The following is a 288,358-nucleotide window of genomic DNA, read 5'->3' as shown; positions in this document are numbered from 1 at the left end:
TTCCATTGAACAAAGTAACTATAGTGATACCATAGTTGCCTGGAATAAAGTAGCTAGTTTTACATATGTACCAGAGTTTACTTGCACCGGTGCATACACATACTAGTGGTACTTTCACTGCAGTGCAATACTGAAAACATTATTGCATACCTGTATGCAAATGGTATGCAAATAAGGACACGGTTGGTCATTCTAAATGTACATAATGATCACAGTTTACAGAAATTTCTTGTTTTGGATAGACCTATGTAATAATAACAGAACCCCATGGTGTGTGAGTTTCAGTGTGGGTACTTGGGGTGGGGGGATTTGCACAAGTGCTCGCAGTGTTTTCTGCTGCACTTTATGCTTGTGCAAGTACTGCCACAGAGAATACTATAAGCACTCATGCAAATACCCCAAGTACATGTATATCACACTTGCACTCACATCTTATGAGGTTCTCTCATACTAGTAATTCCCTGGAACAAAATGGCCAGTAGTAGTTTATATTCCATGGTACTATCAGTATGATATGGAGGCATCTCAACTTGTTTCTTATGATTTACATATTTCTTATCATATTACAGTACTGTCCAAATTTGGAAGAATTGATATTGTCTGGACACAGTATATCCATGAGTAAGTGAAATTCATATTCTTTTCTTGTAAAGGGGATCACCACTCCAGGAAATAGAGTCATTTCATAAACTAATGGGTTCCGGAGAGTCATTTCATGATTTTACATCACCTACAATTTACTTGCAATTTCAGAAAAACATCAAGTTGATCTTATTCACATATAGGGTATCTTTGCAATGGGCTATTGCATCATGGGAGTCAGCAGAAATAATGTAATCAATTTGCACACTGAATATTCATGAGACTAAAATGCCTCTTCCCTTCCGTGCACAATATTTATCATGAAATGACTCTCCAGAACCCATAGCTAATGAAAATGACTACCTTTTTTGTAATTGATTGAGCAACAAAGATGCACTTTGTGTATTGTGTTACACATTTTTTCAAGTAGAAAAATACGATAGAGTTGTTTTGGGGGTTTTTTCAATTAAAAAGCCCAAATAAATTCCCATTTGTCATCCATATGGCCACTTTAATTTGGAGGATTTCATCTTGATGTGTTTGTTTGTTTGTTTGTTTGTTTGTTTCAGATCAAATACTGAGTATAGGACACACTCTATCGTTTCTTAGGGTAATGAGATTACAAGGCTGCAGCTTAGATACCACAGTCAGTGAATCGCTGCCTGGTCCATTACAACTAACAGGAGAGTATTTAGAAAGACAGGATAGAAGTGGAAAGTCCAAGAAGGCACTGACTGTGTACTTCCAGTAAATGAGTGCTACCATTATCACACCTTTGTTGGAGGGGTTATCGTGTGTAATACCATGTAGCCCTCTACAACCACACTGTATACTTCCAGTAAATGAATAATGCTGGTATCACATCTTTGTTGGAGGGGTTACCATGTGTAATACCATGTAGCCCTCTACAACCACACTGTGTACTTGTACTTCCAGTAAATGAGTGCTACCATTATCACACCTTTGTTGGAGGGGGTATCATGTGTAATACCATGTTGCCCCTAACTACCACACTGTGTACTTCCAGCACCTTAGTACTATTACACCTCCTTTGAAAGGTTACCAAGTCTATGTTGCCCTGACATCCATAGATAGTTTCACAATTTTGTAAGAGAGGTTACCATGTTAGCCCCTGACAATCACACTGTGTACTTTCATGACTGCTTTCACAACTCCATGGGAGAGATTGCCATGTCCACTATGACAGGCAACATTGATTTGCAAATTTAACAATGTGAGACGTTGTATACTAGCTAGAAACTGACCTGGCACTTTTTTAATTGATTGATTGATTGATTGATTGATTGACAGACTGATTGATTGATTGACAGACTTGATTTGTATGAGATACATTTTTGTATTTAATGGTGAATAAAGATAATGATTAATATCGACCATAAATCCTGTATTTTGACTTTGTGTCAGTTTGTGTGTGAAGTCCTTATAAAGGTTGCAATGAATTCATTGCATTCTCCTCGAGGAGTTGAGGAAGTATAAAGGGTCATTGTACTCTACAGATCCTTGCCAGGAGTAATAATTGCAAAGTGCTTTTAAGTACAGGATAAGAAAGCACTATTATTATTGTTATGTTGGATCTCTCTCTCTCTCTCTCTCTCTCTCCATGGTATGAATCTCTAGCATGACATTCTGTTCTTACCACTGACAGATGTTAGATCTCTCTCTCTCTCTCTTTCTCTCTCTCTCTCTCTCTCTCTCTCTCTCTCTCTCTCTCTCTCTCTCTCTCTCTCTCTCTCTCTCTCTCTCTCTCTCTCTCTCTCTCTCTCTCTCTCTCTCTCTCCATGGTATGGCTTTCTCTAGCATGACATTCTGTTCTTACCACTGACAGTGGTAGTTTAGTGTTATTGGAGCATTGATACAAAGGTGATGACATGATCGCCTTCTCACGTGACAGTAATACTTGAAGATTGGAGGTTCAGGTTGTAGTATCATAACGGAACTAGAATAAACCACTCGTCAGTGTGTAATAATGGATTACTTCCGACGTGCGCTGTTCACCATACCAACAGCAGGAGATTTAGCTAGCTTTTCGCCCGAATTTGTTCGTTTGACTATACATAGAAATAGAGAACATAGAAAACGTATAGTTCCTAGACTAGGTCGACAAATACAAATCAGGCCAGTGTGTATGATTAAATCAATTCTTTATTAAATACAGATGTTCCGAAATAATACACAGAATGTCATTCTTCAGCTTCTAAAATCGAAATGAGTTTAAAATTACACAGTGTAAAAAAAATCGTATCACGATTACGTTTGAATGTGTTAAAACGTGTATAAAATTACTGTGTGAAATAAAATCGGTGTCAAAGTGTGTTCAAACAGACGTTTTCCCATAATTATACTGATGCGTCTTTATTCCCAAGCATGCTGAGATAGTTTTTCTTCTGTTCTTGGTATATCCTCTTAACATCTTCGTACAGTTTTAAATCCCATACATTTCGTTTAGTTAGTTCTTCTAATTCCCAGTCTGTTAAGTTAGTACTATGTGGATTACCATTGACGTGCACTTCCTTGTTATCAATAGGAATACCAAATAGATGTGTAATCATATCCTGGGATGTTTTGAAATCTTCTGTCAGTCCGATGAAAGCCATTTTTTCCAAATTTCGTTTAGCAACCAAGTAATGCTTCTCTTCTATTCTGGCGATTATGTTGATGTCATTTAGTTCACCAGCTCCACAGCAGTCTTCAAATGTGTTATCCACGTCTGGATAATCACCAAATTGTAAAAGTCGAACGCTGTAATTATCCAGATCTTGGTATCGAAGGCCTGTTGTCATTGTCAGGTAGTCTGTCATTGATTTTGACGTCAACACGTACTTCTTACATACAGAATGTGACCCACCGCAGGATGTCTTCTTCAAATAGTAGAAAGTTGATACTAATCTTCCTATTGGTTCACGAAACCACGTGACGTATGCAAATGTTCGCCTTCGGTTGGCGAAATCGTGCAGGCCATAGCTTCGTTTTGAATAATACAAGTTTTGCTCTGCATAACGTTGTGCCTTGATTGCCTCATTGTACATTTGTGTGCAGTGCAAAATTGGTGTGCTTCTAATCTTTCTATTGTGCACTGATATTTTCTTCAAGATGGCTTCGACGGAAGTACCACCAGACTTGGGGATGTGCACGTATGCAACGTTCGCTTCTCTATAAGCGGTATAGGCAGACTGGTTAGTAATGTTCTGATGGATGTAGAAGTTCCGCAGTGGCTCTTGTCCAACGTCTGATGTATTCAAACAATGGCCTAAAGCCTTGTTCATATGATGACATTGTCTAATTTTAAATCGTTGTTGTGTAATATCTGACAACAATGTCATACAATTGATGTGTTCTTCAATGACTGGTTGATGTTCAGTGTCGTTAACTTGAATCTCTTCCTTTGTTTTTACTGAGTTGTCGATAATTACCACCTTTGATGAAGAGTTTGTCTTTTCTGCATTGCCAACGGGTATTGTGGATATATCTGGTATTGTAGATACATCTGGTAATGTGGATACATCTGGTATTGTAGATATATCTGGTATTGTAGATACATCTGGTAATGTGGATACATCTGGTACTGTAGATACAAATGGCGTTGTATATAGTACATTTGCTCGTGGGTCTTCTATTTCGTCTGTTCGTCTACTCTGTTTCATAATTTTCAAGGGACCACCCAGGTTTTTGTACAGATGCAGCACTGTGATACTTCCCAAAACAACGCTCACAATAAGGAGATTCCAAACCAATTTCTTCATTCTGAATACCGTAAAGCCTGTGTGAAATATAGAAAAGAGGGACAACAATTTAATATAATTGTGTTGAAAAACGGCCACACATGTATGTATACAATTTCTCTAAGAAAACAAACTGAATTTATGGGGGTGGGGGACAAGAAAAAATCTTGGGATGCTAAGAGTGGGCTTTGAAAATGTTGATGGACCGAGTGGGGGTGGGGACACGAAATATGTTGCTCATGATTTTTTGAATAGGATGTTAAACGAATACATTAATTTGGCAAATTTCTTGCATTTTCACCACAGTAAGTCTATATTTAATTAAAATACTACAGTGACTGACATGAAAATGCGTTTGTGTATATCCCGTAACAAATTCTCTCTCTCTCTCTCTCTCTCTCTCTCTCTCTCTCTCTCTCTCTCTCTCTCTCTCTCTCTCTCTCTCTCTCTCTCTCTCTCTCTCTCTCTCTCTCTCTCTCTCTCTCTCTCTCTCTCTCTCTCTCCGTTTTTGAGCATTCAAACCTCAGGAGCAGTCATTTACTTTGTATAATGTACGTTAATTGTTTTGAAAATTGTTTACAGACACTTCGTTTATTACCTACATACATTTAATTAAAAGAGCAGTCCATAGCCAAGCGAATGTGTGTGTTTGCCGAAATTTCTATGTACATGTATAAGTTAAAATGTAGGTAATATAGCCATACAGTTGTATAATAATATATTGAGAGTAAAATTGGGGTACTGAAGACAAATTTCAAGTACGCTATTGCATTCGATAATGTGTATGGTTTGAAATTTAATTCCCCAAATTGGCCTCCTACATGTCCTTATTTTCAAAACAATGTTTACTGTGGGAGGTGGACACCCCCTCCCACATCCTCCCCACTAACTATCATAAGGGATGCTGTTTCTGCTCAAAATCAAGATTGAAAGAGAAAACCCAGCTGGCTACTTTTTTCTGAGGTATTTCCACGTACGTGTTACAGCCCAATGTGAAACCTTTTTCGCAAAGCCCACATCTATTTGTAAAGAAATCTCTCATTGTTACATGTATGTATGAACGTTGCAGTTGATTACCACTGTTAGTTAATCATGGAGGTATAAAGGGGAAATACCGCCATGTAACATGACACATATTAAAATATGTGTAGCGGGGGGGGGGGGAGACCCTACGAAAAATATTGGGCTCATATCGGGGGGGGGGGTGAAATTTTTTGAGAGTGCGGGAGGGGGGGTTGAAATAATAAGGACATGTAGGACGCTGTGAATTAATTCCTCCCAAGGCCCCTGCCGTAAATTCCGACCCCGCCAGAGTATTCTTGTGCTATCGAGTGACGTAACATGCTGTTTATACTATTTTCAACACGTAGACAAATCTACAGGTATAACATGTGCTTGTATAGCACTGCTGTATAATAATACTTGTCTGTGTGTATAAGGTGTAGCCATGGAAGTAGTGGCATTTTTTGTATCACATAATTCCATGGTGTAACTTTGGTTACAGTATTGACGACTAGTTTTTATTGATTTATGTATGGTCCCTCTTAAGGGACTGTGATTAGCGTTCTGACCCTATATATACTAGACAGTGGAGAAGAATGCCCACTCTGGTGTGCACTGTGTAACAAAGACAATGTTACGTCGCACGTATGAAACCCAAAGAACTCCCACTCATGGTTACGTAACTTTTGCGCTCTATAATAGAAGCTTTCTTTTGTTTTCAGGAAGGAAATCGAGTGTCCCTCAACCTCCATGTTCAACTAACAAATAAATCGTACATGATCTCGTTACCTTTTTTTAAAACAATACTTTGACAAATTCACTGTATGAGAGATAATTTCTGTGGGTACAACAACTATTAAAGCAATGTTTCTATACCAATGTTAATATAGAATATACCATTTTAAGAAGGCCGTCTACTTCCATCATGTCCGTGCTCCATGTTCTGTCTAAGCATAGATGTGTTAGGGGAGATACCTCCATGGTCTAAATATGAAAAATATGACTGAATAACACTGCGTTCACCTACCGATCTCAATGGCAAGACACTATATGTGTGTCGACCTCTGTGCGTCCTGGCGTTGCTAACGTTGTTTTCTTGACGTGTTAACTGCTATTAGAGATGTCACTCATAACGATCGACTTGTTGAGATTTCTTGTTGTTGAAAATAAAACACCAGGATATAACAGTTGATAAGGACTGTGTACGTAGCGTTGAGGGAGCAGTAAGTATACCTATTTAAAAAACGTTACTTCGGGGGTGTTACCCTTAACTTATGAGGAACAGATGAGAATACAACGCATTGAATAACAATGGACGGAAAAGGCTTATGTAATGTGTATAATTGAACACAGTATTTGCATACACAAGATTCAATGAAAATCAAACAAAGGAGTCGGTCATGCGATGAGGGGCGGTTCATGTTACGAAGCTAACGCGTGAAAGTCGGTTTTCTCAAATCGACCCCCCCCCACTCTTTGACCAACGTCAAAGACCCCCCCCCCTCCAATCAGTAGCGACACAATGTTTCATATCGCTCCAAACCAATATGGTATACGTTTTGGATTAATAAAACAACTTGAAAAAAAAGTGAAACAACATATACAGAGTCACTTTTTTTAAAGTGCAAAATAAAAGCAAACAAAAACATAAACAATTGTGCTACGTTTGCTATTGCTCCCTGGGGAGCATACAATCAATTACAACCTCTATAAGCGCATAGGATTAAATCATTCACATTGCATATCCTACCAGGTCTCTAATTATACAGCTGGGTTGACTGAGGCACAGCCATGGTTCAAATCTTGCCCAAGAACTTTATTCACTCAGAAACAAACGGTAGCGATGACTTATGGGGCTCGAACATACAATCTGCAGATTCCAAGCCGGCCACTCTAACCATTCGCTCATCATGACTCCACATACTACAGCGGAAACTGCATTTTCAGTTCACTAAGATAGACACAAACTAAACGTATCGTTGTTCAATGTGGTCGATTGTACAAACGGGTGATAACTGTGCTTTTCAGTGTTGTATCGATGTAATCACCCTGTAACCAGGAAAATATACACTGTACACTGGAAGCCCTCAAAATGTACATATATATTTATAGAAGTCATCGAAAACACAATTAAACCAACACCCATTTAATATAACAATAATAGTTTTAGATTGTGTCTCTCTTAATTAGTTAGCTAGCTGAACGTTTGGCTTCTGTTAGCTGTTGTATTTCTAACTTTTGGAACTACAGGAAACTAAGATGACATACTAACTATTGCTGCAATATATTGATGTAAGCTAGAAGCATATATTGATGTCATTAATCACACTCACAGTAGGGTGGATTTTCTGAGAGCAGCATTCAACCTCATTCAGTGTTTACACTATCTTGATTATAGGGTGATTATATCCACCTCACAGAGGCACCGCTATGAACCACCTATTCAACAACAATAGTTTGAGTTTGTGTCTATCTCAGTTTGCCTATAGCTTGATTTCCATTGTAGTATCACTTCCTCGATCCTAGTAGTACAATAACAAATATCTCGTTACATAGTAGACTATCGACAGTCGTTCGAACCTTTTTGCTACGTTTAGTCAAACAAAAGTCGTTGCCTCGCTCCGATCCAGAGCAATACTATAACCGCGTACTGATCAGCGAGTGCCGGCACTCACAGTTAATTCGTGCCTTCGGCAATCGCAGTTCATATCAGTACGCATTAGTATTCAGTGCTACGGAGCGAGGCGACGACTTTGATTTAGATGAAACGTAGCAAAACAGGCACAAACGACTGTCGACAGTCTCGTTACATACTAGATGTAATTGGACTGTTATTTAACGGCGTTTCTTGAATAAAGAAAATAATATAAATTGTTCGCCCGTTAAAAAACATGCAAGTTTCTTATGCATGAGGCACTTTAGCCATTTTATTTAAGGGAACCGTCAGTATTAACTAGGGGGAGGGCCGAGGAAATAAGGAGAAGGCCACTTTTTACAAATCGGTTCGGGGGGGGGGGGGCATATTTTAGAAAATTGAATTGGAGCAGAGTCACATTTTACTTGACATTATATTGCCTAACATTGCATTATCTTGGTTTTTTGTCATCCCATCGCTGCCACCAGCTCCATATCCCATTGTTGGCATACGGGTTAGGGTTAGGGGTTCGGGTTCGGGTTAAGGTTATGTACCATGTCAGCCTATATCAATCAAATTGCTGCTGACAACCAAGCTATGAATTAATTGTCAGTTGTGGTATAAGGAGAGAGGAGTGGGTCTCACAGGTGTAAAATGAGAACAGTTGGGTAAGATACTATGGGTAATGTTGTGTAGATAAGGACCAGAGATTAGTCCCGACAATGTCGGAAGGTGCCAATCTAATCATTGAGAGTTATGGCCTTCAACTCAGCCAATGAGATCCAAAGACAGGTATTTATTAATGCAGTGCCGTCATACACATCCACATGGTGGTAGTAGTGGGAAGCAACCAATGCCTGTAAAATTTTCAATATGGTGGCAGCGGTGGGATTAAGTCATTACCATTGATTTTGGACTCGTGTCCTTTCCCATTTCTGACAGCATTTTAACCCTACATTTGAACTACTTTAACAGGGGGAGGGTCATATTTTAGTGAAAGAAAGTTGAGGGACAGCCACATTTTAGCATGAAGGAATCGAGGGAGGGTGACATTTTACGCCACAGCCTGAGCCCGATCCCCATGGCCCTCCCCCTTGGAATTACTGAAGGCTCCCTAACTGATGCTATTTGAAATAACCACCCATTGAAACCATTTTTCTATCGCTTTCACCACAGCACAGAACCTCTCCATACGTTTTCATACACGCACAATTCGTGACACTGTGTCATTCAACTCAGTGAATATTCGAGGTAGTCAATGGTCTAAAAATAGCTGTGTGGATTATGAATTTTGAATATGGATTTTGGGCCCAGTTCACTGGTCCTCGTGACTAAATGACAGTATCACACTGGGTTTGATTAAATTTACCACGTTGTAAGTAAGAAGAGTGTCCTTCAGTTTGACTCTGCCGAACAACGCAGATATTTCGGGTACTTCGGTTTCTTCCTGCACTAACACTGAACTGACGGAACCTATAAATGGGACTAGCTCCCGATAGTTATCCAATAAATACAATTTAAAAAAAAAATATTAATGTAGGGTTCGCAGTACGTTCGGAAGAGGGTGACTTGATAGATTGCACTTGGGGATCATTGCGTTGAGTTGAAAATAGTGTATGACTGTATACGAGCATGTATGTGGTAAGGTCTAAATATGGCCGCTGTTGTGTTACCTTTATGGCATGCATACCAGTGAAACAACAAGCTAACGTCCTGAAGTGCCACACAAACTACTCGAGTATTTCTTTTTTGTGTATTTTTTTATGAATTTATTCAAGCCCGTGCACGTGAATTCACAAAAATAACAGCTAACCTAAATGAAGCGAGTAACATTAATTAAGACCATGGGATTATCATGGAATTCATTTGTACACAAGTTAAAAAATATGGGAAAGACCTTGAATCTAAAAATAAACATGTATGCATGTATGCATGTATGTATGTATGTATGTATGTATGTTAGTAGGTAGGTAGGCGGGCGGGTAGGCAGGCAGGCAGGTAGGCAGGCAGGCAGGTAGGTAGGTAGGTATAAGGACTTCCAGTGTTTACACTATCCTGATTACAGTGTGATTATATATCCGTACAAGACTGAATAGCACAGCTACTACCCGATTGTAAAATCGACCAAACTGAACAACTCTAGTTTCAGTTTGTGTCTATCATAGTAAACTGAAAGTGAGGCTTCCGCTGTAGTTTGTAACAAAAAAACGTATGCATGATTACGTTTTAATGTGTTAAAACTTGTATAAAATTACTATGTGAAATAAAGTCGATATCAAAGTGTGTTCAAACGGACGTTTTCCCATAATTATATTGTTAAGTCTTTATTCTCAAAAATTCTGAGATAGTTTTTCTTCTGTTCTTGGTATAGCCTCTTAGCATCTTCGTACAGTTTTAAATCCCATACATTTCGTTTAGTAAGTTCTTCTAATTCCCAGTCTGTTATATTTGAACTGTGAAGGTTTCCATTGGCATGTACTTCCTTTTTCTCAGTAGGAATACCAAATAGATGTGTAATCATATCCTGGGATGTTTTGAAATCTTCTGTCAGTCCAATGAAAGCCATTTTTTCCAAATTCCGTTTAGCAACCAAGTAATGTTTCTCTTCTATTACTGGAATTTTGCCAATTTCATTTACACCCGATGATCCACAGCAGTCTTCAAATGTGTCATCCACATCCGGATAGTCACCAAATTGTAAAAGTCGGACGCAAAAATTATCGAAATCCTGATATCGAATATCTCCAACATTCTCAAGATAATCGGTCAAAGATCGTGACGGTGCAAGGTACATTTTACATATTGTGTGAACCTTCCCACAGTGTGTTTTCTTAAAATAGTAATAACTTGAAACTATCCTTCCTATTGGTTCGCGAAACCACGTGACATATGCAAATGTTCTTCTTCGGTTTGCAAAATCGTGTAGACCATAGCCTCTTTTTGAATAATAAAGCTTCTGCGCAGACGATCGTTTACTTGATATTGCTACATCGAACAGATCATTACAATGGAAAATTCCCTTGTTAGCGATCTTCTTCTTTTTCAAGATGGCTTCGACAGAAGTGCCACCAGCTTTAGGGATATGCACGAATGCAATGTTTGCCTCCCTATAAGCAGTGTAGGCAGATTGGTTTTCGACGTTCTGATGGATGAAGAAGTTCGGCAGTGGTTCTCTCCCAACGTCTGATGTATTCATACAGAGACGTAAAGCCTTGTTTGTATGGTGACACTGTCTAAAGTTAATTTTTCCGTATATGATATCTGACAGTAATGCCTTACAATAATCTAGTTCTTCATGAGTGTGTAATTGGTGTCCAGTGTCTGCAACCCATTTTGGCAAAAATGCCTCATTTGCTTTGTTTGCAATTAATTGATATACCATAGCAGTACTTGCTAAAATAACACCGACAATAAGGATATTCCAGTACGCTTTCTTCATACCGAATAACATTAAACCTGTGATGTAGAGGAAAGAGAGACAGCCGTTAGAGTAACATGTCAATCATTACAGAAAACCACATATGTACATCCTTACAGCTGCAATCAAGGTTTCTGTGTCAGACACATGCTTAAACCCGTATTGATCGATGAAGATTGTATACTCAAGATATTGCCTAGTTGCCGAAAACCTTTAACTATATATGCAAATGAATATTCTAGCTTAATGGGACACGCGCAATTTGAACAATGTGTGCACTGTACTAAATTATAGATCTGAAAATCTAACGTCACCTTACCGTCAGCCACAATCATTTGATGGCATGCGTCACTTCTACAGTAATCAAATGGTGACAAACATACATTTACCTGAACAGTTGTTTACAACTGCTATAGAAAACGGCCACACACACACACACACATATATATATACATTGTATATATATACTCATTAATCAAACAGGAAGAGTGGATTTACATGTAAAGGGATGAGAAAGCCGGGATCACATTCATATATAATCTCTATGGATACAAATATACCATTTTAAAAGGCCGTCTACCTCCATCATGTCCGTGCTCCATGTTCTGTCTAAGCATAGAGGTGTTAGGGGAGATACCTCCATGGTCTAAATATGGAAAATATGACTGAATAACACTGCGTTCACCTACCGATCTCAATGGCGAGACACTATATGTGTTTGTCGACCTCTGTGCGTCCTGGCGTTGCTAACGTTGTTTTCTTGACGTGCTATCTGCTATTAGAGATGTCACTCATAACGATCGACTTGTTGAGATTTCTTGTTGTTGAAAATAAAACATCAGGATATAACAGTTGATAAGGACTGTGTACGTAGCGTTGAGGGAGCAGTAAGTATACCTATTTAAAAAACGTTACTCCGGGGGTGTCACCCTTAACTTATACGGAACAAATGAGAATACAACGCATGTAACAATGAACGGAACATATGTATAATTATATGTATAATTGAACACAGTATTTGCATACACAAGATTCAATGAAAATCAAACAAATGAGTCGGTCATGCGATGAGGGGCGGTTCATGTTGCAAAACTAACGCGCGAAAGTCGGTTTTCTCAAATCCACCCCCACCCCCAACTCTTTGGATTTGATGACACGCGCCAAAGACCCCCACCCCACCCCACCCCCGCCCCAATCGGTAGCGACGCAATGTTTGATATCGCTCCAAACCAATATGAACGAGCAATTGGTATATATTTTGGATTAATAAAACAACTTTACTTTGTTTTCTGATAGAAAAAAATGTGAAACAACATATACCATGTCCCTGTTTATTTTTAACTTGAATATAAAGTGCAAAATAAAAGCAAACAATGCAAAAACATGTGTACACAATTTTTCTACATTTGCTATTGTACACGATTTATAAGTACGTCGCGTCCTGTGTGCTCATGAACCCTTTTGCTTTCTAACATAGTAAAACGAATTTCAGTTTGTTTATATATTAAATGTTAGTTTATATATAGCGCTTTTCCCACTCTGTGCTGAAAGCGCTTTACAATTGACACGACCCTTTACTTCATCAACCTCCCTGGGAGCATACAATCCATAACAACCTCTATAAGCGCATATTAATTATTATTAAAGGATTCACATTGCATCCTCTATCCTACCAGGTCCCTAATTATACAGCTGGGTTGACTGAGGCACAGTCGTGGTTCAAATCCTGCCCAAGAACTTGCCACTTAGAAACAAACGGTAGCGCTGGCTTATGGGGCTCGAACTAGCTACAGTCAACTAAGATGACATACTAACTATTGCTGCAATATATTGATGTAAGCTAGAAGCATATATTGATGCCATTAATCACACTCACAGTAGGGTGGATTTTCTGAGAGCAGCATTCAACCTCATTCAGTGTTTACACTATCTTGATTATAGGGTGATTATATCCACCTCACAGAGGCACCGCTATGAACCACCTATTCAACAACATTAGTTTGAGTTTGTGTCTATCTCAGTTTGCCTATACCTTGATTTCCATTGTAGTATCACTTCCTAGATCCTACTAGTACAATAACAAACTTGACTGTTATTTAACGGTGTTTCTTGAATAATATAAATTGTTTCGCCCTTAAAAACCCCAAAATAAATGCAAATTTATTATGCATGTGGTAATTTATCCCTTTTATTTAAGGGAACCGCCAGTATTTACAAGGGGACGGGGAAATTAGGAGAAGGTCACATTTTACAAATCGGCTTGGGGGGGGGGGATATTTTAGAAAATTGAATTGGAGCAGAGTCACATTTTACTTGACTCATTGTATTGCCTAACATTGCATTATCTTGGTTTATTGTCATCCCATCGCTGCCACCAGCTCCAAATCCCATTGTTGCCATACGGGTTAGGGTTCGGGTTCGGGTTAGGGTTCAGGTTCTGGTTATGTACCATGTCAGCCTATATCAATCAAATTTCTGCTGACAACCAATGTAATGAATTACTTGTCAATTGTGATATAAGGAGAGGAGTGGGTCTCACAGGTATATAATGGGAGCAGTTGGGTAAGATACTATGGATAATGTTGTGGAGATAATTACCAGATATTAGTTCCGATAATGTCGGAAGGTGCCAATCTAACCATTGAGAGTTGTGGCTTTCAGCTCAGCCAATGAGATCCAAAGACATGTATTTATTAATGCAGTGTCGTCATACACATCCACATGGTGGTAGTAGTGGGAAGCAACCAATGCCTGTAAAACTTTCAATGTGGTGGCAGCGGTGGGATTAAGTCGTTACAATTGATTTTTGGACTTGAGTCCTTTCACATTTCTGAAAGCATTTTAACCCACATTTGAACTACTTTAACAGGGAGAGGGTCATATTTTAGAGAAATAAAGTTGAAGGACAGCTACTTTTTAGCATGACGAAATCAAGGGGGGTGACTTTTTACGCCACGGCCCTCCTCCTTGTAACTATTGAAGTAACCACCCACTGAAACAATTTTCCTATCTCTTTCACAGCACAGAACCTCTCCATACGTGTTCATACACGCACAGTTCGTGACACTCTGTCATTCAACTCATTGAATAGTCGAGGTAGTCAATGGTCTAAAAATAGCTATCGTTCTGGATTTTGGGCCCTCGTGACTAAATGACAGTATCACGTGTCTAATGGTGTGGTGCCATGTCAAAATTTGTTGTGTCTGCTAGCTGGCATAAAGGTTAGCCATTAGATTTGTCCCTAGACTTTATCAAGTCTCCGGGCTTTTATCATTCTTTATTTGAATAGGACATTTCTGTAGCACAAGTGTGTTCCATATGACATGACCTGCGTGAGTGATAACGAAACAGTGGGGCATATCATGCATATGGGGCGAACGCATATAGCTCTCCTTGGAGACTACAACAACGCGTAACAGATAACTATTATAATAAAAACGTTTCAGCTACTTTGCCCTTTCCTTTAGAACGTTTATATCAGGTGTAAAATGACAGTGTTTGATTATCAGCCCAGTAGCGGACGATAAGTGGCTAAAAATAAGGATTCAAGTTCAACATGGCTGCTGTGCTGAATTTTCGCTTGATTCTTCACTCTAGAAATTATCTTAATTAGTCAAAAATTGGAATAAAGGCATTTCCAAGGTTTCAGAAAGTCTTTTACATAAAGACTCTTCTATCTAATATTTGTAGGAAGTCTAATTTATGTAAATTATATGCTAATTTTGAGTGGTAAAATCACAAAATTGTGGTTGGAAGTCATGTTTAGTTATTCGTTATGCGTTGTAGTAGAAGGGACAGTTTCCTTTACAAAACTAGCGCACCTGTAAACATTTTTTTTCTTTTAAATTAATTTTTTTATTTTTCAAAACAGTAAACTTCAAGACCTATCGCCACTTACACTATTCTGCTATCCTGACATTTTTATTTTTTGAAATTTACGCTCCATTCTCTCGTCTCTCGACTCCCATTCTGACCTGGTCTCGAATGTCATTCAGACCTGGTCTTGAATTTCATTCAAACCTAGTCTCGAATGGCATTCAAACCTGGTCTCGAGTGGCATTCAGACCTGGTCTCAAATGGCATTCAGACCTGTTTTCGAATGGCATTCGTGTATAAAGTCTGAATGGGACTTGGTGACCATAGACCTTATAGTGGAGGGTCTATCGTCAAACCTAATTAGACCACGAAACAAACTCCAGACATGCTCACACCTCCTGTTTCCTTTGTCTACTCTACTTGTTACTCAAACATCACTGCCAGTAGATCTAAATCTCTAAACTTCCATTATTATACCCCAAATATTCATGTGTACAGATTTATTTTACTGGCAGGGTTAATCAACTTGGGTGGGTGCTAAACACTGTTTGCCGTGCAAGGCAAGTAAATAGTCAATGATCGACTACAGTGTAAATATATATGTCATGAAACAGGTCACTGAAATCTAGATATTATCACGAATCTCAGTGGTATGAGCTGTATCAGTTGGCAGTTTGTTAGTTGACAACATCGAAGTGACTACTGTTAGGAAGGTCACAAGTCTTATCATCAAAGCAATGTTATTTTACACTTGATATATATAATATATATATATATATCAAGTGTAATATAACATTGCTTTGATGATATATAATACATATATATCAAGTGTAAAAATAACATTGCTTTGATGATAAGACTGTGTGGTATTAAACTATTAAACTATGTGGTAAACAGGGCAAAGGCTGCACTTGAGTGTTATGCGTTGTAAAAGAAAGAATACCTATAATCCAATTTGGTGAGACAGTGACCATAATGTTGATATGTTTTGGTGAACACTCTGAACTTTAGTTAAAATCTTACTGAAAAATAATCTTGGGGATCATTGCGTTGAGTTGAAAATAGTCTATCACTGTATACTATCATGTCTGTGGTAAGGTCTAAATATGGCCGCTGTTGATGACGTATTACCTTTATGGCATGCATACCAGTGAAACAACAAGCTAACGTCCTGAAGTGCCACACGAACTACTCGAGTATTTCTTTTTTGTGTATTTTTTTATGAATTTATTCAAGCCCGTGCACGTGAATTCACAAAAATAACAGCTAACCTAAATGAAGCGAGTAACATTAAGACCATGGGATTATCATGGAATTCATTTGTACACAAGTTAAAAAATTATGGGAAAGACATTAAATCTAAATTCATCACATTGACGATGTTCTTAAAGTAGATGACAAATGGGTATTTATTTTTCATTTCTAATTCTTAAGGCAACCCTACTTGATAACATGAAGTGAAACAACACCGACCGCATCCCAATAAATTACATACAGCTAGAGTGTGTAAAAACTGGGTTATTGTACAATAACAAAAATATTTTAAACATTTGTTAATGTTTTGCATTCCTGTAAGTTACAAACAGGGTATTACAATCACAAACAGTAGAGTTGTGAAACAAAAAATATGACCTTTCCCGTGTTGTTTAAAGCCAAGGTGTAAGTGTGTGTGTGTGTGTGTGTGTGTGTGTGTGTGTGTGTGTGTGTGTGTGTGTGTGTGTGCGTGCCTGCGTACCTGCATGCATGTATGTATGCATGTATGCATGTATGCATGTATGTAATGTAATGTATGTATGTATGTATGTATGTATGTATGTATATGTATGTATGTATGTATGTATGTATGTATGTATGTATGTATGTATGTAGGTAGGTAGGCGGGCAGACAGGTAGGCAGGTAGGCAGGTAGGTAGGTATGCAGGTAGGTAGGTATGAGGACTTCCAGTGTTTACACTATCCTGATTACAGTGTGATTATATATCCGTACAAGACTGAATAGCACAGCTACTACCCGATTGTACAATCGACCAAACTGAACAACTCTAGTTTCAGTTTGTGTCTATCATAGTAAACTGAAAGTGCGGCTTCCGCTGTAGTTTGTAAAAAAATCGTATCCATGATTACGTTTTAATGTGTTAAAACTTGTATAAAATTACTGTGTAAAATAAAGTCAATGTCAAAGTGTTTTCAAACGGACGTTTTCCCATAATTATATTGTTAGGTCTTTATTCCCAAACATTCTGAGATAGTTTTTCTTCTGTTCTTGGTATAGCCTCTTAGCATCCTCGTACAATTTTAAATCCCATACATTTCGTTTAGTAAGTTCTTCTAATTCCCAGTCTGTTATCTTTGAACTGTGAAGGTTTCCATTGGCATGTACTTCCTTTTTTTCAGTAGGAATACCAAATAGATGTGTAATCATATCCTGTGATGTTTTGAAATCTTCTGTCAGTCCGATGAAAGCCATTTTTTCCAAATTCCGTTTAGCAACCAAGTAATGTTTCTCTTCTATTACTGGAATTCTGCCAATTTCATTTACACCCGATGATCCACAGCAGTCTTCAAATGTATCATCCACATCCGGATAGTCACCAAATTGTAAAAGTCGGACGCCAAAATTATCGAAATCCTGATATCGAATATCTCCAACATTCTCAAGATAATCGGTCAAAGATCGTGACGGTGCAAGGTACATTTTACATATTGTGTGAACCTTCCCACAGTGTGTTTTCTTTAAATAGTAATAACTTGAAACTATCCTTCCTATTGGTTCGCGAAACCACGTGACATATGCAAATGTTCTTCCTCGGTTTGCAAAATCGTGTAGACCATAGCCTCTTTTTGAATAATAAAGCTTCTGCGCAGACGATCGTTTACTCGATATTGCTACATCGAACAGATCATTACAATGGAAAATTCCCTTGTTAGCGATCTTCTTCTTTTTCAAGATGGCTTCGACGGAAGTGCCACCAGCTTTAGGGATATGCACGAATGCTATGTTTGCCTCCCTATAAGCAGTGTAGGCAGATTGGTTTTTGACGTTCTGATGGATGAAGAAGTTCGGCAGTGGTTCTCTCCCAACGTCTGATGTATTCATACAGAGACGTAAAGCCTTGTTTGTATGGTGACACTGTCTAACGTTAATTTTTCCGTGTATGACATCTGACAGTAATGCCTTACAATAATCTAGTTCTCCATGAGTGTGTGATTGGTGTCCAGAGTCTGCAACCCATTTTCGCAAAAGTTCCTCGGTCTCATTTGGTTTGTTTGCATATTGATATACCAGTGCAATACTTGCTATAATAACGCCGACAATAAGGATATTCCAATACGCTTTCTTCATACCGAATAAAATTAAACCTGTGAAGTAGAGGAAAGAGAGACAGCCGTTAGAGTAACATGTCAACCATTACAGAAAACCACATATGTACATCCTTACAGCTGCAATCATGGTTTCTGTGTCAGACACATGCTAAACCCGTATTGATCGATGAAGATTGTATACTCAAGATATTGCCTAGTTGCCGAAAACCTTTAACTATATATGCAAATGAATATTCTAGCTTAATGGGACACGCGCAATTTGAACAATGTGTTCACTGTCCTAAATTGTAGATCTGAAAATCTAACGTCACCTTACCGTCAGCCACAATCATTTGATGGCAGCGCATACGGCACTTGTACAGTTATCAAATGGTGACAAACATACATTTATCTGAACAGTTGTTTACAACTGCTATAGAAAATAGCCAAGAAGAAAGTTTATTTGTAGATCTGATATATATATATATATATATATATATATATATATATATATATATATATATATATATATATATATATATATATATATATATATATATATAGACTTAATTCAAAAAATAAAGATGTAATAAGTCGATACTCGATCATCAGACAACTAAATTGGGATTGTTAAAATCGGTACATACATTTAATGTTTGTATGTATATATTGCGTAACAAGATGGTCGGACTAAACTATTCCTTACGGGGGTTTACTTCTGTAGTTGGCGAACGAGTATTTGCCTTCAAGGCGACATTTCGAAACCAGTTCGGATTTTTTGTTCTTTTTAGCATTGATTATACAAAGTTTCTCAGTTAAACATAGGTTACAACGCTTTGTCTCACTTGTATAAGCAGCCGCTTGGGTGATGATATCCCATTTGACATTATATGGTTGGTTCCTTTCCTTCAAATTCCAAACTTGAAGTGCCTCTCAATAATTCCCCCTCCCCCCAACACCAAACTACATAAGCTTTTCAACAAAGGAAATCTGAAGTTAAGTTACAGTTGCATGCCGAACATGTCGAGTATTGTGAAAGCTCACAGCAAGTCCGTCGGTACAGACCATACACAGAAAGCTAATAAATCCTGCAGCTGTAGAGATCGCAAACAGTGTCCACTCAACGGCAACTGCCTATCAACCAACGTACGGTATATGCAGGGCTCAAGCCACACCAGATAACAACATCACAAAACTATACTTTGGGCTGACAGAGAACACATTTAAACAACGATTCTCAAACCACAAACACACATTTACTCATAAGAAGCTACAGTACAGCACAAAGCTATCCAAACAAGTTCGCTCGAAGTGTGAAACTCTGAGTTACGACTTTATTACATCCTTATTCTTTTGAATTAAGTCTATAGTGCTCTGCTACTAATATTTGCATCGAGCACTGTTCTATCCAGCGAGACATTTATATTGATATGTATGTATGTATGTTAGTGGGTAGGTTAGTAGGTGTGTGTGTGCGTGTGTGTGTGTATATATATATACATATATATATATATACATATATATATATATATATATATATATATATATATATATATATATATATATATATATATATATATATATATATATATATATATATATATATATATATATATATATATATATATATATATATATATATATATATATATATATATAGTTTTGGTAGTTCTGGAACTCTTTCTTGGTTGTAACTTGGAGTTTCACGCATCGTGCAATCATCAGACAACTGTTTTCTACTCTCTGGGTGTGCTGTATATATAGAGTGCAGACATTAGAAATATCATCACTATTGTCTATGTGTTGGTGGGTTGGTGCTGTGTGTGTGGAGGTGTTGGTTGTTATTGTGTGAGGTATTGGGTGCGGACAAGTAGGTGTTGGCGGATGTTCCGTTAGTTAATGGGTTTAGTTTAGGTGATAGATGCTCTATTGAAGTTGGACAAATAAAACTTATTCTCGTGTCGGCATTTAGATATCAACTCAGTTCTTTTGTTTAGTGTGGAGTTTTTGTCTGCTTTAATAATGGTTAGTTTTTCGGTTAAACACAGGTTGCATCGTTTTGTTTTATTGGTGTATGCTTGGACTGTCTTGCGAATGGGCCAGGATACGGAAAAAGGCTCGTTGTTTCTTTTCAGTTTCCAAATGTGTTTTGATAGTTCTGTGCTGTTTTCGTGTTTTTCATGTTTGAATGACTGTTCGTGGTTGGCGTATCTCTGTTTGAAGTTGTTCTCTGTTAGACCGATATATAATTTTGTTTGGTTTTTTCATGGACGGTGGCTTGGTATATGATGTTTTCCGTTTGGCATTCGCCGTTCAAAGGGCAGGTGTCCTTCTGTCTGCAATTACATGGTTTTTGAGTGGGTTTAGTTTCGCTGTTGGAGATGGCGTTGTGCGCTTTGATTATGGTAGCCATGTTTGGCATGCAGCTATAACTGTCTTTGACATTGTTTCTGTTGAATATTTTGTGTAACTTGGAGTGTGCTGGGAAATGCTTTGCGATTAAGTTGAGGAATCGTTTGCCTACATTGGTGGCTACGTTTTTGCTATATGGTGGGTTGAACCAGGCCAGATGGTGTTTCTATTTCTGTTTTTCTTGTTTTTCTGTAGTGGGGTGCTGGTGTACGCGATGTTCTCTTTGTAGCCGCTGGTTTTTAGTGCATTTTGGTATAGTGGGGTTGCCTGGTTGAAGATGTGTTCGTCGGATGATATGTCGGAAATTCTACGGCCGATGGCTGTCGATATATTATTGATGATGATGGGTGGGTGGTTAGACTGCTTGTGAATGTACATGGGGTTGTCGTTGGGTTTTCTGTATGGGTAATATTTACCGTTGTTGAGGTTGAGCGTTATGTCTAGAAAGTTGACGGTTTTCAGATTGGTGAGTATGGTTATTTTTAACCCCATGGCTTTGAAGGTTTTAGTTATGTCTTTTCTGATACTATCTGATTTGCTTCCGGTGATGTTCTTGAAGGCGGCGAGTCCGTCGTCCCTATAAAGACCTATGTTTTCTTTACCGTATTTTTTGGCTAATTTGTGTAGCATGAAGATTCCGACCAGTTCGCATATTTCGGCCCCGTCGTTGCTTCCCATTGTGACGTCAAATGACCAATTCCCATTCTTTTTTACCCATTGTTTCGTTTTATCAAAGAGGGGAGATTTCCGCGCGTGCATGATAATTGTTTTGTCTTCATCTGATATGGTGGTGTGTAGGCCGGTAAAATTTGAGGGAATCTAATAACAATTTTTCGGTTATGGATGGGTAGAAGTCGCATATGTCTAAGCAGGCGAAAGTGTGTTTGTTTTTTTCCTCTAGGTTCTTGAACCATTCGATGACTGACATAGAGTTTTTCCATTGGTAGACGGCGACTATTGGTCTTATGTTTTGGAGGATGGTGTCAAGTATTTTTTTGCTAACAATGCCTATTTCGCTTTTTGCAGGGTTGATCAGTCTGCAAGGTAAACTGTGTTCAAAATTGTCTTTATGGTCTTTTAACGAATGCTTCTTTCTTGGCGAGTATTTCAGTCCTATCGTCTACATTGAGTTTTTGTGCTATACTTTTTGCTTCTGCATTGATACTGTTGTAGGCTCTATCGCTGGCGGGTTTGTAGTGTTTGGTTATATTGTCTCTCAGGAGTTTGTTGTATTGATTTTTTTGAAGGAGGTACAGGTTTCTAGTTTTATCGGCTGGGATGATCATTTCGCGGGAGTTTTTGATTTTTCGAATATCGTTTCAAAGCGTGGTTTGGAACATGTCGTTGATTTTACGGAATTTGATGTCTTCTATGAGTTTCAGCATATCATTCTCGAATGGTCGAAGTTCGTCAATTTGTGGCGGGCATCTGTTGCTGTTGAAACCGAAATTTGTTTTTGCAGTGGTGCTATCGTTTTCGCCTGATTGTTTTTTGAGGAAAAAGAATGCCTTCCATCGCATTCTCCGGATGACGCTTTCAATTTTTTCAATGAGTTTTTTTGTGTAATTGTTCGAAGATGTGAGGGGGGTGTTCTTTAGAGAGTAGTTCAGGTTTACTTTTCGTGGCTGTTCCATTCTGGGTCTGGTAGCTGGTTGAGTAGAGTGCTCGACTTGGAGGAGGAGCGTATGTAACTCGGTGAGTATCAATCTGCTAAGACAGTGCTCTATACCGCAGTGGCAGAGCGCAATAGTATATATATATATATATATATATATATATATATATATATATATATATATATATATATATATATATATAGTTTTGGTACCAAAACTATTACGCTCTGCCACTGCGGTATAGAGCACTGTGCACTGTCTTAGCAGATTGATACTCACCGAGTTATATATATATATATATATATATATATATATATATATATATATATAGACTCATTAATCAAGAAGAGTGGATTTACATGTAAAGGGATGAGAAAGCTGGGATCACATTTGTCAGAATATCAGCAGGTCACAGTGTAAAGAACCCTTGTGTTGTCCAGTGACCAAAGAAAATATGAAACCATTTTCTGCATAGGATTGGAAAGGAGGGTCGAAACTAGTAGATGGATCAGAAAGAAAGTTTTTAGTGGATGTAACCTATTGAAGCTAATGCATATTAATGTCCAGCGAAATCAAAGACCTTCAGTCCGCACATGAAGAAGTGGACACACATTTCAGCATGCAACAAGCTCTATCTGGTTACAAACCGGTGACACTGGTAGTGGAATATAAGCATGTGAAGTTCCTATACCTAGATTTCAGTTTCAAAACAGAATATGACAAGATGGTGTCAACGTACATGCGAACATGTTGTATGCCTTGGTCTGTGATAGGTTTACATGTTTTTACTGGATGGTCGGTTCTTTCTCAGGGCAACGAAAACTCATTCATTAAGGCTAATCCTACATTCACAACACTCGCTCAAGAGTGGCATATGTATCAACACCTATTCACCCTTCTCCACAAATTCACATGTAACTCTTATGTAGCTCATTTTCAAACATACATTGTTAGTTCGCCTTGTGAATTAGCAACTACAAGGGGGAGCAGTGTAATGGAGAGGAGCACTTTTTACAAATCTGTTTGCTATGGAGGGCCATATTTTAGAAAATGGGAATCGGGGGAGGGTCACATTTTACTTTGACTCATTGAGTAGTATTTGACTTTGCATTATTTTGTGGTGTTAGCATCCCACCATTGTCACCAGTTCCAAATCCCACTGCTACTGCAACCCACCGCTGTCACCGTTGTATGGTGGTGTCATGACATATATTCAAATCACTGCTACAACCTTGCAGTGAATCAATTGTTAGTTGTGGTGTAAATATGGAGAGGCCTCACTTGTGTAAGAGTAATTTTGGAAACATTAGAATATATAGAGATATTATTTGATAAATCGTGCATGTGCAATGTCGCTGTCCTCGTTCCTGTATTTAGTCTAGTGCTATCCTTGGTCGAATCTTTGAGATCCCTCTAACAGTCTAGCTCAATCAGTCCTGAGTTGCCTGAGATGAAATTTAATATTTAACCAGTCACGTCTTTGTAAATCAATCACAGACTTTTATGAGGTAAATAGTTAGTCAAGAGACTGTGATTGAATCAGTTTGTCCAGACGGGGTTAAAGGCCACATCTAGAGTATTTTATACGATGATGTATATATGTACAATGTCGCTGCCCTCGTCCCTGTATTTAATCAAGTGTTAATTATGAATCAGTTTGACCAGACGAGGTTAGAGGCCACGTTGGCATCCTGTCTAAAATAATCTCTTGCCATTCCCTGATCATGCGACCATTTCTTGTGGTTGAATAATCTTACACGTGGTGTAACCCTTTATATGTAGTTATAGTTGAATAAAGTTCAGTAGTGGCTTGCTTGGTAACAAAACTTCTGTTGCGCCTTTCACTCTCTTACGAACCAAGCCCCCACATTACGAGAACTTCATTGTAGAGAAAAAATAAGCAACACTACTGCACCCTGGATGTAGTGGTGACTGTATGATTTAAGGAAGGAGAGCACAAATGCTACCGTTCAAAGAAATGGTAAATGTTTGTTGTTTTAATTTAGACGTCTCGGTATCACACTTACAAAGTTTGTTAATGTTGTTTGTTTGGGTTATTTGTTGGTTATGTACATGCTCTGTGACTGTATGTGTCCTCATTCGAATGTGTCATTGTTATCTCAATATCCGTGTGCTCTATCGTTACAAGTCTGGCAAGGGACGAGACTGTAAGTTTATACTTTACCATCAGCTAGTAAAGTGAGGGTGAGATGGGCTAATCCTTCCATCCTGTGAACTTGTCACAGACACCACTGGGAAGATTAACAACTCGGCTACGCCTCGTTGTCTATCTTTCCAGCCATGGTCGGCTATTTTATACTGTTTACTTGTCTGCTACAGTATGGCAAAACTTGCAGTCAATTAATTCCTCCAGTAACTTGTGAGACTTTCAGCGTTAGGACGATCGCGACAATACATACAGATTTTCTTTCTTTTATTTGTATAGTATTTTGGGTAGACCCACGTAGACCCATAGTGCAACAATGAGTCGTGGCACCATAGACGTTCAACTTATGAAAAGTAACTATAGCAGAAATATTGAGTAGTTCCTACCTTTGTTCCAAGTTCTTGTTGTCAAAAGAGAAGTTTAAAAATGCCAGCTAATACTAGTAGTTAAAATATGTTTGTCACCTACCCTATATGTAGGCGTTCATGCAGCTTTGCATCGAAGAAATAAATTCCTGTCTGACTGAATATCGTTGTTGTACTGTGACTGCGTGCTAGACTGGACCCGGCCCTCGACTGACTATTAGTGATGTCAAAATGACGTAGTATGTCACCTTAGTACGAAGCGCAAATACTTCCGCAATATGCAAATTTCTAATGGATCATAAGCAGGTGGGCAAAATATGCCGTCTCTTCTCTTGGCCACTAACCAAGAAGATATATAGTCGTGTATACCAGAAACTGGAAGCAGTAACCATGCCACGGGAGCCGATGTTACAGTTTCGTGAATATTACCAGGACAGCCTATATTCGTGCAACTGTGGTGTGATTGGTAGACTAACGCATTGGGGGGGGGGGGGCAATGGTGGGCATCCATGTGGTGATTGGTTGATAACGTGTTGGGGGGTGCCAATGGTGGGCACCCATGTGGTGCTAATGCTTTGGGGTGCCAATAGTGGGCACCCATGTTGTGCTAATGCTTTAGGGGTGCCAATAGTGGGCACCCTTGTGGTGATAATGCTTTGGAGAGTTCTTATAGTGGACAACCATGTGGTGGCAATGCATTCGAGGAGTGCCAATAGTGGGCACCCATGTGGTGATAATGCTTTGGGGAGTGCCAATAGTGGACAACCATGTGGTGGCAATGCATCTGAGGAGTGCCAATAGTGGGCACCCTTGTGGTGATAATGCTTTGGGGAGTGCCAATAGTGGACAACCATGTGGTGGCAATGCATTCGAGGAGTGCCAATGGTGGGCACCCATGTGGTGATAATGCTTACAATAGATATGCCCATAATGTGAGGTCAGTGTATAGATACTGAATATTGCGGTGTGTTTGTGCCAATAAAAGGCAATAAGTGAAAGGAGCAGTTGATAGAGTCTCCAGATTATTTGCAGATAAGGACAAAATTCAGGAGCTCACGAACAAAGTGGAGATTACATGAGAAGCTGTCAGGGCGGTTACTGTGCTGTTGACGCACTTCAAAACGTTATGTGAACTCGCATGCCAACCTCTGTATCCCGTCAACAATTTGTAAATGTTCCGAACACTTGCTATGTACACCGTGACCAGAGTAATTTACCTGATATGAAGCTGTCGCGCTTCCGAGTAATTTAATACATTACAAGGAAACTGTTTTGAAGTTGGTGAGGGGTACCTCTCCCGGGCATCTAAACGTATCATATTAATGGTTAAACACTGTGCTAGTCAGATCCGGCACGAAGATATCGAATCATCTCCAAGGCTTCGTTCGGCACACTTCCAAATCAATGCTTGAACCAGAGAGATATTTAAGTTGTGCTAAAATGTGTAAATTTATCGTGCTCATCGTATCTGGATCTAAAGTTTAGATAAGATTTTACAGAATAATAACCTCAGTACGAATAATTATAAAATTAATGGAGGGTTCGCAGTCACAGACACCACTGGGAAGATTAACAACTCGGCTACGCCTCGTTGTCTATCTTTCCAGCCATGGTCGGCTATTTTATACCGTTTACTTGTCTGCTACAGTATGGCAAAACTTGCAGTCAATTAATTCCTCCAGTAACTTGTGAGACTTTCAGCGTTAGGACGATCGCGACAATACATACAGATTTTCTTTCTTTTATTTGTATAGTATTTTGGGTAGACCCACGTAGACCCATAGTGCAACAATGAGTCGTGGCACCATAGACGTTCAACTTATGAAAAGTAACTATAGCAGAAATATTGAGTAGTTCCTACCTTTGTTCCAAGTTCTTGTTGTCAAAAGAGAAGTTTAAAAATGCCAGCTAATACTAGTAGTTAAAATATGTTTGTCACCTACCCTATATGTAGGCGTTCATGCAGCTTTGCATCGAAGAAATAAATTCCTGTCTGACTGAATATCGTTGTTGTACTGTGACTGCGTGCTAGACTGGGCCCGGCCCTCGACTGACTATTAGTGATGTCAAAATGACGTAGTATGTCACCTTAGTACGAAGCGCAAATACTTCCGCAATATGCAAATTTCTAATGGATCATAAGCAGGTGGGCAAAATATGCCGTCTCTTCTCTTGGCCACTAACCAAGAAGATATATAGTCGTGTATACCAGAAACTGGAAGCAGTAACCATGCCACGGGAGCCGATGTTACAGTTTCGTGAATATTACCAGGACAGCCTATATTCGTGCAACTGTGGTGTGATTGGTAGACTAACGCATTGGGGGGGGGGGGGCAATGGTGGGCATCCATGTGGTGATTGGTTGATAACGTGTTGGGGGGTGCCAATGGTGGGCACCCATGTGGTGCTAATGCTTTGGGGTGCCAATAGTGGGCACCCATGTGGTGCTAATGCTTTAGGGGTGCCAAGAGTGGGCACCCTTGTGGTGATAATGCTTTGGAGAGTTCTTATAGTGGACAACCATGTGGTGGCAATGCATTCGAGGAGTGCCAATAGTGGGCACCCATGTGGTGATAATGCTTTGGGGAGTGCCAATAGTGGACAACCATGTGGTGGCAATGCATCTGAGGAGTGCCAATAGTGGGCACCCTTGTGGTGATAATGCTTTAGGGGAGCCAATAGTGGGCACCCATGTGGTGATAATGCTTTGGGGAGTGCCAATAGTGGACAACCATGTGGTGGCAATGCATCTGAGGAGTGCCAATAGTGGGCACCCTTGTGGTGATAATGCTTTGGGGAGTGCCAATAGTGGACAACCATGAGGTGGCAATGCATTCGAGGAGTGCCAATGGTGGGCACCCATGTGGTGATAATGCTTTGGGGAGTGCCAATAGTGAACAACCATGTGGTGGCAATGCATTCGAGGAGTGCCAATGATGGGTACCCATGTGGTGATAATGCTTACAATAGATATGCCCATAATGTGAGGTCAGTGTATAGATACTGAATATTGCGGTGTGTTTGTGCCAATAAAAGGCAATAAGTGAAAGGAGCAGTTGATAGAGTCTCCAGATTATTTGCAGATAAGGACAAGATTCAGGAGCTCACGAACAAAGTGGAGATTACATGAGAAGCTGTCAGGGCGGTTACTGTGCTGTTGACGCACTTCAAAACGTTATGTGAACTCGCATGCCAACCTCTGTATCCCATCAACAATTTGTAAATGTTCCGAACACTTGCTATGTACACCGTGACCAGAGTAATTTACCTGATATGAAGCTGTCGCGCTTCCGAGTAATTTAATACATTACAAGGAAACTGTTTTGAAGTTGGTGAGGGGTACCTCTCCCGGGCATCTAAACGTATCATATTAATGGTTAAACACTGTGCTAGTCAGATCCGGCACGAAGATATCGAATCATCTCCAAGGCTTCGTTCGGCACACTTCCAAATCAATGCTTGAACCAGAGAGATATTTAAGTTGTGCTAAAATGTGTAAATTTAGAACAACACAGTCAAGATCCTGCTGACCAAAGATTTTGCAAATACTGTATAACAGTATTACACATGATTTGTACAGTATTGAGGACGAGTATCATTTCTTAGCAATTTGTCCGCTTTACAAGGACCTTCGTAATGAATTGTTACCAAGGTGGTTTTGTTTAAACCCTTCCTATGGTAAGTTCATTTCACTTTTGAATTCAGATAATATAAATTATCTAAATAATTTAGCTTCATTTACTTATTTTGCAGTGAAAAATAAAGAGGAATTTCCCTCTATGAACTGAACGTTTGTATTATTGTTTGCTCCTTGGGCCTGTGGCCTTATTGTTCTGAAATAAACTGATTGATTGACTGGTTAATAAGACTTATTACACTTGTGGGAAATATGACATTTTGCATACTTATGACATTACAGTTTGTTAATGTCATTTGTGTGATCATAGGAAAAAAATGAATTGATGAATACATTTTGCGCCATAAATTATGTGCCACTGTGTGCCCTACAGCCCCTTGACGGGAGGACCTCAACAGGTTCCGTGCTTTCAGTAATCTGTCATCCGAGGTCTTGGGGCGTCCCCTTATGGGAACATTTGAGATATGGTGATCTATGCACTATGCAATATCTTAGTACAGTAGACACCGGTCAAAAGATAAGCAACGCGGCTCCGCCTTGTTATTTACATGTGTCTTTCCACTGGTATCTATTTTATACTTGTCCATGTAAAATATATGCAAACTACAAACCATTGTAACGAAAGGTGACTCATACTTTACAAGGTGCAGTGAGTCACCACGAATTTCAGTTAACTGAGAGCAGAAGAAACCATATTATGCGGACACACATGGCCTAAAGATGCATGAATTATCTTGTATATTGATGCATAATTTGCATAATTACTGAATTTCACCAACTTGGAATATCACTAATAATACATGAAATTAAGTTCTTCAGATTGGTTGAATACTAATTGTATAGAACGTTTCACCCCAATAAGTTATAAATCCTATATTCAGTGATGAGGTGGGTGACTGCCATGCGAATGTGTTTGTGTATGCCTGAATATCTCTCCCCTCTGTCTGTCTGTTTGTCTGTCTGTCTGTCTGTCTGTCTGTCTGTCTCTCTCTCTCTCTCTCTCTCTCTCTCTCTCTCTCTCTCTCTCTCTCTCTCTCTCTCTCTCTCTCTCTCTCTCTCTCTCTCTCTATCTTATAACTGACTTTTTGAACGTCAGAAGAAGTCGTTTACCTTGCAGGTTTCCAAAATTGTTCACTTCATTGTAGATGGCACTGTTTATGAAATTTACTACTGTTAGAAAGGTCACATACTAGTTTTATAAACAAAACAATCAAAACTATCATTTTACACCTAACTACTGTAAACGATGTAGCAAGCACGAGAAAGACTGTACGTACTTGAGTGTTATGCGTTGTAAAACTGTGTGCCTAAAGAAAACCTATAATCACTAATTTGATGAGACAAGCACCATAGAAAGGTTTTATAGTGCTCATCGTATCTGGATCTAAAGTTTAGATAAGATTTTACAGAATAATAACCTCAGTACGAATAATTATAAAATTAATGGAGGGTTCGCAGTACGTTCGGAAGACGGTGACTTGATAGATTACATCAGGGGATCATTGCGTTGAGTTGAAAATAGTGTATGACTGTATACTATCATGATGTATGTGGTAAGGTCTAAATATGGCCGATGTTGATGACGTGTTACCCTTTATGACATGCATACCATTTAAAACACTGGCGGGAGACATAAAGTGCACATAAACTATTTTTTTGTGTGTTGTTATGAATTTATTCAAGCCTGTGCATTGGAGTCTACATAAACAACAGCTAACCTAAGTGAAGCAAGTAACATTAAGACCGTGGGAATGTCATGACAATCATTTGCACAAAAGCTAAAAAAATGATGGGAAAGGTCTTAAAACCAAATCTCTCACATTGGCGAGGACGTAAAAACTCAATTCACATCATTTGAAGAAGACTTTTAATAGCCCAGTGATGCAATAAACTACGATATTCTATATCAATTACAAATTTATATTAACTAAGACATTATAAATGTACGTACGTAAAATTAAAAAGTGAATTACTAGCACAAAGAGTACACAGTTGAAACAAAAATAAATATGAAATTTTTCAGTTGATGAAAGCCATGGTTGGTGTGTGAGTGTGTGTGTGTGCACACGCACGCGCGCGCACACACACACGTATGTATGTATGTAATACGTGTATGTGTGTGCTGGTACTAGCTAGGTGCTTGTATGTAGTTGTGTTGATTAATTGCACTCTTCAGATTTATGCAAATTGACACAGAGTAAACATTGATGATGAGAGACTTTTTCATTTGTGTTTCATTTTGAGATACTTTTCCTTCTGTTCTTGGTATATCCTCTTAGCATCTTCGTACAGTTTTAAATCCCATACATTTCGTTTAGTAAGTTCTTCTAATTCCCAGTCTGTTATCTTTGAACTGTGAGGGTTTCCATTGGCATGTACTTCCTTTTTCTCAGTAGGAATACCAAATAGATGTGTAATCATATCCTGGGATGTTTTGAAATCTTCTGTCAGTCCGATGAAAGCCATTTTTTCTAAATTCCGTTTAGCAACCAAGTAATGTTTCTCTTCTATTTTGGCGATGCTTTGTGTCTCCGTTACTCCGGCTGCTCCACAGCAGTCTTCAAATGTATCATCCACATCCGGATAGTCACCAAATTGTAAAAGTCGGACGCAAAAATTATCGAAATCCTGATAGCGAATATCTCCAACTTTTTTAAGATAATCGGTCAAAGATCGTGACGGTAAAATGTACTTTCTACAGATTGAATGTGACCCCCCACAGCGTGTCTTCTTTAAATAGTAATAACTTGAAACTATCCTTCCTATTGGTTCGCGAAACCACGTGACATATGCAAATGTTCTTCTTCGGTTTGCAAAATCGTGTAGGCCATAGCTTCTTTTTGAATAATAAAGCTTCTGCGCGGACGATCGTGTACTCGATTTTGCTTGATCGAACATATGATTGCAATGGAAAATTCCCTTCTTAGCGATCTTCTTCTTCTTTTTCAAGATGGCTTCGACAGAAGTGCCACCAGCTTTAGGGAGATGTACGAATGCAATGTTTGCCTCCCTATAAGCAGTGTAGGCAGACTTGTTATCGACGTTCTGATGGATGTAGAAGTTCCGTAGTGGTTCTCTCCCAACGTCTGATGTATTCATACAGAGACGTAAAGCTTTGTTCATATGATGACATTGTCTAACTTTAATTTTTCCGTGGCTTATATCTGACAGTAATTCTTGACAATTGACTTGTTCTACAGTGAGTTCAGTATCTGCAGCCCCTCCCTGCAAAGAGTTTCCCAAATTCTCCTCATTTGCTTGTGAATCTGCTCTTTCACCCGTTCGTTTATTTTGCATTAAAATTACTGAGGGACTGAAGTTTTTGTATTGATGTACCAGTGCAATACTTGCTATAATAACGCCGACAATAATGATATTCCTGTACACTTTCTTCATTCCGAATAGCGTTAAACCTGTGAAGTAGAGGAAAGGGATACAACCGTTAGAGAGGAGTTACCAAGACTCTCACCCGGGACTCTCACAGTCCGTTGGGGCTCTTCTACGAGACCACATAGACGAGAGCAGAGCCCCCAGCGGCGAGTCTGGGTAAGCGTGACTACAATCTCACAGAAAATAAATGCCGCTAATCGCGCTGTAGCACAACTGTATCTGGCCGTTGCTATGGACGTGGTCCTATTGCTAGGCATGTTTACATACATGTTTTTATTTCCTCTATTCACTCACCTCCAATCCCTGGTGTTATCTTTGTAATATGCATCACCATTACACTGTTGCTAAGGGTGTGACCATGGTTGCTAGGGCTTTTGGGGTCAAAATGTTTCGAACAATAACCTGCAGAATGACACCTCCAGAAACATCCTCACCAAATTTCAGCCATATGCACTGTGTAGTTTTCTCGATATGTTTTTAACCCAAATTGAGATTTTTAGACCTAATTTGCATGCACACATCTCCATAGGCACCCCGTGAAATTCCAGCCCAATGTGCTCAGTCGTTTTGGAATTATAGATTTTTGACCGAAGAGACACATTTTTAGACCTGCTTTGCATATCACTGATAGAATCATCATGTCACTAACGTGACTCAATCTTAACACCTATAACAACACTCTCACCAAATTTCCGCACAATCTGCAAGTAGTTTTGGAATTCTAGATTTTTAACTAAAAAGACAAATTCTTAGCCCTAATTTGCATATCACTGATTGGATCATAATGTCATAAACAATTCCTAATATAAACACCCCTGAGAATGTTCCCACAAAACTTCAGACCGATCTGCCCAGTATTTTTTTACTTGAAGTTTTTTGACCAAAGATAACATGTTTTGACCCAAAATGTAAATCTCTGATGCGACCATTTTCATTTGAACACTTTCCCAAATAAACTCAAAACGTAATGTCCCCAGCAAATACCCAGGCAATCGGTTTAATGTTTTTTGAGTTTGTCACACACACACACACACACACACACACACACACACACACAAACGGACAGACACCCAGACACCACACCATGCCTGTAGCACTTGAACTTCATTAGTTCAATTGTGCTAACTAGAGACTGAAATCAACATTCCTACCAATATCAAAATATTATTCTCAGTGGAATTTGACTTTTAAGTTTTCTTTAAGTTTAAGTCAACCACAGATAAGCAGACAGACAGATGGTCAAGACTCTTCATTATGTATATAGCATGAATGAACCTGTTTTAATCATAGACAGTGTGTCTATGTTTTAATTCAAGCAACCAAGCAACCTCACGCCATTAACGTAGAGGTGTGAAGTAGACCATAAAAAAATTCATGATTTCATGACATCAATAAAACAAAAACCTTTCATTTCATTTCAAGGCGAGTGAAAGCATTTTCTCACACCAAGCACCACACAGTGATGTCCCCACCAAATACCAAGGCGAGCGAGCTGGGTTTTTTTTACTTTAAGTCGTTTACGGACAAAGAGACACACATTTCACCATGACTGTAGCACTACTGAACCATAGTTCAAAACTAACTGAGCCTGAGCCCCCTGTGAATGATAATACGTGTCCCATAAATTAAAGTTGTCACCAATAGAACACTGCAAACCCATGATTACCATAGGGGAACTGTGACAGAAAATACTGGTATGTATTTACAGTTCAAATCTCGTCAGGTCTTCAACTGCAGTATATATAGATAATTCAACTTTCACAACTTCCCATAGTAGGGAACTGTAAATAGGACAATGCACCTATTAAAATTTGAAAGTCATACAAATGACAAGGAATTCTTTTCATATTTGCAGTTACGTAACCTTTGATACATTAAGCGTTAGGCAGATCGCGACTAATGGTCAGAAGTGTAGGGTTATTTTTGGTCGATAGTGGACCACAAACAAGGAATGGCCAAAATGGGTCGAAGCACAAAAGACGTCCAACGTCTACGGTTGCATAAATACCGTATGAAAAGCAACTATCAGGGAAACAACGTCGTCCCTACCTTTGTTGGTTACATAACATCTAAGCGGTTGTTATGAGAGAAGTTTAAAAATGCCAGCAGAGCCAATAAATGCCAGCAGAGCTAATGGGTGGATCGACAGTACTTTTCACCTACCGATATATGTATTTGTGTACACCTCCAAGCAGCTTTGTATCTGGACTGAATGTCCTAGAGCTCTGGCATGTCCTTAACTGAGTGTCAGCTCTGTGGTGCGACCTATCAGTGACGAAATGGTGACGTAGTATATTGACTTGTATTAACGCTATGATTACAAAGAAAGTGTACTGTCTATGGGTGTGACAACTACTTAAACAGAAGACTTACGTAATGTGTATACAAGTAAAATCAAACAATGATAACCATTTTAATTGGCTAGGGGCCTAGTTACCCACCGGTTTTCTGACATCAACACCCCCCCTCTCAGTAATGAGCATTGCAGTGAAACATGTGTTTGACATCAAACTTTCCATACTAAAAAAATAGCAAATATCGAAACCAAAATATCCCAACTGTCGTAATTTCCTGTCTCTGGACCACCAAACAAGGACACCTAGTCTGGATGCCAACATGGTCTCTAACTAAACCAGTGGTGAGTGGTGGTGTAAATCGTAACAATATCGTATAGGAACTGGACAAGGATATCCCGTCCTCCGACCCCCCCCCCCCCCCACCCCGCACCCCCACAGGCACCGGTCAATGTCTGCAAATAGGTTATGGAAGTGGTCGTCAAACGTGGCTGTTCGGCAAAAGAATAATAAATTAAGTTTCCGATAACCTGACCAACCCTAGTTTAAGCAGCAAACATAAACAGTTTTTAAACATTTAAAATCACAAATAAGAAATTCTTTGTCTTCTTGACCTTCAAGCATATCTGTTTTCATTCTCTGCAGTCAAATCTGTACACAATTATTTCATCAAACTATCACAGAAGTGATATTCTGACAGACATTTCGTTTGGTTTTGGGTCGAAGCAACATTTATTCATGAATAAAAACAATTTTAATTAAAACAAATGAAATGAAGTAAAACAAACCTACCCTTTTCTCTGAGGCCGTGTTATCTGAAGCACACAATTATTTTTTTAGCCTGATTTGATGTCGTTTTATTTTAGTCTAGAAGGCATCCCAGACTTTGAATTTGCAGATATCCCAATCCTTTACCACGTCTAGAGGAATGAGAAATCATGACCCAAATGTTCTTTATGCAAATGAATGAGTAAACACTCAGCTGTTAGTGTTACCAGGGTACTTCTCGTTGTTTTTAGTTTAATATAGTTGTTAATTTTTACTCATTTGAAGTTTTATAGGCAGTTTAATCATTTGAGTGAGTAATATTTTTTTATTATGATAATAACCCATAGCGTTTCCTGTATTATGATAACAACACGTGACATTTTCGAATTGTTAGTGAAAAACACATTTATTAAGACAAACTACTCACAATGTTTAAGTTTCTTTGGAGACAAACGTGCTATTGTAAGCTTTTTGGCATGCGTCCATATTTTTTATGCATTATTCATTTTCATATCATTATTGTAGGATTTTATTTAAATAGTAGAAACTGGCATATGTAAACTACTTAGAATATGGCATGCCTAATAAACGCTAAGGAAGAACTAGAAATTGGACTGAAGTGGTTCTAGATCTATTTGTTCGTCTGTTGGTATATACTGTACATCTGTTGGTCTATACTGTCTATCCATTGGTCTATACTGTCTATCCATTGGTCTATACTGTCCATCCATTGGTCAATACTGTCCATCCATTGTCTATTCTGTCTATACATTGGTCTATACTGTCTATACATTGGTCTACCTGTCCATCCATTGTCTATGCTGTCCATACATTGGTCTACCTGTCTATCCATTGGTCTATACTGTCCATCCATTGGTCTATACTGTCCATCCATTGGTCTATCCTGTCTATCCATTTGTCTATACTGTATATCCATTTGTCTACCTGTCTATCCATTGGTCTATACTGTCTATCAATTGGTCTATACTGTCCATCCATTGGTCTATACTGTCTATCCATTTGTCTATACTGTATATCCATTTGTCTACCTGTCTATCCATTGGTCTATACTGTCCATCCATTGTCTATACTGTCCATCCATTGGTCTATCATGTCTATCCATTGTCTATACACTGTCTATGTATTTGCGAATATGAAGGAAGAACCGTGACTGCCCGAGACCAGCCTTCACTACGTTTATTATTACGTGTATGCCCAAATTAACTTTCTACCACATTCTAAAATGTTTACAATGTGCCCCGTTGTATTTGCAAAGTTCCCAGTCTGTTTACAAGGTTAATTACATCAACCCCTTTCAGCAATCTCTCAGATTAACGATTATAAATCTGTCGCTTTAACTTCGGTAACCATGACAGCAATCGATTGTTCTCGGTTACCATGACAGCAATCGAATATCCATGGTTCCATACTGTGGTACATTCCTGTTGTACCTTGTTGTTGTGTGGTGATATTTTTTTCTACCAAATTATAATATCTGCATACATCGACTGTTATGGTAACTATCTCAATGTCTATGTTTGATGTGTTCCCAGACCTTAACTTTCTATACTTGTGACGGTATCATTATTATTATCATTATTATTATTATTACTATTATTATCATCATCATTATATTTTGCTATCGTCACCTTACAAGAGGCATATTACTAAACTCGACAGTATTTCATCAAAATTTATATAAGAGCGTTGTCCCAGCTACAATACTGTTATATTTTAGAAGCCAAAGTTTACAAGATTGATGTATCAGTATTGGCAATGTATGTATTCTAGTGTCATTATTGTCCATTTTGTTGCAAAGTGTCCTCTTACTTTGCGTTTTCTTATCCTTTTCTGTGCTTGGAATTTCTCACATTGATTTTCTTTTTATGCAGAATGAACGCAACCACGCAATTCTACAGAAATCCATTTTTACATCCCGTAGGTAATGTGATGCTTTTGTCTGTCTGTCTGTCCGTCTGTCTATCTGTTTGCCAGAAGGTGTGTCTGCCTGCCTGCCTGTGTGCAGGGAGATACACGCGCGCGTATGTGTGTGTAGTATCATAGTTAGGGAGATGCACGCGCGCGCGCGTGTGTGTGTGTGTAGTATCATGGATGAATTAGGGAGATGCACGCGCGGGTGTGTGTGTGTGTGTGTGTGCGTGTGTGCGTGTGTGCGTGCGTGTGCGTGTGCGTGTGCGCGCGCGCGCGCGCGCGTGTGTGTGTGTGTGTGTGTGTGTGTGTGTGTGTGTGTGTGTGTGTGTGTGTTTATACGTCCCTGGTATTATGAGCTCGATCAATGGTGGTATGCACTTTGCTTTTACGAATACTTTTTATATTTGTATAACACTCAATCTATGAAAACGTTATATAAAGCCGTATTATTAATATATACCAGAGATTACTAATCTGTTTAAAATCTTATGTAATCTGATTAAAATCTTGAGACGATTTCTTTATTTACGTCCTACTTTTATTGTTTCTAAAACCAGATGGTCGTGTTGTATTGTGTTGTATTGTGCATGGTGTGTTGGGTTGGGTTGTTTTAATTGACGCACTTGAAGTTACGTAACTGTATAACATGCATGTGAACATTTCATGTTTCATTCAATCCAAAACAGAAGAATTTATGTTTAGACGTGCTCAATGTTAACAAGTGTTTGCACTATTGTCGAAAGATGAATAGTTTCTTCAATAGGTATGTGTGAAATGTCGGAGGTCTTCAAATGTAGAATGAAATATGGATATCAGTGAAGTCTGATCTGTTTACCAACGTGTCTACAAACTTGATATGTCAATATACATTGTCAATGTATGTATTTTGGTTTTATTTATTTGACAGAAACATTGCCTGCGCCAAAATAAAGAAGCGTGACAAATGTACTGCGCATAAACTTATGGCACGGTAATATGTGTACATGGGGGGGGGGGGGGCACCGCAGTCAAAGTGTTTTCGTTGCCAAATTAAAGTTGAGGCAAAGTGTAAAAACATATTTGTTTTTAATTTAAATTTAAAATAAATACGTTCACAGTACATTAATATATGACCTGAAAACCCTTTGGCAGACGTCGTGGTTTTGTTTTATCTATGACTTGACCTGTGACACTGATGTCACGCCCACTGAACATTCTTAGGTCAATTGTTGTTAGGGAACGAGCAAACTTTATGACGGGGTGGGGTGGTGATGGATGTGAAGTGGGGCTTTCAAAATGTCGGAGTGGGCTTCATGTTGTGGTCATTGGAGTAGACAAAAGACACACAAACTGTTGATTTGGCGTATTATTTTTAGCACATAGTGGATGGTAGGTTCCTAACATTAAGAGGGGGAACTACAAAAACATTCTACCAAAATATTTTCTCCTTGCCTCTCCCCCCATCGCCCCATCCCCATCATCTGTACTCAAGAGAAAGATTTTACCTATCAATATAAACACCCCACCCCCCCCACCCCCCACCCCCACCCCCCGTAGAAGGCTTACAAGGGGTTGGGTTTCACTGAGACGATTTACATACATACGAATCGTGGAACTGACATTTAGATCTGATGATGAACACAAAGTTGATCCCATGCAGAGTAAAGACACCTTTCCGAAATTTGATGACCAAATCCACATCGGTTTTTGACAAAACAAGTCTAGTTCTGATAATAGTTTGTAAGGTACACGGCGATGGGGCGCCCTCACACATATGTCAATCCAGGAGAGAGGAGGCCGATGAGGGCGGAATGACACTACGTTTCTTACAGTCCAAGCTCGGATATGATAAAACAGTTGTCGGGCAGAGCTATAAAAAAAAGTTGGTCCTAAATGGTTAAAATTGTATGATGTAAATACGCATATCTAGATGACAGTTACCATACAGCGTATATGGTGGCCCAGGGCTGTCATACAGCCAGCGTGCGAAATTAACGCCGGTCCTTCGGCCCGAGACCAACAGATTTCCGTTCGGACCGACAGTTTTTCAGAATTACAACAACGTATCGGTCCTTATGACCGATTGAAATTTGGAGTAAATAATAACATTTATTCAAAGATATATCCAATTTCACCTACATGAATCTGATCTTGTGTTACCTATTTTACTCTCGACATCTCGTTCAAGTCAAGCGGCACAGAGCTAGCTCGCTACGTGTTGTTGCCAATGTTGATATCATGTCTACATGACGTAGCATACAGCGTCTAATCATCTGCGTCTTAGACATTCAGACTCATTTTACGCATTCAGCGCATACGTCTTTTTCCGCCATGATATCGTACTCATTTAATCATTGTTGTAAAGTTTACTGCTCGAAGTGTATGAAACTTTTTACGTGTTTGAGACAGTTCCACGTTGAATTTATAAAGTATGTGGCGATATTTAGAAGGCGGCAATGAGCTTCCGAAGAAAAAGACGAAACATACACTGTTTTTTAAAGGCTGGTATAGCCGGTAAATGTTATTGGGTTTCCCGATCAATTTACCGGAGTTCCCCATGTCTGTTGCCGCGATCGAAAATGGCGTTTTAACTGATAAAGAAGGCAGGTACACTTCGTAAGATATCTCCAGTACGATAGTTTTTTTTTGTAAAAACAGTTTTAAAAAAGCGTAGTCTGATTGCTTTCAATTTGATGCATATGATAATGTACGTCCTGTCATGTTATAATCAACGTGTAGACTTAGAAATGTTGCATTTTTGTTGCCATTGTTGTATCTGGAAAATTACTGCATCATGCCAAACACGGGTACATAGTGGATGACACATTATAGTACAGTTACCATATCACGTTCCCACGTCAAAAAAACTCGCACTTTAAGACATGTTTAGCCATTCTCTTCATCATGGTCAGATTTCTTACACAAACAGTCAGAGACGATACTCAATACACCACGGTAGGGTATACGGGTAGGGCTTTATGGGGGGCTTCATTACATATGTAAAGACCGAAGGAAGACGAAACCGCTCCGTGTCACTGAGTGCATGGATGGAAATTGAAATAAAGCAAATACACAGTTTTCAAGAGGGATAGTTACGCGATAAAACTTTCTGCTATGATGTGAATGTGTGGTCTACGTTCGATAAGAGTTGGAAAGCTACATCAGCTGTTGCCACAGACGATGAATCTGACTTTGGATTATGTGATTCAGAATTTAGTGAATCGTACAGAGAGTAAGGAGAGGACTGTGATCTCTTAGAGATTGCAGATAATGTAGATTTATTGATTCATTCACCCATATTATCTACAATCTATGGATCTGTATTTCTATGGTGGAATGAATACATTCAGTCTCAGACCACTATAGTCTATAAGGACAGAATGAATATGCAGTCTCTAGCTGGGTTCATAGTTACAAATGAAAATCTCTACTCACAGAGTCAAAAATTACTTGGTTAGGAATCCAAAATTTACTTTTGACTCTGTGAGTGGAAATTTTATGAAATAATAGTGGATAGTGAACAATTCGTTGTACTCTCTTTTACTTTTTATATCTAAAGATATGCTGTATCATATTAAAGTTCAAAATCATTTAGTCTGTAAATGGGGGAGGGGTGGAGATACAGGTCGTGAACATGGACTGCATTGAGTATGGACCAGCAGTTTTCCTTAAGGACCAGCAGCATTTGCTACATGTCGGTCCTTATGACCAGTAGTCATTTTCCCTTAAGTTCACACACTGCATACAGCGCACTACAAGTTACTGTTGTTCACTCGCTCTGTTTGATACAACCACACAGAAACCAACAAAAAACTGCACATTCTACAAGATCGCAATTTCTTGCTACATTTTGCCTCAATAAAATAAACCATTTAAACATAGTTACTGTAACTAGACACAGACCAGACATGCAGGCGCCAATGTTTTGATGTCTGCATTTGATATCTGCATTGCTGTACGTTAGCTTATTTCATTTCAGACAAAAATGTAGCAAGAAACTGTATTTATTGAATCTTGCTGCTATCTTAAAGTATAGCATGTGGCTTTCTAATTTCGTTTCTATCTTCATAGTTGTATCAAACGGAGCCAGTGAACACTAGCCTGCAGCGCAATGATAATGTAAGTTTATTATGCTGGCTTGAATGAGACTACTACGAATAAGACAGATAGAAGATAACAAACTAGAATGATTTATTTCTATATAAAATTGTCATGGCGACATATTCGTGATCACTCTCCCCTAAAAACAAACAAACAAACAGGCAAAACCCTGTGGACTTAAAATAAATGGTGAAATGCTCACCGCAATTTACATATTTTTAAAATACTACAATAACATTTTTTTTACCGAAGTATTGAATAAACATACCCAAAATACACGAATTGTGATAAGTTACATGTACTATTGAGAATGTGATCGCATTCAAATAACGCAACACCAAAGAACAATACCAAAGAACAACAACAACAACAACAACAACAACAACAACAACAACAACAACAGCACAAGACTATTGGTGAATTAATTCAAGCATAGTGTACAGTGGATAATTCATTGTCATACATTTTGAAAGTAAACTTAGTGTATTTCTTTCTGAACATTGCATCATGGATGGATGGATGATGTGTTGATGGGATTGGGGTATTCACATAGGGTATGTCTGGCTTGTTTGACCCTCCTCCCCTTTTTTAGAATAGTGTAGACTTGGGACTCTTTGATTTTTTAGCCACTGGCATTGTGTCGAGGTTGGACTCACCGGGCATATCTGAATACATAGATGATTTTTGACCCCATATGTTAGACAACGTACTATCAAAGTCGTTGCTGATTTTCACATTTTTCCGAGACCTCGGAAAGAGATGCCCCTGGCAGCCAATCAGATAGCATTGACTGAGAGATTAGTGTATTTTCTAGCTAAAATGTAGACATTTGACCTCTAGATTCCGAGTTTTTGTGGAGTTTGTCGTTGTATATCTGTACCCATTATTCAGCCAAGTACCCTCCCCTGGGAGATATGGAGATGGGTGTATGAATATGTATCTGACTGTACGTATGTATATATGTATATATGTATGTATGTATGTATGTATGTATGTATGTATGTATGTATGTATGTATGCATACTGCCAGTGATGCATACATGCATGTATGTATGTATGTATGTATGTATGTATGTATGTATGTATGTATGTATGAATATGTATCTGACTGTACGTATATATATATATATATATATATATATATATATGTGTATGTATGTATGTATGTATGTATGTATGTATGTATGTATGTATGTATGTACACTCTTTGTCATAAAAGCTTAGCATTTTGGTGTTTGAGACACACACAATCCTTGTTTGAGACGCACACAATCCTTGTCATAAGAGCTTAGCATTTGACCCATCTTGAAGGATTTAGCATATATAACCACAGGGCACTCGGGCTTAGTTAGTTATGTTTTAAGAAAACAAACAAACAAACAAACAAACAAACAAACAAACAAACAAACAAACAAACAAACAAACAAACAAACAAACAAACAAACAAACATACATACAAACAAACAAACAAACAAACAAACAAACAAACAAACAAAATAAATGCATAATTACTGACAAGCATAAAAACGAGAGTAATTACAAATCATTATCAACCACAAGAATTACTATATGTTTTCCTGTATGCAAAATGGTCATGATCACAATTGTACATATACGCCACAATTGGGACCATTTTGATTATATGGGAAAACTTATAGTAATTCTTGTAGTTGATAATGATTTGTAATTACATTCTTGTTGATGCTTGTCAGTATTGATAGATTCTTTGTTTGTTTGTTTGTTTGTTTGTTTGTTTGTTTGTTTGTTTTTGTTTTCGTAAAAATAGCTAACTAACCTGATTGCCCTGTGATATAACACGATCATTGGCTGAATACGACAGGAAACACCTAAAACCTAACAGTTCACCAAAACAACAATTGACATGTAATGGTTGATAAAGTGTTTGACTTGATTTATACCACTTATTGTACTTAAACTTCATCTGTACAATGTTTAACTAAATATCAATGTCCGATTTTCAAGTTCATGTCGTCATATTGACCTGCCCTCTAGTGGTCATTCTGATAGAGTGTGACGTCATAACCTCCTAACGCCGGATTATGCTTCTCATTTGTGTTTCATTTTAAGATAGTTTTTCTTCTGTTCTTGGTATATCTTCTTAGCATCTTCATACAGTTTTAAATCCCATACATTTCGTTTAGTAAGTTCTTCTAATTCCCAGTCTGTTAAGTTATTACTATGTGGATTACCATTGACGTGCACTTCCTTGTTATCAATAGGAATACCAAATAGATGTGTAATCATATCCTGGGATGTTTTGAAATCTTCTGTCAGTCCGATGAAAGCCATTTTTTCCAAATTCCGTTTAGCAACCAAGTAATGCTTCTCTTCTATTACTGGAATTTTGTCAGTTTCATTTACACCCGCTGATCCACAGCAGTCTTCAAATGTATCATCCACATCCGGATAGTCACTAAATTGTAAAAGTCGGACGCTGAAATTATCGAAGTCCTGATATCGAACATTCAGGGTTCTTGTCAAATAATCGGTTATGGATTGTGATGGTAGCAGGTACTCCTTACACACTGTATGTACTCTGCTGCAATGTTTCTTCTTTGAATAGTAATAACTCGAAACCATTCTGCTTATTGGTTCACGAAACCACGTGACATATGCAAATGGTCGCCCTTTGTTTGCAAAATCGTGTAAGCCATAGCTTCTCTTTGAGAAATAAAGCTTTTGCCCTGTATAACGTTTAGCTGCTCTTACCTCATTGAACATATTACGGCAATGATAAATTGCACTACTTTGAATCTTTTTCTTGTGTATTGATATCTTTTTCAAGATTGCCTCAGCGGAGGTACCACCAGCTTTGGGGATATGCACGAATGCAATGTTCGCTTCTCTGTAAGCAGAATAGGCAGACGTTTTACCGATGTTCTGATGGATGAAGAAGTTCCGTAATGGTTCTCTCCCAACTTCTGATGTATTCATACAGTGACGTAAAGCGATGTCAATATAATGACAGTATAGAACTTCAAATTTTCCATCGTTAATATCTGAAAGTAATTCGGCACAGTTGACTTGTTCTTCACCGAGTGGTTGATGTTCAGTATCTTCACCTTGAACCTCTTCCTGGGTTTTTACTGAGTTGTCGGTTATTATTGCCCTGGATGAAGAGTTTACCATAAATTCAGCATTGTCCACGGGTATCGTAGACACAGTCCCTGTCTTACGTAACATATTTGCTCGGGGTTCTTCTATTTCATCCGTTCGTTTATGTGGTACACGTTCTACAATTTTCGAGGTTTTGTACATGTATAGGAGTACAATACTTCCTATTACAACTCCAAAAAGTAAAACAGCTCTGCGTATAGTCTTCATTCTAAATCTCATGATACCTGCGTAGAAGAGGAAAAAGATAACCCGATCATGGCATTATTCTCCCAATATTTTTCTTCGTTCATCCAAGAAAAATACGGGTAATGTAAGGATTGGAAGTCAAGTATTAACTAAACCCGCAAGTCACGAATGATTCAAGTTACATGAATGAAGAAAAATATTAGACACTATATATATATATATATATATATATATATATATATATATATATATATATATATATATATATATATATATATATATATATATATATATATATATATATATATATATATATATATATATATACACCTTCAGGCAACGCATGCATTATTATGAATAATATTATTACTCCCGTGCCTTGGTTGTCTGAAATAACACAGAGTACAGCGCATTGATTACTGCCCAAGTACCATGCTTATTTAAAGGGGTGGGAGACGACAGTGCACGAAAATTAAAACTTCTGGATATAGCCACGTCATGAATTTACACCAAGACATTACCAGCGACAAAAGAGAGTGATAAACTTGACACTACTGTTAATTATATGTAGATATTTTAACAACAACATTCACGGACAGTGTGAGTGATAAGGTGAGATGGTACACTCAATAAAAAATGCATCGTTTTATTAAATAATTTTCTTACAACAATATAAGTATTTGTACTTTGGCATATAAAGTACTTATAAAAATAAATGCTGAGTGCTCAACTCACTTTTACATCTCAAAACACACAAAACAAATTGACAATCATTGAATCTTCAATTTGGTCACAAAACTACAGATTGCAAAATGTGACCCTCCTCAAACATTATAATGCAAAATATGACCCTCCCCCAAGAACAAGTTTGTAAAATGTGACCCCCCCCCCGCCCATTCCTCCGGCCCTCCCCATGTAAATACTGAAGGCTCCCTAAGTACATGTACTCTAGAATTTATAGCCCAATAACACCCACTGACGGTGGAAGCACATAACATGTACATCATCAGAAAAGAATATGCAAAGTTCGTCGACAACTTTCACCCGTAGTTACGTAATTCTTTATAGGTCTTTGTACAAGCATGGGGGTATAATAGGATACTATGTATTAATACATTTATGGTTCGAGTTTTCGTGAAATGGTTTACGATGTTGGTAAAATACTATCATAGCGATGCCTAACTTAGGATTTAACTCTATATGTTGTTCAAAATGTGTACGATCCTGTCATGTATTTCGGGCACTGGATGCACGCTCACCAAATCAGTTACTTGAAATCAAAGTTGACTTGTCAGCAGAGTCGTGCATTTTCACATTGGGTGAGGACCTATGCGTTGCCGTACATAAGTTATTAATTATTCATGATTACAAATATGGTGTTAGTTAGCAGAAAACGCCAATCGCTATCATGGGTTCAAACACAGACAAGTTTCTTAATTGTCTGTGGTTCAAAGGATGAATGGTACAAGTAAATCGAAGGACTTTATAGGCATAGATGATATGTAAATGTTGGCGGTGTAAATGGACGTCAGAACAAAGGTGAGAATACAGTAATGAATTTAATTCAAGGACAGAGAAGTACGCTTCGACGCCACCATTGCATCGAATAAAAAAGCCAATACCCATTGTTAGTATGGTATTAGCATTTAAAAGCATAGACCTTACACAAAAAATAGGGTCTACATTCATGGCTTCAAGCTATTCAAACCAGAAGTTGTTCTCTCCAAGATCACCCTCTCAACTAATAATAGCCTTTTGCTTTGAATGTTGTTGATGTTGGATCGACCCTTTTGTAGTTGGCGGCGCTAAATCGAGAATTTGGCTGATTTTAATGAAATGCTCGATTTTAATTTGTTCGTGACTTTTACAATAGAATGAAAAGTAATTATCTTTATTTACAAATATGTCAATTTAAATCGTGGTTTAAAATAGAGAACCATCTAGACCTCGGAGATTCTCGATTAGAATCGAGAAACTCATCGGTCTCAGCCCCGGTGGTGGCAATCCCAGACGAGCGGGTACGCATTTCACGGAAAAGAGGGTGTTTTTCGTCAGCCATCTAGGTCCGTGGAATCGTTAAAAAGGGTACTTTTTCAGATCCACCTCCGAGAATAGGATAGGATGTCTTTTTTCTACTCTCTCTCTCTCGGAAGAAACTTCCCGATGAAGGCCCGGGGACGAAGGTCCCGTAATCTAGGACCGTACATTGTTAATGCAAGATCAGCGTACGAGCCTGGATTTGGTGTCCTTGAAGGTAAATTCTCCCGGATTTCGGAAATATTAAAGGGGGTGTTTTTTGCAGTGATTTTGTCCCAGATTCACTAAAAAGGGGGGGGGGGTTCATTGAAATATTCCGGGAAAAGGGGTACATTTGAAATTTCGCTAACAAGCATGGGTACCCACCCATCCAGGGACTGCCGCCGCCGGGGTCTCACTCAGCGTAGACAACATGGTTGAGGTCTCAGTGGACCCTATCACTTTTGCCTGGCGTGTCCACTACTAGTCTCACGGCACGGAAAACAATAGCATGATAGTGAACACAGTTAGTGTCTCGCATAATACATAGATTTGGAATATAGTTAAGAAAATATGGGGGAAAACACTTAAAAATAAAATCACACTTTCACTACGTTACCTGTCGGCCCAGTTAAGCACGGTGTCTTGAGCCCTCGTGAAGGATTTCTACATATATATATAATATTATTTACACTTACAATACTGTGTTGATATCGTTGTACACCCAATCTGCTGTCTGGGATACTATATATATATCACACTGGACATTAGAAGACGTTGGATCAACGACACAGTGGAGTCACTGTTACCTTTACAGCCCGTCACGTGATATAGAAACGCTAGACAGACTTACGTAACGTTTGGTGGCAAGAATAAGCTAAGGCAACGGTCTAAATTTACTGTGGGTGTGGGTTGGAGAGAAGTGGGCATGATAAAAAATTGAGTTTGAAATGTTTTTTTATGACAGATTGGGGCTGAGAATTGTTTGTACATTGAAATGAGTAGTTCTTATAACCTGTATTCCATAGGTAGGTGCGAACTATTGTCTTTCTGATAAATGGAATGTGGCACACCACACTACAATTTTCAGTCTGACTACAAACCATGGGGACTGGATATTTACATTGAATACTTGTTATTGTCTCTTTTAATTAGAAGTTTATGATTATGGTTTAGTATTTTTTGAACATTATCTACAGGATATTACACGACTTAAAAAACGAAATATGAAATTATATCACTTTAGTGGTCTATATATATTCAAAAGTGAAACACTTGGTTGGTGAGAGCAAACAGCAGATTACAACGAAGATCACTGTTTTTGTTAAAAGTCACATTCAACGCACCAGCATTGTAATTGAACCAGTCGTCAATTTTTTCCTTTGACTACCAGCATTGTAATTGAACCTGTCGTCATTTGTTTCATTTGACTACCAGCATTGTAATTGAACCAGTCGTCAATTATTTCCTTTGACTACCAGCATTGTAATTGAACCAGTCGTCAATTGTTTCCTTTGACTATCAGCATTGTAATTGAACCAGTCGTCAATTGTTTCCTTTGACTACACTATTAGCTGAAATGTCATTGACAATACTTGTTACATATGTATCAGTGATAATGATACTATATTTGGTAGACGGAGAGCTACAATGTAACACTAGCAGACGTATTTCATTTGGTAGACATAACGTCTCAGGCATTATGCTGAAACATCAAGTGTTTCTGGTAACTTTGATTGTTTGTCACTTAAATTAGTGCAACACCGTTACAATACTCATGCAATAGGGTCTATGCTAAAATGCACCCAAGCTCTCACTGAGTTGAGTTTTCAAAGGGAAACTATGATCTTGAATAGACTGTTCTTCAGACAGAACAGTTATTTTGGCTCCAGAATGTATATGAAATAAAGTCACCATCGTCTTGTCTTCGTTTCAAATATCAATGGTGCACACATTCACTTCTTATTGCTGGTGAGATTATTCTATAGACAAATTAAAGCCATGATAAAAGCCCACAAAAGAATATTAATTACAATTAATTGATAAATAAAGTCCACACACGAGTTACTCCACTTTATTTGATGTAATAATACCCTGAAAATAATTGGTTTGGTTTGGTTAAAATAGAAATGATAACCATAAAAATTAAAATAAACAGCAAAATCTAATATTCACGTTTTGACTTAATAACTGAAGATAGAATAAAATATATTTCATTGATCGCTGAGCTATTATGATAGCAGACATTTTGTAGAAAATTTAAAATGAATAGTTGTTAACGATATGTCCGTGTGTGCACGTCCGTGTTTCGTGTGCTTCTATGTGTATATGGATCTACAAATACACATGTACACGTGTATGTCAGTGTGCGCGTATACCAGTCTGTGTCTGTGTCTGCGTGTGCGTGTGCGTGTGCGTGTGCGTGTGTATGTGTGTGTGTGTGTGTGTGTGTGTGTGTGTGTGTGTGTGTGTGTGTTATGGTAAGTACACAACGTACTAATGAGCAGATGAGTATGAAGATTGTTTGGTCGGTAGACATGTAGAAATGTGCTTGTAAGTGTATGCATCTATCGTACAAACCAATGCTTACATATATAAGATTGTCAAGCAATGTGTCGTGAGCAAAACAATGACGCATGTGACCAAACGTCGGACCTACCCCACCCCCACCCCTCAAAACTTCCTAGTATATCTAGTAAGCACGATGTCAGAGTTTCTCATTTATTAGAATTCTTTTATTGTCCATACTTAACATACGGTTCCAAAATTTTACAATTTCTAGCCACCTTGTATATGTACTGCAGAGCCACCCACCTAATGCACCTAGTGTTGGTGGAAACTGGTGTATACCAAGGAAAAAAGAAGTCCTCTGCGTCACATTTAAATAATTATACTCCAAACTGATGTACACAACACAGGGTTAACGCAACTATCATACAATTTTGTAAATGTTTCAAAATTTATATTACCTAAAAACTTAAGTTTCCGAGTAATACCACTTAAGGCCTTACCAGCTGACTTTAATACCTAGTGCATTTGTTGTCTCCTGACAATTTAAATGTTCATGAAGCATGATATGTACATCTGTCAACATAATCAACAATATTTGCCACATTCTAAAACCAAAATCTCATCTTGGACAATTTTTGTCTTTTCAACATTGATAGACATGATCCATTTCTTACACCATTTGTTTATCACTTATTTTCTTTTTCGGTAATAATAACAATATCGTCAGCATGAAGTGGAATACAAACATTTTGAACTTTGACCTGCAGTGGATGCTCTTTATATTCATTGGTATTCAATTCAATTTTTTCGCACGTATACAATTGTTATCACTATATATATATAATCCTATGAATGTTGTCATAGTCACACCGCAGTTTAGTAGTAAATAAGTACCGACATATGTTACGGCACTTGTCGAATTTAGTTTCATATGTCGAGGCAACAGTTTGTATATGATTACAGTGACATGCTATCACAAGTACTGTAGAACCATGTTACAAACAATCAAATATTCATGGGTAAATGGTATATCATTTTAAACTCAAGTATAACTATCTATATATGTTTATATATGTATATATGGGCCTGTATACTCTTGAAATAATATTTCTATATATACACATACATACATACATACATACATACATACATACATACATACATACATACATACATACATACATAGACAGACAGACACAGACAGACAGACAGACAGACAGACAGACAGACAGACAGACAGACAGACAGACAGACAGACAGACAGACAGACAAAAGCATAACATAACCTCACCTTACGGCACTTAACAATTATTAAGTATGCTTTCCAGACAATCACACTGTCACCTACAGACTATATTACAGGTTCTTGTGAAATTACCACGTCACAGACTTCTACTCCAGTGAGACTGTCAGACCGACAGACAAATTCACGAGGCCATGTGGCTTGGGGGTTCTAGCCAGACATAAGGGGCGAAATCAATAGTTTAATGCAGGATAAAAAAATTCTTATACTTAGGCCTCATACCCCCAGCCCCAGCCCAGCCCAGCCCCACCTACCATTCTAACTAAATTGGCAAAAGTTGCTTCAAACCACACAATTAATTTCAAATCAGTATGTAGTAGTATTTAGTGCTATGAGTATAAAGCCAGTATGCAGTGAGTAAAGAATAGTTCTCAACCCCCAACCCCACCACCACCACAAAGTAAAATAATTGGGGGTTTTATCCCACATTGGGATAAAATTCATATTCTTCCTTGTCTGTATTCTAGCAAGGTGGACATACACATACATGTTACGTGAACAAGATGTTATAATACAACACGGTGCTTGGTGGTGTTGGATAGCTATGATTCACCTCTTGTCTGCACTACCACTGGTGACGTCACTACCCACTGTATAGATATTGACATATATCAGCTTTCTCGACATGTACGACTGTTGATGATGACGCTGTTCATATACATGTTATAGGTAACTTTAATTTACACTGACCGTAGATATCACCAAACCGCTGCTTACTATTAACCCGAGGTTACTGATCGTCAACATTTACAGAATTTTTGTATGAACCTTAAATTGTCTGTGAACTTGGGCAGGTTAAAGAAAACTAATTAATAAACACGAATCAATGTGAAAAATTCAAACTGCCATAGACATCATAATCACATCACAGTGATCCTGTTTTCACCATATTCTTCCTTTCCCCATTTATATATATATATATATATATATATATATATATATATATATATATATATATATATATATATATATATATATATATATATATATATATATATATATATATATATATATATATATATATATATCAAATCGTGGAAAGAAAAGTACCACGTATATAATTCGAACCCACGTCCCCTGAATACTAGCCAAAGTGCTCTAGCCATCTCGGCTAACGTGTCAACTGGTAGATTCCGTGGGCCATGCTGGTCTGTACCTTTCTATTCCTCAAGGGAGTTGAGAAGCCGTACTTATATTAACCTATTAGCCTTTCAACCTAAGGATCCAAATGTGAATTCACAGGGACCCTGCCTATGGGTCAACAACTTAGGAATCGGTTTACTGAAACAATGAGGATCAACACATGATGCTCCGGTTTTGCATGTTAAATACGAAATAACTATATACAGTTAGTTACTTCTACTCTGTCTCATGTCACCAACCACAAATATATCCCCCCTCTCCCCCTCCCTCCCCCCCCCATATCATCTGTAATCAAGAGAAAGGCGTTACATATTCAAAAGAAATAATGCCCGGCATTTCGAGGGCTTCAAAAGGGACGGTTTTTACTGAGACCCTTTTTCAGGCCGACTGATCATCTGGTGGCAGGTGGTTGTTGACACGTGACGGAGTAGAATTGTCACGTGATAATGAATAATAATAATAAGGGTAATGAGGAATGTTACTACTTTTTATTAATTTCACTTTTTAAATTAATTTACTAACAATACTGTTGTACACACCCACCAAGTTATGACGTAGTCTTCCTCTCCTATTAAGGCAGGGCTCCTCCCCCAAAAAATTACACATAAAGTTCTGCAAATTCCTACTAAAATGTAAACTGTAAAGCATCCAATACAGCGTGCCTAATGGGACCATAGGGGTCAGCGAGCATGTAATTGATTTACATGCTCGATCGATCGTGATGTATTGATTGATGTATTATTTGGTTGAATGATTGATCGATTGAATGATCAATTTTTGTTGTGCAATATAACTTATTTTGTGTGTGATATTGATCTATTCACTCATTGAGTTTTAAAAATATTTCTTTTTCTTTCCCTGCTCTCAGCTATATCTCAGACCACTAAAAGTCTGAGGCTGTATGTAATTCTCTCTTTTCTTTACAGACTAAATAAAGATGCCTCGTCCATTTTTCTCCTCTTATCTAAATTAAAACATTCCTAATCTTATAATTAGCGATAGATCACTTACATTAACAGTTTGCTTTATCTCTCATCTGCGGGGAGATTACCACACTGGACAAACATTCGATCATGCATAAACTAGTAAGTTCTCTTCCTGTTGTCAAGCAACGTGTCATGAACAAAACAATGAAGCATGTGACCAAACGTCGGACCCACCCCATCCTACCCCTCAAAACTTCCTAGTATATCTAGTAAGCACAATGTCAGAGTTTCTCATTTATTAGAATTCTCCAGCATTTTGAGATACTTTTCCTTCTGTTCTTGGTATATCTTCTTAGCATCTTCATACAGCTTTAAATCCCATACATTTCGTTTAGTTAGTTCTTCTAATTCCCAGTCTGTTACTTTAGTACTATGCGGATTTGCATTTGTATGCACTTCCTTTTTCTCATGACGTATGCCAAATATATGTGAAACCATATCCTGGGATGTTTTGAAATCTTCTGTCAGTCCGATGAAAGCCATTTTTTCCAAATTTCGTTTAGCAGCCAAGTAATGTTTCTCTTCAATTGCTGGAATTTTGTCAGCCTGATTTAGAGTTACTGAGCCACAACAGTCTTCAAACGTATCATCGATGTCTGGGTAGTCACCAAATTGTAAAAGTCGGACGTTAAAATTATCGATGTCTTGGTAATGAAGGTTTGGCGTTTTCTTAAGGTAATCGGTTAACGACCGACTATGCAACAAGTATTTTCTGCATATTACATGAGACCCCCCACAACGTGTTTTCTTTAAATAGTAATATGTTGATACTACCCTTCCTATTGGTTCACGAAACCACGTGACATATGCAAATGTTCTTCTTGGGTTCGTGAAATCATGTAGGCCATAGCTTCTTTTCGAATAATAAAAGTTTTGTCCTTCATTACGTTTTGTCAATTTTGCGTCTTTGAACAGATTGCCACAATGCCAAATTGGCCGTCTTCGAATGTTCTTTTTAACTGCCATCTTTTTCAATATTGCTTCGACGGAAGTGCCACCAGATTTGGGGATATGCACGAATGCAATGTTTGCCTCCCTATAAGCAGTGTAGGCAGACTTTTTATCGACGTTCTGATGGATGAAGAAGTTCCGTAGTGGTTCTCTCCCAACTTTCGATGTATTCAAACAATGACGCAGCGCCTTGTCCATATGATGACATTGTCTAACTTTAATCATTCCGTGCTCAATGTCCGAAAGCAACGACTTACAGTTAACTTCCTCAGTGAGCCCTTGCTGTCCAGCGTCTGCAACCCGTGCTTGACTTTTCATAGAGTTATCGTTCATTGTATTGAATGTGGAGTTTGCCAAATTGTCTTTCTGGTCGATCGGAAGAGCCATTGTTAATTCAAAATTTTCTGGTGGTCCTTTACGTTTACGCTCAACATTTAAGATTTGTTTAGATCCATGTGGTCTTTTGGCAGCAAGTATGTCTTCGATCATTATCGAGCCACCATTTAATTTCAATTTATTTGGCCTTTGAAACATATGTACTAGTATAATACTTCCTATAACAGTGCAGATGATACAAAGAAGAAATCTCCGATAAACCTTCTTCATCGTAAAATCTGTAAAGTAAGAAAACGAAAACTTCTTACTGAAATGTGGAATCAATCGACTTACCATGAATCTGGCAGTCAATGGGAGGGGGGGGGGGTTCTTACAAGAAAGTGATGTCGTGTGGAGGAAATGGCCGTTAACCCTCTATTTCATGGAATCTTCACATGTTGATCTGATCGGTCATTTTCATTAACTGACTGGGGGCGCTGTTTTGTAGTTGAACATGGTGCAATGCTCATACCCGGATTTTGTCCAACATCTGTACGCTCCGAACCCATATATGTAAGGGTGCACCATTTGATTTCCGGAGGGGGGGGGACTGGAGGAATTTTGAAAGAAAGAATTTGTTGTTGGCCAAAAGTAGGAAACATGTACTGACCAACTCAAGACAGAAAAAGAATTTGCTTCCAGGGTATGACCGAAAATAATGTTGTGCAAGTGCAGAAACCAGCTACAAATGTTAAATTCCCAGGTACACGTGTTTCTTAACTTTTAAAGTTTCTTGTCAAAGGTTTATACTAACTCTTGGCAAATGCTGAAACAAACCCAAACACTACCATCAAATCAAATTCCTAAGAATACTGACCTGACTTAGTACCTTGAATGAATCAGTAATTGTTCATTATGATAAAATAATTTAAAATGGTATGGCATGCAACAATATACTTTAAGGATTTTTCTTGGTGTTAGTTTTCTGAATTGTTCAAAATTCAAATTTCGATTGCGATCAGGAAAGGGTATTGTCAATCATCTTGACATGTTAAAATAAACATCAGATAGCATTCTCTTAGTCCTTAAATTTCCAAGATTTCTATTGGGGAGAGTTTCGCTCTCCCGTACCCACCCACACACTGCTCCAAAAATTAGTGTTGGCTCCAAATCCTCCAGCCCGTGGTATGTACACACTAAGCAATGTTTGCCATATACCAGACTTCCTAATGATGTAATTTCTACAATTTGTTGACATGAGATTCTTCAAATGTTGAATATGATACGAATCTGAAGCCAGGGTTTTGTTTACCCACATGTCTACGTAGGTGATATGGTTTACTAAATAACGTTACATCATAAAGGTAGAATGACCTTCATTTGGATTCCATGGTAACACGTGGTGTTCACACATATTATGAACATTTTTGCTTTGAACAAATTTGTTTTAGCTAGCTAAGTTGTCAAAAAATGTTTGAGGTCCACATAAATTCAATTAAAATAGATCGATTTCACTCTTAAATTCTGAGTAACCATGTGTGACAATAAGTGTGGATCAATACATTAACTTACAAAGGGGACGTGGTACTGCTACGAATGCCAAACTATATATGACCATTCGTTTTCTATGTTCAGGCCTAATAAAAAAATCGCGTGGCTCCGATTACGCTCAATTTTAGAATAGGTGGGGTAGGTAGATTTTTTATTTAATTTTTTTTTTTAGATATTTCTTTCATATGTGAGTGTCAAGTTCAGGTAGTTATGTTTGTCTCTGTGTGTTATTGGTTTCTTCCTATCAGATGTACAACCATTACAGATTGGAAGAATAGTTTTATATTGACTTCTTAAGTTGATGTCAGTTTCCGCATCCTAGCGAGACTTCACAGTTTTCGCGATATTATTTTTTTTTCGCAGGTATAAAATAAAGTTAAGGGTCGGCAGTGAAAAGCTAGATGGGGTCGGGTAACCTGAACCACACAATTTTTTTTATTAGGCCTTACTAATCATGTACTATAGCTAATCATAATTTATTCTACTGGACTAGGTGTTGTCCGATCATAGACCCTTCTTCAGGCTTACTAATGATCTAGTCCAGTAACAAGTCCAGGAGGATAGATTGTAATTTCTCCAATAATAACTTCATACCTGGATGATTAAGAACATTCAAATACATTTACAGTTCTACACACAGACTGCAGTTCAACGGTTGTTTGATATATGTGTGTGTGCACGTAAGCTTGTATCGAGCATGATGATAGATCCATGAATCAAGTAAGAAATTGAAAACACAAATTGACTAGTATGCTTTCCAGACAATCATTGTGTCACCTACAGACTACCTTTCTGGTTCTTGTGAAATTACCACGTCACAGAATTCTATACGTGTGAGACTGTCAGACCTACTAAGTAATTTAGTAATTAAACGAGCACCACATGTGGATTAGCTAGAGGGTTCTAGCCAGGGATAAGGAGCGAGATGAATAGTTCAATGTTAGATAAATAACTGAATTCTTATACTTAGGCCTCAGACCTAAGATGTGTAGCAATATATACATACATACAGACACACACACACACATACATACATACATACATACATACATACATACATACATACACACACACACACACACAGACATACATACATACATACATACATACATACATACATACACACACACACATACATACATACATACATACATACATACATACATACATACATACATACATACATACACACACACACACAGACATACATACATACATACATACATACATACATACATACATACATACATACATACATACATACATACATACACATAACCTCCCCTTACGAGATGTAATAATTATTAAGTATGGTTTCTAGACAATCGTTGGGTCACCTACAGACTAGCTTGGTTTTTGTGAAATTACCACGTCACAGAGTTTTATGCAAGTGAGACTGTCAGACCAACAAACTAATTTACTAACTCATGAGCACATGTGGTGGAGGGAGAGGCTATCCAGAGATAAGTAAAAGTCACAGTTTTCCTTGTCTGTATTCTAGCTAGGTAAGCATATACATACCTGTGATATGTTACAAGACGTAATAGTATCTAACGCGGTGCTTGGCGGTGTGTGTGGCTATGCTTCTACTCTGGTCTGCACTGCCACTGGTGACGTCACTGCCCACTACATAGATACGTATATGTTATATACATCGGCTTTCATTACATACCATGCACGACTGTTGACGATGGCGCTGTTCATATACTGCAATACAGAAGATGCATATTCTATTTATGTAATTTAAGTGTAATGTCTGAAACGTCCAGTTTCTACTCAGCGATACAATCTCAAGTCTAATTTGTGCAAGGTATAAGTGATGCAACCTGGATAGGTTCGTTTATACATATGCTTCGACTTTATAGTGATGTTTAAATTTCTCGATAACCTTGTGACCCCATTCCCTCCCGTAGTTTGCTAGCAATTTGTTCCTACAATCTGCTATATTACAGGGTTCCATATCAGTGAATTAATTATCCATACTTAATCGATCGAAAGTAATTCTTATTTCTTATGACCCGTTAACATGACATAACCCATAATCCCAGATGAAAACTTTCTTTGGTAACCTGTTATTGTCCATACTTAACATACGGTTCCAAAATCTTACAATTTCTAGCCACCTTGTATATGTACTGCAGAGCCACCCACCTAATGCACCTAGTGTTGATGGAAACTGGTGTATACTTCACATTTAAATAACTATACCCCAAACTGATGTACACAACACAGGGTTAACGCAACTATCATACAATTTTGTAAATGTTTCAAAATTCATATTACCTAAATACTTAAGTTTCCGAGTAATACCACCTAAGGCCTTACCAGCTGACTTTAATACCTAGTGCATTTGTTGTCTCCTGACAATTTAAATGTTCATGAAGCATGATATGTACATCTGTCAACATAATCAACAATATTTGCCTCATTCTAAAACCAAAATCTCATCTTGGACAATTTTTGTCTTTTCAACATTGATAGACATGATCCATTTCTTACACCATTTGTTTATCACTTATTTTCTTTTTCAGTAATAATAACAATATCGTCAGCATGAAGTGGAATACAAACATTTTGAACTTTGACCTGCAGTGGATGCTCTTTATATTCATTGGTATTCAATTCAATTTTTTCGCACATATACAATTGTTATCACTATATATATATAATCCTATGAATGTTGTCATAGGACACCGCAGTTTAGTAGTAAATAAGTACCGACATATGTTACGGTACTTGTCGAATTTAGTTTCATATGTCGAGGCAACAGTTTGTATATGATTAGAGTGACATGCTATCACAAGTACTGTAGAACCATGTTACAAACAATCAAATATTCATGGGTAAATGGTATATCATTTTAAACTCAAGTATAACTATCTATATATGTTTATATATGTATATATGGGCCTGTATACTCTTGAAATAATATTTCTATATATACACATACATACATACATACATACATACATACATACAGAGGCAGTTTTTGAGATATCGTGTCCACAGACATACACACATACATACATACATACATACATACATACATACATACATACATACATACATACATACATACATACATACATACATACATGCATGCATGCATGCATGCATGCATGCATGCATGCATACATACATACATACATACATACATACATACATACATACATACATACATACATACATACATACATAGACAGACAGACAGACAGACAGACAGACAGACAGACAGACAGACAGACAGACAGACAGACAGACAGACAGACAGACAGACAGACAGACAGACAGACAGACAGACAGACAGACAGACAAAAGCATAACATAACCTCACCTTACGGCACTTAACAATTATTAAGTATGCTTTCCAGACAATCACACTGTCACCTACAGACTATATTACAGGTTCTTGTGAAATTACCACGTCACAGACTTCTACTCCAGTGAGACTGTCAGACCGACAGACAAATTCACGAGGCCATGTGGCTTGGGGGTTCTAGCCAGACATAAGGGGCGAAATCAATAGTTTAATGCCGGATAAAAAAAATTCTTATACTTAGGCCTCATACCCCCAGCCCCAGCCCAGCCCCAGCCCCACCTACCATTCTAACTAAATTGGCAAAAGTTGCTTCAAACCACACAATTAATTTCAAATCAGTATGTAGTAGTATTTAGTGCTATGAGTATAAAGCCAGTATGCAGTGAGTAAAGAATAGTTCTCAACCCCCAACCCCACCACCACCACAAAGTAAAATAATTGGGGGGTTTTATCCCACATTGGGATAAAATTCATATTCTTCCTTGTCTGTATTCTAGCAAGGTGGACATACACATACATGTTACGTGAACAAGATGTTATAATACAACACGGTGCTTGGTGGTGTTGGATAGCTATGATTCACCTCTTGTCTGCACTACCACTGGTGACGTCACTACCCACTGTATAGATATTGCTATATATCAGCTTTCTCGACATGTACGACTGTTGATGATGACGCTGTTCATATACATGTTATAGGTAACTTTAATTTACACTGACCGTAGATATCACCAAACCGCTGCTTACTATTAACCCGATGTTACTGATCGTCAACATTTAAAGATTTTTTTGTATGAACCTTAAATTGTCTGTGAACTTGGGCAGGATAAAGAAAACTAATTAATAAACACGAATCAATGTGAAAAATTCAAACTGCCATAGACAGCATAATCACATCACAGTGGTCCTGTTTTCACCATATTCTTCCTTTCCCCATTTATATATATATATATATATATATATATATATATGTTGAGGGTAGAAGAAAATCAAGTCGGGTTTTTCGTCTCTACAAGCCTGTTTCGTGAGTAAATCACTCGTCAGGAGATGTGTATATATATATATATATATATATATAGTTTTGGTACTACCAAAACTATTACGCTCTGCCACTGCGGTATAGAGCACTGACTTATAGCAGATTGATACTCACCGAGTTATATATATATATATATATATATATATATATATATATATATATATATATATATATATATATATATATATATATATATATATATATATATATATATATATATATATATATCAAATCGTGGAAAGAAAGGTAGCACGTATATGATTCGAACCCACGTCCCCTGAATACTAGCCAAAGTGCTCTAGCCATCTCGGCTAACGTGTCAACTGGTAGATTCCGTGGGCCATGCTGGTCTGTACCTTTCTATTCCTCAAGGGAGTTGAGAAGCCGTACTTATATTAACCTATTAGCCTTTCAACCTAAGGATCCAAATGTGAATTCACAGGGACCCTGCCTATGGGTCAACAACTTAGGAATCGGTTTACTGAAACAATGAGGATCAACACATGATGCTCCGGCTTTGCATGTTAAATACGAAATAACTATATACAGTTAGTTACTTCTACTCTGTCTCATGTCACCAACCACAAATATATCCCCCCTCTCCCCCCTCCCTCCCCCCCCCCCCCATATCATCTGTAATCAAGAGAAAGGCGTTACATATTCAATAGAAATAATGCCCGGCATTTCGAGGGCTTCAAAAGGGACGGTTTTTACTGAGACCCTTTTTCAGGCCGACTGATCATCTGGTGGCAGGTGGTTGTTGACACGTGACGGAGTAGAATTGTCACGTGATAATGAATACTAATAATAAGGGTAATGAAGAATGTTACTACTTTTTATTAATTTCACTTTTTAAATTAATTTACTAACAATACTGTTGTACACACCCACCAAGTTATGACGTAGTCTTCCTCTCCTATTAAGGCAGGGCTCCTCCCCCAAAAAATTACACATAAAGTTCTGCAAATTCCTACTAAAATGTAAACTGTAAAGCATCCAATACAGCGTGCCTAATGGGACCATAGGGGGCAGCGAGCATGTAATTGATTTATTGATCGATCGCTCGTGATGTATTGATTGATGTATTATTTGGTTGAATGATTGATCGATTGAATGATCAATTTTTGTTGTGCAATATAACTTATTTTGTGTGTGATATTGATCTATTCACTCATTGAGTTTTAAAAATATTTCTTTTTCTTTCCCTGCTCTCAGCTATATCTCAGACCACTAAAAGTCTGAGGCTGTATGTAATTCTCTCTTTTCTTTACAGACTAAATAAAGATGCCTCGTCCATTTTTCTCCTCTTATCTAAATTAAAACATTCCTAATCTTATAATTAGCGATAGATCACTTACATTAACAGTTTGCTTTATCTCTCATCTGCGGGGAGATTACCACACTGGACAAACATTCGATCATGCATAAACTAGTAAGTTCTCTTCCTGTTGTCAAGCAACGTGTCATGAACAAAACAATGAAGCATGTGACCAAACGTCGGACCCACCCCATCCCACCCCTCAAAACTTCCTAGTATATCTAGTAAGCACAATGTCAGAGTTTCTCATTTATTAGAATTCTCCAGCATTTTGAGATACTTTTCCTTCTGTTCTTGGTATATCTTCTTAGCATCTTCATACAGCTTTAAATCCCATACATTTCGTTTAGTTAGTTCTTCTAATTCCCAGTCTGTTACTTTAGTACTATGCGGATTTGCATTTGTATGCACTTCCTTTTTCTCATGACGTATGCCAAATATATGTGAAACCATATCCTGGGATGTTTTGAAATCTTCTGTCAGTCCGATGAAAGCCATTTTTTCCAAATTTCGTTTAGCAACCAAGTAATGTTTCTCTTCAATTGCTGGAATTTTATCAGCCTGATTTAGAGTTACTGAGCCACAACAGTCTTCAAACGTATCATCGATGTCTGGGTAGTCACCAAATTGTAAAAGTCGGACGTTAAAATTATCGATGTCTTGGTAATGAAGGTTTGGCGTTTTCTTAAGGTAATCGGTTAACGACCGACTATGCAACAAGTATTTTCTGCATATTACATGAGACCCCCCACAACGTGTTTTCTTTAAATAGTAATATGTTGATACTACCCTTCCTATTGGTTCACGAAACCACGTGACATATGCAAATGTTCTTCTTGGGTTCGTGAAATCATGTAGGCCATAGCTTCTTTTCGAATAATAAAAGTTTTGTCCTTCATTACGTTTTGTCAATTTTGCGTCTTTGAACAGATTGCCACAATGCCAAATTGGCCGTCTTCGAATGTTCTTTTTAACTGCCATCTTTTTCAATATTGCTTCGACGGAAGTGCCACCAGATTTGGGGATATGTACGAATGCAATGTTTGCCTCCCTATAAGCAGTGTAGGCAGACTTTTTATCGACGTTCTGATGGATGAAGAAGTTCCGTAGTGGTTCTCTCCCAACTTTCGATGTATTCAAACAATGACGCAGCGCCTTGTCCATATGATGACATTGTCTAACTTTAATCATTCCGTGCTCAATGTCCGAAAGCAACGACTTACAGTTAACTTCCTCAGTGAGCTCTTGCTGTCCAGCGTCTGCAACCCGTGCTTGACTTTTCATAGAGTTATCGTTCATTGTATTGAATGTGGAGTTTGCCAAATTGTCTTTCTGGTCGATCGGAAGAGCCATTGTTAATTCAAAATTTTCTGGTGGTCCTTTACGTTTACTGCGCTCAACATTTAAGATTTGTTTAGATCCATGTGGTCTTTTGGCAGCAAGTATGTCTTCGATCATTATCGATCCACCATTTAATTTCAATTTATTTGGCCTTTGAAACATACGTACCAGTATAATACTTCCTATAACAGTGCAGATGATACAAAGAAGAAATCTCCGATAAACCTTCTTCATTGTAAAACCTGTAAAGTAAGAAAACGAAAACTTCTTACTGAAATGTGGAATCAATCGACTTACCATGAATCTGGCAGTCAATGAGAGAGGGGGGGGGGTCTTACAAGAAAGTGATGTCGTGTCGAGGAAATAGCCATTAACCCTCTATTTCATGGAATCTTCACATGTTGATCTGATCGGTCATTTTCATTAACTGACTGGGGGCGCTGTTTTGTAGTTGAACATGGTGCAATGTTCATACCCGGATTTTGTCCAACATCTGTACGCTCCGAACCCATATATGTAAGGGTGCACCATTAATATGTACTGACCAACTCAAGACAGAAAAAGAATTTGCTTCCAGGGTATGACCGAACATAATGTTGTGCAAGTGCAGAAACCAGCTGCAAATGTTAAATTCCCAGGTACACGTGTTTCTTAACTTTTAAAGTTTCTTGTCAAAGGTTTATACTAACTCTTGGCAAATGCTGAAACAAACCGAAACATTATCATCAAATCAAATTACTAAGAATACTGACCTGACTTAGTACCTTGAATGAATCAGTAACTGTTCATTATGATAAAATAATTTAAAATGGTATGGCATGCAACAATATACTGTAAGGATTTTTCTTGGTGTTAGTTTTCTGAATTTTTCACAATTCAAATTTCGATTGCGATCAGGAAAGGGTATTGTCAATCACCTTGACATGTTAAAATAACATCAGATAGCACTCTCTTAGTCCTTAAATTTCCAAGATTTCTATTGGGGAGGGTTTCGCCCTCCCGTACCCACCCACACACTGCTCCTTTGTATTTTGATTCAAATTTTACTTGTTAAAATAGCACCAGAAATTAGTGTTGGCTCCAAATCCTCCAGCCCGTGGTATGTACACACTAAGCAATGTTTGCCATATACCAGACTTCCTAATGATGTAATTTCTAGAATTTGTTGACATGAGATTCTTCAAATGTTGAATATGATACGAATCTGAAGCCAGGGTTTTGTTTACCTACATGTCTAAGTACGTGATTTGGTTTACGAAATAACGTTACATCATAAAGGTAGAATGACCTTCATTTGGATTCCATGGTAACACGTGGTGTTCACACATATTATGAACATTTTGCTTTGAACAAATTTGTTTTAGCTAGCTAAGTTGTCAAAAAATGTTTGAGGTCCACATAAATTCGATTAAAATAGATCGATTTCACTCTTAAATTCTGAGTAACCGTGTGTGACAATAAGTGTGGATCAATACATTAACTTACAAAGGTGACGTGGTACTGCTACGAATGCCAAACTATATATGACCATTCGTTTTCTATGTTTAGGCCTAATAAAAAAAAATTCGTGGTTCCGATTACGCTCAATTTTAGAATAGGTGGGGTAGGTGGATTTTTTTATTTAATTTATTTTTTTTAAATATTTCTTTCATATGTGAGTGTCTAGTTCAGGTAGTTATGTTTGTCTCTGTGTGTTATTGGTTTCTTCCTATCAGATGTACAACCATTGCAGATTGGAAGAATAGTTTTATATTGACTTCTTAAGTTGATGTCAGTTTCCGCATCCTAGCGAGACTTCACAGTTTTCGCGATTTTTTTTTCGAATGTGTAAAAGAATGTTTAGGGTCGGCAGTGAAAAGCTAGGTGGGGTCAAGTAACCGGAACCACACAATTCTTTTTATTAGGCCTTACTAATCATGTACTATAGCTAATCATAATCTATTCTACTGGACTAGCTGTTGTTGTTTTAAGTGGCAACAGTTTCATGTCGATCCTGGACACTTCTTCAGGCTTACTAATGATCGAGTCCAGTAACAAGTCCAGGAGGATAGATTGTAATTTCTCCAATAATAACTTTATACCTGGATGATTAAGAACATTCAAATACATTTACAGTTCTACACACAGACTGCAGTTCAACGGTTGTTTGATATATGTGTGTGTGTATGTGTGTGTGCGTGCGTGTGTGTGTGTGTGTGTGTGTGTGTGTGTGTGTATGTGTGTGTGTTCACGTAAGCTTGTATCGAGCATGATGATAGATCCACGAATCAAGTAAGAAATTGAAAACAAAAATTGACTAGTATGGTTTCCAGATGATCATTGTGTCACCTACAGACTGTTTTACTGATTCTTGTGAAATTACCACATCAAAGAGTTCTACGCGAGTGAGACTGTCAGACTTACAAAGTAATTTAGTAATTCACGTGCACCACATGTGGATTAGCTAGGGGGTTCTAGCCAGGGATAATGGGCGAGATGAATTGTTCAATGTTGGATAAAAAACTGAATTCTTTTAGTTAGGTCTCAGACCTAAGATATGTAGCAAGTTTCACTAGAATTGATGCAGTAGTTTTTGAGATATCGTGTGCACAGACAGATACACATACATACATACATACATACATACATACATACATACATACATACATACATACATACATACATACATACATACATACATACATACATACATACATACATACACACACGGACAGACAGACAGACAGACAGACAGACAGACAGACAGACAGACAGACAGACAGACAGACAGACAGACAAAAGTATAACATAACCTCCCCTTACGAGATGTAAAAATTATTAAGTATGGTTTCCAGACAATCATTGTGTCACAGACTAGCTTGGATCTTGTGAAATTACCACGTCACACAGTTCTGTCAGACCGACAAAGTAATTTACTAACTCACGAGCACATGTGGTGGTGGTGGTGGTGGTGGTGGTGGTGGCGGGGGGGGGGCTATCCAGAGATAAGTAAAAGTCATATTTTTCCTTGTCTGTATTCTAGCTAGGTAAGAATATACATACCTGTGATATGTTACAAGACGTAATAGTAGAACGCGGTGCTTGGCGGTGTGTGTGTGGCTATGCTTCTACTCTGGTCTGCACTGCCACTGGTGACGTCACTGCCCACTATATAGATACAAAAATATTATATACATCAGCTTTCATTACATACCATGCACGACTGTTGATAAGACGCTGTTCATATAAAAGTAAATTACATAATGAACGTCCATACATCAAAGTGTCTCTTACTATTAACCTGGGGTTATTGATTGTCAAAATTTACATAATGTTTGTCAGAACCTTAAATTGTCACGTGACTTTTCCCAATCAAAATAAATTTAATTAAACACAACAGAGGTTTATTAAAGGCATTGTGGGTAATGTATGGTAATCTATGGAGTATTTAGACTTAATTTAATAATTTGAATGGCAAATACGTAAACTGATTATGCTCAAACAAACTTGTTTAGCCATGTTTAAAAATATTCAAAAATTCTAAAACCATTTGCTTAGGACTATTTGAACTGAAGATTACTTTTAAACCTGTTACACCACCTTCATTTTCCCTAGTAGCGCAATGTAATCTATTAGTAACCAATTAATTATATCATTTTCGGTCGGTACTTCGGTCAGAGAGAACGACTCTCCATTATATTTACGTTATTGGTTAATCTAATTTTTTACTACATTATTGGTAACAAAAATTACTACATTATTGGTAACAAAAATTACTACATTATCGGTCAATTGATACATTATCGGTAACTTTGATACAGTATCAGTAAATTTTACTACAATATCGGGTTGATATAGTATCGGTTAGTTAACTTACTTCATTATCAGTTGTAACACCCCCACCCCACCCTCCCCCGTTACATTTGTCCCAACATGCATGACTTTTGACTGAAAACATGATGTAAAGAAGATGACATTCAAGGTCGAATTGTCTGAATGTGATTGGTCAAGAGTGAATTAGTCAAGCTTGACCGCTTACGTAACTTTTGATGAAACTCAGCTTTGGACTAAAACCACAAAGACGCTGTCGTTTTCATTCAATCAATGACAAAGACGTGGATACCTCCATTATATTTATACAGTCATGTTAAAATACACAATGGGCTATGAATAAACTTGCCAACGCTTACCCTTGGCTTCCTAGGTGATTTGGTTTCTACCTTTAGTTGGCAGGAGATTCTTCAAATGTAGAATCACATAGAATAGGATGTGAAACCAGATTTAGAAACGTATTGTTTACCTAAAGGTCTACGTGGTATGTAAATAACTTTTATGCCACGAACATAGAATAATATTCATTCGGATTCTATAATAACATGTAGTAATGCTGACATACATTATGAACATTTGTTTGAACAAATTTGTTTTAGCATATTTAGTTTTAAAAAAGTGTTTGCGTCCGCATAAAAATGTGATGACTTTCACTGGAGAATTCTGACACTGTGTGACAACCACAGGTGTGGATCAATATATCAAATTACAAAAATGGTGTAGTAGCACACTTAAGTATTGTTAGCGCTAAACTAAATACGTTCATAGTTCGTAAACACACAGCCTACCAGCGTTTGTTCGATATGTGTGTAGAAATTCTGGCATAAGAAATTGGAAAAAAAAATCATAGGTATACTATAACTTTGTCACCTACCGGATTAGCTCACAGGTCCTCTTGAAGTTGTTGAAACCCAGAACTATACGCGAGTGACCGAACGTTGAGTTAGGGAGTCTTCAGTAATTATATAGGGGAGGCCTTTGGGCAATCAAACTCATTCCGTTGCGTAAAATGTGACCGTCTCCCGATTCATTTTTTTTTCTTTTTAAAACGACATGGGTTAAAATGAGGGCAGACATGAAAAGGATATGACTCCCTGAATTAATGGTACGGACTTGATCCAATAATTTTATTAAAGGCATCTGTTGTCGCAACGGTGGGATGCCCAAATCACAAGATATTGCAGTTACGTAACACAGTGACTCAAAGCAATATGTACCCCTCCCCTAGGCCCCTGTTCCATTTTCTAAAATGTCACACTCCCCCCCCGAGAACAGGTTACCCCCCCCCCCCCAACCCCATCATTCCCGGCCTTCCACTTGCAATATTACTAGTTATGCTCCCTAGCCTTACAAAGTTAATTCGGAACTCATGGGCGTAGGCGTTCACATACCTATCACGTGTTAAATGACGTAATGTGGTATGGTATCAATGTTGTTCTATTGTGTGCCACTGTCTACTGACAGTGACTTAACTTTCACTAGTTTATTATTAGATACAATGTACGTCTATCCACAGACAAGTAAAGTCTTCTTACTTGTCTGTGGTCTATATCAACTTTCACTGCGTGTATTAGTGTTGTAGTCTCGTCCTATACCTGTCGACGTTTTTAACGATCACTATTGCTCATGGAAGTTGGCAGACATGTACCTCTCCATGGAAGTATAACTAACTCATAAATCATAGAAAGTTGGTTTATTACACCAACAACAAAAAAACAGACAGGAAGTAGAGCGCCACCATAGCAAATTTTGTATTTTAAAAAAAAAGTTATTAAGGGACTGGCCATTTCAACTGGCTAGGGAGGGGGATACCTTCAAAAGCCTATATAATATGTAGTGTGTCAATATGAAGTGTGTATGATAAATATAAACAAGAAAACAAAGAATTATGATGTTGAAAAAGAGTAGAACTTACAGGGGGTGCCACTCAAGGAGATAAATGTATTTTCCTAAACTTTGGGTTCTGGAAAGTAACTTCATGATTTCACGTTATGTAAATTTCACATGATTGCCGGCCAGGAAACACCAAAACTTTGTTTCACATTCAATCATCTGTGACTGTCTTAGATATGACCCAGTGTTGCCTCATGGGAGTTATATTTATTACATGAGCAATGAATATATGACTCACTAGCATGTATTTCCTTCAAAGAAATATTCATTGTTCATCTAATACATATGTAGGTTTGCTAACTCCCATGATGCAACACTATACCACCATGGCAATTGCTTGAAATTCATGCGACAATGACAATACTCTCGAGAACCTGAATATGCACACTCAATAAAATATTCATGAGAGCTGATTTACACTGAAGAGCATATATTAGGCACTCATTGAATACATTATTTCTGTTGACTCCCATGATGCAATAGCCCATCAACTTGGTGCTTTCTCTGAAATCACAAGTAGCTGTAGGTGATGTAAAATGAAATGACTCTGATCCAGAAGCCATAGTTTATAAAAATGTCTTTTTTCCTGGAATGGCGTTCGCCTTTAAACTATACAGAGAATGACAATGGGATTGTCTATTTAAAAAATCTAATAAAAGAAGCTGTGCAACGAGTTACAGTATGTTTAAAAACATTTATTTCTATTAATTCTCAGACATATACAAAAATAGTGATCTTGATACAGTAGATAAAATAGCCATGGTGACATATTTATAACCCCTCTCCCCTGTACGGTGTACCCCATAAAATCTACACTTCATGAAATCTTTGATTAAATCACCATCACATTATGCAAATTCAAAAAAATGTATTTACCTAAATATATAAGAAACATTTATAAAACCATATATTCATAATTAGGCACCACCAATTAAATTCTTTGTTTACCGTCAGTGTGTGGATATGTTTTAAAAACATTGTTTTGCTCATAAGGCCATACTTTCTTTCTATTGTAAATGGAAAGACCGTACAAACATCTTAAGAATATGTACACACATATCTAAATATATGTTTAAGACAATCAAACTTTGGATTTTGATATTTACATTTCACCAGTCTAGTAGATTTAGGTACAAAAAGACAATGAATCAATAGAACAGTGAATTTTACATAACATGCTAGCATTGTGTTTTTTTTCTGTGTTTGATTTTCTCCATCTGCCAGGCAGGACAGCAAATAAAGAATTTAACTGATGGTGCCTTACCCCGCACTTGTAAAATCGTCTACACACTACAGGTTTATTAACATATCTTCATGACACTGTACCCATAAATCAAGTACTGCCATAACACAATAAATTCATTGTAATATCCAGTGCATTGTACATATTTAAATTAAGTCACTGCTGTTGATGCATTAGCTAAACTTTCATCTTGAACATTTTTTGAAACTGGTTTTTGACAGAAATAATAAATAAAAAATACACCCCGAATTGAATTCACATGTGGTAAACATATTTGTGTAGCAGTATGGTGCAATACATCCAATCAAATTGATTTTTGGGTCTGAACCCCCAAACCAGTGTCCTACCGTAAATGAATCACAAGTTGAACTTATTACCACACTACTTTGATAAAATAGACCTCTAATTGACTTGTATGGTCTAATTATTTTAAAATTTTCAGAAAATATATTGCTGATCTTTTGATAAAAAAACACAACATTTCAGCTACAGCAGGTTTAAAAACAGTTCAATTGTCTTTCACTAAATGTCTTTAAGTGAAAACAAACATAGATACAGTTCATTGCATGAGATGTTTAAAATCATGATACAATTTTATATTCTACATTACTTAAAAATTCTAAAACTGATCACGTAAGCATTAAAAGGTTGATGAAATTCATTATGGTTGCTACTATGTAACACAGCTATTATAAACCATTTTTAAAGGGGAGCACCACGCTAGGAAATTTAGATATTTTCATAAACTATGCATTCTGGAGAGTTGTTGCATGATTTCACATCATCTCCAATTGCTTGGAATTTCAGAGATTGAATACATTATTTCTGCTGACTCCCATGATGCAATAGCCCATAGCAAAGATACCCTATAAAGGCAAAAGATCAACTTGATGCTTCTCTGAAATCGCAAGTAATTGTAGGTGATGTAAAATCATGAAATGACTCTCCACAACGCACAGTTTATGAAAATGTCTCTATCATGGAGTGGCATTCCCCTTTAAACCTAATTAGTATATGCAAATGTTTCTTATTCATTCTCCAGCATTCTGAGATAGTTTTCCTTCTGTTCCTGGTATATCCTCTTGGCATCTTCATACAATTTCAAATCCCATACATTTCTTTTCGAGAGTTCCCGTAATTCCCAGTCTGTTAATGTAGAACTGTGCGGATTGGCATTGGCATGTACTTCTTTTTGAGCGATGGGAATACCAAATAGATGAGAAACCATATCCTGGGATGTTTTGAAATCTTCTGTAAGACCGACGAACGCCATTTTTTCCAAATTCCGTTTAGCCACCAAGTAATGTTTCTCTTCCACTATTGGAATTTTGTGAACATCATTTAGAGTTACGGAGCCACAGCAGTCTTCAAACGTATCATCAATATCCGGGTAGTCACCGAATTGCAAAAGTCGGACATAGAAATTATCGAGGTCGGTTAAACGTATCTGCGGTGTGTTGTGAATGTAATCTGTCAATGATCTTGAGGGTAGCAGATACTTTTTGCATATTGTATGTATTGACCAACACCGTTTCTTCTTCAAATAGTGATAGGTTGAAACAAGTCTTCCAATAGGTTCTCGAAACCAGGTCACATATGCAAATGGCCGTTTTGGATTTACAAAGTCATGGAGACCATAACCTCGCTTAGAATAGTACAAATATTGATCAGTATGCTTTTTAGCAGACTTTGCTTCTTTGTACAAATTACTACAATGCCACACTGCTGCCTTCAATATTTTTTTCCTGTTGACGTAAATACGCCCCAAGATGTCTTCCACCGAAGTACCACCAGCTTTAGGCATATGTACAAATGCAATATTTGCCTCTCTATATTGGCTGTAAGCAGATGGAGCACTTGAATTCTGGTAGACGAAGAAGTTTTTCAGCGGCTCCCTACCAACATCTGATGTATTTAAACATAGACGTAATGCTTTATCCATGTAATGACAGAGTCCAACACTAGTATATTTTCCACTGTCAATATCAGACAGTAACGAATGGCAATCAACGTTTTCTTTTACAAGTATATCATTTTCGAGAGCTGCGACTTTTTCTTTAGACATCATCACATCATTGGTAACAACCAAAGATGGAGATTTCACTAAAGATGGGTTCACATCGATGGTCATCTTAGATGACAAATTTGAAGGTATCTCAACCGCTTCATCTATTCGTTTATGGCGTGAGAATACTTCATCTTGGGTTCCGATAACTACTGCACCACCCATTGTAACATCTGTCAATCCTCCATCTACATTGGCAAAATTCTGACCTTTATGTAGATGCAACAGTACTATACTCCCTACAACAGCAGCAAGGATAAATAACATACTGCGATATAGTTTCTTCATTGTGGATGTATTCAAAGTCAACCTGTGTAAATAGAGGAAACAAGAACACTAGTTAATGGTCTGTGTACACAGAGTTTCTTACAGGGGAGGATGGGAGGTATTACATTTCCATTTTCCTCAGTCACTCTACTCTCATAGTTCAGACAATTTTACAGCAATACTGGGATTTCCTTTGGTGTTTCACCGACGGGACACAATGTTTCATTAAAAAAAAATACACACACTCAACTCCAGACTACCACATTTACAGTTGGAGGCATCACACACAGCAGGATCCTTTACCTAATCACATTGACAAGTGATTGACATGAATTACTACTGTTTTTACAATGGAGGAGAAACAGGCTTCTGCAAAAATAATTTCACATAAACTTGATGGTTTATTTTTAATGGCTTTAATGGCTTTAATTGTTTACTTTGCTACTGGAAACAGCATCATTACTTGCATAACTTCTCAACTGTGTGTGACAGCTATATTGTTTATTTTGTGTTTGAAATTGAAAAATGTCTTAAGTGAGTGGGTGAGTGAGAAGGGTGGCCATGAGTGAAGTAAAAGCAGCCCCATTTTTAATGTAATAAAAAATTAATCGTTTTTGTCCATTGTTTGTGTAATGCATTACTCTTGACATGTACTGTTCACCCTTTCTGGTTCCCCAGCAGGAGATTTAGCTACAGTTTTGGTAGAATTTGTCCATTTGATTATACGTCTAGGAGAAATCATATAAAACGAGCCCACACATATAGTTTCTAGACTAGTGTGAGCTCTGCAACCCTAATAGAATTGTCATTATTTTATAAAGTGTTAAACTATTCATACATATGGATTGAATAAAATCCCTACTACATTGTACTAAGGTGCAAACAATACATTGCCGCTATAGATTTGTGCCAGGTGTAATAATTGTAAAGTGTTTTGAGCACAGAGTGAGAAAGCACATATATGAAAACCAACATTATGACAGATTATATGTGAGCTTTACAAACCCTGTAGAAAATTCACTTTATTTCAAGTATTGAATAATTGAACACATGGACACACAAAGGGTGTGGGCATGAGGATAACTGATGAATTTACCTAACCACAATGTTATGACTTTATTTATTTAGTTGAGATGTCTACAGGATTATCCCATTTACAGACACTTAGAAATTGGAAAAGACTAAAATGTATTCAATATTTATAAAACTAATAAAAAAATAAATAATAGAAAAGATAATATCAAAACTCAGTTAAAACAGTTAAACTACATACACGCATATAACAAATGAACATGAACTACAGGAAAACCATATTAAATTGACAGCCACACCCGATAATTTGCATTGTTAGATGTTCAATAATAGTGACATGGCATTTGTTTGAGCTATTTTTAATTGCTAACAAAAATCATGTTTGTTTTTGATCGTAATGTCAGTGCGTCAGTCTCGAAAAACAGATCAAACAAAGACTGCAATCCTTGCAGCTAACATTACACGTAAATCTGAGTTTCTGACAAGCTGTTACAGGGAATACATCATTTTAATTATTAAACATTTGGAGGGCTTTGAAATGTGAAAACGGTGTTATGTAATGAATGTACACAATAGAATAGCAGGGAAGTCTTATTATACCACACTTTCTAATGACTGTATACTGTACATGGTATAGAGCAATCTGAACTCTTGGTACATTAAAATAACAGGCATTATCCATAGTCAAGACATTTTCTGGACTGGACAGAGTGCTATCATTTTTTACTACAACTCAAACATACACACTTTCTTGGAGGATCAGTTTATTAATATGTATGGATGTAAACAGAAAGTGATTGACTAAAGCAAAACCATTTTTTTTTCATGGTCATTAAATTGAGATAATTACACAAAATTTCATTAATCTACAAATACATTTACTATAATTAGTTTGGCAATAGAGTCAGTATGTCATGTATATTAAATACTGAATAGTGATGGCAACAAACAATTAATAATTTGCTATATATACCAGGACGGACTCGGATGCAATATAATGTTGTACTGTTCCAGGTCGAGAGAACTTAAACTTAGACAATATACTTAAAAACTACTGTTATGTACATTTTTCGATGTCTCACTTGTACAGACGTCGCGCATGACGTAAAAGGTCACATCATTCATCAACAATTCTTTTTTTTCTAGATACATCATGGATTCATGGATTTATCATGAGATCATCATAATCATCATGGATACATGTACATGGTGATTTTCAATTCCTTTGTAACTTGTTTATTCATAAATCTGTTCCGATAGCAATAGTGGAAAGGAAAGTATGGGCCAAACATTTACATGCGCCTAAATACCTGTGCAAGCTTTATCAGGCGTTTGCGTTCTTCAGTTTATATCAACAACGTGCATTTAAGCTCGCCATGGAAACTCTTTACGTTACGTTACGTAACACTGACGTGTGAGTCATGAACGATAATCTTAACATTACAATGGAACCTTTCATTTTCATTCAATGCGTATCTCTGTACAATTTGACTTATTTAAATCATGTGTAAATGCAACCGATAACACCATGATTTTTAAAAAATCTACATTTCTCATGAAAACGACTTTTTCCCAGTGTAATATTCACTACGTACCTGTATTTGCCGGTGTTACAAAAAAATCAATAATGTTACGTGTACGTGTACAACGGTGTTGTGTTCAGGATTATGTCAGTGAAAGTATCCGTTTTCAGAGTTGTTTTTCCAGCATAACTATTTCCTAGCACCTGTCGTAAGTATTCTACCAGTTGCTGATGACAAACGCTGTCTCGATCTGCTTCTACACCGTCAGATATTCCGATGTTTTCAACAGCTTCGTGTCTGTCAAACGACCAAGTCCGTACGTGTGGTCAACCAAAGATTATGCAAATACATGCGCACGCATGTATTTCAACTTTCCATTTCACCGTTTTCGGCTCATCATGCACTCCCGAGGCCGTGTTATTGTGAAGTGTATCTTTAACATTCAATGGCTTTAAAAGATCACACTTGAAATTTAAGGCAATGTTGTAATCCCTTGTATTGGTCACGCATATGAAAGAGAAAATGCGAGGCAAGGGGACAACTCTCAATGAAACTTGAAAGAAGAAGAACTCTTACTGAACGAACTGCTACATATATATGTATATGTTTAGGCTTAAAAAAAAAGAATTGTTTGGTTCCGGTTACCTGACCCCACCTAGCTTTTAACTGCCGACTCTGAACTTTTTGTTTTACTTATTCAACAAAAAATATCAAAATTGCAAATATTGTGAAGTCTCACGAGAAATAGTAGATGCTGAAACTGACATCAACTTTAAAAGACAATTTGAAAGTAACACCTATGTTCTTCCAATCTGTAATGGGTGTACATGTACATCTGATAGGAAGAAATAAACAACACAGAGACCATTTGAAAAGCAATGAGAAACCTGAACTAGACTCACACAGAAAAAAAAAATATAATAAAAAATCTACCTACCCCACCTATTCTAAAATTGAGCCTAATCGGAAGCATGCAATTTTTTTATTAGCCAATGGCCTTGTTAATCCTCAGTTTTACTCACAACTCTCTCTGATTTGAACTTACGGACATTATCTCCTTGCCTTGAGGTCGGACACATTTCACCAGTATTTTCTCTAATGTTTAGTAATGTAAGTATTAGATTTACTAAAAATTAGAGAAAATACTATGACGAGTAATCAGGCACGGAAACAAGGCCAAAAAACCCAAAGGTATGACTGGGGAAGGAAGAAAACAAAACAAAACAAAACAAAACCCCCTAATCAACTTACTTGCTTGCTTGCTAGGTGACTTAATATTGTGTAATAGTGTTTTGCAAATTAACCAGATTGACTGGCATGGCTACTATAACCGTAGACATCTACACCATAACAAGCTGAGTGTAGATGAGAGCTATCGTAGTGACTTCAGCCACCCCCAGCAGAGACCATGAAGTGAGCCCTCAGTGGTGAGGATGGGTAACTGAGACACATGTAGACAGGCTGGCTACTTGGGTATCAACATCTAAGCCAGACTTTGATTTTTGCATACATGATTATTTTGGTTCTCAATTTTTCTATTATTATTCATTTTTGTTTCTCCATTTTTTTTTTCATTTGGGTTTCTATATTTTGAAAGAAATGACAACATTTATATTGAAAAAAAAAGTTTACTTCTTTATTTAGTCATAAAGTCAATATTCAACATGACTAGATTGGTACTTTCAGCTGATGTAACAGAGAAAGACAAGTTAGTTACTGGCACTCTTCGATGGTTAGCTTGTCAGTTATTGCACAGTTCCTCTATCATACAGTACTCAGGTAATCAAGGCTTCAGTTTACTAAGACACAAACTAAAACTATTGGCATGACATGTTGATACAATTGTGATGAGATATTGAAGGGATGTTAGTTTATTACAATCTCTGTAGGGCAGCTTTCTGAAAGCTAGTTCCATGAGATTGCAGTGTACTCTTTTGGGACTTCCAATGTTTACACTATCTTGATCACAGGGTGATTAGAATTACACAACAGAGGAACTGCTATCACCCACTTGTGTAATCGACCACACTGAACAATAATAGTTTTAGTTTGTGTCAATCTCAGTAAACCGACGCCTTGATTACCAGAGTCATAAGGACTGCAGTTATTCGTATGAAATATGCCATTGTGTTAAATTTGGGTGGCTATAGGGAGCCCTCTAGTGGTTTAGTTTGGATTTACTTTGTTCCCTACCCACAATGCAACACTTGTCGCCATCTTGCCTCGCTAGTTTTTGTTTGCTGTACAACTTCAAAGCCTACACAGCTGAAATAGCAAAGACAAAATTATTCTCACAGGCCACACCATATTTTCTATTGACATAACAAACACGATTATACTATGCACAAGCCAGGTTCAACAAAAATATGGAATATATACTCTGGTTGTTCTACATCATTACAACGCATGTCTATGACAACATGGTCATGTGTCTACATCATTGGTTCTGCTGTGTTTGAAATATTAGTCAAAACACTCAATTTTCCTTAATTTTTGTTATGTTACTGGCAATGGTATTATTATAGTAATCCCCAATATTTTTCTTCATTCTACCAGAAAATACTTGGGTGACCTAAAGGGTTTGTCAGTCTACTCATCTAGCAACTCATAGTGACGAGACCCCTTAGGTCACTCATATTTTCCTTGGCTGCCAGAACGTAGAAAATATTGGAGAATGTCAAAATAATTAATTGCAGCAATGCACCTTGTATAGTTGCTACAGAAGCCTATGGGTGAGACATTACATGATAAAGCAACAGAAATTTTATATTTTGGAATTTTAAATTGATAAAAAAACAAGTCTACTATATTTTTCTACTTGAAAAATCAATGTCAAAGAACATACACCAAGTTTGTAACAAAAAATAATTGCAAAAAAATTAAAGATATGTAAAATGTTTGTTATTGTACGTACAATAACAAACAATTTGCACATTAATTCAATGTTTTGGGATTTATTTTATACTACTTGACATAATTATGTTATTTTTACAATGGAAGTATAAAACAAATTTCCATGTTTTTACAGTGTTTTCCTAAATTGAAAAACATTACGAGATGTTTTATCGATTAAAAATCCCAGAAAAATTTTATTCATCTGGCCATGACTAGCTAACAATTAATGTATCTCAACAGCACAGTGGAAAGACTACTTTAACTTTCATTATCATCACAGAATAACTTTTGTTACAAATATGTACTTATTGTATTTAATGTGTATTTCTGAATATACAATTACCAAAAATCGACATCCTATATATTTGCACACCTGACAAAATAGCAGTATCTCATTGGATCTCACAAGCCATGACTTCCTGAGGTCAAGGTTCAAATGTCAGTATAAAACTAGCCAACATGTGAACCTCAGAAGGACTGTGTATGTAAGGTAGATGGATGTAAAAAGTGCATCGTAGAATTTAGTTAAAAGAAATCACAAATGGAAATATGTAGTTCATTAAACAATTTTCCAGGTTTTTTTTTTTTTATCAAATTCTCACCTACAAATCCTGAGTTACTTTCAGAGTAAATTATTTGTACATGATGTTTATTGATTGATTGCCAGATGAATCACGGGTATCTTGTTCAATGCACTGAACTCACAGCAGAATATTTTCTAATTCACTTTTAACATGACGAAAGAAAATTACTGATTTATTGGTAAATACATTCTATTTCAGGTCAAACAAGATAAAAACAGAAGTTTTATCCAGTTATACATAAATTTAAAATCACAGACCTTAGCTCTCTAGGTTCTAAGTTACAACCCACACTTGCATTTGCATTGTGAACAGTGCCCTCGAGAGGCAGTTATTCTGAGTTTTCTACTAAAACTATGATAGTCATTAATCCCAAATTCAATGTTAGTTTCAACTATGCCACAAGAGGGCGCTGTCCATTACCTGGAAAAGTACATGTCAATGTACATGTTCTCTGACTTCAAATATTTACATATTTTACTACATATATATATGTGTGTTCAAAAAATTCATTTTTAGAAAATAAAAAAATCTTTCAAACAATTTTGTCTACATTACATCATAACAATGAAGGAACAATTACAGAAAATTTATTGCATTCTGAATGCATACATCGCAAAATAGTTTACCTCAAATGTAATTTCTTCCAGAAAACACTTACAAACAAACACTTTCCTATACACTACAACTACATTAGTTATTGGCTAATTCAACATCAAATGACTGTAATCTTATTTCTTACAGCATCATGGGAATTTCTGGCAAGTATTCATCAACTCAGTGGAATTTAATTGGCAGCCACTGTGTCACATGACTGACAGCCATCTTGTTTCTATCAATAAAACATTACAGTTTACATAAAACCGAGCCTCTTCTGTAAAAATGATAAAAATCAGATAGTTGTGTTTGGGAGTGTGTCAAATGAGGTAAGATTACGAAGTCGGTCATCTTCATTGCCACGGCGTTCAATTTCTGTATATCTTCCATAAAGTTGGAGTTGTAATCTACGACGACAGCATGGAAGTAACATACATCTTTGCTTTACCTTTTTGAAGGAGCTACCAAAAAACAGAGTGACAAGAAGAGGTGATTACTACAGGATTGAAAGGAGTTCACATTCATGCAATTATTACACACTGATTGTTATCCCAGAGACTTGACTATCCGACTTGATATACTAGCGTTACAGTATGAATGACATTTTAAATCCGGATAGCTAAGTCTCTGGGCTACGTTGTTTCTCACCTTCAGATTTGGTTATCTGACTCGACATACTGGCGTACATGCAAATAACAGTGTTTAGCCAGATAGCCAATTCTCACGTCCTTTCATGCAGTTTGAAGGTCTGAGAGTGTCGGATAATAAGTGTGGGATTGATCTGATCTCGGGTGCAACGTGTCAGTAACATTTTACTTCTGCCAGAATAAAGAGGACAAGAGAATAATCCCACACACGAATGCCCTAAATTGGAATATCTCACTTGATGTGTTTTTACCTCATATGAGCTGCACAAACTCCCCATTAACTAACGTGAGATATTCCATCTCAGCCCATTGGGGTGTAAGAGTCTATTAGTCTCTAGGCCTTCTAGTTGTGACAGTTGTCAGTTTTACTAAACATGCTTACAATACCCAGACTTAAACCTTTGAATATGCAAATCATAGTTTTAATATTTGGATCACCAAACCCATTCATGAGGAATAAATATGTAAGGTTATCCTATATCTGAAGAGATGTTAATAAATCATTCAACATTCAGGAGTCAGACTATTGAGAAGATTATGTTTAATAACTTACAGGAGATTTCATCTTAGCTCACAAATGCTATTTAATAACACATCAAGATCAGTGAGACTGATCACAAGGTTTCATGTTGAGATAGACATAATAAAGATTATACACAATCATTCCTTACCCATTGTCTGCTTAGTTTGTGAGGTATGTCATGACGGGGCGCCCTCACACATTGGTCAACCCGGTCAACCCCTGTGAGAGGAGGCCAGTGATGGCACAGCAACACAAAGTACTACTGTCTACTCCATTTTGTTACATTTGTACCTGTTTTTGTTATCATTAACGAAATACAGAGCAGAGACTGTGTAAGGGATGTTTGTGTGTTATCTTTATTGTGTCTACACAGCAGACACTGTATAAGGGAGGTTTGTATGTTATCTTTATTGTGTCTACACAGCAGACACTGTGTAAAGGGATGTTTGTGTGTTATCTTTATTGTGTCTACAGAGCAGACACTGTGTAAGGGATGTTTGTGTGTTATCTTTATTGTGTCTACAGAGCAGACACTGTGTAAAGGGATGTTTGTGTGTTATCTTTATTGTGTCTACAGAGCAGACACTGTGTAAGGGATGTTTGTGTGTTGTCTTTATTGTGTCTACAGAGCAGAGACTGTATAAGGGATGTTTGTGTGTTATCTTTATTGTGTCTACAGAGCAGACTCTGTAAGGGATGTTTGTGTGTTATCTTTATTGTGTCTACAGAGCAGGCACTGTGTAAGGGATGTTTGTGTGTTATCTTTATTGTGTCTACAGAGCAGACACTGTGTAAGGGATGTTTGTGTGTTATCTTTATTGTGTCTACAGAACAGAGACTGTGTAAGGGATGTTTGTGTGTTATCTTTATTGTGTCTACAGAGCAGACACTCTGTAAGGGATGTTTGTGTGTTATCTTTATTGTGTCTACAGAGCAGACACTGTGTAAGGGATGTTTGTGTGTTATCTTTATTGTGTCTACAGAGCAGACACTGTGTAAGGAATGTTTGTGTGTTATCTTTATTGTGTCTACAGAGCAGACACTGTGTAAGGGATGTGTGTGTGTTATCTTTATTGTGTCTACAGAACAGACACTGTGTAAGGAATGTTTGTGTGTTATCTTTATTGTGTCTACAGAGCAGACACTGTGTAAGGGATGTTTGTGTGTTATCTTTATTGTGTCTATCTGAACATGAAATCTTGTCATCAGTCTCACTGATCTATGGTTACATTATGCAAATCCAATGATACCATACTACCACCATGCAAATAAGTATAAAACCTCTTGAAATATGCAAATCAGTATGAAACCAAGACAGCATTATAAAAATCAAGATGAAACCATGGTAACATTATGTAACTCTAGATGAAACCATGGATATTATGCAAATCAACTTGATATGAAACCATGGTAGCAATTACAAAACTCAAGATGAAACAGTGCATGGTTACCCAGTTACTGTAACATTATGTAAATCACTATGAAACCATGGTAACACTCAAGATGAAACTGTGGTTATAGAGTATGCTTATTAAAACACACACAGGGTTACTTTTCTATAATACATCCTTATTACCCTAAATATTCTATCCCCTTTGCATATTTCCATACCATTTTGCCCTTCTCAAAAACTGGGAGTTCTTGCAATTTCCATGGAATTGTTGTAAATTGTCATATTTTGAAATAGCAACTTTTTGCATACAGAAACAATTTGGTTCTCCTAGGATGAACACAAGAAATTCTAAAGTTTGAATGATAAGATTCCAAACAATTATGGTTACCAGTGTTTTTGTTAAGGTTTGGGATCCTAAGTAAAAGAGGGGAAATCGGGTAAACTTGCATAGATTTCTATAACTTTTACCATGAGGTGGGGAACCCAAGTAACACTATGGGGGGGGGGGGGGGGGGGGTCTGATAAAACTTGCATAGATTCCCATTCCTTGTGCCATGGCAAACATTAAATACCTCTGAAAATATAACAAATCCAAGTAGATTCTACCCTTAACAAAAACGAGCACTGAAAAATATCTTGTGGCAAAATGGTATGAAAATTGGAGACTATATAGTTGGCTATGTTTGAGTCGCAGTTTATCCACTCACTCACTCTTTACTTTGTATCACATCAATGAATATCCTTTGGTGTTATTTCTACCACAACATGAAACTCTACAAAAAAAATAGCACAAATTTGCAAACAAAATAAAACACAATCAAAAAGCAAAATACAAGATAAACAAATACAAACAAAGCAACAGTAAAATTTGATTTAATTTTCACCTTTGTGATTGGAAAATTATCACATTTTATCACTAAAATTATGAGTGTGATAAAAATTCTCCTTTATCAGGGATTTTTTGGTGCATATCATTTTACTTTATGCAGGAATCATAGAAACTATTATTGGCATTGAACTGATATCAAAAGTTGGATTCAAAATGGATGACTTTGTCACATTTATGGTTAGAAAATTATCACAATTTGTCACCAAAATATTTTGGTAAAAATTCTTGTTCACGAGTGAATTTTAGTGCATATCGATGTCATTTTAGACAGGAATCATAGAAACTACTCTTCTCATTGAATTGATATTTAAATTTGGGTACAAAATGAAATTTATCACTTCCTACCAAAACAGTTTGATAAAAATTCACATCTATCAGTGTATATACTCATTTCATTTTAGACAGGAATCATAGCTACTACTCTTGTCAACAAATTGATATCAAAATTTGGTTCAAAATAGATGAATTTGTCACCTTTATGGTTATAATTTAATCCCATTTCAATGACAAGATGGGAAGCGTTTCTTTGTATTTGTTCACATGTCTACTGGTAAAGAAGCTATATCAGGGAATCCTGATATTCAGCATACAAGAGAGCGCATCTGAAAATTTTTTGAATGACAGATTTCGAACTGAGCATCATACTTGTGACCAAATATTTCCTCTGCTACATTGCAATTTAAACATTTCTAAAATAGTGTAATAACACAATTCATATATTCCATGCACATTTCTACAAAATTAAGGCACATGATCAATTTTGTAGACTTTTCTGAACTAAGAGCACAGACAAGCTTCGTCAGTACAAATTTACACATACCAAAATCAAGTTTACAATGAAAAGTAAAATTGTCATAATTCTTGGTATTCCTCACGTTTTGTAAAAGTAGAAATGCACAAATTTTGTAGACGATTAAAATAGGAGATCTATAAACAACTTGTGATATAATTTATGCAAATCACATGAGGTCAAAGTTGACATCATTGTCGAGCTAACACATCAAATTGTACATATATAGGATGTAAGTATCAATAATTTATGAATAATTATTACCTGTTGTTTAACTCCGCTGACACTTCCTCTAGCGATCTGTTTTTGGTTTCCGGGACAACAAAGTAAACAAAGACACAAGAGATGGCACAGATGACACCATAGGATATAAAAGTCCATGATGAACCTAATGCATCTACAACAGAAGAAAGAAAAAAATCTTAAATGTAAATGTGTGAAAGACAGACAGATGGATGGAGAGACAGGGTGACAAAGTGGCAGGCAGCAAGACAGAGACAGACAGACAGACAGACAGACAGACAGACGGACGGACAGACGGACGGCTGGACGGACGGACGGACGGACGGACGGACAGACAGACAGACAGACAGACAGACAGACAGACAGACAGACAGACAGACAGACAGATGGACACAATCAGAAACAGCTGGACAAATAAGAGAAACACGAGACAGACAAACAGACAGACGCAGACAGGCAGACAGACAGACAGACACAGACACAGACACAGAGAAAGATAACAGAGTGAAAGACAAAGCAAGGGAAAAGCAAAAAGAAGACGACAATGCAATGTTTTTGAAATTCTGTCAATTGTTTAGTTACAAATATCCTAGCGACAAATACAGCGTGACAAAACTTTTCAAAACCCCCCTCCCCTCCCCCCTCCACTTCCTGACGATACAAATGTACCTACCCATTAGTTGTAGGAATGTTAGTGAAATCAGCAGATTGGTTCCCCAGTTAAACACAGTAGCAAATGCTGATGCTCGTCCACGTATACCAGACGGAAAGATCTCACTGAGTAAAATCCAGGCAACTTGGGAGAGAAATCAAATACAAAGATAATCATTAGAGGCTAACTAAACTGGGTACAAACAAAGAACACTATTGGCACAATGAAAACTGATGTGAGACAAGATTTTCGATACTAGAGCCTAGAGTTATTAGTTGTACATTCACACATGAACTTGATGCTACAGTGCTAATATATGGCATGGTATTTAGTTGTCACAACATGTCTGCTTGCCAGTGATGACAATACAAAAAATGTTATAGCCCTCATCACTTTGCAATTGATGTCAGATCACATGCAGCCTCAACTGTTTTGTCGTTTCATATATCTGCTATGCAGGCTGGCGCTAAGTTGTATGCTCCCCAGGGAGTTGAGGAAGTATAAACTGCCGTGGTGCCAATATAGATCCGAGCCAGGGGTAATAATTGTAAAGCGCTTTGAGCACAAAGTGGGAAAACGCTATATTAAAAACCAACATTATTATTATCATTATTAAGTTGTCATATAACATTCAACCTTGCCCTTTGATGACAATACAAAACTGCTACAGCCCTCATTGTCAGATTGCATGCAACCTCACTTAAAAAAGCGACCACAGGTTACATAGCACCAATGGTGCTGTCGAGGGTATATGCACCAGAGGTACTGTCATCCTTGGCTTTTGTTCAAGAACCTGTGCAGATTCCGGTCTTACTACAAGACTATATTTCAAGTAGTTCTGTTGATGAGAAAAGACAACTGCTACAGACCTCTCGGCCAAGCACTAGTATTACTGTAACAGTATACTTACTTGGTCCAAAACTTAGTGAGTATGCAGCAACATAGCACATCAAAGATGCCAATGCCAAATACTTTGCTGCTTTGGCCCCAGGACTATTGTCATGGTATCCACTGTCTGTTGCATTGATAGGCAGGTTTGAATCACTCAAATTCATAGTTTGCTCAGAAACATCTCTTTTGATGTTCTGTATATGATGTAAATACTGAATGGTATCTTGAAGATGACCTTTAACCTGTGAACTTTGGTCCCTGGAATGTTCAGAGTACAATTTCAGAATCTTCATATTTCCATCAAGAAAAAATGTTTCTTCACTTCTCCGAAAGACATCATGTGATACATTCAAATCTAATTTATTGTTATCAACTGTAGTTGGACTGAAAACCAATGTTTCTTGTGTAGTGCTGGCTTCATTAGTAATATTTATATTTCCATATGATGTCGGGGGTATTTCTATGCACAGCTCTGTTTTGAGTGGAGATGGCAGGATCTATGAAAAAAAGAGATATGGCTGATACTAGACATTTATATATATGGAGAGAGAGAGAGAGAGAGAGAGAGAGAGAGAGAGAGAGAGAGAGAGAGAGAGAGAGAGAGAGAGAAAAAAAAAAGATACCCTATAAAGGCACAAAATGAACTTGATGTTTTTTCTGAAATTGCAAGTAATTGTAGGTGATGTAAAATCATAAAATGACTCTCCAGAACCCACAGTTTATGAAAATGACTTCATTGCCTGGTGTGGTGTTCCCCTTTAATCATGTTTCAGTAAGTATGATAACATATGTAATTATTTGTATGAAACAAAAATAACACAGAAAAAAATGCACAGATCTGGCACATGTCTCTTTAACAAAAATGACCAGGAAATGTTAATAAGATTCACTCTACCATTGTTGCAATGCCGAGTACCGTAATGACTATCGTCATAGAAATTGTACCAATTAATAAAAATTTTCGTCTCCCTCCTTTATCCACACACAGTAAGCACAGTATTGTTGCTAAGGCCTGAAATGGAAAACAGTAAAAAGGGTGAAAAATTTATTCATTTTTAATAACTATATACGCTATATCTCTATAGGAGGTCAATGTATGTAATACATGAGACCCTAGAAACAGAAACTATGGGCAGAGCTCAAAATTTGCCACAGTTGGAAAGTTAGGGTACTATTCATTTGAAGCTAAGGAGTCTTCAAATATTTGATAAGTTTATGAGAGTATTCTGGGAAGTTTAAGACATGGCGACTTTGAATATTTTATCTTTTTTTTTGAGAGTATTTTGTGAAGCTAGAGATGCCCAATGATAAAACTATTCATTTGAAGCTAGGGAGTCTTTGAATATTTTATCCCTTTTTAAGAGTTTTGTGAAGCTAGGGATGCCCAATGATAAAACTATCCATTTGCAGCTAGGGAGTCTTTGAATATTTCATCCCTTTTCAAGAGTTTTGTGAAGCTAGGGATGCCCAATGATAAAACTATCCATTTGAAGCTAGGGAGTCTTTGAATATTTTATCCCTTTTTAAGAGTTTTGTGAAGCTAGGGATGCCCAATGATAAAACTATCCATTTGCAGCTAGGGAGTCTTTGAATATTTGATCATTTATTGAGCGCATTTTGCAAAGTTCCAAACTGTATTCTTTTGATATAAGAACTTCTATGATTTAGAAAATAAATACGTCATTTTAACAAAATATCGACCCAACTAAATAGAGGTAAAACAATTCTGAATCAGAAATAAAGGTATTACCTTGACAGTGCCAAGACCAACTGTTGCCAGGGTAGCAGCAAAGTTGGACTGAAATCCCAACATTTGAAACACTGTTGGTGCATAGTATAGTACATTAGTTTGCCCAGAGACCTGAAACATATCAATAGTAATAAAATAAGTAATGTGAGACTGAATGTTCTTGGATTCTGTGTGCACAGTATGAAACAGTCAGTGGTCAATATTATCCATATGCAGTTACAGAAACACGTTGAAATCATGATTGTGATAATTATTAATAATAATTTATTCAATGGTTGAACACTGAATATTCATGAATGATGTTTTACACTGAAGGGAGTAGGCATTTCAAACTCAATGATTCCATTTCCTGAAGTGGCATTCCCTTTAAAGCAGAAGAAAACCTGTGTTGTTCTGTAAGGTCAAACTCAACATCATCCTCCTTAGTTACACAGAATCCCAAGTTGATTTCTAATCAACCAAGCTGGCACTTCTGAGGTAAAAAAACGCAGATAAGCTAGCAGCTTATTCATTGTCATCAAAACACAGAAATAATGAACTCACCTGCTGAAAGAATACCACCCCAATACCAATAAACATTCTCCCTCTCATATTGTCCACAGACGAAAATAAATCACAGATTGAATAATCCTGTAAGACGAACATTAGGATCACATCAAAATATACATAGTACATGTACATAATTCACTTTCTGTAACTTGAGATTGTAGCAAATTCAATGCCTTTTCTCATCTTCACTCACTATTACAGCTGATCAAATAGACATCTAATGGGACAGATTCCACTACTAGTTTCTTTAAAAAAATCTTGGTGATCAAAGTCTTGCTATTTTACTTTCAAAATAAGTGAAATTTAAACCTGCCTTGGAAGGTCTAAAGTGCAAGTTAGCTTACAAAGCCTGTCTGGGTTTCTAGGGGAATTCCAGTGTTGACATATGATGACAGCAGTGCTTGAATATACACAACATGATATGGTAACCGAAATAAGCTTTATGGGTTCAAAGGTTAAACAGGACAGAACATATTCACTCATAAGACCCACAGTGAATGAATTTTGCGAAAAGTGTGACCACTTATACTATTTATATAAAATTTATTGCCATATTCTGAGTCAATGTATAGATTCTTTGATATCAATATTTAATCACTTTTTCATTTAAAGTATTCAGTGAGAATTATAAAGTTGCAGACTTGTACCCCTTGAATCACAGAGTCACTAATCTTACCCTCTCTGTCTGTATGGACATCCTTATTTGTAGCAATTCATCATCTATATTGCTGCTACCTCGAATTTTTTGTAAGACTACACGAGCCTGAAAGTGAAAGAAAGAAGGTGATCTCAGCATACACTGACAGTATACAGATATACATACACTAAAACACACTTGAACACTTTATGTAACATCTGAATATTACACATTAGCTCCTATGTTGTTGAGAATGTTTTCAATAACTTTTCAACAGAGTGGTAAAAAAGTGTTAATTTTGTGACAAAAGTACCAAAATTAACTGGCATAAAGGTTGAGTTCTACCAACTTGCATAAATTAAAAATGGCTTCAATTTTCAAGATGGCTGCTATACAGAACTCTTTGACTAGCCTCTCACCATGAGAGGGCTTTTTCAAGAAGTTTGATTAAATAGTGCAGTACAATAAAATCTTAACTTACCTCTTGGTCTTTCTTCTTACTCATTAAATATCTTGGACTTGTTGGCACAACAAACATTCCAATACCCTGAATAACAGCTGGTATTACTGATAAACCAAACATGTACCGCCTTATAAAAAAAGAAAACGATATAAGATTTCACAACAAATTTCATCAAAATGTTCATGAAATATTAAAGAAAATAAAAAACAGTAATACACAATTATTATTGATCATCAGTACAACAATAAATACTGTAGAAGTAACAGTGTACATATATTTAACCAGATTTCTACCCTCTCTATCTAGTGGGAAACAACTTGTACAAACATGATTGATTGGCAAAACACGCAAAACAGTACATTTTACCAGATTTCCACTTTCTAAATATGGAATAAAATATAGGCAATCACAGACAATTGGCAAATTAAGACAAACATGGAAATGAAACTGTGTACAGTACATTTTACCAGGTTTTCACTTTCTAAATGTGGAATAAAACCTGGACAAACACATTTGTCAACTTACAACATGGAAATCATATATTGGTAAAAGAAACTGTAGTTATTTTACATGATTTCCACTTTTGCCATAAACTGGGGTGGGGAGGGGGGAGTTGGAAGGTGAGTGAACATTGTGCATTGACAAATCAAAATAAGGAAACCATGTTAAAGGAACTATGTACATGTACATCATTTTATCAGATTTCCACTTTCTCTAACTACAGAGTATAGTAAAAATGCTAGTACAACATTGCTTTTGAAAACCAATCTAAATATGACCTACCAGCCATTGTGTACACTTATAAATAGAAAATTGACCATGTATGCTAATAGTAGCCCTACACTTATCCCAAGTTCATTTAGAGAAACCAGGGAACCACGCCTTTTCTGAAATGAAAACAAACGATTCATAATGACTTGCATTGGTTATTGGGGATCAAACAATAACACACAGGATGCATGTTTTAAAGTGGCCTAAGCTGAGTTTATAAGCTTATTACCCAGAGTGAAAATACGTACAAATAACTGCAAATAAACTATTCTAGTGTAATGTTAATGTTGATGCCTTCTATGACATTACAATTTATGTTCAAGCGTTGTTAGACCTGTTAGTTGCATGGTAGGGAGTTCCTGTACATTTTCTGATACGTATGATAAATTACGTCATCGGATAATTTCTTAGTTATATCTTAATACCTGGTTTGAGTTCAGTTAATTGCAAGTGATGGTTAAGCATATATCAGTAGGTAGAATACTGTGAGTAATTTTAATATGCAGGAAAGAATTACATCCTAAAGACAGATAAACTCAGCTTATACCCCTCTTTTAGTTGTCTGAGCTTTAATTGATTATCATTGGTATATCACATACAATGGGCAGTAATACCTGTAATCTGTAGTGGCAAGTCAGTTCCAAATATGTTTTAAAAAATGTTAATTAATGACTATGGAAATAACTTCAGATATTACAAGTGCATAAATTTCACATAATTATGTAAATAAGTTACAGGTGGAAAAATGTCAAATATGTAAATAACTTACAGGTGGAAAAAATTAAAGATGTAATTAAGTTACAGGTGGAAAAATGTCAAATATGTAAATAAGTTATAAGTGGTTAACTGTCAAATGACACACAAATATGTAAATGGGGAAATGTCAAATATGTAAATAAGTTACAGGTGGAGAACTGTCAAATATGTAAATATGTAAATAACCCCTGGAATCATTAGATAATTGAACTACTTACAGGTGGAGATATATCAAATATGTAAATAACTTAAGTTACTGGAATTATTGAATAAATGAACTACTTACAGGTGGTGAAATTTCAGATATGTAAATACATTCAGCAATAACAGATAAAGATACAGCAAACCCAACAATAAGTCGACCTATAACCTGTATTTGAAAGAAACAAAGGCATCAAGACAAATATTAGATGTCTGCCATTTGTTAACAAACTAGAATTGAATACATAATTTAGGATAGTGTAACATAAAGTTATATTTCATTTCATTACAAATCTCATCACAACAGAGAGTACAGAGAATTGCTGATTACCTTATTATCACTGGGCACAGCTTACAAGAATAAGTATCTTTGTAAATACTATTTCCAACAGAATACTAAATTAGAAGGTAGCTGTCTCACTATGTACTACTTAGTCAAACTTTTGTTGAAGTATAAACACTTACCAAAAAAGAGGCATGTCCTGCCAGATTTCAGAGTCACAGCCCACATTACAAATAAATTCATACTTACCAAAGAGAGGTAATTCCTGGCAAAGCTCAATGTCAAAGCTGGCATTACACATAGCCTGACACTTACCAAAAAGAGGTATATCCTGGTAAATTTCAAGGTCAAAAAACCCATTACACATAAACCTGCACTTACCAAAAATAGGTATGTCATGTCAAAGGTCAAGGTCAAAGCCCTCCCTACAAATAATCTGACACTTACCAAAAAGAGGTATATCATGGCACAGCTCAAGGTCAAAACCCTCCCTACAAATAATATGACACTTACCAAAAACAGATAAGTCGTGGAAAAGCTTAAGGTCAAAGCCCCTATCACAAATAATCCTGCATTGATAATTATAACACGACGACGGCCAATAGCATCAACAAGAAAACCTGTATAAGAGATACAGTATTATTTATTCGTTAAAGAAGTTAAAGTTAGGAGTCGTAAATTACATTGTGGTTTAATATACAGAGCTGCAAGTGATTGGCCTGAAAGACTCTGTTTGTCTGTTTGTATGCATGGATGAATGAATGGATGGATGGAAGGATGGATGGATGCATGGATGCATGGATGCATGCATGGATGGATGGATGGATGGATGGATAGATAGATGGATGGATGGATGGATGGATAGATGGATGCATGGATGGATGGCTGGCTGGCTGGCTGGCTGGATGGATGGATGGATGGATGGATGCATGCATGCATGGATGGATGGATGGATGGATAGATGTATGGATGGATGGATAGATGGATGGATGGATGTATGGATGGATGGATGGATAGATGACAATTGGAAGGATAAACAGATGAACTGTTGTGGAGTTAGAGAATGGGAGAACAGATATGAGAAAGAAAGTGCGTTAGATTTGACTAGTCTAGTAAATAAACAGTCAGCTGATATTCACCTCCTACTATAGATCCCAGCATTGCTCCTAACAATAAACCACTGACAACTATAGCTTCTTCTAAACAAGACAATTGAAATTCATCTCGTAGTTGTAGCTGAGCACCAGATATTATTCCTATAAAAGACAAATATATATTGTATATATAAGATTTGTAACCTTTCGAATGAAAATATGTGCGGTCCTATTGTGACAGTGTCATACAGCTTGATGTATACATACATACATACATACATACATATATATATAATAATAATAATAATTATATATATATATATATATATATAATTATATATATATTTATATATATATATAATATATATATATATATATATATATATATATATATATGTGTGTGTGTGTGTGCGTGCGTGCGTGCGTGCGCGCACGCACGCACATGCACATGCACACGCACACGCACACGCACACACACACACACACACACACACAGTGTGGCATACTCAGGGTATCTGCATGTATTTGTGCTATGTGGCTGTAGTAGGTTAAAGTGCACCAGATAACACTGAAACCATGAGTGTTAATACCCTGAGCACCCACTCTGTCACTCATCATAGGTTCAGTTTATTTATTTATTTATTTATTTATTTATTCATTTACCATCCAACAGGCATTGCCCAATAACAGGAGGAAGGGTCAGTGTTAGTGTAGCAGGAAACAAAAGTGCCTGGGGAAAACCTGCCTTGTTTGGTAGAGTCAAACTAAATGACACTCTTCTTACTTACAGTGTGGTAAATTTAATCAAACCCTGAATGAGTTCAAACTCCGACAACAGTGGTAAGAGGCAAGTGGTTTTAACCACTCGGCCACTGACAACCCTTACTGTTATTCATACATGTAGGTGTATGTTATTTGTTAGTCAAAACAGGAAATTTCATGAAAAATAAAACTGTACATGCACTCACATGTTTTGTGTACATGTATGCGCAACACTTGTCTGTATGCAAATGAGCAAACAATGGTTGAATGTACATGAATAACTTAATAAACACAGTTATAATTTAAGAAATTTGCTGTTCCAGATAAACACACAAAATTAAGAGAGTCCCATGCCATATGAGTGCCAGTGTGAGTATGTAGATATAATATGTACAGGACGTTACTTGAGACTGATGTATATCCTTTCATATTTCATAATATACAACAGAAAGAAAATGAACGAAAAACCAGAAACCTACAGCTAAAATGATGTGAATACTAATGAGCAGTACACATTGCATACAGACTAGTGTACTTCATTATATGCTACACTAAATTAATAGATTACATGATATTATGCAATCATACTATATGTATAGCCTACCAGGACTTAAAACAGCTGGTAAAAGTTCTCATGGATATTATAACCATGGATGTATTTAGTGATCACTAATACATCCATAGTTATAACTAACCAATTATTCATGTTATTCAAATATTTAACCAAATTTATTCAACCAAAGCCCCCTGACATCTTCCATTCTTCTTATCATTGCCATCATTATTGCTGTTGTCTCGTCATTGTCATCGCTGTCATCTTGTTGTTGTCATCATCATCATCTTGTCATTGTCGTTGCCGTCATCATTATCATATTCATAATTCATCATTATCATATTACGGTATTCGTATGTTGTAGGTCAAAGACCTGTTTATAGTTCCTCTGATCGTTTACTTTTTAAAGTGGATTAGTCAAGTGCATATTTTGCATATATTTGCACCATATTAAGAAGTTATGTCAGTTTCAATGTAAGTGAAATTGCTGCACTAAAAAGGTACTAAGATTAAGAATGTACCTCGGAACCACCAACTTCATCGATAGCAACATACGTTGTGTAGTTTTCTTTTTTTTTCATTTCTTTTTGTATGTATATCAGTGTTTTAGTCATCATTTGTCAATACTTTGCATACAATTTGTATTTTTTGTCTCTTTGGGGTGGAGCTAAAGAGACATTTCAAATATGAACAATAAAATTGAGTTTCCCTGAAAATCTAAGTTTTAAGAATCTCTCCAAACTTTGTCATATAATAGCCTGTTCCTGTAGGTCCCTTTTGAAATAATAGAGGAAAGTGTGAGGTTTGTCATCTTGTTTTCCATCATGACAATCTTTTATATATTCCCATGGAGATAAAATTGAACAAAGGTGAAGTTTGTTTTACTGTAGCTGTATTTCTTTCTGAATAAATCAGGGGACCCAGAAAAATTATTTTCACCAATCCTGCATCACATGACCTCTCTAAAGCCTACACTTTTTAAAATTTGGCTGATCTCACTTCGAACTTAGAAGAGGTGCTGTACACTGGGGAAAGGCATTATGGGAAATAAACACTACTAGGAGCTTCATATCTCCCTAAACAATGACCACTTAATAGTAAGGCTATTGGTAACTATGACAACAAGGAAGTTCCTAACACTGGTTTTTCATATTTAACCTTTATAATCCTGCCATGGCCACTGTCTTTTTATATGAGTTTGTCCTGAAGATGGTTATTTAGGCATGTTATCAATGTTAAAATATACTTACCTATGTCATATCCAAACATAATGCCGCCAATGGCTGCCATGGCAGCTGCCAACACTACATACCCTGTCATCTTATCTTTGTTGCCATGGTTTGACACATGATTGACAGGTTGCAATTCTTCCAGTTCTAAAGAATCCATTGCTTTGCCGTTCTGTTCCTCTTCCAAATCGTCATCTGTCTGCGACAACAGTAGCACTGCAATGAAATTTGAAGGTAAAGTTTGTCAAAATGTAATCTATATAATTGTATAGTGATAAAACTCATCACTTACAGTGCATAGGGTAGATATGCAATGATCAGACAAATCAACAACAAGGCTTGAATTGATCAGAATCTACTGTTGGGGAAAGAATGAACAGCACATACATGTATCAGTAGTAATCCAGCACACACACAGGTGGTTCAGTTTACTATAAACTCAACCTCCAGTTGTGTGTGACCACGATAAAGTCACAACGTTTATATCAACTCTCCAATAGCATTAAACTACCACTCTCAGCGCTAAGAATGGAATGTCGTGCTAGAGAAGTCATTCGACTAGACGGTGGAGCAAGAGATATCATAGAAAATTAGCCCACATGTATAGTTTCTAGACTATAGTTCAATATAGCTAAATGTTATTTCCCCAATATTTTTCTTCATTCAGCCAAGGAAAATACAAGTGACATAAAGGGTCTTTGTCACTACAAGTGGCTAGACGAGTAGTGACAACACCCTTAGGTCACGAGTATTTTTCCGACTGGATGAAGAAAAATATTGGCAAATAACATAATTATACCACCGCCAGTAATATAAAAGAAAAAACGAGGAAAGTAATGGAAATTTTGAACGTTTTGGCTCATATTTCAAAACAGCAGAACCAGTGATGTAGGCATGAGTTGTCGTGACATAGATTTGTGTTGTAGTGATGTACAACGACCAGAGTATATATATTCCATATTTATGGCTTATGTGTGGTATGTAATGTTATTGTAGTGATTTCATAAATGAATTTGGACTCACTTTGATCATAGAAAAAGATGATTTAAATTAACATGTTCTTATCTCAGATATGCCTCTACTACATGTACAATACATTACAATCAGCACTGTCACCAAAAAGCATCCCCATTTCGGCTGTACAGCAATCAAGTTGGCCATATTTATATCCTGTTCATGTTCATGTAAAGTGACACTGTATGTCACTTTAATAGCCTTGTTAGATAGACTTGTTAAGTATTCATAGACAGCTTTATTTTTATGTCAAGTGACAGATGTGACAACCTGTTTGATTGAAAATGGAATAACGCTATTACCCTGGCTGCCGTAAACAATAGGTTATAATCAATTTGTGATGCAGTCATGTCAAAGCATGTCTATTCTTTATCAATACTCTTTGTTCCCTTCCCTGTTCCTCTCCTTTGTATCTGTCTGTCTGTCTGTCTGTCTGTCTGTCTGTCTGTCTCTGTCTCTCTCTCCCTCTCTCTCTCCCTCTCTCTCTCTCTCTCTCTCTCTCTCTCTCTCTCTCTCTCTCTCTCTCTCTCTCTCTCTCTCTCTCTCTCTCTCTCTCTCTCTCTCTCTCTCTCTCTCTCTCTCTCTCTCTCTCTCTCAACGCTAGCTGAGAAACACAAAAAATTATGAAATACTAAGAACAAACACTCTTCCATGACTAACATCTTACAACTTCTGAATCTATGATCAATATGGAAATACCTGTTTGTGTACTCAGTCTGTCCATACCAGCATGTATTAAATTCATGTATTAAAGTTAAGCCGTAACAGTTTCCTGTAATGCGATTTTTTGTCAAATTCCACTGACTTAATGTTAATCCTGTAAATATATGGTTTGTGTACATCACTAGCAGTAAGAGACCAGGACTGGTGTGAATAAATAGTGGTTGATACTGTCAAACCAGTTTTTCACTATAATCTATTTTTGACACACACACAAACAATATCAGTAACCATATGTTGATAGTACTCTTAACATAACAAAAACCAAATCTATCAATAATCCTGATAAACATATGGTTCACCTGCTTTTCAGGTCAGAATTTCCCATCCATCCTAGTACTGTATACAAATGTATACTTATAACAATAAATGCTGTGTGTGTGTGTGTGTGTGTGTGTGTCACTGTGTGTATGTGTGTGTGTGTGTGCATGTGTGTGTGTGTGTGTGTGTGTGTGTGTGTGTGTGTGTGTGTGTGTGTATGTGTGTGTGTGTGTGTGTGTTTGTCTTTGCTTGTTTATCAATCTGATTAAAATCCGATGTGGTCAAAGCAGCTAAATGCTTTATTCACCTCTATTTCCATCATTTTGTGTCATTTGTTTTTGTTCAGAGTGATCATGGGAAGGCGGCGATCACTCGGAACAAAAACAAACGACACAAAACGATGGAAATAGAGGTAAATAAAGCATTTAGCCGCTTTCACCACATCGGATTTTAATTAGATTGCTTGTTTATGTGCTTGTGTGATAGTTGTGACCCCTACTCCACTCTCCTATTACTCTCTCCCATGAACAAGTAAATATGACTGTGCACACGTAAAGACAACTCCTACCTGATGTATGCAAGAATATAGTACCGATCAGAAAAACAGAAAATAGAAGCCAGTATATCCACTGCACTGCTATATCTACAGCATAACTGAGGTGCTAACAGAACATACAGAGCTGCATCATGTCCCAATAATACATGTAAGGACATTTCTAACAGTAAATAAACCTTTTATGTACATCCTTCATGATATTAATAGCTCTATGAACTCAAACACAGGGTGGTCCATTGAATTATACTGGATTATGATACACACAGAAAGATCTTGGACAAAAGACAGATTTTTTATTGTCATTAGCCTTGCTGTGAAGGGCACTGTTAGATGAGTTATAACCTACCAGCATGTGTAAGTATTGTGATATACAATGTACATCAATACTACACAAATGAGGTTGCATTTACCTTGACGGTTAATTTGCAGATGTTAAACACTTTTAATTTACAATTTGCTATATTGTAGTTGTGTTATGTTACGTTGTTTTGTGCTGCGTTATAATGTGTTGTGCTGTATATTGTGTTGTGTTGTGCTATGTTATGTTGTCTTGTTTTTGTGTTGTGCTGTGATGTGATGTGCTGTGTTGTGTTGTGTTGTGTTGTGTTGGGCTGTGTTGTGCTGTGTTGTGTTGTGTTCTGTGATGGTGTGTTGTGTTGTCTTGTGTTGTGCTGTGTTGCATTGCGTTGTGCTGTGCTGTGTTGTGCGGTGCTGTGTTGTGTAGTGTTGTGTTGTGTTGTGCTGTGCTGTGCTGTGTTGTGTTGTGTTACCTTGCCTTATCTTGTGTTGTGTTCTGCTGGCTTGCATTGTGTTATGATTAGTAATCATAATGTTAATGGTAATACCTTCTATAATATTCAATCATATTATCTAAACTAGCTAAATGATAAAATATCAGTGAATGCATTTATATGTCAATGATATACATTACATCTTGCATACCCTAGGTATTCAACTCACATTACTACATTAATAAATACTATATCCCACAGACAAAACTGTTTAAATTGCTGTGTTCAACTTTAGACTTGGGTGGTCAACCTACACGTATATAACAAACCTACAAACAAAATTTTACATGTAAGGACTTTTTCTACTCAAAATCTACAGGTATACCCAATAGCATGGAAATTAATTGCCTAATTGTTAGAAAACTTAGATTAAAGACCAGGATTACATAGAATTATTCTTTTATCCGGACTGAGTTTTTTCTATAGCTCTCTGCTAGACAACTATTTTTCTCACCTGAGTATTTACATGCCAGGGTTTCAATCCCAGGTTCTCACATTAGTGTTATCTTATCAGTGTAGACTTAAAGGCCGGGGTTTCAATCCCAGGTTCTCACATTAGTATTACCTTATCAGTGGAGCTGTAATGATTACATAGGACTATTCTTTTGTTCGTGACCAACCTTTTCTGTAGCTCTATCAGACAACATTTTTTCACACATAAATTTTACTACTAGACAGTTTTTTTCATACTTAATCCAAACTGGGCCTTTATACAGAAAGATTAAATCCCAGGTTCTCGCATTAGTGCTATCTTATCAGTGGAGCCATAATGATTTAATACATAGCATTATTATTTTGTACTGAAACACTTTTGAAACACTTGGTCCGTCAAACAATCATCTTCACACCTAGATTTTACTACTAGACAACTTTTTTAATCCCAGTCCAAATTAGGGCCTTTAAATCTGTATGTCAAGTATGTCAAATACCCACCTTAATCAGTTTCTGCTGTCAGTAGATTAGATGTACAGCCTACCTGTAGATGGAATCCTACACTTTCACATCCGTGGCATTAGACTAAGTGCTGTCCATGACTTGCATGACATGACATACCAACTGACTGAATTATGGTGGTAGATAAAATGACCTAATAATACTGTAATTAATCTATTTTCATTATACACTCTACAGTAGGAACATATCCATAGATTCAAAATAGTCGATATCCTGGTTCCAAGATGCATTGCGTGATATGACATCGATCATGTTGTCATGTTTAGGCTATAGAGAGTAGAGAAGTCTTCTCCATTGTTTATGCTTTAGGCTTGTTTTGTCTTTGTTACATTTGAAATGTCATTTGCATCATAACAATGGAAAGACACAATGACCTCTTTGATTGTGAGTGATTTTATAGAACAAAGACTAAACGCTATCATTGACAGCAGAGTACCAGTAGACATCCACAGAGTACAGATAAAGCTTAATGGCTTACGTCAACTAACATAGTCATCTTTTGTGAGTGAAGTTTACACCTTCACTTTTTAGTGTTGCAGCCAGCCTTTTGAAGAATGGGACATAGTGTCCCGAGACCTTCATTTTTCTGGGTCATCATAAATTTTTTTGGGACATTATAAAATAGCACCAATGACATTGTAGCACAACTGTACAGTTTTAAAAATATTTACCCACATGCTGATCCATGCTAGATATTTGCTGAATGATTATGCAGTTGTTAATATCAACCCTGTTGTTATCTATGCAATATACACAATCATTTGGCTGTTGCTATAGGCGTGGTCATGTTGCTAAACATATTTGCATACAATTTTAGTGTGGGTCATCTGTGACCCGTCACTTCCAAAATTGTGGGTCGGGTCCAAAAAATGTGTGTCAAATGACCCAAAAAAACCCTCTGGCTGCAACACTGTTTTTAGATCTATTACCAGTCCAAATTAAAGTTATCATTGTGCAACATACACCTCAGACTCTGTGAATCAGTTGTTGCATACTTAAGTTTATTTACTGGTACCCTTTATCTCATTAACATTGTAGTCCTCTAAGATATTCTATGATGTAACGGTTTCATGCAATGACTTCAAAATAGTTCAAAAATTGTCCTTATAATGACTAAAAAACAGGAAATGTAAACATCTGAAGTGCAGCACTTTTTGTCTTTGTGTTAACCTCGAATGTAAATGTTCATTTGTGTGTTAATTCTTTGATGTTTTAAATTTACAAAGGGTTTGTAACTTACTGTGATCAAAATAATTTAATTTCTCAATTCATCATTATTCTGCTTCCTTTACCTGAGTCAATGCACCCATAAATGGATTTCTATTCATTGATTATAAAATGCATATATATCCATACCATTCCAACTACATGTATATTATACCATGCATGAACCATGTTCAACAAAAAATATGGAATATATACTCTTGTTGTTCTCTATCACATCAACGCATGTCTACGTCACTGGTTCTGCTGCGTTTGAAATATGAGTTAAAACATTCAAAATTACCATTACTTTCCCCATATTTTCTTTAATATTACTGTCGGTGGTATAATTATCTTATTTCACAATATTTGTCACTATGAGTCGCTAGACTCGTAATGACAAAGGCCCCTTAGTTCACTTGAATTTTCCTTGACTGAACAAAGAAAACTATTGGGGAATAACATCTAATTGTACTAAAACGTTTCATCATGACACGACAGATGTACTTCTAGTTAACTTTTAGTGTGTATTTCCCAAAATGCTTTATATTGTAACATATTCATTACACATCTTTATGTCATAGCCCCCTCTAGTGTTCAAGATACTGTATTATGGCAAAGACCTATAACGGTACAAATCTTTCCACTTTCCCAACTCCCTAGGGAGCATACATTGTGCAGCCACTACAGTGCACAATATCAGATAGTGACCTTTGTCCTACCAGGTCCCCCTAAGACAGCTGGAACTGGGGCACAACAATGGTCAAATTTGCCAATGGACGGAGCCATTCAGAAACAAATGGCAACTGCGAGGATTGAAACGGCAATCATGAATAAGTCATTTGAATACCAAATGACTCTCAGTACATATTGATGACATGTGCATGTAGCATATATAAGTGATATTGATGGTACTAGTAATGATATGCATAAAAACAAAAGTGCAATATTTTTTTTACACTGGCCCATTGGTGGCAGATGCATAAATGTCAAATTACAAAACATAACATTTAAATTTGTGATATGTTCAGAAATACTTTCACATGTCATGGTCTGATTTTGTATTTATTATTTGTTATTTCTGTTTTACAATAAAAAGTTACTGTTTTATAACTTTTTTAATTAGGCCTAAGCATTAGTAGTCACTGACAGAACTCTTTTTCTTCTTCTTGTTTTTATTGCAAGTTCAAAGAAAGAAGTGAACACATCTTATAACCAAGAAAATAACAGAAAAAAGCTGATATAAGTTATTGAATGGACATTGGTTTATACAGTGTTATGATTCTACTCTGGCTATCAAGGTCCCAGTTTACTGAGACAGACACAAATTACAAAAGTTTACACTATAAGCTATTGAATGGACTTCAGTTTATTTGTACTCCTAGTCATAGACATTGGAGAATAAACTGTCTATGTCCTAGTAGGGTGGTGTTTCTGATGACTTCCATGATCTTGCAGTGCACATTTTGGGGGGACTTCCAGTGTTTACCCTACCTTGCTTATACGGTGATTACAATATATCCACACTAGAAAGGCACCACCATTACCTACTTGTGTAAAATCTACCACACTGAACAACAATTATAGTGTTAGTTTATGTCTGTTTTTAGATTGCCTAAAGACTGGTTTCCACCATAATACATGTATGTGTATGGTGGCACTGACTATCTATAGCACAAACTGTTCATGTTTACTTCAAAGCAGAATACTCACTGTACTCTCCACTATGTGTGCTCAATGCAGTAACAGACAGAAGTGATATTACTATATGTCATGTCCCTCCCCCCCCCCACCCCACCCCCATCCTCACGGTATTGTTTACATAATTCCACTTTCTGTTTAATTTTCACCAGTTTACACACAGCCATTTTGGAATGAAAATAGTTCGAATTCAAAATTCTTCACTTTTTGCAGCATTTTCATATCATTGCATTTTGACATCTCTGTGTAAATGGTAGGGGCAAACACTACAAAATAATCAGTGCATGTGCTTTCATTTGAAAAGATCATTGTGTAGAAAGTCAGCTAGAACACATGACCCTCATAACCCTAATACCCCCCCCCCCCATTAATCTATAACAAAAATCTTATTTACCTGTATCCAACTCCTGCTCATCAACCACATGTGCATTGCCATGACAACTGTTTGTTATGGCAACATCAGGATCAATTTGATAATCCATCTTACTTTGGTCACAATATGTTACAGTCTCCACTATGTGAGAGAAAGCAAAATGACGATCATTAGTAACATCATTCATCTTGTACTAGAGATTACTGGCACTGACCAGTGTGTGTATACTAGTGGTATTTACAGTGCAGTTCTATACCGAAAACATTGTTGCATACAATGATGTATAAATGAGGACGTGATCATTCTACCCAAAAGTGTATGATCGCTTAAGTGTCATTTTTACATGAACAGAACCCCATACCACATGAGTGCCAATGTGGGTACTCATGCGTATTTTGCACTCACGCTTGCAGTGTTTTCTGGTGCACTTTCAGTACTGCCACAGAAAATACCTCGAGTATGCTACACTTGCACTTGTGCATCATGGGGTTCTGTCATCTACATATCATGAAGGAACAGAGTGATATCTTCAAGCAACAAGCATGCTGGGGCCTCAGTAACAGATCATGTAGATCTCAGGCCATTCCCTACAGTGGTCTGACTGTAGATGGACTAGCTAGCTGTGACAGCATATTTAAACGAAAAACATATGGTAAGTAAGTATATAGTATTTCAAATAGTATACATACTATATACATACATATATATATATACATGTATATAGATAGTTTTCCACGAGTATTTGGTATATGGTATTTCATTTACCCATGCATACACATTTTGTTTGTTTGTTTGTAACACGGTTCCTGGTCTCCCTGTGGTCTCACACTGCATACATTTCGCTGTCTACTCAGTGGGAGATAGTGAATGATTGCTATCCGATTTGCTCTGACGTGGCATAGCTAAAACAGTCCAACTTAAAAATAATGAACACACCATACCTATCACGAACGAAGATTCTTTTTACATGTAAAACTCTGATGATCGTATGACAGCCACGTGGTTATCTCCACTCCTTGTGATATTAGTGTCTCCTACTGTTGAAGGTCTGTCATGTGTTTCGGCCATCAAGTTGAACAGTGTGGTGAAAACCGAGTCGTGTGCTGCCACTGTAGCCTGTCAAATCGTTTCAGGACGTGTGAAGACTACATTCTCTGTAGAACGTAACCTAGTCTCTCAAATATTGATGTACATATGACAAATCATTGAAACTGGCGTTTAAATCACAATCCCACAATCAACAAGAACACACATTGCCGACACATCAACAGAGCCACAGCACAGCTGACTAGCGATAAACAACCAGAGCTCATTTAGCCCGCCCTCACACGGCGACCCATAAAATAACTGATAATGCTTATCCTCAGTCAGATCTGCGCTGGTCTAGGTCGTGTCCGTGTATATACTGGCCATTCGTTTTACTATTGCAAAGTAGAAAAACGAAAAACCCATGGCTTTTTCGTTTTTCGTTTTTCGTACCATCGATTTGAAAACGAAACAAAGAAAACAAATCGTTTTTTGTTTTTTTCCTTGTAGGTCGCTATAGGAATTTAATGTATTTTTGAAATGTCAATATTTTCTATCATTTTATCGTTTTATCGTGGTTTTTAATGTCTGTTTTGTTGTACTATGTCTGTGGGGGCTTTTTGTGTATGGGAATGTATCCTACAATAAAGTTTATTAATAATAATAATGATAATGATGATGATGATGATGATGATGATGATGATGATGATGATGATGATGATGATGATGATGATGATGATGATGATGATGATGATGATGATGATGATGATGATGATGATGATGATGATGATGATGATGATGATGATAAATAGTATGAAATACTATCGGAATACGAAAACTTTAGTTCTCGCTCACACTCTATTATGAGACTACATGATATGTGGAGAGAGAGAGAGAGAGAGAGAGAGAGAGTGTGTGTGTGTGTGTGTGTGTGTGTGTGTGTGCGCGCGTGTGTGTGTGTGTGTGTGTGTGTGTGTGTGTGTGTGTGTGTGTGTGCTATCGAAAGTGACCTTACATGAACTATTGACATACATAGCACTTAGCATAACAATTGTCACTCAATAGCATGTCACATGATCCATTTCTGAATTCTCTGTTCGTTGCAAATTATGCATGGCATAACCTAAAGGCCAAGGAGAGGTTAGTTGCTGACTATACAGTGAGATAGACCTGGACCTACTACCGGCTGTAGTGTAGTATATTTGTATTTGTTTTTAGTTTTTGTCGCTCGCATTGTATGACGGGATAGCATAGGTCTTGTGTTGGTAGTAAACAGTGGTTTATTCTTAAGTAGTGGTTCTTCAAGCGTCCCGAACATCTCAACTTCACTCACTGAACGTAATCGACAGGGTATTTTTACGACACCATGGGGGATCAAGCCCAAGACAGTATTCCTCTGACTGAATATATGGAAAACAGCGAAGAATCGGACGATGACTTCACGTCAGTTTCACCGAGCTCGAGGTCATACCGTACGCGTCCTCGAAGAAAAATCCTGCGATTTGTCGTGGCAAGTTTGGTTCTTTTACTACCCGTGTCTGTGATAGTGACAATGGTCGTTGCAACAAGAATTCATCAACGGGGGAACCAAAAAGTTGTCCTGATTTTGTGTGACGGTCTGAGATGGGATCTGTTTAAAACTCAAATGCCATCTTTGACTGCATTAGGTAAACATGGAGTGAGAGCGAAGTCCATGATTCCACAATATCCCTCAATATCTGCCGTCAATATGTACAGTATCGCTACAGGTCTGTTTGTGGAAAGTCACGGCGTGGTCGCCAACAATGCGATTAACCTATACAAAAATGAAACGATTGGATTTTTGGAAACACTAAACACGACATTTTGGTGGGACGAACCAAACGTTGAGCCCCTTTGGGTAACAGCGCGTAAACATGGACTCAAGAGTGGAACCGTCATGTATCCTGGCGGAAACGTTAAAATCAAAGGCCTACAAGCTAATAAAAATGTCGCTTTTTCTGAATGGTCTTGGACTCAGTTTTCTTTTCAAGCAAGAATCGATACGGCGATACAGTGGTTAGTAGAAGACAGTTTTGATCTCGTGTATGTGTTTTTAGACGAGCCAGATCACACACTTCATAAATATGGCATTGGGTCTAAAGAAGCTGTGGATAAAATCAATGAAGTCGACGAAGCTATCGGACACCTTCAAAAACGAATCAAAGACGAAGACCTCGAAGACATTGTCAACATTATAGTAGTTAGCGATCACGGACATGCGACTGTCACCAAAAATATTAACATATTCGAAAGCGTTGATGAGGAGGATTTTGATTTCTACTTGAAAGAGAAATCACCAGTCGTACTAATGCAACCAAAAGCAGACAAGCTGGTGGAAGTTTTCGGTAAGCTACAACATGTCAGTGAACACCTGACTCCGTATCTTAAAAAAGATATCCCGGACAGATTTCATTACAAAAACAACGACCGTATCTTGTCATTGTTATTGAAAAGTGACTTGGGAGTCATCATTGATTCACGATCAGAAAAAGGCAATATTTCGAAATCTTCACATGGTTGGGATCCTTCTCACCATGAAATGCGTTCTATTTTTTATGCAAAGGGACCAGCTTTTAAAGACGATTACGTTGCAAAATCATTCCAAAATGTGGATGTCTATCCTCTGATGTGTAAACTACTGGGAATAACACCAAGACCAAACAATGGATCACTGGATGAAGTCAATCAAATGTTAAAACTACACATATCTGGCACTTGATAGCTAGAGTACATACCTCCTACAACAGTGAGCACCGATCGAGTTCTAGGGGAGGAAACTTTTTTACCTGCTGACTGAGGTCCATTTTGGGTGCCATGATAAGAATGAAAGACTTGAAGTGTCTGTTGTGGGAATGTCACTGGATTCGTCACTCACAAAAACCCACCATAGCCATGAATACACTGTGACGTCACTTTGACATGATGACTTAATGTTTCATTTTGAGAATTCAGTGGCTTATTTTGGTTGCCACAGTAACCATTTTATGATACTAATCGATAAGACACTTTGAGGAACACAAACCCATGGATGTATTTTCGCCATTTTGACAAAACGTCATAATTTTTCAATTTGGTTTATTTTTGTTGCCAAGATAAACTTTGATCTGCGCTCCAAAACCAAGCAATAAAAAATCTTTCGACAAAGTTTCATCTAAATCCATCCATAACTTTTGATAACAAAATGATTAGTGTTTTCAATGACCTCGTTTATTTTGATTGCCATGGTAACCACGCTCCCCACTAATATCTGTGTACACAGCTACAAATCCACGGACAGATTTCAGGCCATGACTCTTACAGGGCCTGTACAGATGTAACAGAGTAGGTGAAATAAGTTGTGTTACAGGGTATGTAAATTTGTTAAGATTTCTTAACTGTATTCAGAAACATGTAAGAGGTCTTTTGACACAGGGATGTATGCAGATTGTGCACGTGTAATTTCTGACTATACAATGTTGTGATCACATGACTGAAAAAAAGGTATTTACACACATGTATCCAGAGATGTGTGTACAAGTTCTGTACAGGGTCTGAAAATTTGGCCAGGTTTATTTCAAGACCGTATTCACAGGCATGTAACAGGTCTAGATCTGTTGGTACAAGTATATGTACAGGTCTGTATTTTTTTATAACGCACCTAATATGTACATCCATATACAGTCATGTCACATGTAGAAAAGACAGATCCTGTGACATGCCTGTACACAAATCACTGTATCACCAGTGTACCAGGGCCCAAAGCAATGTATACTGTTGTGTATCCACACCTCTGTTGACAAACTTGACAGGCCAGGCTACAGTGCTAGCTCTGTTGCAATCCTGTGTCGTCTTTGTTGACACAGGCCTGTATAACAGGAATGTTACAAAGACCGCACAGGACCTGTTATGTTCCACGAGTAAAGTTTTAGTTAATGTGTAAGCTCTATATAGGTTGCTACAGTTTGATTATACAAACGAATTTATATTGTTGCGTATTGTAATGCCCGATTCAAAATAAAAGATGTGGACTTTTAGTTGCCCATGTTAAAAACATCAATTATTATCTTGGTGTATATATTTGTACGAGAGAGGGGTAAGTAACATACATATCAGAATGAGAGAGTTGACGGGGTGCACGCAATGTAAATTATGTTCGGGAATGTATGTTCAGGTGTTCTAAAATGAAGATGTAGATTTGGGGAGTCTGATGCGACTGACAAAACAATGCTGAACAGACTAACATGCATGTAGTAATGATCAACAGCAATGAGGGAGGGAGCCAGAAGTGCGCCACCTACGACAATGTTGTCAGTTTATAATAATAGTGTTGACAACAGACGAGTGTGAAGCTACCATCATATTCATATTCATCTTCACTTTCAAAAGTTGACCTCTACGCTCAATGTGAATATGATGATAGCTCCACACGTTCATCATCAGATTCGAAGTCTTCCGAATGGGTACGAACGCGGGTTCGGCAAATCACATATAGTTCATTGACAGGTTGAAATCATGTGATTGTTATTACTTTTAACTTTATTTGCGTGGATTTGCATGCTCTCTTTATTTTTTCCAGAGTATCCAATTTGCACCATGAATTATTGTTGTCATGTAAAAAACTTATTTGGATGTTTAGTATGCCTTTCCCGTATCTTTGAAAATGAAATATCAATATATGGGTGTACATGTATGAGTAATGTAATAAAATACGGCCTGGCTAGGTGTGCGTGTGTTTTGAATCCGTGACAGTGCCACTATCTTTGAAACCCTACTTAACATTTACACTGGTGAAATTTACACAATTTGTCAAAATAGTGTTGTCAAGACCACAATTATCACAATGTATGTAGTTCGGGAAGGGTCAACGCAATCAATTGTAAAAAATAATGGTCCATGACAACAATAGTTCATGGTGCAAATTGGATACTCTGGCAAAAATAAAAAGAGAACATGCAAATCCACGCAAATTAAGTGAAAAGTAATTACAATCACATGATTTCAACCTGTCAATGAAGGATATGTGATTTTCCGAACGAGTGTTCGTACCCACTCGGAAGACTTCGAATCTGATGATGAACGTGTGAAGCTATCATCATATTCACATTGAGCGTAGAGGTCAACTTTTGAAAGTGAAGATGAATATGAATATGATGGTAGCTTCACACTCGATGACAACAGTACTATCGGATTCCGGATATATGCTCCAAAGAATACATTCCTTTGTGTTTAAACCCTTCAAACGTTTTCTCTTCACATAGATTAGTATTTGATAAATGACATGCTGGTGACCTACACGGTATATATATATAGCATGCGCATGCATGGATGGATGGAAAGAAAATGTATCCATTGTGACTGTCTCGTGATGTTGCGTGTCAATCGAGGTTGACCTTACACAAGGTCAAACAGGCGAATGTTTACCAATTCACTATGGCTGTTGTTTGTGTCGCTTTAATACTTGTTACTCTCTCCTGGAGTGAGCTCGACGTTGTTTGTCCAATACAATAAAATTGGAACTGATTGGATGTCGACGTATGCGCCGTCTAATTCTGGATAAAAAGGCGTTCGGCCCGTATCGACGAATTGGCCATGCTGTACTGGACGGACTTTAATATGATTGAATAGCACTTCCGCCATCAATCCTCATGTTTACCAGTTCTCACGTGACTATCATAAACTAGCTGGGTCGGAAAATAGACACGTCAACTCAAATTTGATTCCATTACCGTCATTCACACACCGTACAGCACACCATCCATCATGGATCAACATGATCAACAAACACAGAACGACACCGAAGAACCTCTGCTGTCAGGAACAAGCGAAAGTTCGTCAGGTGGATTTTTAACGTTAGGGTTTTCAAGGGCTCAAAGTACACGCCGAATTATTTGGAAGATTGTTGTCGTAAGCTTTCTTGTCGTTTTGATTGTCACAGTTATTACAGCATTGATTGTCACAGCACGTAGAAATAACTCAGTTCTCCAGGAGAGTAACCCAAAAGTTGTCATGGTTTTGTCTGACGGTTTACGATATGACTTATTCAATGTTTCGATGCCTTCTTTGACTGCACTGGGTGAAAATGGCGTCAGAGCTGAATACATGATCTCGCAATATCCCACAGTATCTGCCGTTAATATGTACAGTATAGCAACAGGCTTGTACCCGGAAAGTCACGGGGTGGTCGGTAACAGTGCGTTCAATCTGAACTACCACAATCAAACGGGTGGTTATTTAGAAACGCTGAACGTCACGTATTGGTGGGACGAACCAGGCGTTGAACCATTATGGGTTACTGCCCGCAAACAAGGTCTCAAAACGGGAACGTTGATGTATCCCGGTGGCGATGTAGCAATCAAAGGTGTGAGACCAAATGAGAATATCGCGTCTTCTCGATGGAGTTGGAAACACTTCGATTTTGAAACGAGAGTTGACATTACAATGCGATGGTTACTGGAAGGTGACCATGACCTGATTTATCTATATTTAGACGAACCTGACGAATCTCTTCACAAATATGGCATTGGATCTAAAGAAGTTGTGGATAAAATCAAGGAGGTAGACGAAGCTATCGGATACCTTCAAAAACGAATCAAAGAAGAAGACCTCGAAGATATTGTCAACATTATAGTAGTTAGTGATCACGGACATGCGACTGTCACCAAAAAAATTAACATATTCGAAAGCGTTGATGAGGAAGATTTTGATTTCTACTTGAAGGAAGACTCGCCAAAAGTACTAATGCAGCCAAAAGCAGATAAACTGATGGAAGTTTTCGGGAAGCTTCAAAATGTCAGTGAACATCTGACTCCATATCTTAAAAAAGATATCCCGGACAGATTTCATTACAAAAATAACGACCGTATCTTGTCATTGCTATTGAAAAGTGACTTGGGAGTCGTCATTGGTTCAAGTCCAGGAAAAGGCAATCCTCCGAAATCTTCACATGGTTGGGATCCTTCATACCCCGAAATGCATTCTATTTTTTATGCAAAGGGACCAGCTTTTAAAGACGATTACGTTGCAAAATCATTCCAAAATGTGGATGTCTATCCTCTGATGTGTAAACTATTGGGAATAACACCAAGACCAAACAATGGATCACTGGATGAAGTCAATCAGATGTTGAAAGTGACCACCGAAATGGGAGACAAAATGGCGCTTTTGAACTAAGGAGGTTAGAACTATGAAATATTATAATACGTTTTCGAGACAAAGTACTTTTTAAAGTGTATGAAAATAAAGGAAATAGGGTTTTGTGATAGTATAAAATAACTCTGACACGAGAAATTGGGTAAAAAATGAGATACTCTAGGCCTATCCACAGAGCACCTCAGGAAGTACTTCTCATTTGCATATGGATAGGACAGATTTTGGACATCTTGACGTCACGTGACTTCAGGAACACAATCGTCTCCAACTTCACAACCTGTTTTCGCCAGAACACGACGTTGAATATTCGTCAGATGCCTCAAGCGTAGAGCAATACACTCCAGTTTTAAAATGTGATGGTGTGATTAAGTCATATTCATTCGAACCGGACGCTCACAGTAATTCCTCTAGCAGTGAATCGAGTGAGGAAGATGATGGTCAACCATGGCACAAATTAGCGCAAAGACTAAATGACACTACTTGATAAGTATTTTTTTACGTAAATTTCACAGGAAAATGTAGTCATGGCTAGTACACATTTAATATATGTAATGATATACCTGTGTTTAAATGTGGTTCGTTCTAGAGCCTAATAGCTTCAGTTAACACCATACATGAAACCAAAACTAAAAATACAATGCAAAGTTTAGCTAACATATAAAAAAAACGTGTCAAGAATAAATCTTGCTACAGAAGTTCTTAATCATATATGATATTAGTATAGGTTGTTACAATTCAGTAGTAGGGTGACTGTGGTTATACACTGGGGTGAATAGCCTCGGTCAACTAGCTGACTCTCGCCGCTGGGGCTCTGCCTATGAAACCACCCCAACCGAGGGTGGTCTGGGTGGTCTCGTAGAAGAGCCCCAGTGGTGAGAGAGTCTGGGTAACCGACACTATAGGGTTAAAGGGTATAGGGTTAAAACGTATGAGAGAAGGTTGTCAGTTAGGTTTTAAGAAGGCTGCATATGTTACCAAGGAAACAGAATTACAACGTCATTTTCTGTATTAAGTGAAATTTTGTGGGTTTTTTTGGTGTTTTTTTTTAAAGATTCTGTATGTGTACATTTTAATTTCATCTGTCGATTTTATGATCAAATTATATCATTTTCAAAGTTCAAAATACCCTACATGTATAGTTTTTTAAGAAATATACCTCAAATATGCTTTGTAGATTGTAAACTACAATCACGTCGTATTCCGCTGTGGATTTAGCTGAATATGTAGTACGCCACCAACGACTATTTACAGTCTATCTATCCACGTTCATCAGATCCGACGGTAATACATAGTAATAATACGTTCTTACCACGACAAAGAGTTCTTATTACTTAGGAGTAACGTTTCGCCTGTTCATCAGGTCGACAGGTACTAGGTTTTGTCAAACTTTCCGTTTGCTGGCTTTACCGCATTACCGATCATTTCATCGCCACCTAGTGGTAAAGCCAACACACGAACAGTTTGATAAAGCCTGCCAACTTGAACAGACAAAACGTTAACGGTACTCGTATTAATAAGAACCCTTGGTCGTGGTATAAGAACGTATTATTACTATATTCTGTGTATATTCAGGAGAGATGCCCATGCGACGTATTCCCGCAGATACATCGTGTCGCTCCGCCCTCAACGGTCGTGATCTTAAATGGGTTGGTCGATGCATGAGGGCGCCCCGACACAGTGTACCTTGCAGACTTGATTTTCCCACCTATCCATATATATCCTACATGATATTGTAATTTTATTTATTGCACATATTTTACATTTAGCTGTTGCTGTTAATATCAAATTGTATCTACCTGATATTGTCAATATTGTCAAAAGGAATTATCATTTAAGCACAACTTTGTAAATAAATAAATCATTATTGAAGAGAATAAAAACATTACAATTATTACTATGTGTCCGTGCAGATAATTCTACACAATAGTTAATAATAACATATATATAGGAGATAATACCGAACGAAAAGGTGGGTATGTATGTGTAAACAGCTTCAAGTTGTAGCAAACAGTGCTGCCTTTGAATCCTTATGTGATATCGCCACCAAGTGGCGAGTTTTAGAATTGTCCCACATACATGCATGTAGGCGTCGAATTATCCGAGAAAGTATAGACACACACTGTACATGATTGCAATCTCATTATAATTATTATCAATGACAATATGATATTTACGTTAAAGTAATTTGAACTGCTAAATGCCTTCAGATTTTTGTAACTCACCGAATCCTTTGAAATTAATGTTATTTTTCCTATCAATCCAATAATTATTCCACCTTGAAGTCGATATCTTCGAGCTCTCATTTTGAATTGTTGAAGAGGGGTCGAAACAATATATCAAACGAACGATGTATGTATGTGCACTCTTTGAATGACTTTGCCATGATGAATGACACGACGTCCCCATGTTATTAACGTGAAGCAATTGCTGTTACAGTAAACAAAACAGTCTTGCTAGACATACTTTCCACTCGGATACTTCCTCAGTACACGTAGCAACTATTCTCTACCATGCATGTACGTCGGTGGATGTGATGACAGCCCCTGCACATGTACTACCGGACGTAGTATTAGTAATACAGCTAGTAATAACGTTTTACTTAACTTTAGAATGATATGATGATCGTGACTTTTTCCCGGTCCTACCAGGGTATGACGATGACATCAGACAGGTAAGAGCGAGTCTTGCAGACAATTATTTAATTTCTTTTGGCGTCTAGTCAAACCTTTGTAAATATGAATTCTCTCGTCTACATACAGTTTGGTGAAAGTCAAAAAACACAAACTGTACATGTGTAACTAGCTGCAACTGAAACTTTTTTGTGTGAAAATGCTTTATTACGTACAATAACTTACTTGTAATATAGTGTACCATGAAGAGTATTGCATCACGTGTGGGTAACGTGTTTTTGTAGCTGCATTCGCTATAAAAACAACCAGATTTAGGGTCCACACCCAATACAAAAACAATCGCCCTCAACGGCGGTCACGATTTCAACCTGTTTCTGTACTGCTTATGGATTATACAGCCCACTGATTGACATGTACAATGTCAAATTATTGGTATTTTAACAATTTTCAGTGAATAAATAGATTGTGGTTGTCTGATCGAAAAAAATAATATTCCAGTTGCACCACTACGATTTTAACATGGTGATATACTCAAAATTGAACTTTCACTCAAGATTTAAACTTAATTGCCATTACACTACCTACAGATAATATTGACCATTAATTTATAGATACAGTGTCTTTTTAAAAATAAATAATTGACATATTTTAAGTCAATAAATCTTTGGTTATTTGGTGACACCCCCCCCCCCCCCAGTTGCAGCCAGGGCAGACTTACATGCCCAGTTCAGAATATGGTTAAAATTTAGTTGTGAAAAACAGACAAGTTGAAGAGAAAAAAAAGTTGGTCCAGAACAAAATAATGATATGTAAATCTTATGACTCCACTGATAAGATAACATGATTAATGTGAGAACCTGGGGACTGAAGCCTTATGTTGAATTATCCATGTATTGAAAACTTGAATAAAAAAATTAGAGTTATTCTATTGACCAGCAGACAGAAAAGAAATCTGTAAATTTTGTTGCTTGAAATGTTATTTTTAACTCTGGTGTACGATATTATGGTGGGTCACGGAACCACCGCAAATTTCATTGTACAAATATATATGATAATATAATATCATTATAATTAAAAGATACCCCCCCCCCTCCCTTTCACGCCAATATGTCTTCCAAGGTACTCTCATTGGTCTCTCAGGCTAGTCTGAGTAACCAATCAAACATGGCCTTACAATTGAGAGTTGACGATGCGTGCATGTTAACGTTCCTCAAAATATTAATATTTCCACGTGCCAGGTAGACTAAATCATGATGAGGGCAGAGGTTGTTTATGTGGTAACAGATGGAAAGGGCTGTGATTTATACGTAGATATTGACAGATTAATAATAAATTACTATTTACGGGAGAAAGAGGGATAAATAAGGGAAAGGGGTGTGTGTGTGTGTATATATATATATATATATATATATATATATATATATATACATATATATATAAACACAAACACAGACACACACGCACACACACACATACACACACACACAGACACACACACGCACACACATATATTATATATATACATACATACACACACACAGATATATATATATATATATATATATATATATATATACATACATACATACATACATACATATATATATATATATATATATATATATATATATATATATATATATATATATATATATATATATATATATATATATATATATATATTTATTTATTTATTTGTTTGTACGGACATTTTAACCGCGTAAATTTTCAACTTGCAAATCGTCGATGTCTGAGTTTTTTGCCCCAAGGACCGACTCCATACGATAATTCACGCTTCAAGAAGTCACCAGCAAAACCGGATTAAACAACAACTTTAAGAATTGAGAGTGTATTTCGAAAAAAAGGTTCTGGACTTACCAACTAATGCACTAACAAAGTGCTGTACACGTGCTTGTACAAAAGCATATTGGAATATAACTTAAATTTGAATATGATTTGACTAGAAAATTCTGAAAAATTCTGAAATCTCATGGACAATCTCCACACTGTATCAGTCTACTCCCGGTTCAACTTCTGTTAACATGTCTAGATCTCTGGATGTCATTACAAAATAGTGATAAATGATACCCTTTATATATTCAGCATTATTTTATTCTTGCTTCAAGTAGGCCCTTATAAATTATCATTATCTCCTAATAATTTTAGCAAATAACGACCCTATTCCATGTAATAAAATTTTAGAATGGATTTGGACATGGCACGCCATTTAAGGAGTTGTAAATAATGTACAAATAACTCATTGTGAAATATTTTATTCCGACAATTCATTCCTCCAGTTATTTTGGCTCGTCGCCAACATTAGATGCATGCATAATATAAAAGCCCTCATTCGGCCAGAGATTACATAATGTACGTCACGTTCATATTAACTATTCAAAATGGATACCTGGCGACGAAAATGGTTCACTCTCTTCTAGAAGGTAGAGGATAAATACATTCGTAAAACGTTTGGTGTCTAAGCCAATTGTTTACAAGACCAAAACACAGCAGTTCCTCCTGGTGGTTGTACGAAGGACGAGGGCGCACTTTCAAGAGATTTCCGCGCGAAGTTCGTCCCTCTTTGTTTAATGCTACCACCCCTACGTATTAATGACCTATCGTTGGTCTGCGACGTCCCCTGACGTCACAGTCTGACGCGTAACGCTTGATGAATAGCTGTGCAACAACAGAGGCAAGGTCGCCATAAACTTGGTAAGCAATGTACCCTTCTTTCGTGACCCCCACTTTTAAACTTGACCTTGGAGTAGAATAAGGATTGTTTTCCGCGGTTTGTACTACTTTTATTGAGTTCTGTACCATTTCCGAGGGTTATTTATCACCTTGACCCACTACGAGATAGTGTGGCGTCCTTGGAAAATGGAGGAGGCCCAGACAGACGGCCATGTTGATTGTATTAATTTTTCTAAACCGTTGCTTTCGTCAGAAAGAGACTTTCTAATTACAAAACATGAAACGGAGACTTTTCCTAGCGCACATGGGTTTGTTATTGTTTGTTTCCCGCATGGCGATCTCAAATCCATAGCGGCAAATTTGATTTTTCAAAGATAGCTCGGCGGTTGTTCCATGCACACGTACATAAGCGGTAATATCGAGTCCACCATGCATGCTTGATTTACGGTTGCAACACGTGTTCGAACTAGCTTGCTTGTACACTCTTGGAATACTTAATTAAGCTGATTACAATACAGGGCGGATTAAGGTACACAAAAAACTTACCCCAGTCTGCGATATCAGATGAAATCAACAACTGTCTGCCTTCAACCATGAACATAACGAAATACATAACGTGAAACCTGTCGTCACGTAAACGCTATTTTTTGTTCGTTTCCAAACTTAAGAAAATACTCATAAACTTCTTGGAATTGCAAATTAGATACATGCAGTAACAAGTGGGATTTATTCCCCAGTCTTTAAAATGAAGGATTAGAAAATCAGTGTCGCGAGGGGAGGATGTAGCGTATTTTATACTATTATAGGGTTAATGTTTTTGTTGACCTGTCTGTAGCACTCCCACTGTCCTACATCTAGTGCTGATAATGGTGATAGTGAGGTAACTGTCCAAGTTACGTAACATGCTGACAATAGAGCCTGCCGCTATATTCATGAAGCCACGACTTTGGGCATTGAATATGTTTGTGTGAAGACTGTTTGTGTGGTGCAGTTTCCCACGCTTTGCTTTCTGAAACATTCTCAAGTCAACTAGTTCTTGTATGAATAAACAATGACCACTGAATATGGACAAATGTATCTTCTTTATTTAGAATATTCAAAATATGTTTTAAAAGTACTAAAATGGGCTAAATATTGCCTATGCATTTTATCACATACAAACACCTGTATGAATATATTGTTAAATTTGGAGTGTGGTTCCACTGTTTGAATTCTGTTAAATATCTAAATACATTTTATTCTAAATGTGACTCCAGGTGCTATCTGTTATTCAGTATTCCATGCAAGTAGATGTCAACATCAATATTATGAGCTTAGGTTTAGCACAAAATAGTCTACATATTAAAACAAATGTACACATACTCAATTCATTACCTCCATACCTTAGAAATCCAAAGATTTGAATTTTACTTGGGCCTAATAAAAAAAAATTGTGTGGTTTCGATTACATTCAATGTTAGAATTGATTTTTAGGTAGATAGATTTTTTATTTTATTATATTATATTTTTTTCTGTGCGTGTGCGTGTGCATGTGTGTGTGTGTGTGTGTGTGTGTGTGTGTGTGTGTGTGTGTGTGTGTCTAGTTCAGGTTTTCCATTGTTTTCCAAATGGTCTCTGTGTTATTAATTTCTTCCTATCAGATGTACAACCATTACAGATTGGAAGAACAGTTTTATCTTGTCCTTTTAAGTTGATATCAGTTTTCACATCCACTATTTCTCGTGAGACTTCACAATTTTTGCAATTTTATTATTTTAACATGAATACATAAAAAAAAATTAGTGGCGGTAGTGAAAAGCTAGGTGGGAGTTGGGGTAACCGGAACCAAACAATTATTTTTTTAGGCCTTAGACTGTGCTTGGTAGTCAGATTCAGCCATATGAATTGCCCCCCCCCCCCCTCCCGTTACAATTTTCTATTGATTTCCATTGGTAATAAAAGACTACACTCTATAAATTTGGCAGTCTCGATACAATTATTACAAAATACTCTTAAAAGAGTTCCCCAAGGTTTTAAGTCAGTTCCCATGAGATACTGAAATGCAAAGAAACAAGTCCCTCTTCTCTCATTAATTTGGTGAGGTTAATGACCCCTGGGAAATACAATCAATAGTTTAATTGTTCGGTTTCTTTTGAGCTGAGGTTCAGTTTAGTCTATTTTAAGCGTCCCATCTGATAATTGATTGACCCATCTGATAATTGACCCGTGGAGTTGTATCTATCACTAAAAAGGTACAACATGTGAAAAAACACAGGTGATTTTGCATGCTCCTGGTAAGCAGGAATGAGACACGTTCCCTTCAGAAAGACATACCCTGTATTAGTGTGATGACTTATCAAAGCATAAACAACACAGGATCCCATTATTCATAACCCTGTTTAGGGATAGAATGCCACATAATAACTATCAAGTGTGACTGCCAGTGTTACATTATAACGTCCACAGATATAAACAAACCAAAAAGCATTGCTTGAACCTACATTATATCAGTGGCACCCCCCTAGTTTTTGTATCAGTTGTACTGTTGTCTTTAACTATTTGCCATTGCATAAAATCTTTCCTTAGCTCACATCATTCAAACAAACACATCAGGGTGTTTTTGCAGGTTGTATTTCTCTTCCTTTGTCTTGACATGCAATTTGATATAATCTTGTCTCAGATATTTGATCTTCATATTTTTTTTTAAGCTGACATCTCCCTTCTATAGCAGCAAATAGATCTTGGTATGAATACATTGTTACTTGATCATTAGTCTGTTCAATTAAATTATATGATATAAAAATAAATCTTGAAAAATGAAGTAAACTAATACGTATAAATTTCAAAACGGTAACATTTTTTCAGCTAGGATTTAGATCATTAGAGAATCAAGGATTTGACATTATACTGAGTCTCATAATTTTGTTCCTGACAAAAAAATAAGAGCGGAAGATTACATAACTTCTCATTTCATTGATTAACATAATCGTTTTACAATTGAAATACATTGTTCATGGTTCTATGCACAGCATCTGTGTAATTTTTTCCTGTACATTAGAAGTTGTCTGTAATAAATGTCATGTCAGGGCTCAAATTTAAAAGTAGTCCCATGTCCACAGACTACCAATTTTTATGATGGGGCTACCATAATTTGCAGCCGCTAGCCCACTCGGGCTGCCACTGATGATGTGATGAAGATGGAAGATTTATGAACATGAAAGTATTTTAATAACACATATTTCCGATAGAAGAAATCTGTTTGCAGTTCAGGAATATGGGACTACAGGGCTACCAAATTTCTGAAATTGGTAGCTCACTAGGACTACCAAAGAAAATAAGCCCTGCATGTCACATCAGTGAAACACCAAGCCTATAGCATTTTAGCTGTAACTAATATCACATGAGTGAAACACCAAGCCAATAGCATTTTAGCTGTAACTAATATCACATGAGTGAAACACCAAGTCTACATCATTTTACAAAGGTAGCTGTAATGGTATTTTATCAATTTTCAGTAATATTTTGTTGGTAGTCAGATCGATAAAATATACTGCAGTTACAGTGTAGCTTTAAAAATTGAAAAAAAAATGTCGATAAACCTAAATTCTTTGTTTCAGTATACAAATATACATATATATATATACATATATATATATATATATATATATATATATATATATATATATATATATATATATATATATATATATATATATATATATATATATATATATATATATATATATATATATATATATATATATCATTTATGTGTAACTAATGTAAATTGTCGACAAATGTCTTGGAAGTGAATCCTGAATTTTTGTCGATGTCCAATCAGCATTGTCAGGGGTGAAGAAGTATAATATACCCTGGATGATGCTGACGAGACAGCTAAAAATTTGGGTTGCTTCCAACAAATGTTTTGACTCTGTGAGTAGAAATTTTCAGATATAAAAAGTAACTATGAACCCAAAGTCCATGAACATTCATTCTTATCTATTTTGAATTAGGTGAGTTGGTCACTATCGTTTCCATACACTTTTAGGGTCAGTGACCAGCAAGTGATACAGCTAAAATGATGTAGGCTTGGTGTTTTTTTCATGGGACATTACACTTTTGACACAGAGCTACACATATTTCTACTCTAGACTTACAATAACAGAGACACAACAAACACAGCAGGATCCTTTACCCAATCACATTGAATACTGATAAGCATTGCTATTCTTTCACAGTGCAGTAGAACAGGCTTCAAATGAAAACATTACACATGGACTTTTTTGATGATTTTAATGGCTGCAATTGGTTATTTTCTAACTGATAATCAACATTGCAACTTTACCACTTCTACATCCACTGTGTACAGTACCTGTGGAATCGTTTCTTTTGCACTAGAAGTTGTCTAAGGGTGTGTATAAAGTGTCATGTTACAGCAGTGAAACACCAAGCCAACATCATTTTAGCTGTAATTGTGTGATTCCTATCGTGGCCTTCAACATATGTACATTGTACATTGTGTAATGAAAGATAAGTTTAAGTTTGAAGCAGTTACATATCTGATTATATATTTAGGAACTTTTACACTTGGAAGTCAGATTTGGCCAAGTGAACTGTTTTTAGCAACAATTTTCTATTGATTTCAATTGATCTAATTCAAACTACCACGGTCCACCTTCTATATTTGGTAGACTAGATACATCGTTTAGTAATCTATGTACCCAGAACTACAAATGTACTGATAATTTTGAGCCTTGAGGAAGGACAGGTTGTTTGGTGGGAGGATACCACTTACATGTACACCAACCATACATGTACTCACATTACAGTTTAATATTCAGTGGTTTATTTTTTGTTAATACCTGGCAACCAGTGTGCCCTCTAAGCCAATTTGACGCACCACTGACACACACAATTTCTAGTGACGCAACCAAAATTTGGTGTTCCCCTATCTCTTACTATGTGGTGACTCACTAGAGATCCCGGTTTTTCACATTTTGGCTCACAACAAAATTTGGCTATCATTAGAGGGCACACTAATGCAATGTTTTATCACGATATAAAACCAGTAATTCTCATCCGAATGTCAGTACGTAATTCTATGTTTTGAAATTGTAATGATGGATGGATGAATCGCTTGAAATTTAGAGAAAAAAGTGTATAAAAAGTAAATGTACATGTTGGTGATACTTTCCTTCAAAAATCATAACATTCAGAATGACTTAAAAATGACAATTAAAGTCAGAAGGAAACGTGAACCATTTGTTCTATTAAGTTCCAAAATTTCAGCCATAAATGATACTTTTTTTGCTCAAATATGTGCACCATCTACTATCATTGACTTTGCAATTTTTGTGTAAGCCCGCTCTAGAGGATGTCAAATTATTTTTTATTATTTCACCAGATTGAAAAGATATATGGTGGGTCAGGTACTGAGAAACATTGAATTAAATTATGGCCACTCTTAAGAATTATTATGCAAACTCTGATTTGTACATTTAATAACCAATACATTTTGATACACAAACATGACATTAATCAAAGGTGTGATTTATTAAGCTTGACAGAGTAGACAAGTGAAAAGTATCTCGCGCAATTATTGCTAGTAAACGCTATATCAATTGATTTATTTACCTCAAATCAATATAACAGTGGGTAAATGTGGAGTCAGGAAATAGCTTACAGTTAGTCTGGGCTTGTCCTCTCACATATTTATATACAGAAATTCACAGCAAGGTACTCAATATTACTCAAAATATATAATGTATTATGTACACACGATTAAAATTACAAAATTAATATACAGTTGATCAGTTATACTGTGCCAGTAGATGTTGCTTGAAGATATGTTTGAAACGATATAAGGAGTTGATAACGAAGTAATTATAATCTATCCTACTGGACTTGCTGTTGTTTTGAATGGCATCAACATCCTATCCTCCGTTTCCACCATTCAAAACAACAGCAAGTCGAGTAGGATAGATTATAATTACTTCGTTATTAACTTCATACCTGGATGATTGACAACATTCATAGACAGATATAAAGAGTTAATACATTTTATGTTGACAGGGATGTCATTTCAAATTTTTGCACCAGAAAAAAAAAGAGAAATATGAATTAATCTGGCTTAATTTCTTCAATTGTTATTAGTATATGGCAAGCAATGTTGTATTGTGTCTCTTGTGAGTGTGAACATCAAACAAATATAGCAAACAAATTCCCAAAATGTTTTCTTCAATTACTGTTTTTCAGTAGGAAATTGTTTTATGTTAATTTTAATGGAATAATTGTTAGATTGACAGTCTGTCTAACAGGGCTCGAAATTCGCGGTAGCCCCGCGTCCACAGACTACCAATGTCTGTCTCTGGGCTACCAAATTATGTGAGTGGTAGCCCAATTGGGCTACTAAGTTTGGAATGAAACTGTGACACCCTGACTCCGACACTTTCCCGGGCCGGGCCCGGGGGCCTCCGAGGTCGCAGTCCTGTGGGACGTGTTCTCGCCAAAATTAGCGTCAAAATCAGTGCGTCTTTCCAAATTTACATCCACACTACATGTATATCAAATGTACACGAAATCATGTACATGTACACTGTACACGTCATTCTTCCGTTCATCGTATACACAGCTTGTACTTCCAAAATGTCACAACAAAACATTTATATGCAACAATATTCTGTATAGCGATTTAATGTTATCTTTCTGTACTTTCAATTTTCCATGGTTATCACTCTCTGGAAATCTGCTCTCCGGCCCGGGCCCTTCCGGTTCTTCTCGGAGTCGGGGTACAGTACACTCTCGGTACAGCACTGCTGCAGTAACTAAATTCCATAACATGAATGACAGCTTTAACTTTCAACTTGACAGAGACACAGTTGTAATGGTGTTTGATAAAATTTTATGCTGATGAGAACTGTTAACTTGGTATACACCTACAGATTCGTTTATTCTTGAACGATGCCTAAAACATTCCGTGTGTAAACCATGCTCACGCAACCCCTGAGAGCATGCAGTGGTGAATGGTAAATTCACGTAATGTATTCGATCTAGTAGTAGTAGCAAAGCTCAAAAGAAAGTTGAAGTTTTAGTGAGAATGAAATGGTGACATGATGATTTGAATTTATCTTAGTGAAGTTTTCAGCATGGACCGTCTGCTGATGTGGTCTTAGACTCTGTTTGATTATCTCTTCGCCCATGAATGGAAGGGGCTTTGCCGTAATGGCCATCATGTATTAATACAAATCCTGTCTAACCCGTCTGTTAATAAGTAACCAATCACGTGAATAGATAATGATAACAGCACATAGTTTCTAAACTACCCAAGACGTAGTCTCCACATCAGGAAATGGCCATGGGGCTTATGAAACTGTTTATACGTTTTCCATACGTTGAATCATATTCAAATTTTACAGGTCTCACTGCACCAAGAGATTTAGATAATAGTTACAACTACGAATTGCGACTACATGTTTTTTTTCATTGTGATGATAACCGTATGTTGTAAATGACACGGCCCCAGAGACACATACATGCAAAAAATTGTGTCCCCAATGTCAAATATGGCATGAAATACACACAAATAACGTGTTAACGTGACTCTTAAGTTATTCAATCAATCATCGAATTCAATACATCATATAGTTACATACATACACAGACACCATTAATTTAGGAATGCATGCATATGGGCTACCAGTCATTGCTCTCGGGCTACCAAATTTAAAAGATGGTAGCCCACCTGGGCTACCAAGAAAAAAAACGAATTTCGAGCCCTGTCTAATACAGTATTATGTGTGTGTTGTTTCTGAAGGATATGGTAATGATTATGAGAGACTCAGATAGGAAACCTTGAAACAGCTATGCAGTTACATAACAATGTGGATATGGTAATAATGGTTATAAGAGACTAGGATAGGAAACCTTGAAACAGCTATGCAGTTACATAACAATGTGTATATGGTAATAATGATATGAAGAGACTAGGATAGGAAACCTTGAAACTGCAATGAATTGCCTAACAATAAGGATATGGTAAAAATGACTTAAGATAGGAAACCTTGAAACTGCAATATATTTGCCTAACAGTGAATACTTATCTGTAGTCTGGAAAACAGACATTATATAATAGTGTGATAGACATGTAAAATACTTTGGTGTGGCCACTCTGACCTGGTTTGAGAATGTGGGACCTGGAGTATGTGTGGAAATAGTCTGAGTGATGAGGATGGAGTTGTTTACTGAACATCATCACTGGTAACCACCACAAAGAGCCTGAAGGGAGGCATGATAGTAGGAAATACAGCTTGATGGTATTGTTACACAGTAACACCCCCATTTTCCTTTATTAATGACACACACACACACACACACACACACACACACACACACTCACATACACATGTACTAGTAAGTACATACACATACGTCATATACTAATACATGCATACATGCATACATACATACATACATACATACATACTTACATACATGCATACATACATACATACATACATACATACATAAATATACATACATACATTGAATGTATACTCGTAAACAAGTACTCAGTACTAAGCCCATGATTTAATGTTAGATTTAAATCACACAATTCATACTTATCTGTATACACCTGCAGTAAATGAGTACAGAATAAATGAGTCAACAAACAAACAAACAGTTGTAGCTGTTCTCATTCATTGTTGAAGATAAATCCAATTATATTATTATATCATAATTATTTCCTGTAACATTTAACATTTCCCTCAAAGTCAAACACTGCCCACTGATATTGTATTCAGGTATGATATGCCATTTGTTGTTGTTTGTGAAAATGTGACAGTGATTTTACATTGTATTAAGGTCATGAGAACCTGGGTATTAGAGAGTTGGCCCAGGGGTAAATCTGCTGAAACTGGCATAGTGCCTCATACATGTAATCATGATTTTGATGGGAACTCTGGTAAAATGACTGGGGAATTCAGGTAGATTTTACCTTCTTACCATCCTAACAAAAACCTCTGGTATCTAGGGATTGAACTTCAACTCTGATAAAATGACTGGGGAACGCAGGTAAATTTTACCTACTTGCTTGAACCAACCAGAAATGTATGGTACCTGCATTTTTTCAGTCTTACATCAGAAAATGTTTGTTTGTTTTGTTTTAGTTGCAACACTCTGAGATTTTACATGATCACGTACACAATCCAACATGTCACTCATTGCCAGATTAGTAAACCATTATTCCTACGTGGACAGTTCACTGAACATATGTCTGGGTCGCTGTGAAAGGGACACATTCCACAGTTATTATGTTTATTATAATTTTATACATAGAACTTTGAAAACCTTGTACTTTAAAGGGAAACACTCCAACCAGAAATAGATGTCATTGCATTTTCATAAAATTTGGTTCTGGAGTCATTTTGTGATTTCACATAACATAAATATTGTTCAATTTGCCAAGAAACACTGAACTAAATCTCTTTTTCACCTCTCTTTCTCACACTGGTCTGAGTAGGATTGTTGTTATCAAAAAGTGAGTAAATAGTCGACAAATTGCTAATATCTGACTGCTGTTAGCCTGTTAATTAGATACTGTTGGTATACATGTAGGTTCTTGTTTTGTGTGCCAGTGTATACTAGTAAATGGTGAAAATGGGACACTGCGAGTAACGATTCTTGACTTGCTTTGTGTACAAGCAGGACTAGTCTGCCTAATACAAAGACTCTGAAGTGTACATGTACATATATACATTCAAATTTTCAGTCTGAGGAATCTAACCTGTTGAAACGTTTTCATGGATACAATGGGAGACTTGCATGATATCAGCACAGACATATTTTTTAACAGTACGGGTTGTGACATGTTTATTTTCCAAGAAACACTGGCTTTTGATGAATAAAAAAGTGACTTTTTATAGTTTTTCACTTTACAAATTGGTGCATGATAAAGACCATTCATTGTAAAGAACAAATATTTCAAGAATAATTTCAGCAATTTAATAGTAGAGCAATATGATTTGATTGATCGTCATTTTAAGACTTTCAAAATGATGGGTCAGTCAGTTTGTAGTCTGGGTGCCAATGGTCTCTGATGTAATGAAAACAATCTGACCAGTGGTTTTCAAGGTTCGTCCAAAAAAATGATTTTCTGTTCAAATACAATGTAGTTTGTCTTTTACAATGGAAGCTTATAAGGTATGGTTATATAATGTTTCATAATCACTTGACTAAAGTCTATGGGATGTTCCATAATCCTGAAGGGGTGTTTTCATGTTTAAGGTGTGTTTCTCTCATTGCATGTGTATGTTAGACATTGGGTTTCAGTTGTGTACATCGCCACTGGCAGTGTGTTTTTTTTAGATGGCCAGATTGAAAACTTCTAGATCTCCTTACTGTTACATGAGACATTTAGAGATTACGAGGACAACATGTTGCGCAGTGTAGAACCAAACTCTACTTACACAAGTTACAGACACAGTAGGTCTAGCCATTTTTACGGCACTTACGCTATATTCCATTCAATATCCCATACCTAGGCTTTTAACTAAAATTGCAAAGTACTGATGAAGTTTGAGAATTTATTTCCACACCTAATTGCCCACTCAGCTTGTTTGTCAGCATGGGCATCACATAATTTCTGTGCATAATGTTCTTTACAAGAAATGGTACATGTTTTTGTAGATTGTCGTAACCTTTGTGCAAAAACATGTGGTTCAACTCGTTGTTGGTGCATATGTTGACCTGAACAGTCAGCTGTTACTTATCCTGATATTGTTACCCCATATGATAAATGATATGTGTGTTGTCCTGATCTTGTGTTATTAACTACGTTATTCCCATTGTTGTGGCGATAGATAAGTGTTTAAAACCATTGTGATTACATGTATGTCTGGTCTAGAGTTGTACCATATTGAGATATATAGGCTATAGAGTCAGTAAACATTGTATAGCATTCCTACAGCATACACGTGGATGTTTTTCAATCGCAATGTTCTCTTTCCGGATATTAATAATAATAATAATAATAATAATAACATTTATAGAGCGCCAGTAAAACAAATAGGGTTTGCTCAAAGGCGCTGAACAAAACTAAAAAGGTGAAAGGAATACGTACATGTACTTAAAAGGGATAAAAGTTAAAAATGTTCAAAGTCCCACAAGTTCAAAGTTCATAGATAAAAGTAGCAACTCATGAAACAAAATTAAAACTAGGCATATGCCTTCTTAAAAAGATGAGTCTTCAGTTTTCGTTTAAAAATGTCAACAGAGTTACAAAGTCTAAGTTCTGTTGGCAAACAATTCCAGAATATTCAATGGATAGATGTGGTTCCCTTGAATATATTCATACAGGAATGTCATGTGCACTGATATCATCACCAACCACCATAGGATGTAAAACTGTTGCATTTGAAAACAACAGCAAGTCCAGTAGGATAGATTGTAATTACTTTTTATACATTGCAGGGGTGAACAAATCATTTTGTGAACTGGTGGTCACCGGACCAGTGCCTTACAAAATCCAGTGGTCTTGCTGAAAGAATTAATGGTCCCAGGTCCCACTAATATGAAACATTAAATCTTGCCTATGAATCTGTATATTCAGACAACTTTTTAACATAGTTATTAACAGTAAGGTCCGACGGACCAGACGAGGTAAAATTTGAGTGGTCCGCCCCCAAAAAAATTGCTAGTCCCGTACCCAGGACCTGTGGATTTGTTCACCCCTGCATTGTCTTATGCTATCTCAGTGCATATTACTCTGGTAATTGAGTCTTAAGTTTTTTTTAAAGATGGACACAGCATAGGATTGTTGGTGGCCAAATGGTTAAACCACTTGCCTCTTACCGTACCACTACGGTCGGGGTTCGAACCCCATTCATGGTTTGATTAAATTTACCATGCTGTAAGTAAGAAGAGTGTCATTTAGTTTGACTCTATCGAACAACCCAGGTTTTCCATGGGTATTCTGGTTTCCTCCTGCATTAGCACTGAACCCACGAGGGATACCTTCTTGGGAGATAAGTGTTTTATATCCTTAAAGAACTGTCCAGTATAAATAAGTAAAGATTATTATATTTCTTACACTATTGGCCTATGTCTGTGTCTATATCTGGAGTTCAGGAGACGATTTTGATATTACCCTGGTAGTTGAGCATTCGGTTTTCTAAGATTGACACAAATCGAAACTATTGTTGCAACATGTTGATATAACAGTGATAAGCTATTGACTGGAGGTTAGCTCAATTATAGTCTCAGTAGGGAGGTTAGACTGTCAACAGTCGTTCGTGCCTTTTTTGCTACGTTTCATCTAAATCAAATCGTCGCTTCGCTCCGTAGCACTGAATACTAATGCGTACTGATAGGAACTGCGATTACTGAAGGCATGAACTGTGAGTGCCGAAGGCACAAACTTCTTCCGGTACTCGCTGATCAGTACGCGGTTATAGTATTGCCCCGGATTGGAGCGAGGCAACAACTTTAGTTTTAGATAAAACGTAGCAAAAAGGCATGAACGACTGTTGACAGTCTATAGGGAGGTGTTTCTGGAAACTAGTTTAGAGTTCCATGAACTTGCAGTGCTGTTTTGAGATTTCCAATGTTTACACTATGGTGATAACAGGGATTAGAATCGCACAATAAAGGAACCGCTATTGCCCATTTGTGTAATCTACCACATTGAAGAAGAATGGATTTAGTTTGTATCTATCTTAGCAAACTGAAGGCTGGATTACCAGTGTCGTATATACTAGAACATAGCATAATGTGAATGCACACAAAAGTTCTTCTCGTGGCCCTCAAAGGCTAGTGAGACTGTCTACATCTTAACTGTGCAGTTTACTAATGCTGCAGTTGTGATTCATTCTTGCAAAGTTGTGTTTCCTAGGGGTTAGGCAAGATCCCTGTGATTATATCCTCATTTCTACCCAGAGTGAGTCTACAGATTCAATATGGATTGATGCTATGAAGCACAATGTTCCTGCTTGATTGAAAATGTATATGGATGTCTGTAGTACCATCGTGATTTATACATTTGTAACTTAAATATTTCAAAGAGATGAGCTCCTCTTCATCGGTGGGTCTCCAATTCTGTCAAAGAACATGTGTTGTTGGTGATAACACAAATATTTCAGGTTTTACCAGTGTGCCCATTAACGATAGCAAAATTTTGTTGTTGTCAGTCAAAATGAGAAAAACTGGGATTTCTTGTGAGTCACCCCATAGTAAGAGATAGGGGAACACCAAATTTTGGTGCATCACTAGAAATTGTGCAAGTCAGTGGTGCATCAAATTGGCTTAGAGAGCACACTGGTTACCACATAGTAAGAGATAGGGGAACATGAAAGTTTGTTGCGTCACTAGAAAGTGTGAGTCAGTGGTTCGTCAAATTGGCTTATATGGCACACTGGTTTTACAATCATGTACCTACAAATTATTAAAATTGCAATTTATCATGGAGAAGTAAGAACAGTATACATTAAACAGTAGACATTTGGCCGTAGTGAAAAGGAATGATGTTTGTTCGTAATCTTGTTTGTGTTATGTGTATTTACAACAAAGTAAGGCCGGCACCAGGATATGATGGAAAATCTATTACTGCACAGGGATGGCGTTTACCTTTTCTTTTTTATACAAACTCAGATAGATTTAATTTTTCCATCTTTTTGAAAAAGGATTGAGTTAATGTTTTCAAAATTGAGAAGGATTGTACTTTTTCAATTTTTAAAAATCTACCACTTACTTTTTCACTAGCAGCATCATTTTTCTATTACTGTAAAAATCTAGGAATTTTCATCACTAGTACTATGACACTAGAAATTTTGTGATTTTACAGTCGTCAGGTAGTTTTCAAAGTCTAATTTTGATAATTAGCAGACTAGTACATAGTGTTCGTGTACAAAAAGGTGTTTCCGTCATTACTTATTTTTGCATTTTTGTTTTACAGTGTGAAATAAGCGAAATTAAATCTTTAGCAATAATTTCCATTTTTATAGTGTATTAATTCCCAAGAGACAAATTGACGGTAACATTGAAACACATCATCTATACATCGTTGGAAAAGGGGGACAAAAAAATCGGTTTGCCCGACTAGCTATTCCTCAGACCTGATGTATCTATCAATTCTGGTCATGATTACACTAATGTTTTAGTAAGTACAATAACATGTTTGATTTTTTGCATGAAACAAAGATAACACAGAAAAAAATATCACATCTGTCACATATTACTTTAAGGATAGTTAGGGAATACATGTAGGTAAGTTTGACCCGAGTTCCTCTGTATTTATACCTCAGCTATCCACCATAATAATGGTAAAAGGTGATACATATGTATGCAAGGTTTTACCAAATTTCCTGGTCTGTTTCCGGGTTTTACGAGATTTTCCTGTCTATTTCCTGAGTTTCCAAACCCTAGGGATTGTTGAGTCCCAAAGCTTTACAAAAACACTTTAAGTGTGCCATGTGGTCATCCATACCTGTACAAAGCTTAAAGCGGTGATGGTCTTGTCAGTCTGTCGATGAAGAATGGAAGACTTTCTGCATTCAAACTAATGGCAGCTGTAATTAACATAAAATGCACCCCGGAAAAACTGTTTAAATTTTTAGTTACTTCATTCAAGTAAAATCCAACTTCTTCTCAGTTAAAATTAAGAACAGAAGTCAGGATCATCATACAAATGTATAAAATAGAGTTCTAATTGTCATAAAAGTTGAGCCATTTTAGAATCCAATATGGCCGCCGATTACCATGGTAACACTGGGAAAATTAAAGATAGTCAATTTCCTCAACAACAAATAAGACAGTGAACCCCAGATTTCTTTTAGTATTCAAAAGGACCAGTTGCTAGCTTTGATATGACAAAGGTTGGAGCTATTTTAAGGACTTTGATTTCAGTGAACGTCATCTCGGAGGCACTTTCTACTTTAAGTCTATGTTTCTTATGACCAACCTTTTATTTCTTCGCTTTGATGAAATAAGTAAAAAAATCACCCCTCTAGGACAGGATAGAAAAAAATCACATCTCTGATTTGATTCGTGAGAGTCATTTCATGATTTCATATCATCATTTACAGTGAGAGCAGTTTTACATTGAAAAATGCAGGCACTCGTGACTCATGAATATTCAGTGTGCAATTTGAATACATTATTTCTGCTTACTCCCATGATGCAACAGCCTATACCAAAGATACCCTATAAAGGCACAAGATCAACTTGATGCTTCTCTGAAATCGCAAGTAATTGTAGGTGATGTAAAATCATGAGTTGACTCTCCAGAACCCATGGTTTATGAAAACGTCTCTTTCTGGAGTGGTGTTCCCCTTTAAGTATGGGCCTAAACAATAACAACTTAAGTTAAATAAGAACAATACTAGAATAGAATCCTATTTACATACACCATATCAATCATGGTATTATTCACATGATTAAAGCGTAATGTTTCAGTCCCATGTTCTCCCCATCACGGCTATCTTATAAATTTAGCCATAAGGGATTACATATGATCGTTCTTTGGTTCTTGACCAACATTCTCTAGCTCTGCCAAACAACTGTTTTTCCCTCCAAGTATGATAACCATTGTTGAATTCTTCCAAGATCTAGTGGTAGAACTCCTCCATTTAAAGGCCAAAAATTCAGTCCCAGGTTTTCACAATTGTGTTCTCTTACAAATGTAGTGATAAAGATTGAATAGAACCATTCTTTGTTCTGGATCAAATTTTTCTGTAAATCTGTCAGATAACTGTTTTTTTTTTTTTCAAATCGTAATCCTAATCCAGCATAATGACCTTTGACCTTTGTTAAAAGTTGCTAAAGATCCAGTTGTAAAACTCCTGTATTTAAAGGCCCAGGATTCAGTCCCAACTTTCCGAAACAATTGTTTTTCTCACCCAAAGTTTAACCCTAATCTAATCTGACGTGATTGCTGATTTTATTCAAAATTCAATAAAACTCCTGCATTTAAAGGCCTGAATTGGAATCCCAGGTTCTCATATTTGTGTTATCTTAAATGTGGAGCCATAATGAATGAATGAATGAATGAATGAATGAATGGATCACGTAGGATTCATCTTTTGTTCTATAGCCAACTTTTGCTATGCAATTCTGCCAGCCAACTGCTCTTCACAGCAGGTCTACATTTTGATCCTAATACAAACTAAGCCTTTACTAATCTTTACTGTGGAATAGGGTTTACTTACTTTCTCTCTATGATATCAGTAATGGAAGGACCAAGTGATTGACTGAAGCAAGATCCGGCGCTTGCTTCCACTTATAAACAAGTACGTGTAACATGCTTCAACGTGTGAGTGTTTACATAAGTATACCAATGGCCAGATCTTTGAGACTACGGTGTTTTTACCAGAACAGAATAAAGTCTTAGTGGTTTCACAAACTGTTAAATTTTTCAGTAGTCTGTAACAGCTGAAGGTATTATGATGTTATTTGATGCATTTGTGATATTAAAATCCAGCGTTATAATCCCATATTGCCAGTAGATACACTAGTGTACAGTGTGAAGTTACACAGTGGGAGTGGCTAGTATTTGTGGAGGTAGATAGCTGAAATCACACCCTGTGAAAAAAAATATATATAATTGATATTCCTGCTTTACATTGTACACCATTGGTACAACCTTTAGAAATAGTAACATAACATTTGAAGTTTCCCTGATGTACTTGTCTTTTTTTTGTATACTATAATACAAATTACAGTACAAATGTGAACAATAATCAAACTAGCAAGAAAGTCCGACTGGCTAATGAAGTGGTTCACTGCAGCTCAGGAGAGTAATTAAAAACAAGATATGCACAGGTGAAAAGGATACAATTGAATAATAATAATAATAATAATAATAATAATAATAATAATAATAATAATACAAAATTGAATAATAATAATGATAATAATAATATTAATAATAATAATGATAATACTAAGGTTTAAAATGCAAGTTAATTTTGTGGTAGTCAGAGGCCCTATCAGCTAAATCCTACCTAGAGGAACTAAACCTGGTTGGATGTGCTGTTCATCAGCACTTTGAGGGCTTCCATACTCAGCAGATTTTAGCTGCTGTGATTTTGAAGGATATTTCTGCTGTCTTTGTGGGCAAACTCAAGTAGATGAGATCACGTTGCAAAACATGAGTGAGATGTCAGTGTACTACCCATTTCAAAATGCTGCATGCGTTGCTACTTTTGCCGATTTAGACTGGATTGGGGTATCTCTGAACACTTCTTTGGTCTTGAAGGCTCTGTAATTAATTAATGATTGTTTGTACATGATGTATGTTACAAAGGGTCCTGCTTCACATAGTCTAGTAATATCTGTGGCATCAAATCTCAAGATCTATCTTTTATTACATTATATTACATGTAGCCGAGATACGACGTGGTCCTGCTTTCACTGTAGAAGGTTAGAAGTGTCTTAGAGATGGCATGAATTCCAGTCTAACATTTTCAACCATTGCAACACTGACCAACCAAACTATTGTAAGTCTGAATAAAACATATGAAAGATACCAAAATTGAAACGAGACCATTTGGAAAATGCACAGCTGTGTTTGCATGGCATGAATAGTTTGAAGTTTTCTTTCATCGTCCAATCTTAAGACGAGACAGTCTGTACAAAAGTCTGCCCCAAATCCTTAAATCATTGTAAGTAAATAACATAATAATGCCGTGTGTGACTTCATTCTATGCTGTGTTAACCCACTTGTACAATGTAATCTCTGTATAGGTACAAAGTATCTACTTAATACTACAGGTATGTGTATTGAGGCATGCGGGGACAACACCTTCTGAAGTCACACCAAAGTTGTGGATTGATATTCCACTAGAAAGATTTGCCATTGTGTGTGCTATTGTAAGAAGTCATCGTTTAGCGTATGGTTAACAGGCGTGTGGCTGACAAATCTTTTAACTGTTAATAATATTACCTCTTGATATTTGCAAATGTAAAACTGTATGCATGTATGTATGTATGCATGTGTGTGTGTGTGTGTGTGTGTGTGTGTGTGTGTGTGTGTGTGTGTGTGTGTGTGTGTATGTGTGTGTGTGAAAGAAGAAACTTAAATTCAGTGTTTTTATGCATAGTTTTAACTTGTACCTCAGTAGTGATAGATGCCTTTCAAGTCATACATCAACAAGAGTCTGCCCATGTTTACTTGAAGGGACCTTTCATACTTATAGTACTCAGCGCTGGTAACTGTAGCTACCAACTTTTCCAGCATGTGAAAAAAATGGAAACTTTAATGTTTGAAAGGCTCAGTTCCCATTAGGATTAAAATGTTATGGTTAGCAGAGCAATAGAAAAAGTACACTACTAATCCCCTTTGTACCGGGTATTGGGTTTGTTTATACAAAGCTAGAAGTTGCGAAAAACTATTTAACAAAGTCTCATTCTTTTCCCCTGAACCAACTTTTTCTGTACATGTAACTCTACCAGACAACCACACTTAAATTTTAATCCTAATCTCAGCTGGAATGATCCTATGAAATCCTTATGAGTCCACGGATTAAGATATACTATTACTCTTACTACTGCAAGAACCTAAGATTGAAACCCTGGCCTTTAAGTCAGCCGTTCTCTATTAAAATGAGTGTTATTTTCTGAGCTACATGTATGTAACAGTCATAAATATAAAGTGAATTTCATAACACCGTTCAGCTTTTCTGTTTGATACAACCATGCAGGAACCAATAAGAAAACTGGACATGCTACACTTTAAGATAGCAAGATTGAATGAGTACAGTTTCTTGCTACATTTTGTCTAAGTGAAATGAACTACACATGCCACCATACAGACATCGAATGAACATCACAAAGGACTTCATGAGTTTGATACTAAGGAAAACATTGGCGCCCAAATGTCTGCTTTGAGTTTCAATACATTTAAATGGTTTATTTCATTTAGATTAAATCTAGCAAAAAAATGCAATCTTGCTACTGAAGTGTGGCATATGTAGATACTTGTTGGTTTCTGCTTGGTTGTATCAAACAGAAAAGCTGCACGGTATTGTGAAATTCACTGTGTAGACTCCCTATATATAATATACAGGTTTGTTTGTCAGTACCAGAAGTGGTCAAAGATCAAACGTCAGGGGTCACATTCATGGAATACATACATGTACATGTAACTTCATACATGTAGCACAAACAGATATAAAGATCACGGGTCAATCTGAGTTCTTGGAAATAATTAGCATATGAAAAAAACAATCATATGGCATGTGAAAATTAATTAAAGAAAGTGTAATGTAATATGTTATAAATAAAAAATACCTGAAAATCTACTTAAAATATAGAGTTGATGCATAGTACATGTATGTGAGTGCTTTCTGTAGTGTTTTTACATCACTACATTTATAAAGCAAGTAGGTCATTTATTTTGTACTTGGTTGATTAAATACAGTCTCTTTGCCAGGGTGTGGGAACCCTTTTTGTTTTGGGGTGAGGGGAGGGGGAAAGATGTTAATCTGGTGAGAATTGTATAGACTTCCATTTCTACCGTGTAGCATAATATTAATCAGGAACACTCTGGTGTTACACTAGCTGACATATATATATTGATAATTTTATAAACTTACCAGAAGAGCAAAAAATTAAAGAAACAATGAGCAACACAAATCTAATTATTGCACTTGGCAAATATTTCAAATTAAGCAACATACAAAGAGACCACCATCTACAAAATAATTGTAATACATAATCAAATATACATCTCTATAAATCTCTCTAATTACCATACATTATTTTTCTCTTTCTTTTCATTGAATAGCTTTTGTAGTTCATTAGTTTTTAAGTAATTATGTATGCAGATGACACTGCTGTTTTCTATTCAAGCAAATCAGCTGCTGGTATTGAAGTGACACTCACAGAGGAAATAATGCATGTCAAGGCCTGGCTTGACTCAAACAAGTTAACACTGAATACAAGTAAAACCAAGACCATGTTTTTCGGTTCTTCACAAAGACTAAAACTGAATTCAGTTTTGCAAATTCGAATACAGGGAGACCTAGTAGAGCAAGTATTTGATTTCAAATACTTAGGGGTTTGGTTGGATTCAAAATTGAAATTTTCAACACATATTTCCTGAATTTCTGCTAAAATGTCTACTCGTCCGTAACAGGTAATGTACCTAGTTACCTCACTGAAATGTTCAATCTTTCCAACCAAATTCACTTCATAACACAAGACAGGCCAGTAAAGGTAACATATACACCCCTACAGTTAAAACTGAATATGGGAAACTGGCGTTTCACTATAGTGGTGCTGTTCTATGGAACAATCTACCCCTATCCATAAGATCAGCTCCGAACTCATCGATATTTAAAAGACATCTTTAGAATGTAGTCTGGTAATGTGGGTGGATATCTTTTAAAGTACACTGTGCATCTGTGAGTTTTTGTCCTGGTTTGTCCCTTTTGTTTGTTTGTTTGTTCTGTTGTTTTCTGTGTATATAATCTTGCAACAGGTTCCATTGGGAGAACAGTGCTAATGCACAGAAATGGTGTCTGTATATGAAAGATTAATAAATAAATAAATAAATAAATAAATAAATTAGTTTTATTATGTTATGTAATGCTTCTTTGAGATAGTTTATTAATTTTGTTATTATTAATTTTGTTATTAATTTACTTTTATGTTTTGTACTGTTAACAACTCCCCAGGGTTTTGTTACATGTACTCAAATTAACAAAATTAGTATGTGGAATCATGGTTGATTGGTTTAGAGTGGCTGGGTTGGAATCTGTAAGTTCCTGGTTTATGTACTTCTCGCTAGTGGCATTTGTTTCTGAATGGCTAAAGTGCTGTGGAAGGATTTGTTCCATGGTTATGTCCCAGGCAATCCAGTTGGTAGAATAAATGTTGCTAAATAAATGCTTTATACATTTGTGCTTATACCCGGCTCCAATGGATTATACATGGTTACTCCTCAGGAGGTTGATATGCTATGTAGTGGTACTGTGCCAATATAGGCTAAGGTCTATGCCAGGGGTAATAACTATGATCATGGTATTCATTTTGGAAGGTGCCATATATAAATGTGTACGATGTTTAATACATGTGGAACTTCGGTGCATTTTAGCCTCCTGCCACCCTTACAAAAATACTAAAATTGCAGATTGCGTACCGGTATACATGTGCCTTCTATCAGGTTGTTAGTTTGTTCAGAAAAACCGCTGGTTAAATATTTTGTGTTCACCATTATTACCCTAAAACTACATATATGTGTAACTTACTTTTGAAAATGTGACATTGCAAGGAGAAAATATGACCAAGATTTGTTATAGTCAACACCAACACAATATACCTGTACATGCTAGTTTTTAATTACATTGTGTATTCACTACATTTATGAGTAACTTATATTTTAAAATGTGACAGGCAGAAAATATGACCAAGATTTGTTATAGTCAACACCAACACAATATACCCGTACATGTACATGTTCTGAAATTACATGTAATAACTCTTCTATGGGATGCTAAACCTAAGACGGGTGAAGGCTTCTGATACTTGTCGTAGACATTTTTGCAGGTTTGGTTTGAAATGTTAAATGCATGTATGTCACCACTGCTGTGCCCTGCTTTTTTAAGCTTTTAGCTATAAACGGACACATTTATCAGTCATCTGTAAGTATATGTGTCACTACACCTCTAAGATTACAGAGTGTGAGAGAAGTTTGTAGTTGTATGTCAATTGGGTTTCTAAATTATACACGTTGCATTATAGCATATCATGGACTCGTATACGTATGCAATTGTGTAACACTGTAAGCACAGATCACTGCATATCATTGGTCTATGCCTTGAAAATTTACCAAAATGTCTAGCTACAGTAAGTAACTGTATCAACTTCAAGTTGTACGCCCCCCCCCCCCCCACCCCACACACACACATACATGTATACAAAGTGAATTACACACATGCACACACAAGTACACACACAACAGTGTTTTTGCTAAGGTTTGGGAACCCTGGTAACAGAAAGGGGGAAAGAGGTAAAACTGGTAGTGCTTCCCATGCAATGTATCATAGTTTAGGTGGGGAACCCCGGTAAAATGATGTGGGAACCCCGGTAGATTTTACCTACTTACCGCCCTTAAATAAAACACTGCACAAGATGTACACATACACACACACAAAGTTGTACATGCACACACACACATACACTGTTATTACACACAAGTTGTACACCCACACACATACACACAAATTGTACACATGCACACACATACACAAGTTGTACACACACACGCAAACACACACAAGTTGTACACATACAGTACATACACACACAAGTTGTACATACACACACGTGCACACATGCATGTACATGTACACAGTGACACACACTCACATACACACATACTACATACATGTAACTTTCTTATTACAATTATAATCAATGCAGTCCAAAGATGTCATTTGTTCTTATTGGTCTGAATGAACTTTGTGAAAAGCTTTACATCATACAAATATTACGTTCTGACACCCCCCCCCCCCCCCCCCCGAAAAAGACAAACCAAACAAACAACCCCCTCCCCCAACAAAAGAAAAAAAAACCCGCATACACAAACATACCCTAATATATAATAGTAGGTGGTATAAAATCATGATATGGCTCTCCAGATCCGAGTTTTAGAAAATGATTTTTTTCCTGGAGACCAGGAGTGGCATTCTCTTTAATAAGTACAATTTAATTATGAGGTATTATATTCTGATATATGTATTTATTTGTGTAAACTCTAGTTGAATTCTGCTGTTATCAGAAAAGGGTCATTTCAGCCAAAGTTTCTACAAGCACAATTCTTTTGTCAACCTAGGAAATATACGTTAGAATAACGTGATTCGTTGTGTTTTGAACAAACCGAGTTAACTGTAAAGAAAAAATTGCACAATTTAGAATTTGAACTTGTATCCTTTCTAAACAATAAAAAATAATGTCATATTATGTAGACATGGAGTGTGGTGATATGGCACAACTAGAAAACAATTGAATTTTTGTATTTTATGATGTGATTTGAAAGTTCCATGCACAGCATTATTAGACAATGGTCTCTTCCACTGTCTATGGTAAAACCAATAGTCTAAGAGCATACATGATATGTACCCTTTCATTTACGTGTACAGTAGTGTACAAACTTGTACAGACATGTTCTTTTCCAAATATAAGTAATTAAGTGTCTGAGCCCTCTGAGTCTGAGTCTAGTCTGACATCTCGCTACAAAAATAAATTCCCCATTTTTAGCACAACTGAACTATAAGGCTGAGGAGTGTAGGTATGGCAAATTGTGCATCCGTTTATGTGTCTGTCTGTCTGTCTGTCTGTCTGTCTGTCTGTCTGTCTGTCTGTCTGTCTGTCTGTGTCTGTCCTTTGTGCTTGTCCATCTGTCTGCTTGCTAGCCAGTCTGGCTATGTCCAGTCTATTTGTCCACCTTTCTCGCTATGTTTATTATTTGTGTAGACTTTCTACAAACATTTCCCCATATCTGAAGTGGAATTTTAATTTTCAGGGCTGTATAAAAATGATAATCAGACCAAAAAAAAGTACAACCATTTTTTTATCTGTGACTGTCAGTATCACAACATTGAGGATGGAAATGCTCCCTCAAATAAAGGAGCCCCCCCCCCCCCCTCCAAGACTACATGAAAACAATTAGGATGGAGATGTTCCCTGAAAACTACTCAAATCAAACAAATACTAATGAAATCCTCATCTTTTCTTTGTGACTTGTTTCAGGTTATTGGATGGCCTTGCATTGGACAAATTTCAGCTGCCCATCGCAACTTCCACCATTGCAGCAAAGAGTGAGTTGTCAAACCATAGAGAGTGTCTCTAGATCTCCTGTAGTCTCCTCTAGCTCAGCATGAGTCCCTGAACCCTGTTCCCCAGTAGTTTACTATCAATTTGTCTAAGCGGTAAGTGGGTGTGTCATCCCTGCAAGCACTCTTTGTAGCTTTCAGGTACGGCAGTATGCAGCTTTTGGGGGCAACAGTGCCCTGTTTCGTGATATCACACAGTGCTATGGGGTCCAGTGAACACTGTGTATTGCGTAGTCTTCTCCAGAGAACCAATAAATTATAAAGATGGTTCAAGCAGACATGATACATTAGCAAGACACACCAGTCAGTACATTGGAAAACAAACGTGACATGATATTACCAACTTTCATTTTGCTTATCTCCCTCCAAAAGGGAACTTGTAAATCTGCCATTTTGAATATCCTGACAGATGCATCATGGGAAATGTGATGATGAATATGACTCAATATTAGTATTGTGAACAATTGTGTTACATTGATTGTAACCATAAATAATCTACATGTAGTCATGGTTACCCTGGGTGACTATTATACGAAGTTTATTCTATTGCTAATTCTGGAGGAGGTATTACGGTAACTACAGTCTGGATTGCAAGTTCACAATTGCTTTGTTTAGATTTATGGACATTTGGAGAAATGTACACACCCTGTATATCATTGAACCCCCATACCATGAAATAGGACACACTTGCCTGGAATGTACTGTTAATGCTTTAGTGCTTCCAGTACTTCTTGTAACAACATATTTTTGACAAAATGGCTATACAAGTTAAAGGGTCATCTGAGTCTCCCAGATGAAATTCTTCAATCATCAATGATTGATTACAATACTAGTGAAGGTTTGTAATGAACTAGTTAACATGCTCAGTGACCTTATCTTGACCTTGATAGTGCATTCTGGGAAGTCATTGCATGTGTGTTAACTGATCGTTATGAAGCTATGCTTGCAATTAGCTTTGAGTAGTTTTAGTGGTTTGCATAATACCATGATATATGTAAGTATGATTTCAATACAAATACATGTAAAAGTTCTGGTTGACAGAGTCGTCGTCCTTTGAACCAAATCGGATTAAAATCTGATGTAGAGAACTTGGCGCGATTTGTGTATTTACCTCCTGATTTTATTGTCCTTTGTTCTTTTTTTGTTCTGTGGGTGCCTTGCACCATTATTTCATGGTTTACTACAGATTGAATGAGAATAAGAACTCTTTCATTTTGGTGCAGTGTTCACATGACAACTGTGCATCCCATATTGAAACACTGTAACCTTTGGGAACTTTGACCTCACTGTAGTATGTGGACAGTGCAGGTAGCAAAAAGTATGATTGTTTATGTTAAATGTATTCAAATTTTTGCATATGAGTATTTCAAGAGTGGCTGTCAGCAGCTTGGCCACAATAACAATATATCGTGGAGTCATGATGGTCGAAGGTTTGAGTGGCTGAATTGGAAGCTGTAGGTTGCAGGTTCAAACCCCGCCGTAGCCGCTTGTTCCTGAATGGCTAAAGTTCTTGGGCAAGATTTGAATCATGATTGTACCTCAGTCAACCCAGCTGTATAATTGGGGACCTGGTAGGATAGAGGTTGTAATGTGAATGTTTTAATCCTGTACACTTATAAAGGCTGCAGAGCCTTTAGGTTATGATTACTTTTTAGCTGAATGGAGAAAAATATTGGGAATAATGTAATTATACTTAGTCTAGTATAAAAAAAATCAGGGAAAGTAATAACATTTTGATCATTTTGACTCATATTTCAAACACGGCAGACCAGTGCCATAGACACGCGTTGTCGTGACATAGACACGCATCGTCGTAATATAGAATGATCAGGTTATAAGTTCCATATTTTTTGTTCAACTTGGCTTGTGCACGGTTTAATAATACAATCAATCATGTATGTAAAAATGATAGGTATGTTGTGCATGTATATATACAGAACATACTCAGAGAAACTAACAGTGAATAATGGGGGATGAAAACAGAACATGCTAAAACCTGTGTTTTTACGTTCTGGATTCATTTCCAGACCATTACCTCCACACCCTACAGACATTTGGCAGCTGTGTACATGTGATATAGGAACTGATTGAAGCGTTCAGACAGAGGCATAGGTTTTAGATGGCATCTCAGCTGTTGGAACAACTTCAGAAATAATCAAAATTTTCTATTGAAGGTTCACTTCGAATTAGAATTATAATCTAGACATGTAAATCGATTGTTTGGCAGAGGTATAGAAAAAAATTGATTCACAACAAAATAATGATCTGATATATTCGTAACACTGATGTAGTGACCCAGGATTGAAACATAAACCTTTAAGTGCACAATCATACACTATAATATTCGGAAAACATTACATGTACTACAGTTAGATTTAAAAGACAAGATCTCCGTAAACAGGTTCAGAAGGTTGGAACTTCAATAATATAGTAATGTTCTTTGAAGAAGACAACCTCACGTAGACATGAACAAAAGTAACTTGGTTGTGTGTCAAAAAAACATTTACTGTATTATCAAAGACAAGATGTTTTTCAAGTAACATAACATAACATGTATGTTTTCTGTGAATAAACAAGGAGTCATATGATTTATTTCTTGTCCCTGTCTATACACGATATTTGAGTCACATTTATCGGTTATGTCAATAAATGTGTGTTAGCTTATTATAACAGAGTAATCAGTCATGAACTGTGATGTCACTAGTTCAGAAGGTCTTATGATATATATGGTAGGTCTTGCTATGGTCAAAAGTAGGGTCATGTTATTACACACCCAACAGACAGAAGCAACATCGATGAAAGAAATACAGTGTTTTGTTATGGGTTCTACATTGTGTAATCGTATGTTTTGGTACGGGATTTATTTCAGATGAATACCCTCAAAAGCTTTTGCCATGGAAACAAGTCCCGCTAACATACTTTGTTGTTCTAGTTCTGAATTCAGCTGTTGTGAATGGTGTCGCAACAGTTGCTCTGAATATGGCACACCAAATTGATAAGGTATTTCCAAGTAGTGTCCGCACTTTTACTTGCATTGTCCACCAAATTAAAATGTGCCTGGCACGTCCTAAATTTCTCCTCTGTCAAAATTTTCATACACCAAAATAAACGCAATGACGAATACAATTTCATAATTAGAATACACGTTATAGATTTGCAGTATCATGTATAAATGCCAGCCACAGCAAACTGTTCGAACATCAATTTCAAAAATCAAAGAAGTGTGACATGTACATCTGTACTTAGTTATTCTTCCCAGGAATATACTCATTTGAATTGCTGGTACTCTAAAAGATAACCCTGCGAATTTTGAAATTTGTTACTTCATTCACTTCACCCGTGTCAATCTTTGATACTTGTTTACTCTGTGAATTACAAAAAAATTGTCATTTCACCCCATATTGTGTGGCTGTGCGAACTTTGTTTGTTTAGGCCAAAAATCCCTCCCCGTCCCCCTAAACGAACATTTACAAGTGCGACAGCAACACGTGTATATATGATGTAAACTGCATGTGGTGAAAACATGTGGTCACACCGCTACAATTGATACAATGGGAAAAACACAGTATATTAAATATATTAAAATACTAACCAGAAACCAGTTACTGTACATCACATTAGCAGTACATTTTAATCAACTTATCAACATCTCAGTAGTAAATACAGAACCTGTTATGATCGACAGGTGCGAAAGTTTTCTCGAAATTTCATTAGAAGTGCAAAAGTGAAGTTCAGAATCGCATTGCCATCAGACCCCACTTCCCCGTAAATGAACAATCATTTATTGAGTTTGTGTGAGACATTGTGTGATCGTCCCTTAGCCAACAGTTGTAATATCATAAATTTGAAAATAAACGAAGTACCTGGTTATTCTGTCCTGAAATGTACTCAATTTGTTATGTTGATAGTCAAAGGTACATGTACAACAAATTCCAAAATTTGTTGCTTTGTCACTTCTACACCTGGGACTTTTGATACTGAAAGGCCCAGTTTGAGTTAGGCTTAAGATTCAGGTGTGGAATAGAGTTGTGTGGTAGAACTATAGAAAAAGTTAGTCCGGAACCAATCTGATTGAAATCCGATGTAGTGTACATGTTTCTTTTTGGCTGTTACATTTACTGTCATTTCTTCTTTTGTGAGCGCTCGTTACATATATCTGACACAATACCATAGGTATTCCTTAGCCATATGAGAGCTGAGTGAATTCACTCAACAAATGGAAATGTGTAATACACCGAAATATACTGGTATAGTACATCAGAGCGCTCTGTTCAAAAAGAGTATGAGCACAGAGCGCAGACAACTACGTTATCATTATTGTTTCTTTCAATTTCAAATGTTGAGTTTTATATTATAAGACAGATTCTGGTTGGCTACTCATAACTACAAGATTGGGTTCAGGAAAACTTATGGTATTTGGTCAGATGTATCTAACGAGCGCTCACAAAAGAACAAACGACAATAAATGTAACAGCCAAAAAGAAATCGTGTTGTGTACACTACATCGGATTTTAATCTTTGTGGTTCTACTGATAAGATAGCACTAATTTGAGAATCTGGGATTTGATCCCTCCGTAAAAGGCCCAGTTTAGATTAGGATTAAAATTTAAGAGTGAAAAACAGTCATCTAGTAGTAAAATGTATGTGTGAAAATGATTGTTTGACAAACCTATTGAAAAATGTTGGTTCAGTACAAAAGAATAATCCTATGTAATCCTTTTGGCTCCACTGATGCAAGATTCTTGGATTGACACCCAGGCCTTGATAAGGAACTTGCAATCCAGACTGAGCGTGGTCAGACGCAAAGGAGTATGGGATTATCTGTGGTTATTGTAATACCCAATCTGGAGCTACTGATAAAATAAACCTCCCACAATGGTCAGGGTGACTATGAATTGATTATTTGTGGTTTCAAACAATGTATCAGCATTGTTTACAATGCTAATTGACTAGTATTTATTATCACATTTCCCATGATGCAACATTCAACATGGCGGTTTTGCAAGTTTCTCAAACTAGTAGCCCGTGCAGCGGCAGCGAAGCTGCCGCGTAGCGGCTCAATGACTAGTACGCATGCGCGTTGTATATACTATGAGAAAAAAATTGGTGGTTCTCCGGCGCAGAGTGACTACACATGCGCCTTCCATATACTACGTGCAATACGTGCATCCTCCACGTGCTACCGTATCGTCATATAGCATAGGCGACATAACATCGCCATGCATTTCAATATTGTAACAGTAGGTCTGTTGGCACGATTATCGTAACATTGTAACGAGTATCGTGGCATCGCTGTACCACTAGGAGAAATTGTTACACTATTTGGAAGTTTGACGCACGGCGGTACTGATACGGACCACTGATGACATAGCGCAGTTGAATTTCAGGGGTGTGGAAGTGTGGTTTTGACGTTTATATTGTCGATAATTGATTTTTTTTACATGTTCTAAAAAGAATAACTGCTTTCCTATGTTTGTTGGTACAGTAACATTCCTAAATCATCGAGTTGAATTCAGAAATCGTGATGTTCGGCAACATGTCAACAAAATATTTGTCCAAAGACAACGTTGGTTGAGGGTCTATGATAAGTTGGCTGATTGAAAATGAACAATATTAATCTAATGGCTATGATGGTTTTTGAAACCAACAACCGCATAGAGTGTTGACTTTCTTTACTTCTCGTCCATGTCAGAGAATTAGATGTCATTCAATAAAATAAATTTTGATGGTCAATACCCCTGGAAAATGACCCACATCAAGTGTATGAACCCTGGCCCAGGCAGCCGGTCACAAATAAATCTACCCTGCGCGAGCTTATGGGCTTTGCCTAGTTATGATATTATTATCTTATCTCGGTAGCCATAATACATAGGTTTATTCGTTTGTTCCGAATAATTTTTTTCTCTATCTCTGTCAGTCAATCATTTTTTACACGTAAATTTAAATTCTAATCTAAAAATTTGTTGCTTGGCAGAAGTTAAGAAATGATGATATTTTAATGATCTCTTTGTAATGTTTTACAGATTATGGGAAATTCACAGGGTCAACTGAAGTCGTCTCGTTTTGAGGCAGCATTGCATACTTCCATAGAACATTCCTTGAGGTCACATAATGCAGCACCACAACCTGTCTTTTCACAACTATATCTCGAGAAAGGTAGGTATAAAATTTATGACCGTGGCATTACTTGGTAGGTGTGTTCATATATAGTATGTTAGTCCAACACGTTGCATCTTGACGTCACCGTTCCGCTTGGTTGTCATGTTTAAGTACCCACTTGTCATCACTTTTACCTCTGTCAGTGATAGTTTTTATTCCAGACTACTTACTTCTGAGTTGTTGGATAGGGCAAAGGTGTAAGGTTATGTTTCTTTTGTCTGATTCTTTTTCCTCATGGTAGCACACTCGGGAGTGTATGTTGCAGGTCAGAGGTCACAGGTTAAGATTCTGTTGTGTGTCATTTCCCAGCCCCCAATATTTATGGATATGATATTGAGTTTGTCAAAGGTCAAAGCACGATTTTTGATTCCTTTTCACCCCCACAGTAGTTATCATGCCTTTCAATTTAGGGTCAAGGGTCATGTGTATTTTTTGACTCTTTTCTTGTGTGTATGAAAGTCTACAAATATCAAATTTATCTGATAAATCAAAACCAAAAGTGAAGGTCCATTTGTATTTTCAATCCAGACTACTTTGCACATGGTTTACTTTCCAGGTCATAGGTTACAGTTTATCTGTTTATTTGACAAGTTACTAGTTACTTTAAGGCCTGAAAAATAATTGTATGGTTCCTATTACGTTCAATTTTAGAATAGATGGGGTAGGAAGATATTTAAAAAAAAAAAAAATTTCATATGTGAGTGTCTAGTTCAGGTAGTTATGTTTTCCATTGTTTTCCATATGGTCTCTGGGTTATTGGTTTCTGCTCATCAGATGTACAACCATTACAGATTGGAAGAATAGTTTTATATTGTCTTTTCTAAGTTGATGTCAGTTTCCACATCCAATATTTCTTGCGACACTTCACAAATTTCGCGATTTTATATAATTTTTTGTCAAATACGTAAAAAAAGTTTAGAGTTGGTAGTGAAAAACTAGGTGGGGTTGGGTAACCGGAACCAAACATTTTTTTTAAAGAAATAACTAGAATGTGGACATAATTCTTCATCAACTTCAAAGGCCATCATTGCGGTAAAAAACAGTTCTGACTGCCACCAAGTTTCACCCCAAGTAGGCTCTTCCTCCTATTTGACTATGCATATATGTGCCGTCCTTTTGGGTGTGTTTTCCAGCCATTTACTCCAAATGGGGTGTATTTTTTCCCAGCTGAAGATCTAGAGTCTAAAATGGGAACCACTCTACATTACTTTCAACTTTGTTTGGTCTAAAATGTGATCCACTGTCCTTATACCAAATCGTAGCCTTCTGAGGGAAAAAAATACAAGCTTGAAAACTTACATTTTTCTATCCACCGTTTCCTTAATATGGAACTATTACATTTTCGTTTAAAATTTGATCTGCTGAAACCTGTAATGTTCTAAAATAAGGTATTGTTTTGTGGTCACACTGGGATCTGGGGTTAACAGTATTGGCTGCACCCTACTACCAGAGCTGGCCACTCATACCGCTGCCACGGGACAACCGCATCAATCAGACAACAATGAAGGGGTCAGTCAAAGTAGGTGAACACCCTTATACATGCTCAAAAACTCTCAAAGATGTGTTTTATGTAAGCCAGGTAGTTCATTCACTGATTGCCATCACTTACTACCTAGCTAGAGTGACTAGAATTTTGATTTGGCGGCATGATGTTTTTTGTGTCTTGCACAAGGTCTGTTGTTGCTGATTACATAAAACAAAAAACAGACACTGATAGTATACAAACATATTAAAATGATGCCATTTGCCTCACTATGACTCCAAAGAAAAAAAAGTTGTTTGGTTCCGGTTACCCAACCCCACCTAGTTTTTCACGCCGACCCTCAACTTTTTTATGCATTTGAGAAAAATAATAATAAAATCGCGAAAATCGTGAAGTCTCGCAAGAAATAGTGGGTGCGGAAACTTACATCAACTTAAAAAGACAATATAAAACTATTCTTCCAATCTGTAATGGCTGTACTGTGATAGGAAGAAATAAACAACACAGAGACCATTTTGAAAACAATGGAAAACCTGAACTAGACACTCACACATGAAAAAAAAATAAAATAAAATAAAATAAAAAATCTACCAACCCCACCTATTCTAAAATTGAATATAATCGGAACCACACAATTTTTTTTTATATATCTGAACTCTTATCAACATTACTGTCTTAGTGATGAAACAAGGAAGATTCGATTAAAGGTAACATTTCGTGTGTGTGTACACATTATCAGTGCCTCTAATTTGTTTGTGTAATTCATTTGCATGAAATGTTGTGTGTGAGATGTAAAAAACACAGTTGTGCCAGCTGTTCAAATGCTATAATCTTTCTGTTTTAGTAGTACCTGACTCACGGCACATGTCTTGTGCCATTTACTAACCTAATTCAGTCTTTCAACAACTTGTCGTACTTTGTCATTACAACTGCCGACATCAGACTGTTGATGGAACCTGTTACAAACAGGGAAAGTAAACAACTGAATTGGATTTAACAACTCTTGGCTCAGCATGTTGGAACAGTAGAAACTTGTATTACACACTATGGTTTGATAAGTATAGATATATGGTCTCTTTATGTGTACATGAAATGCAAGGGTAACTAGAAATTTGTTTGTGAATGCGAACTATTATGTAAAGTTGCCATAAAACTGTTCTTTTCAAACGATGGAATGTAATACAAGTCTCTGTACTTCCAACATATGCCAAGTGTTCTTAATCCAATTCAGTTGTTTACTTTCCCTGGTTGTAGCAGGTTCCGTTCGTCAGTGGTCTGATGTCAGCAGTTGTATTTGATCGAAATCTGAAGTGACCTTGGGGTTAATCCATAACAGCTTTGGATGATGTAACTTGTAAGTTTAATCCTCAGTCAGAGTAAGCAGTAATCCTGTACTTAAGATCTAAGCTACAAGACACGAACTCTTGGATTTGTCTTCTGCAGTAGATTATCTGTTCTCCATGGGGAATATACTTATACTTAGAGTCTTGATATGCAGACAGTTTAGTTAAAAAACCTTGTCAAGTAGGTCACACATGAGATCATAATTATAGTTACTGAAACATGGACATCAACATATACTTGCAGGGTTTGAATTTAACTTCTATACTCGGTACTGAGATTTATTCAAGACAACTGCTGTTTAGCGATAATATTTTGTTGATCTAACAAACTACCACCTTATAAATTTAGTAGTCTTGATACAATGTTTAGTAGTCTCTTGATTAGTGCTAATTTGGTAGTCTAGATACAATGTTTAGTAGTCCCTTGATTAGTGCTAATTTAGTAGTCTAGATACAATGTTTAGTAGTCCCTTGATTAGTGCTAATTTAATAGTCTAGATACAATGTTTAGTAGTCCCTTGATTAGTGCTAATTTAGTAGTCTAGATACAATGTTTAGTGATCTCTTGATTAGTGCTAATTTAGTAGTCTAGATACAATGTTTAGTAGTCCCTTGATTACTGCTAATTTAGTAGTCTAGATACAATGTTTAGTAGTCCCTTGATTAGTGCTAATTTGGTAGTCTAGATACAATGTTTAGTAATCTCTTGATTACTGCTGATTTAGTAGTCTAGATACAATGTTTAGAAATCCCTTGATTAGTGCTGATTTGGTAGTCTAGATACAATGTTTAGTAATCTCTTGATTACTGCTGATTTGGTAGTCTAGATACAATGTTTAGAAATCCCTTGATTAGTGCTGATTTGGTAGTCTAGATACAATGTTTAGTAGTCTATGTGTCCTGGACTACTGCTAATTTGGTAGTCTAGATACAATGTTTAGTTGTCTATGTGTCCTGAACTACTGCTAATTTGGTACTCTAGATACAATGTTTAGTAGTCTATGTGTCCTGGACTACTGCTAATTTGGTAGTCTAGATACAATGTTGAGTTGTCAATGTGTCCTGGACTACTGCTAATTTGGTAGTCTACATACAATGTTTAGTAGTCTATGTGTCCTGGACTACTGCTAATTTGGTAGTCTAGATACAATGTTTAGTAGTCTATGTGTCCTGTACTACTGCTAATTTGGTAGTCTAGATACAATGTTTAGTAGTCAATGTGTCCTGGACTACTGCTAATTTGGTAGTCTAGATACAATGTTTAGTAGTCTATGTGTCCTGTACTACTGCTAATTTGGTAGTCTAGATACAATGTTTAGTAGTCAATGTGTCCTGGACTACTGCTAATTTGGTAGTCTAGATACAATGTTTAGTAGTCTATGTGTCCTGTACTACTGCTAATTTGGTAGTCTAGATACAATGTTTAGTAGTCAATGTGTCCTGGACTACTGCTAATTTGGTAGTGTAGATACAATGTTTAGTAGTCTATGTGACCTGGACTACTGCTAATTTGGTAGTCTAGATACAATGTTTAGTAGTCTATGTGTCCTGGACTACTGCTAATTTGGTAGTCTAGATACAATGTTTAGTAGTCTATGTGTCCTGGACTACTGCTAATTTGGTAGTCTAGATACAATGTTTAGTAGTCTATGTGTCCTGGACTACTGCTAATTTGGTACTCTAGATGCAATGTTTAGTTGTCAATGTGCCCTGAACTACTACTAATTTAGTAGTCTAGATACAATGTTTAGAAGCATACATGTCTTGGACTACTGCTAATTTGGTAGTCTATGTGTCCTGGACTACTGCTAATTTGGTAGTCTAGATACAATGTTGAGTTGTCTATGTGTCCTGGACTACTACTAAATTGGTAGTCTAGATACAATGTTTAGTAGTCTACATATATGTGTCCTGGACTACTGCTAATTTCATCTCCTGACTTGTACATGTACAAAATGAATGCAATGAACACAATATGGAGACAGTTTTGATGCTTAGTCCATGTAGATTGTGGTACAAAATCACACTTAGCAATAGTACTAACATAATTGTTGATACAAATGAAACTCAAAGCGTCACATGAATCTGAAACTCAAACTAGGTACTCATATTTTGCTATTGAACAAAATAAAATTTTTTCTCTGTATCAATTTCTATTTTTATAGAACTTAAAATGATGAATTGGTTACAGCCATCTGTTCCCTTGTATAGCGAGTACACATTATTTAGGTACTTGACAAAAAAATATCTTAGTCTTTAGAAATGTAGTGTATGAAGTGAACATGTGCATGTACCTTCAGGCTCCTTACAAATATACAATGTATAGTATAAAGCTATGATATTCTTTGATTTATGTCTGTACCCTATATATACCTTACACACACACACACACACACACACACACACACACACACACACACACATGTACATACATACATACATACATACATACATACATACATACATACATACATGTACATACATACATACATACATACATACATACATACATACATACATACATACATACATACATACATACATACATACATACATACATGTACATACATACATACATACATGTACATACATACATACATACATACATACATACATACATACATACATACATACATACATGTACATACATACATACATGCATACATACATACATACATACATACATACATACATACATACATACATACATGTACATACATACATACATACATACATACATACATACATACATACATACATACATACATACATACATACATACATACATACATACATACATACATACATACATACATACATACATACATACATACATACATACATCATACATGTACACACCCACACATGCATTGTACATACACACAAATCATAAATTTCAACAAAAACTTAACAAGTTCATTACAATCTCAAAACTGACCATTTCTGTATGATTACTGGAAGACAAAGAAAAATGTACATGGTAGATGCCTCAGACTGGAAGGGGGTATCTCCCATCTTCCCATTTTTAACAACAGACTAGTCCGTCATATTGAAGGTGTTCTGACCTGTTCTGAAGCTATATCGACTAAATGTCAACCATACTTTTTTGTCATTCAATATCTTAAGGTATGACAATCTGTTCTTTGTTATCCCTTCAAGGTATCTCATTTCAGAAAATTGACATTATTTCACTCCAGATTACAGATATTTGAAATGTGAAATATATTTTAGAAATCCTTTCTATGAAAATGTTTTACTTGAGATGTCTTATCAGCTGATTATATTTTTAGAAATGATTAAAATGTAGAAATACATGTATGTAATGATTTACTAAATATATAACTGAAGAAATTCCAATTTTAAATTATATGCCAACAAAAAATAATTTTGAAATAATATAATTTTGAATCGACCGAATTTAAAGTGTTGGATTTGTACCCAGTTCCAGTGCATTTTTCTATGGAAATTGTAAGTATTCAGGGATACAAACAAGAATTTTTTTCTGTACCATCAAAGTAAAATTTTCATGAACCTGTTACAACATGTCCTTTGGTTAACTGTCTAGACACACCAATACCTTGGGTATTGGAGGAAAATTCACGATTTTGTATGGATTTTCATTACTTTAGATGACTTCGTTACTGTGGTTACCAGAAAAATGACGCTTTCTCAGACAATGTATTATGGAAGATCAGTGTTTGTAATTGAACCGTGGTGTTTGGAAGATTGGTGTTTATGATTGAACCGTGGTAGATAGGTTTGGAAATGTGGCGACATTGCATTTTTGTTGTGAGCGGGTAACACTCACTTCTAAGCTTGTTGAGCAGTCTGCGATATGCTTAAAGTACTACCTTTCACCCCCAAAAAGTCACTTTTAGAGAGATAAAATAGTATTTTGTTTGCCAAGGAAGAGATGTTGGAATATCATTCACTATATTTGTACCATGTCTTTATGCTATTCATACACATTATCATGTTTATACATGTATTCCAAAAGTACATTGCCCCGCTGGTTAGTCATCAATATCTTAGTTAAATGTGCACTAACTGCAACAGAGACATTTTTTTCATCAAATATCCAAAGGTTCATTAAAAAATGGTCAGTTACCTAAAGGAAGACATTGTATCTGTTAATAGGGAACTTGCAAACCTGCCATGTTGAATGTTGTATCATGGGAAATGTGATAATAAATACTAATCAATTAGTATTGTAAACAATGTTTATACATTGTTTGTAACCACAGATAATCAATTCATAGTCACCCTGACCATTGTGCAAGGTTTTATTTATCGGTAGCTCCAGATTAGGTATTACTATAACCACATATAATCCCATAGTCCTTTGCGTCTGAGCATGCTCAGTCTGGATTGCAAGTTCCAGTGGTCGATATTTATTTGTAGGTAGTGTAGTGACAAGTTTAAATTGAAAGCTCAGTTTTGAATATATCACCATGTTAAAACTGTACTACAAGTTCCAGTTCCTACAAATTTATGTGTATGTGTTGTTGTAACTGGAGTATCATTTTTCAATCAGATAACCACAATGTATATTCACTGAAAATGGTTAAAATACCAATAATTAGACATTTAACATGTTGATCAGTGGTTGATATTAACCATAAGCAGTACAGAAACAGGTTGAAATCCTGATCACCATTGTGGGCGCTGTTTTTTGGGTGTGGACCCCAAAAATCTATTTGATTTGATTTATTGTGTATACAGCTATAAAAAATAAATCTACCAACAGTTATTATTACACTGGGTTCCGTCTGTGTATCCATGTTTACATGCGTACGTGCTTTCAACCTCATCTCTCTAGCATGCACCAACTGATTTCAACCAAACCTTGCACAAAGGTGACATACATGTACCAAGTGGCAGCCATATTGCCATACAACAAACCAGTCGGGGGGGGGGGGGGGGGGGGGGGGTTATGTCTTCTGTGAAAGTTTGTGTACCTTTAATCCAAACAATGACATCATCAACTTGTTTATTTTTCAATAGATGTAAAACCAGGTGTAGAAAACAGGGTCGGTGGAGATGCTGCTATGGTGCATCACCCATCCCAACCAGTTATCTTATCACCACGCCCACCTCAACCACAGCAGTTACCGTCAGTGTTGTCCCAAACACAACACCCACAGCAGCCTTCACAGCCACCTCCACCACCCACTTCTGATGCCAGGGAGGTTCCAGTATTCCCGGGTCCCTTTCCGGCAGCACCCGTTATGTCATATCCACCTGGTATACCTACAGCATTGACATCAGGAGGCTGTCAGGAAGTTGGTAAGTTTTCAGTTCGTATTTCCAAACATGGAATTTGGAGTTTATGTAGGCGCCAAGATGCGGCATGCATAATGCAGTGTATTTTGTAAGTGCAGGAGGTTGTGCTTGCCAAGAGCTTTCGGGCTTACAGATTTCAATTAAATGTTCCTTCCACACATCTTAAGATGTACGCCTTCAATATTTTACCATAATAAAACATCAGCCAGAAAACGGGTGCAAATTCGTACTCGGTTTAAATCTACCCGCTGTGTCAGGTAACGTCAGCGGCATGATCACATGATTAGAATATTAATGAGTCTGCATTGAGGATCAGCCAATCACAAAGTTGATAGATGTCGTGATGGACTTGGACATATATCTAAGTGGGAATGGATATCGCAGTGTCAAATTTAGGTCTGAATATAAAACCGTTGGCAAAAGTCTGAGCATTTGTGGAAAGGACGTTAGTCAAAGTTCACCAGCGCAAAAGATTTAGGTTGGGGCTGTGCACACACTATTCATAGGGATGGTAGACACCTGACTGTACCCTGGATATCCACACATAACTAGTTGTTTACTATTAATAGGGATGGTAGTCACCTGACTACCCTGGATATCCACACATAACTAGTTGTTTACTATTCATAGGGAGGGTAGTCACCTGACTACCCTGGATATACACACATAACTAGTTGTTTACTATTTATAGGGATGGTAGTCACCTGACTACCCTGGATATCCACACATAACTAGTTGTTTGCTATTTATAGGGATAGTAGTCACCTGACTATACCCAGGATATACACACATAACTAGTTGTTTACTATTTATAGGGATGGTAGTCACATGACTATACCCTGGATATACACACATAACTAGTTGTTTACTATTTATAGGGATGGTAGTCACCTGACTACCCTGGATATACACACATAACTAGTTGTTTACTATTTATAGGGATGGTAGTCACCTGACTACCCTAGATATACACACATAACTAGTTGTTTACTATTTATAGGGATAGTAGTCACCTGACTATACCCTGGATATACACACATAACTAGTTGTTTACTATTTATAGGGATGGTAGTCACCTGACTATACCCTGGATATACACACATAACTAATTGTTTACTATTCATAGGGATGGTAGTCACCTAACTGTACCCTGGATATATACACATAACTAGTTGTTTACTATTCATAGGGATGGTAGTCACCTGACTATACCCTGGATATATACACATAACTAGTTGTTTACTATTTATTGGGATGGTAGTCACCTGACTATACCACAGGCATTTGTTTCCCGAGTTATGGCTCAGAATATTTCTATCAGAATACAATAAAATGACGATAATATCATTAATATTGACGTATTAAACCAACACTATATGAAAGGGGTAAAATTACACTTGTTTGTGTGATCGCGCAGTTTCACTAAATGCGAAGGAAGACACAAGGTATGAAAGGCAGCCACAATTACCGTACATAAACATGAACATTCAACCGGCCGTTGTACTCGGCAAACATTTCGAAGATTTTACCTTCCGTCACTTCCTGGTTCCCAAATTTAATAATCTTCCGATAAATCTCGTCGTTATTACAATCGGACCACGCTTACCAAAGATATCAACGGATTTCTAACGCCATGTAGTGGAATTGGAGCAGATAAATTTTTTCTAACTACCTATTTTGCATATTGTCCTAGCCCTTTATGTAACAGTAGCACATGTTACAGCCGATAACGGCTCTCCATTTACCATGTAAACATCGATATCCAATCACGTTCTCGGAAGGTAGTTAGAAAAAATTTATCTGCTCCAATTCCACTACATGGCGTTAGAAATCCGTTGATATCTTTGGTAAGCGTGGTCCGATTGTAATAACGACGAGATTTATCGGAAGATTATTAAATTTGGGAACCAGGAAGTGACGGAAGGTAAAATCTTCGAAATGTTTGCCGAGTACAACGGCCGGTTGAATGTTCATGTTTATGTACGGTAATTGTGGCTGCCTTTCATACCTTGTGTCTTCCTTCGCATTTAGTGAAACTGCGCGATCACACAAACAAGTGTAATTTTACCCCTTTCATATAGTGTTGGTTTAATACGTCAATATTAATGATATTATCGTCATTTTATTGTATTCTGATAGAAATATTCTGAGCCATAACTCGGGAAACAAATGCCTGTGGACTATACCCAGGATATACACACATGACTAGTTGTTTACTATTCATAGGGATGGTAGTCACCTGACTACCCTGGATATATACACATAACTAGTTGTTTACTATTTATAGGGATGGTAGTCACCTGACTACCCTAGATATACACACATAACTAGTTGTTTACTATTCATAGGGATGTTAGTCACCTGACTATACCCAGGATATACACACATAACTAGTTGTTTACTATTCATAGGGATGGTAGTCACATGACTATACCCTGGATATACACACATAACTAGTTGTTTACTATTTATAGGGATGGTAGTCACCTGACTACCCTGGATATACACACATAACTAGTTGTTTACTATTTATAGGGATGGTAGTCACCTGACTATACCCTGGATATACACACATGACTAGTTGTTTACTATTCATAGGGATGGTAGTCACCTGACTATACCCAGGATACACACATAACTAGTTGTTTTGTTTCGGGTGTGTAGTCTTCCTTCTAATGAAAACATTATTTCAAATCTGACAAGTCAAAATAAGCAAGTTAAAGCAAGTACTCCCTTCTTTCATTTTATTAATTTCATATATTAGGGATGCTAAAAAGTCCAACATGTCATTTCCAAAAGGAATAACAAATTAACACTGAACATTTGTAGTGAAGTGCAATAATTTTGACCCATTATGTCTGGTTCTTTTTTTCCTTTTTTTGGTGGTTTTTTTTTTATGAACTGGGAGCATTTTTCTGTTATTTTCTTGGTAGATGTATTCACTTCTTTCTTTGAAATTGCAATAAAAAGAAGTTGTTTTTTTAAAAAAAAGCAAGAATGTAAGGCCAAATAAAAAAAAATTGTGTGGTTCCGATTATGCTCAAATTTAGATTAGGTGTGGTAGGTAGATTTTTTATTTTTTATTTATTTTTTATTTTTTTATTTTTTTTCATGTGTGAGTGTCTAGTTCAGGTAGTGTTGTTTTGGAAAACAATTGAAAACCTGAACTATACACTCACACATGAAAAAAAAAATATAATAAAATAAAATAAAAAATCTACCTACCCCACCTATTTTGAAATTGAATATAATTGGAATGACATAATTTTTTTTACGACTTAGTTACAGTGCTGGGAAAACAGGACTCAATCCTGAAAACTGCCTGAAGATAGCATGTATGAAAAAATTGGCCTTCCATGTAATGTGGAAAATTCCCATTCCGTTGCGGGTAAATTTTTCATTGCTTTAGAACAAAAGAATGCTTTGGTATGACCTTAAAAAAGTCAAAAGAGGCAAAAGGACAGGTCTACTACAGGAAATTTATGGAAATTTAATTGATTTTAGAGTGCATAAACCCCAGGCTACTGCAATGGCTCTGTGTCCATCTGTGTCTACACATGTTCTGTTACACTATTTGCCATTGTTGGTAAGTCTCGGAAATTGGTATTTAGCCCTCAATAGTCACTTCTTAGACATTTATGGGAGGGGGGGATATCATAGCTTGTAAGGCATAGAAATTGTATTTAGCCCACAGTGGTCACTTCTTAGACGTTTGGGGGAGAGGGAAGAGGGGCGTCATAGCTGGTAAGGCACAGAAATTGATATTTAGCCCACAGTCGTCACTTCTTAATTTTTTTTTTGGGGGGGGGGGGGTGGAGAGGGAAAGGGGTGTCATAGCTGGTAAGTCCTGAAAAGATATTTTGCAAGAAGTAGGCATATGCTTTTCCACAGAGGTTATTACTACATACTGTGTATACCAATGTGTATAGATGATCTGTTTCTGGCATATCATGTAATAAACAACGAGTTTGTTTTTGGGTCAGAATGACAAAAATGTATTTTCTTGTGAATCACCATCTAGTATGAGGAGCGAGGGGAATGTCAAAGTTTGGTGGATGACAAAAAACTTGTTGTAAATGTATGTCCATGGTCTGTCAAGTTGGCTGATAGAACATACAGATGTTATCTGTTACACTGTGTCTGTCAGGAATTTTAAATTTGATTCAAAAGTAGGCTGCCACAATGGACGATTTCCCTGTGTCCATGTCTGTACAACTTGTAATAACACTAACTGTTTAAGTTGTATTGTTCAGTTTAAGTTTTTTTAAAAGAAAATATGCAAATGCAAGTAAAAACTTGTGAATACATAAAACACATTGCACTGGACAGAAACAAATAAATACATTCTGCAAGATGAATATTTTAAGAGTGAACTATAACCTTGTGAGTCAACTAAATATTTAGAATAATGAAAATAATCAAGTTGTATTCTGAAATATCATTTTATGATTGACAGAAAGGGCAAAGAAATCATGATATAATACTTTCCCACGGAAACAGTAAACCTGGAAGAAAATTTTCGATAGATACTTCACTCGAGATTGGTTAGACATAACCATGATTTGAAAGGCAAGTTACGGTTATTTGAGAATGTAACGAGAAAATATAATTGTATAACAGTATTGTAACAATCAAATTGATATGAAATATTTATAGTTAAAAATTTCAGTTATTTAAGAATGTCAGAAGAAAATTTAATACTTTGACAGTAAAGCTGCTATGAAATAGTCCAAAATGAGAATACTTAGGCCTAAAAAAATTGTTTGGTTCCGGTTACCCGACCCCACCAAGTTTTTCATGCCAACCCTAAACTTTTTTTTATGTATTCAAAGAAAAAAATACTATAATTCCATAAATTGTGAAGTAGATGTAGAAACTGACATCAAGTTAATAAGACAATATCAAACTGTTCTTCCAATCTGTAATGACTGTACATCTGATGAGAAGAAACCAATAACACAGAGACCATATGGAAAACAACGGAAAACATAACTACCTGAACTAGACACTCATATGAAAATTTTTTTAAAAATATACCTACCCCACACCTATTCTAAAATTGTGTGTAATCAGAACCATACAATGTTTTTTGTTGGGCCTTACTGAAAAAAATTAGAAAGATTAAAAAATTAAAATCAAGTTAAGAAATATTAAAGGGAGGCTGATTATATAACATTACAGTAAAAACTGATATGTAGTATTTAGTAAGAAATTAAAATCTTGAAACATGAGAACGGTATAAAGCAGTTATTTAAGAACATCACAGGAGAATGTAATTCCATAACAATGTGATAAATAGAGACAAGAAATAGTAAGAAATTAAAAACTTGAAAAAAAAAGGTATTTAAAAAATGTTAGAATGGAATCTATTGTGTAAAAGTACTAAACCGATATAGAATAGTCATACATTAAAAACAAAAACAAAAAAATTTAAAAAATCGGAATCATATTTCTTAGATTAGCAGTTTTCTTTTACCAACCACATAAGTTTAGATGTTTTGACCCTCCCAATTGACCTTGGTTGACCTTTTGACCCCAAATGACCTTGTAAGTATACACATCTACCCAAAGGTTAAAATAAGGTTATACTTGTGTATGTCTGACAAAAGGAACATGGGAACAGTAATGTATTTTGAGATAGAAAGGGAGTCCTGTGACGCCATCAGGCTGGCATAGCCATCACTTCCGTAGACTATCCCGGCATGATAATCATTTAGGAATAATTATATAATGTCGTCACTGTTGGAGAGACAGTATGTTCCCACAGTTAAATAGTCTACCAGGGTTCAACAATGTTATGCATGTATAACTAATACAAAATTGGAGAGCTAACATGCCCTCACATTGAGAGAGATATAAACACGTCCTCATAGTCAGAGAGAAAACACATCCTCACATTCAGAGAGAAAACTTATCCTGATATTCAGAGAGATAACATGCCCTCACATTCAGAGAGAAAACACGTCCTCACATTCAGAGAGAAAACACGTCCTCACATTCAGAGAGATAACACGTCCTCATAGTCAGAGAGAAAACATGTCCTCATAGTCAGAGAGAAAACATGTCCTGACATTCAGAGAGAAAACATGTCCTGACATTCAGAGAGATAACACCAGAGTTCACCAAGGTCATCATGATTTCAAATGAATTCTAGTATAGGTTTTTCACATCAGGCATTTTTATTTTGCATTTGGTTTTCATATTTCGACTACAGTACATTATGTAATATCTACTAAGTTTGATCTCAAAATTTGATTTGCAGACAGATTTCACTGAGTTCAAGTTTGCATAACTTTGGAAACTAAAATGTCATTGAGTTGAAACACACACACCAAAAACAACAACAACAACAACAACAACAACAATTACAACAAAACACAAATTGTTCATGAAAGAGAGAGAGCATCTTTTACACAAATAGATGGCGCTTACTGAGGTCATGTACCACTGCCAGAGATTACTTGCACCGATGCGTACGCATACAATGGACTAGTGTTATTATTACATATGTACCAGAGATTACTTGCATGATGCATATGCACACTAGTGGTATTTGCACTGAAGTGTAATACCGAAAACATTATTGCATACCTACATGTAAATGCAAATTATATGCAAATGAGATGCAATAGTTCATTCTACACAAAAGCGCATGATTGCATAGTTTTACAGAAATTTGTTGTTTGGGATACATATATGTAATAACAACAGAACCCAATGCCGTACGAGCTCTAGTGTGAGTACTCAGGGATATTTGCACTCGTGCTTGCAGTGTTTTCTACTGCACTTTCCTTGAAAATACTACTGCAGAGCACACTGCAAGCATTTGTGCAATACCTTGAGTACACCACACTTCTACTCCCATGTCATGGGGGGGGGGGAGGGGTCTGTCATGTTCAGATAAAATCAACAAGTTCCAGGTTCTGCTGACAAAATATTTGGTCTTTCAAATCTAGATTTTATAGATGAATTTCAAATTTGTATTCAGAGTAGCTGAAGTAGCATTATCTGCCGTGTCACCCTTTTTCACATAAAATTTCTAAAAGTCAAGACTATTTTCCCATTAAATCTGCTTCTTAGTACACTGTTTGTGATGAATTTTGTCGTGTATCCATGCATTAAGTGCTCAATTTGGCTTTTGTTTTCAATGGAGGGAAGGTAGACAGTAAAAACTAAGTTGTCAGCTATGAAGGTATTGTGTAATTGCCCTTATAGTCCTTGACCTGTATTTGTAAAATTGTCTGATGTACTTTTAAGTAGAGAACAGCCAGGGGTTATGTAGCATTACCCTTACCCCTTATACAACCAGTGTCAGGTAATCGACTGTAATTTATTAGCGTAGTGTACTTTCATCAATACTGTTACCGAATTTTGTCTGGTAAAAATAGACCAGCCAGAATTAATGTAGCGTGACTCCAAGCGTAGGCAATAAATTTGAGAGGGGTTGTGGACCTTACACAATTGTCTATACATTCAGTGGTTTTGATGTATTTAACACTGGGTAGTTATACACATAGGTATGAGAGTATGGCAAAATTTACATCCTTCCTTATATATCCTGTGGTGTGAAGTATTCAATCTCCTGAGGGGGGGGGGGGAGAGAGAGAGAGAGAGAGAGAGAGAGAGAGAGAGAGAGAGAGAGAGAGAGAGAGAGAGAGAGAGAGAGAGAGAGAGAGAGAGAGAGAGAGAGAGAGAGAGAGAGAGAGAGAGAGAGAGAGAGAGAGAGAGAGAGAGAGAGAGAGAGAGAGAGAGAGAGAGAGAGAGAGTGTGTGTGTGTGTGTGTTTGGGAGGAGATATGGCAAACTTAACATCATTTCCTATAAATTTATCGGTTTGATGTATTAAACCCCAGGGTTACTGGGTATGGGGGGGGGGGGGTTGTTATGGTAAAATGGACAATGTTTCCTATACATTCAGTTCAGTGGTTTTAATGTATTCAACCTTGGGCACAGATAGGTTACAAATATGGCAACATTTGCACAGACTTCAACACACTAAGTCATTTGATTAATTTTTCTAAGCCTGGCTATAAAATACAGGACATATGGTAAAAGTGCAGTAGGCAATATAATCATATAAATCCAGTACTTTTTCATGTGTGTATTCAACCATAATAATCACATTATTAATAGACAGGAAAAATAGGGTAAAATCGCACGTTTTTATATTGGTTCTGAGCTTTTCCTAAGTGTTTCTAAATTTTAGACACTGTTTTTTGCATGAAGTGAAATATACAAACCTGGGCCTTTTACAAAATTTGTTATCTCGTTCTCAGACAGTCCTCTAGAGGGCGCTAGTTTAATCAATTAAATCACTATTTGTTATATAATCCATGAGTTCATCAAAAGTAGAACCATGACAGATACTGCTATGTTGGTGGGTTTTTTTTGGAAAGAGTCTGTTGAGAAAGAATTAAACGTTATTCCCCAATATTTTTCTGGGTTCAGCCAAGGAAAATACGAGTGACCTAAGGGGTCTTTGTCACTGTTGATTCAATTGGACGAGTAGTGACAACACCCTTAGGTCAGAAGTATTTTCCGCCTGAATGAAGAAAAATATTGGAAAATAACATAATTATACCAGCACCAGTAGTATCAAAGAAAAATGGGGGGGGGGGGGGTAATGATAATTTTGAATGTTCTGGTTATCACTAATATCAGAGAGATAAAAGATGTTGTAGTTTGGCCACGAGAGGGCTGTTTGAAAGCCATTTTGGCGCCAGAATTGAGGTCAGAATAATTTAGTATTGTAGTGTAAAGACAGCTAACTGTTATTTTCATACCCCTTTTGTTTACAGGGGATATTCATTGAAAGTACATTGTGGCTTTTAAAACTTGTTTCTGGCAGTGGCTAAAGAAAATTTCAGTAAAATGACACACTTTTATAATTTCACCACAGAGGTAATGTGTGGCTTATACATTTGAAATCCTAGTTCTAAACCTGTAATAGTGTATACACTTGCATGGCACTGGTGTCCTTAGTACTGTAGCACTGTATATATACACTTGCTTGGCCTCAGCACCATCACCAGTAGAGGGGATCCACCTGTGATATCCAATCATCTCTTTACTCTGTCTAGCTCAGTGAGGAATCATGAACCAAAAGTTGTTCATGCAAATGAGTAAACTCCAACTGTTAGAATGATGGATGTGAAAAATAGCAATGCAGTATAGGTTTTTACAACATCCATGTACAAGAGCTTTTTCCCACAGCCATGTACTAGCTATGTTAGCATAGCTGTAACATAGGTATTTCCCTTGTACCAGCTATGTGAGCAATGCTAGTCAGATATGAACAAAAGGGTTGCTACAGGGTATTATTCCACCATAGCTGTTACATGTATGTGCACAACTTTGTGCTAGGTATGCAGTACACAGCTATGGTACTGGGATGTGCTAAACAGTCATGGCACAGAGACAGTATTCCACATCCATGCAACAGGCTTATTTTTCACAACCATGTACCAGGGCTGTGGAAAAATATACCCTGTAACGGAGCTATGAGGCACACAGCTGGTACATAGCTGTGCTCTTCTTCCTAGCACTAGGATGTGGCCACATCCTAGCACTAAGATGTGTACATCCTAGTGCTAAGATGTGCAAGGTTCCCTGTGTATGCTAGTTTTGTGTTCAAGGGATTAGAAAAAATGCCTCGAAGTCACAGTATTGCTAGACTCTCTCACAGTCCTCAGAGCTTCGCTTTACTAAAATTGATGCAAAATGAATTATTTTGTATGTACCGATACCATCTACATAACGTACTACATGACCGTACTCGAATAACCTTGTTCTGTGCCACATAGAGCTATCTATTCGTTGACATGTGACTGCGACGCTTTAATTTCAGTAAAGCGAAGCTCCGGGGTCTGTGAGAGAGTCTACAGTATTGCCTAATTGGGTTCATTTGGGCTATTGTACATTGATGTGATATTCTATCTTGTTTGACCGTCCTAGGTTTCTGCCAAGCAGGAGCTGACATACGACTAACTGAACTCAGTGATAAACAGATAGATGTACAGGAGGGCTATGTACTGGTTGGAGCTAAGTCACCATACTTGCCAGAAAATATTCTTGTCGCAGCAGTTGATAAAAGGTTTTTACCTGACCCAAGCACAAACCTAGCGTTGTTAGGTAAGTTTGTAATATAGGGGAAGGGGGCATAACTCTAGCTTTGATAGGTAAGTTTGAATGTAGGTGGGGCTGAAATACATGAATGATGAGAGAGTCAGACAGACAGACAGACAGACAGACAGATGGACAGACAGTCAGACAGACAGATAAGCAGACAGATAAACAGACAGACAGAGATGGACAGACAAACACAGACAGACAGACAAACAGACAGACAGACAGATAAACAAACAGACAGCCAGCCTAAGACTCAAGAGACAAAGAAATAAACAGACATTCCCCCTGACAATCAAACAGAACAGACTGATAAACAAACAAATAATCAGAATACACAGCTTACAAGTCGTACATTGTGAGAATAAATTTAGATTTGTTCCCGTTACTGGAATATTGTGTGTTGACAGTGCAGTTGTTCATAAAGGCTGGTGCCATGACAAAAAATGAAAATTGAATACTGATATACATTATTGGTAAACTTTTGTGTATTGTTTTTATGTCACAGGCTTCAGTGGTAACTGCGTAGGATGTGGAGAAAAAGGATTTCGATATTTCACCGAGTTTTCACATCACATCAACCTGAAATTGACAACTCAAGCCAAGAAACAGAAACACCTCAAGTATTATGTCATCTCCAATAAACAAGGTCATTTGGTACGAGGGCAACCCATTGAATGGAAAGGTAACAGTTAGAAATCTTATTTTAATAGTAGAGTAGAAATTGATACTGAACTCAATTACAACCCACAAAAAAACACAGGCGCATTTGTTTGCTTGCTTGCTTGTGGTATGTAGGAATGAGACATTCATGCAGAGACATACAATGTAATGGGGGGGGGGGGGGGGTATGATGGTTACAAGTTGAACAAAACCTGTGTCTTCCACAAATTTTGGAAGATATGAACTTTGTGTTTGACAGTACCATCACCTAGAATAGCCTAAGTAGTGAAGGACTGAGATGTGTTTATGTTGTTCATAACATCTGTGTGTGGTACTGATTTTTTTTTTGCAGAATGTAGAAAGAGGAATTATGTACCTGCCATACCCTCTGCTGGTAAGTATAGTGGTTTATTAAGAAACCACCTTTCAGATTAGTAATTACAAATGTATGTAATTGTCAGTTTATGATATTAATCCGTTGGAACTTCAAGGGCTATCACATCTATTTGTACAATAATTCAAGAAAGATATGACATGGATATATAATTCATGTATACAATATCAGCTATTTTAGTAAAAGCTTGTTTTCCACAGGAATTGGCCTTTCCAAAATTTGCCGCCATGGTGGCGCTCTATTTCCTGTCTATCTGTACCTTGGGGGTATACATGGTATAGGTTACTTGGTTAATCATAGAGCACTGCTGCTTTCCTGGATGTCTGAACAATACAAAAAACATCCCTGATTTACACTTCTACAGAATACCACGAGATAAAGCTCTTAAGAAACAGTACAATGAGGTGATGATACCCCAATCTGGGCGAGGGCGCTGTGTTCTCAATTTCCTGTTTGTAGTCTGGAATGGTCTATTACAGACCGTGCATCTTTAATGTGACTTTGTTTTGATTTACAGCTAATGGAATACCACCATCTCCAAGCTCCAGTATAAAAATACGCCCGCCATTGATACAGCATAAAATGACAAGCCATAAAAGTGATAGTATGTTAGAAGGCGATTCAACTCAGCCACCATTGAAGAAAAGATCACGTTGTTTCAGCACCGACGAGGCTCTATTCCCTTCAGCCAGACATACACATGGTAAGATTTACGCCATTTGTGCAAGATGAATTTGTCTCTCTTCAATTCTCTTCTTGATCATCTTTCCAGTATTCATTTCTATATTGACTCCCCTCCCAATCAATGGTCCTGAATTTTTCCTCTCTTACCATTACTTCTCCCACCTAAATTCCTCCTCTCTCTCCAGACTCTTTCCTCTCCTCTTCCCAGCTCCGTGCTTTCAACTATTCTCACCAATGTGAAGCTTTTTGCAAGGTTCATTTTGAGTGGTTAGTAAACAGTAACAAGAGTGACACCTGTTGCCTGTATTTTCAAGGAGTACAATATGAAAGTATAGTTGTATGTACTTTCCAGCAAGTTGACATCCTCTTAGGTCTACTCTTCAGTGCTTTCATACCCACCCCTCCACCCCCATCCCTTTGTAATCAGCTATCCTCTTCTTGCACCATTCTATCCTCTCTGATAGTCTGCGTTAAATAGTGGATTAATCCATTTTCATACGAGGGGGTTTCACTTGGAACTATTTTGTTATATTGAAAACTGATGAATTTCTTAACTTTGTCTCATTTCCTTGTAGGTCATCGTTTGCCATTGACCCGTCCCAACTTTGTGCCTCCACCACCGACAGCTACAGCACATGACTCTGTGTTCATCAACATAGCAGGATGTAAGCCTGTGATTCTACCTTGTCATGGTAACATGCCATTATTCCATGGCAATGTCGTAGATGTTGTTGTCAGTCCATTGTTCCTTGACTGTTTCAAGTTACCCCAACTGCTGCCCCCAGTGTTGGATTCTCTGGGTCTGCTTGGTGCCCCCAACCTGAGTGTGGAGACTATGGCATTAATTACCGTTCAGTATTTGGTTCAACTTGGTAAGTGTTAGTAATTTAACAGAACTCAGTGATGGATGAGTCCAAGTGTGGCATGCCCACGGTACTCTCATGACTCCTAGTGTGGCATACTCGAGTCCCAGTGTGACATATCAGGGTACTCTCATCATGAATAAAAGAATGTTACAGCCATTGGACCAAATATAATCATATCACCATTCACACATGTCTGAGAGCTATCAGCTGTTTTATCTGATTTTGATCATGCACACCATGTCCAGTGTGGGCGTGAACATACAGGATGTAACTGTCAATAAACTGAAAAGAAGTGATATGATTGGCTGCAATAACAATTTGTTGCAGAATGGAAGTTACACAGATCACCTTCAGTCATTTGTGGAAGGGGATGCTAAGAACGCCCTCAACGGCTAATCTTGCAGTCTAGGGTATGTAGTATCTGTGTGTATGAAGACCATAGGTTGTCATAGGACTAAGGAAGTTATGTTTTCTTTACAGGTACGCGGGTTCCAAGTCGTGAAGAGCTGGATGCCGCATTCTTGAAAGCGCGACAAGAAACTGGACCACGTGACCGAGCCATGCAACCACAAGCACCACAGTTTGTAACTGTAGCACCGGCACAGTTGCCATGGTTAACCAAGATGGCAGCATCTACATCTCATGGAAGAGTCAAAGTTATTGTACCACAGGTAGAAATATTTGTCACCCTCAAATGTCACTATTGCACCACAGGTGTAAATTTAACTTTGTTCTCCCCAGATGTCCTGTAGACACTTAAAAATAACTGTTTTAAGCATAAAGTCAATTACACTGTGGCTCATTAATACGTCTCCATTGTTATCTTTTGATTTTGAAATAGCTGAAATTCAGTTATTCCTGCATGTATCAAGTCACTGTGAACAAAGAGAACATCTTTTTAATAATCCCAACAGACACGCCCAGAATGAGATCTAGGAATGACTCATATTTCATCCATCTGTGCATAGACCTATCTCTCACGTGAATTAATGTTGTGACAGCAACCTGGGACTATGTCGTTGAATGTAGAACAGATGTGCTAGATGATTTTAAGCATTTTCAAACACAGATACCTGCACATAGACTGACAGACAGACAGACTCATACACACACATGCACGCACGCACGCACACACACACACACACACGCACACATACATACATACATACATACATACATACATATATACATACATTGTATATACACACACATAAATACATACATACATACATACATGCATACATACATACACTCTATGCATTATGGTTTATCTTCCTGTTTGTTGCTGTACTACACATTACAAATGACTATTGATTTTGTTAACAGGTGTCATTAGCGGAAGGTATGAATGAAGCCATGAGACAAATTAACGACAACCATCCAATCACTAAAAAACCACTCTACTTTGTTATCATTCACGTATCAAGACAGAGAGGAACAGAATTCTGTGTTGTTGTAGCAGGTAAGTGATTTGATAGGAAATTCTGACCTAGCAGACCAACAACCCTCTTATTATAGGATTGGTTAGAAAAATGAAAACATTACTGCAGACACACAAGATACCTAAAAAACATTGTCCCAAAAAAGTAAAATGTTCTGTTCACAGGTGGTTGTTGACATGTATTGGAGTTGAATTTGACATTCATATCATTGCATGACAATTCAACTCAACCAAGGGTTGCCATCCATCTGTCATTAGATCTCAATTCACATTATTACATGGCAATGCAACTGAACCAAATGTTGCCATCCATTTGTGAATAGATTATCAGTTGGACTAAAGAAGTGTCCATGAAGAACAAAAAAAAAATATAAAAAATTTCAATCATCTTTTAGTGTCTCTACTACTTGTAGTCACGTTTTAACCAGGAGACTAGTTTAAAGGGCAGCGACACTCCAGGAAATAAATTTATTTACATATTAAGTTTTGGGTTCTGGAGAGTCATTTCATGATTTCACATCAAATGAATTTCACTTGATTGCCAAGAAATACCAAATTTAAACTCTTTTTCACCTCTATTCTTGCAGTGATACACTATTAGCTCATTCAGACATGAATATGGATTAGGTGAACACTGAATATTCGTGACTCCTAAGTGCTTATTTCCATCAGATAGTCATGAATATGCATTGTTCATCTAATACACATTTATGTGTGCCCCTCTGAGAGTACAGACTACAGTAGAGGAGAGAAAAGTTTCGCTCTGATGTTCCTTGGCAACCGAATGATATTAATGTGATGCTACATCATGAAGTGACTCTCCAGAACCCAAAGTTTATGAAAATACATCTATTTCCTGGAGTGGCATTCCCTGTGATGTTTGTAAGGTGTAAAATGTGAAGTTGATAATCACTTGATAATGTACACTATGTGAATCATTTGTCGCATGTTTTGTTTGTTTTTTTCTCCTATAGGTCCATTACAAGCACGTATGTTGTTAGAGTGTCGATTCTCAATCCCAGAATGCTTCAAAGAGATCAGTTATCAGATTATCACAGGGAAGGTCCATCTACTGCATACACACTTCAAAAGAAACAGTGCAGGTATACCGTTGAAATTACTAGTATTTCAGATATTTCAATATCACGTCTCTTGGGGATCTAGTCTTGAAGTTTGATCCAAGCTGTGGGGGTTGCCGAATAAAGCTGAAAGGTGATGAGTACCCTCTGTCTGGGATAGCGCCCTCAGTGGTGACCTTCAGTCGCTTTTAGAGTAAGCAGAATGGCCCTAATGGGTCTAGCAACCAGACGATTAGGGATCGTACTTTACCATGAGTTTATTAACTTTGTTGCTGTACTACTTCTCTGTGTTGGAAAACAAAAAAGAGGTTTTCTCAGGGCAGAGTTGTTTGTGTGATGCACAGATATAGTTCGGAGGATTTTAGGATTCATGAATATTCAAATTAGTTACATAGGATTGATTTATGTCACTGCATAGTTTTACCACTAGAGGGCGCTCTTCCATACTCAGGGTTGTGTCTCGCAAATGTAATGTCAAGTTTTAACAATATCAAGAAAAATAGAATATTTAACAAGAAAAATAGTTGTCTATTTGTAGGAAATTTTGTGGTAGTACAGTGAAATACTAAAAGTGAATGAGTGATTTGTGTACGTCATGCCAATTTTTACCACAAGAGGGCGTTGTTCATTAAAGTGATTTGTTCATTGAACTGATTAGAAAGTTATGAATTCATTTTGCAGAAAGCTAAAATTGACAAAGAATTATATTTTTTTTGGCAGAAAATGTCGACCATGATGCTCTTTTGGATGAATTTTCTAATGCACTGAAGAAGAACGTTTTCTTACCATTCAACGGTAACAAAGACGAGAAGGTAGCAGAGAATATAGCCACAAGTACGCCAGTCCGCCCATTACAAAGTAAGGAGCATGTATACATTTTTATCTAGTAACACCCAAGTGAAGTGATTTCAGTCTGTGCCATTATCATTTACAGTGTTCATATTTGTGACACACAGTGGAATTACTTTATTTTGGTGTTGTGTGTTATAAAAAGGATTTTTGATTCTGAAAGATTCAAATTTGAAATGTAATTATAATGTAGGCTTTTTTTATGCTGATAGATATACGTGATTTCAAAAATGACAGAGAAATCAAAATGTTTGGATTCTGTACCAGACATCACCTTGATGCATTTTGATCTGTTTGTCACTTGTGTCTTAGCTATTGTATGTCCCATCATGTTGAAGGGCAAATTTTCAATCCTGGGTTAGTGTCTCGGCGCTTCCAGTTTGTATCACGCCAACATTTTCATGAATACAGTCCCCAAAATGCAACTATTTTCGAAAATACAATGACAGATTTCATTCCAGTATATTCATAATACCATAGTCCAACATTAGGAGATAAAAAATCGGTAATATTCTCTAAAATGGCAGTTTCATAGGTGCTGTATGAGCTCTGTGAGTGTGTCACACTGTCAAAGTCATCTGATATAATGAGTGTCATCTTCAGTCCGACCCCTATATATATATATATATATATCCGACCCCTACGTCGCGTCAGTGCTGTAAGGTCATATCTGCCTATACAATTGCATAGCATGTATGACCTTACTACACTGATATGACGATATGCCGAGTAGGCCTTTAAGCCTAACATAGCAGCTGGTTTACATTATACAACAATCAATCAAAAAATACAGAATTCATTTCATGATTTATCAATGTAGAATTGATTATTCTAATAGCTCAGCATTTTTAACAGCAACACATCTCTTGTCGAGATGTATACCATCAAATAAACTTTTAGAAAATTAAAAAATAATTTGAGGATATCAGAAACGTCACATATTTAAGATTTTCCAATATTTTCCTTTTTTTAAATCAGATTTGACTTCTTGTTCAACCACAACAAGATATATGTTATTGTCACACCAGTCTTTTATGGTCACTGGTACCTATTTCCGTAATTTTCAAAAAGTCAAAATATTCATGGTTACAATGCCAAAACGTCTCTCAAGCGTGAACCTTCTCTTTCATCTACCTTTCTAATAATCAGCTTTCTGTTTTCATCTTTGCAGACACTACAGCTGAAGAGTTCAAACTTCATCCAGTACAAATTGCAGTGGCTATGAAAGTCTTATCTCAAGTATGTGCCATTGCCGACTCAGATCAGTTGGCTCTTGACCTAGGTCGCTTCAGTAAAGTTGACCTACTTATCATAACAGCGCCCTCACTGGTCCTACATCATCAAACACTAGAACGGTTGGCCCAATCAGGTACGTAGCATCAGTAGAATAGAGTCTTCATGGTTAGAGTGGCCTTCTCAAATTTCAAATGCCTAATGGTTGTGACAAAGGCCGCTTATATTTTCCTTGGCTGAATGAAAAACAAATATTGGGGAATAACATCCTTATTATGGCTTTAGATACAGTTGTGAAGTATTATGACAAGGGGGGGGGGGGGAACTGTGCCATGGTAACATGTGTACATCATTGATGTGATATAAGTTTAGGAAGTATAACATAGTGTTGTACCACTGTAGGTCTGCCAGGAATAATATTTGTAAACTGATGTGAGCATAGTGGTACAATGTATACGAATACTAAGACATAACCCTCATATTGTTGGAAGCTAAGTAGCAGCAAGGATTTCAGTATTGTCAGTTGTACTACAATGCCATTGGCACCATTTTTTTAACAGGCCTTCTTGTTGACCTTGGCCTGGAAGAAGTCAGTTCAGTCAAATTAGCCGAGAAGTATGTCATGAGATGCGACAAGTCAACAGACACACAGACCAAGTTTGATAACTTTGTGCGGCGAGTGAAGGCGTACCCTTACACACTGTTTGTACTGATACAAGACCAAGCACACATAGATATAAACAGGTAAGCTGTTACAGACACACAGATCACGTTTTGAAAACTTAGTACGACAAGTTACAAATGTATGACATGAGCCTAATAGGGGCATGAAGGAAGCTGTTTACATCCGGGCACTTAAATTGTCATTTAACAGAGACGGAGGGCGATATAAACTAAAGTTTGTGTTTGGAACAAAACTTTGATTTGATACTAGTAACTTCTAATGAGAATGAATCATTCCACCCAAAACTGTAATAAGAGACAAAAGGAAAAGTTTGTAGACAGAAATAAGGAACTTAAAGTGTATGAACATCTGTCTATTAGACTGGCAAGTTTCCACCATAGAGGGCGCACTTCAAGAAGCTTACAAAATCTTAATTATGTAAATTTTCTCATACACGTCTCTACTTTCAAGTGTTAATTATAGTAGCATCATTTCATGTATGTATTGTTTGTTTTTTTGATAGACATTCCTTTGGAGCACAACCCCTTGGATTAGCAGACCGATACATCAACTGTCAGGAAGTATTAGAGTCTCCTAATGTACTCACCCTTCAAGTAACACCAACGCCATATGTGCTACAGACCAAGAAGTCAAGACTGCCACCACATAATGAAATATTTATGCCAACCTGTGTTAATCAGGTTAGTAGTCACATGACACAACCCATCACACAACCCATGACATGCATGAGTGCAAGTGTGGCATACACTGGGTACTTGCATGAGTGCTTGCAGTGTTCTCTGCAGCAGTACTTACCCGAGCGTAGTGAGTGAATGTGCAGCAGAAAACACTGCAAGCATGAGTGCAAATATCCCTGAGTACCCACACTGGAACTCACGTGGCACAGTGTTTTATTATTATTACACACGTTGATCTGAAATGGCTAATTTCCATTAAAATGATATTGTACGATCACACCCTCATTTGATTTACCTGCAGGTAAACTATATGCAATAATGTTTTCAGTATTGCACTGCAGTTCAAACTTGTTTCTGAATGGCTAAAATTGGACAAGATTTGAATCACTAGTCAACCCAGCTGTATAAATAGAGACATGATAGGATTGCTATGTAATCATGTAACACTAGATTTCTGTCTACTTGTAGATGACTAATGTACCACCTCCTGAGAAGGTGTACTTTGGTCTTCAAGACTACATCAAAACAACGGAGTGGACGGGAAAACTACCTTTGTTGAGATATGACCCTGCCTTTGAACAAGCGGCTGATACATTGTTAGAAGCGTAAGTTGTTGTATTTCATTGTAATCGGTTAGAGAAAATGTTATGTTCACTTTACATAATCTAAAGGTGGTTGTTGAGACTGGGAACAAAGCAAGTAAAAACAGGCTATTCCGTGCCATTCCATAGCTGTGTGTGTGTGTGTGTGTGTGTGTGTGTGTGTGTGTGTGTGTGTGTGTGTGTCTGTGTGTGTGTCTGTGTGCGCGCGCGCGCGTGCGCGTGTGCGTGTTTTATGGGAGGGGATAGGGCTGATGCATTATTCAGAATATTTCAGCAATCATGATATGCTACATGCACCAAGTAGAAAACAAACATTCCCAGTACAGTGGGCCCTCGCTAACTCGCGCCTCGGTAAATCGCGGATTCGGCTAAGTCGCGGGTGTCACCTTGGATCCCATTTTTTCTTTAGTTTTCCTATTGTTTTCGGAACTCCTCTTTGTGTATTTTTTTTAAACAAATGGCACGCCTGCCAATTTCAAACTCGTTGGTGTTTCGATGAAGAGGTGTCGCGGTTTGACTTTGATGTTAGCAATCGACTTCTATTTATTCGGACTTCCTCACAAGTTCCTTACTAGTATGCACTTCTCGGCTAGTTAAAAAACATGTCGACCATTTTCGTTAGGCTGGTGTACGGTGCATTGATCGTGTTAGATTCGAGTCGCAGGATTCGTCAGTCGAATTCGAACATTGTCCACAAAAACAAATTAATAACTAAAGCTTGTCTCGCATTAATATATCGTTTGATTTGATTTGATTGATTTAGAAGTCACCTAAAAACGTTTTGTTTCTTCAAAATTTTGAGGAAAAACGTCATTTATATAACGAAATTTCGGGCTACGAATAACTGAATATGTTCATCACTTGCGTCTCTATGTTTATCTACCGACATCATGCATCATGCCACATGTTGCCGAACCTTGCGATTTCTCAACTCCACCCCATCATTTAGGAATGTTACTGTACTGAGAAACATAAACAAGTAGTTGTTGTTTTAGAATATATAAAACAAATCCCGTTATTCGACGATATAAAAGTCAAAACTGCACTTCCGCAACCCGGAAATTCAACAGCATTTCTTGGCCCTACCATGGGCGCCAGGCGTGAGCTTGTAAGTTGTACTGTTAGTTTGTCGACCGTGCAAAAAACAAAAAAGAAAGTCTAGCCGCGATTGATGCTTTGAGAGTCACACAATTGTACGATAATCTTCCTCAAAGATTTACTGTTAACCCAGGACTGTTACAATATTACGTCCATGCGTCCATCACAATAAATTTCGAACTGAACTTGCACTCATAAAAAACATGTACTGTACTAGTTTCATCAGCACATTACTGAAGAATGAAGAAAAGCTGACGTGTTACGTTTTTTTGTGTGGTTATGAATATATAATGAGCACCTCGCTAAGTCGCGGGTTTCTTGATGGACCCGGACACCCGCGAGTTAGCGAGGGTCTACTGTATTATCAAATACAAGTTTGTATGTATGAATGATATTACCTATCTTTACTTTTTTCTAACAGATACCAATGAATTACAAGCAGTTAAACGTAGTACATAACATTCAGCTTGCTATCAGTCTTGGTTGACGAAATTGTCATCAGAATGACAATTTCCATAGTTAAAGTTGACCACTAGGTGGCGGTATAATCTGTCTTGGTTGACGATCCACATCAGAATGACAATTTCCATAATTACACAGTTGACCACTAGGTGGCAGTATAATCACCCAATTGTAGATGTTAGATAGTTCAATGTCTTTGTCTCTGTTTTTTGTCAACAGATACCCACGTTTGTACAGTTTGATTATCCGAACATATCTCCTAATCCGTCAGTACACGTCAGCTCTGATGTCATTATGTGGTATACGGGGCACCAAGAAGGATACCACCACAGAAACTTACAACATGCTAGCAGAAATGGTCAACTCGCCGATGAAAAGTAACCAAGGCAAAGGAAGTATGGTACTACTCCGTATACCGTCAATCCAGCTAGCGTTGTTGGCGCACGAAAGATTACGCTCCGTACGAGATAAGCTGGGGTTACAGTACAGATTTGACATAATGTTAAGTTCTATGACAACAGAGTTCAGTATTGATGACCATTTTATATCTAGACTACAGGTGAGTGTAAAGAAAACTGAAAGACTAGAACAATCTGACTATTAGAGATATTATTCTCTGATATTTGTCTTCACTCCATTGAGGAAAATATGAGTGACCTAAGGGGCCTTGTCAGTATGAGTCACCAGACGAGTCATGACAACCCTTAGGTCATGAGTATTTTCCGGCTGAATGTGGTAAAATTTAGGGGAATAATATGATTATACTGTACCTCCTCAATCATAATTTGTGAAAAATTTGGGAAAATGATGGGGATTTAGAATGTTTTGACCCATATTTCAGACACCTTGAAACTAGCGGTGTAATTAAAATCACCTCTAAAAATCTGTGGATTTTCAACCACTCCTTGATATTCTAAGCGCAATGTCTTTTACTAAGCCTTGTTACTCACTTTTATGACATTTTACTTATGTATTTAAATGAATGAATGTCATGTATTATAATTCTGTTCCTCTGTCTACTAGACTTGGCATGGTGGAGATAAAACATGGCAACCCAAAACTTACGAAGACCTGACTGACTTACCTTGTATCATGATATTATCAGGTCAACATACTGCAGGAGAAACATGGCCAAAGTAAGTGTATGATGTCATCAGTTTTGGGGGAAACGTGGCCAAATAAGTGTTTTAGGAGAGTGCCCAAGTAAGTGTTTATGATGTCATCAGTTTTAGTGGGAAATGTGGCCAAATAATTGTATGATGTCATCAGTTTTAAGAGAATACCCAAGTAAGTGTTTATGATGTCATCAGTTTTAGGGGAACCGTAGCCAAATAAGTGTGTGATGTCATCAGTTTTAGGAGAATACCCAAGTAAGTGTTTATGATGTCATCAGTTTTAGGAGAATGCACAAGTAAGTGTTTATGATGTCATCAGTTTTAGGAGAATGCCCAAGTAAGCGTGTGATGTCATCAGTTTTAGGAGAATGCCCAAGTAAGTGTTTATGATGTCATCAGTTTTAGGAGAATGCCCAAGTAAGTGTGTGATGTCATCAGTTTTAGGAGAATGCCAAAGTAAGTGTGTGATGTCATCAGTTTTAGGAGAATGCCCAAGTAAGTGTGTGATGTCATCAGTTTTAGGGGCACAGTTTATTTCACAATGACTTCAAAAGTTAGAGTAATTATTGAAGTCCTATCAATCTCTGTTAACACCCCATCATGATAAAATGGCATGATGTCCTTTCACACAGTAATTAAAGTTAATTAAATTGAACTTCACTTCACCAGAGGGTGAAATTAACAACAAAATGTGGACAATCATAATAAATTGTAACTCTGTCTGTTTCTATCAGAACTCTACGGTACTGCGATCTCCGTCTAGTCAACAGTGGAGTACTGGATAGAACAACAGTGGAACAGGAGATTGGTCTAGTCTGCCAATATATTGACATAGGAAATGTCCATAAAGCAGTAACAGTGTGTGAACTCAGTGAGGAGGAGGACAGTGATACCGATGACACAGAAGGAGAAGAAGCTGAACCAGAGTCCGTTCCTGCTAACGTACCCCTACCTGGTCAACCTGCTAATGTGTCTCTACCTGTCCCACCTGCTCTTGAGCCTATCAGTAAGAGTTCACTGTTGGATGGAGAGGCTGGACGTAGAGATACTCTCTCATCACACTCACAGCCAGGTTTGTCATTCTCAGTCGCTATGAGAAATAGAAAACAAAAGTTTATTGAGTCTGTATTGTTGGGGGCGCCAACCTAGATATCTGCACCTCGTTAGATTGAAACTTAGTCCACCGTCTTAGATTGGGGGTCAGAGATTGAAGGTAGGGAGACCCATGAACACCCAAAGTTGACATTTTTTGTTTGCATGTGCTGTAGTGTGTTGTGTGCAGTTTGGTGAATGAATATTAAGAGAGATATTTCACCCTTGTTGCATGTCTCAGTTTTGTACTCTATGAATCTATGTACTCATCATGTGGTACTAACGGATCTGCAGGAGACATATGCTTATAACTTATTTGAACACTTTACCACTCTTTGTTATTACAACAGCACCTAAATTTACCCAAACTTGTTTCTAGTACACAATCATGGCTTATTGGAAAAACAAAAGATTTTATAGTTTCACCACTAGGAGTGCTGTTCAGAAACAGCTCATAGCATTGTATGAAAACTTCTGATCAGTATTTCACAGCTGAAGTTGAGAGCATTCTCAGGCAGTTTGATTAGATGTCTTCTCATTTTTAATGGTATAATTTTGAAAGAATTAATTTGTTTTATGTACTGTTGATGACTGTGTGTATGTTTAGTCATGTGAGTGGGGTCCAGAATGAAAATCAAGTCAGGCTTTTCAAAGATCTTAGTGCCCATTGCCCATATACATGTACACTTCTTCATTACGAAATACCATTCTTGACATTGTGACTTGAATTCTAATGGTGCTTTTGGAAAATGTGTGCTTTGATTTACTTTTAAATTTCTTATTTTCTTAAGATTTGGCTACTACTACACATACTTCAACCATGTCAACCCTGGAGATGCATCTGAAGGCACCATTAGATATGCCACACCGAGAACCAGGACCAGCAATGAATGTGGCATCAACACCAGCTACGACAGACAGTGTTCAAGTCAAAGTAGAGGAACAAATGTCCGAGAGCAGCGAAGACAAAAATGTATTCTCTGATAGTCCGCCACCGATGTTGAGAATTGATTGGAAACTTGGCACAGATGAAGAGATGGAGGAGGAAGAAGAAGACAATAATGACGCGAACGCGAAAAAGCTTCAAGGTATGCCGCCCGTCATCTTAGTGTCGCAAGCAGCCATGAATGTACTCAAGCCAGACACGCACCACTCAGTAGACCGACTGACGTATCTCAACCTCCCTGCAACCCGTGACACTGTGTGGGTGTCAGCCGTACATCCGAGTCTCCAACCCAGTATGTCTAACGAGATGAGAAGTCTCTTTTACAGACAGTGGACGGAGCCTAAAAACTATCACTATGACTACGAGAGGAAAGTTGACACCACAACACAGTCACATCATCCAAGGAGATTACTGTTGTGTGGACCACATCAGGTAAATATGCCATAGTTGGGTTATCAGAAAGACAAAAGATTTCATGGTTTGGCCACTAGGAGTGCTGTTCACAAACTCTTTTGGGGTCGAAAACCAGGGTCAGAAAATAGTTGAGTATTGTAGCATAAAGACAACAGACATGAAATTGCCACTCATTTCTGTGTTCTCATTGTACTGTTTTAGTGGGAAGTACCAAAATAAAAACATGCGTACCACTACTGTGAATGCTTTTTTAAGTATACACAGTTCTTTTTATACACATTTTGACCATGGCTTTGTACATGGTCATACATTCAGTGGCCTTAACCAAACTTAAAACCCTCATTTTGCCAAATCTGTGCACCCTCATGTGATTTTACGTGTGAAATGGCCGGAACTTCGGTAACCAGAATATGGCGTGTTATGTACAGTATGATTACATTCCACGTACACAAAAAAAAATGTAAAGTGGATGATGTCAATTAAATCAAAAAACCCTGACTAGCTTTCACCCACAGAACACAGAGCATTTCCATTTACCTGTTACTTTTATTTGTGCAAATACACATTTACATTATTATAAAAGGCATACACTGTTAAGATGCTCGTAAAAAATGATTGATTATCATGAAAGAATATAACTTTGACCTTGAAAGTCGCAGTAAATGATCAAGAAATTAATCGTACAGTGCAGTGTTGAAAATTCAGTTCCTGTCGTATAAATTTTCTATTGCAGTCAGACAGTTTTAACACCTTATATATGGTTTTCTCCCTCTGAAATTCCAGGTTGGTAAAACTGGTGCATTCCTTCACTTTGCCAGAGTACTTTCCCGGATGTTGATCCGTCTCCAAGAGGTTGAAGTGTACGATGAAGAAGAAATTAACATGGAAGAAACTGACAGTATTTCACAGCCCCCACAAAGTCCGTCAGCTAAATGGCCTGACTATGAACTGATTAATCAGCTGCCGTTTGATGCAACCATTCATCTAGGTAAACTGTCACTATGCAGTCCAATTAATGGAACCAATATGAAGCCAAAAAGTAAGTGAACTACACAGTAATATTGCCAGGTGCTTTCCCACACATTCAAAACATTAGTACAATTATTACACCCAGCACAGACCTATAGAAACACAACAGCCCTTTATACATCTTCAACTCCCTTAGGAGCATATAATCCATTGCATGATGTCACTAAATGTGTGGAGTCTTACCACATCTATGATGATGTCACTAAATGTGTGACCTACCACCTCTATGATGATGTCACTAAGTTTGTGAAGTAACCTACCACATCTGTGATGATGTCAGTAATTATGTATTCTTATTGTTTTCAGGTGCAACAGGTCCAGTGGAGAGACCTACCACATCTATGATGATGTCACAGTATAGTGCACACAATGCATTCCATCATTGTGAACAGTGTCAACATTACAAAGATGTACAATTACCAGAGGTAAGTCCTCATGGGTGATAGTGTAGTGTATGATGTCATAAGAGTGGATGATGTCACAGTGTAATCAATGATGTCACAGTGTAGTGGATGATGTCATACTGTAATCAGTGATGTCATAAGATAGTGGATGATGTCATACTGTAATCAATGATGTCATAAGATAGTGGATGATGTCATCAGATCATGGATGGTGTCACAGTGTAATTGATGATGTCACAGACTCAACTATTTCAGAATCTGTGATCCTCACCAGATGTATTACCTTGATAATTTCTTTGAAATAAACACACTTTTATTGGTTTTGTATCTGGTGAATAAAATCAGTTCAATTCAATTCAGTGTCATCCTGTAGTGTAATCAATAATGTCATAAGATAGTGGATGATGTCACAGTGTAATCAATGATGTCATAAAATAGTGGATGATGTCACAGTGTAGTGGATGATGTCACAGTGTAATCAATGATGTCATAAAATAGTGGATGATGTCACAGTGTAATCAATGAAGTCATAAAATAGTTGATGATGTCACAGTGTAATCAATGATGTCATAAAATAGTGGATGATATCACAGTGTAATCAATGATGTCATAAGATAGTGGATGATGTCGCAGTGTAATGGATGATGTCATAAAATAGTGGATGATGTCACAGTGTAATGGATGATGTCATAAGATAGTGGATGATGTCACAGTGTAATGGATGATGTCATAAAATAGTGGATGATGTCACAGTGTAATGGATGATGTCACAACTTGTTGATAATCTTGAGTGATACTGTATGCAAACTATGGTAATACCAATATAATCCATTACGGCCAGCAGTAGATTATTACGTAAGACACAGTAAATGGAAGACATTTATTTCAACAAATTAACACTTTTACTGAATTTGATGTAATGTCAGGCACAACAAGCAAGAACACACCGATTCACATTTACATCAACTATGTATGGAGAGGACTTGGAGATGCAGTTTGTCATCCCCCCACAACAAGAGAAACATTTTGTGTTCAACCACAGTACAGGACAACTAGAAAGCATGTTACTACCAGTAATTAGTGAGAAGGTAAGTATTACAAACACAAGACAAGTTGTGTGACTATGAAGACTATGAAATAGATTGTAAAGTTTTGCAATTACAAGGTTTTTTGGTTAGCATAGTTTTAACAAAACAGATTAAAGAGAATATGGTCAGATTCTGAACTTGACTTTGAAGTTGTGATTAAATAATATTAGTTTTGGATTCAAATTGTTTTCCCAAAACACATGTTTGTCTAGATGCAAGTATCGCTAGAAATTTTCATTCATAACTATAAACTCAGATAACATTGAATTTCATTCTCAAATTATTGGACAACATGGCCATGATGTCATACACCACCAGGGAGCTTAGGAAAAAGGCATGTCCAAAAGTCAGTGACATAACAAAATATCTCATATTTTATCATTTGATGCATTTTTAATGACACAATCCTGTACAGTTTTCATCGACCAAATACCAAAGAAAGCCTCACCTAAATCAGGATATTGATGCAGGCGTTGAGTTTCAGCTTATCTCCAGCTCGTTTCATATGTGTTGAGCAATTATGGGCAATCTGTAAACACAGTTTCATATACAAATGTAAATCTATCTATGATATTAAGATATCCTACTAACAAACAAAGAGGAATTAAGATGTAATATCTATCCAAACCCTGTTCCTGTTCAGTGAAATTTTGATGTACGCAATTGTTCCTTCTCGTAGGCAACCTTTCCATAAAGTTTCATCTAAATAGTAACCAGCAAGCATATGTAACTATAGCAACCAGCTGCTCAAATCTGGCCATATTCTCTTTAATGAAGTAGTCGAATTACTCCAATCGGTCAGTACAGTGTACTAGAGTTTTTATTATCATTTATCTATGGGTGTAGTAGATAGACGACTAATTCAAACTCTCTACATTCGTATTTTTGAAAGCCAGGCTGGGCATTGATATTGCAACCATTTTTCCCAGCTTGCATTCATAATTTTTCTGTAGATGCAATTTGTTACCCCTCCTCTGCAAGAGAAACACTTTATATACAACAATAGCAAGGGACATCTAGAAAGTTTGTTGCGCCCCGTCACCGCAGACAAGGTCAGTGGATCATACAAATTTTGGATTTCACACATTCTTTATTTCCGTTTGTTGCATCATCATCATCATCGTAAAGCTTCTCATGAATAATTTCAAAAAAAAAGAGAGAAAAATTGATGCCAGACTGGATATTATTAATATTATTGCCCAGTTTGTTTTCATAGAATTTTTTTTAAGCGTTGTGTAAATGTAGTGTTGTAGGTGTATGCGAAATTGTTCCCTAATATTTTTCTTCAATAAAATATTGTTTCATCACGTGAAACACCATTTTTATGAAGTGAAACACTTGCAAAAAATGGCAATGTTTTTGTTGAGGTTAGTATATAATTTGAGTACAAAAATGACTTTTTGTTTTACACGTCAGCAGAGTTTTACGAGTTAAGTGCACTTCCTGTAAAGGAGAAAACTGGTATTTTGCAATATGACTAACTTTCACAGACATAAACAAGACCCTACGTCAGAGACACCCAATGTTACTTTGTATCAATATAAGTCAGTTTGATAGTGTGATAAGGAGAAGACTTTTCGGAACCTACAAAGCCAATAATTGTCTACTACTGATAAAGTGAAGTTCTGATTAGCAGTTTTTATAGACAACTGTTGCAAGGGTTGTATTACTCCTGGCAAAATACAACCTATCATACATTCTTTCCAATGAGGCACATGCAGACCGTTGTATCATTTAGCACATAGGGTTAATCCTTCATATCATAATCATATCCTATCAAGTACCCATTTTATACACCGAAGTAAAGATTCCATCCTGTGTATATGTGCCACAATCATTAATAGCATTGATGTTAGACTTAAAATAACAGTTAATTACTTTCACTATGAGGACAGTACATGGCTGGACTCAATATAATCAATATGTAAACAGTGTTACCATTGGGAAGCAAGTAAGATCAATCAATCAATCAATCAATTTATATTACGCCAGTTTCCACTAGGATGCAGAGTTCAAAGACGCTGTACAGTTAGAATGATCTGTACAAGGCTCACAATTAAAGCAATTGAAACAGTATACTTTTACTCAAAATATACTATAAGTGATTGTGGTACACAGTGAAGTTATTGGTTGCTATGGGTTACATATGATGGACTAAATTTAGCCATAAGTATGTTTTGGGGTTTCGTCAAAGGACTTGAGCCAGTTAATAAATGATGTCAACAAGAAGGAATGAACCTTCTGTGTACAGATTTAACTCTAAACAATTCTACCATCATGTTTCCACTTTTCACACTTAATAAATGTGTTTTGTCACTACATTAACACTAACCATGGCCCGGATGGACATTCATATACTAAATCACAAATGGATAAAAGAAAAGAAAAATATTTGGGAATGATAATAATTATACATTGTGAAAGCCAAGTTTCATCATTCAAACAAACTTGTGTATCCAAACATATCACATGAAGGTTTGGTGAAAGAAAAATGGATTATTTTACCATACTTGACCACTTTAGAAGCCCTTGTTTGTGCATGGGTCCACCCACGTGTTTTTGATACATTTAGAGATTGCCTTCTTGTCTTGGAGGCTGTGTCTGGGCCTAAAACTTAGTCAAAGACAGTATCACAATACACTTGTTGTGACTTGGCTTATGCGAAGTATAACACATTTTTGGAGGATTTCATGATTTAATGCAATAGTATACATCATCAGCTATGACTTGGCATGAAATGCTTTGGAATAATGTAAAATAGTGTACATTTGCATGGCTGGTAACTTGCATGACATATTAAATTTGTCAACATTTTGTTTATTTATCAATCGTAACATTCTATATAAATGTGTTCATATCATGGTTAATCCTTGTATCAAATGCCTAGTCAACACTTATTGCCTGGCCTTATATGGGCACTAGTACATGTATATTACCTTATTTGGGCACTAGTATATGTATATTACCTTATTTGGGTACTAGTAGATGTATATTACCTTATTTTGGCAATAGTAGATGAATATTACCTTATTTGGGCACTAGTAGATGTATATTACCTTATTTGGACACTAGTAGAATGTATAGTACCTTATTTGGGCACTAGTAGAATGTATATTACCCAGAGGGATGTTATGTAGCAACTATTTCAGCGTCAGGGAAGCAGTTGCTATAGAACTGCACAAGGGGTAATATGACATCTACTAGTGCCCAGATAAGGTAATATACATCTACTAGTGCCCAAATAAGGTAATATGACATCTACTAGTGCCCGATTAAGGCCAGGCAATAAGTGTTTTATAACATGTCATATTATCAGGCATGTGTTCTTTCCATAGTCAAAGTAAATCACCGGTAGGACTCCCATGCTACATGAATAGTACCCTATGGAAAATAGAAAATAAATTATACCCTCTATGCAAATTGAGGTCACTGTGGGGTCCAAACCATGTGACACAATCTAAGCCAATCACAGATGACTGTGTGAAAATGATTTGTTTTGAAGAAGCTGTTGAATCAAAAACTTATATTGAAGCCCCCATATGTGTAACAGTACATATTTCATGCAAACCTAAACATCATGCTCAACAACTCAAACCAAAATGATATTAACCACCCTATGGTGATAATATTTACTACCATCCCCGTGGTGACAAGGTTTAATGTGCTCATGATGACATTGTTTGTTTACTACCATCCCCATGGTGACAAGGTTTAATGTATTTTTTATAACATTGTTATACCATCCCCATGGTGACCATATTTACTACCATCCCTATCCCCATCACTTATTTTTATATATAAATTCATAAGTAAAACTTGGTGAAAATCTTAGAATTTCACACATCTGGAAATTTGCAATATACCCCGGTACAGTACTCCTTGATCGTACTGCAAACTGAAATTTATGCATATGATACAAGATATTTAAGAATCACATAACAAAAAAAGTATTCAAATGGTGATTTGATGAAAAGATGTATCATGTATCATAAAATATATGGTGTATTCTGGAGAATGATATTAGATAACCACAAACAGCTCAGGTATATTATAAGTAGGGGAATTAATGTGTAGCTGGAGCTGGTATAAATATGTTAAAATGGCATGAGCTGAGTTTATAAGTATTTTGCCTATGTGAAAATATTTACAAAAATTTTGATTCACTATGCTAGTATAATGTTAGTATCGATTCATACCTTCTGTGACATTACAATTTGTGTTCTGGCTTTCTGAGAATTGTTGACTGCATAGTAGGGACATCCTGTACAATTTTTGATAGGATCGTTATTGCAAACATCACTGGATCATTTGTAAGCTGTATCGTAATACCAGGTGTGAGTTCAGTTAATTGCAAGTAGTGGTTAAGTAAGTAGAATACTGTGAGGACTTTTTAATATGCAGAAAAAAAATACATCCCTCCAAAAAGACAAACTCGGCTTTAAACGTGCCCCTTTAAGGATATTTTAAAACGTAGGAGCCTTGTTTATTTGCCTTTGTGTACTTCTAATTCTAAATTCTAGTTTGGTGTGACTGAAAACAAAAATATATCAATGAAGGTCAAAAAACTTAACACAACCAGAAGAAATTACACTTAATGTAATACTGTCTCAGTAACTGACCGGCCTCCGTGGAATGTTGTCTTACAAAAAAAGATGTTTTGTTGGAAAAGAAGAACTACACAACTGCAAAATAACATTTTTCTTTCAGTTGTACAACAAATCGTAATGCATTTGACAAAGGATATTGAACTTTGCTCAAGATCCAAATTAAGGGAAGTGACTCTAATGTCAAACTTGTACTAGTAGAAGTGTTCTTCAACGTGGGTTATGTTAATTTATTCATTTTTAGGGCCCAAATGCGATCAAAACACCTATCTTTACGCCAACAAGCGGACGCCATGAACACGGCCTCATCAATCTATTTCATGCCATGGGGGGCGCTAAACACCTGCATGTCTTGGTGGTCAAACAGACAGAGATGATGTTGTACAAGAAACAATGGCCTAATCACATTCTGTTGGTTCTACCAGCTGTGGCCAATGACACAGGAGCAGGTAAGTACATGATTACATACTCAATCTTACCAATGACACAGGGGCACGTAAGTACATGATTACATACCCTATCTTACAATGACACAGGCACATAAGTACATGATTACATACCCTATCTTACAATGACACAGAGTCACATAAGTACATGATTACATACCCTATCTTACAATGACACAGGGGCACATAAGTACATGATTACATACCCTATCTTACAATGACACAGGGGCACATAAGTACATGACTACATACCCGATCTTACAATGACACAGGCAGGTAAGTACATGATTACATACCCTATCTTACAATGATAGGGGTACGTAAGTACATGATTACTGTGATATACGTTTCTCTATCTCTCTCTCTGGTGTCAAAAATTGGAGATAAAAATTGTCAAACTATTGAGGGCGGTATACTAATTATATAAATTACATCATCAGATCGTTTATAAGTTATATCTTAATACTAGGTTTGAGTTCAGTCAATTGCAAGTGATATTCCAGTATACTTCAGTATTCAGAACACTGGAAATACTTTTAAACATGCAGCAAAAAATACACCTCAGAATATATAAATTCAGCTTGTGCCCCTTTAACATGAAATGTATGTCTTACAGGAGCTGCTAAGTTCTTCATTAAGGAATTAGCCTATCATAACTTAGAACTAGAACGGAATAGACAACAGGAGTTAGGTGTACGACGTCAAGATGTCTGGCCGTTTATTCTGTTACTGGATGATTCATGTGTTATGTGGCATTGCCATGATGCTGGTAAACAGGAGGATGGGTAAGTACTCAACACCATTTTTACACTCTTTTTAGCTTTGTGCAATTTGTTGAATTATAAACAGAACTTTGGCGATACTGTTTCACATTTTCCTTAAGTAGGAAAACATGGTAAGACCAAAAAAAAAAGAATTGTTTCTGGTCAGGACATTTTGTCTAAAGTGGTGCAACGATGCGATTTTTTTATTTATTTTTTTTTTATTTTTTTAAATCGCAACAAACCTGTCACTCAGTCTACTATTTATGGCAGTTACTGAGCAAGTGTGTGTGCTTGTTGATGGTTGACTCTGCAGTTGTCTTCACTGAAGTACGTAGGGTTATTTTTGTGTTTCCCCTCGGATCTGCAGACTGCAAACACAAAAAAGACCGACACGAGAGTATTTATAAGTGACGCTCGCGCTGACCAGAAACAATTCTTTTTTTTTCTTGGCCTAAAGTTGTTTTATCATGAAAAAATACATACCCATTTGTCATTGACATGGCTACTATAATGTAAGCCTGGCTTATGCATTCCTGATTGTTCACTTTCTTACAGCAAAGACACATTAGTCACTTTGAGAGAGGTTATAGAGCACATTGAATCTACTCCAAAACTTTCCAACTTCGCCTCGTTTGGAATTCGACAGTGGACAAGCAAGAATTTCACAAGATCAATGCAGCAGAACTTTACACGCAGTCACCTTCACAATATGGTTTTTATCAATGTGGACCTTACACAGAATGTACAGTATGATCAAAACAGGTAAGACAGCACCCTCGTGGTACACTTGAACAGAGACCTCGTGGTACATTTGAACAGCGCCCTCATGGTACATTTGATGTACATTACAAAATAAACAGGACAGTGTCCGTCACATAATGTGCATGTTCAGAGTAAAAAATGTTTGCGATTCGTTAACTATACACAGTCTATGGTGCTGGATCTGCAACTTTGCAAGCCCAGATACACTAAGAGAGTTAGCATAGTCACAGATCAGTGCTGTGGACACTTCATTGAACGGATCACAAACAGTATGTTTTTAACCTGAATTCACCCAACCTTGAGTTCCAATTTTTTTATTTCAAAACTTCTTATCAGGTACTTTGGTGAGGAAGTAGACTTCAACATGCGAATCAACAGTAGTAATTTTGTCATGTGTCGATTCAACCAATTCTCTGTCATGATGAAACACATTAATGTTGGAGGACAGAAGGAGTTTCCCATCCATCCCAAAACAGGCAACACCAGCCAACAGATATCACCCCAACAGTTTGTGTGTGCCCCAGACAGTGAAGACATGACACCACTAATGGCAACTCCTCAGTATCTGCTAGAGAAATACCTGTCATGTATGAGTGCAGAGAAGCTCTTCCCGTTAGCAGTCACCTACCCCCAGTGTCCTGTACTTGCAGTGGATTACTATATTGATTTAGGACCTTCTGTGACAGGTAAGTAGTAGCTCTTCCTATTAGCTGTCACCTTCCCTTTATCCACAGTGTGCGTATTTATCAAATATGTAGCCTTGTCAATATGCCATATTTCAGTTACCAGAAAGACAAAAGATTGTATAGTTTGGCCACTAGGGGTGCTGTTTGGAGACAGTTTTTGGATGGAAGTGAGGGCCATACTAGTTGAGTACTATAGACTTGAGGAGGAAGAATGTGCAGTGTGCATCTAATAAATATTCATGTTTGCTAAGACCCATGATGCAATGGTGTATCACTGTCACCGAAAGAACAATAAGTTTGAAAAATAGTTTCAATTTGGTGTTTTTCTAGCTCCGGCGTGAAATTTGTGTGATGAGAAATTATGAATGACTCAAGAAGCCAAAGTTTGTGAAAAGACTTTATTTTCCCTCCTATATTCCCTCTTAAAGTGAAGTCAGTGACACTGTCCTAAATGAAATGTGAATAATTTTATGTATGATTCTAACAATTGTATTTTCTTTAAAACACACAGTTCACTATGTGAGTTCTAAACCACACTCCGTGAATGCTGATATCAGTAATTTACGCTTCAGTGGGCTGTTGCTATACATGGTAGATTCATTTGTCTTTGCTGAGTTTTTGAAGGAATTCAAGTTTATGAGTGGTAAGTCTGCAGTCAAATTAATTGTACAATTCACGGTACCTGCAATAAGATTTTACCTCATGCTAGAGGGTCAAAATAGAACAAGAAGGTCAACTCATTCTCATGCATGCATATAGTAATAATAATAATAATAATAAACACAAATTTATAAAGCGCCTGATATCCATCAAAAGATGGCCAATGGCGCTCCCAGTTCACATGAATGCTCTTTGGAAGAGATAAGTTTTGAGTTTGGCTTTGAAGATATCAACAGTAGGTGCGGTGCGAATGTCAAGGGGGAGATGATTCCATAATGTAGTAATGCATGTGTAGTGCACAAAGTGGAAGTCATGGTGTCGATCAGGAAAGTGAAATATTCATTATTTTTAGGATGCACCTGTGCAGTAATAAGCTATTTTGCACTTGTGTATAAACACAGCTACTGTTCATGTTCAAATTATGGTCATGATCAGTGGCAGCATAATGATCTATTGTTGCAATATTATGAAGTTTATTGATCACCCAATCTTACATATTACTTCTTTTATCACAGGTGCTAAGCTGTGCCTTATCAGTCCTGACAGAAACACACTCCGTCGTCAGGTCGTGCGTTTGGAGTTAGAAGAGCAGTGGCGTTTCCGACTGAGAGACGAATTCCAGACAGCGAACAGTGCTGAGGACAAACCATTGTTTCTACTCACGGGAACACATGTAGAGTGAGTGACCCATGGATTAACGACTGTCCCAATATGTTGTTGCCATAGAGATTTTTCACAATGTGAAAACACAAGTTAACTCAAAAATAAGAATTTGCTTTTTTTATGCTACAGGGAATCAAAATAGTTGGTTCTTAGTCTCACTGCAAATATTATAAAAATTTTGCCAAAAACAAAGTCAGTTCTTACGTCTTTAAAAGATGTTATCTTTTTTCCGTTAGTGTGATTAATACAACTTTTAGTCAGTTTGCAAATACCCAATACATATTTTAAAACACAGAACAAAAAAAGGATGCTGTACAGACAGCGAAGTATGAAATTTAGGATAACAATAATTTCAAATTGACACTTCCCTAAATAACCCAAATGATATTTCTATAAGAAAGTGGAAATTCCTTGTTAAGAGAAAATCAACCCTACCAACATTATTTTAAGATTGGGGGGGGTTCGGATCTTTATATTTACAACTTAAGAAACTCTAAGAGTACAGAATTTCGTTTGGAATTTGATTTTTTTTTTTTTTTTTTTTTTGCTTTTCTTTGAACAAGGCAAAGATGGATGTTTTAAAGTTAAGAGTCTGATCGTTCTGGGACTTTGTATACACGTTATTTTCTCCTTTTTAAATAAAAAAAGAAGTTTGTTGCATTGCAATCCCAGAAATGCGTTACAGCATTTTTGCAAAATTTGAAAAAGCATGAATTAGAGTACAAAATTTTGTTTTTGGTAAGGATAACGTTTATATACACACAGATGTTGTAATATCATTCCTTTCTTTGTAAAATTTTGGCAGATAGATATGTTTATGTACACAGATGTTATATCATTCCATGTTTTTCCTTCACATTCACCTGATACACAAATATAAGTGACTTAAGGGGCCTTGTCAATATCGGTCTTTGATGAATGATGCCAAAGCCCCTCATGTTATCCATATTTCCAAATGTGAAGAAATAATCTGGAACAATATAGTTTCACAAATGGAAGAAATAATGATAATTTCAGCATGTTAAGGTGTAGTTTTGATACAAGAGCTAGAATGACATTGACACTTCATCTGAATGGAGCACAAGGAAAGAATCGGTTTGTAGATTTTTGTCAGTTTTACTTCTTTGGCCCAGTTTTACTTCTTTGGCCCAGTTTTAATAGTAATTTTCTCATCTTTATGAGGTACAATTTATGTCAGCTACTACTAATCTGAAATGTGGAATTCATGTCTGTTTCTTAAAGTGGATTCTAAAATTTTGAAATTTGTCAAAACATTTTATTGAGAACAATGAATACTGATAAACTTTGCTTCAAAGCACAGAAGAGAAGAACTTGTTAACCCTGACTTTTAATAGCACACTTTAGTCTTTGTGAACTGGGTGATCAAGTTATGATCTTCCGAATCCATGAACCTGGTAAGAGGTAGAAGAAGTGTTTGGAAGTTTGTATCGCACTGTCCCTGATCAATGTTTGTATGTATCCTTAATGATATAGACATCAGGTTTAAACTGCTCTGTTTACACCAACACTATAGAAAAGAAGGACAACACAAACTTGGCCATGTTCAAAACATGAACACTGAAAAAAGATAGACAGTGGTGCATCATTTGAAACACTTTGGTTGCATATTGTAACCAACACTGACTAGAAATGGTGTACGATGCAAACTTTCACATATCTGTGGCCAGCTGTTTCATTCATGTGTCTGTCGGGTCACATGTAATAGTAATAGTGTTGGACACTGTCATGCTAGTAGTAGTGGTAACTACTGTTACATTGAAAAAAAAACTGAAGAATAAAAAGTCAGTGTCAGCCAACCTAGATCTATAATTGGGTGCCTGGTAGGATAGAGGTTGCAATGTGAATGCTTTAATCCAGTTGGCTTATATAGGCTGCAATGCATTATATGCTACCATGGAAGTTGAGAAAGTATAAAGGGCCATTGTGCCACTGTAGGTCCATGCCAGGGGTAATAATGGTAAAGCATTTTGAGCACAAAGTGGAAAAGCACTATATTAAAACTGAAATGAGTATTATTTTAAGTCACAATTTTGCAGGATCTATTTTTTTTCTCTTCTGTGTTTTGAACAAATGATTATACTCTATTTACTTTCTCCTATACAGCTGAATTCTCTTTTGAAATAAATGTACAATGTTGTGGTATGTGATTGGATTTTTTTTTTAAAATGCCAGGTAATTCAATGGAAAAGAGTAACAGAAAGCAAAATAACTGCCGAAATGATTGTTTGAATGTTAATGTACAGGATAGGTCCTGTTTGATTTCTTATGCATGTCTCGCACTATTTTGATATAAATGTATGGATTATATTAACAAGACAAAAACACTACTATACTATTGTCATAATTAATTCTGTTTGGTTCACATGCTTAAATTTAAATATAAGTTCTTTAGGCCTGTAGGACAAATTCACTTTCTAAACTTTCTAACTAAATGTTACTTTATCTCTGTTTTTGCCAAAAAAAAAAGAAATTGGCAACTTAAATATCAGTCAGTTTCAAAGGCATTTTCTGGTGTTTCGCCACAAATAATCTACATTCTCCGCTTCTGGTAAGGGTGCAAATGAGCTCTTCACCCAGTTTTTGGTAAAGGGAAATTATGTCAGAATGTACCATAGTATTATTATTGGCACTTTGAAGCCTTCATGTTAACCCAGACAATATTCACAACGTATGAATATATTGTATGAAATATAATTAACATCACATTCCATTCCATTGGGATTCTTCATTCAAGTCAAAGTTTTTTCACAAATTCACAAATTAGCTATGTATAGATTGAAATTACTGTCTTTCACCGTTTTTTTGATGATTTTTAACTCAATCATAGTGAAAATGTCATTCACTAGAATGACTCTCTGAAATCTTTTCTCGAAGAATTTTTACCTGTAATACAGAAATCGTACACCTGTAAAGTAACATTAATGTATTTGGTTAAAGCTGCATATATCCATCAAAACAGCAGTTACTTCATTATGAACATTTAACATGTTCTGTAGATCTAGATAAGGCATGATTTGTTACTGTCAATGGCTGTGATTGGCTGTTTTTTGATAAAGAAGCTTATACTTACTAACCAAATATTTGCTCTTAAAGTGATGTCATTTTCATGGTGCAGTGTCATTTTTTATATGATGTCATTTCACTTGATGATGTCATTTTCATGGTGCAGTGTCATTTTTTATATGATGTCATTTCACGTGATGATGTCATTTTCATATGTCATTGCATGTGGTGATGTCATTTTCTTATGATGTCATTCTCACATGATGATGTCATTTTCATAAGCAGCTGAAACAATGGAGTTCCAAAGTGTACATTATATATTACATTATATACATAAACAGTTTTCTTGTTGATAATTTCACTACATGATTCTGTAATTCATTTTCATGGTTCTCTACCACTCAGTATTAGAATATACAACTGTGTTAGTGGTCAACACACAACAATGTGTTCATATAGCTTTTTTCAGACCTTTCCAATAGGTGACTGTTTATTACCTACTGTAAGAAATTAATAGTTGTATCCAATATATTACTCTTTGGAACTAAATATTGAAAAGACAAGGGGCTGTGTTCAAGCTACTGACCACTTTCACAAACAGTGTCATTATTGTATGTTAGCAATAGAAAATTACACAGGGAATAGGGGAGGGGTGCATTTGTTCAGATAAAAATAGTGACAAAACAATGACACATTTTGATATGAAAAAGATTATTTTGAAAACATGTGTCTGTGATAATTTTGTGACAAGTTGATCCCAACTTCTAATCAATGTGTATTGGATTATACATATTTCAACATTTCATTTTTGTTGTGGTGTATCAATTGGAAACCAATGTATGATCATGTGGACATTTTGCCAATTTTAGGTCTGATCATGTGTATCATAAACATCGTTCATGTTTAACCATGTGTACATACTGAAAACAGCAGCAATGATCATGTGGACACTTGGTCAGTTTCATCTCTTATCATGTGTACCTACATGAAATACCACCTATAATCATGTGGACAGATGGTGGGTTTCATTTCTGATCATGTGTACCTAAGGGAAATACCAGCTGTAATCATGTGGCCACATGGTGGATTTCATTTCTGATCATGTGTACCTACATGAAATGCCAGCTTTCATCATGTAGACACATTTGAATTCATTTCTTGGTAAATATACCTACAGTGAACAAACTGTTAATGTTAACTTCTGTACTCTCATAACTGATTATTTGTATCTAGAAATATTATCTTGTGCAATCATGTATATTGGCTGAGAACAACATGTAAACTTTTAGATAATTCTACTTTTGAACACGCACATCAACGCCTAAAAACTTCATGTAATTGTGTGAACATTCTACAGCTAGTATTTCTAATCATGTTTATCTTAAACTATTAACCCCTATTTTCTGATCATGTGTACCTTAATCTAGTATCACCTAAATCTTAATAATAGTTGAAGTGATTTGACAGATTAGTTGTAAAATTTGATGTTGCCTTGGCAATTTCACTCATGGGGCACGATATATTTTACATAAAGCAAGACAACTTTAAACCCAATGAAACAACTGCCATGTCGCACTTAGTTAGACATCAGACATTAGCATACCACGCAAGTTTATGGTCACAGAACTGTTGGGGCACTAATACTATGTACATTTATAATTTGCTGCACAAGTATCATAGTCACTGACAGTGTTCTATTTCAACATGACAGCAAGGAGGGTGATTAGCAGAAATTATACTCTCATAAGGTACAGATTAGGGACAGAACACTTGTGTGTGCATGGTGTCTGTTATCAGGCTAGGGTTTAAAATGTGTCTGTTTATGTTTGTATCCCATGAGTGAACACCATGGCAACTTCAATTTCGTGTACAGTCCTTGAGAAGTGCTGTATTTGAACAAAATAAACATGTAACCATCTTTTTATTGCACGAATCAAACATATACTATTTAAAGCTAAATAACACATACTACTTCAATTTCAATTCATGGGTATCATATAAATTGGGCTAAAACTAGGTGCCTTGTAGAGAATGAAGTTCCACTGCTATTACAGGGGGTGCAGACAACGAGCAGAATGGCCAAAAAGGTAATTTAAATTCGCAAACTGGTAAATGTTTAGATATACTTCATAACTGAAATACATTGCCAAATATTAATCATTAGAACATATAATTACAAATCAAATGTTTTTAATAAAAAACTATTCCGTATTATTTTTGCTTATTTCTATATAATACTACTTGGGTTATAGTGGTAAATTCACAGTTTGACCTCATGATTCATAAGATAGGAACTCGGACCACCATTTTGGTTTGAGGTAGGATATATGGTATCAGAGGACAAAACTAGATAACTCATTTGCACAACAATATTATGTAAATTAGACATGGTGGTCGAGTCCTTGAATAATTTCTGTACGTATAGAGATTAGACAGGGAGAATTCTCTCAATATATTAGTCAAGATTAACAAAATTTTCATTCATTAACAAAAATATTTGCCTGGTAGTTGAGCCTTCGGTTTTCTAAAGTAGGTACAAACTCAAACTTTTGTCACCAGATGTTGATACAACAGTGATATTGAATGGACGTTGGTTTAATTATAGTCTCAGTAGGGCAGCGTCTCTGAAAACTAGTTTATTTAGAGTTCCATGAACTTACAGTGCTGTTGTGGGACTTCCAACGTTTACACTATTTTGATTACAGGGCGACTAGAATCACACAACAGAGGAACCGCTATCACCCACTTGTGTAATCTACCACATTGAAGAACAGTAGATTTAGTTTGTGTTTATCTTAGTAACCCGAAGGCTTGGTTACCAGTGTCTTAGGACTAGTAAGGTTTTACAAAAGTATGTACATTTTCACAGTGTGGATATCACCAGGTTTTTAATGATCACTTTTCATGTTTGGAATTCACAATATTACTTCTATCATAACCAAGGTTTAGAGGTATTCTTAAAGTACTTTTTTGTTTGTCATGGTATTTTTTTGTAGAGAAATGATAACAGTGTGTGAGACTTTTGACAATAATTGCTTTACCCATTCCGAGAACAAGAGAAAATGTGAACTTTTTTTTGGTTACACATTCAAATATTCGGCTTAGAAGGTTGTATATAGTTTATAGCAGTGATGAAAAAAACTAATGAAAACAAAAGGTATTAATTATGATTGGCTGGCTAGGAAATTTTAGTTTGGTCTAACCAATTAAAACTCTTGTTATACCCTTTTGAGCCATTATACCCGTCTTTCAAAACAGCTTTTGGATCTAGCATTTTGATTGGTCGAACATTTGAATTTGTGCTAGTCAATGCTGTTATATCTCCTGCATTTTCATTGGTTAATGAAATGAAGATATGCTTGTTACCACTGTTGTATCTAGCATTCTCATTGGTTAATTATGAATTTATGCTGGCAAGTAACCCTTTTTTTGAAAAAGAAAATGATAATATAATGATTTGATCATGGTAAGACATCTGAATATTTACAAGCTGAATGTAATGCTGATGATAAAAAAAGAGTACAAAATTTCCTGCAAATTAATATTTTTATTTTTACTAATTTGTACCCAGTGTCTGTGTATTAGTATAATGGGTTTGTAGAAAATAAAGTATCAAAAACTTAAACTTTTTGGTCATGTCTGTTTGTGTGTGTACCTGATCATGTCTGTCTGTCTGCTTGTATGTGTATGTATGTGTGTGTGTGTATCTGTCTGTCTGTATGTATGTATGTACCTGCTCATGTCCATCTGTTTGTGTGTGTACCTGCTCATGTATGTCTGTTTGCTTGTGTCTGTCTGTATGTATGTATGTATGTATGTATGTATGTATGTATGTATGTATGTACCTGCTCATGTCCATCTGTTTGCATGTACCTGATCATCTCCGCCTGTCTGTGTGTATGTATCTGATCATCTCCGCCTGTTTGTGTGTATGTATCTGATCATCTCCGCCTGTCTGTGTGTATGTATCTGATCATCTCCGTCTGTTTGTGTGTATGTACCTCATTTGTCTGTGTGTATGTACCTGATCATGTCCGTCTGTTTGTGAAATGTACGTTCCCTTTGCTAATGTGTTTTGTCTTAATGCAGACGTCTGCACATAAAGGTTGTGTCCAACCCGCATTCTGATCGTTGTCAATGTTTATAACTCTCTGACACAAGGTAATAGCTGCTCATCAATTAATTCATGCGACCTGTCATCTAAAACAATACTCACACCCCGGCTGGATACCCTGTCACTGAGATCTGTCTCTAAAGAAGGGAAATATCTATCTTCTTTGAGTAAGTATATTTTGTTCACTTCCAAATGGATTATGTTCCCGCCAAATTCACAGTCACCTGATCATCAATATATGTCACTGTTTTCCGGCCCATTTGGTTGTAGTCTAGTGCCCGCAAAATACTCGCCAATGGAATTATGCGTGGGTAACTCGCCTATACATAGCTGTCATATCCAGGGAGACTAGTCGTGTTTTGTTTGCAGCTATCTAATAATGACATTTGTACGATGCCAGAACAAAATGCATATCAAAACATATTTTGCATGTGTGTAGGTGTCTTTACTTAGGAATACATAAAATTCGATATTCCACAGATCTGGACCTTTGGGCAAACATCTCAAGGTTACTAGTTTTTCAAATACCTTCTAGATATTTCAAGTTGATTAAAAGTACGCAATAGGGGTATAGAACATTTATTTTGTAACTATGATTATCAAAATATGCAAATTTAACCTACATGGTTCCGTTTTAATTTTGGAAAGAACATTTTTAGTACAATAGAAAATTATAGTATAGTCATTATGCAAACATGAACGTTAATTTGCTGGAATTTCTCGGGTCGTGTTAAGAAATGTTCATGCTAATATGATACCTAGGAAACAAGTGAATTCAAGACTCGTATTATTAGAAAATAAACCACTTTCTCTCACAATTTTCGGTTACCAAATACCATACCTGGGGTCAAATATCTACAAACAGTCAACCAAAATATCATTTTGAAAAAGCAGTTCTAAATCATGCAAATAGCCAATATTTACTAACACGCAATGTCTGCGTTTGTTTCTCACTCTACCAAAAATAGTCGTACTATGTTCACAACATACCTGTATATTACGAGTTTGACTTTTCATTTCATAACCTTTGGCCTCTTGGCTGATAAACAACAATGATATTATGGTGCGGTCACGTACTGTGTAAACTTTCACTCTGTGCTTACAAGTAAATACATGTATATCTATCCTGTACCAGACCACTGTGTCAGGCGTTCTCACAAAATTGAAAATGCATAAACACCAATAGTGATAAATATAAGAATACATAGCTTAAATTATATTAGTTATATTTATCATGTGGTGACCAATTTAAAGAAAATTGCTGGAGTGTTGGTGTGAAGTCTTACGAGCAATAATTAGTAAATTAATCACAGAAATAGGGAATATTATCATCATGGCACTACTACCGTATTTGTGATGATCGTATATTCCACTCCCTCCGTGTCCAAATTTGTGCAGAAAACAGTTGTTCCGAGGCCTTCTATAACGACTCATTGACAGTAATGTCTTTATCAAACAAACAAGACCAACTTGCTAAGTACACTGAAGCAAGACATCAAGTGATTATTTCACAAGTTACCATTTTGTAGGCCATACTCATTTTCGCTTGAGATAGTAATACGCTATCGGTTCTCCAATGGCACCATCATGTATTATGGTCGTTTTACCATCACCTTATCGAATGTAGACAGTCTGTTGAATAGTGTTAGGCAATATGGTAATAGTAGTTTATGGACACTGCGACTTTTACCCGTTTACAGGGAATAGAAGTAAGTTGAATATTAAATAGCTTGGTTTTTCTTTCCAAAGGAAACAAGATGGGAAGAAATGCGTGTACGGATGCAATTTGCAACATCTTCTGGTTCCTGTTCTGGTTGGTGGTTTTGCTACTCTATGCCTGGCCTATTGCCTTAGCGTGTGCCGAATTTTACGTTATTTTGATGCCGTTTGGTCTATGCTTTGACAAGCTCTGCAATCCAATCGTCGACTGCCTCAAAAAGATCATCGAGCTTCCACAAACTGTCACTGGGCATATGTTGAATATGAAAAGATTGTGCTGTAAAGGTGGTTACATGGAACAATAAATGTCAGGAACCTATAGCCAGCTATGGATGTTTTACCTATTATACAAGTCTTTATTCGTACTGGTTTATCGGATGACAATTGAATTTAGGGATGTGGCATCGTGTTGTGTTTTACATGAAGACAAGTTACTAGAATTTAAAAGAATTCAAGGATATTATTTAAATAGCTAAACTACTACAGAAATATTTCTGAATTAGTATTTGTACTGTTCAACCCTCTGCCTCAAACATTACAAGCATATATCACTTCTGAGTGACGTAGTACCACTATCACATTACAGGAACAGCAAAACGAGCGCACACCATAAAGAATAAAGAAGACTTCGCCATCAGCCTACAATTATACTAAAATACATAGTATGATTCTGATCTTAAAATATACATCAAGACGAGTAAATATATTTTATAAAGTTCAACGTCTGAGTGGTTTGTTCGATTTGTTCAAAGTAGTTGTAATAATATTTAAAATCCTGAAATAAATACGATCCACACAACAATATATACTTGTACATAAATAATGGAATGTACCAACTTGAAGATTTTAGATTCTTAACAGCATTGCTTATATGCAATGAATTTTAAGAATCAAGTTCACATGTTCATGTTCATGTTCACCTTGTTAGTATACATCAATAAAAGTGATGACTTCTGAAATATAAGCTATTTATACTGAAACGATTATTTATTTTTAGACTATTTATAACTAAACTTGCTTATTTTAAATTAAAACACTTTATGAACTGCAGTTTAGATGCTCTTATTCTTGTTACTTACTATTATCGTGTTATTAAAGTTGTCAATATTTCTGTTCTTGTAACTGGTTGGAAATAAAAACAAAAGTAACTGGGATGTGTGACTTTATTTTGTTTAAGTATTCTATTACCTTTGGTACTGGTAATAACCAGGAATATGTCATCTATTAATACAACGTGGACAGCGACACTCAAGCAGACACAAAATTTTATTTTTCAAATTTCTATTTAAAAGAAGGGGATTACTATTTTTCAGCAGAGATGTCCTTATTTTGGAATATTAATACACGACATTACTGACTTAGTCAATCATTCAAGTGAATATTACTATTAACTGACTTAGTCAAGCATACAGGTGTATATTACTATTAACTGACTTAGTCAAGCATACAGGTGTATATTACTATTAACTGACCTAGTCAAGCATTCAAGTGAATATTACTATTAACTGACTTAGTCAAGCATTCAAGTGTATATTACTATTAGCTGACTTAGTCAAGCATACAGGTGTATATTACTATTAACTGACTTAGTCAAGCATTCAAGTGTATATTACTTTTAACTGACTTAGTCAAGCATTCAAGTGAATATTACTATTAACTGACTTAGTCAAGCATTCAAGTGAATATTACTATTAACTGACTTAGTCAAGCATACAAGTGTATATTACTATTAACTGACTTAGTCAAGCATTCAAGTGAATATTACTATTAACTGACTTAGTCAATCATTCAAGTGAATATTACTATTAACTGACTTAGTCAAGCATACAAGTGTATATTACTATTAACTGACTTAGTCAATCATTCAAGTGAATATTACTATTAACTGACCTAGTCAATCATTCAAGTGAATATTACTATTAACTGACTTAGTCAAGCATACAAGTGTATATTACTATTAACTGACTTAGTCAATCATTCAAGTGAATATTACTATTAACTGACTTAGTCAATCATTCAAGTGAATATTACTATTAACTGACTTAGTCAAGCATTCAAGTGAATATTACTATTAACTGACTTAGTCAAGCATTCAAGTGAATATTACTATTAACTGACTTAGTCAAGCATACAAGTGCATATTACTATTAACTGACTTAGTCAAGCATACAAGTGTATATTACTATTAACTGACTTAGTCAAGCATACAAGTGCATATTACTATTAACTGACCTAGTCAAGCATACAAGTGTATATTACTATTAACTGACCTAGTCAAGCATTCAAGTGAATATTACTATTAACTGACCTAGTCAAGCATACAAGTGCATATTACTATTAACTGACCTAGTCAAGTATTCAAGTGAATATTACTATTAACTGACTTAGTCAAGCATACAAGTGCATATTACTATTAACTGACTTAGTCAAGCATACAAGTGTATATTACTATTAACTGACTTAGTCAAGCATTCAAGTGAATATTACTATTAACTGACTTAGTCAAGCATACACGTGTATATTACTATTAACTGACTTAGTCAAGCATTCAAGTGAATATCACTTTTAACTGACTTAGTCAAGCATTCAAGTGAATATTACTATTAACTGACCTAGTCAAGCATTCAAGTGTGTCTTACTATTAACTGACTTAGTTAAGCATTCAAGTGAATATTACTATTAACTGACCTAGTCAAGCATTCAAGTGTATATTTCTATTAATTGACTTAGTCAAGCATTCAAGTGTATATTACTATTAACTGACTTAGTTAAGCATTCAAGTGAATATCACTATTAACTGACTTAGTCAAGCATTCAAGTGAATATTACTATTAACTGACTTAGTCAAGCATTCAAGTGTATATTTCTATTAATTGACTTAGTCAAGCATTCAAGTGTATATTACTATTAACTGACTTAGTTAAGCATTCAAGTGAATATCACTATTAACTGACTTAGTCAAGCATTCAAGTGAATATTACTATTAACGATCCTTCCGTGAAGAAGGATACAAGAAGAAGAGAAATGATTATCAGTAACAATATCACGACCTCCTCTTTTTGAAGTTGAGACGATTTTTTTACATCTAGAAAAACAAATTTTGAGTAATCTTTCTTTCAGATTGGCTATTTCACTTATTGAATGCGCTACAAGAGAACTTAACACCATCGACACTCGACATTCAAGTGTGTATACATAGTATGGGTCTTAGTTAGCTTTTAACTCGAGAGAACAGGAGAGGAGAATTCGATCAATTTTCAGTAAAAACACAACTACATGCAAGCGTCAAATTTAGCGTATGCACCACATATTACCGAGTTACGGTCTCCGACAAAGAGTATATTTTCCAACATATATAATGAAAAGTGCGTATTATTTTCAGGTTTTACGCTGAGTATTTGCATAATTTGCAATATTGCATGAATTCATCAGCAAAGTTTGAATTTCAAAGAGATGTAGTTGGAGATGACCTGACCCAAATGGTTGTGATTTCTTTATGAAATCACGAAAATCGTTAACTTGTACTTGTACTTGCACTTGTACTTGTATTTCGTCAATGTCATAAGATGTACAAGAGTTGATATAACATGAATACAGTATTTGTGAACCAAAAAGACAACAGTCGATACCATATTGCATAGAAGTAATTAGATAGTTATGATAGTAATAGGGGAAACACTTATATCATCATGCATATCTGCTACACAATGTAAAATTCTACAGTATTAAATTTTGTTATTTCCTTTGTATAGATAACCCTGCTGGACATAATTACGACCTTTTTTGTTGTTATAATTATACCAAGACCGTTGAATTCGCAATGTACTGTATATCATCTTTTGTCAGGAAATGAAATAATGGTCAACGGTGGTGTTATTAAAATGGGGAAATCAAACGCGTGCCCCAGAAAGTACAGTTATTATAAATCATTAAATTGATGGATTGGACAACGTTGATTAGTGCGACAAATGAGATATATTTACATCGTATGGTACCCAGGGTTATTTTTGTCTTTCTGATTGACGAATTCATTATTTCCCCCGGATTAGGGTGGTAACACGGTAAACGTCTGTGGCCTGAGGTTTAAGAGCAAACAGTCTGAATCTGTTGTCTCAGTGGTGTGTCATATACCAGTCAGAGTACAGGTAAGTGTTTCCTTTGGAAAAAACATTTTAAGTACAACGATGTGATGATGCGTTTTACACTCCCCATTTTGTTGCAATTTATTTTTATATCTATTGTTGTCAGAGAAATGTGAAGAGTGTGTACTGTCAATGTAAGAGGCGTATATAACCGTTAGAAATTGTAGCCCGTGGTTCTACATTCAAAATATCACAATACTTTGTTGCCTACTAAAAATAACATCACAATTATTAGTGCAATGGCATAATTTAAGCGTCATATAACCAGTTATCAACATGCCCACTTCTGAATTCAATGAATCAACAAGTAATACACCTTTCATCACGTATTATGATATGCAATTGTTTCCAGCGCATGTTTAGTTGACATGAGCTATAATAATACAACCTACCGTCAGTTTTATCACTCACTTGGACTACGTACTACGCTAGCTAAGAGTGAACTCGAGATAGTGTGTGGTGTTCGCTAGACACATTGTATTATATAATACAAAGCAGCAACGCCAGTTGTTACCAAGGTCTGTCTAAACATAGTTGTTCCATACAGGATATTTTTATTGAGCAGAATAAATAAATTTTCAAAGATTGAATATGCTATGTTTTGTATATCTTTAATTATTCAATTTTAATTTTGTTCCGATGGCTGAAATTCCCATGTTAATGAATATTATAGGAGAGAGAGAGAGAGAGAGAGAGAGAGAGAGAGAGAGAGAGAGAGACAGAGAGACAGACAGACAGACAGACAGACAGACAGACAGACAGAGACAGACAGACAGACAGACACTGATACAGACAGAAACAGAGACAGAGAGAGGTAGGGAGGGAGGGAGAGAGACAGAGAGAGGTAGATAGACAGAGACAGACAGACAGAGAGGGAGGGAGGGAGGGAGAGGGAGGGAGGGAGACAGAGAGGACAGGGAGACAGAGAGATGAGACTGACTGACATACATACATACATACATACATACATACATACATACATACATACATACAGACATACAGACAGACAGACAGACAGACAGCTTATGAGTGTGTTTGCTTGCCTGCCTGCCTGCTTGTCTGTGTGTCTCTGTCGTTCGGTGTGTGTGTGTGTGTGTGTGTGTGTGTGTAAAATAAACTGGTATACGGGAAAAGACAAAAGACATTTTATGCAATGACTGGTTTTATCATTCACTTAAGTTACGTAATCAACATATTTTGATCATTTATAGTAACGAAGTGTCTGACCGACTGGTACTGATGCTTTAGGCAACGTGACGGTTTTCATAGTAAGTAGGAAATTGTATCTAAAAATCACCAATATCATATCATATCATACCATATCATATATTTTGATACATATTTATGAAATGAACATCATAAAGTGAATAAGTGTGATCCTTAATGTACACTACTTTACATTAAAGTATTATATTCAATTTCATTATGACTTCAGATATATTATATCAAGGTCGATATCTTCTATTTACTCAGTGTAATGATATCAACGATGTAGCGTTCAATACTGTGTCATTCATATATAAAGGAACCATATTTTTTAATTAAAAAGCAAGAATTAATTTTATATACCCTGATATTAAATAAATGTTACAGGATAAATTTTCCAAAGCATATTAAATACATTTTTTAATATTAGGAAAATATATTCTGTGGGATATAGGATATGTTGTATGTATGTGGAGTGGGGTGAGTTGGATTTTGTTGGGTTGGGTTCAATCTGATGTGGTGAAAGCGGCTAGATGCCTTTATTTACCTCTATTTCCATCGTTTTGTGTCGTTTGTTTTGTTTGTTTTGATCACTCGGAACAAAACAAACGACACAAAATGATGTACATATAGAGGTAAATAAAGGCATCAAGCCGCTTTTACCACATCAGATTTTAATCAGATTGGGTTGGGTTGGGTCGGATCGGATCGGATCGGGTTGGGGTTGGGGGGGGGGGTGTTGAATTGGGTTTGGAGGGGGATCAAAAGACGAATGGGATTATTACATTATAAGTTTTATGTTATGTTATGTTATATCTTTCAGATATCAAGATGGGTGCATTGCCGTGTTGGGTTTGGGAGGAGAGGGAGGGGGGGGGGTTCAAAATGCAAACGGGATCGTTATACTAAAAGTCTCATGTTACACCGAATCTTTCAGATATCAAGATGGGAACATTGTGTTGTGTTTGCTGTGATTGTTGTTGTGACATATTATGGGTTACATTCTGGTTCCTATTTCTCGTCTTCGTCGCCTATCCCATCGCTCTGATTCTGGTCCTCATCTGGCTCATCCTTCTACCATTTGCTGTCTGCAGTGCATGTTGTGATGTCATTGTAGGAGGGCTGGAAAAAGCTGTCAAGCTTCCTCACACATGCGCAATGAATATGAAGACTCGAGAACGCCTTGTTGGCAAGAAGAGATCAGAATATGATGAACAGTTAGAGTAGATGAGTAGTGTGAGGGCGTCATTGAAGTTTTGCTCTGTGAGATACTATTAGAACTGTAACGCAGATACCAATGGATATCTGATTTTACAAGTGTGATGACGTCATGTAGTATAACGCTAATAAGCTTTAAGGTAGTGGTAAATATCAGAATGGTAAAAACGTTTTATCTGAAATACAAATGCACTCTTTTCACAGAAACGTGAAAGTCAGAAACGTTCATTATTTTACCCATATCTATAAGTGAATGCTAAAATTTTTTTTGCAATACCAAGTCTGAAAATTTAGACAGTGAAATTTCTCCTGAAATGTTTTTGTCTAAACGTTTTGCATTAAATTATTGTCAACACATTGTATTTATTTCTATCTGTTAAGCGAATGTTTTCTTTTCAAGTTTATATTAAATAGATTTTTTTCAAGGTTTGCTAAATATACTACATTTTTAGGTTAGTCAAATTCATCCTGGTCGAGTTATATATGTAGCCGAGATTAGTGAAATGGAGGTCGATGAAACATAAGTCAGTGCCTTTTCAACGCAAGGAGTCTGATTTTAGTCATGTTAAATTTTGAAACAGTTTTGTTTATTTTATCATTATTGTTCATTAAGCAATGTAAGTAGAAATGCATAGCATTCTATTGAATATTGTAATGTACCTCCAACTGATGGCCTATGATGTCATTTGGGGTTATGGGTCAATAAAAAAAATAGTATGAAAACCGTAACAGATGTACAATTTTGATACAGACTGTGGTGGTATTAGACAGAATAATGTGTAATCAAATAATAGAGCTATGAAATAAACGATCAATTTAGAAAAGTAGTTTAGTACAACATATTTGGTTGTTCATTCGTATGTGTTATGTGTGTGTAACTGTATTATACCAGATCCAGGTACCACAATTGGTGGTATATTTTTAACTCGGCATACAAAGCAATACTTTCCTGGTAGGCTTAATACTGCTACCATCGTTCTACGTGTTGATAATGATAATTAACCAAGCCATTTTTACAGATCAAATGTAATATTTAGTGACAACTCTATCTATGACAGAAGGTAAGTTGTATTATTATATCGTTGTTTTAATAATATTATGTCGACGTATGACAGACATAGTTATATCACTAGTAAGCATAGCAATACAACCAATTTCAATTAAGCGACCTTAAAACCATTGGGCGCAATGCAACGAGGTCAGTTTAAGACACATTTGCGTGAGGTCATCGTTGTGTGAAATGATGAATAGATATATGAAATTTCCCGTCAAATAGATGTACTGTAAAATGATCCATTGCTAATGATAAGTAGCGATGTATCATTTGTTTTATGTTAACTGTAGTTGTGTGACACATTTCTTGAGACACCGTGAAACTAAATATCAACAATTCAATCACTTCGTAAAATTTAAACATACAATTTAAAATATAGTACCTAAACTCTTTTCGTGAGAGTCGTATCTATTATATTGAATATATAGCTGTAGAATAATCATAATCTCTCTCTCTCTCTCTCTCTCTCTCTCTCTCTCTCTCTCTCTCTCTCTCTCTCTCTCTCTCTCTCTCTCTCTCTCTCTCTCTCTCCCTTCCTTCCTTCCCTCAATATAGTGTCGATACATATTTTCTATGGACAAGAAGTGATTGTCACCAAACACGAATAACAATATAACAATATGACGTTTTTTATCGTTGAATATGTCTGTGAATTTGTAGGCTATTAAAATAAACTCTTGTGAACAGACAGCATGCTAATTTGTAGAATCTCGGACTTAGAAAGTGTATTGCTAGTATACATATATATATCATACCAATGATACCAATGTGTCAGGTTGTTTTATTGAATGTTTTATGTAAATAACCCGTTTATTTTGTAGTTTGACCTGACAATATTTTAAGTGCTTTGATATCTGCTTTACCAAGCTCTATTCTGTGACGTCACTTTTACAAATAACATAGGTTCAGAGATACATATTTTCACTTTGGAACACGTTTCACAGTATATTGATCAAAATGACAAAGCTGTTGTCTTGTGACAGCGCCATGGTAACTGTAAATCAGGTCATGTGTTTACAATGTTGGTATTGCCAACAGTGAGTTGGACAGCATGACAATTGAAAGTGGGCATTTTGCCAAATTTTATTTGGTTGATGTGTGAATATGCGTTGGTGTAAAAATATGATGAACTAAAGAAGTGCTGTCGTTGCTGCCAATGATGATGATGTTGATGTTGATGATGATATTGGTGGTGGTGATGGTGTGGTGGTGGTGGTGGTGCTGATGATGATCATCATCATCTCAGCATCACCACCACCACCACCACCAACGTCATCATCATCATCATCATCATCATCATCGTGATGCATGTGTATATGCAATTATTTACTGTGGTATATTATTACGAATGAATTAAGTACCCGTCTAGAGGAGACCAAATTGTGATTTTTGTTGTTGAGTTCTGATATAAGGTAAATTCCAAAATAGCATCTATATTTCTAAATCAATAAATTCCTCTGACGTAGTGAAACTAAAAGTGACTCAAAATTGATTTCGATATTTCATATTAATCAATACCAACTTCCCTAAGTAATTAAAATCGCAATAGTAAATATGAGGTGGTCAAGATACAAAAAACACTAAAATTATGAGGTAATGCCGAGCTCATCAAATGTATATTTTGGTATATAGGATTGAAATTATTAAACGGATTACAAATCCCTATCTGATAGTAATGTCAGAATGTTGATTCTAGACGGCAATGTCAGTGAATCATGGCATTTGAAACTTTATGAATATTGTCTGGGAAGTGAGCAATTCAAAACTAGATTGGCAAAAGTAATGGTACATTTGAGGTATTTTCAATAATTATAACGTAGACTGTCTGTCTGTGTATGTATGTATGTATGTGTGTGTGTGTGTGTGTGTGTGTTTGTTGGGGTGGGGGTGCACCACTTTTACTTTTGAAATGCTGTTTTGAAGTTCACTAAAGCTTATATTATATTTGTGATTTGTGATTCTCCATTATTTTCCTTTGAACAGAGACAGATTTGAAGAATGTCAAGTCGTATAGGAAGACTATTAGAAACGTGTGCCGATTTCTGGCTTGACGTCATCTGGTGTCTGTTCTGGTTTTTCCTTCTCTTCATCGTCGCCTATCCCATCGCCTTCTTCTTTGTCTCTCTTTGGTTGTTACTGACGCCTTGTGCAGTTTGTACGTCACTCTGTGAATCTTTTGTGGATTTACTAGAAATTGCTGTCATGCTGCCCAAGACTTGTGCAATTAAGATGGTCAAAAGGGAAAGACTTGCCTGCAAGAGGCCATCCGATTACGAAGAAGCTTAAGATACTGACTCTGAGAGTAACACTTGGAATTTAAATACTCTGGTAGTGAATTCACAAGTCATATTTTGTGCTAATGTTGAATAATATTATCAAAATTGTTCAACAGCTCAGTACATCAACTGAATTACAAAGGTTATGACACACAAGCATTTCAATTTATTAAACAACATTGAGGTCTCTAACTGTCCTGGTCGACTATCCTCTACAGATCTAGAATCACGCATCCCTATAGCTGACCACTAGGTGGCGCCCGTAGGGTCAGCCTATTGCAGATGTTTCTTCGGTAGTTTGACCACCCCCCCCCCCCCCCAATGCTCTGTTGATAGTATAGCTTCTGATGTTGTTAACCTTCCTAGGAAAGTTATGTCGGTATGTATTATTAACGATATACAAATATTTATATAGAAACAAAGTCCCAGTTGATGTATGGAATTCGTCACGCGAATGAGGATCGTCGGCCAAGACTGATTATACTGCCACCTAGTGGTCAGCTGTAACTATGGAATTCGTCACTCTGATGATGATCGTCGGCCAAGACTCAGTCTGAGATCAAAAGCACAATGCTATTTACTACATTGAACTGTACTGGCATGTTTTGACCTTTGTAATTCGATTCGATCGATCTTCAGTTGTTCTTAATAAGTTGTATTAAAAGTGTAATTTTGTGAGCCTACATAACACAACTGAGAAGTGAACCGAATAATGTACATACTGTATACACAGGACCCAGAGAGGTACGAATGTTGCTATATTGAAATTTGGTTGTCTCATGATCGCTCTATATGTCTCTGGGTCCTCTATAATTCAACTAAAATTCTGATCTATAAATTGTATTTTAAATACACTTAAAACTCGCATTAAATTTAGCTTTCCATAGCTGTGAAATTATTCCCTAAAGGCTATGGATAACCTAATAACTGCAAAAAACCTCAAGCGCTCCTAGGGTTAAGGGAAGACCTCTAGGACAACCTTACCCCCAGATGAGTGTGAAGCAATTCGCCAACCGACAATCAGATGTATCAACTTTTTATTGTCATGATGTTACTAAACTTTTCCTGAACATTTGAATGCAGTAATTATTGATAATCCTAGATGGTACTCTCTTTTAAAGATGTCAAATTATGGACAGCCTGAATATTACCTTAAGCTATTCTGAGAAAAAAACCTCCAACTCTCCCTTATTATGACGTAATCACTAGTTGAGCTGACCTTATACTATAATGATATCGATCCTATTTATAAAGAGTAGTTTCTGACATGATGGTACTTGTCGTGTACTGTTGTTATTTGTAGATTAGAAACTGCCAAAATTGCTTCCTACGCTGGATGGAACTTATGTAGATATATCCCTTTAATTAAGAAAGTTAAATCATATCCCCTCCACTGTCTATGGTTAAATTAAACTTTGCACTGAAAGTCCATCCATGTTCAAATCATCTTATGATGTCCTATATTCGTGGCATCTTACAGAATAATGAAAAGCAATTATTTTTGTTTACAAAAGGTAAATTTATTATAAATCGTGATTTAAGATAGAGAACCAACTCGACTTCGGAGTTTTTCGATTGGAATCGTTTCGGAGCTACACCCCTTGAGTTATAGACAAGACGATTCAGAAACTAGAATGCACGAATTTAAGGGTATAACAAGTTTGTAGTATTGAAAGCAGACCAGAAATGTCTATCCTGAAGAACAAAAATGCACTTGCCAATCAGAGGCCTTGATTTCGGTTGGTTATATGGAGCCATAACCCACTCTTTCTTTAGGATGTGACCTATATATCCGTTTGAGCCAATTACGCCGTAGTATCAGTAGTACAGTAAGATAGACAACTCGTTCGGTAGGGTTATGCGCCAATAAACTCGGGCTACGCATCCTCGTTTATTGGCACATAACCCTCCCGAACTCGTTGACAACGTTAACTTCGGTCTGCAAGATAGATATTTTTGAAATCATTCGTTTGAGACTATCTTTTCACGATTGCCATAAAAATGAAAACAACGCAGCACGACCCTCAAAAATGTGAAATCACTGACTTCTGTCCATAGATGCACCCCTTGATGATTCCGCGAAACTCCAAGGTCAAGGTAGTTTTCGATTATTACAGAATAGCTTATTTAGTAATACAATCGTAGTATTTACAAATTTGTGGTTGTTTCTGTAGACGGTATATGTTAAGTAATAATGGTAGAGTTGATATAAAAGTTTTGATTTTTGTAGGTTTTTTTTAGTGGAAAGGAGATATCAATAATTAAACTACTAATACCACTGATGAGAAGGACATGTTGACACATTTTGTAATAACTGTCGTACTAACGTTATAACAAATTATCATTTCCTGAAATACCGTTCGATATTCGAGTGGGAAAAGCTGTTGCTAATACAGATTTTACCAATTATAAAAATAATTATACCATCATATGAATAGAGTGTCTTCACAAACCAACAGCCCAAAGACTTCTGTCCTATTCATGATATATCTAATCTTGTTTAGGTAAAGAACAGTGGTAATGTTTGTTTAAACAGTCCGAGTTTGAACACAGAAAAGTAGCAGACACTTGTCTGTGGTTTGAAGTAGCAGTGCAAGAATAGATTCCAATGGTAGTCAATTGTTGAATAAAACAACTGTTGATTGTAAGGGATATTGATCGATCGCCTTCACACTGCACAGAAATCAATTATATCAGACTCATTTTAATAATTGATTAAGTCCAGTTTTCTCTCTGAATGGTTGTGTTTTTATAATAGTAAGGCTTGTTCTAGTGCATGTAGTTAAGATAAAACATTATTTGTTAATTAGCTGTAATCTATGTACATGAAGACACGCCCATACTGTTTCAAACCGGATTGAAATTCAAGTTGATGTCCACGATGGTTTACACTGATCAAGTGCACTGTGTGTAGGGAATAGTAAACAACTGAGCACGGACAACTGAGTACCGTTGATGACAGAGCTGGCAGCTACACAACGATATTGCAGAGTGATCGAAGTCTCGAGGACACTATTCAAAGGAAAACGTTGAGCCAAACAGTTGTAACTGGTGTTAATGTATCTCGCTGAAGAGTCACAGTGATAGATGCCTTTGATAAGTTACAAGTTTCCTTTCACGTTGAGGAAAGTCCATTAAGATTCGTACTCGGAGTGACTACAATTTTGTTTGCAGGTAAGCATCACAAATAACAAGAAGAATGTTTGCAAATTAGTATGCACGTTTTGTTGATTGCTAATTATCTATGTAAACTTTTGCGCATTGAATGAACTTTCACTTATACTGAAGAAATAGTCTATAAGCTTACCCCGGGAAATAGCATTTGCCACCTGGCTTGAGTTTGAAATATTCACTCGAGTCTCTGTAGAACGGATATTAATATTGTTTCCGCCTTAAATCACATGGGAAATATGTCATTTTTCTGGCATTATATTGGCCTAAATTGTTTCTGCAACGCCTAACTATATACTTTATGTCAGAATTGCCACATGTGTACATACGTGTCTATGGAATGACAAATTGTAATGCATGTACAGCTGTGATACCCCTATAAATACGTGACTAGAATGTATGGGTATTGTTCACATCATAAGTTTACAATTTAATTAGTTTCATGGTAGCGAGACTGTGTTTGTATTGTGTCAACTGGGTTGGTTTAGAACCGTATGGTCGACCCAACACAGAAAACAGAACAAAAAATGACTAAATAATTAAGTGTGTCACTTTGAGTTTCAGATCAATTTATATACCATATCAAGTCGTTATCGTTCGGTTTCTCATTACTTATGTACGTATATAACTCATTGGCTTTTCGACGCTTGCCTCAACAGATCTTCAGCTGTACATGTCACAGTGCTACTAACCGATGCTGAGCAAAGGTGGGTACTTTCCTTTTACTTAATATTGCACATAGCTGCACCATCAGGCAGTGTGTGAATTGAATGTAACGACCCCATCCACCAGAAGGCATTCTTGACATTCTACACCCAGATCACGAACATTTACAGCGTTTAATATCGATTATTCTTCAATGACCCCCCGTGCATATCTACAATACAATATCAAAGGGCAGTATGTAGAGAAAAACCTGTATTTCAAAATGGACAAGTTATCATCACTATGTTTACTTTACCCTATCACTATGATATTGATACAGTTGTTTCAAGAGAGTTTATCAATGTGTATGTATCGATATACTTTTTAATGTCACATGGTCTATAAAACTTGATTTAAAATAATGAAAACTCTGCATTAAAAACGGTGCTATCTTTTTACAATTTAGTATCTGGTCACAGCCAGGGTCACAGCAATTCACGTGGCTAAGAGTACATTATTTACACGATTGCATCAACATTGTGTAACATTGTACTGGTTTGGTAGAGGATTGTCTTAATATACACTCGAAAAATTATGCATTTGTATTGTGAACGTCTAATAAAAATGCATAAAACACAAAATGTGACATATGTTAGTTTTAATCATTATGCCTCAGACAGACATAGATATAGATGCAATTAAACTATAGAATTAGTTTTCCGTTTTGACGTTTTACTTTTACTCATTTTTTGTGATTTTTATTCTTTTTTTTTTTGGTTTGTGCTCATAACTAACTTTAGTTCAAACCCAGGAACAATAAAACCTCAACAATTACTATAGCTAGCTATAGTTTCAAACTGTTCAGCTATTCAATACTTCAGTAGTGGATTTCAATTACACCTTGCTTACGTCAGAGCCACAAAGAATATGCTGATAAATTTCGAGTTCTTTTTGCAGGTAAACATAACTTTAACACCAAAGTTTGGTTCAAAATCGACTTGACAATCACACGATATGGATTTACACACAAACAATAGTGTCAAAGTTATAATAGTAAATGGTGTCCCTATTTTACTGATAATTTCGTAAGTTTTGATTGTCATGGAGTTTTTTTTCGAAGTTGAAGCATGTGCATACGTTTAACAGGCGTGATTCATATATCTACATTGTTTGTCCGAATGTACGTACGTGCAAGCGTGCATGTGTGTGTGTGTGTGTGTGTGTGTGTGTAATGTGCATACGTTTAACAGGCGTGATTCACTTATCTACATTGTTTGTCCGAATGTACGTACGTGCAAGCGTGCACGTGCATGTGTGTGTGTGTAATGTTCATAGGTTTTCGTGTATGCTTGAGTATGGGGAAAGATAGCCTTATTATAAACAGACATATAGAGGGAAAATTGCTGTCAGAAAGTGTTGATTATGTAATGTTATAAGACCATAATTATTTCATCAATATTTTTTTCTTTTCTTCTTTTAGAATCTTTGTGAACAACTTGTAAACCCAAATAACTATGGGTGGATTGATAGACTGCTGTACCAACTTCTTCTTGGTTATATTTTGGTTTCTTATGTGGATTTTATTTGCCTGGCCATTAGCGTTCGTCGTTTGTTTTTTCTACGTGCTATGCTTCCCGTTCACTGCCTGTTTCGATTGCTGCGTTCCACTGTGTGAATTTATACAGCAAGTTGTGCACTTTCCAAAGTACTGTGCTGAGGCAATGATGAGCCATTGGACATAGATGTTCTAATAACGTCAATTATCAACAACATTGGAACAATGAATGGAGATGGAATAATCCAAGCAGATTCAAGACATGCTTTTGTTTTATCTACAGACGTGTTTTACCCTTATATGGTGCATACTGTTGTCTTTCTAGGGTGACAATGCTACTTCTTGGATAATTATATGAACCTCTGGAGAGAGCATATTTATTGCCGAAATAATGATGAAACATAATTGTGACTTATTACTTTAGTACACGGACGTAGGGATGTAAGGATACTTTACGGGCATATTTGCAATACACTCCCACGCGATGCTGAACACCTGCCTTCATTCACTCTTCGATGACAGCAAGCCATACATCTTTGCTTGTGTGGAAATCGATTTCATTTTAACTGCCATATAATATTAATGATGCTAAACAATTCGCGATGAAAATAAGTCGAGCTTGATTGAATTAACCTTCGTACAATTTTCATAATGAATAGAAAATATAAAGCCTTCTTTAGTATCCAATAGGGAACTTGCAAACCCGCCATGTTGAATGTTGCATCATGGGAAATTGGATAATAAATGCTAATCAATTAGCATTGTAAACAATATTGTTTGTAACCACATATAATCAATTCATAGTCACCCTGACCTTTATAGGAGGTTTATTTTATTTGTAGCTCCAGATTAAGTATTACGATAACCACAGATAATCCCACAGTCCGTTGCATCTGAGCATATTCAGTCTGGATTGCAAGTTCCCTATTTTGGTAGTATATATGTCACAAAAACACTCTTGCCAAGAAAAATTCTGTAAACTCTCATTTTGGACGAGAATCTCGTTTCGGACTAGAATACAGAACTCAGTTTTTAAAAGCTGTTAACATTGTCATATCAAGACAGTACTGTTACATGTTTTTATAATTTCTGTTGTTTCCACACGATTTGCACGTGTCTTGTACCTTACCTGGCACCCGAAAACTCATGATGTCCAAGACTTCACGTACAGTTTCTATATCAATTTCATATTCTTCGTATCATTGACGTTACCGGGATTTTTACCCACTTCCAATGAACTATTTAACAGCATTGATATGCCTTTATGAAAATCATCTCACAAAAATTGTTATTTATATAAAATAAACAACTTTATTTGATCAACATGTAGGTAGAAAAAAACGATGGCTGCTATGCCAACGCTTGTATATTGCCCACGGGTCGCTTCCGCATTGCGAGTATCCCGGATGTTCACGATATTTCCTGCCCAGCTAAGAATGTTTTCTTCCATACGGCTAAATTTAATGGTTTCAGTAATTCTCTGTGTGAGTGTGTGTGTGTGTGTGTGTGTGTGTGTAAAATTATGGTTATAGTGACATTTTTCCAAATGTTACCATTTGTATTTGTCATTTTTTTTCTGAATCAATGTGATGTACAAAACACAAATAATGTACACAAGGAAGGTAAATAAATGTTCATTTACTACAGTAACTTCCAATGGGAATATTTCATTTTTATTATTAAAACCAACTAATTTGTACAAATTGCTCTCACAGCATTTAATTTATACAACACCTACTAACAGCATATTCTGTACCAATAACTGTAAATCAATAAACAAATGTCAATCATGTATCTTATGATTATTTTGTAATTATACTATTTTTACTGACAACTACAGATAACTTACATGTACTTATTACAGATAACTTATAAAAGGAAGGTACTTTGCCATATCAAGCGTACACTCAAAAAAGCCTTTGAAAGGCACACCATCTGCTTCAGCCTATGAAAATAATACAATTGAAATACTAACATCTCAGATTCTATGCTATTTTTTTTACTCTAATAAGACAGTGTAAGAAATTCTCATTGATTACAATCAGGCGTAAACTGAAAGTCTCGTTGTTGTTTACTATCGAACTGAACTTTTGTTCCAAGCACAAACTTAAAAACTATTACATTAAATTTTTTGACTGCATACTAGTACTTCAGTCTTTGTCAACCACTATGGTTTACCAACACAGGTAAATTTTGATATGAACTCCTGTTAACAGTCAGCTAAATAACCAAGTGATTAAAGGTACCAAGGTTGAAACTTCTAGTCTTATCAGGTTGTGTTCAGATGTTAATGTACCGGTACTGTTATATCGGAACCGTAAACAACAACATCAATTTGCCAAATGATTGGCATTTATCATGAATTATATATGTTATGTAAATTGTCTGGCAAACACTCCCTTTTTATGCTGTAATGATTACAATACATGCAATCAATTTGCAGCAGTGTTTTTATAACACTGTATTTACACAAAAAATATGGGTTTTATACCCTGGTCACTCTATGTCTCAACAAAGCACGTCTACGTTACAGGTTCTGCAGTACAAAGTCAAACCAATATTATTTTTCCCGATTTTTCATAAATAATACTTGCAGAGGTATTTATATTATCCTCCAATATTTCACTCCATTTGGGTGTAAAATACTAATGGCCTATGGGTATTGTCACTAATTGTCTATCGACTTGTAGCAACAAAGCCCCTTGACTTGAACCCCTTTCCTGTTCCTGTTACCATTCTCTAGAACATATTCATCTCTTTCAGCCATAATTTGCATTTGGATATCATGCATATGTTGTAATTCATTGGGCAAACATAAAAAATTCACTGCAAACATAAACGATGACAAGTTAAAACAAGGATGCAAATAAACCATAAAGAAACACAAGTTATCACCTTTCACTGGTACAGATGTAACCATACGTTCATCCTTGACTTAAAAAAGGAGAATATTGCCAAGTAATTATCTATTTAAATATAATATTTTAACTACATATGAAATTCTATCGTCTCTAGAGTAACAATATTACTGGCATTAATATTTTCACCTGAGAAAGCATTCATAAAAACCATGAATAATTATCATTTACTAGGCTCTACTGAGGACTTTGAAAACCTCTTTTATAAGCACCTACATGTACACTATAACATACAGTACACAGCTCTCTGAATGACACATTTCAGCAACAAATTGTTGTTGCAGCACCAATTGTACAGTCATGCTGACATTTAGAATACTACTATTTTCAGTTTTGTTATTTAACAGTTTTATTTAGTTTTGTTATTTAACAGATTTTACGTTTTTGCATGTAAAAAATGTTTAGGGTTGGCGCCAACTTGGCGGCTTAAACAAGGGTCAGTCGGGTATCAGAAACACACAATTTTTTTTATTTGGCCTAACTACAATAGATAATTATTTATTTATACTAAAAAATTTCAGTTCTGGGATATCATTTCTGGGTTTGTTCATTTTGGATTATACAAGTTTTTTAGGAACTGGTGCATGTCATTTTACTTGGATTATGTTACCTGTTTTGTGTACTTCTAAGCAAGTGACATCCATAGGGATATTTTCCCATAATTTTTTCTAATCTTGGCTGCCCTCAAATTACTTGACATGTCTTTTGAAACTGGCTCTAAAATGGGTAACTGGAATCCTCATATTATACAAATGTAATTAATGTATCATCTCCATTATTCCTAGTACAGATCAGTGTGGTCTTCATTTTAAACAGTGTGGTCACCAGTCTAAACATCCTCATGTGAATGTATTCGTAAGAATTGCAGCATTAAGGATAAGATTCATGTTCACTGGCTATTTTTATCCAAAAAAAACATTTTGCTGACTCTTGACCTTTGTTTTGTCTTAAAACAAGTGAAGCATGTTTGAAAACAAAGATATGCTGCAGAATGTCAAAATTATTCATCAAAACCACCAACTTTAAATACAGAGTCAACACGAGAATGCCACAAATAAGGTATTAATCTTGTGAAAAATTAAGAAAACATAAATCAACAAACATGCATCTCATCCTTAAACTGCTTACTTCTTTAACGCAGAATATGATTTATGTGAATTTTGAAGGAAAGTGTCCAAACTAGTTTGATGCCAATAGTTTAAAATACAGACATTACCAGCTGTTTTACCACTGTCAACATTTCTGCTGCCATGATCTCATCTGGAAGAAAAAAACCAAAGACATCAAAATTTCTTGATACTATTTTGTAGTATATTGATAAAATTCATCTCATCATGATTTTGTAAAATTAGCACACACATATGAACAATTGTCTTCTTTAATAGTTGGTTGAACAGGGAACCTTGTAATTCACATTGTACATACTCAGATGCGACTCAGACGCAAAGGACTATGGGAGTATTTTCATTTATCTTATGGTAATATTAAATCTGTGGCAATTGAAAGAATACCCCCCCCCCCACCCACCACCACCACCACCACTGTATAACTAATACTAGATTATTTGTGGTTAAACAAAATGTGACATGCTTGTCTAAAGTGCTCTGAAATTAGTAACTGATTCATATTTATCATCATATTTCCCATGATGCAACATTCAGGATATTAAAAATGGCGGGTTTGCAAGATTCCTAGTATTTTCATATTCAGTAATCATTTAAAAATTCCTTGCAATCCCTTTTATGTGAAACAGGTAATCACTTACTGGATGAAAATTTGGTTTCAAATTTCAAAAGCAAGATAACATGAATTTCCTGACACATCTCATTGGCATAATTATCTAGCTTTGCCAATTTCTTGGTGAAGATTTGGTGAGCATAACACTTTATAAACGTCAAATTTTTTATTATTTTTTTTTATTTGGAATATTACAATATCTTACCTCATTTTCAACTAGTTTCTTCTTAGTTAGACATAACGTAGCCATCTCCTGTAAACAAAGCAAGATAAAGCTTTTTCAACTTATAAAACCTGGACAATAAACACTTAAGAAAATATTATGAACGTGACTATCATCCAAAGGTGATAAATATTTTTGAGTTCTTTGGAAATCTAAATTCTTGGAAAGAAATGATGCTTTTCATATCCATGTGTGTATGAGCCTATGCGTGCATGAGGGTGTGTGTGTGTGTGTGTGTGTGTGTGTGTGTGTGTGTGTCTGTCTGTGTGTGTCTGTGTGTCTGTGTGTGTGGGGGCATGCATGTATGTTTTTGGCTGCAATAAAGCAGGTAAAATCTACCTAACTTCTTAGTTTTTAGAAGGAATAAAACTTACAAAATTGCAAATTTCATGAGCAAGATTCCCCTCCCATATTTACTAGGCTTTTTAAAGTACAATTTCCACTACTTACCTTGTTACCTTGTCTAACATACTGTTGAGCCTCTGCATGATAATGTGGTGCAGCACTTTGTAATTGTGATACATATACTGTAATATAAAATGCACACATCTTCAATAGTCTGATCATCTTTTGAGCTGTAGGCAGGCTGAAAATGATCTCTGCATTTCTGATGTCATGATCATGTAAATTGAAAAGGTTTCAGCACAAGAAAATTTTAAAAATTTTTAGTTATTAACAAATTCCTGGACAATAAATTTTTAGCAATTTACTGAGTATTGTGTACTGCGTTATATATAATGTGCTTATAACAAGTCTTCATAGAAGACATAGCCCCTTTACTTTATTTCTGTGACTAATAGATGAAAGGTATTTGTTGAAACTTTGACACACTTGCATGTCAGGATGTGTAAGGACAGACAGAAGAAGGAAGCAATGGAATCCATTGTAACAGTGCCCCTTCCTAATCCAAACTGTGTTTTAATACTTCTACAAAATGCTAAGAATAGTTTCAAATCAAATAGAAGTACTCAAATTACATGACGTCTAAAACCATAGACCTTTACTAAATATTGTAATCCTAAATATTAGAAAATTTTGCAATTTCAGTCTTCAGCTGTTCTCAAAGACTAATTTTTACTAATTACTAAACAGGTACATTGTGATCATGTACAAGAAGGTATTTTAGTCAATACTTATTTTTGCATTTTTGTTTTCCAACAAAAGTGAAAACAAGTCTTACACTAAAATTTCCAGGTTTACAGTACACTAAATCCTAATATTTTTGCATAACTGTTAACAGACACAACATAAAAATTGGTTGACTGAAAAAGGCATTCAAATAAAAGTCGACTGTTTGATCTTTCATGTTGTTTTATACCTTCTTTGGTTTGTGATCTGACTTACCTCTTGCTGCTTGTTTGCCCCCTCTCTTCAGCGCTGCTTCAAGATTTTGTAATTTCTTCATTAAAACATCTTGGTTTTCAATCAGAGCCCTAGGGGGTGCTTGCCCCTTAGCTTTATAAGCTTTCACCTAAAATTACCAACAACACAAATCAACAACAGTACAAGCAAGGTATCGAATGCTCCAATTACAGTAAAGTTCTCCATTAAATCCCGAATCAATGCTTTGACATTTCCAATGTGTATCAAGCAAACATTTTCATGAATATAGTCCATAAAACGCAACTATTCTAAAAAGTATGGTGACAGATATCTTTCCTGTACATTCATAATACCATAGTCCAACATTAGGTGATAAAAAACTGTAATACTCTCTAAAATGTCAGTTTCATAGGCACTCTATGAGCTCTGTGAGTGTGTTACATGGTCAAAGTCAACTTAGCATAAAGAGCATCATCTTAATCTGACCCCTATATACATATGCAGAGTACGCCTTTATGCCTGGACCTTGTATATATGTAAGGAATGGAAGGCTATGTTCTTTTATCAATGAAATATTTCTGGATATGAGACCACCATCATGAAGAATATAAAGGAAGAGTTAAAAAAAAAGAAGAGAAATTTCATCATTCCGATAATCCTCTGTTGATAATGAATTACTAAAATGAATTATAGAGTATCAAATTTTGTGTTTTTAAATGATAAATACCATTTACTCATTATATCCTACAAATACCTACCTTTCTGTCATTAAGAGTTAACTCCAGTTTCAAAACTTCAATACTGTTGACACTTTTAGCGACACTGTAAACAGAAAGAAATGACTCATGGTAATTTACAGGTTAATTCACTCATTTGTTCCTTTTTACAGTTTTTCATTTTTTACATTTTTTTCTTTACTTTATGCTTCCACCCAGTTTTTCCACCTACCTTTTTTCTCAGTTTGACATCCTTACAGACTGGTATGACACCAGTTGTAGTATTTTATCATTTTTATCATTCTTCCATTGTATTTTTTTCATTCTTAGGTCCCTGAAGAAGGGCTTTTGTGTGAGACAGATATGTCAGGTGAATGTTTAATAAAGAACAGATTTTTCATGATTGTCTTTCTTTCATACCCACTGTGTTAGACCAATGAATCATAGCATACCAGAATTACACCATATTCTAATTATGCAGACAAAGTGTTGTGTGAGGGTGTTGTAGATTAGGTACAACATGGGCAAAATGTTAGTCCTGAATGTCAATCATATTGAAAGACACTTTTTCAGGTTGACAAAATTTCATTTTCGCAAACCAAGGCTGATATTTCTTCTGCAACACTGCAAAATATCAGGCCTCTCAGCCTCTTGATAGTGTGTCTTGGATGGTGCCGTAAAGAGACTGTCGTTTACAATGACATAACTGCACTAATTCCATGTTGCCCCTGAATCTGTTCTGATCAGTGTGCCCTGGTTTGAGTATGAATGTGGGTGTATGTAAAATTAAGAGATGTGGACGTAGTAGTTGTATAATGAATATCATTAAGTCATCACTACAGAAGAGATGTGGTATTAGTAGCCTCGTTTAACAACCCTTATATTAAACACTGACGTAAAACACTTTGCCTATTTTCCACACTCATCTATAATGTTCATATCAAGTGTAAAAGTAAACTCATTCAATTGCTTTAATCATAAGCCTAGTATTGCACTGCTAACATTTTTTACAGATATTTAACATTGAGAGACACCACATACTGGGCTGATGGCTAAACCAATTGAAATAGCATCTTTTACACTTGATATGGATGCTACAAATGATTGTGACAAATTATGCAAACATTTTACCTGAATGTTACAAGTATATTCTTGACTCTTTCTGATATTCTGTTATGACTCAACATTACATAATAATGTACTCAACACTAACACACTCATTTTATGAAAACTGCTGAACATAATAAAATTACGACATTTACTTTTTATTTAAATTAATAACATATATGAAAATTTTTCTAATAACTTAATACATCTTGATATCTAAGTATTCTGTACAAATATACAAATATTGAAATATTGAGATTCTTCATTACTTTTTCATTTACATTACAATATAAACACATACAAAAGTTGTGGGCGGAATAAGTTTACAGAAGTTTCGATGGGTTAAAAAAAGTTCTTTCTGAAGAGAAAGTTTTGGCAAAGAAGGCACATCAGACATAAATGAGGTACTTGTATAAATGCATAACAATATATAAACCAAATGTTACTTGGTCAGAAAAAATAGCTGAATCATAAAACTTTGCTTTGAAAGAAGGTTTCTTGTTTTATAATTCTAAGATTCAGGTGTTTACGTAACTAATTCATTGAAACATAAACTCTTTTACATCATTTTGAAATTTTAAGTTTTAAGTTTTTTCAGAATCATTCTTAAATTCTAAATAAAGCTACACAAAAAGTGCCAACTTCTTTAAAAGCTTCTGTAGTAAAACATAAACCTTGTTAACTCCAGGGTCTCTAAGTTAAAAACCTCTTCTCAAGGCAAGTACAGTGCACTGTGTGCAATAAGTTTCTTTTCAAGTGGAAGTTCAAGAATGCATTTTGTGCAGAATATTTCTCTGAGAATTGTCTTGAACATATTTGTAGCCCAATGAACTATGGTTTAATTTTCTTTCATTTTTTAACAAAAGAACTTTAAAAAATCCCTGCATTAGAAAAGAACAGTGCATTGTAAGCAACAGGTTTTGAGGAAGAGGTATGTATATTGAATATAGCAAAACATATAATTTTGGAAACAATTTTGGTTATCATATCTTCTCGATCAATATACTATACCCTTTTGACATGTACTTTTTTTTTTTTTTTTTACACATTTTTTACGTCATATTTTTTGTCATTTCTGAAGCAAAATAAGTTTCAATTCAATGTTACTAAAAACTTGGAAATTTTAATCAAAACATTTACATTCAATTGATTTGATTCCATTTTAATTTTAATATCATAACTATGCAAAGCCTCACGATGATATTGTAGATAGCACCCTCCGCATGGAGAATGCACATAACATATAGAATGCACATGCGTAGTCATTGCATTGCAATGCATCCTTGGGTAAAACCACCAAAAAAAAACATCGCATAGTATATAGGACGCACATGCGTACTACCGGTAGTCATTGAGCCGCTACGAGAGCTATTAAACTCAATTTTAAATTTTAAATAATTAAATTCAAGTGCATGTAATGAGTCAAAACAGACTAAAACTCTGAACTATAAGTGCTCTATACTGTAACAGTACTGCTAAAATTTAGGTCTTCAAAAGACATTAATTTGCTTCAGCACATTGTTTGGAAAATTTCAAACCTTTTCTACATAAGTACTACTTTTGTATTAAGAGTGCCAACAAATTCTTACTTGTATTTCAAAATTTCTTATACTGACAAATACTTTCAATTTCAAAAGATTGGATTCTCGCATTCTGAATAACATATTTATCAAATCTTTGTAACTGAAGTCATGTTTTTGGTAAACATACAAGTGTTCCCCAGTTAGGGTTCCCAAACAAAATTATGGTAGATTCTGACAGAAACTATCCTGTTTTTACTTGAAGTAAAATAAGACCCATGTAAAATCATTTTGGCTGGGTTTATTAATATAGGCAAAATATATTTTAGTGAAATATTGAAATATTGAAAAATTGACATTCTAAATAATCATAGACTTACGATGAAATAAAATGATGGTTTATAGGCAAAATATATTTTAGTGAAATATTCAACTATTGACATTTTAGACAATCATAGAAATGATACAAACAATTTCACTTTTTCTTATTTTTACAAGTAAATTTCCTGCTTAAATATATGCAAAAAAAAGTATCCTTTTAAAAAAATGTTCAGGTCAAGTTTAGGTTGATTTATGAGTAAAATTGCTGATAAAGCCAACGTTTCTTTTCAATAAAATGAGTAATAATATCCATAGCATATGGTATCAAAAATGGACGGTTCAACAACAAATATAAAACTGAAAACAGTTAAGAAATTTAAGGCAAATATTATAAACTATTGTAAATCTAACTTTATGGATAAACTTTGCAAATGGTGTTATCCAAAAGAATAGAAGATTGCATTGTAATATATTTTGATACAGGACAACTCAATGAAATGACATCAGAATACTTGCATAAAGGCTTAAGTGAAGGCACCAAGTTTGTATAAATGCATTAATTTGTGTAAATACTTAAGCAGTGCAGCTAAGTTTTAATTATCTTTTGTTCATTAAACATTGAAAATTTGCTATACTTATCAATGTTACTCTAAATTTTAATTAATTTACTCATGGCAGATTAATCAGCATGAAGTTTATAGGATGGGCTACATACTAAACCTATTTACAAAGGATACACAATATGAGCCAAATTGTGTTTGTAAATAATTCTTAATATGCATGTGCTTCTAATATCCTGTTACATCCTCAATGATATTGCAAAGATAGTATACCACTTCTATATAATCGTTTCCACTCAACAGAATTTCAGAATGGTATTCGCTAATAGGGAACTTGCAATCCAGACTGAGCATGCTCAGATGCTATGGGTTTATGGTTATCGTAATACCTACTTTGGAGCTATCGATAGAATAAACCTCCTATAAAGGTCAGGCTAACCATAAATTTATTACTTGTGGTTACAAACTATGTAACAATATAGTTTACAATAATAATCAGCTGATATTTATTATCATATTTCCCATGATGCAACATTCAAGATGACAGGTTTGCAAGTTCCCTATTTTCATTACTTTTCATAAAAAATATGAAATGAAGTAATTCATATCTATTTTATATGCAATTGTAGTTTTTCAACGTCATGGCTGCTCTTCTTGTGAAAACATGTTATACCAATGTTACACGAATGTATTCAATAATTGGGGTAAATGAACAGAATTGCAGTCTTAAGACTTTGGTTGTCGTATAAAACATGTTATGAACTACAAAAATTGAGGTAAACAAAGACAGCTGTCCACATACTTATCGTTTCCTTGTGGTGACGATATAAAAGTCTATGGTTGTCATGTAAAATATGTTATGAACTACAAAAATTGAGGTACACAAAGACAGCTGTTCACATACTTATCATTTCCTTGTGGTGTCAATATAAAGTAAAAACTATAACTTATACATTTCAGTAAATATACACAATGGAAGTTTTTATACTATGAACACCCATGTAGCTGGTTCCTGACAAGAAACTACGTTTGAAATTATATGTTACAAACTTCAGGTTGATGTAAACAATCATATGCTACAAGCTTCAGGTAGATGTTAACGATCACACACACAATTTGCAATGTATGTATAAGAGAATACAACATCAATCTACAACTTGTATATGGTCAGTAACAGGTAGCAGCATAAGTTTTCTTCAACAGATATATTTGTTGCCAATCTCACTCTACATGTACATGTGTAAAGCCCATAGGAATAATATTAACCAGAAGTGCAGTAGAAGTGTGGTATCGAACTTCTGGCTAACATTATTTCTATTGGCTTCACACATGTATAGTTAAATTCGTAATAGATGGATCGTCCCTTGCTACTATGAACATGTAGAGTGAGATTTGTAATAGATGGATCATCCCTTGCTACTATGAACATGTAGAGTGAGATTTGTAATAGATGGATTGTCCCTTGCTACTATGAACATGTATAGTGAGATTCGTAATAGATGGATCATCCCTTGCTACTATGAACATGTATAGTGAGATTCGTAATATATGGATCATCCCTTGCTACTATGAACATGTATAGTGAGATTCGTAATATATGGATCATCCCTTGCTACTATGAACATGTATAGTGAGATTCGTAATATATGGATCATCCCTTGCTACTATGAACATGTATAGTGAGATTCGTAATATATGGATCATCCCTTGCTACTATGAACATGTATAGTGAGATTCGTAATATATGGATCATCCCTTGCTACTATGAACATGTAGTTGAATTAGTCCATGCTACAAAGGTAAACATTATCTTTTATGAGTTGATTTCTGAGATGTTTGTACTAATCTAGTAATCAAGCATATTTGTTACTATGAGTTCTTCAGTATTTATCATTGCTTAAACAGAAATAGCAGTGTCTTCGTGATTAGTTATTGTTCAATGTGGGCTAGCAGTGTCTTCATTTTTAGTTGATCAATGTCTAACAGGGTTAGCAGTGTCTTGTCTAACAGGGCTAGCAGTGTCTTGTCTAACAGGGTTAGCAGTGTCTTGTCTAACAGGGCTAGCAGTGTCTTGTCTAACAGGGCTAGCAGTGTCTTGTCTAACAGGGCTAGCAGTGTCTTGTCTAACAGGGCTAGCAGTGTCTTCAGATGATCATACATGTCTTGGATTTGGATCTGATAGAGGAGACAAAATCAAAAGAGAAATTGACTTGTTACGATTTGTTTTGAGGCAAGTCTTTTCTGGTAAATTTTCAATGAACATGTAATTTTGTAATTTTATTCTCCAAGTTGAGTGAGCACTTATTGTATCAAGTAGTTTTATGGAATATTTGCTGGTTGCTTGAAAACACAAGTGAAAGGGTTGTGGGACTTTAGGGTGACCATATAGGATCTGAAGACACTGCTTTGTCTGCAAGCCATGGTACAAAGTCAGATACTTTGCATCATAATACCATACACAGGGTGGTAGAATAACTCTGGTGAAGGAGGAGCAGTTTTCAAAGAAACTGACTTTGTATGGATGTGAGTGTGCATTGATTACTGGATGTGTAACACATGTGAGCACACATACCTGAACCTATGACTGACAGCATTCTCTAATACAATTATGCACACTCAAAGATGTACATTCAGAGTACACAGATGACATGCCTGGGTAACTCTACTATGCTGGTTTGCCTGAAAAATTATTATTTCATTTAACTGACCAAAAAATAGGAAAAAAAATAAAACAGTTTACTTACTGTTGGCTTCCACCTTTTGGTGATACTTTTTGTTGAGCTGCTATCTGAAATGAAATGAAAGATTTAACAAACTATCAAACACCACTGGAAGTATTAAAGGGACATACAGCAAAATCTGAACATTCTGAACAGAATTCCCAACTGAAATGTTTTTAATGATCACATTTATTTTGGTAAAAGGTCAAGGGTTAATGATATGCACAGACTTACTGAGTTGGTGCTTTCACATTGTCTATCACAAGACATGCTCATTAATTATACATGAATTTAGGTCAAAGGTCGAGGGTGAAATACATAGACTTACCTGAGCTTTGACAAACTGTCTATGACCAGACATCTGAGGTCAACCAATAATTACACAATTATTCAGGTCAAAGGTCAAGGGTTAATTATATGTACTTACTGGTGCTGCTGTTTTGATACCATCTATAACAAGCCATCTTTCCTTGATGTCTTGTACTTCGGGACTTCCTAGAGGTTGTCTGACTCGTACTTTGATTTCTAAAGTTCCTCCTATAGCCTTTCTACTTTCTGTTAACTGTAAAAACATGAAAACAAATAATTCCAATTTTTTTTTACCAAAATCATAATTTTTCATCATTAAAATGTAAATTTGAAAAAAATTATGTATACTGACAATATGAATACCAATTTTTCTTGAATGAGATATCCATATTCAACCTATCTTTTAGTTATTTGATACTTCGTAAAAAAAGTCTTGGCTTATTTTGTCGACAATTAAAGTAAAATAGCAGTGTTTTTGTTAAGGGCAGTAAGCAGGTAAATTATACCTGAGTTCCACTGTCATTTTACCAGGGTTCCCAACCAGTGTTTTTGTTAAGGGCAGTAAGCAGATAAATTCTACCTGAGTTTCCACTGTCATTTTACCAGGGTTCCCACCCAAGCAGTGTTTTTGTTTAGGGCAGTAGCAGGTAAACGTTCCACTGTCATTTTACCAGGGTTCCCAAGCAGGGTTTTTGTTGAGGGCAGTAAGCAGGTAAATTCTACCTGAGTTCCAACGTCATTTTAATACCAGGGTTCCCAAGCAGTGTTTTTGTTGAGGGCAGTAAGCAGGTAAACGTTCCACTGTCATTTTACCAGGGTTCCCAAGAAAAATTATGATACAATGCATTGAAAACTATGCCAGGTTTATCATATCCCCATTCCTGTTACCGGGGTTCCCCAACATTAGTAAAAACAATGAAAAGTGTGCAGTAACAAAATTCAGCAGTAATAATAAGTCCTACCTTAATGCCTTCATGTATTTCACATTTACTGTCCAAGTCAGTAAGTTTGAGTGATGCTTGACCTAGACACTTGTCACCTTTGAAGAATCCCCTAGAAATTTATCAAATTGAAGAAAAAACATTGGACTTTTTTTCTTTACAAGTTGAGCATTAAGAGTTAGAATAGTCATCTTAATAAGTTGGTACTTTCTGTATGCACACAATATGTTACTCTGGATGCCAACATGGTAATATGTCGGTACTTTCTGTGTGCACACAATATGTTACTCTGGATGAAAACATGGTTATAAGTTGGTACTTTCTGTGTGCACACAATATATTACTCTGGATGAAAACATGGTTATAAGTTGGTACTTTCTGTGTGCACACAATATATTACTCTGGATGAAAACATGGTTATAAGTTGGTACTTTCTGTGTGCACACAATATATTACTCTGGATGAAAACATGGTTATAAGTTGGTACTTTCTGTGTGCACACAATATATTACTCTGGATGAAAACATGGTTATAAGTTGGTACTTTCTGTGTGCACACAATATGTTAGTCTGGATGCAAACACTGTATCAAATCATCTCTAACCGCATCTGGTCAAATGACTCAATCATAACCAAAAGTTGCTCATGCAACACTATAAATCACCAAACTGTAACTTCTGTAAAAGACTTTTCATTTCAGTACAAGTCATCTATAATGTCTACCTTGAGACCGTTGTTTCTGTCGATAACTCACACTTTAAAAGTGTTACAAAGGTTTAAAATGTGATATTAATTTATTATACAATACCTTTCATAAAAGACTTCTAATTTTAGTACAAGTCGTTTAAAATGTCTGCCTAGCGACCGTTGTTTTCTGTCGATAATCCGTAGTTTAAAACTAGCATCATACAGTGGATTGTTTGTTTGTTTGACTGTACTTGTCTTCCCTGACTGCCCATCATCCTATTAACAAACAAACAAACAAACAAAACTGATTATTTTATTGTATATAGCCCATTTCAAGATAATAATAATAATAATAATAATGTTGGTTTCTTATATAGCGCTTTCCCACTCCGTGCTCAAAGCGCTTTACAATTATTACCCCTGACTCGGATCAGAATACATCTCATTAAAGCTTTGGTTTTCACATACATGCACAGATTGTACAACTCTGGTAATCAAGCGTTTAGTTTACTAAGATATGCGCAAACTAAATATATTGTTGTTCAATGTGGTAGATTACACAAGTGGGTGATAGCAGTTCCTCTGTGTGTTGTGTGATTCTGATCACCCTGTGATCAAGATAGTGTAAACATTGGAAGTCCTAAAACAGTACATACTGAAAGTTCATGGAACTCTCAATAAAATTCTGCCATGCCTCCCTACTGAGACTATAATTAAACCAACATCCATTCAATAGCTTATCACTGTTGTATCAACATGTTGTGACAATAGATTTAGTTTGTGTCTATCTTAGTAAACTGAAGGCTCAATTACATATAAACTTGTTGTAAAAAATAAATCCTAGCATAAAAAAATCTGCACACTCACAAGATGCTTGTTACATCTTGAAAATAATTTCTACAATGACTCTGGTATACTTACATCTTTTGGATAGGGTAATTCATATTTGACATACGTATTCAAATCTGTCTCATTCATTCCTAAAGATAAAATAGATCAATAAAAAAATATTTATTTCATGGTAGGTACAGTTCAAGTAACTAACACTTATGCAACTACTATTGACTATTATTTATATACAATGATGTACTGTGAAAGAAACCATGAAGTGCAAGTGTCATGTACTCAGGTATTTGTGTTTACTTGCATACAATGATGTACTTGTGACAGAGCCCATGAAGTGCAAGTGTCGTGTACTCAGGTATTTGTGGAAGTGCTTGCAGTGTTCTCTGCAGTCAGACGCAGACTTTCACGAACATAGTGAGTGAGCAGAAAACACTGCAACATAAGTGCAACTACCCTGGAGTACCCACACAGAAACTCATGTGGTATGGGGTTCTGTTACATTACATACACATATAAGCATACTGTAGGGTCTATGATATAAGGGTGCATGCATCCATACAACACTGTTTCGTACTACTTCTTCAATGTTGGACTTTGGAATATAGTCACTTCGGAATAGTAATTAGAAATGACTGCGACACAGAACAATATATTTTCCATTTTTCAATGTAAGTATAGTAAAAAGATTCCTGACTTTCTGGCAGAGTTAATGAATAAGGTCTATGTAATGCCCTTAAGAGAGCACTAATTTATGTAAGAACCTGGGATTCATTCATAGGCCTTTAAAGGTTAAAGGTTAAAAGTCAAAGGTCTTACCTGATGGTAGGTAATAATTGATTCCTCTAACTATCACAATCTCTAACTCGTTGTCATTTAGGTCTGTATTACACCTAGAAAAACAACAACAATTAATATATTACTCGGTTCATATGCATGTGTTTTGGTTTTGTCATTTATACGCCAAAAGTTACGTTTTTTACCAACAAAAATTTCACTATTCACACCTGTTCATAAACAACGCATACAAGTATGATGTAATAACTTGTCTCTTACTTGACCATCCTAAATGTTTTCTGATCATAGTGAAATCTAGGTACAGGATCACCGTGGGCATATGCATTCTTTACTGTGTCCAGGTCTTGTCTGCAGCTGGTTGACCATTTATCAAATCTAAAAACACAAGTATGAAACATAGGAATAATTATTCTGTGCTTGCATGCAGAGTTCTCTTGAAAAATCAGGTAGCTATGGTTGTAAGGAAGAAAACAAGTGAGTGTTTGTGTGTATGCATGTGCCCATGAGTATGGTGTTTGTGTGTGTGTGTGTGTGTGTGTGTGTGTGTGTGTGTGTGTGTGTGTGTGTGTGTGTGTGCGCGCGCACACCCATGTGTATGGTGTCTGTGTATGTATGTGTGTGTCTGTGTGTGTGTGTGTGTGTGTGTGTGTGTGTGTGTGTGTGTGCATCTGTATCAGTGTGTAAGTGTGTACATCAATATGTTTGCATATGTCCGTGTGAAGAGTGAGTGTGTGTTGTGTATGCCTGTGTGTGTCTCTCTATGGGTGTTTGATCGCATGCTAGATAATATCAAAATAAATTTATCCCCTTGCTTCTGTGCCTTCTGTTTTGTTTACAGAGAGATTAGATACATTACAAATCTTCTTGATTGTTTATTATTAAAATCACTAATCATAATCACCAACACAACTTACTGTTTGGCCGAGTTGATGTCTCCAAGTTGAGTAAAGTACTGGGAATTACTATTGCACGTCTACAGACAGAAAGAAAGTAAATAATATTGATTTCCATATTTGACAACCACTTGCTATTTAAAAAGACAATCACTACACACGAAATCGTGTTGTATGATTTTTATATGTAAATTTGTTGTTTCAGATAAACATATGTAATAATAACAGAATCACATGACACTTGAGTTCCAGTTTGGGTACTCAGGGGTATTTGCACTCATGCTTGCAGTGCTTTCTGCTGCTTTTTCACTCTACACTCGTGAAAGTACAGGCGCAGACAACACTGCAAGCACTCGTGCAAATACCCCAAGTATGCCACACTTGCACTCACATGTCATGGGCATTAGTTTTAAACTTGTTTTGAATCACTTCATAGTGAGAAAAGATAATTTTCTCACCTCTACTTGTTTCTTGAGAGTTTCTTCTAATTTCTTATACATCTGTTCTCTACTTCCTGTAGGTTCCTCTGAGTCTACACCTTCTACGATTTCAAAGTCTGTAGACGCACCCGGTGGAGGTGGGATCTGTAATCAAATAATAATTGTCCAGAGTGTGTTATCAAAATACAAATACAAATATGGCATAGTACATGGTTGCAGACAATTTGAACTGTGTACACCTCCTCCCTGAACTGAAGTCCAAATATGGTGAAGTACATGGTTGTAGACAATTTGAACTGTGTACACCTCCTCCCTAAACTGAAGTCCAAATATGGTGTAGTACATGGTTGCATATAATTTGAAAAAAAAAAAACATTCTAGAAGTAACAAGCACAATAATTTTACTTACAGTTTTGAGATTGACTGGTAAACCATTTTCTGAAGCATCAATCATTCTATCAAAACCCTGATGACAAAGAATTTGAGAAAGAGGTCAAAGGTTAAAGGTCAGAGGTGATGTTTCAAGGGTCAATGTTACAATTTATGTAAGTGTACTGTGTTCACACTAAATTGTATCTCAGTGGTTTAGTCAACCACATTACAAATAGTACTATGGTAGCCTGGGAACATGTATAATATAATCACTGATGTTTTAACAGTATACAGATTCAGGGACTAAATAGACTAGATGATGTCAGTCTGTTTCAGATCAAATGAAGTCATTATAGCAACTGACCTTAGCTGTAGCTAGTAATCTCTTAGCTTCATCGATATCACCACGATTCTTGGCCTGCAAGGCGGCTATTTTGTATTGCCGCTGTCTCTCACGTAGGAGTTGTGCTTGTTGTTGATTAATGCTCTGTACCACTGGTATGAAAAAATTAACGAATAGGTAAACAGGTCATTGTTTTTTTTCATTTTGCTACAGGAAATTATTTAATAAATACCAGTATGAGTGTAAGGTGGAATGCTCATTATTCTGGTTAGTGGAAAAACAAAAACATAGTTTGGCCACAAGAGATGCTGTTATGAAGCAGCTTTTCAACTGGAAGTGATGAGGAGAATAGTTGAGTCCTTCACATATCTTGATAATCAACATTTTATATAATTCATATCAATGGCATTCTAAGTCAGTACAAATACTTCTTGTTTTTTTCTCACTTTTTTGATCATTAGTTTTGACAGACTTTTATGAAATTATTTGTCGACTGCTTCTTGCGTTGCCATGCAAGTAACTAGTGTCTTTGACAAAAAATTTGTATTCAAGTTTTGCTTACTCGTACTCTGAGATGTTATTGGCTTCATATCTTTTTTGAAATTTCTCCAATTAGATCACTAAGAACATTTCTCAATTCTCTATATCCCAAGGAATTTCATAATTTCAAATTCAATTGTCCTCACTACCCTAAACACACCACATTGGCAAGAGCTATTTATATTACCTGTCATTTACAACACAGAGGGTGCTATTCATATTGCTCAACTACCCTTTTTTCAACACAGAGGTCGCTATTTACAGTGGCGCCAGTTGAGATCATACTACAACTGATATTATCTATATTACATTTGAAAATGTCTCAAAAAAAGAAACACATTTTTAGATTAGCAAACATTTTCACAGGGAGGGAAGATACCTACATTTCTTAGGTGAAGTGCCTTGTTTTGGAGGTGATGTTTGCTGTGGTTGAGCACCCTTTGCTGCTGCTGGAGGTGCAGCTTGTGCCGCAGCACCTGGTAAGACTTCCGTTGCATTGGGTGGTGCCATAGGAAGACCTGATGCTGACTGACTGGCTTCTGATGTACCGGGAATGGGAGGAAATCCTGGAAAACAAGGAAAGACAGTTCTTAATTTTATGAAGCAAGTTCTGTTCATAGATACACATAGGAAAATATGAGGTTGTTTTAGCATAGTTGTTAAACAAAGTTTAAGGTTGTTTCTTTTTCCTTTTCCTCTTTAATGGAATTCACTTTAACTACTTTTCACTCTGGTATTGTGAAGTAATCAGCTGAAAGTACAATAGGCTTGAATTCAAAACTTTGTTGCATCTCGTACAAAAAATGCACTTCAAATTAACAATTCCAAACCCTGTTTGTGTTCACATTATTCTCAAAACCAATTTTTATCACAATTTAGAGCAATAATAATCACATTTGAATAAACAAAATAGGCTCACCTGGAGGACAAGGAAGATCATCATATTCAACAGGTTTACCTAATTTTTCTTTCTTGATTGCATCTTCAAATTGCTGTGAAGTGAAAAAGTATTAGAGGGGATATTGGTCAGATCTGAATATTTTCTGTGGTCATTTTTTCTAATGTGAAACTTTAGATACACATGTTACTTACTGAGACGTTTATACTGATTTATAGTGATCACTAGTAACTGTAAAATATGGCAAAATAAATGAAGGTGTTGAAAACTTACTTTTTTAGGTGGTCGAAAAATTGCTTTAAATAGAGACTGAAAGTTCATAGACTATGGGTTTATAGGGAGCAACAAATGAAAATTTACATTCACAGACACAAAACATTTACTTTTGGAAATGAAGTTTTGCTGAACAGATGTTTTTTTAGTTGTGTACCAGAATGGAATATGGTCGCCAACCTCACTCAAGACATGCGAAACTGCGAGTTGAAATTTGCATTTGTAAAACAGTTTCGGCAAGCCAGAAAGCCAAATCTCTGCACATAGGCATAGTCTCTTGTGACAGTCCTATAATTTTGCAAAACCTTAATCGGACTGGGATAAGGAGCATACCACTTACAATTACATCATCTCTACAAGCCTTGGTTACTACTATTTGGACAGACAGCATTGTTAAGGCAGACGGCCCCTTGTGACAATACTGTAACTTTCTCATTGAAATTTGATCAGTCTGTGATACAAATGCATTAAACAATTTAAACTTACCTTGACAATTCTACCCATTCTTCGAGCTTTACTTGAATTGCCTTCTTGTTTGGCACTTTGTTCACTAGATTTGTACTTTTCAAGTCTTTGTTGAAGTGCTTCCATAGCAGTCTTGGGAGCTGATGGAACACCAAATGCATCGGGAGGTTTCTCGTCCACAGCTTGTTGTGGAGACTGAGGACTAGGTACTACTTTAGGTGGGGAGGCAACTGTTGGAGATTGTTGTGTAGAACCTGATGACAGGAAATACAGAGTTATGTTATTGCGTTGTATGATTCATAGGGGAGTTTGCTTAATAACACAACATTACTGTTACAGTCATAACAAAAATCTTGTCTAAAATTTGATGATAAAACATTTTAAGTGTACAGCCATTTTACATGAAACGAGATACCAATAGAATTTGATATAAGTGTTTCACTCAGTGAAAGTACTTACATCGAATAAACTATTCTAGTATAATGTTAATGTTGATGAATGTCTTCTATAACATTACAATTGTCTTCTGGCATTGTTAGAACAGTTGATTGCATAGTAGAAATTTCCTCAACATTTTTATACATATCATAAATTACATTATCACAACATTAATCTTTATACCGGGTTTGACTTTAGTCAATAAGCCATTTTTCGTCATGTGGCAGATCTCATGAGATCTCGCATGAGCAATTGCATCCATAGCAAGCACTTGAGGGTGGTCAAGCTGAAAGTGTCAAACACTTAGCAACTTTTGTTCTCAACATCATCGCACATGACCACGGCGAAAGCTTGACCACGATCACATGTTTGACAACCACTGTATCGGAATACGATCTGTCAGGAACTAGACTGTCCATATGGCCACTTTAATGAGAAATTGGGACTAAAGTATAAAACATATTCTAACCTGGTTGTGGGGGTGGTGGTGGTGGTACATTACTTAAATCTACTTCCTTGCCTTGCTCCATTGCTTCTATTACCATTTCAAATTGCTGAAGATAAGTAAAATGACAAAATTGACATGAACATTTTATAGAAGACAACACAGTATGCCTGTGTAATAAATGTAAGAAAGTTTTGATAACATATTTCCCAATGATGTACCATAAAAGAAAAGACAAAATCACTAGGAGTCTGTAAAATGCACAGATCAAAGATGTGTGATGTGTTTGTTACAGACATTACGTGTGTAAAATATTGGGAATTCCCATCAAAATGATGGTACAGGGTAAAGAAATGTATGCAAGCTTTACTAGATTTAATTCCTCTGTTACCAAGGTTACCCACTATAATTATTGTACATGGTACAGAAATGTATGCAAGTTTTACCACATTTCTCTCCTCTATGACCGGGTTCCAAAACCTTAGCTACACATTTAAATGGTTTCCTTTCCAAATGAGCACACCGTTTCTTACCTTAGCTATCTTGATATACTTGGTGGCTGATGGCATATCATTGGCTCTCTTAGCAGTCAGTGCAGCTACTTTGTACTGGTTTTTCCTCTCCAATAACATCTTATGTTCAGCATTAAACTTGGCATCTAGGGAAATCAAGATAAACTTTTATATATTAACACAGATATAATAACGACATAACATTTATACAAATTTTGTTTGCATTTCAAAGGCCTGTATTTCAATCCCTGGTGCCTGCATTAATGTTTTCTTATCAACGGAGCCATTAGGATTACATGGGATCATTTATTCATTCTGGGCCAACTTTTTCTATAGCTCTACCAGAAAACTGCATTTTTCTACATTTCAAATTGATAATATCTTTTGGTAAATGAACAATTTATTACAATTATTATTATTATCATTATTACAAAATCAATACCTACTATAAATATGATATTAATTGTACATTGTACACCTTTGTTCCAAATTTTTAATAAGTGAACATATCTATGTATGAACTGTATCTAAAATTACAGCGAGGAGTTGATACAAGTGAAATAAGTCAGTTTATCTTGTTACCTTTTTGAACTACAGGTGCCTTTATTTCTTCTTTCACTGGTGCAGCTGCTCCTTTTTCTTCAACTGGAGTTGATTGTTGTGTATCCATAGCAACTGGAGGGTTAGTTGCCTTTGGTTTTCCAGTTGCCACTGGGGGCGGTATATCATCTTCATTGACTGGTTTACCAGCTTTGGCACTCTTCTCTAAATCTTTGATTGTCTGTTATGTATACATAAAGATTTACATTTTATGTAAGACTGGAGTAAAATTATGTACACAACCTACAGTTTTGACATATGTGTACATGTGTTGACAGTGCATGTCAAAACACACACGCATGCAAGAGAACCCTCGTGTGTATAAATAAATGGTCACACAATCACTCTCACCTGACCCACCTACATACTACAAAGAGTGAACAGACCAACACCACGACAATCACCACAAATCATACTTTTGTTGTTAGTAACAATTCACTCATCAACGAAAACTTACCTTCCAACCTCTCTCATATCTTCTGACCTTTGAGCTATCACCTGTAGACTTTGCATTGTCAATAGCTGCTTCATACATAGTTTTTCTGTCTTTTAGTAATGTAACTAACTCCATGTTGGCTCCTTCCTGGGCATGAAACATGTCAAGAACATTCAAAAAATTAGTACGTATATTTCATAAAGTGATTACTAGTATCTATAAAATGATACAAATATTGATGTTTATGTCACATTCATTGCTAAATTTTGGAGATATTGTGATAGAACTAGAAAGACATATTACTCCGGAAAATGTGCTATCAGCAAACTAAGATAGATGCAAACTAAAACTACTGTTATTTGATGTGGTAGGTTACACAAGTGGACGACTGGTTCCTCTGCTGTGCGGATATAATCACCCTATAATCAAGATGGTGTAAACACTGAATGAGGTTGAATGTGCAACCACTTTACGAAAACTTGTTACAGGAGACGCCACCCTACCGTGAGTGTATTTACATCAAGATCTCTTGATAGATAGGTATATCAAGTTGGCACAATAATAGTTTTAGTTCAATGGGTCAGTGGGTCTGTATTTTCTTGCCGATAGTTGGTCTGGCGTTGTCATCAACTTTAAATCAATATTTTGTATTTAGCCACAAAAGCTCATTTTATTTTCTATTTTGTTTTAAAACTGTCACTATTTCTAACAGTATCTCCTCAAAATCTGAAACTAACCATGAAATGATAGGGGTTAGGATACGGGTTTCTAGGAGCACATACCTGTCTTGTAGGTGATGGAGGGGGTGATGGAGGGTGGCAGGGTGAGATTCATGTGAGTGAGACTTGTGGACAAGAGAGTGAGATTCATGGACTCTTAACCTGTGGTTTGGGTTATGGATGGGGTGATGCAAGGGCGTACGGGAGAGATGAATGGACACTTTACCTGTGGTTTAGGTAATGGGGTGGGTGATGGAAGGGGGTGCAGTTGAGATTCATGGATACTTAATCTGCGGTTTGTATTATGGATGGCGTGATGGAAGGGGCTACGGGTGAGATTCATGTGAGACTCATGGACATGAGAGTGAGACTCATGGACACTTGACCTGTGGTTTGGGGCGATGGAGGGGATGATGGAACAGGGTGCAGGTGAGATGCTAGGACAGTACCTGTGGTTTGGATGATGGTAGGGGTGATGGAAGGGGGTGCAAGTGAGATTCATGGACACTTTACTTGTGGTTTGGGTGATGGAAGGGGATACGGGTGAGATGAATGGACACTTTACCTGTGGTTTTGGTGATGGTTTAGGTGATGGGGTGGGTGCAGGATGAGCTGTATTATCATCATCTTCTGCTAGTTCCTGTAACTCTGACATTAAGTCTTCATCATTCTCCCAGTCATCATCCATATCAACATCATCATCATCTTTAAGACTCTCGGCAGCCATCTTGTCTATCACTGACATTGGTAATGGACCTAAAATGGTCAAAACAATGTTATCTCAGTGTTTTTGTTAAGGGCAGTATAAAAGTACATGTACAATCAGAATCTACCTGGGTTCTCCACTTATTTTACCTGGGTTCCCTAAGTAAGTGTTTTTATTAGTGGTAAGCACCGATAGGTAAAATCTGACTGAGTTCACCCATTCATTTTTCCAGGATTCTCAACAGTACACCCCTGATGATGCTGACAAGACGTTGGCAAAAATTTGGGACTTGGTACCAAGATCAAGATATTTTTTGACTCTGTGAGTAGAAATTCACTACTAAGAATGAACCAAGAGTCCATGAACATTCATTCTGGCTTCTATGCATTTTTTAAAGGGTGGCATATCAGTCAAATCTGCCTGAATACCCGTCATTTACCAGGGTTCCCTGTTTTTGTTAAGGGTGTAAGTACATAAATCTACATGAGAATTACCAAAAAAATAAGTAAAAGAAATTCGCACCCATTTTAAACAAACTGTGCTGACCAGAAACACTTTTTTTTTCTTGGCCTAACGTAAGCTTCATATTTATTCCCCTTTATAGAAGGCAGCATATCTTTATAAGTTGTTGATCCTCAAATATTTTAAGTCCAGTAGGTAAGTTTTGTTATAATCTTGTCTTGCAGTAAGACCTTGGATCTTACTCTAGTAACTATACATGTAGTCGTTCTCTATGATCTCTTTCTAACGTCAAATGGACAAACTGTTATCGAAAATCTAGCTAAATCTCCTGCTGGGGAAGGGATGAACTGCACATGTCAGTTGTAATCCATCACACACTGACAAACAATTGTAATTGGTTACTTCCTTCAGTTTACTACAAACTCAACCTCCAGTTTGAATGTAAGTTACTCAAGGATACGATAACGTCATCAAGTTTATAAAAACGCTCCAATAGCATAAACTAACACAGTCAGTGTTGGTGGTAAAAACAGAATTCTGTGCTTGAGAGATCCATTTGACTATATGGTGGAGATGATCGTAACATGTATTGAACTACTACAACTAGTTGGATCTGGGCTTCAGAAGGTTGCCAAATAAAACCGAAAAATGGTGACAGCACCTCTAACTGGGTATAACTAGCACCCTCAGTGGTGATCTTCTGTCATTTTAAAAGTAAGCAGAGGGTCTAGCAGCTGGACTAGTTTCCTTCATAATTCTATGTTAGTAAATTGAGTCTATGAAATCTTTACTAACTTTTCTTTGATTTAACAGCAGGCTTGGCAGAACCTTGACCAGTCAAAGCTGCAAGTTCAGCTTCAAAGTCCTCGTCATCATCATCACCACCATATACTTCTTTATTCATAAATGTTTCTAGATCTGGTACTTCCAACAAACCAAGCTGAAAAAACAAAAATGATGTGCAATTAAAACCACTTATCTTGTAAGAACATGTTTGGCTTGACTAAAATGTGATTAATGTTGCTACCACTCAATGTCTGGCACAAGACAAAATTGAAGTAAAATTGTTACATTTTAACCTATTGACATGACTGAAAAATGTATACATCTTTAATATATATGTGATTTGGCAACAATGTAGCAAGAAAATTGTTGTTTGTGCAAAGACAATGTAGCAATGAGGGTAAGCTTTTGTTACACCAGAAGATGAAATGGAACAATGATTAGGACAATTTTAGTCAAACCAGATGATGTTTTGTTTCAAGTAAACTGGTTTCCATTGTAAGTTAAAACCAATAATTGTAATGACTTCCCTGCTAAATTGTAAATCATTATAATACTGAGATGCACTTTGAACATGATTCTGATGAGAAAAATCTACTTCCAATACATAATAAATAGATATACCTTTATAGCCAAACAAAAATAAAATTCAACTTATGTAAGTTGTTGTCTGCTCATAACATTTGGTATTTCAAAATTGAGAAATATTTGTTAGTCTCAGTGTTTTTGTTCTGCCATATGTATGATTTTTGGGTTCACACAGGAATTTGGTAAATTTGATATAAATTTGCAGTACGAGACTGACATGTCACAGTGGTTCATATGAACATAACATTAGCATATCCATGAATGCAGATTTATATAAAGTTCCTATCCTCAAACACAGAGGGACTGTGCCTCAAATAAGATCGGGGGGGGGGGGGTACCAAAAGAAGGCCTCTGTTAATTTTCAAGTCTTTCACTCGTTATCAGTATTATTTCCAACTGAATGACATGTACTTGTTTTGTTTACATCACCTGTTATGTTAATTATAAAGGCAGGGTCAAGTTATGTAATGTTTACAAATTACATTATCACACCTAGTCTCACATAGAGTAACAGAGGGTATCATGTTATCACACACACACACACACACACAATTGTTCTATAATCGACTGTGTCACCGTGTGCTTAGTCTAGCTACAATTTACTCAGTGTGAGATCACACATACAGCTGAGAACGTCCCAAGCAGAGCAAATCTTCAACAACATTGTCAACAAGCAATACACGTACATTCCACATGACTTATTCGCTCGCGCTCGCTAGTTTGGTTTGTGCGAAGCAATACACCTTTCACCTTGAAAATAACATTCTATACGTAAATGCATTAAAATTAAATATTTGACCATACTCGTATTAATGCATATCTTTATGTTTTCGTCAATGTTGCTGTGTATTTATGACATCGATCAATAGACAGTACGAGTCACTCAGTTTACAGAGGATGGGCCGCGGCCGAGGATATTTCGTCATGACAACACTTACCTTTTTCGCAGCTTCTGTTTTATCACGCCCTCCTTTCTTCTTTGAAAACATATTGTTGATTACAATTAGTAAAAGTACAGTTTCTATTTCAATTTCTGGCCCCGAGAAACCACCAGGTGGGTGTAATTATAATATCACCATACTGTACTTCCGGAATCACAAAAATGGCGGATTTACCCAGGGTGCAACTCGATGAAAAGTTCTTTGACCTATTTACATCCGCCTAGCGCCTCATCGTATTTGAAACAAAGTACATCGATATCCGGGTGCTGCATGTTTCAATCTCACAGATAACGTAACGGGTCACTAGCAGGGGTGGCATTTTATGTATTTGTTTATCTATTTCTCCAATGAATTAATCAATTAATTAATTACTAAAATGGAATCGATTAAAGTTATATTCATTTATTTATCTATAGCTACCTATGAAACCGGGAGCGCTGATTCTTAATCTGCTTGAAATGTACGTTTGAAAAAGTTTCACACAAAAAAGGAAGTCTTTTTTGTGCAATGTAACTATGATAGGTAGGGCCATAGACCCTCCACCCACATATACCCTCCATCCACGAGGAGGGTCTATGGGTGGAGGGTCTAAGTATGTTATTTATAGGTTTATATATGTACCCACAATTAGTACTAATAAATAAAGTAATAAACTTTCCTGGGGATTTTTTTCTAGAAATACAACAAAATATAATGTGTGTCTGAATACAGGCAGTGGGCGACGCGACGATCGATCGTCTAGACAGAGAACGGTAAATTCGACCGACGACGCGACGCGATGTTTCTAAGTAACAGTGGAACACATAATTGTTCCACTTGAGTATAGTACGCGTATATGGAATGTGGAATACGGAGAATTATTGTATGAATTCGTAGAATGACTGGTCTCCATATTGCCACCATCATCAATGATCATCCAATTTATCGCACACTGCTGTCATCTTTTCAGCCCCACTTTTCAGATGAAGAACAGGAACGATGAGCAAATATAACCGCGATAAAGTGAACAAAATTCATCATGTGAGGGCGTTGCTAGGGGAGATGAGGTGCCAGGTGAGAATACGGGTAGCCAAGGAAGTAAAGATGATAGCTTGTGATAATCCCGAGTACTTTACCAATTTGGGAAAATCCAGAATTGATCTCCAAGAATTCCTACTAAATTTGATATTACAGAAGACGAGAGACGTGATGCATGCGATCGAAGAGACGGGAATCGAATCTCTCTGTGAACAAGTAAAACCACAGTTAGCTCGTCTAGCCATTAAAAGATTTCGTGAAATTTTAAAACTGACTGAGATACACGAAAAACGGGTTATTCTGGGTGAAGAAATCCCATTATGGTTTACTGGAGTTCTTAAGCATATTTTGAACTTACAAGATGGTGCGCCGCAGTGTTCGAAACCTACAGAGGAGGTGCATGAAAAGGCCGATCAAGAAACGAGTACTCGTGATAACAAAACAACTGAGAGTAACTGCACTGAAAATGAAAAGGGAGATATGCCATCGGAAGACACAGGTATGAAACTTAGTAGTGATGATGTACCAAATTCACGGGTCAGGTGGAATCTTCCACCGCTGACAAACAGCTGCAACTACCAGTCCGGTACATTCAGACCACGGCTAAAATTATTACCAAGACGACGTCAGCTCCTTCAAAAGAGAAACACAGACTTTGAAGAAGTGCTCGCCAAGCCTAAAAAATCACCACCGATGGAATCGGATTTCGTAAAAACAGAACAGGGACAAATTAAATATTCATCTAACTAGTGAAGAAATGAAAGATTCGCGAAGAGTATCTCTTTCAATGCATCTTTTACAAAAAATTCTATCAGGCTGGCTAAGATTCGCGAATCGTTCACTGCAGAACGCCAGATATAACTGGTAAATTAACGTCGAGGCCGTTTAAAAAACGTTCGTGGTTCAACTACTGACAACAGAGGGAGCCCTCCATATGATGTATTTGTTGCTGATCAAGTAACTTCAAGCAATACAACGTTCTTTTGATGGTCTGCTCCCCCGTTTAAAACAAAAATTTTCATTTTGCTTTTCATTTCTTAAAAATTCTAACATTTTCGGCATGGGTTTATGGTAATAATACCAGCCATACTTGTCATATAGGGCTTAGGCTATTATTTGGTGGTCTGAGGATAGGCTAGCATCTATACAGACATTAAAAATATACATTTGCATAACAAAGTAATCAAATAGTGATGTCATCATTTATTTTACGTCTGATTAAGGACTTATTCTTGTTCTCTCTGTTTTTGTTGACATATACCTATACCATGCACCTTTGTCATCCGAGTTAACCTTTGACCTGAAGTATCCCTGGAATCGTAACTTTATTCAACAATCCGAGGAACAACAAAAACTTGCTAACAAAAAAATAATGATAATGGCATTGTAGCACCACTGTAGAGATTGGGCAATGATTGATGGTTTAATTTTCTGAGGGTTTGATTGGTAGGACCATGGAAGTATAAATGTCTCAGCAAATTGATTCATACTCATGCCTGTTGTTTCTCTGGGCCTGTCCATGGTTGCTATACACATTTTGGGTTTGTATTGAATGCTTGACCCATACCGCATATCTGTGCTGGAACCTATTGGTCTGGCGGTTATTGACTCTTAAGTTATTCACACGCAAACACACGCGCACGCACGCACGCACGCACGCACACACACACACACACACACTGTCACACACACACACACACACATACATACATACATACATACGCACGCACGCACGCACGCACGCACACACACACACACACACACACACACACACACACACACACATCTTTACACTGAGGTTCTGCCTGTGAATAATACCGTACACCATACATTTCTAACCCAAATATTTCGAAGAGACTGAGCTTCTTTTCATCGACGAGTCTCCACTTTAAATGCTGAAGATAACATTTTGACAATAGATGCTGTCTTCCAGCATTTACATGTAAAGTGTAACAGAACTTGATTTACTCGTAGAGTCCAGTTGATTTAATTCGGATCGAGTATTATAACACCCATCATTGGATTATAACTTTACATTAATACTATAGTATGTTATAGGTTTATATATGTACGCACAATTGGTACTAAGAAAATAAAGTAAACATTCCTGGGGATTTTTTCCCTCGAAATACCACAAAATATAATCCGTGTCTGAATACAGGCAGTGGGCGACGATCGACTAGGTAGAGAACCGTGATTCGCCGAAATTTGGTGAATTCGACAGACGACGCGACGCGCTGTTTATTTTATAAGTACAGTGGAACACATAATTGTTCCATTTGAGTATAGTACGCGGATACGTATATGGAATGTGGAATACGGAGAATTATTGTATGAATTCGCAGAATGACTGGTCTCCATATTGCCACCATCATTCAATTTATATATCGCACACTGCTGTCGCCTTTTCAGCCCCGCTTTTCAGATGCAGAACAGTAACGATGAACAAATATTACAAAGTGAACAAAATTCATCATGTGAGTGCGTTGCTAGGGGAGATGAGAGGCCATGTGAGATTACAGGTAGCCAAGGAACTACAGATGATGATTTCTGATAATCCCGAGTACTTTGTCGAATTGGGGAAATCATCCGGAATTGATCCCCGAGAATTCCTACTAAAATTGATATCACAGAAGACGAGAGACGTGATGCATGCGGTCGAAGAGACAGGAATTGAATCTCTCTGTGAACAAGTAAAACCACAGTTAGCTCGTCTAGCCATTAAAAGATTTCGTGAAATTTTAAAAGTGACTGAGATACACGAAAAACGGGTTATTCTGGGTGAAGAAGTCCCATTATGGTTTATTGGAGTTCTTAAGCATATTTTGAACTTACAAGATGGTGCGCCGCAGTGTTCGAAACCTACAGAGGAGGTGCATGGAAAGGCCGATCAAGAAACGAGTACGTATACTCGTGATAACAAAACAACTGAGAGTAACTGCACTGAAAATGAAAAGGGAGATATGCCATTGGAAGACACAGGTATGAAACTTAGTAGTGATGATGTACCAAATTCACGGGTCAGGTGGAATCTTCCACCGCTGACAAACAGCTGCAACTACCACCAGTCCGGTACATTCAGACCACGGCTAAAATTATTACCAAGACGACGTCAGCTCCTTCAAAAGAGAAACACAGACTTTGGAGAAGTGCTCGCCAAGCAAAAAAAATCACCACCGTTGGAATCGGATTTCGTAAAAACAGAACAGGGACAAATTTAAATATTCATCTAACTAGTGAAGAAATGAAAGATTCGCGAAGAGTATCTCTTTCAATGCAACTTTTACAAAAAATTCTATCAGGCTGGCTAAGATTCGCGAATCGTTCACTGCAGTACGCCAGATATAACTGGTAAATTAACGTCGAGGCCGTTTAAAAAACGTTGGTGGTTCAACTACTGACAACAGAGGGAGCCCTCCATATGATGTATTTGTTGCTGATCAAGTAACTTCAAGCAATACAACGTTCTTTTGATGGTCTGCTCCCCCGTTTAAAACAAAAAGTTTCATTTTGCTTTTCATTTCTTAAAAATTCTAACATTTTCGGCATGGGTTTATGGTAATAATACAGCCATACTTGTCAGATAGGGCTTAGGCTATTGTTTGGTGGTCTGAGGATAGGCTAGCATCTATACAGACATTAAAAATATACATTTGCATAATAAAGTAATCAAATAGTGATGTCATCATTTATTTTATGTCTGATTAAGGACTTATTCTCGTTCTGTTTTTGTTGACATATACCAATACCTTGCACCTTTGTCATCCGAGTTACCCTTTGACCCTCTTTGACTTGAAGTACACCAGTCCTGGAATTTTAACTTTATTTTTAAAACAATCCGAGGAACAACAAAAACTTGCTAACAAAATAATAATGCCAATGGCATTGTAGCACAATTGTAGAGTTTTGGCAATGATAGATGATGTAATTTTCTGAGGGTTTGATTGGTAGGACCATGGAAGTATAAATGTCTCAGCAAATTGATTCATACCCATGCCTGTTTTTTCTCTGGGCGTGTCCATGGTTGCTATACACATTTTGGGTTTGTATTGAATGCTTGACCCATACCGCATATCTGTGTTGGGACCATTTTCATTTGAATATTCCATATCTACATACCAAAATAATGTCTCCACCAAATACCACAGCTATTGGTCTGATGGTTGTTGACTCTAAGTTATTTACAAACACACACACACACACAAATACACATACATACATACATACATACATGCATGCATGCATGCATGCACGCACGCACGCACGCACGCACGCACACACACACACACACACACACACACACACACACATACATACATACATACATACATACATACAAACATACATAAACTGACACACACACACACGTTATTTCACCATGCATGAATGTGTAGCACGACTGTTGTGCACAAAATAACGCTACAATAATTGCTGCTCACACACACACTCCAAACAGAAAATACACAGAGATACATTTTCTGTGACAACATTTATTTTAAAATTGAAGACTTACTACAGAACTTACTACACAATGAGTTCATAAATAGTACTGGGATAAAATGCAGCATAGCATAGCAAGGCATGTATATAGATAGATAATTACTCATTTACATAATTATTCATTTCTGTATGCAAATTTGCAGCATAAACATTAAGATATCATATTCATTTACATATTCAAATGAATATGCAAATCTTTGCAGCATAAAAGTTCAACTGTACATGATTCACAATAAAATTCTACAATGCAGCTATAAAGCCACCTCTGTGGCAAATGGTAGGACATATTCCCCTGAAGAGAACAAAAAAATAAATCAACAATGTTGCAATTGACTTTAACTTTTTGTGACAACCATTGGTCTAGAGTCCTGGCAAGTAACAATCTACAAATGATTCATATTTATGCAATCTGGAGAAAACAAGAAAGTTACATAAATGTGCGTACCACAAGGCCTCTTTGTGGTGGGAAATGGTACAGCATGCTCCCCGATAAGTGCGAAAAAATAACTCTGGTTTGCTAGAAAGCACTGCTGACTTGCAGTTTGTGATAACAACTGATCCTGGGTTGATGCAACAATGTAGTACAGATTCATGCTATAACAAATCTATCAAAGGTTGGTGTAAATTGATTATTCACAAATATTATATGTAAACCATTTTTCATGATACAATGAGTAGATAATCACTGCAGCATAAAACCTTGGCCCTGACCATCCCAGATAATTGCTGCAGCAGTAGCACTGCAGCATAAAACCTTGGCCCTGACCATCCCAGATAATTGCTGTGGCAGTCACAGCATAAAAAACTTGGTTCTGACCATCCCAGATAATTGCTGCAGCAGTAGCACTGCAGCATAAAAAACTTGGTTCTGACCATCCCAGATAATTGCTGCAGCAGTAGCACTGCAGCATAAAACCTTGGCCCTGACCATCCCAGATAATCATTGCAGCAGTCAGACTGCAGTGTAATAATTGGCCCTCATCAAATCAGATACTGCAGCAGTAGCATTGCAGCATACAAACAAATTAATGCAGACTAAAATGTTTGAAAATGAGAAAGATCAATAAATATTTTATGATATAACTGATAGTAATACATTAACTTTGTATGATTTTATGGTTCAAAAGAGTTGACAGTTAATGAGATGATCTTCTGAAAATGGGTCATTTCTCTTTCTTGGTATAAATAACTTTGAGAAATATCGAAAGAGATAATGTAATACAAGTCTTTAACCAAATACATGTAGTCACTAACTGCAGTTTTACATGTTTGCCATACACCTTACTGTATCTGTACAGAGTTCCCTTTGCCTATATGTAAAATTACTCAGATTCTAAAACCTGGTTTCTTGCCCAATTATTGTTTTTACAATCTACCTGTAAAGGGTATTCTTGTATACATGTATGTAGGGCTTCCCGGCTAGATGTGCAGGGACAGATACCAGTTTTCTCTGGTAAATGTAGAGATTTTCATAGGAACCCTTTTTGTTTGTTTTGGAACCAGGACAAGATCAAATGGCTACACCAAATGGTTAACTTTGGTAGACGTCACCTTCAAAAAGTTACAATAACATGACCTTTAATAAACTTGACTTTTAAAATGATTCAAACACATACCTTAAACTTGAAATTGTTTGTGAAAGCAAATGTATTATTTTCAACTGAGAAATGCTAAAACCACATTGGTGGAGGGTCTGTGCTAAAACTAAGTACGGAAATTCAAAAATTGAAAAAAAAAAAAAAAAAAATTCCTGACAGTTTTCTCTGAGGTTGAAATAATGGCTGTATTCTGGCAATTTCTGCATTACAAGAATGGTACAATTTGCAGCATCATGGCAAAAATTTGCTTGAGCTGGGCACATCTCAGCAGATAATGACAATGTATACGTTCTATTTTTGAGAATATTGTGCAGTAAAATATTTTCACAAAGAGTTTGATTCATACTGTCTATATTGAAAGTACTCAAGTATTAAACAAAATTTCTTTTTGCATTTCGTCTAAAAACGTTTAAAATGAAATGAAATGAAAAATTTCGTTTTAAACAGAACTGTCTTAATATTAGATTATAAGATATATCATGTTGCTCCACCCTAACTGGTCTGTGAAAGAGGTTGACAGATGTGTGAGGGCACCCCCTTATGGCGTACCTCACAGACTATCTTTGTATCTTATCAAAGAAAATTTAGCAACTTAACTGGTCTGTGAAAGAGGTTGACAGATGTGTGAGGGCGCCCCGTTATGGCGTACCTCACAGACTATCTTTGCATCTTATCAAAGACAATAACGACCTAACTGGTCTGTGAAAGAGGTTGACAGATGTGTGAGGGCGCCCCGTTATGGCGTACCTCACACAGACTATCTTTGCATCTTATCAAAGACAATTTCAAACAAAATGAATACTTTGTGACAAGATACTCTTTGCATCCTGTCTAAAACCATTGAAAATGAGTCTAAAGTCAAACTGAATATGGTTTTCAGTGAAAATTAGAATCCTAAAAATAAATTCTCATATAATCCAGAAGTTAGAATTGAAATGAAAAGTTCACAGAAACAGAACAATACTAGTAACTTAGTAACTTAGAACTGTAGTCAACTGAAAGTACAAAGCATTGCAGGTTACCGTTCACTGGCTCTGTTTGATACAACCAATCAGAAACCAATAAGAAATTGCTCATTGTACACCTTTAAAGATAGCAAGATTGCAACTTCTTGCTACATTTTGTCTAAATAAAAGAAACTATTTACACATAGTGAAAAAAGATACAGACAAATGGGTGCCAATGTTTAGATATCTGCATTTGATGTCTGCATAGTGGCATGTGAGTTCATTTCATTTTCACAAAATTGCATTCATTCCATCTTGCTATCTTAAAGTGTAGCATGTGCAGTTTCTGCTTGGCTTCTGTATGGTTGTATCAGAACCAGTGAACACTAACCTGCAATGCACTGTACATTTACACTTTCAATATGTACTTGCAGGCCAAATCATAGTTTTTACACTAGCTATTTCCACTTTGCTTCCTTTCTCTGTACTCTTGCCACATAAAACAAACATCAATTTGTCACGGTGGAATACATTTTTTTTGGTCTTAAATATAAACTTGTATCAATTCATTTCCAAATATAAATATCTGTCTCCACTCCCCCTAATCTCAGCAATATTTATAGAACTAGAACAGAAACCATTACCTTCTACATTATCATAACGTTTGAAATTTTGGTTTACAGATTGAATTCTAACTTAAAAGTACTCTCAAAATGCTACTTTCAAAATACAACAAATTTTTAGGTCATAAACTTGGAAACAAGGACAAACTTTCCATTGTGGTGGAACTTATTGTGTGTGTGTCTGCACATGTTTGTGTATATGTATGTATGTATGTATGTATGTATGTATGTATGTATGTATGTATGTATGTATGTGTGTGTGTGTATGTATGTATGTATGTATGTATGTATGTATGTATGTATGTGTGTGTGTGTGCATATGTGTGTATGTATGTATTTATGTATGGATGGATGGGTGTGTGTGTGTATGTATGTATGTATGTATGTATGTATGTATGGATGTATGGATGGATGGATGTGTGTGTGTGCGTATGTATGTATGTATGTATGTATGTATGTATGTATGTATGTATGTATGTATGTATGTATGTATGTATGTATGTGTGTGTGTGTATGTATGTATATATGTGTGTGTGTTTGTGCGTTACAGAATATCTACCTATCTGATTGTTTGCTCTGATGCAAAAATTCTCTAAAAGGGTTACCTATAACAAGGCTTACTAAAAGACCAAATTTCTGTATTTGAACCTAAAACATGATGCTTGTTGGACATTTTTTATCCTTTCCTACATAACCGATTGTCTGACCCATCATTACTTTGAAGGTCTCTGAACAAAAAAAGAAACATAAAATATGCAAAATACTACACCACACTATGTACTCTGAACATCTCAATACAATATACAAACTTTTTCTGCTCATTATGTTTGAACTGCTGTCTCACAGCAGTCTCACTACTACACAATGTGACATGCTATCGACAAATTTAACAAAATAACATTGAAATGTCTTCAAAGAAACCTGCGTAGACTGTACAAAACTACTCAAACATTCATTCCAGCCGTTTTGTGTACACATGACAAAATTAATACTATGAAATTCACAATATAGTGTGTGCAACATTTTACACAGCTCTGGTCGCCTACTTTCTGTAATAACAATTTATGCAATTGATGTCAAAAGTTTGCAAATTTCGTTGAAAATTTCCCAACAATAGTGTAAGAAGTCATTACAAGAACATATATATTCTTGATAAATTCATTTCAAAACAGAAAATTTGATGAAAATATCCATTCACAAATCATTAGAGACTGTGAGATATGTCGTGTTGCTCCCCCCTCACTGGCCTGTGACCGATGTGTGAGGGCGCCCCATCACAGCGCACCTCACAGTCTAGCTCAAACTCACATAATGCTTACTTTAACAAGAAAGGTCTACATCTGTCTGTCTACATTCAAAATCAAGTGTCGTGACTGTGCTGAAAACAGCAGAGGTACCTTGGTTAATTAAAGTATTGGAAAATATCCCTCTATTTCACCCCTATCCTTCACAAAATAAACTCATCCGTGTACAGAAAAGAATACGACTGTACCATTAATAGACATAAGTTTAGGTGAATTGTGACCTATGCAATCTACAATGATCCAAGGGACATTATATCTAACTTGAAGTGATGAGTATGTACTCAGTTTTCAAATACAGTGTACTTTTGGTGAGGTCAAATGTCACATGACATCAACTGAGGTCAGAGGTCAGCCATGTTTACATTCCATAGAAATCCACCATGTTATATATTAGTCTAGGCACTAGACTACAATTCTACAATCTCTCTTTCTCTCCGTATAGTCAAATGGACTTCTCTAGCACAGCATTTCATTCTTACCACCACCACCACCAACATTAGTTTATGCTACTGCAGCACATATGAACGTGGTGACGTTATCACATCCTCATGTAACATACTTTCAAAAAGGAGGTTGAGTTTAAATTAAACTGTACAAGGTTACAACCTCCTGTCAGTGTGTAATGGATTACTACTGACATGCACTGTTCACCCTTTCCCCAGCACGAGATTTAGCTAGATGTTCGGTAAAATTTGTCTGTTTGACTATGCAGTGGAGATGATCACACTGTGCAGTGAGCCCTCTAAGCCAATTTGATGCGCCACTGATGCACACAACTTCTGGGCGAAGTGTAATCCATCACAGATTGACAGGCTGTCGTCATAAAGCATTGTCAAGTCAGATAGTGCGAAATCATTGTTGACCTTTCTAGGACTGATATGATATGCAAATGTCCAACCGAACTCCACCTCCGTCTGTTCAAACTAAAATCACGTGGTTACGCAACGTCATAACATTTATATGAACGCCGTACATAGGGAGGAGCACAGAATTCTGTGCAACAGTAACAAGATTGACTACACGGTAAAGTATGATGATAATGTAGTCTAAAATCGGAATACATTTGTCAGGAACTCGACTACATATTCTTGTTCCTGATTGGACAAGGAAAAATCACATGGTTGCTATGACACCATACATATATTGCCATGGGGCTGCAAAGTAAGCTTCACTGGACTGGCAACTGGCAGAAGTTTTCAGATCCAAATTAACAAACTTACAATAAGCAGTGTATATTATGGCATGGGGGACAATTTGTTTTCTAAATGCCATTTTTGAAAATTCAAATCACTGCGACAATTTTTGGTCAAGTCATACAAAACTACTATTGTCATTTCCAATTGTTTCATCAGCTAAGCTACCTGTTTCCCAAATTTTTTCTCTGCTTAGGTGTCAAAAACCCTGACTCTCAATGGAAACACGTCCACATAAATACAACACTACTTCATGTCATAGAACGGAAGCTTATTGAGTAAGTCCACAGAAATGGTATAATGATATGTTTTCACATGAAAGTTCTACTAGATATAACTACGCATTGTAACAACACAGATCTCCCTAACTTAAAATAATCTCAAGAATTCTTTATCAGAAATATGAACTCTATAAGCAGCCTTGTACTTTCTCCTAACTAACTTCCTCTAAGTACCAACAGTTAGCCATTAATGTTGAGGATTGCCCTTTAGCTCCGATAAACATTCATGATGTGATGCGAGGAATATTGGCAGATACACAGCAGCATACCACCCCTACATATTGGTCTTGCTATTGTTCACATCAAGAACATTGAGTTGTACACTGTCTTCTGAATTTACAGATCTTTGTAATATCATATTGATATTTGTTATATTGTGTACTAAGTAGTTGCCATAGAAACTGCACAATACAGGGCTAGCATCACAAACTTAACTGATATCAAAGACGCCAACGATCAAAATATTGAAAATCTGCTAGAATTTAGTTTTCTATACTTTCTATTTCCTACTGGCAAATGCCAGCAACTTTTCATGATTTTCTCATAGTTCTACTCTTTCACTACTTTGAATACTATGGCATCATTTTAGATTCTTCATACAATTTTGAGAATGCTGTAGACTTTAATGTGGCACAAACTGAGTTTATAAACTTTTTTTACTCAAGTGAAAATATGTAAAACCTTAATTAAACTATTCTAGTATAATGTTAATGTCACTGCATACCTTCTATGATATTACAATTGTCTTCTGGTATTGTTAGAACAGTTGATTTCATAGTCAAGTTTCCTGAACATTTTATGATACGTATGATAAATTACACCATTGGGTTGTTTATTTACGAGTTATATCTTAATACCAGGTTTGAGTTCAGTCAATTGCAAGTGGTGGTTAGGTGTGCTTCAGTAAATGGACACTAGAGGGCGGTATACTAATTATATAAATGACATCATCAGATCGTTTATAAGTTATGTCTTAATACCAGGTTTGAGTTCAGTTAATTGCAAGTGGTGGTTAAGTGTGCTTCAGTAAGTACAATAATGCGAGTACGTTTCAAATATGCAGTTAAAACTACGCCTGATACACGTATAAACTCAGCTTGTGCCCCTTTCAATAAAAGCATACCATATTTTGTAACTGTCCTAAAGTTTACAATAACAAGTATAGAGTGAAACTGAAGGCAACAATGAATCCCTGCCCATACATGTAAGTCACAGAATATTTCTGAGAATAGAGAAAAGAGGTGTGAAAATGGAAAACAAAGATGAGATCTTGTTTGTCTGTCATCTGACACACACACACACACACACACACACACACACACACACACACACACACACGCACACACACACACACACACACGCACACACACACACACACACACACACACACACACAGACACGATAGTTTGTAAATAGTGCAATGATATATGAGTGGACATTATGAGATATGATATGACAAAATATTAAATATGTGTGATTTCATAACATTCAAATTCATCTGTATGTGTGAGTTTTTACTTTTCTTGGACAATTTGTGGAAAGCTTCACTCTGTGAATACGTCATGCAACAATAATAATAGCAATAATGTGAATTTATAACACGCCTTTCTGCCTGAGAGCTCAAGGCACTCACAATTATTATCCCTGGCACGGATCAATGGCAGCACGACGACCCTTTATACTTCCTCAACTCCCTGGGGAGCATACAATCCTTTGCAATCTCTATAAGTGCATAGGATTACTGACTGTACTAACAATGGACCATAGCACTGGACTTACACCTAGATAGCACTGTACCCAATACATGTTGGCTAAAACATGACTAGCTGGGCTTTATCATCACGCTTACACTAACAATACAGGGAGTAGAACACTAACACCTACCTACTACCTCTTTGGTGCACGCACAATAAATTAGTAAGAAAAGTATCTCTGGTACTGGTTTGCTCATTGGTTGGCATGTACCATTTTCAACTCAGGTGTATACTGAAAAGGTACTGGTTTGCTCATTGGTTGGCATGTACCATTTTCTAACTCAGGGGTATACAGAAAACACTCAATTTCTATTATTCTAATTTTAATATCAGGATAGCAATCATTTTGAATGTGTATGATATCCAGAGAAGAATGTGAGTACAGAACAGAAAAGTATGAAGTGTTAGATTATGTAATGATGCGACACCCCCCTGAGTAGTAATGGTATTGTCCAAGTGTAGTTTTGACAGGCATGTTATCAACATCACACATATTTTAATATTTTGAAGTGAGAAAGTGAAAAAGTGTGACGGTCACAGTATGCAAACAAACAATTAAATGGATATCTAACACTCTAAGGACAAATACTAGACAAGACAGAGACAGATACACAGAGGACAGACAGAGACAGACAGACAACAGATGACAGACAGACTGGCAGACTAGAGAGACAGACAGACAATCAAACAGACAGACAGACAGACGACAGACAGACAATGTAGTATGAATGAGGTAGATGGCACAGCGGAATTGACAATGTAACTGAATGTCATGGAATAACTCTATACGATAATTTCTCAACACATTCTCAGAGAATAGCATGATTCAATATACTACATGTACTTTCTCAACAAATTCTCAGAACCTACGGGCAGTGTGCCCTCTAAGCCAAATTGACGCACTACTGACGCACACAATTTCTAGTGACGCACCAAACTATGATGTTCCCCTATCTCTTACTATGTGGTGACTCACAAGAAATACCAGTGTTTCTCATTTTGACTCACAACAACAAACTTTGGCTACCACTAGAGGGCACACCCCATCAAACCAACATTGATTCAATTCACTCTCCTGCTTTCTCAACACATTCTCTGAACATAGAATGAATTATTAAATGTGCAAACTTTTCAAAACACTCTTCAATATAACGTTATTCACTAGACTCCTTATTTCGCAGTAAAAAGAAAATAGCAATATGCAATATGCTAATTTCCGACACATTCTCAAATAGCAAGATTCAATTTCTCAGCACATTCTCAGAGAATATGATTCAAATAGCTAATGTCTCCACATAATATCAGAAAATAGTAAGAGTAAGTTTGACATGCAACGTTTTGAGGTTTGAAGAGCTTTCTTGCATCACATTCATAAACATACTTTTTCTTTACAAAAACATTGGTTTCAGTCCTGAGGTGCATTTGAAATGTGTTCAGAACAGTCTGCTGAGCTCTGTGACCTTGTATAAGGTACTAATGTACTTAGAGGCTGACTTTCTGTGATGCAAAAGAGCAGATACTTATTAAACTTCCATTTTTCAAATTTTTCTTGTCACTTTTGCATATAATTTTGGTATCAAACTATATAATTCATCAATATTTCTACTCCCAATTCAAAATGAAGATGAAACTGTCAAAAAATTACAGAAAATATGAAAATATTTGTTGAGAATAAACTTGGCGGGAAATTTCATCAGATAACAGAGTTCGACAATGTGCTTGCTCTTGTGCCTCTTAATACTGCACATTTAACTAAAATGCAGTTTCTGGACAAACACAAATATTTTACCAGTGAAAACTTTCTACATATGAACACTGTCTGCAGTGAAAAGTGACTTTACACAAGAAGAAAAGGTGAGAGAAAAAAGGAAGAATAAAATCTCATAAATTGAAAGTTAAACCCGGACAACAGTGCAGAATAAATTTGGAATGTAGGGACGGGTACGTACATGAAAGTAGACATGAAACCTGATACTGTAGATGGTTTTCCCCCATATCTAGTGGGTTTGACCTTGTGAGAACAAAGAACCAAATTTACATAACAATGTACTGTTTTGTTATGCAAATCATATGTCTCAACCATTATATTTATGGGGTAGAACAGCAATTACTAAAAATTATACAGGATGAAATTTACCAGTTACAGGCTTGGCAGGTAGAGTCTCAAACGATAGATATCTATGGCTGTGTTGGTGGTTCGAGATCTCTCCGAAGAGTTTCGGCTTTTTCTCTGGCAGCAGCAAGTTGTGAGCGTAAAATTGCATTCTCCTGTTCTAGCTGGGCTATCCTGACAGACATATCTTCTTCACGTGCTCGTCGTGCATCACGCGAACGTTTGGCTGCAAGGTTGTTACGACGTCTTCTCTCAAAGTAACGAGTATCCTTTGCCTCATCAGGCACAGGCTGTTTATCAGCTCGTTTCCTACTTGACTTCGGCAGTCCTGAAACGTAACAAGAATCAAATGAAGCTATACATGCACAGACGAAGGGCCATAAAGAATTAAGTATTACAATACTCTCTAGTTTTTACCTCAAAAAAGTTACTCAGATAAATTATCAGTATTAAATGAAAAATTTCTACTCACAGAATCAAAAGCTTCCGAGAAATATTTTGATGCCATGAATAGAAATTTCCATTTGGTACAAGATGTTTTATAATTACTTAGTTGAGAGTTTCAATATATCAGCAAGCAAACACAACAGCTCAGTTGTTACTTGTGGAAAGCATGAAGCATATTAAAGCATGAAATAACCAGTTCTGAGTAATAATATTTACAGTAATAGGGAACTTGCAATCCAGACTGAGCATGCTCAAATGTAAAGGACTATGGGATTATCTGTGGTTATCGTAATACCAAATCTGGAGCTACTGATAAAATTAACCTCCCACAATTGTCAGGGTAATTATGAATTGATTATCTGTGGTTACAAACAATGTATCAACAATGTTTACAATACTAATTGATTTAGTATTTATTATCGCATTTCCCATGATGCAACATTCAACATGGCGGGTTTGCAAGTTCCCTATTCAGAATAGAAAGTGATGCTGGACTGTATTTTGTCTTAAAGCTACACTAGCTACAACTGGACCATTTTTAAATCTGTTTCGTTAGATTTAACGACTTACTCATTTAACGATACTGAATCACCTGTGGGGTAAACATATTTGTGTAATGACATGACATGGTGCAATGAATCCTATCAATTTATTTTTGGGTCCACACCATAAAATCAATGACTGAATGAATTACCAATTTTGACATGTTATTGTACACAACTTATGGATAAAATCGATTTGTAATTAACATGTCCTATGTCTAATTATTGGTATATTAACAATTTTCAGTGATCATGTTGTTAGTTTTCTGATCAAAAAAAATTATGCTCCAGTTACAGGTAGAGCAGTTTTATAATTGATAATACCATGCACAAGCCAAGTTGAACAAAAAATATGGAATGTATACTCTGGTTGTTCTACGTCACAACAATGTGCGTCTATGTCTTGACAACATGTGTCTACGTTACTGGTTCTACTGTGTCCGAAATATGAGTCAAAATGTTCAAAATTACCATTACTTTCCCCGATTTTCTTTGATATTACTGGTGCTGGTATAATTATGTGATTCTCCAATATTTTTCTAAATTCAGCCAGAAAATACTCGTGACCTAAGGGTTGTTACTACTCCTCTAGTGACTCATAGTGACAAAGGCCCCTTATGTCACTCGATTTTAATCCTAATCTGAAACAGGCCTTTAAATAGTGAGATTATCACTAGCATTGGCAGATTCAAACTTACTTTACTTTGCACACTCAGAACTGGTGTAACATACAGCAATTAAAGCACCTTGCTTGCACAGCATACCCTATCACAGCTGACTGGGTACAATGACATCAAGAACATGCACAGCCCTGGTGTCAATGATACCATGCACAGCCCTGGTATCAACGAAGACACCATGCACAGCCCTGGTATCAACGAAGACACCATGCACAGCCCTGGTATCAACGAAGACTACATGCACAGCCCTGGTGTCAATGACACCATGCACAGCCTTGGTAGCAACAAAGACACCATGCACAGCCCTGGTATCAATGACACCATGCACAGCCTTGGTAGCAACAAAGACACCATGCACAGCCCTGGTATCAACGAAGACACCATGCACAGCCTTGGTATCAATGACACCATGCACAGCCTTGGTAGCAACAAAGGCACTATGCACAGCCCTAGTACCAACAAAGGCACCATGAAAGCAGCAGTATATAGAAGGTGTTATAAAGCATATACAGGACAATGAAGCTGCTGCAGCAGGCTAAGCATGGAAGCTGGAATATGGGAATCTGAAATTAACAAAATTATGATTATTATTAATTCAAACCAAAATATTTACAAATAAGGTTGTATAATTAAAGCCAAAAAGTTTGAGGCAATTCTCGTAAAACTTAAGTGGCCATATAGATGGCAAATGGGTATTTATTTGGATTTTTATTTCATAAAACAACCATATCATATTTTTCTACTTGGGAATGCAATGTAAAAGAACATACACCAAAGTCCATGTTTGTAACTCAATAAATTGCAACAAATTAAAAAGTGTGTGAAATGTTTATTACTGTATATACAATAACAAACATTTGGCATGTTACAAACAAGGACTTGGTGTATGTCCTTTCGGGTTGTATTCCCAAGTAGAAAAACATAGTAGAGTTGCCATTTAAATTTCCAGATAAATAGCCAAATTTCATTTATAATTATATGGCCAATTTAATTTACATAATGTTGTTGTGCTAGCGGAAGCATGTAAGACTGCTGTTATTATAAAACCCAATCTGCAGCCAAAAAGTTTACAATTTGCTGTCAAACACTCAAAATGAGTGTTTGTACATACTGTTTACACATGGACATCAAACAAGTGTACAGTGTCATTAACTAGTAAACATGTAATTCAGCAACTTATTACTTATTTTTGAATGGCAATGAAAATGAAAAAAGCAAAAGTTCCGACAACCATATATTAATTTTAAAAAATGCAAAGTTACAATTGCCAAAAACTTTTGAAAATTACAAATGTAGCAACGGTTACAACAGCCAAAAATGACTGAAAATTAGCAAAAGTTACAACAGCTAGAGTTATAGCAATTGGGCTAATAACAGTTTCATATAATCAAGATACTTGTCAAGAAAAACTATCAAAAGGGGAAAATATGTCATCTTCTCACTTTCCTTTCCTTTCTCACAACAATCACTAAAAGGAAACTCATGTAGTTTTTTGTACCTTCACCTTCTATCCATCACTAAAAGTATATTTAGTCTGATAAATACTTACCTTTCACTAAAACTAAAAATGTACTTACCATCACCATTCACTGATGTCTGTTCACTCCCTGAACTATCAGCTGACCCTCTTACGTCTGCCCTCGATGCCAAGGCAGCAGTAGATGCTATAATATTCAATGGATTACTACCATCCACTACAGTGACTTGTGGCATAATCTGTGGTTGAAGGGTTGGTACTGCAGCGACAAAGATCGGACCACCTGATTGTAGCATGTTGGGATTGACTGTGACAACATTAGCTGTGATGCCATTCACCACTGGCATTGTTGGTTGAGGTGCAATGGTTACGTTGTTGGTAGTTTGCAGAGATTGTGACTGTGGCTCTCGTCGTCCGGTTGACAGATCACACACACTGTCTGACTGATCCCCGAGGTCTGTACACTGAGAGTTACTCCTTGATGTCATAGAGTCTGTATCTGAGTCATCGTATGACTTGCTTGCTGCAGCATTGGATGGCATCACTCCATACAAGTTCTCTTCCGAGGCTGGTTCCTCCTTCACTGTCAGCATTTGTTCTCCGTCATCTGATTTCCCAACAGGTATCTCTTTTTTTGTATTCACTGCATCAACAATGTCTTTGGAACATACTTGTGAGCTTTCTTTAGTCTTGTCAACTTTCTTGACAATCATTTCATCTTCATCGCTAGTTTCATCATCCTCTGATGATGGTAGCTCAACCTTAACTTTTTTCATAGGAGGTAGTCGTCCCTTCCTTCTTGAGGCTCTAAAGGATCTTCCATTGTTTAAATTCCCAGAAACCTTTCCATCATTTGTAGCTTTCACTTCATCTGGATAGAGAGAGAAAGAGAGAAAACACAGACATACAGCTTTAGAATGAGACAGCAAGGTTTGATGAAAACAGAAAGTAAGCCTTCAACCAACTAAGATAAAGACTAGCCTAGACACCAGTCATGTGCCGCACAGGGACCTCCTTACGGTGGTCGGCAGACCAGCCCCCTCCCCCCCCTGATCATTTTAAATTCTAACTTGTTTTAAAATTCTGGTTTTTATGTATATTTTTTATCTATGGGATGTTTATGAGCGTTATTTTGCGTTCTTTTCTCTCCCAAAATAAAGTTTAACAATAGTATTAATAATAAAAAATAAAATGATCAAACTGTTTAACAGCTCAATACTCACAATCAATAAATTCAAATCCTATTAAATAAATAATATATACATACTTAAATGTAACTACATCTTTTACATATTGCAGTTGGTATGTTTTATGGCACTGGATTTATTTTACCTGAATACACAAAATCTTTTCCCATGAATATATGTCCCGTTAACATAATTTATATATTAGCATCATATTGCTCTATTCAGCTGCTGTGAAAGGTGTCAACAACAGTTGCACCAAATACAACAGACTGACTGGATAAACTATTTAAAGCTATACATTTGTAGTGTTAACTTTCTCTTTGCACATTCAAAGTGTGCCTGACAAAATTTCCATGTGCCAAAATAAACATGTTTGCAGTCACCTGTGACCCAGGGGACCCTTTTTTGCCAGATGTATACAATTACTTAATCATAAAATGTTTTGTCATTCACTTAAACAGAATCTGGTCAGAGTAGAAGAAAAAAAATTGTCTTTGTTCATTTGACACAAAAGTGAATGTTCATTGGAGAAAAACAAAAGCAGAAAAAAATCAGTTTTTTTGTCACTTTTTGTCAAGTCAATAAATGAGAAGGAAAGAAAAAAACAGAAAAAAGTTCATTTTATTCCACCTAAAAAGAAGAAAAATCTAGATTACATGCCTACTCCTCCCTGTGTATGATGAATATTATGACAGAACCCCATTACACGCGAGTGCAAGTGTGACGAATTCAGGGTATTTGAATGAGTGCAAATACCATGAGTACCCACACTGGCACTCATGCAGCATGTGGTTCTGTCATAGTGTTACATCGAAAACAACAAATTTCTGTAAAAATTTCACTATGCCATCATGTGATTTCATGTAGAACAAATGACCATGTCCTCATTTGCATACAGGTATGCAATAATGTTTTCGGTATTTCACTGAAGTGAAAATACCACTAGTATGCACACGCACCAGTGCAAGTAATCTCTGGTACATAAATCCTACATACTCTGAATCTGTAATAACTTCATCCAATAAGTTGAATAACTCTGTTAAGTTAACAATAAATGAAGGGGGTTGTAATATATCTAATAAAATGACAATTCATATACAGAATTTATATATTAATAAAGAAATTAAACATTATATCATAAACATAATTGCTTCTGTTTTATTCTAATCACATAACTATAATGATGACAAAATCAGGCATAATAATACACAATAAATTCAATTAATAATGAGACTCCCTAGTCATACCAAAATTATAGCTGCTTCTTCTGTCATGGAATATGTTAAGTTGATGTGTATAGTTGTATTGTTTTCTTTGCACTTCTATCATAAGAAAAGCTACTGAAATCCAACTTTGTCTACACTAGAGCAACTACATTCATACATTTTAACAGCTGACATACCTTTTTCTACACTATCTAAGGTATTATGCTGTACTTCATGTGTCTTCTGAAGGCATAGCATAATTACATAATATGCGCTTGAACAGGTTAAGTACATCTAAGGTTAACAACCTCAATCTAGGCTATGTATACAATAATAACCCAACTATACCTACTGTTTATTGCCTGTATTACATACATCATTATCGAGCTTTTAATTATTTGATGTCGTCTTCAGAATTATTTCACAAGATAGCTAAACGTTGAGTTTCATCATTTTAATGTAAATTTATGTTATGGTTTAGAACTTAAAAGTGAGTGACCTGGGGGTGATAATCATAATATAGGAAATGAGCTGAGATAGAATCTGGTAACTATTGACATCACATTTTTGTAGATGGTTTGAAATGCTATTTCACTTCCCAAATAATGGTACCCAGAAAAAAGGAAAGACTCCATGCTTCTGTTACCATGTTTACAGAGAACAAAGAAATTACAAGTCTTAGAGAAACCCAGTTATCTTGTTTTGGGATAATACAGAAATGACAAGAGTGCTCAGTGTTTCATTTACCTTATTCTGGGAGAATGCAAAAATTTCAAGAGGGCTCATTACCCCTATTTACGGAAAATACAGAAATTGTAAGGGGGCTCAGTGTCCCATTTAGCTTTTGCAGGGAGAACACAGAAATTACAAGTGGGCTAACAACCCCAGTTACCTTGTTCAAGAACACACAAATGAAATGGCTCAGTGCACATGTCACTTTATTTGGTAATACAAATTGTGAGAAGGCTCAGTGACCCTGTTACCCTGTTAATTGAGGGAGAAAACAGAAATTATGAGATGGTTCAGAATAAACGTTATTTTGTTTGTGAGAACACAGAATTATGAGAGGGCTCAATATGTACGGTACCCATGTTACCTTTTTCAAGGAGAACACTGATATAATGCTTCACATCAAATGACGTGAAAAAAAATCAACAAAATTAGACAACTATTTTCAGTATAAAACATAAACAAACAAAATTTTGTACGGAGTAAAATTGATCTTACCTCCCGGTACTTTTAAAAGATGTTTTAAAGTTCTGGGCCATAAAGTATTCAGGATTACAAAATATACATAAAAATATGGTGTTCATAGTTATATTTTTTAAGTGATTACATAATGTCTTATTTTTTCCTATTTGTACCAGATACAGAAGCCATTACAGATAACTTTTGAAAATGTCAAAAAAAAATTACGCTTTTTTTCAATTTTTAAAAAAATATTATATATGGTCATATTTCCTATACAGAGAATTTTTTTTTTTCAATTTTTAATGTAAACAAAAGTTAATTACTGGGTGATTGGTGTCAGAAAAATAGCATAATGCTAGTCCAGTCTGACCTATCTCCTTTCACAGACAATGATTTTTTGGCATTTTTACTGAGTCAATTTAACTTCCTGAGATTTAAGTGAATCACATTTGTGAGGATAACACAAAACAAAGGTGAAGCTTCCTGATGGCATATAAAGAAGGTGAACATTTGTTTACATTATGTGGTCATTATGACCCATAAATGTATACACTGTGTGTCATGTAGATATTTTCACTACTAGAAAATTTAGAGGCTAATTTTTACTAATCACATTCTGTTCATGTACAAGTAAGGTATTTTAGTCACTGCTTATATTAGCATTTTGTTTTTCAGCGAAATATGCGAAAATAAGATTTTTACTGAAAATTTCCAGATTTACAGTATATCAAACACACAAAAAAATGAATACAGCAAAACAGCAAAATAAAATAATGCATAAATAATAAATAAAATTCTAAATATAACCGTGTAAATAAAAAAGTAAAATAAAAATAAACTGAAAAATATGTTAAACCTAGTTTATTGGTTGCTTAGCCTTCATATGAACTCTATTAATGTTTACTGGAAGGTATCCAGTCGATTTTGACCATGACATCTGTGTATTTAACGGTACAAGGTCGTAACAAATAAATTATGCAAAATAGGGTGATTACGTCATACACCAAGAATGGGACTCGACACAGTCTATTTTTTGACATGATTACATCATACGCACAACATCGACTATCCAACACCGAAATATTGTCAGAAACCCAAAATCGATATGTTCACCGCATTTTCTGTAGATTTCGAACTGTCAGGGCCATTACTTTGCTCTTACGTGGCCGTCCTTGACTCTCCCCTGAAGTAGGGCATGGTCATATGAGGTCAATCTAAGGTCAGTGCATTGCCTCACAAACTATTGTTTGGCGCTTGTGGGAGAATTTTCCCAGTTTCACTTTCTTGAAGTGTAAAATACTTCTTGGACACCGTATATGATATCGGATCCTTCGTTTTTGTATGTCATATCCCGATAAAACACACAGAATAACACAACTTTGTCATATACACGAACGCATTTTCCAAGCACGAGAATGGCGCCCTAGCCTGTTATGTAATCACCCAACACAACCACGTCGCACTTTACCTACCTCCCTTTTTGTTTTCCTCTCCTTTTTTCTTCGGATCTCCGACATATTCTATGGTAGAATCACCCTGCACTACCCACTTGTACATTTTGGAAAGTTTACGTCCACAGGTACTCAGCAATCCCTGACAAAAACTCGCGCTTTTCTGTAAGTTCCTGTTGTGTATACATTCATGATGACTTCATCGCTCACTGTAATGTTTGTTATCTCTCACCTCCAATGACACATAGACTCCCTAAGTCAGTAAATAGTGTATTGTTTAACACTTCGCCTCATTTGAAAATGCAATACAATATAATACTATGACCCAATATTGCCCAGCTAGCTAACTGTGTATATTTTCAAATACATATATATCAACGTAGGGTACACTAAACACTTGTAAATTTCATGTAGGTTTTTAAGAAGTCATTTCTATCTATGGTTTCACTTCTTTTCAACAAAATTCTCAACTTTTATCCATTTTTGTTTGTACTTATAAGTTCTGATACTTTTTAAAAAAATATTTAGCTTACTAGTTGGCCAATAATCTATTATTATATGTACGCAGAGTTTTGAAAACAAGGACTAGATAGCGTGAAAAAGTTAGGTTTAGCCAGACATTTGGTTTTAGGTGATGATACTACCCGTGGCTAAAGGGTCTGACTCAGTGGAGGGGTGGTCGACGTACGTGGGCGGACAAGAATTTTAATATTATGAAGTTGTCTGTCTGGTCTGGAGCTCTATTAAAAACAAAGGACTGCGTATATGCGCACGCGTGGGCCCAACTGCGAGAAGGGTAGTCTAGTGCTACCCTTCATCGAATCTTTCTTATTTTGTTAGGTTAGAGACCACGTTGGTATATCCAGATGACGGGTCGGGATAGCAATAAGTCAAGTCAAGGGACGGATGCATGATAGAGTTAATTCGTACAGAATACATCAGAATGGCTGTTTTGAATACCGAAACCGTCGACCGGGGGGGGGGGGGAGAAGGGGTATTCATGTTAAAACTTAATTTTTTCAATTTTTAAACATAAATAAGGCCATTGAAGAATTAAAGACTTCGCTATGATGCGAAATATCAAAATGAACAACTACTAGTATTATAATAATAGGACCCAGGAAGTTCATTGCCAATAGCTTGGGGAATTTTTACATTATAACCACTTGTGTTAGTTTTATATATCAACATATTTATTATTATATTTAGTGTTTGTTTTGTTGTGTTTCTATCAAGTTTTTGGCCATAAATTCTGTATTTTTCATATGTAATTTTGTTCCAAATAAAATAGACACTAAGTACTGTCTTTTGAATTGTAAACGATAATCGGAAGATATCTGAGTTAGCCATCTCCACTGTCTATGGTTCCCCTCGACGATTGAACTAGTCTTGCTGCTGGACGTTCGGACTTTCTTCCGATACGATAAGCGAACGAAGTTCGCAGTGAGGGCTTGCCATGTTCCATCCTCGATAGCGATGTTCAGTCTTGTGTCGTATTGTATCGGAAGAACACCCGAGGTCTAGCAGCTAGACTACGATTGAACACGCAAAACTTCTTACCTTCGTTACATGTATCATATTTAACGTGTTCACAATAGACAGCCTTGGGTTCCAACAAAGGGTTCCAAAAACCATGTAGCAAAACTAATTATGTACCCCAATGTCACAATAAATTCATATATCAGTATATAAGATTACAATGCCACCCCCGGGGGACTCACACAACAATGGTATTTACATATCAGTACCGCGGTTTTGCATTGAAAATTATTCGTATAAAAATTGTTTATGGCTGAACACGTGAAAATATTAAAGTGTGTAGCAGTGTAAAACATCGAGCTGTACTGTTTACTCTGTCGGACAGTTACCATGGTGAATGTTCTATCAAATCACTATGGTTACTAGCAAGGTAACGCCTGTGCACTATTGTTCAATTTGGTTGATTTTTACACAGCTACACATATGCCATAAAAGGAATTCACTTCCTATAACTTTATGTTCACGTGTTCAGCCATACACAGCATCTCTTGGCCCTTGGGTATCTCAATACAAATACACTAGGCTGTAGTAGTGCGCGTCTTTGTACGCGCTGAGCACTGTATAAGACCCGGATGTTGTCAAGAGCTCGACCTCTGCCTGTATATAAGTTCTTGGGCGATGCCGTAAAAGATTAAGAGGCTGTGGTTTACGACGATGGTATAGTCAAGTCACACATTCTCGCTCTCAAAATAGAGCCCAAACGTATTAAATAGGGATTAATTCATTTTCTCTTATCTTATTTTATTTTATTTTATTTTATTTTATTTTATATTATATTATATTCCAAATCATTTACATATATATTATTGCAACTTTATTCACTCTTGGAAGACGAGCTCCCTGTGCACATGTGACATACATACATATATACACTGTACTTATATACTTGACAATAGCCTATTTCATTGTAGTGTTTTTTAATATCTTTATTACCCAAATAGAATTGTCAATTTTCTATACGGTTGTAATAGAGTTATAATATATGTAATCTAATCTAAATACATACATACATACATACATACATACATACATACATACATACATACACACACACACATGTTCATGCATGCATGCATGGTACATGCATGTATGCATGCGCACGCACACACACACACACACACACACACACACACACACACACACACACACACACACCAAGTATTGAAATAACATAGTTATTTAGTATATAATTCAATATAGTCTTTATGTACATAGAGTAAATGAAGGCAGGGTATTATTTATATATACATGCAGTAAATAGACCATCATAGTAACCAAACATTGTCACTGTTTTTGAGAAAACTCTAGAAACTTAAAATACAAGTCACTATTCTTATATACAAAACTCTTTTAAATAACAAAAAGGGTCAAGAAAGTAACATCAACTGCATTGCAATCACAAAAAAATTCTCCAACATGAGTCTAAATTTATATTTATATGTATGGAATATTCACCATCACTGAATACACTAGTCTGTAAGATACATTGTGTCATTCCCGAGGGGTTGACCGATGTGTGAGGGCGCCCCATGAAGGTCTACCTTGCAGACTATGAATACACAAGTTCACCATGAAATTATCATTAGAGACATCACTTAGTACAGTGTGACCTCTGACCTTTGAAGTGTTTCAAATTTACATAATGTCACGATTATCAAAAAAACAAAAAACAATTCAAGTGAATATTATAGCATATTAAGGTAAACATTGTTTTGACTGAAAACACAACCAATTTATTAAAGTTTATGAGGCACTTTGATGGGTTAAGTAGAATTGATTGAGTTTCACACTGCAAGTTCATGATATATGATAACAGCTTTCAGAGACGCCGCCCTACTAAGACAACATCCATATCAATAAAGCTTATCGCTGTTGTATCAACATCTTAGTTTGTGTCTATCTTAGAAAACCCAAGCTAGAGTAATAAGTAAGCTTCTGTAAGTAAAATACAAGATAACTTTTGATTTGCTGCAAAAATTACACACACAAAAACTCAGACAGGGAAACTGGTAAAATGCACACTTTGATGTACATTCAAATTTCAGTTTGGTGACAAAACTTTGGTGTATTATGGTTAGTTTATGATTTCTTGATTTCGTTGATCATAACTAATTATGTGTTATGATGTGAACTATTTTGTTGGTCGTACCAACTCATCTCCCTGTAGAAATAAAAACAGCAATACCACATAAAAATGAATCTTTGTGATCAACAATGGACAAAATATCAACTTTTACAGGATAATATGGTGTTAAATCAAAAACCCAAAAAACATTATTGCAAAGTTTCTGAACAACAATTTACAACTTTCTTTTATAAATGCTATTATAGTAGATAAATTTTAAAATAAATTCACGTTTTACCGTGGAACAGAGTACTTTTTCAAAATGTACATTTTTATATGACCATGATGAGGTCATGGGTCAAAGGTTATCTAATGATCCCTTCAGAGGTCCTCACCTCGTAACACGTCCAATTATACAGTACCATCGCTGTTGTTGTAGTGTGGGATTACCCTTTCATATTACATAATAGATATAAAAATTACACACTTGATAAAAATCATGGTTCTTAAATTAATTATGTTATAAAAACACTGAAACACACGTGTTTCTATTAGCACACAAAGCACAGATGAAGTGTAACACCAAACCAAAAATAGATAAATAATCATTTCTCACGTGTTGATATGTACTTTACATCATCCATGAAACTGTAAATGATAAAGAGATGGTCACACAAAAAAACGAGAAGATAGAATACAAATTCAGAGGTTCTACAGTGGAAACCAAACCTTCAACTTATAACTGCTGACGTCAGACCACAGACGAACAGAACCTGTTACAAACAGGGAAAGTAAACAACTGAATTTGATTAATACCACTTGACTCAGCATGCTGAAAGTAGTTTATGGCTTCTTTATGTGTAGATGAAATGCCAGGGGACCTGGAAATTTGTTTGTGAATGTGAAATATTATGTAAAGTGGCCATAATACTGTTCTTATCAAATGATGAAATGTAATACAAGCTGTTCCAACATGCTGTGCAAAGTGTTATTAATCCAATTCATTTGTTTACTTTCCCTGTTTGTAATAGGTTCCATTCGTCCACAGTCTTATGTCAGTAGTTGTACTATGACAGACACACACCACTGTCCATTCAGAAAGCTTATATGAACAAGTCACAACAATAGTTTTAGTTTGTGTCTATCTCAGTTAGCCGAAAGCTTGCTTTCCACTGTTGTATTATAATATAGTTTGATTTCATCATCTGCTCTGGAGTGGATGATTTTAATATATTCTTAAATTCAACCATCTACTGTAAAGTGGCCATATGGATGACAAAATGGTCTTAGTATTGGACTTTTTGAATTCATAACACAACTTCACTATGTTTTCCTACTTGAAAAAAGAATGTGAAACAACATTGACCAAGTCCGTGTCTGTAACTCAATAAATTGCAAAAAGCTAGAAAGTGTTATAAAAGTTTGTTATTGTACTTACAATAACAAACATTTTACACATTTTTTAATTTTTGGCAATTTGTTGAGTTACAAACATAGAAAAATATACACATCCGAAAGAAACTAAAGATGCATTTCATAACAATTGTCATACTGTAAATGCATTTATTCAAGGCTGACATGACTAACAGTTTATAAATAGAATAAAGTCAGGCAAATTTACCTGCCACGTTCATTGGCTGACAAGTTTGATTGACAGGGACATGCAAATTTACCTGCAATATTCATTGGCTGACAAGTTTGATAGACAGGTACATGCAAATTTACCTGCCACATTCATTGGCTGACAAGTCTGACTAACAGGGACATGCAAATTTACCTGCCGTATTCATTGGCTGACAAGTTTGATTGACAGGGACATGCAAATTTACATGCCATATTCATTGGCTGACAAGTTTGAATGACAGGCACATGTAAATTTACCTGCCATATATACATTGGCTGATAAGTTTGATTGACAGGGGCATGCAAATTTACCTGCCATATGCATTGGCTGACAAGTTTGATTGACAGACACATGCACATTTCCATGCCATATTATAAGCTAACAATGTTGATTGACAATATATATTCCAGTGTTTATTGGCTGGGTATGATGATTCACACGTACATGTACATTACACTCCAATTTCATTGGTTGGTTAAATGAAATATGCAAATTTCAGATGGATGAGATTTTAAGCTTGGAAATGTAAATTTACACGACGACAGGTCTCCAGTAACTTTGACACTTTATGATTTTCCCTCCTTGTCGACCTTAGCCTCCTTCTCTCTCATTTCTGTAGCTTTTAGCGCTTCTGAAGAATTATCAACATAAGACTGTAAAACAAGACAATATAAGAAAGATTATACCACATGCAAGCCAGGTTGAAGGTGTTCATACAAAAAATATGGGGTTTTATACTCTGGTCATTCTACATTATACCAACTAACATCACCATCATTGATTCTGTAGTGCTCAAAAGTCAAAAGCACTCCAAAAGATTGCCATTACTTTTACTGATTTTTTAAATAAATTATTGAGGTTAATTATGTTATTCCCCAATAGGTTGTATTTTCCTTGGTTGAATGAAGAAAAATATTGGAGAATAATATCTAATTCATTAATATCAAAACGGCAAAGCCCATAAGCTCATGCAGGATAGATTCATTTGTGATCGCAACCAGCTGCCTCACGATGATATTGTAGATAGTGCCCTCCGCGTGGAGAACGCGCATAGTATATAGAACATGCATGCGTAGTCATTGCACCGCAATGTATCCTTAGGTAAAACCACCAAGAAGACATTGGATTTAGTATATAGGATGCGCATGTGTACTAGTCATTGAGCCGCTTCGCAGCCACTGCACAAGCTATTAGATTGTTAGCATTTTTTATTGTTGTTGTTTACCATACTGAATCCACTGAAGGTATAGTAGTGTAATAAAGTTACTATTATTAATCTTATGAAGTCCGGAAGAAGTCAAGTTTTTGTACCAGCTTCAATTAGTATACTAACCCACAATATCTGTAATATATATTTTCACTACGTTATTTGTTTGCATGCCAATAAAATAGCCCATTGTAGTACACCACTGACAATGTTGACAAGACATCCTTGAACATATGGGATTCACTTCCAAGAAATGTTTTGACTCTGTGAGTAGAAATTTCATTATTAAGTTTAAAATTGTTGTGGTTTATCTTTATGTTCTTCTGTCACACATAATTCTTAATTTTTGAAAATTTGATTTGAAAGTATTTTCCCAGAAAATGCATATTAATACTAGCACTGCAGAGGAAATTTATTGAAATTACTTATTTGTACTATTACAAATACAAGACCACTTGAATCTGGATGCCCCACAAGGTTCATTTTCATATAATGAATCATTTACAATTAACTTACCATCAGATTTTTACTCATAAAGTAAGGTCTTCCTACTCCATCATTCATGTCACAGTCTTCACAGAAACAGATGAAAATGGTGTCAATTGTCATCTGTTGATAAAATCATAGTAAACATTTACTTTGTTATTACAGCACTCAGTCTTGGAGAGATGATGCAATAATTCGAAAAGTTGATATATATGGTAATTTATTTCAGGAAGTTACGGTAACCATGGTTATTCTCTTTTAAGCATAACCACTTATTATGGTTATTCAGAAGAATTAATAACCAGTGTTTGTAATTTAAACTGTTGCCAAAGTAATTAACTGTAAATAGTTACCATGGTGATTTGCTTTAACCAGTTATCATCATAATTCAGTTCAACGAGTTACCATGGTAATTTACTTTAACCAGTTACCATGGTAATTCAGTTCAACTAGTTACCATGGTAATTTGCTATAACCAGTTACCATGGTAATTTAGTTTAACTAGTTACCATGATAATTTACTTTAACCAGTTATGGTAATTCAGGTCAACTAGTTACCATGGTAATTTACTTTAACCAGTTATGGTAATTCAGGTCAACTAGTTACCATGGTAATTTACTTTAACCAGTTACCATGGTAATTTAGTTTAACTAGTTACCTTTGCAATTCACACAAACCATTACAGTAATACACTATACTATACTACTATTTACTATGGTAATTAATTCAATAGATGAATTACCATGGTAATTTTCTTTAACCAAAATGCAAGAATTACAAAATAAGAGAAATGAAAGTAAATTTACCTCATAAACAGAAAGAAAGGTGTGGCTGACAATGTAGGCAAAGACGCAGGCCAGAGCTATAGGGATGGCAACAAAATGGACGTCTTCTACATCCTGAAAATAAAATCATAATAAAATAAAGGTTAAATAATGGAAACAAGTCCAATTATTGCACAAAAAAATGACAAAAGAAACTGTTTCAGCTTACATAATATCAAAATAAGTTTATTTTGTTTTCTAGAAATTAATTATTCGTTGCTTTTGGCAAAGTCTTGGAAAATTAAAAACAGTATTGTTTTCACTACTTCTAAGACTTACTCACATTTTTCTAGTAGTAAATCTAGATTAAATATTTTTTGGTTATGAGGCCATTTTTTTAAAAGTTACTTCATTAAAATGATCATATGGATGAGGATTGAGTATTTGTTTTGGATTTTTAATTTATAAAACTATTTTATCATGGCTTCCTACTTGGAACATCAATGTGAAACAACATATGCCAAGTCCTTGTTTGTAACTCTATCAATACACTGCAAATGCTAAAAACGTTTGTTATTGTACATATAATAACAAACATTTGACACATTTATTAATCTTTTCCAATTTATTGAGTTACAAACAAGGACTTGGCATATGTTAATGTTTCACATTGATTTTCAAGTAAGACGCCATGATAAAATTCTTTAATAAATTTAAAATCCAAAATATTAAAATACCAAATCCTCATTCACATGATCACTTTAAATTGGGCTTATATCTACTAATTTAACACTTCTGGTGAAATCTTTTTGTCATGGTATAGACAATTTTCTGGTTCCAAAATGCACTGCATGAGAGGATGTCGCTTATCATGTTACATTTAGGCTTGCTTTGCCTTTATCGTGTTTATAAGAACATTTTCATCATGAAATGATGTAAAGACATGTTGACCTCTTTGATTGTGAGTGGTTTTATAGAACAAAGACTGAATACCATCAATGACAGAGAAGAATTTTATACGGTGAACCCAATTTAAGGTCAGGTGACAACCATCCCCCTGAGTAGAGCGTGCAAACCCTTCACTGCATACACAATACATGGCATTGTATGGAGAAATGTGCAATGAATCTTGGAACCAGCAACAGGTCTATTGGACACAGTGGGACCAGTGAATACAGAATTGAGAACAGTTCAGTGAAAGTGTTACAAGTTTAATCTTAAAACTTGTTAGAGTAATAATCTTTTTATTCTACTCTATCTTATAACTTGTCACACAAGGTCTTGAAAGTTTAAAACTTTCACAACCACAGTTTTTTAATGTTTGTGTCTGTCACACAGCAGCTTTGAGACTGAAATTAACTAGACTTACTTTTAAGAAGACTTCAAAACCGATAACAGCTGTCGCACACACTACGGCCACTTTACCAAGAAACAGACAGAAATCACCGACAGAGTTGATGGCAGCCAGTCTGAGTGCATTGGATACGATCACAGTGAATGCTTTTTGGGCAGCTTTGCAGAAGTTGTGACCATAAATAGCTGTATGGTAAAGATATTACATATGAACAATTAATTACATGTAATACAAAGTGATATACTTCCTTCAAAAACTTAGAGACAGTGTCACTGCAACTTTTTCACATATCTTTCATTACATTATTTTGTTTCATTCGCTGGGGAGGGTGTGGTTTTCATTTTGTGCTGCAGCATATATAAACAATATGACCACTATATACTCTATCTAATCATACAAAAATAAGCATTTCTGATTGCATATGACAATTTCAACCTTTGACCCATGACCCCTAACATTTGACCTGTGACCCCTACCCTTCTCACTGCCATCTATTCAGCATTTAAGACATGCGTGTTAGTTCTCATATGTAACTTACCTATCTCAATGTATGCATTTCTGTTAATGAACTTGAGGAATTTTTCAAAGCACCAGAGGCAACACTGCAGGCATTTCAAAATATATTGTAGAAGTTTGTTTTCAGCTCCGTGGAGTCTAGAAAATAAAATAATATATTTTAGATTAGAGTTAGTTATTAAAAAAATTTCTTTTAAGATATATTGTCATTTTCTTTACCTATTCTCTGATAATTTGTATACTTACAACAATCATATAGTTCTGGAATTACTTTTCCTGTAGCTCTGCCAGAAAACTGTTTTTCACACTTATCTTTTATTCCTAGTCGAAACTGCGTGAGCTTTTACGTTCTGTTGATAGTGACAGTAAACCAATAGTTGTCGTTGGTGGTGCACTAACCATCAGTACTAGACAAACAACTAAACAGGCACTTTAGGAGTGAATCAATGTAACATTCCCGCAAGCCAGATGCATTTTTCTCCTATGCAATGAACAAATGACATCCAAGAGGCCTTTGGTTTTATACAACTATGCAAACTACAATAGTAACATGGAAACACAACTTCCTTCAATTTAAAGATGGGTGACGTTTCTTGGCATGAAAGTAAAACTCAGATAAATACAATATGATATAGTTCTGTTAAAAGTTCTAGTCATTTATTGTTTACTTACTTGGATTGTATGTATCCTAGGACAATTCTTGCCATTTGTACCAGGGCAATGAGAAATGAACCAAAGGCAACAGATCCAAGATGGTATCTGAAAGAAGAATCAAATCATCATCATCATCATCATCCTCAATCTCATCCTCACCCTCATCCTCATCATCATCATCATCATCATCATCATCATCATCATCATCATCATCACTACCTTCACCTTCATCATCACCACCACCACCACCACCGTCATCATCGGTGCTGTCATGATGATGATGATGGTCACCTTTATCATCTTCATTAAACCTCACAGTCATGCACTCAAAGTCGTATGAGGAAATTTCAAGTCATTTTTTTTCAAAAAATATTTGTAATATATGTTCTCTTACAGAAAATTTTAAACTGTCAGAAAGATTACTTGTCAGGCAGTGGGAGATTTTTAAACTTTAAAATTTTATATGACTAATTGCTTCACAGTATAATTCCCAGACCAAGGTGTACTTTTAATTTTTCTAAGACTTATAATAATAATAATAATGTTGGGTTCTTATATAGCGCTTTCTCACACCGTGCTCAAAGCGCTTTACAATTTCCAGGATGTTACCGAAGTTGTCTGAATATCAAGAACTTCCAAATTGTTTCTTTTCAACAAATAAGACACTTTTTTTGACAAACACTATTTTATTAAACATTCAACTAAATCCTTGACTATCAAGACTATCAACTTTAAATCTCTGACACATACCTCATAACCCTACCAATACTTTTCAATATTGGAAACATTGGCATCTTCTTCTTGTCTCGGGTAAAGAACCAGATAGCAACAGCGCCAGCTATGGTGATTTCTTGACAGGCCCACAGGAATGCAGCTCCCCAAAGTAAACCGAATAGATGATACCAGAAGAAGTACTGCAGAAAACAAACAAAAATGTGTTACTTTTGTTTAAGATTTAGTTTTGTTTTCATATATCACTGCATTCATGGTGTTTGACTATTGCATCCTTCATGGAAATTAGATATAATTATAGATAATTTAGTGATTGATTGATCAATTGATCAATCAATTGATTGCTTGTTTGAGTGATTGTTCAATCGAAAGATTGATTGATTGATCGATTGATTGATTGATTGATTGATCGATTGATTGACTGACTAACTGACTGATTGATCGATTGATTGATTGCTAAATTGCTAATAAAACTTACGTCAATCATTTCATCATCCACAAACTCTACAAATCCAGTGCTTTCATCAAGTTCAGGTTGTCCAGCTGTTGACAAGTACAGATATACCCCTAACCAGTAGCCAGCTAACACACCTACAGCCAGGAAAGTCTGAAAGGCAGATTAGAAATATATATGAAAATGAGTTCAATGATAATTGATATAGTACTGTGAAAATTAACTTTTTAAATAAAATGGTTTGGAGTACTCTGAGAGTGATGCCTAAAGTTCAAAGGTCATCCAATACTTATGTCTGGATGAAGTGTTTTGTTTGTTGACACACAGGACATATTGCTTCCTGATCACTTTGCATAATGCAAGAGTTCAATTCATGGAAAAAGCCATCCAAAAATCATGTTAATTTCTTCACAGAAACAAAGTTTTCTATGAGAGTGTCTCATTACTCACTAGGTTAAACTAATCAAGTCCATCAGTATTTTCTCAGCAGAAGCCTGTTTTTACTGCATTGTTCCAAGGCAACTGATATTTTATTTCTTTTCAATGTGATTGGGCAAAGGATCCTGTCGTGTGCGTCCATGTCTTTGTCATTGTTTGTTAGTCTTGGGTCAAAATGTGGCTATCTTTGTGTCAAAAACATCATGGCCCATGAGTGAAACACCAAGCCAGTATCATTTCTACTGTAATGTACATATACATGTATATATATATCATTGATACGTACCCACAATGGTTGAATCAGCAGGAATGGTAGTGATGCAATGGCCCTCCCAGCCTCGCTAAACAAGGCAACCACCAAGGATATCCTCTTTCTCATCACAAGCAAGATCAGCAGTAGTATGACCTGAAAAACAATCAAAGGACCATTCAGATAAATAGCGCCATCTAGTGGTATAGTGGAAGATTATATTACAGCGCCCTCTAGTAGTAGAGTATTAGGCAGTTAGAAAATAAACAATTGAAGCCATTAAAATCATCAAGTCCATGTGTAATCTTTTCATTAGAAGCCTGTTTTTACTGCACTGTAAAAGAATAGCAATGCTTATCAGTGTTCAATGTGATTGCGCAAAGGATCCTGCTGTGTTTACTGTGTCTCTGTTATTGTTCCTCTTGAGTTAAAATATGTTTAGCACTGTGTCAAAAACATAATGTCCCATGAGTGAAACCATAGAAACTCCACGGAGGGTCTATGGTGAAACACTAAGCCTACATCATTGATCATTTTACCTATATCAGTTTTCAATGTGATTAGGCAATGGATCCTGCTATGTTTATTGTGTTTCGAGACAGTTTATATTGTTAGCCTGGAGTTGTATTCATCCCTGGAATAATCCAACTACTTACTGTCACTCCTGAGGCAACTCCTGCATAGATCAACAAAGTCGTAACATTTTCTTCGTCTTCATCAAGTCGTTCTAGAAACAGAAAAACAAATATATTTTTACTTTATAGGTTGTCGGGTGGTCAAGAGGTTAAACCACTTGCCTCTTACCACTGCGGTCGGGGTTCAAACTCATTCAGGGTAATAAAAATGATTAAATTTACCACGCTGTAAAGTTAGAAGAGTGTCATTCGGTTTGACTCTACCGAACAATGCAGGTTTTCCCCGGGTACCCTGGTTTCTAATTTCTAGCTTTACATCACTTGTTGCACTCACCATTGGCTGGTATATCTTTGAGGTCTGTATCAGCTAAGTACCACGTGTACCATAGAAAGGCTGTCCCTGCCAGACTGCCCACCACAAAGATGATAATGGTGACGTAGATAATAACAGCAGCGAAGAATCTCATTATTATGACCATGAACAGTGATAATCCTAGAAAGAGAAAGAAAACAGCAATTGACGCTGACTCTTTGTCGAATTTTAACTTTTACCTTCCTTTGTAAAGCCATTATTAGAGACTCGACAGCAGAGGTGGACCGACTACAAACTATCGTCTGCCGCATGGTTTTTACTTATAGCGCCCTCAAGAGTTGAATAGCATATCCCATATGGGGCAGTCATATGGGGTCTTTTAGTTCTATCTTCAAAATTAATCAAGTAGTGTAAACACAATATTGAAATGTTTATTTTTTTTAAATTCTGCCACCTATTCTTCATACAAGCGGCCACAATATGTCAAAGTAAATGTCTATTCATCTGACATTTATTGTACATCTTTTTGAATTAATGACTTACCAACAGCTATAGCACACAGATAACAAATCTCCTTCCATGTTTTCTCGATATCACTGAAAATTTTCTGTAAATGAATAAACAGATTGTATTTATTTATTTATTTATTTATTTATTTATTTATTTAATTATTTATTTATCTATCTATCTATCTATTTATTTATTTATTTATTTATTTATTTTGTTTGTTTGTTTGTTTGTTTGTTTGTTTGTTTGTTTGCTTGTTTGTTTGTTTGTGTGTGTGTGTTTGTTTGTTTAACATTGTAAACAAAATATGCATAGCATAACGTAACTTAACTGTTATTAGCGATATACTATAGTAAGTCGCGGTCTCTCACACGCACACACACACACACACACACACACACACACACACTCTCTCTCTCTCTCTCTCTCTCTCTCTCTCTCTCTCTCTTCTCCCTCCCTCCCTCCCCCTCCCTCTCTCTCGATATTCTGAAAACGAGTGCTGACGTTACAGGGTGACACGAGAAGTGACACCTGCAAATTATCGATTCGCAATTGTCCCACTGGGTATACATTACTTAGATGTCACGCGCTGTTTGGCTTTTTAAACGTGCACATGTACATTCAGGTACATACAGTATGTACGGCGGTTTTGACCCCTCTGTTAGACCCATGTCGACTTCTGAGTCTTAAGTTCTAGCCAGTACGCGTAGAGATTTCAAGGGTCCCATCTCTTTGCATGCATATACGACCTTTGACCCAATATTTTTGGACAATATAATTTCCGAGTTGCCGGCTTTTTGATTTATTTTTTAGATTTTTCGAAAAAGTGTTTTCCAGATTGCCGATTTTCACACTTTCACATTTGGACTCCTATTTTCTGGCAGAATGTAGATTTTTGACCCCTAGCTTTTGAATGTTTGTAGCGTGTGTGCCTATAATTTGAGTCAGTCAGGGTACACCTATACCAATTACCCAGTAGAGCCCCCCCCCCCCCCCGCCTGCGCAGCACATAACACTACATATTCCAACTACCAATACAAGTTTTGTTATGTATACATTTTGTACTGTGCTTTACTGAATATCATGAATCATTTCCTACGTTGTTACCTCCATTTTTTTTTATCTCAAACTACAGTAACAGTCTGAACACGCTCTTGAGAAAAAGTCACACCAAAGACCCTCGAAGTAGATTGGGTTTACTCAAGAAAAACTTATTTTCAATGCATGACTATCAAAAACTGATTATTGGGCAGCGTTTTCTGTTATTTGTATATAAAATACGCATACATACATTATATATTTATATATTTTAAATTCAAAGCTTTTCTTTTGGGTTAAAAAACACATTTTGTTCATGAATACTTCAAACATTGTTCGCGTGGTCAACTTTAATATGATGTAATTGTACTTGAAAAAAATGCATACAAGATTAATATATACAAAAATTGCCAATGATTATCGCTTAAAACATCTTTATTTGATCTAGTCTCGTTTCATTATCGTCGCAAAACGGTTTTAAAAATCACAGGCCTTTTTACGGCACCGTGGCAAGACGCAGAGCAATTTTTTTCTTTGCGTTAGTGGAATTGAGAAATATGCTCTGACTTGCGGGAAAGCATTTCATTTTCCGCTAACCTTTGTTGAGTTTATTAGACGTGTTCAGAATCACACATGCCCTTTGATTACCGGTATCCTTTAACAATGGAGTGGATCCGTTCGATAAATAAACAATAACTGTTTACTAGTAACGGTTTGTATTACTTTGTTTTATAGCGACTAATTGTTCTTTATGACAGTTGGCATGGATTACCTTTACTAAGCCTGGATCGATAAACCCAATGCCGTCAGCAGCAGTCTGTAAAAAGTCCGAAGGCAAGCATCTATTGAGTACGGTGATCCTGGAATGTAGAGAGAAAAGTTTAAGACAATAACAGGGATAATAACCAGTAGCATTATATTCTTGTACATGTAATTTGTTATATCACTCAATGTAATGTTTGACATCGCTTCCAGTGCAGTACAATAACCTATAAAATTGCAAGCAGAATAACTTGGAAAACAAAATATTTGAATGTGCATGTTTAGAGGGCGCTGTACTTACTGACTCGTGATTGGTAAGCCTGGACACTCTGCAGTGTCACCAGTAGATGCTGATGTGTAGTCGCTGACAGCCACGTCATAGCTACATAGATTAACACCTTCATCGTCGGCGTAGTCTTTGAGATCAGACTTAGTTAAGAAAGTGCCATTTGGACATGATTGGATACAAATAATTTTACTGTCTTCGAGGGGATTACTTATGGCCAAGAAGTTGAAGAAGAAGACATTCCTAGTGGAGAAATGTATATTAAAATATTAGTAGTACGAAATTAGTGAAAAAGATTGTTGGATTCGTTGTGTCGTTCAGCCTTAATCATCAACACTCTCTTCAAGCGTGGTAGGGTGGCGCAACACGTTGTAGACTATTAAAGATTTAATATAACTGTAAATTTGCAAGTTCAATTAAAACATAGACCCTCCACCAACAGTTGGTGGAGGGTCTATGATTAAAACGAAAGTTGTGAATAAATTGACAAATTTGCCAGCAAAGGCATACAAGAATCTCTGGAACGATAAAACACATAGGCATTACTCTTTTAAAAAGACGAAGCCACTATATAAGTGAATTTCACAATACCATGTAGCTTTTCTGTTTGATACATTCGACACTGGACATGCTACACTTTAAGATAGCAAGATTGAATGAATACAGTTTCATGCTACATTTTGTCTGAGTGAAATGAACTACACATTCCACCATACAGACATCAAATGAACACCGCAAAGGAAATATACGTGTTTTCATAGGGTGTTTGATACTAGTGGGGCCCAAATGCCTGCATGGTGTTGCAATGCATTTAAATCATAGTTCATTTAGACTAAATAGTAAATGTAGCAAAAAATGCCATCTTGCTATTGAAGTATGGCATATGCAATTTCTTGTTGGTTTCTGCATGGTTGTATCAAACAGAAAAGCTGCACGGTATTGTGAAATTCACTGTATTAATACTACTAGTACTTACTTCCTGTCGGTCATATCACGTCCAGACAACGTTACATTGGGGATGGGGTCATTTTTCATACCACAGATATTACCATAACTATCGTACCCGTATATCAGTCTCTCAGGCTGTCCATTTAGTATGGATACATACGCTATATAGCCCTGTTATCATAACAATATAAATATTAAAACAAATAAATAAAACAGAATTACTCTACATTGAAATAATAAAGCCGTATGGTGCTGTACTTCCTATTTTATTAGTATCATACGAATTAACAATATTGAAATCAATTCATATCCCTGACAGTATATAAAATAATAATGGATTTTAATTTTTTTTGAAAGGATTAATTTACTTTCATGCATTTAATGTTCATTTTAAGAGCAATATAGACCAATTTAGTACATGAAATTACAGTTAATTGTTCATGAAATAAATCGTATCAGTGACGGTAGAAATCGAACATGTGGAGTGTCATTTTACGGACGATTTCATTCGTCAGGTTTTCGTTTCTCTGTTCAAATCACGACGAAACGCCGAATTATCCCGAGTGTTGTATGTGATGACGAAAGGTCAATTTTGTACGAGGTTATTGGTGAAATGTGTGACAGGAAAATTCGTACCAAAAATAAATCCATGCGAACGCTTAATAACATTTTCTTAAGTGTTTGTTGTATTGCTATACTACAGTGAAAGCTACGATTGAAACCCCAATACGTGTAGCTATAATTCCTGGTTCTTTTTCATAACTTTTTGGCGGTAGAAAAATAACCCAATATTCATCAGAAATTATTCAATCTGACTAATTACACGAATTAACTCTCTCCTAGTTATTGACGGTACTGTATACATTGGCTTGATGTCCGTGTGTAAACAGTACAAATACATGGTCAAGACCATTTACTACGACTAATCAATCCGTCAAAAAAAAAACTGTTGTAGGAACTGATACAAGTTACGACAACTGATCGATCACGTGATAGTACGTGTTTCAACTCGGGCCACACGATCCTACATGGTCTGAGGTACTGTGGTTTCAGTAAAAGTATGTGAAATGTACAAAGATAGAAATATGAACAAAGAGAATGTAATTTCTGGTACAAATACCAAGAATAATTATAACGTATATCAATACAAAAAGATTTAACCTTCACACATATTACATAAGTTAGTAATTTCAGTAAGAGGATGAGTAAGCTAGACAACATCATGTCACCGTGGATAGTGAATTTACATCGTCGTCCTTTGTGGTTGATTTCGGCTATATCGTGCTTGTGTTGAGATATGATATAGTCGAAATCAGCTACAGTCGAGGATGTTGGGTAATGACATATATATGCGCAGGCATTGCATTGATGTGGACCACATCTAGTGTAAAATAGAAATATCGCTGTAACATGCCAATATCCGCAACAACATAAAACAAGACTAGACTAGAAACTATATGATACATGTGATGGGCTCGATTGTATACCATTTCTCCAAATTTTGATAAAATCGATCGATGACTGACTTTATTTCAGACGCCGCAGACACTGATATGTGTGATTTAATTACTAGTATATAGACATCGCCATGGCAACGGTAAAACTAAAACTTACCATACCACCCCAGAAAGCCAGGAAGAAGATAATACAGATGACATCACGACAACTACGATCGTGTATCGGTCCCTCAAATTCTGGTTCTTCGTCCCCGTCCCTCTTCTGAAAAATAAATAAATACACAAACGAAATTTTAAAAAATAAACAAAGCTCGCATTGCATAATAATAGTACGTAGTACATAACACACATGTTTTAAAAAAAATATTCCACAAAATAGCAATAATTAATGTTTTCCTACCTCGGGGCGCCCCATTGCAATGCCATTGATGTAGGTTTGGTGGCAATATGTGAAGTTGTTTTAATTCTAATTATTAATTGTGATGCTAGTGAAATGACAGAGATGCCGACAAAGCCTCTATTCTGACGTACACAATGGCTTAGTATAGCGCCCTCTTCGACGAAACTGGGTTACCGAAGAAATACCGCGATATGTCCGTACGTACGTAAGTATACGTATGACGAGTTACGAGAGCAAAGTAACTTGCTGTTTTTCTTTTTTGGACACTTTATGTGACATTGTCTGCAATTTATACGTATAAAATAAAATAAAAAATTTAATTTATTATTGTTATTAATTTGGCGGTATTAAATATCTCACGACAGAAACAGTAAGCTTATTATTGCAAACACCGACTAATTTGCTAGAGATATTTATAGTAAGAATAATCAGAATGTACTATATTTCGCGTCAATAATTATAGCTCTATTAATACCACAAAGCATTTCCACTGTAACAACAACATATTCTAGTTTTATAGCTAAATAGACAAATAGTGTAAAAGTACACATTTTAGCTTTACAACCGAGGGCATTTTTCAGTAATTTATAACTATATTGTTTGTATGGGACAATTAATATTTCCGACAATACTTATTATTAAAATATGAACACCCCATTAATTTAGTAATTGATAGCTGCATTATTATTAAACACTCATTTGCATATCATTACGTAACAGTTTTCTAATTTGCATATTGCTATTACATTTTTTCAGTATTTCGTTACCAGCTGTTTCAGACAACCTTCAAATCTCGGTCAGATATTCTAATGACCAATTTGTATTCTGTTCTCAAATATTAAGGAGAAATCAATAAGAGTATATAAGACACTGTTTTCAATGAAATGAAATAACTATCAGTAATTCCTGAAAAAAAATGTATGTGAAACTAACCATTGACTATCAAATCTAGACGTGAAATACATTTGAAAATAGTTCTGAAATATTTCTTTTGTATATTTGTTGATGCATCTTACGTGATAAAATTGAACAAGGGAGAAGCAGTCACCATAGCCTCCATAGAAGCCTTAGATTTGACAAGCGTTCTCTCTCTCTTTCCGTACAAAAATCGCTTCAATTGCAAGGTAGGACCTTCAAGTTTAATACGAAGGCTACACCGATCACGACCGCGATAGAAACGAAGGGCAAGGCTAGTCTATCTGCTAGACCTCGGATGTTCTTCCGATAGAATACGACACACGACCGAACATCGCTATCGAGGATGGAACAAGCCCTCACTGCGAACTTCGTTCGCTTATAATTATAAGTTATAGTATCGGAAGAAAGCCCGAACGTCTAGTAGCAAGATTAGGACAGGGCATGCAGAAGAAGGAAACCTCTTTCGGTTTTTACCCAATAGTTTGCGTTTATTCAGCGCTCAACGATAAAATAAATATTGATTTGTACTGCAATAAGCGTAATGACTTGAATAGAACGTGGATAGGCCTAAGTCCAAACATAATTTTAAGATCTGTTCACGTTTTACAACATTTGACCAAGTTTTACGTTATATGCACTCGTCAATTTATCCCCTGCTCAGCCTACTTGTATAATAATTATTTTGTTTTCTGATATAAAATGTACTGGTACCCGTTTCCCTTTTCTTTGTCATAGATTTATGAACTACCAGATACCATCTGTTTGACCTTTGACCCACGGTATCATCAACATCAATCGATGAATGATACAATGGATAAAAGACAACAGGTATCTATACATCCGGGATACATCTCTGATAAATTGACGTGAAGAAACAAATTTACATTCTTTCAATAAACTTGTGAATATCCCCAATCGTAGACGTTTACAGTCAGGTTTCTTACGCTTCATTGTCTAAAAAACATTGAACGTAGCACCATGCACCTCACCAAGCATACAATAATGAAACCTATGAATGGACTTTTTTTTCATAGATAGATTATTAGAGAATATTATACATAAAATTTACATAATCGTCTTAACGTTGTGTTGAAATAACAGGAAATTTGTCAAAAAATGGATCTATACACTAAACAATGGGGAGAAACGTATGTTTTTGTCTTTATTTGTTTCATTGTATTTTATGATTGATGTATTCATTCTCGCATTTGGTGATTGTTAATAGATTCACTATGCTGAAATGATACTTTAATAGAAAAATCATTAAAATACTGAAATGGCATTAATAATGTATGGCGATCAAATTTGTATTTTATTTCAAACGTAGCCACTCTCAGTACCAGCCAGCCAGGAGCAGACCAATCCGTGACAACAAGTGGCCAAGTAATATACCGATTTGATTTGTCATATTCAAAATCAATTTCAGATCAATGATGGCGGAACACGATACGACGTTTATTTTAAAGTATATATATACATTGTACTAGTATTCCAAACGAAGATGCGAGGAAGTTTGGTAGTGATGCTTTTTACTTATGTCAAATTAATACCCGTTGTAAACACAATAATGTTATCATTTAAAACGGGACCGGTAGTGTTTAGGTTACATTTACTGCACTAGCTGTAACCAGAGCATTTTTTTCGATCAGAAAAGCAACAATATTTTCTCTAAAAATTGTTAAAATACCAATAATTAGACATTGTACTTATTAATTAGTAGATGTCGCTTGTAAGTAGTACATTGACTTGTCGAAATCAAAATTCCACTAGGATACTGAGTTTAGGGTGCGGACCCAGAAATCAATTTGATGGGATTTATTGTACCATATTATGTGTTGATACAGTTACATAAATATGTTTACCAACAGCTGATTCAGCACTGAGTATACGATATATTTCGAATGAGTCATTCTAAGTAAAGAGTTTCAAAAAATAGTCCAGTGCAACTTTAACTGATTTTGATAGGAAAACATTTAATGGACAAACGGAATAAAAATATTATGATGGATATCATACGAATGATTTATTTTCGTAACTATCAAACATATTGGTATTATATCCCATTGTTCGACTGATTTTAATGACAGGCGTTGCGGCTGGTGTTGTGACATCGTGTGTGAGTGATGTTGGATGTCATATCCGCATATGACAGTTGTTCCGTATGTATACAATGGGTTTTATTTTTGGCAACACAATCACGACCGATATTAGTTATACATACAGTACATCTGAGCTCAATCCCTGTTCGTGTGCCATAATGTTATAAACGTCGACGCCAAATAATTCCCCGTCTATCATTTGCTCTACTCAGGATACGATTTCTATTATATGTTCATCCAATAAACATGAAAACCTTGAAAATTCGATTTCTAATATTGTTATTTTCGTTCCTGTTGCGACTGCGCCTGCAAACCAGTTTTCTTGAGTCACTGTGATTTTTACAATGTTATCGACGACCTATAGGGAAATGTCACAATTTTCTAAGAGGAAAGTTAGAAGCATGACAATAAAGGCACGCCCACAAAACGAATGGTCAAACTAAGTTAAAGGCAGATAATGTGCATTTGCAGGACTGTGGTCAGCTAGACTCCATACGTACAAATTACTGTCGTGAAAAGCACGGCCTAGTCGTCGTCATTCCCACTCTGTGGTGAATATTGTGAAGTAAAACAATCCAAACATAAATAATGTTTATATACTCACGTCAAAAGGTTTGACTTTGTTGTTTCCAGTGCAACTCATCGCCGGATCTATAGGTTCATCAACATGATAGTATACTGCAAAATAAGAGGTGGTGAAATTACGTCAGAAAATAATAAAAACACAAACCTTTTTCGCTTTCTCTTCTTTTTCCTTTTCCTTCTCTTTTTCTTTCAATTCTTTCAAAATAGGTTCCTTCTCCCTATTCTCTTCTTCAATCGCGTCAGCCATGTTAATTTATATTTCAGAAGTAAGTCCAATAATCGCTTTGGGTTTGTTTGTCTTTTTGCAAACAACGGTTCGTATCAGGGTATGTGCACATTAATGCCGTCAACAACATTTGTTGTGTGGTGTAGCGTTAAATCCGTACGACTTTTGTTGCTGAGCGGAACATATTAACAAGTGTTAGCTCTGTTAACCATCTGTGCCATCAGGAGATAGGTGTAGCATTTGGTGACTATTTCTGTCATCACGTATTGTCACTTTCACTTAATACCCCCCACAATACTTTGTGGTGGACAAATAAATCATCCCATGTAAGGTAATTAGTTTGACGATATTTTTAATTGACGAAGACGAGACATAGCAACAATATTAATGAACATGTCATTTTCGTTGTGTACAAATACGTATTATTTGTTATAACTATATTTCAGAATGTGTATATACATGTATAATTTACACTTTATATACTTAGCTGTTAAATGACTATAATACCAATATACATACACGCATACAACACACTCATACATGACACATAGACACATACACACAATTTGTCATACACATACCCATACACTGACACAGAAGTATGTATGTATGTATGTATGTATGTATGTATGTATGTATGTATGTATGTATGTATGTATGTATGTATGTATGTATGTATGGATGGATGGATGGATGGATGGATGGATGCATGCATGGATGGATGGATGGATGGATGGATGCATGGATGGATGCATGGATGGATGGATGGATGGATGGATGGATGCATGTATGTAAGAGTAGCGTGCGTGCGTGCGTGCACGTACGTGAGCGTGTATATGTATATGTTTGTGTTTGTGTTTGTGTTTGTGTTTGTGTTTGTGTTTGTGTTTGTGTTTGTTTTTGTGTTTGTGTGTGCTTTATGTTTTTGTATTCAGGGACCTGTGTATTAAGATGGATATCGAATCGTGATTTCTGTGTATTACAGCTTGCAGAGGTCATGTGTCTATTTGTAATAATTCAATAATTAGTATTCAAAACCACACCACTGTGTTAAATGGGGGTATACGTTAAAGAGGTCATATGGATGAGAAATCGTGTGTTTATTTTGGAATTTTTAATTAATTAAACATCATTACTTTCTGAAAAACAATATGTAAATATATATATATATATATATATATATATATATATATATATATATATATATATATATATATATATATATATATACACACACACCGAAATCCCCTTATTTCACTTGTAAAAGTGTTGTTTAGGCGCGCGCCGTGATTGAGTTTATACCTTTGACCTTATTATGCATGGAGTCATATAAAAGAACCCGTCTAAGCTTCTTTTTGTGCTACTTGACAAATTTCATCTCAATCGTACAAAACAAAATTAGAACAATGAAAACTTAAACATGTCAGAGAGAAATATATCATTATTATTTCCCATCATGCTATTCGACCGTCGCTCACGTTTGTAAGCAGCAGCTTCGATTCGCTTTTCGTTTTTTTTTCTTTGGAGAAATGATTAAAGAAATGATTTTTGTTCAATCATGAGAAAATAATTTTGTGTTTTCAATAAGGACTGGTGTTGGGATTTGATTTCTTGATAAATCGTGACATGTATTATCGATTGCAAGTTTCATTTCTTTCTATACCCCCGTCAAGTAATCTGATTTTTTTTTTACCCAAAGACATGAAAAGAACCGCCGTTTCGTGAAACTGAAAGTAACTTAGTAAGCAATAGATGTCTGATTTCTATATTTGGACGTTGTTGAATTACAAACATGTATTATGGCTGTAATAGTTGTTTTATTGAAAGTACACGTGTCTAATAATACAAGTTTTAACTTAGTGTCAATTGGAGCATGCGTAGATGTGTGTGTACACCGTGGGGTATGCTTTCGCTGTGTACGCACTGTGGGGTTTATGCGTATGTCGATCGTAGACATCATGACACTGGAAAACGAAATACAACGTTAACGCACACTGCACTATACTGGTAAAACATGTACCTACTTTTACATCATAATATATTCATTGTTTCTCCAAGATGTGATGATAATTAAATTGAAACCATAGTACATGATGTTTCGCTCCTTCCAAGTACGTCGTGCGCAGAACAATGCACAATCATGCAAAACGCGCCATTGAAAAATAGTCCACCAAGGCCTATCGTAAAGGTGATGCAGGGACTGGAATTGAAATCACAGAATTCCACTAAAACTCATTTTTTTTGTAATAACATTTTTCGGGAAGAATGGAAATGTGTTCAAGGGTTTTAATCGATCAAAGCAGACTGGATAAATATGCATGGCGGTGGATGAGTTCAAGACACTTCACTTACTCCTTCATGTGGAGCGGTTTAAACACCCAATGGGTTCAGTATATCTTATTTCTGTTATGAGCGCGCAGCTAGACAACGAATTCTTTAGAGAAGATTCGAGTTACAAATACCTTGTATACGTGTATTTATAGTTTGAGTGAGACAAAAGCGACATATGAACTTGTCAAACTCAGTTGCCTTTCTTGTGAATAGAGTAGAAAGCTTCAAAAATTACCATTCATATCGTGTTACGATGACGCAGAATATGTATGTAGTGTTTGCGTGCCGAACTAAATGAGAGCCACGCGTCGATCGACCAACAACCCGAACTTTTGAGCACATAAATCCAAATATATAGTTAATGATCATGAATTTCACTTTTTGGTTGTAAATTTGAGCAAGCATATTATAGAATAGATTGTATATATATGTTAACGTTGGAGGAAAGAAGCTGATTTTCGTTTAAAAGTGAAAGTCGATTTTCAAAAATAAAATCCCGTTCTCATATTTCCAGGAATTGCCTGCATGAGATGTTATTGATGTACTGTGTTTCAAAATCAGAAGTATGTTGTTGTTATAAAAACCACGTAGCAAAGTTTTGGTAATAAAACTCGACATTAAAACTGGTA

The 288,358-nt window shown here is 36.3% G+C and overlaps 8 protein-coding genes and 2 long non-coding RNA genes across 10 annotated transcripts in view; 6 read left to right on the top strand and 4 right to left on the bottom strand.

Moving 5' to 3' along the window:
• Positions 1-1,908, top strand: part of LOC144445722 (uncharacterized) — a 17,904-nt gene extending 15,996 nt beyond the window's left edge. Inside the window, exons 21-22 of the mRNA XM_078135365.1 lie at positions 570-621; positions 1,152-1,908. Coding sequence (XP_077991491.1) covers positions 570-621; positions 1,152-1,333 — 234 coding nt within the window. The 3' untranslated portion in view covers positions 1,334-1,908. The remainder of the gene's footprint in view (positions 1-569; positions 622-1,151) is intronic.
• Positions 1,909-78,268: 76,360 nt separating this feature from the next.
• LOC144445896 (solute carrier family 2, facilitated glucose transporter member 12-like) lies at positions 78,269-100,938 on the bottom strand. The gene is made up of 15 exons (XM_078135537.1): positions 100,851-100,938; positions 93,278-93,472; positions 90,758-90,874; positions 90,132-90,238; positions 89,421-89,504; positions 88,391-88,494; positions 87,626-87,734; positions 87,184-87,270; positions 86,502-86,588; positions 85,959-86,069; positions 85,104-85,220; positions 84,228-84,705; positions 83,339-83,461; positions 82,687-82,819; positions 78,269-78,641 (listed from the first exon to the last, which is right to left on the bottom strand). The coding sequence occupies exons 1-15, from the start codon at positions 100,936-100,938 to the stop codon at positions 78,476-78,478; spliced, it is 2,106 nt and encodes a 701-aa protein (XP_077991663.1). The 3' UTR covers positions 78,269-78,475.
• A 2,283-nt stretch (positions 100,939-103,221) lies between these two features.
• On the top strand, positions 103,222-104,595 carry LOC144445895 (ectonucleotide pyrophosphatase/phosphodiesterase family member 7-like). The gene has a single exon (XM_078135536.1). The coding sequence runs from the start codon at positions 103,222-103,224 to the stop codon at positions 104,593-104,595; it is 1,374 nt and encodes a 457-aa protein (XP_077991662.1).
• A 2,672-nt stretch (positions 104,596-107,267) lies between these two features.
• Positions 107,268-110,871, top strand: LOC144445560 (ectonucleotide pyrophosphatase/phosphodiesterase family member 7-like). The gene has a single exon (XM_078135163.1). The coding sequence runs from the start codon at positions 107,616-107,618 to the stop codon at positions 109,023-109,025; it is 1,410 nt and encodes a 469-aa protein (XP_077991289.1). The 5' UTR covers positions 107,268-107,615; the 3' UTR covers positions 109,026-110,871.
• A 3,452-nt stretch (positions 110,872-114,323) lies between these two features.
• Positions 114,324-194,529, top strand: LOC144445893 (GREB1-like protein). The gene is made up of 31 exons (XM_078135535.1): positions 114,324-114,346; positions 138,050-138,117; positions 144,156-144,288; positions 152,122-152,403; positions 162,354-162,530; positions 163,033-163,209; positions 163,540-163,581; positions 164,099-164,284; positions 164,841-165,137; positions 165,612-165,802; positions 166,458-166,593; positions 167,547-167,675; positions 168,372-168,509; positions 169,672-169,869; positions 170,294-170,477; positions 170,921-171,098; positions 171,564-171,700; positions 173,477-173,816; positions 174,281-174,393; positions 175,107-175,444; positions 176,256-176,842; positions 177,608-177,863; positions 178,160-178,278; positions 179,184-179,345; positions 180,299-180,397; positions 184,194-184,398; positions 185,012-185,180; positions 185,715-185,921; positions 186,258-186,607; positions 187,119-187,250; positions 187,783-194,529. The coding sequence occupies exons 2-31, from the start codon at positions 138,058-138,060 to the stop codon at positions 187,947-187,949; spliced, it is 5,889 nt and encodes a 1,962-aa protein (XP_077991661.1). The 5' UTR covers positions 114,324-114,346; positions 138,050-138,057; the 3' UTR covers positions 187,950-194,529.
• Positions 194,530-200,810: 6,281 nt separating this feature from the next.
• LOC144446049 (uncharacterized) lies at positions 200,811-203,625 on the top strand. Its single transcript, XR_013481947.1, has 3 exons — positions 200,811-200,932; positions 202,141-202,197; positions 203,073-203,625. It is a non-coding gene; the product is annotated as an uncharacterized LOC144446049 (long non-coding RNA).
• A 3,403-nt stretch (positions 203,626-207,028) lies between these two features.
• On the top strand, positions 207,029-213,548 carry LOC144445638 (uncharacterized). The gene is made up of 3 exons (XR_013481922.1): positions 207,029-209,857; positions 210,514-210,561; positions 211,980-213,548. It is a non-coding gene; the product is annotated as an uncharacterized LOC144445638 (long non-coding RNA).
• Positions 213,549-216,067: 2,519 nt separating this feature from the next.
• On the bottom strand, positions 216,068-239,774 carry LOC144445724 (coiled-coil and C2 domain-containing protein 1-like). The gene is made up of 26 exons (XM_078135367.1): positions 239,628-239,774; positions 238,114-238,258; positions 236,716-236,906; positions 235,453-235,578; positions 234,978-235,176; positions 234,417-234,541; positions 233,908-233,992; positions 233,022-233,254; positions 232,284-232,356; positions 231,748-231,930; positions 230,846-230,976; positions 230,519-230,575; positions 230,128-230,253; positions 229,691-229,749; positions 229,035-229,151; positions 228,798-228,871; positions 228,057-228,115; positions 227,257-227,411; positions 226,471-226,561; positions 225,627-225,761; positions 225,224-225,267; positions 219,014-219,077; positions 218,277-218,403; positions 217,383-217,459; positions 216,915-216,962; positions 216,068-216,232 (listed from the first exon to the last, which is right to left on the bottom strand). The coding sequence occupies exons 1-26, from the start codon at positions 239,676-239,678 to the stop codon at positions 216,206-216,208; spliced, it is 2,802 nt and encodes a 933-aa protein (XP_077991493.1). The 5' UTR covers positions 239,679-239,774; the 3' UTR covers positions 216,068-216,205.
• Positions 239,775-252,680: 12,906 nt separating this feature from the next.
• On the bottom strand, positions 252,681-263,328 carry LOC144445726 (uncharacterized). The gene is made up of 3 exons (XM_078135369.1): positions 263,162-263,328; positions 258,207-258,977; positions 252,681-255,288 (listed from the first exon to the last, which is right to left on the bottom strand). Exons 1-3 carry the CDS (start codon positions 263,244-263,246, stop codon positions 255,026-255,028), a joined length of 1,119 nt encoding a protein of 372 aa, XP_077991495.1. The 5' UTR covers positions 263,247-263,328; the 3' UTR covers positions 252,681-255,025.
• Positions 263,329-268,777: 5,449 nt separating this feature from the next.
• On the bottom strand, positions 268,778-285,419 carry LOC144446050 (choline transporter-like protein 1). Its single transcript, XM_078135740.1, has 17 exons — positions 285,318-285,419; positions 281,328-281,429; positions 279,742-279,884; positions 278,781-279,008; positions 278,490-278,577; positions 276,716-276,779; positions 276,194-276,352; positions 275,881-275,951; positions 275,261-275,380; positions 274,561-274,689; positions 274,101-274,264; positions 273,369-273,455; positions 272,719-272,834; positions 272,196-272,365; positions 270,869-270,961; positions 270,092-270,184; positions 268,778-269,021 (listed from the first exon to the last, which is right to left on the bottom strand). Exons 1-17 carry the CDS (start codon positions 285,417-285,419, stop codon positions 268,935-268,937), a joined length of 2,016 nt encoding a protein of 671 aa, XP_077991866.1. The 3' UTR covers positions 268,778-268,934.
• Between the last annotated feature and the right edge of the window lie 2,939 nt (positions 285,420-288,358).

Source organism: Glandiceps talaboti, chromosome 14, assembly GCF_964340395.1.
Source record: "Glandiceps talaboti chromosome 14, keGlaTala1.1, whole genome shotgun sequence".
Classification (NCBI taxonomy): domain Eukaryota; kingdom Metazoa; phylum Hemichordata; class Enteropneusta; family Spengelidae; genus Glandiceps; species Glandiceps talaboti.
The sequence above is the reverse complement of the archived record's forward strand: the minus strand, read 5'-3'. Positions and strand labels throughout refer to the sequence as shown.

Excerpts from the sequence above, each read along its gene's own strand:
- LOC144445560 (XM_078135163.1), top strand. The coding sequence starts at position 107,616 with ATGGATCAACATGATCAACAAACACAGAACGACACCGAAGAACCTCTG.
- LOC144445724 (XM_078135367.1), bottom strand. The coding sequence starts at position 239,678 with ATGTTTTCAAAGAAGAAAGGAGGGCGTGATAAAACAGAAGCTGCGAAA. Across the intron at positions 234,542-234,977 it reads GGCACCTGTAGTTCAAAAAG|ATGCCAAGTTTAATGCTGAA; the intron begins GTAACAAGATAA and ends TGATTTCCCTAG. Across the intron at positions 225,762-226,470 it reads AAATACATGAAGGCATTAAG|TTAACAGAAAGTAGAAAGGC; the intron begins GTAGGACTTATT and ends ATGTTTTTACAG.
- LOC144445726 (XM_078135369.1), bottom strand. The coding sequence starts at position 263,246 with ATGTACAAGTGGGTAGTGCAGGGTGATTCTACCATAGAATATGTCGGA. Across the intron at positions 258,978-263,161 it reads AGAGGAAAACAAAAAGGGAG|ATGAAGTGAAAGCTACAAAT; the intron begins GTAGGTAAAGTG and ends CTCTCTATCCAG. Across the intron at positions 255,289-258,206 it reads GACATCAGTGAATGGTGATG|GACTGCCGAAGTCAAGTAGG; the intron begins GTAAGTACATTT and ends GTTACGTTTCAG.
- LOC144446050 (XM_078135740.1), bottom strand. The coding sequence starts at position 285,419 with ATGGCTGACGCGATTGAAGAAGAGAATAGGGAGAAGGAACCTATTTTG. Across the intron at positions 279,009-279,741 it reads CGTGATATGACCGACAGGAA|GAATGTCTTCTTCTTCAACT; the intron begins GTAAGTACTAGT and ends TTTCTCCACTAG. Across the intron at positions 273,456-274,100 it reads AGTATTGGTAGGGTTATGAG|ATACCATCTTGGATCTGTTG; the intron begins GTATGTGTCAGA and ends TTCTTCTTTCAG.
- LOC144445893 (XM_078135535.1), top strand. The coding sequence starts at position 138,058 with ATGGCCTTGCATTGGACAAATTTCAGCTGCCCATCGCAACTTCCACCA. Across the intron at positions 175,445-176,255 it reads CTCATCACACTCACAGCCAG|ATTTGGCTACTACTACACAT; the intron begins GTTTGTCATTCT and ends TATTTTCTTAAG. Across the intron at positions 187,251-187,782 it reads GGAATTCAAGTTTATGAGTG|GTGCTAAGCTGTGCCTTATC; the intron begins GTAAGTCTGCAG and ends CTTTTATCACAG.
- LOC144445896 (XM_078135537.1), bottom strand. The coding sequence starts at position 100,938 with ATGGATTATCAAATTGATCCTGATGTTGCCATAACAAACAGTTGTCAT. Across the intron at positions 88,495-89,420 it reads TATCTGAAATTTCACCACCT|AAAAGGCGTGGTTCCCTGGT; the intron begins GTAAGTAGTTCA and ends TTTTCATTTCAG. Across the intron at positions 86,589-87,183 it reads TGTCCATACAGACAGAGAGG|GATTATTCAATCTGTGATTT; the intron begins GTAAGATTAGTG and ends TTCGTCTTACAG.
- LOC144445895 (XM_078135536.1), top strand. The coding sequence starts at position 103,222 with ATGGGGGATCAAGCCCAAGACAGTATTCCTCTGACTGAATATATGGAA.